General features: G+C 47.4%; 2 protein-coding genes and 1 pseudogene across 5 annotated transcripts in view; 1 reads left to right on the top strand and 2 right to left on the bottom strand.

The window, feature by feature from the left end:
• Positions 1-63933: 63933 nt before the first annotated feature.
• On the bottom strand, positions 63934-226400 carry KCNN3 (potassium calcium-activated channel subfamily N member 3). Of its 2 annotated transcripts, XM_068965234.1 has the most exons (9): positions 225304-226400; positions 180727-180822; positions 125908-126326; positions 91717-91761; positions 87385-87526; positions 79877-79987; positions 70571-70698; positions 69823-69892; positions 63934-64230 (listed from the first exon to the last, which is right to left on the bottom strand). In XM_068965234.1, exons 1-9 carry the CDS (start codon positions 226198-226200, stop codon positions 63934-63936), a joined length of 2205 nt encoding a protein of 734 aa, XP_068821335.1. In that variant the 5' UTR covers positions 226201-226400. The 2 variants fall into 2 exon arrangements, with proteins under 2 accessions (XP_068821335.1, XP_068821336.1); XM_068965235.1 differs by lacking the exon at positions 91717-91761.
• A 26453-nt stretch (positions 226401-252853) lies between these two features.
• Positions 252854-252954, top strand: LOC138074703 (U6 spliceosomal RNA; annotated as a pseudogene).
• A 23209-nt stretch (positions 252955-276163) lies between these two features.
• The window catches only part of PMVK (phosphomevalonate kinase), a 16753-nt gene continuing 4558 nt past the window's right edge, over positions 276164-288358 (bottom strand). Inside the window, exons 3-5 of one of the 3 annotated variants that reach the window (XM_068964721.1) lie at positions 287594-287746; positions 282977-283106; positions 276164-277132 (exon numbers count right to left, since the gene is read on the bottom strand). In XM_068964721.1, coding sequence (XP_068820822.1) covers positions 277080-277132; positions 282977-283106; positions 287594-287746 — 336 coding nt within the window. In that variant the 3' untranslated portion in view covers positions 276164-277079. Of the gene's footprint in view, positions 277133-281689; positions 281827-282125; positions 282231-282976; positions 283107-287593; positions 287747-288358 lie in introns of those variants that run through there. The other 2 variants (XM_068964720.1, XM_068964722.1) reach the window with 2 other exon arrangements.

Raw genomic sequence — 288358 nt, 5'->3', positions numbered from 1 at the left:
TCTGGTTCCTCTTCCTTTTCTGAACCCAGAATGCACATCTGGAAGTTCTTGGTTCACATAATGCTGAAGCCTAGTGTCTAAGATTTTCAGCATGATCTTACTAGCATGGGAGATGAGTGCAATTGTCCAGTGGTGAACACATTCTTTAGTACTACTTTCTTGGGAACTGGGAAGAGGATTGACCTTTCCAGTCCTGTGGCCACTGCTGGGTCTTCCAGATTTGCTAACATATTGAATGCAACATCTTGAGGGCATCATCCTTCAGGGTTTTGAATAGTTTTACTGGAATTCCATCACATCCACTAGCTTTATTGACGGCAGTGCTTCCTAAGGCCCACTTGACTTCCCTTTCCAGAATGTCTGGCTCTGGGTGGCTGACCACACCGTCACCTGGATCTTCTGTATACAGCTCTTCCATGTATTCTTTCCATCTCTTCTTGATCTCTTCAGTCTCTACGAAGTCGCTACCATTTACGTCCTTTATTGCGCCCATCTTTGGGCAAAATGTTCCCTTGATAGCTCCTATTTTCCTGGAGAGACCTCGAGTCTTTCCCCTTCTGTTCTCTTCTAGTTTCATACACTGCTCATTGACGAAGGCCTCGTCTCTCTGTGCTGTTCTTTGGAAATCTGCGTTTTTTTTTAATATATCTTTCCCTTTCTCCCTTTTTTCATTTCTCTTCTTTCTTTAGCTATTTGTAAGGCCTCCTCAGATAACCACTTTGCCTTTGTGCTTTTCTTTTTCTTCGGGATGATTTTGTTTGCTGCCTTCTGTACAATATTATGGACTTCTGTCCATAGTTCTTCAGGCACACTGTTTACAAGTTCTAATTCCTTAAATCTATTCAGATCACCAGCTTCTCACAGCCAAATTCAGGCTTAAACTAAAGAAAGCAGGGAAAACCACTAGGCCAGCCAGGTACAACTTAAATCAAAGCCCCTATAAATGTGTAAGGAAGTAAAGAATAGATTTAGAGCCTTGCCTGATATTAATAAACCAAAATAAATTACAAATGGATTAAAGGATTATTTGTAAAGCATTTTGAATAAAAACACTGAAAAACAAAATCTTTGGGTATGACTTGACCTGTTTCACAGGAATGGAAGACATCACAAAGGAGAAGACTGACATCTGTTTACTGCAGATACATTTTTGTACTTCAAAACAGTGACATGATGTTTGAAGATATTCACAGTAAAAAGTTTTTAAAAAGTAATATTAATTAAAAAATGGAAATGAATAGGGAATCACAGTTACAACACATTATACACAAGACAGAGTTAATACATATATCTGTATATATAAAGCCCACATACCTGAAATAAGACAGCAGGTACATATGTTTAAGATAACTAAGTCAGTACTGGCAGAGCCAGGATTCAACCTCAGGCACTTTGGCTCTGGGGTGGGTGCTCCTGGCCATTACACTATGCCGTTCCCACTAATGCTGCAGTCGACAAAAAGCCAATTCACAAAATAGGAAGTGCAAATGCGTGGGGAGATATTCGATCACATTTATAATACAACTCACATTTTCATTCATAAAATCGGTAATTAAAAAAAAAACAGTGCCAGCTGGGGGGACTCCATGGCTACCTTCACAATCTAATCTTAGGAGTTCACTCTGGCCCCCTCCAAAATGTTCTTAACGATGGCTAGGTCACCATCACCTCCCTTCTTTAACCCTTTTCTGGCTATCTGTTACTCTTGGCATAAAGGCCCAAGTCTATAACAAGGTCAGCGATTCCCACTCTCCGGCCAACCCTATCCTTTCATGTCACAAAAAGCACCGTCCATCCTGTTTGCCCAATAGCCACAGAGCACTCTTGCAACCTTGAAAAAGCCAAGTTGTAAACTCTTTTCTCCTCCAGTCCTGTCCCTATGCCAGAAGGCATATAAACTTTATAGTATCTATAACCCTAGGAAGCTTCCTTCGTAATACTTATCAGTAGCTATAGTTATACAACTGCATGATCTTTGTCTGTCTGTCCTGAGCAGTACTGGTCTTGTACCCTCATGACCAGCACAGTGCTTTGGCTGTCAAAGATATTCAACAAATATCTGCCAAGGGAATATACATTAATGACTGAATGAAAGAAAAAGAAAGGAGAAAAGTAAAAAATAAGGAAAGGAGGAGAAACAGGCATCCTCCTAGATGGTGGTAAGATTAAGATGCCTTCTTTTTTTTTTTTTTTTAACAAGGCAATTGGACAATGTGTGTCAGAAGTCTTAAATATATTAATAACGTCACACAATAATCAACAATCATTATTAATCTTGTAATCATACTGCAACATAATTATTAATAAGTATAACTAATAACGCAATCATAAAAACCTACCTTGAGGAAGATAATTCGAAATCTAGTACAGAAATTTAGGCTGGCTATAGAATTGCATACAGTAGAAAAAAACTGAAAACATCTTTAATGTCCAAAACTAGAGATGTGGTCAAGTAGCCTGTGGTACAGTCATAAATTATACAATACATAAAAGTCATATTTATGAAGAGTTAATGACATGGAAGATGTTTAGTTCATTATAAGGGGAAAGGCATAAAATTTAAATAGACAACAGTTAGGTTTTTGAAAAACAACATGACTAAGTGGCAGACAGTGCTGAGTGCCTACCCTGGAACTCTGCCTTCCTTCCTGACAGATCCCTGGTTCTGTCCACAGTCCTCTGAGAAGGCCAGGCTGCCTCCCCGGGGTCAGAGGAAGGACTGTGATTAGCCTAATCTAACCCGGTTTTGGCAGTTCCACTCCTCTTGCCAGTGATACATGTGATACAACTCTGGCCAGCAAAATACAAAGGAAGTCTGTCAGGGGCTTTCTGTGACAAAAATTCCTTGCTGTGAGTAAATGATGCCCTGAGGATGGCAGAGTAGAGGGCTGGGGTAACGCTGAGTTGCTGTATCAACCTTCCCTGGAACTGCCCTATCTGTGGACTGCCTAACACAGCATCACGTGAAAGACACCAGAATGTTCATGATGATATCTGAGAGGTAGGATTACCAGAGATTCTATTCATTTTAATAGCTTCTTCAGCTTTCAAGTTTTTTATAATCAAGCACCTATCACACCCAAAGCAAGAGGTAAAAAGTTAATAAGAAAAAGATAACTACCTATTGTATGAACCTTGCCTGGAAGAATCTCAGTCTAAATGGAAACAGCCATGTAAATAAATGATTAAGATATGATGAGATAAAATCACAAAATACCGCATCACAGCTATTTGTCTCTTATTGCTCAGTCTATAAATTGTGTCTGACTCTTTGGGACCCCATGAACTGCAGCAGACCAGGCTTCTCTGTTAAATAAAATTTTTAAAAATCCCTCATAATATCTAATGGTGAGGACATGGAGAAACTAGAACTCTCATACACTGTTGGTGGGAAGGAATGTGAAACAGTACAACCCCTTTCAAAACTGTTTAGCAGTTTCTTCTAAGGCTAAATAATGCAAATACCCTATGTCTCAGCCACTATACTTCTGGGTACTTACTCAAGGAAAATGAAAAGAGATGGTTACAAAAAGACTTACACAAGAATGTTTATGGAACCAGGGATAGGGAGAAGGGAAAAGGGAGAGTTGTTTAATGGGTGCAGAGTTTTAGATTTGAAAATGAAAAAGTTCTGGGACTTCCCTGGAGGTCCAGTGGTTAAGACTGCGCTTCCACTGCAGGGAGCCTATTAGAATCAATGCCTGGTCAGGGAACTAAGATCCTGCATGCCGCATGGCCAAAAAATATAATAATTAATATATATTTTTTTAAAAAAATGAAAAAGTTCTGGAGATCGGTTTCACCATGTGAATATACGTATACCATTGAACTGTACATTTGAAAATGGTTAATTTGGTAAATTTTGTGTGTTTTTTCATCACAATAAAAAAAGAAGAAAAAGAATATTCATAGAACTTTATTCTTGATAGCCACAAACTGGAAACAACCCCAGAGTCCACAAACTGATGAATGAATTAAACAACAAATGCACAAGCATAAAGCAGATAGTGACGCATGCAACGTGGCTGAACCTCACTAAAAGGAACACACACAAAGTACATACTGCATAGTTCAATTTACATGACATTTTAGAGAGGCAAAAACTGACCTATGATGATCGACATCAGAACAGTGGTAGCCTCTGGGGATGCTGGTAACTAGAAAGTTGCATGAGGGAACTGTCTGCAGTGATGGAAATCCTTTATCGTCTTGATTTGGAGGTAATTAAATGGGTATCTGTATTTGTCAAAATTTATTGAATGGATTTCAGTGAATACCATATCATATTCATAAAATGTTTATTGTATATGATTATATCTCAAAGAGAGATTTAGGGAAGTTTTGAGACGAGGGAATTGGACGAGGCTAAATTCATCATTTTGACTACATTGAGAAGCTGTTAGCGGAACAAGAGTGCTTCTTTAAACCAGATCAATAGCAACAGATAAACATCTCAGGCAGCAATTTATAAAATGCTTAAGAACATTAAAATGATGACAATTATACATATATTTGAAGTCAGTTTTGTGGAGTAAGCTTTGATATTCTACTAAATTTAAAAAAGGAAAAATATGATACATACATACTATTGTATCTTTAAAACAAAACATAGACTTTTATTTAATTAAAACTGCTTTTATTTAAAACACTGCACAATATTTACATCAAATGTCTTGTGAAAATCTGAAATAAAACCAAATATTAACTTTTTAGTCATATGTCAAAAAGCAAACCTTTAGGACACAGAATGAAGAAAAAATATTTTTAAGCTTACAAGCAAAGGAAGAAATCAAAAATGAAAAACGTTGTCTACAGAAGAATGAAAAACAGGTTTTTGTATATTTAATAATGAAGCCAAAATTAGATGGCAACCAACCAACTGGAAGGGTATTTATAGCACATAAGAGTTTTTTGTTTTTTATAATCAGCACATACTCATTTTTTAGATAACTTGTATAATTTATAAACAAAATCATTTAGAGACAACAAGCAAATAGACAAAATCACAAATTAACAAAATTTTTAAAATGGACATAAAAATGGTTAACAAAAAACCGTTCAAACTAAATCATAACCAAAAGTGTAAATTAAAATGAGACAGTTTGTCAAGTTAGCCAAGATTTTCCTCTTTCAGTTAAAATACCCAGTCCTGGAGAGGGCAGGGCTAGACAGAGGCACAGGGAATGGTCAGGCACTGCAGTGTAAACTCGGATTGCAGTGTAAACTTGTACTTACTTTTAAAAAATAATTATTTTTAATTGGAGGATAACTGTTTTATTTGGAGAAGGAAATGGCAACCCACTCCAGTGTTCTTGCCTGGAGAATCCCAGGGACGGGGGAGCCTGGTGGGCTGCTATTTATGAGGTCGCACAGAGTCAGACACGACTGAAGCAATTTAGCAGCAGCAGCAGCAGCAACTGTTTCATTACTGCGTATGTATCATTCTGCCATACATCAACATGATTCAGCCATGGTCTTACTCACTTTTAAGGAAGCAATCGAGGACAAGAAGGTACTGCAGCTAGGTAGAAGGGAGGCCCAGATATTCGGGGATGAGAGTGGGGTTAAACAACAGCCCTCTCACCTCCAGCCTCTAATTGTGAGAGAACTACTGTTTTGTGTGTGTTAAAGAAGAAACAGGAGGGTATCACTGCTCCACTTTTTCTGTTGGGGGGTAGATGCGGCATGAGCAGGGTTCCCTGAAGATGAGGCACCAGGAAGATGGCTGCGGGTTTGGGCCCTCCCTGGGAGAGGCCCGAAGACCGACACCTGAGCAGCCGCTGTGCCTAAGGCCAGGCTGCACCCTGTGCTGCGAGTCCCCCGCATTTGGCTCTGCCACTCCCCCCAAGGCAGGGTGCTGTCCTGGGGAGCAGCGCCGGGCACAGCAGAAGCACCTGGAAGATGGCTACGGAGAAGGTAAGGTGCAGATCAGCGTGCAGAACATCCTCGTGAAAAGCCAAACAACGACAAGAAGATGGAGTGTGTTTTATTTAAGAGTCCAAGAAAAGGAAGGAGGAGATACACAGCAAGCTATTAGAAGTAGCGCTACCTCTGGAGGGTGAGGTAAGCTGGATGGAAAGGAGTCTCATTTCTTTTATAACTTTCTAGTTTGGATTTTTTTTTAAGCCTCTTTTGAATGTTTGGGTACTTAAAAAAAAAGGTTTAAAGTTCATAACCCTTGATCCCCAAACTCCAGTCAAAGAATGAATTGTTAAGGGACTTAAAACCTTCCCTGGCTCATTGTAAGTGCTCAAGAAAATGTTTTAAAGATAAATACTCTAAGGGGGAAAAAAAAAAGACTCAAACTATGAAAAAAAGCCTTAATATCCTACCTATCATAGTTTAGACTATGAAAAGACTCTTTAAAGTCCCTTGGACTGCAAGGACATCAAACCTGTCAATCCTAAAGGACATCAACCCTGAATATCCATTGGAAGGACTGATGCTGAAGCTGAGGCGCTAATACTTTGGCCACCTGGTGTGAAGACCCAACTGATTGGAAAAGACCATGATGCTGGGAAGGATTGAGAACAGGAGAAGGGGACGATAGAGGATGAGATGGTTGGAAGGCATCACTGACTCAATGGAGATGAGTTTGAGCAAATCCCAGGCGACAATGAAGGACAGGGAAGCCTGGCATGCTGCAGTTCATGTGGTCTCAAAGAGTCGGACGGGTCTTAGCAACTGAACAACATCATAGTTCAGGAGGGTTTCGGGGGGGTGAAATATCTCCCAGGGTGGAATTTCCAGGTGGTTGTTCCTTGCGGCTTGACCCTTCACCTCTGCTGATGCACACGGGGAGAGAGGTTCTGCCTTGCTGGGATGGCACCTGCATACTTGTGTTTACAGATATTTACAGTGACAACTGTATCTATCATGCAGATTAACGTTGATTAATCCTAATCAACACAGTGGCATCATTTTCTCCCTGTGAGTAGATTTTCAGTTATTCATCTAATAAACACTTATTAAGCACATACTATGTGCCAGGCACCATCCTAGACCCTAGAGATACAGTGGTAAACAAAACAAAAATTTCTTTCCTCATTACTTTCATGAAACTGATGTTTTAGTGAGAAGACAGGTAACAAATATACAATGTTAATTGTTCTAAGTGCTAAGAAGAAAAATAATGCAGCTAATTTCTTAGCTAAGTAAGAAATACAGAGCACACAGCCTCTGTCTTCAAGGGGCTCTCAGTCTAGCAAAGAACTGACCCAAAAATAGACAGTTATCAAACAGAAATCAAATCCACAGTGGGGTTGGGCTCAGGGGTTTATGTGATTTCCTAGTTGATGGAGGTCAAAGAAGGCTTCTGGGAAGAGAAGCATGGCCTGAAGCCAAGGAAGTCAATCAGCCAAGACAGTGTGTGTGAGTGTGTGCACGCACACACGCACAACCCAAACAGCAGATGCAAAGGCAAGGAAAAGAGAAAAAGAACATGACCGATGCCATAACAAACTAACAATGTGCAATGGACAAACAAAACCAGGTGGCTTCATTCTAGCTGAAAGACTCTGGAAATGCCTCAGAGAAGTGGGATATGAGCACACACGTCAGCACAAATGCCTATGCACGCACACACACTTGAAGCAATCCTTTGGTGTTTTCACCTGCCTAGCACTTCTGCACTTCCCCATCCCATGACGTTATGGAAGAAGTTTTACTCCTGCCCTTCAAAAGTGGGCCTGTGACACAGACTTGCCTAATCATGGCATCCGTTGCTCCTTGTCTACATGATTAGCTTACAATGCTAGAAGTGAGCTATAAGGCCATAGTCTTGGGGCTGCCAGAAGTCACCTTTTTCAATATGAACAGAGAAAACAGCAGAAAAGAATGAGGACAATAAACAAAAAGAAGCAGAGAAAGGCAGGGTGAAGAAAGTCTTCACAGCATCATTTCAGTCTCATGATCCAGCCATGCCTGAAGTTCACCTTTGGACCTCCTAGTTAAATAATCAATCTTTTTTTGCTTACGTTAGTTTACATTAGGTTTCTGCTATTTGCAATTAGATTAGTATATACCCTTCTGGGTAAGGAACTTCACTCTGTGTGTGGTGGTGGGGGGGGTACAAAGGGAAAGAAGGATAAATTATATTAAAGCATCTCTCCCATTAAGTCTGATAAACGTGATGAAATAGGTGACTTCAGGACATCTGGGACGGTACAGAAGCAGCAATGAGAGCTCCTTGGGTGGAGGAACTGAGAGTTTATTTGTCACAATCTACATGGGTGGGTTATGCAAATCTTCCAAGTTCCTAATAACTCACCATACAGCTGAAAGTCATCCTCAAACTGAGAAACAACACAGAACAGCTGATCAAAAACACCAAGAATATCATCTGTTTAAAACCCATTTACTCTTCCCACATTAATGCACATCCATCACAGATCTTTCTCAAATACTTAATTTTGTGACAAACTTAATATTGTGAACTCTTTAACCCTGATACCAAATGATCATCCAGTGTTCTCCAGGAAACTTAACTCAAGCAGCTGTACTCACTATGGTCCAAATCTAACAGATGTTAGAGCAAAATAAACTGCCGTATCTCAAGAGATCACTACAAAAGCCCAAAAGCTCAGATCCTGTGGTTCACATATTTGAAAACTTAAATCAGTTGGTCACAGATAATACCAGTCGTGGTCTGAATCACAGCTTCAAATCTTTAAATCCACAAATCAGAAGGAAGGTCACATTACACCTGTTACAGTATAAAAATAACTAGCTTAAAGGAAACTGTCTTAAGCAATGTTACTCCTGGCTGAAGTAACAATATCTCAAAATGTTTTCTTCTTTCCAAGTATCTATTGCGTGTCTATGATCCCAGCACCGTGTGCCCATGAGCCTTTCCTTTTTCTCTGTGTGAAAAGGCCAAATCTTGGTTCACATCTGGACAATGCTGGGCAAGATGTAAAATACAAGATAATCTATCACTGGACAATGAGATGTTATTCTTAGAGCAAACACTGGCCTTCTAAATTCTGCTTATGCCTCCCTTCCCCCACTACACTAGGCTCACACTGCCTGGGCTCAAATCATTGAGAAATGTTGTTCAGTTGCTAAATTGTGTCCAACTCTTTTTGACCCCATGGACTGCAGCAGGCCAGTTTTTCACTCTCTCTGGGAGTTTGCTCAAATTCATGTCCACTGAGTTGGTGATGCTGAAAAATAACAAGACCCAAACGCCACATAGCCTGAGGGCCTGGGTTCAAGTTCCAGCTCTGCCATTAACTAGTGTCAGAAACTTGGCTAAGCTCATCTTCTGCATCTGTAAAATGGGAATAATACTTATTATAGCGCTGGGTTGCTGGAGGGATTAAATCAATTAGTGTCTGTAAAGAGCCTGGTTACAGGGTCACACACCTAGCATGTGCTCAATAAAGAGAAGTTACAATTAAGAGATGGAGAAGGAAATGGCAACCCCCTCTGGTAGTCTTGACTGGGAAATCCCATGGACAGAGGAGCCTGTTGGGTTGCAGTCTATGGGACTGCAAAGAGTTGGACACGAATGAAGCAACTAAGCATAATTAAGAGAATAAAGTGAGGCTTAATCTTTTTCCAGTTCTAAAATTTGATGGTCTACTGTAGAGAGATGGTGGGTTTCCAGTCTCCCCACCCTCATCCCAACTCTGCTTTATCCTATCTGGCAGAATAGCAAAAAGTTCCCCTGCTTTTCAAGCAGCTGTACCAAAGGGATATCTTCAGCAAGGGAGCAAGTTCAAGCCTTGGGTGCTAGGATCTTACTAATAATAGCTAGACACTTCAAATTCTGACAACAACCCTGCAAGGTAGATTTAATTATCCTCATTTTGTAGATAAGATCAAGTAGGAGTAGAAAGGTTAAATAATTCAGTCACTGTCATACAGCTGGCAAAGCAGACCTGACTCCCAAAGTTCATGCCCCCTTTCCACTCTATTCCCTGCCTCTCACACAGCAAGCACACCCAACTGTGAAATAATGAAATAATGGAGAAGATATTTCAGGATCTCTGACACGATGGGAACAGGCTTTCTTTAGTAAAGAAAGAAACTGGCATCACCACTCACATTTGCTGGACAATTTGTTGCTCCTGCATTCTCGCTCCCAGTGGCCTGTTCTAGAGATCCGGCCTCCCTCTCAACATCAGCCACTGTGCAGGCCTCTGTGTGCACATCCTCCTCCCTTAGCAGCTTAGGCTCTGCTCCCTCCCTTACCGCAGGCTGGGACACCCCGACACTGCGTTGAGTATCCAGTGACAGGTACTAAGGCCTTCTTGAAAGGCAAGTTTCCCAAACTCTGACATCAACACGTCACACCTAAGGCAGGCTTACCCTCTAGCGGGGCCCAAGAATCAAGCCAGATGAAGGAAGGGGAGGTGACGCAACTAGGCTTCCTGCACCAAGGCCAGAGCGAGGCGGAGCGCAGTGTCCGTGACCCCGCAGTGGGCTCTACACAGCGGACGCCTACGCCTTCCCTGTGGAAGGCAGGCCAAGGGCGGAGGATGTTATCCCAGGGATGAGGCGCGGGCCTATGCAGTCAGAGCTGAAGACGCAGAAAGGAGCGGACCGGAACGAGTCCTAGGCGCCCCGCTCTCCTGTCACTCTCCCTAAGGCGAGGGAGTTGGCGAGAGGGAAACAAGGGCCTTTGGTACCCAGCTGTTCGGCTCCGGCTGGCACGAGCGCCAGAGCATCCGTGCGCAGTCTCTGCCGCCCACACCCGGGAGCACGCACACAAGCACTTGGCCCCCGGCGCTCACCTCCCCGCGAGGCTGCCGAGCCCCGCCGCTGCCCGCGACCCCCGCCTCCCCACCTGGCCCTGCGGCCACCCTCAGCCCACCCGGGCGCCCCTGCGCTCCCCCTTTCAGTAGCACCCGACACTGGAGCGGCGGCGGGAGCCGGGCATTCAGGCCACAGAAGGTGATGGCGGGGAAGGGAAAACCTCTTACCGGGTCCTGTAATTCTCCGGGACACAACTCGACACCAGAGACAGTCACTGCCGCCCGGACCCTCCCCCCGCCCTCCCCCACCACGTAGCCCTCTCTACCTTCAGTCTGAAATCAATGGCCCTGTCGCGGATTGGTGACATCACCGGCGCGCCGGGCGTGGGAGGGAGCACCACGTGATTTCTCTCTCTTTTGTTTGCGTCCTAGTTAAGCTAGGATTTTGTTGCTGCTTTCCCTTGGATTTTTATTGTTCTGTTAATGGTGTTGCTGTAGGCATGGTGCGGAATAGGTACTTGGGTTTGGGATGCTGCATTTTTGCTCATGGCCTTGATTCAACTCCTCAGTCATTCTTAACGTAGTTAGGCCGGAAGGCCTGGATGGTAGGTGGGTACCATCTTAAAAAAAAAAAAAAAGGATCTCAGCTACACTGGCTAAGTTACTAATGCCCCCAAATCAGTAGTCCTTGGATGGAAAGTTCAGATTAAGTATTTTTAATATGTTATAATGAACATCACCTTTAATTCGGCCATTTTGCCACCCCAACTGAGACAAGAAATATTACCAATACTTTAAATCTTCTAAGTGGGCCCCATACTGTACCACTGCTTTCTGCTAAGAAGTAACCTCCATCCTGACTTGTGTTTACACAACTTTTATATTGCTTTCATTTATTTTCACATTTATGTGCATTATTAAACAGTATATTTTAAAATTAGTTTTTTGTGTGTGTATGTGTGATGTTTTTGAACTTTCATCTACTGTTCTGGACATTTATTTTAACAAACATATTCCTAAGTTACTTAGTCCATTCAGACTGCTATAACAAATACCAAAGATTTGTAAACAGAAATTTATTTCTCACAGCTCTAGAGGCTGAAAGTCAGGGTGCCAGGATGTTCCAGGGAAGGCCCTTTTCCTATTGGCAGAGTCCTTGAATAGCAGAAGGAGTTAGGGATCTCTGTGGAGTCTCCTTTATAAGACTTTAAATTCCATTCATGAGGGCTCTACTCTCATGAGTTAAGCCAATGGCCCCACCTCCTAATACCATCTGTTGGGCATTAGGATTTCAACTTATGAATTTGGGGGAGAACACAAATGTTGACCATATCACTAGAATTCATTCTTGTTGTTGAGTGAAGTTGCATTTCATTCATTCTCACGGCTGTAAAACAAGTCATTCAATTTTGTGAGTGTACCCATTATTCATTCTCTGGCAGCCTAATATTTATGCGATTTCCAGTTGTTGGGTTTTTATTTTTGTATATATAAAAACTATATATATATATATATATATATACACAAAAAATATATATTTACATACAAAATATGTGTATGTATATACATATATATGTGTATGTATTCAGATTCTTTTCCACTATAGGTTATTACAAGATTTTGACTATAGTTCCCTGTGCTATACAGTAAGTCCCTGTTGTTTTATCTATTTTATATATAATAATGTGTATATGTTAATCTTAAACTCCTAATTTATTCCTCTACCTTTTCCCTTTGGTAAAAGTTTGTTTTCTATGTCTGTGGGTCTATTTCTATGTCTGTTTTGTAAATAAGTTCATTTGTACCATTTTTTTGGATTTCACATATAAGATTCTCTGTCTGATTTACTTCACTTAGTATGGTGATTTCTAGGTCTATCCTTGTTGCTGCAATTATTTCATTCTTTTTCTGTGGCTCTTCTATCCATTCATATGTTGATGGACAGATGGTTCCTCAAACATTTGTTCCCCTTTTTGTAGGAGGACTACACATTTCTACCTATTGCCATGTGATTTAAAGTGCCCATTTTGGGAGGAGTATGCATATCCACCCAACTGACAATGACTTTGGTCACAATGACTTCATATCTGACCAGAATCTTTAAAAAATATTCTGTGTTTCCACTAGCTCTTTTGCTCATTTCCCTCTTCAGTGAGAATGGCATGTCCTCCACTGGGGATCTGAGAATGCAGAAGACATGTGCTATACAGAGCAAGCAAAAAATAAACACTGAGATTTCAGGTTTTGTTAGTTACCACAGCATATTATAGTGAAAACTGACTGATAAATTATTTATCTATGTTTTCTTACCTGTTTTTCACAGATAAATCATTGCAGAAGTTTATTTTGTTGGTCTTTTCAAAGAACCAACTTTTGGCCTTGTTGCTTCTCTCTACTGTAACTTAGTTTCCTATTTTATTTTTTACTTCCTACTTTTGCTGTTAGAATGATCATATTCCATTCACTTTCTTTGAGTCTATTCTGTTGTTTTCTACTTAAGTTATACACTTAGTTCATTAATTTTCAGCCTCTTCCTCCTTCTGTAGAAAGTATTTAAAGCAATAAATTTCCCTTGAAGCACTATTTTCATATCCTACAAGTTTTAATATATACTGTTTTCATTAAATTATAAAATATATTTAAAATTGTATTATAGTTTTTCTTCCTTGACTCATGAGTTATTTAAAAAGCATATTTTCCAATTTCAAAATCTATGGAGATTTTAAATTCTAAAATATCTGCATTGTGATTAGAACATAGTTTTGTAACACTTTTCTTTGAAATTTGTTATTTGCTTTATAGCTTAACTCATGGCCCAATTTTGTAAATGTTCCATATGTGCTTGAGAAGAATTTGTACTCTCTCACTGTTCGGTGCAAAACTGATGTATGTCCATTACTATAAGCTTGTTAATTTTGTCGTTCAGATATACATCTTTGCTGATACTTTTTTTTGGGGGGGGTGGTCTGCTTGAATCATCAGACACAAAGACATGTTTAAAAAAATCTCCTGCAGTGATGATATATTTGTCCATTTATCCCTGTAGTTTTTATCAAGTTATAATCTATATGTCTTTTTTTACTGGAGTAGAATTGCTTTAAATGTTGTGATAATTTCTGCAGTACGAAAAAGTAAATCAGCTATATGTATACATATATTCCCTTCTTCTTCAGCTTCCCTCCCACCCAACCCCCATCCCACCCCTCTAGGTCATCACGGTATATTCTATATTATCTTGAGCATATTTTATTAGATGCTTATACTTTTAGAACTGTGTTATGGTGTATGCTCAGCTGTGTCCGACTCTTTGCAACCCCATGGACTGTAGCCCTCCAGGCCACTCTGTCCATAGAATTTTCCAGGCAAGAATACTGGAGTGGATTGCCATTTCCTTCTCCAGGGGATCTCCTTGCCCAGGGATCAAACCCTGCATCTCTTGTGTCTTCTGCATTGTCAGACAGGTTCTTTACCAGCTGAGCCACAGGGAAGTGTTATGGTAATTAAATCTTAAATCATTATAGAGTTATCCCTTTCTATCCCTATAATGCTCATTATCTTCAATATATTTTATCTGATATTAACAAGGCCAAACTAGCTTTCTTTTAGTATTTGCTTGGAATATCATTTTCATTCCTTTTACTTTTAATCATTCTAAGTTCTTTTGCTTTAGAAGTACTCAGAAATCCAGATGGACTTTTAAAAAATTTTGATAATCTCTGTCTTGTAACTGTCAATTTTTGTCCACATGTATTTATTTTAATTCTTGATATATTTGAAACTGATTCTGATTTCTATTTGATCCATGTTTTCTATGTTTCTGCTTTTTTTCTTTCTTACTTCCCCTACCCCTTTTCTTTCATTTTGGATTAACTGAGTTATTTTTGAACTTTTTTCCTATTCCATATTTTTCTTTCTAAATATTTGGAATTATGCTTTCTCTTTTTAGTGGTTACCCTTAAAATTTATCATGCATTCTAAAGTTTAAACACAATGTTGACATTCTCTTCTACACAGTACAAGAGCTTTTGAATAGCTTAGCACTTTTCTTACCTCTTCTGAATAATACAGCACTATTGTCTAATTTTTGGTTCTGTTTTTTCTCTTTTTTTAACTCCGTAAACTGGTCATTGTTATTTTATTCTACCCCGACAATATTTGTTTGAGTTTACATACAGAGAAAGAAGGAGAGTTAATATGAGGATGTGTTTATAGACTAGCTGCCACTACATCCAAATAGGATAGCTTGATTTTATGGGACTGTTCTCCAAAAAGTCACATAAAATGTGTTTCAGGAAAGTCTGCCTGGGAAAACATTTTAAAGATGTCTTCAATTGCTTAATAAACTGTCTTGGGGAAAGAAGACCAGAATTGTCCCACTGACTCCTGCTTTCCTTCTGTTAGGAGGGTTGACTCCCCTGCCCCTTCTGCCGTGCAGTGTGCCCCACAGTTTCAGATGTCTCTGCATCCACTGGGTAGCCAGGAGGGAAGAGGTGTGCGGTGTTAGCATAGAGTGTGTACTTGCATGAAAGTGGGTGGAGTCTATGCAGAGCTGGCCCAGATTAAAAGTGAGGCCAAGGAAATCTCAAGTGGAGCATATAATGAAAAATAAAGTGGGAGAAGGTTCTCAAAAGAAGGAATAGCGTTTTAGAGGCACAGAGATGGAAGAAAGCTCTCTTCCTTCAAGGAAATGGAAGAATAGCAATTTCTGAGAATTCCCTGGCAGTCCAGTAGTTAGGACTCCAAGCTCCCACTGCCAGGGGCCCAGGTTCAATCCCTGGACAGGGGACTAAGATAGCTGCAAAACAGTTTCTTTCAAACTGAAGAATTTCCTTTCTGTGACCTCTTAAAGATGAGTTTTTACTTCTGTGAGCCTTTTCTGTAAGCTCAAAGTTCAGGTTGTATATACATGAATTAATTTCTAACATTGGGAGTAATTACAGATAGAGGGTACAGGTTACTGGGAAGAAGAAAACGATGTTTGTGGGCATATATGTTTTTGCAGTGATAGTTTGGTAGCGATAAAAAGCTAAGGCAAAGAAAAGTCTTTGGAATGGTCCGTCTCAGTATCCCTGCCAGGAATGGTACTGAATATGTCAGGACTTCTCAAGAGCCAGATCAGTGTGTTCTGTTAATGTTCTGGTGGGTTCTCAAAGTTTTTATTGGCAGAATTTTACATTTGAGAAATACTTTGGGTGTTATTAAGGACTTCCATTTAAAAAATCTCTGAGTGAGGTAGAATAAATTAAAATCATCCAAGGACATTTCAAAACATTGTATCAGACCAAACCTCCCATGAAGAATAGTTAGAAGAGCTGGATAAAACATTTTATAAAATATCTATTTGAAAGCATATCCATTGAGATAGCAAAGGATTTAAGAGTGAAGAGACTGGAGAAGAGGGAATCCCACAGAAGTGAGACTAACATTTGACCCCACATATGGTATTTACTGTTAGCTTTCCTGGTGGCTCAGTGCTAAAGAGTCCACCTGCCAATGGTTGCTGGCCACCTGCCAATGCAGGAGATGTGGGTTCAATCCCTGGGTCACCAAGATTGCCTGGAGAAGGAAATGGCAATCCACTTCAGTATTCTTGCTTGGGAAATGCCATGGACAGTGGAGCCTGGTGGGCTATTGTCCATGGGGGTCACAAAGAGTTAGACATGACTTAGGGACTAAATAGCAACAACAACTGTATTTTTGAATTCTGAAGTCAAAGCTGTGAGGGTAAGAAGCTGGATAAAGCTTTTGGAAGGGGGACAGTAACTGAAGTTCAGAACTCATTGATGAGAAGGGTCCTGGTAAACATACCAGGTTTAGATTGTGATCCCTGACTCTCAAGGAAATTGAAATCCAGCTTGAAATAATTCAATCTTAGATGTATTAAGTGATTTGCCCCTGTCTTAACCTCTCCTATGAACCATCTTCCCTGGGAGAAGATAATATTGTCCAGTACTTCAAACATTTTCATACAGTACATCTAGCATTAAAAGAAAAATAGGGTGGAAAAAAAGAATAGACTTTCCCAAAATTCAGACACAAGATAAATAATAAAAAGAGGTCAACAGGAAATCCACATATTAGAGTTATCATGCACAGAGTTTAAGATGGCTATAATGAATGAGTTTCAGAAATTAAATTACAAATACAGTATTTTTGGCCTGTGTTTGTACAGTAAAAATGTATTTTTTGTCCTCCCAACTCACATCAATTGTTTTTACAAAACAACATGCAGGGAAATTCTCAAGTTACATTGCAAATACAGGATTGTTGGTAGAATATTAGAATTGTTGGTAAAATATCAGAATCAGATGTTTTGAGATGTAAACCCAGTGTCAACAAAGGAGGTGCATATAGGGATATTGGTTTTTAAAAAAGCAATTCTACTGCATGTAGAACAGCTGTTTGTTAACAATTATATTAATTATTGAGAGTTTTAGCATTTTCTATCCTATTATTACCATCTGTTACTTCAGTTCAGTCGCTCAGTCATGTCCGACTCTCCATGAATTGCAGCACGCCAGGCCTCCCTGTCCATCACCAACTCCTGGAGTTCACTCAAACTCACGCCCATCGAGTCAGTGATGCCATCCAGCCATCTCATCCTCTGTCGTCCCCTTCTCCTTTTGCCCCCAATCCCTCCCAGCATCAGAGTCTTTTCCAATGAGTCAACTCTTCGCGGGTAGCCAAAGGTAGCCAAAGTACTGGAGTTTCAGCTTTAGCATCATTCCTTCCAAAGAACACCCAGGACTGATCTTTAGAATGGACTAGTTGGATTCCTTGCAGTCCATGGGACTCTTAAGAGTCTCCTCCAACACCACAGTTCAAAAGCATCAATTCTTCAGCACTCAGCTTTCTTCACAGTCCAACTCTCACATCCATACATGACCACTGGAAAAACTATAGCCTTGACTAGATGGACTATTGTTGGCAAAGTAATGTCTCTGCTTTTGAATATGCTATCTAGGTTGGTCATAACTTTCCTTCCAAGGAGTAAGCGTCTTTTAATTTCATGGCTGCAGTCACCATCTGCAGTGATTTTGGAGCCCAGAAAAATAAAGTCAGCCACTGTTTCCACTGTTTCCCCATCTATTTCCCATGAAGTGATGGAACCAGATGCCATGATCTTAGTTTTCTGAATGTTGAGCTTTAAGCCAACTTTTTACAGGTGTTCTATTGTGTTTAGTTTTAGGAAACTGATTTAGAGAGTTTGGTTTGAAATTTAATACATTGTAATTTTTTCCTTTTAAAATAATGGGGAAAAAATCAACAAAGTAAAAAGCTGGTTTTTTGAAAGGATAAATACAATTGACAAACCATTAGCCAGACTCATCAAGAAACAAAGGGAGAAAAATCAAATCAATAAAATTAGAAATGAAAATGGAGAGATCACAACAGACAACACAGAAATACAAAGGATCATAAGAGACTACTATCAGAAATATGCCAATAAAATGGACAACGTGGAAGAAATGGACAAATTCTTAGAAAAGTACAACTTTCCAGAACTGAACCAAGAAGAAACAGAAAATCTTAACAGACCCATCACAAGCAAGGAAATTGAAACTATAATCAGAAATCTTCCAGCAAACAAAAGCCCAGGTCCAGACGGCTTCACAGCTGAATTCTACCAAAAATTTCGAGAAGAGCTAACACCTATCCTACTCAAACTCTTCCAGAAAATTGCAGAGGAAGGTAAACTTCCAAACTCATTCTATGAGGCCATCATCACCCTAATACCAAAACCTGACAAAGATGCCACAAAAAAAGAAAACTACAGGCCAATATCACTGATGAACATAGATGCAAAAATCCTTAACAAAATTCTAGCAATCAGAATCCAACAACATATTAAAAAGATCATACACCATGACCAAGTGGGCTTTATCCCAGGGATGCAAGGATTCTTCAATATCCGCAAATCAATCAATGTAATACACCACATTAACAAATTGAAAAATAAAAGCCACATGATTATCTCAATAGATGCAGAGAAAGCCTTTGACAAAATTCAACATCCATTTATGATAAAAACTCTCCAGAAAGCAGGAATAGAAGGAACATACCTCAACATAATAAAAGCTATATATGACAAACCCACAGCAAACATTATCCTCAATGGTGAAAAATTGAAAGCATTTCCCCTAAAGTTAGGAACAAGATAAGGGTGCCCACTTTCACCACCACTATTCAACATAGTTTTAGAAGTTTTGGCCACAGCAATCAGAGCAGAAAAAGAAATAAAAGGAATCCAGATTGGAAAAGAAGAAGTAAAACTCTCACTGTTTGCAGATGACATGATCCTCTACATAGAAAACCCTAAAGACTCCACCAGAAAATTACTAGAGCTAATCAATGAATATAGTAGAGTTGCAGGATATAAAATCAACACACAGAAATCCCTTGCATTCCTATACACTAATAATGAGAAAATAGAAAGAGAAATTAAGGAAACAATTCCCTTCACCATTGCAACGAAAAGAATAAAATACTTAGGAATATATCTACCTAAAGAAACTAAAGACCTATATATAGAAAACTATAAAACACTGGTGAAAAAAATCAAAGAGGACACTAATAGATGGAGAAATATACCATGTTCATAGGTTGGAAGAATTAATATAGTGATAATGAGTATACTACCCAAAGCAATCTATAGATTCAATGCAATCCCTATCAAGCTATCAATGGTATTTTTCACAGAGCTAGAAAAAATAATTTCACAATTTGTATGGAACCACAAAAAACCCTGAATAGCCAAAGCAATCTTGAGAAAGAAGAATGGAACTGGACGAATCAACCTGCCTGACTTCAGGCTCTACTACAAAGCCACAGTCATCAAGACAGTATGGTACTGGCACAAAGACAGAAATATAGATCAATGGAACAAAATAGAAAGCCCAGAGATAAATCCATGCACCTATGGACACCTTATCTTTGACAAAGGAGGCAAGAATATACAATGGCTTAAAGACAATCTCTTTAACAAGTGGTGCTGGGAAAACTGGTCAACCACTTGTAAAAGAATGAAACTAGAACACTTTCTAACACCACACACAAAAATAAACTCAAAATGGATTAAAGATCTAAATGTAAGACCAGAAACTATAAAACTCCTAGAGGAGAACATAGGCAAAACACTCTCCGACATACATCACAGCAGGATCCTCTATGACCCACCTCCCAGAATATTGGAAATAAAAGCAAAAACAAACAAATGGGACCTAATTAAACTTAAAAGCTTCTGCACAACAAAGGAAACTATAAGCAAGGTGAAAAGACAGCCTTCTAAATGGGAGAAAATAATAGCAAATGAAGCAACTGACAAACAACTAATCTTAAAAATATACAAGCAACTCCTGCAGCTCAACTCCAGAAAAATAAACAACCCAATCAAAAAATAGGCCAAAGAACTAAATAGACATTTCTCCAAAGAAGACATACAGATGGCTAACAAACACATGAAAAGATGCTCAACATCACTCATTATTAGAGAAATGCAAATCAAAACCACAATGAGGTACCATTTCATGCCAGTCAGAATGGCTGCGATCCAAAAGTCTACAAGCAATAAATGCTGGAGAGGGTGTGGAGAAAAGGGAACCCTCTTACACTGTTGGTGGGAATGCAAACTAGTACAGACACTTTGGAGAACAGTGTGGAGATTCCTTAAAACACTGGAAATAGAACTGCCTTATGACCCAGCAGTCCCACTGCTGGGCATACACACCGAGGAAACCAGAATTGAAAGAGACACGTGTACCCCAATGTTCATTGCAGCACTGTTTATAATAGCCAGGACATGGAAGCAACCTAGATGTCCATCAGCAGATGAATGGATAAGAAAGCTGTGGTACATATACAAAATGGAATATTACTCAGCCATTAAAAAGAATACATTTGAATCAGTTCTAATGAGGTGGATGAAACTGGAGCTGATTATACAGAGTGAAGTAAGCCAGAAAGAAAAACACCAATACAGTATACTGACACATATATATGGAATTTAGAAAGATGGTAATGATGACCCTGCATGCAAGACAGCAAAAGAGACACAGATGTATAGAACAGTCTTTTGGACTCTGTGGGAGAGGGAAAGGGTGGGATGATTTGGGGGAATGGCATTGAAACGTACAGTATCATATATGAAATGAATCGTCGGTCCAGGTTTGATGCATGATACTGGATGCTTGGGGCTGGTGCACTGGGACGACCCAGAGGGATGGTACAGGGAGGGAGGAGGGAGGGGGGTTCAGGATGGGGAATACGAGTATACCTGTGGTGGATTCATGCTGATGTATGCCAAAACCAATACAATATTGTAAAGTAATTAACCTCCAATGAAAATAAATAAATTTATATTTTAAAAAATAAATAAAATAATGGAGAATGAGCCCTGATTAGATTTTTTGTGCGGAATATCTGGTTTTCACGATTGGATTACTGATATTATCAGGCATTATCAGGAGATATTTGGTGAGCAGGTTTCACTGTATCTTTTTTTTTTCAATTGCTGCAGTTGTAATGCACTCTTCCTAAAGTCCATTTTCTAATCAGTTATTAACTATGTAACTAACTTTTGCATATTTATGTTCAGCTTTTTAAATTCTACTGATTTGTTTATTCTATGTATTTTTCATGTAGATAATATGTCCTGTGAATACCAGACTTGACTCTTCCCTTCTAGTCTGTATACATTTTATTCACTTTTTTCTTTTTGGTCTTACTGTTCCAGGTAGAAACTGTAATATAGGAAGTAGTGGTTTTAAAACATGTCTGCATGTTTAAACCTCTTCTCACAAAAGGGGAATATGGGTTGTTGCAGTGACTTGCTTCTAATGAATAAAATTTGGCAGAATTAATGCTGTGGTGTGACTTCCAATGTTATGCATAAAAGGCAATATTGCTTTGTGCCTCTTTTTCTGTCTCTCTATCTTAAACGAAACCAGTTTCCCTCACGTTTATCGATTTTCAATCAACCTTGGCTTTATTGATCCTGTTTTCAATTTCATTATTTCTCTACTTATTATTTTCTTCCTGATATTTTCCTCTTGATTAGTCTGTTGTTCTTTTTCTAATTTTTTAAGTTGGACATTTAGCTCATTATTTTTATTCTCTCCATGTTTCTAACTAATTTCCCTTCTTTTAGAATGTCACCGATTTTTTATTTCTGGAAGTTCAGTTTGGCACTTTTTCATAGCAAGGTCATTTTTACAGTCTTGTTCCTTACCCATGTGTCTAAGTCTTTTTTTTTTAATCTACCAATATATTTGTTTTTGTTTATATGATCATTTCAATACTACACATCTTTGTGGGTCTGATTTCGCTGTAGGTTTTTCTTCTGATTTTCTCAGATGATGTCTTGTTTTCTCATATATTCTGTAATTTTTATTGTGTTCTTCTGTTTGTTCAAACTGTATTGTGAGCAATATTTGAGGCCTACATTAAGGGTATTTCCCTTAGAAACACTTTTTATTTCTGCTTATTATGTCAGGGACACTCCAAAACTTGGAGCCACTTTGAACTGAATTTTTGGCCTGGAGTTTTCTGATCAAGCAGTAGCATGAATTTGGTTACCAAATCTTTATGAGGGCCAACTTGCTGCTTATGAATTATTTGGGGGAAATTTTACCTTACTCCATTCAAGAGCTATATCCCTCTCCTTTTATGAAGCAAACTTTTCACAGAGAGTATAGCCCTTTGACAGTACTGGCTTTATGCAAGCTTTTAAAACCAAATTTCCAATTTGCAAGGGCACGAAACTTGGCTTTCTGTTTCATAGCATGGTTGATGAGACTACAGCTCTAGGTTATTGGGGGTCACAAGATGCTCCTAGGAAGGGGGCTGGATTCAGTGCTCATTCACCCTCTGGTTTTATGCTTTTGATTTATTTTAGCCTCTGAGGAATTCCCTTACTTTCTTGCCTGCTCATATATATACATATATGGAGATTTAAAAAAATATTTTATTTAGTATTTTTAGGAATTGTTTTTAAAGCAGGAGTGTTTTTTTTGTTTGTTTTGGAGTGCTTTGAATAGTAACTTTTCTTTCATATTGCCAGAATGGGAGCCCCATTAATTCTTCAATGCTTGCTGAAGCTTCCATTCCTACCACTTTGCTAAAACTAATTTTATTGAAGCTATCAACCATTTCGTTGGTGCCATATTTAATGACCCTTTCAATGTCCTTGCACTTACTTGACCTATTCAGCACATTTTTATTACATCCTTTTCTTTGAAACATTCAAAAAGTAGATTCAAATGGTATTAAAATTCTCTTCCTGGCTTCAAAACTGTTGCTTATTCCACTCTCAACACTGCTACTGAACACAAATGTATATTAAATATTTAATTGAAAGCATTATAATCAGTATCATTCCCTGTATAAGTATTTCCAAAACCTTCAGGCTCCTTATGCGACATTTACTACAACATAAAATCAAAGCAATATGATGAGATTAGAATAAATTCGTAACCAACTTTCTATTTTTTATAAGCACATTATCTACTTTGTGAATTATGTACTGTGATGTGATACTTTTCCTTAAAGTTCCTAAAGTTCCTGACCCGCCCCTGAGCTATCAGTTAAATCATTAATAACATGACATAACCAGAAGAGAAGTTTTTGGTGAGGATACTGATGAATAGCCTGGTTAGTCACTGCAGAGATTAAACTTAAAATTCCTTAGTTTGGCATTTAGTTCCAAACTTACTCTTCCACCCTCATTACTCCCAAGAAAAGTTCACTTTTTTCAACAATATGGTCTATGGTCTAGTCCCTTCCCTGAAAACACTTACCCACTTTTCTCCCGTATATCCTCTTTATTTCTGTGCTTCCTTTCCTTATTTCCCTCCACTTTTCTCTCATTCTGCTGAATATCTCACTCTCTTAAGTTGTGCCTTTCCAGTTCCTCCCCGATGAAGCCGTTCAGGCTATTCCAATGGTCACAGGAAGCATCTGACCTGGCTATTCCAATGGTCACAGGAAGCATCTGACCTGGCTCCTCTGGTATTCGTGCCCTTGTATAATCTTCTCTCCTCCAGTATGGGCTGTATGTACCTAGTGCCTTGCTCCTAACAAGCAAACAGAATAGAGCAAAGCAATGAGGTAGCAGGTCCATGGCTTTTGTTTTGCTGATATTCTCTTTTGCTGGTACTATCTCTTCCCCTTCACTTCCTCACTCTGATGTTGTGGGATATTCTCCAGGGAGACTTACACGGCAAGGAACGGAGGGTGGCCTCAGGGCAAAAACTCATGAGGAATTGACCCTGACAACCACTGTGTGAGCGAACTTGCAAGCAGATCCTTCTCAGTTGAGTCTTCAGCTGAGATGGCAGCTGTAAGCTGACACTCTGAATGTGGCTTGTGTAAGTCTGTGAAGCAGAGGACCCAGTAAAGTCGTGCCTGAATTCCTAACTCACAGAAACTGTGACATAGTAAATATATTTTGTTTTTAGCCACTTAGTCTGTGGGACAGTTTGTTACAGAGCAATAGATAACTAATAACACCATTCTATATTTATTGTTACAGTCCATAGGGTCTCAAAGAGCGGGACAGGACTGAAGCCACTGAGCATGCACCCACGCACACACCTGTGAACACAAAGTATTTGTTATCCACAGTTTGTAATTTATTATAAAAGACATACATGTGCATGATGAAAAAATGCAACAGTATAAGTGTCCTAAAATAAAAAGCAAAAGACTGCCATAACCTGTTCCTGACGACCCTCTAGGGTAAATACTACAATCATTTCTTATGTGCTTTAGAAGTGTTTTACCATAAATGGGATCATACTATAGATACTGTCCAACAATTTACCTTTTTTCACTTAACAATCCATCTTTCCATATATCACTTCATGACAAATAGATGGGGAAACAGTGGCTGACTTTATTTTTCTGGGCTCCAAAATCACTGCAGATGGTGATTGCAGCCATGAAATTAAAGATGTTTACTTCTTGGAAGGAAAGTTATGACCAACCTAGACAGCAATCCCATGGACAGAGGAGTCTGGAAGGCTGCAGTCCATGGGGTCGCTGAGGGTTGGACATGACTGAGCGACTTCACTTTCACTTTTCACTTTCATGCATTTGAGAAGGAAATGGCAACCCACTCCAGTGTTCTTCCCTGGAGAATCCCAGGGATGGGGGAGCCTGGTGGGCTGCTGTCTATGGAGTCGCACAGAGTCAGACACGACTGAAGCGACTCAGCAGCAGTAGCAGCAGCAGACAGCATATTGAAAAGCAGAGACATTACTTTGCCAACAAAGGTCCAGCTAGTCAAGGCTATAGTTTTTCCAGTGGTCATGTATGGATGTGAGAGTTGGACTATAAAGAAAGCTGAGCGCCAAAGAATTGATGTGTTTGAACTGTGGTGTTGGATAAGACTCTTGAGAGTCCCTTGGACTGCAAGAAGATCCAACCAGTCCATCCTAAAGGATATCAGTCCTGAATGTTCATTGGAAGGACTGATGCTGAAGCTGAAACTCCCAATACTTTGGCCACTTGATGCGAAGAGCAGACACATTTGAAAAGACCCTGATGCTGGGAAAGATTGAAAGCAGGAGGAAAAGAGGACGACAGAGGATGAGATGGTTGGATGGCATCACTGCCTCAATGGACATGGGTTTGGGTGGACTCCAGGAGTTGGTAATGGACAGGGAGGAGTGGCATGCTGCGGTTCATGGGATCGCAAAGAGTCAGACATGACTGAGCGACTGAACTGAACTGATATGACTTTTAGAAATATAAACAATATTCATTGCTTTTTCCCTGCTTATGAAAATAGTACGTGGTCTTAGATGAAAATCTGACATATAGATAAAAACATAAAAAATTAATTTTCTTCTACTCCTACCACCCAGAGATAAAGTGTGGGACTGAATGTCTCTTGTGGTCTGTCTCAGGCCTCTTCTGGCTCTCTTCTTGTACAGAACTCCTTTCTTGTGAGGAATCCATCTGATACAATCAGTTTGGGCCTACCTTCCCTCTCTAGGTGTGGTTCTATGACCTATATCTGGCCAATTGGAACCCTCCTCCACTCTTCTGCCTTCTAGAGTGGTACATAGTTGGGCGTGCAACTCAGCCAAGCAGGAGAACAATCAGTCTTTCTAAGCTTTTGCAGGGGCCTGTGGGGGAACTAATGATGGCTTCTTTTTCCAGGTTGTTAAACTAGAATTGATGCTTTTGAACTGTGGTGTTGGAGAAGACTCTTGAGAGTCCCTTGGACTGCAAGGAGATCCAACCAGTCCATTCTGAAGGAGATCAGTCCTCGGTGTTCTTTGGAAGGAATGATGCTAAAGCTGAAATTCCAGTACTTTGGCCACCTCATGTGAAGAGTTGACTCATTGGAAAAGACTCTGATGCTGGGAGGGATTAGGGGCAGGAGGAGAAGGGGATGACAGAAAATGAGATGGCTGGATGGCATCACCAACTCGATGGACGTGAGTTTGAGTGAACTCTGGGAGTTGGTGATGGACAGGGAGGCCTGGTGTGCTGCAATTCATGGGGTCGCCAAGAGTCGAACACAACTGAGCAAATGAACTGAAACTAGGATTTTGTGATATGAGGCCTTCCAAAGGCCATCTCACTGTCATTTGTGGAGTGGATATCTGCCTTCATAGCCAAGGAGCGATAAATAAAACTGAAAGATGAAGAGAGTGGAGCCCTAAGGACATCTTTGATCCGTGCATGTCTAAATTGACGGGAATTCAGGTAAACCCTTGGCTATCTCAATTTTTGATATCAGCAAATTCCCTTTCATCTTTTCATCATCCCTGTATCCAACGGAGCCTTACCTAATAGAAGTATTATGCTGACCTTTGTTTGAATTTGATAGAAACCAAGCAAAATTTAAATGAAAACGGAAGAAATGATGACAATAGATCATTTCTTAAAGGCCCTTTAAACAAAACATGTTTTGAAAACATTTAAAGGTTGAAGTATTGTGTTTTGTGCTTTATTGTTTGACTTGAGGTTTCATAATATGTTTAAATATCTAGAATAACTCAGTCAATTGTCTCAAAAACTAAAAGCTATCTCTGATGTCTAACCAGTCAACTAACTAACCAAACATATCCCTTTAATTTTTTAAAAAACAAAACAAATTAAATTTTATATCTATGTATAATATGTACGGGCTTCCCTGGTGGCTCAGCTGGTAAAGAACCCGCCAGCAATGCAGGAGACCTGGGCTTGATCCCTGGGTTGGGAAGATCCCCTAGAGAAAGGAATGGCTACCCACTCCAGTATTCTGGTCTGGAGAATTCCATGGACTGTATAGTCCACGGGGTAGCAAAGAGTCAGACACAACGGAGCGACTTTCACTTTCACTATAATAGGTACACGTGAATAATTTTGAATGCAAATATTTTATGCAGAAATGTCATGAGGTTTTTTGGATTTTTTAAATTGAAATATAGTTGATGTTCAATACTTTATGTCACAGGTGTACAATATACTGAGGACAATTTTTAAAGGTTATATTCCATTTATAGTAGCTATAAAATATTGGTTATATTCCCTGTGCTATATAATATGTCCTTGTAGTTTATTTATTTTATGTATTGAGTTGGCCAAAACGTTTGTTCAAATTTTCCTGTAAGCTGTTATGGAAAAGCCTGAATGAACTTTTTGGCCAACTCAGTAAGCTGGTTTGTATCTCTTAATTCCCTATCTCTATCTTGCCCCCAACCCCCTCTTCACAGGTAACCACTAGTTAAAACAAATATCTTGTAAAATATAGGTCCTAAGCCTACCTTGCCTGGAAAATCCCATGGATGGAGGAGCCTGGTAGGCTGCGGTCCATGGGGTCGCTAAAAGTCGGATACGACTGAGCGACGTCACTTTCCCTTTTGACTTTCCTGCACTGGAGAAGGAAATGGCAACCCACTCCAGTGTTCTTGCCTGGAGAATCCCAGGGACGGGGGAGCCTGCCGTCTGTGGGGTCGCACAGAGTCGGACATGACTGAAGCGACTTAGCAGCAAGCCTACCTTTAGGGTCATTCTTTAAATTATTAGGGGACGTGAGGCTTCCCTGGGCTCAGTGGTAAAAAAATCCGCCTGCCAGTGCAGGAGACACAGGTTTGATCCCTGATCTGGGAAGGTGCAGCAGAGCAGCTAAGTCTGTGTGCCGTCACTACTGAGCCTCTGCTCTGGAGCCCGGGAGCCGCAGCGGAGGAGCCCGTGTGACGTCATTACGGAAGCCCGTGCACCCGAGAGCCTGTGCTTCACAACGAGAGAAGCCACCGCAATGAGAGGGCCCCACGCCACAGCTAGAGAGTAGCCCCCACTCTCTGCAACTAGAGAAAAGCCCAAAGAGCAACAAAGACCCAGCACAGCCAAACAGAAAGTAAAATAAATGAAATTATATAAAAAATTATTAGGGAAGAAATTAATACAGATGAGATTGATCGATACGCACAATATTTTTTGTGTCTAAAGAAATCTCCACTTCTCAAGAAAAATAAAAATACCAAAAACAGGCGAAATAATGATGGTTATTGCCTATTATAGATCTGAAGTGAACTCACTTAATCCAAATGGTTCCGATACGTCATTCAAATGATTCCGTCGTTGGTCTCTTGTACTTAGTGTAGATTAAAGCCGGTTGTTATTGTGTTAAATTTCTCTTAATGTTCCAATGGCTTAAAAAACCCACAGTTCTTCTTAGAGAATCTTCAGAATATTTTGGAAAAAAAGATTTAAGCTAATTTGGATACTGGCACCAAATATCCTCCAGAGTATTTTACTTCAGGAAGAACCATTTAGTCTATATTCTACTGGAAGTAATATGGTTATCATGTGGAAGAACCCATCTTGTCTAATGGCATATTTAATAAAAGCATATATGGGAAGACAATATAACTTCCAGCCCAAGAATGAAGGATGGTCTGCAGTGGAAGTATGACCTGTTCAAGTTCCATCAATTTAGAAACGATCAACCTCAACCTGGGCAGTTGTCCATGGCCTTGGAGAGGCCAGCTCAGGGTCTCTGCTTAGTGAATGCTATTGATCGACAATGCCAGGTGAGGATAAATTTGTGCATGCTCGTATCCCTGTGGCAGGTTAGCTATCCAGAGAATCTCTTTCACCATAAGCTTTCCCATGTAAGTGTAAGCTGTAACTGCTGTGCTCAGTCATACCCAACTCTCTGCGACCCCATGGACGATAGCCTGCCAGGCTCCTCTGTTCTTGGGGATTCTCCAGGCGAGAATACTGGAGTGGGTTAGCATAAATTTGTAGTTATGTCTTTCTTTGGTTTATTTCTTGTTTTCTACCCCAATAAATATTTATGTTGAATTGTCAAGCTGGTCAGGGCCCTGGAATAGCTGAGCATAGATTTCTATCTGACAGGCAAAGGTGAACGGCAGTGTGTGCTGTGTTGTGCTTAGTTGCTTCAGCTGAGTCCGACTCTTTCTGACCCAATGAACTGCAGCCCGCCAGGCTCCTCTGTCCCTGGGATTCTCCTGGCAAGAATACTGGAGTGGGTTGCCATGCCCTCTTCCTCCAGGGGATCTTCCCGACCCAGGGACTGAACCCACATCTCCTGTGATACCTTCACTGCAGGAGGATTCTTTACCACCGAGCCACCAGGGAAGCCCAAAGGTCATTGCAGTGGTGGCCTAAAATCAGGTCTTTGAGTCCTCGCTCTGCTGGGTGCCAGCCTGACAACCCTCCTTGGGCAAGTCCTGAAATCACTAGTGCCTCAGTTTCTGCATCTAAAAATTCAGGAGAGTGATAGTCTTCTTGCGTATTTCCTACGACTGTTGTAAGGATCAAATGATACAATGGATAGAAAAGAGCTTTGGAAATGAAAAAGGGCTATATCAAAATGTTGCTTTATCACCCACATAGTATTCTGAAATATTTCTGAAAAATTTCTTTATTTGTTAGAACTTATACACCCAATCCAACCAGTCCATTCTGAAGGAGATCAGCCCTGGGATTTCTTTGGAGGGAATGATGCTGAAGCTGAAACTCCTATACTTTGGCCACCTCATGCGAAGAGTTGACTCATTGGAAAAGACTCTGATGCTGGGAGGGATTGGGGGCAGGAGGAGAAGGGGACGACCGAGGATGAGATGGCTGGATGGCATCACTGACTCGATGGACGTGAGTTTGAGTGAACTCTGGGAGTTGGTGATGGACAGGGAGGCCTGGCATGCTGCGATTCACGGGGTCGCAGAGTCGGACACGACTGAGCAACTGAACTGAACTGATACACCCAATTACCAAAATACCATTTGTTTGTATACCCAATCACTTCTATGCAAATTCAGTAGATTTATTTCCTTACTTAGTTCCTGGGTAAATAGCAAATAAAAACACAATTAGTGAAATGTGAAAATGTGCAGTTTCAGATAGTCAAGGGTAATGTGTTTCCTTTATGGATTTGGAACTCTGTATAAGCCAAAGGCCTTCCTCTTTGCCTGCCATAAACTCCATTTCAGCCAGTGGCACACTGCTTCCTGGAGAGACTTGCTCAGGGCTCTGCTCTTTGCCAGGTGTTGGCAGATTTTCTCACCCACCTTGGAGCTGTGATCAGGGCTCCCCCTGCGGGTGACTATAGCTCTGACACTTGCTGCAGGGTTGGAACTGTGGCCTTGTCCTCTCTGAGTAAAGGAACCAGGAAGCTGCTCCATTTGCTATTTGGCCACTTGGCTGCCACCCAGGATGGTATAATTCTTCCTTTAAATGCGGGCATCCCAAAGTGGCTGGGCATTTGGCCGAACGATAAAACAGGTCATTTTGTTAACAGTTGCCTTCTGGCTCGTAAGGTCAAGAAGGAGAATTGAGGCTTCAAAATGCCATTTGTAACAGCAAATCAGTACTAGTTATACATAGGAATAAACAAATGTAATCTCTCTATGAAGAAAATTATAAAACATTACTGAATGACAGTTTAAAAAATAGGATGAAACATGTTCCTGGATAGGATGATTCACTATCATGTCAGTTGCAACTCCTCTTCTCCCTCTTCTTGGCCCCCTCCTGCTACTCAAAACACTAAGTCCTGTTGGTTCTGCTTTCTTCTCTTTCATCTGCCCACTTCTCTCCCACTCTCACTAATTCAAATTTATTTCAAGTCCTCCTTATTCTTCTCCTGAATTACTGAAGCAGCCTCATAACTGGTGCTCCTTTCCAATCCATCTTTCTACAACTGCAGTTAAGTTTAACTTTCTAAAGTGCTCATGTAAGCATGCCACTCCAGCTTACCACCCTCCAATGACTTATCATCCTTAGAACAGAGCCCAAACTCCATAGCAAGGCATTCCAGGGCTCGATGTTAGTAGTTCCCCAGGCGGCCCTGGCTCCTTTGGCTGGGTCCACTTCCTCCTGCCTCCCCATCAGCACCCTCTTCCTCTCTTCCCTTTGTCACCTAATGAGCTCCTGCTAATTATTCAGAACTAAGCTTGACTCTAACCTCCTCTGGGAAGCTTTCCTTCGGCTGTCAAGGCTCAACAATCTGTCTTTCCTAACGGCCACAAACCTCAATTTCCTCATCTGCCGAGTGGGGATAATAATTCCTATGTTATATGGGCTTGGTATTGGTCTAGTGGTAGGTAGGGCAACCAGATATCCTGGTTTATGCCTGTTGTTCCTAAGTCATGTCTAGTTAGCGTCCCTGAGAATGGAAGCCATCTACACGTAGCTTAATAGGGTTAGGAACAAACACTTCATTAACAATACTTGAACTTAAGGAAACTCCAGCTTAGGAATCTGTAAATATCATTGTTGCTTATCTCAGGCACATCTAGAAAAACCCACTTATTTGAACGTAGACTACTCAGCTAGTCCTCATCAGAGTAATAGCCCCCTTCTCACTCAGCAGTCGATCACTCAACTGGCTTGTGAAACACCTGTATACTCCTCCACGTTCTCTTGAAACCCTCTCCTCCCTGTACCCCCAATTCTAAACTACGAGATCATAATTTTGGTCAGTTCTAGTCATCCTCTCAGGCCCCTGTATTGAAAGACCTCATTTAGGCCCAACTCTTCAAACCTTCTGAACCCACAACCACCTCCTTAGGAGACACTAGTAACGTAATGGTCTCCCCTGCTGCACTAAGTAAGGAACCTAACTTTGCTGATAAGTGGGTGATTTAGATGAGCTCTTTGAGGAATCAGCAGTTGACACCCTTTTACTCTGGAAAGAATCCCAGTTTGGATGAGAAATTAAATGATTCCTATTTTAAATTGTTACCCTATTAATCTGTAACATCTATTGCTTTCATTTAACCCCTACGGCATCACAAGGTATGCATTACGATTCTACCGCTCTACAGACATGAAAATGAAGGCACAGGGAAATTCAGTAATTTGTCCAAGATCCTGCAACTGCACCCATGGACTCAGACTCCAGAACTGATATTCTTTAAAAAAAAAAAAAAGCAGTCTTCCATATAAAATCACAAACTTATAGAAAAGTTACAAGTATAATACAAAGAACTGCCCCTTCCCTTCAAATCACTGGAGAGTAAGTTGTTAACTTATGCAATGCCCCATTACCTTCTAATATTTTAGTCTGTGTTTAGTATTTGTCCTACAAATAAGGACATTTTCCTTGATAACCACAATACAGTCATCAAAATCAGAAATTTAACAGATACATAACAACCATATAACCCTCAGAGCCCACTCCAGGCTTGCTGATTGTCCCTGTAACAGCAGAGGAATCCAGTTCAGAACATCTTGTATTTGGTTCTTAAGTCTTTCAGTCTTTCAGACTTTCCTTCAGTCTGGAACAGTTCCCCAGGCTTTCCTTAATTTTCATGACCTTGACACTCTTGAAGATTACAAGAATGTTAGCCTTACTCCCAAACACTTCTAAAGTCATTTTAAGAAGCCACCATCATCCTGATACCAAAACTAGACAAAGACACTACCAAAAAATAGGTTAATATCTTTGATGAATATTGGTAAAAAATCCTCAACAAAATATTAGCAAGCTGAATCCAACACATAAAAATGATAATACACCATGATCAAGTTGGATCCATTCCAGGGTCACAAGGATGTTGTTGCTCAGTTGTTCAGTCCTATCCGACTCTTTGTGACCCCATGGACTGCAGCATGCCAGGCTTCCCTGTCCATCGCCAACTTCTGGAGCTTGCTCAAACTCATGTCTATCGAGTCAGTGATGCCACCTAACCATCTCATCCTCTGTTGTCCCCTTCTCCTCCTGCTTTCAATCTTTGCCAGCGTCAGGGTCTTTTCCAATAAGTTGGGTCTTTTCCAGTAATTTGGCTCTTTGCATCAGGTGGCCAAAGTATTGAAGCTTCAGCTTCAGCATCAGTCCCTCCAATGAACATTCAGGACTGATTTCCTTTGGGATTGACTGGTTTGATCTCCTTACAGTCCAAGGGTCTCTCAAGAGTCTTCTCCAACACCACAGTTTGAAAGCATCAGTTCTTCAGTGCTCAGCCTTCTTGATGGTTCAACTCTCACATCTGAACAGGACTACTAGAAAAACCAGAGCTTTGACTAGATGGACCTTTGTCAGCAAAGTGATGTCTCTGCTTTTTAATATACTGTCCTAGGTTAGTCATAGCTTTTCTTCCAAGAAGCAAGTGTCTTTTAATTTCACTTCTGCAGTCACCATCCGCAGTGATTTTGGAGCCCAAGAAAATAAAGTCTGTCACTGTTTCCATTTTTTTCCCCATGTATTTGCCATGAAGTGATGGGACCAGATGCTATGGTCTTAGTTTTTTGAATGTTGAGTTTTGAACCATTCACAAGGATGGTTCAAATGAATTCAGCAGGCTAGCGGGATATGAGATTAATATACAGAAATCTGTTTTCTTTACACTAACAATGAAATATCAGAAAGAAAAGTAAAAAAAAAAACTCACTTAAAACTACATCAAAACCATAATGAGATATCACCTTACACATGTTAGAATGTCTATTATCAAAAAGACAACAAGCAAGAAGTGTTGGTAAGGATGTGGCGAAATGGAAATTCTTGTGCGTTTCTGGTGGGGATGTAAATATGGCAGCCACTTAGAATTACTGTATGATCCTAGCAATTCCACTCCTGGGTATATACTTGAAGAAAGTGAAAACACTAATTTGAAAAGATACATGCACCCCAATGCTCATAGCAGCATTATTTGCAATAGCCAGCTGATGAATGGATAAAGAAGATATCATATACAATGGATATACCACTTTATATATACATATACATATGTAATACTACTTATTCTACATACAATGTATATGGAATATTGTATACATATACAATGGAATACTACTTATTATAAAACAATGAAATTTTGCCATTTGCAACAACATGGATGGACTGGGAGTGTGTTATACTTAGTGAAATAAGTCAGAGAAAGACACATGCTGTATAATATCACTTATATGTGGAACCTGAAAAGTTAAACGACCTAGTGAATGTAACAAAAGGTGGAAATAGACTCACAGATATAGAGAACAAACTAGCAGTTACGGTTGGAGAGGGAAGGGGGGGAGGGGCAACACAGGGAGAGAGGATTAAGAGGTATAAACTACTATGTATAAAATAATTAAGCTATAAGGATACATTGCACAGTAGAGAGAATATAGCCAATATCTTCTAATACTATAAATGGAATATGATCTTTAAAAATTGTGATCATTATGTTGTACACATAAAACATATGATGTTGTAAATAAACTATACCTCAGTACAAACATTGGACCGCCACTGTGGAAAACAGGAAAGAGATGCCTCAAAAAATTAAAAATAAAACTACCATATGATCCAGCAATTCCACTCCTGGGTATTGATCTGAAGAAAATGAAAACACTGTAATTAGAAATTTTTCTGCACCTCTCTTTTTGTTGCAGCATCATTTTTAATAGCCAAGATATGGAGGGAAATTTAATGCCCCCAAACAGATGAATGGATACAGAAGATCTGGTATGTAGAGACAATGGAATATTACTCAGCCACAGAAAGAATGAAATCTTGCCATTTGTGACAACATGGATAGACCTAGAGGGTCTATTATGCCAAGGGAAATAAATCAAACAGAAAAGGACAAATACTGTATCATTTCACTTATATGTGAAATCTGAAAAACAAAGCAAATGAACAAACATAAAACAGAAACAGACACATAGAGAAAAACAGGTGGTTGCCCAAGGGGAGGGGTAGCAATAGGAAGGAAATAGGTGAGGGAAATTATAAGGTGGAAACATCCAGATGCAAAATAAATGCATCGTGGGTATGAAATACACAGTGTGGGGAATATAGTCAATACCTATATCCTTGTATGGTGATATAACTAGATTTTCAGTAAAGATTCATTTTGAAATATATAGAAGTACTGAATCGTGTAACAAAGACTAACATATTATGGGTCAATTACACTTCAAAAACAAAGCAAAGAAACAAATTCATAGAAAAAGAGATCAGATTTGTGGTTACCAGAGGCAGGGGGCCGGGGGGGAAATGGATGGAATTGGATGAAGGTAGTCAAAAGTTACAAACTTCCAGTTATAAGATAAATACATACTAGGGATGTAATGTATACCGTGATAAATAGAATTAACACTGATGTGTCCTATATATGAAAATTGTTGAGATCAAATCCTAAGAGTTCTCATCACAAAGAAAAAAATGTTTAAGTTTGTGCCTTTATGAGACAATGGATGTTTACTATACTTATTGTGATAATCATTTCATGTTGCATGTAAGTCAAGTCATCCTGCTGTACACCTTAAATGGGTACAGCGCTATCAGTTATGTCTCGGTAAAACTGGAGGAAGAACAAAATAAACTATATATTTGCAGGCTTTAAAAAATCTACTTGTCAACAAATTTCAAGGGCTGTAAATAGAATAGTATTATTATTATTATTTTTAAGAGTTTAATAAGACAAGATTCATTTCTTCTCAGAGTTTACATGAAACATGGGTTGCTGGTAAGAAGGATCCTCTTCTTCACAAGCCACACAGGATAAGGCGATGGAGCTACCAGTTAGAACAGTATTATTATCTATAGTCAGTATCTGTACTTCTGATCTCCGGAACTTCTTTATTGTGAATAACTAAAACTTTGTACCCTTTGAACCAGTGTCTCATTTCCCCATACCCCTTAGCCCCGTGCAAACACCATTTTACTCTCTGCTTCTAAGAGATCTGCTATTTTAGATTCTCTACATAAATCAGATCATGAGGTATTTGTCTTTTTGTGCCTGGCCTTTTTCACTTAGCATAATGCCCTTCAGGTTCATCCATGACCCATACTGTCATATGTAATAAGATTTCTTTCTTTTTTTGAAAGAAAGACTGAGTAATATTCCATTGTGTGTGTGAGCAAATATATGAGCAAATGCAATTAACTTAAATTCTATATATACCTAATTCAGTCTTTCAGATAAGTAAAAAATACTATCTACCAAAACAAGAGATTGTCAGAAAGATTTGGAAGGCAGCTTGAAAGCACTCCCAATGGACAAATCCAGAAAAATTAGGGCATCAAGATAAATAATGCAGTGACAAATTACAGCCTATTGAATAAAATAGGAAATATGACCCTGTACTGAAGTACATAAATTAAATGAATAAATAGAAAATTTGATATATTTGTTGTTATTTAGTCACTAAGTCATGTCTGACTCTTTTGTGAGAATGTAAATTGGTGCAGCCACTATGGAGAACAGTATTTGTTGTTGAAATCCTTTCTCTTGCAACCCCTTGGATTGTAGCCCACCAGGCTCCTCTGTCCATGGGATTCTCCAGGCCAGAATACCGGAGTGGGTTGCCATTTCCCTCTCCAGGAGATCTTCCCAACCAGGGGTCGAACCCACATCTGCATTGGCACGTGGATTCGCTGAGCCATCAGGGAAGCCTATATATATATATATATATATATATATATATTCACATTTTCTCTATATATATATATAATTGTGAATAATATATATATTATTCACATTTTCTTTATCTATTCATCTGTCAACAGAAACTGGTGGTTTCCACATCTTGGCTACTGTGAATAATGCTGCAGTGAGCATGGGAGTACGGATATCTCTTTAAGACACTGATTTTGTTTCCTTTGGCTATGTACCCCAAAGTGGGAAGGACTGCTGGATCATATGATAGTTCTATTTTTAATTTTCTGATGAGTCTCCATATCATTTTCTTGTACTGTGTACCAATTTACATTCTATGGGGTGATATTATAAAACTAGGGTGATACTATAAAACTATGTAAATGTCCTATTCTTCATCAAATTTTCTATTTATTCATTTAATTTATGTACTTCAGTACAGGGTCATATTTCCTATTTTATTCAATAGGCTGTAATTTGTCACTGCATTATTTATCTTGATGCCCTAATTTTTCTGGATTTGTCCATTGGGAGTGCTTTCAAGCTGCCTTCCAAATCTTTCTGACAATCTCTTGTTTTGGTAGATAGTATTTTTTACTTATCTGAAAGACTGAATTAGGTATATATAGAATTTAAGTTAATTGCATTTGCTCAAAAGATGGTATCTTGTGCTAAAATGAAATATCCTCCCAGAGTTTTAAATCATGCAGTGTGAACAGATACAAATGAGGGTACCAGTTTATCAATGGGAGCTCTCACTGAGCGTCTGTTATATCAGGAGAAATGAAGCCGTTCCATGTTTTCTCCATTAGGAGACTATAATTAGAAACGGAGCCTTTGAATAGCATTTTTCTAAATCACTCTTAATTTTTAGTTTCTCATTAAAAAACCCGTATATTTGTTGTTCTGTGAAGATTTATTAATAGTTCTGCAAATTCTCTGCTGCCCTTAGGGAACAGATTGTGTATTTAAATAAGTCTTTTCAGGCACTTATGTGTGAGAGTCTCCCTCCTATGGGCTCCGGCTACCTACTTATCTGTCTACAGTCTCGTCTTATTCACTAGTCTATTGGCAATCTCCTCAGGGCAGGGGCTTCAGTGTCTACACCTTTGTACTGTCTGGACCCATGTCCAGGCTTGGTATGTTACAGATGCCCAGCCAATGCTGGCAGGATGGCCAGGTGGTCATACACTGTGTCTTGCTTCTGCCCACAGGATGGCAGCATTTAGTCAAGGCTCCAGGCCCACCAGTGGCCTGGCTGTCTGGGAATTTGAAAGTACCTGGTTTCTTCTTGAAATGAAAACAGTCTTCGGGTCTGCTCCTACGAAGAAACCCTCCACAAAATGATGGCACAATGTTATCTGCCCAGCCTCTCCCCAGTGGGCTTTCTGGAAGATGACCTCTTTGAGGTGAATTACAGGATATTATTGGACTGTGGGCATCCATCCTCGAAGGACTATTTAGGTCTAGGGTTTGTGTTAGTTAAAACTGAGCAGGTAGGCTGAAATCACTAGCTCATTTCATGTACAGTCATTAGATGCAAAGAACTGTTGTTATTTAAAGAGAAAAAAGGAAAAAGGAACTCTTGGGTGCTTGCTGTATGCTTTGTGCTTTAAACCAGGGGCTCTCATTTCTGTATGGGCATCAGAATCACCTGGAGGACTGGTTAAAACACAGATTGCTGGACCTTACTCCCAGAGTTTCTGGTTCAGTAGGTCTGGGATGGGGCTGGAGAATTTGCATTTTAACAAACTCCCAGGTCGTGTTGATACCACTGGTCCAGGAAATCATTGCTTTAAACAATCACACTTGATCCTCAGCAGCTGTTTCACTTGCTCTCTCCATTTTGCAGATGAGAAAACTGAGGTCCAAAAGTTGAAATAACTGATACGTCCTAGTAAGTGGAGAGCTGGGATATGAACCCTGGTCATTCTGACTCCAAACCCTTGCTCTGCTCACTGAACCATCTATAAGAGAAAGGGGATGAATCTGTACTTTGGGGGTTTCTCAGAATCACGTGCTGTGCTGTGCTTCGTCGCTCAGTCACGTTCGACTCTGTGACACCATTGACTGTAGCCTGCCAGGCTTCTCTGTCCATAACGATTCTTCAGGCAAGAATACTGGAGTGGGCTGCCATGCCCTCTTCCAGGGGATCTTCCCAACCCAGGGATTGAACCCAGGTCTCCTGTGTTGCAGGCGGATTCTTCACCAGCTGAGCTAACAGGGAAGCCCTTCTCAGAAGAATAAGGGTCCCAAAAATATGAAACAATATCCATTACCAGTGTAATACTTTTAATTTTTAAGAGTTTAGCAATAACACTTAATCTTTGCAATTCCTCTGGTACAAAAGTAATCAGGAAAACTGCCAAGCTGAAATAAACAGGTACACTTGTGTATGAAGGTACCGGAAGCTTTGCACTATTCATTTAAAATTCAAATATCTTTGGAAACAAAATATTGATGTTAGAGATATTTTAATCACCAAACTCCCAACTTTGAGACTAGAATAGGGTGGGAAAATAAGGCAGAAGTAAGTAATTATCAAATCCATTAGCTTGCCCATGGAGATAGAAGACGCAGTTTGTCTATGGAAATTAATGAGGAAGTCAAAGCTGGTGGGCTTCTTCCAGAATTGAATCAGCAAATTAATGACTCAGCTACAGGTTCCAGCCATCGCTGTGGCCCTGATGTGTCAGCGTATGATGTATTGAGAATCTGTTCTGTATTTATTACTCAGACATAGCTTGCCTCCAACACACTCCCCCCGATTTTATAGAAAAAAATTAAACCTGATCTCTCAGAGGCAAGGGTGGAGTTTATTCTAAATGTTTGTGGAGAAGGAGTGGGACATGGAGGAGGAGGATGGAAAGTGAGCGATGACCTCAACTCAAGCTGAGGTTGCCAGTCTGGCCGAACAAAATGGTCTCTTACGTTGGCCAGGCCCCTTCTTGGCTCCTGCTTCTCCTTGACAGTCAGGTCTCACCTGTCTGGTTCAAACTGAACAGTTCAACCTGGCCTTTAAAATGCTGCACCAAAGGCCTTAGGAATAGACCATGGAGGGGCAGAGGTGGGCAAGCTGGGCGGTGCAGTCCCGCCATGCTGGCCTTCTCCAGTCCTGGCTGAGTCTCCCCTGCTGCCTGCAGTCCGCATTTCTAAGGGGAAACTTGGTTACTAGAATCTGTGTGATAGGAACTTTCAGAGCCTGCTCCAGACCTGAGGGCTCCTCAATGTTTCCTTCTATCGCCTTCCTCCAACAGCATCAGAACCAGGCACCTGGGAAAGAGAGGTGCCTCTGTCTGGGGCACTGAGTGGCTCCCTGAGCAGTGGGGTCACCTGGCAGGGCGCTGGGAACAGCAGAACTGGAGTCAGCCTGTGTGTCTGGAGGAGAGTCACCTATCCTCCCAGCCTGCCCCAGCCACTGCAGCCCGCCGGGAGGGTCACAGGTCCAGGGCAAACCTTCAGCCCCTTCACCCTGACACACTGAACTTCTCAGGGAGTGTGAGCCCCCAGCGGGAAAGTAGGGGCTTCCGAGGAACAGAATGCTATGAACGAAAGACTGTAAACCGAGAAGCTTATCCCAGACAAAGCAAAATACTACTCGATGGTCTGAAGATTGGGAGGGCTTCCCAGGTGGCACAGTGGCAAAGAATCCACCTGCCAATGCAGGAGACCCGGGTTCGATCCCTGGGTCGGGAAGATCCCCTGGAGAAGGAAACTGCAACCCACTCGGCATTCTTGCCTGGGAAATCCCATGGACAGAGAAGCCTGGTGGGCTTACAGGCCTCGGGGTCGTAAAAAGCTGGACATGACTGAAATAACTGAATACACCCTCTGGGGACTGGGAACCACGGCTTTCACAGGCGCTGATGGTGGGGGGTGTGGGCTTGACTCCGGCTCCTTCACTGTTTGCTACCAAGTTCCAGCACAGGTCCCCGGGGCACATCACCTCGCTCCAGCTCTGCTGGTTGGGGCAGGTATCCCAGGCTCTGTTTCCAGATCCAGGTGAAGGCCACTGCTGCTCTCCCGGCGAGAGGCGAGAGGGAGCTCAGGCCACATGCCTTCCACGTGACTTTAACTTCTTTGTTAAATTCGGTTTCTGCTGCTGCTGCCTTGACCAGTTACTCCTCTGGGAACCCCTGGGTGAGTGGAGGACCCACGGCTCACCCATGTGCCTCCTCCATTTGACACGTGTGCTTAAAAAAAACCCAAACAAACGTATACTCTTCAAGCTTTCCCAGAGGTAGACCCCATGGCGAATGCATCACAAATGTTACTGTTAATTAGAGAACATCCACAAATAGGAATTTCAGACTTCTACCCCTTCTCTCAAGGAGGGAAACTTGGGTAAATTCATCAGTAACAAAGCTTTGTTAATTGATTTATGTACTGTTTTCATAGATGATTTGGAAATGACTTACTACATTAAAATACACAGAGAAGAGAGTAAATAAAAGATAAGAAATCAAGAGATGCATGATCCATTACTACTCTTTGCCTCCATTTTCTTACCTGTAAAATAGGGTGACTACTATCCTTGCCACCAGATTCCTTGTGAAGGAGATAATCTTTGTGAAGACATTCCCCCAAGGGTGGTGTGTGGCCCAGTGCCAGGCTGGGGAGCTGCTCAAAGACTCAGACCACTGTTCTTGACGGATTCTCTCCCTCCCTGCTTTCTTTTTTTTTTTTCCCCTCCCTGCTTTGTTTTCTTATTAATTCACATTTCAGCCAATATTAATGGAGGGCCGACGAGATGGCATTTATTGTGCTAGGTGTTGGGGATACAAAGATGCCCAAGACATGGATCCCAGCTACACAGAATTTAACAGCCAGTGTTAAGTGGTCCATCCAAATGGTAAGGCCATTTCAATGTGACTTGCTCGCCACACACGTAAAGTGCCACGTGGTTCATGGGAACTGACCTAGGATCCAAAGGCGGGTTTGGTCCTAGATCCTAGATCTGGCTATGAGCCCTAGGCTTCTTTTTCTCTCTAAGCTGCAGATCCTGCATTGTAAACTATGATTAATCATAACTATCCTTCAGGGCTATTGTGAAGATTATGTGAAGTGTGTGCCAGAAACACATAATAATAGTTAACACCAATTAAACACTGACTCGGTGCCAGGTGGTTGTCCTGTATTAGCTCACTAAAAACGCACAACTCTGTGAAGTAGACACCCTTATTACTGTTGTGCCTATTTTATGGAACATAGAGAAGCTGAGTGACTTGCCCAAGGTCAGGCAGCCAGTTAGTAGCAGAGCCAGGCTTTACATCATTTGGTTCCAGAGCCCAGGACCTCAGCTGTTACACAGCGCAGCTTCTCAGCCACGGCCGTGCGAGAGCATCACCTGTGAGGCTTTCAGATGCTTTGTTCCCACCGGGGAGAATCTGACTTGGAAGGTCTGGGATGAGGTCCAGGAAGATGTATTTTTAGAGAGCTCTCCAGGTGATCTTGATGTGCAGGTTGAAAACCAATAGGAGTTCAGACAAATGAGGGCTGTTATCCTTAGAGTGAGGGAGATGGAGAGGGCTTTAGCGAAGCGAGTCTTGAAGCGTGAGGTAGAATTTTCTTGGCAAAATGGAGGTAAGGGCTCTCCAGCAGGAGGAGAGCACGTGTAAACCCTTAGGGAACACAAGTATGTGACACTCAGGTTTATGAAACCCAGCTGTGTGTGCGTGAGTGTGAGACAGGCGAACAGAAGAAGGAGGGAGGAAGGGAGGATGGGGAAAGGACACGACAGGGAGCGAGGGGAGGAGGCTGGAAGGTGGGTTGGGGTCACAGTGGGCCAAGGATTAGGAAGGGAGGTAGGCTTGATCTCAGAGACAGGGAGAGACTGAAGAATTTCCACGCAGGGCAGAACCTAATTTGCTCTCCACATGGTCTTTATTTAAAAGCTCGCCTTTCTGAGTCCAAGAATTTTGACATATTGAAGGAAAATAAACATAAGCAGGAAAAGGAAGATCACAATTTATAATTAATTTAGCGAGAAGCATCTTAGCGCTTTTGGTGAGAGAAGAGAGTAGATCGTCGAAAATTGAATGCACTGTGAAGCGGCTATTATTTCACTGACTTACCTCATTTGGAAGAAAAAGGAGGAAGAGAGAGTATTTTCACAGCAGAGGACATGGAGGCTCGATAAGGGTTTGAATCGATCACTGCGCCTTACCGGGTGGAAGGTGGCAAAAGGCAGGCAGAAGAGCCCTCAGCTGCGGTGGGAACCGGGCAGGGGAGTCGGGGCGGGGAACGGGCGTGGGGACAAGGGGAATGAGATGCAGCAGGAAGAGGTTCCGGGGGCATCCTCCTCCGCAGGAACTCGAAGCTGCTGCTTCCCACGGCCCCTGGGTTTCCCAAATGATCCATGCCTCCCTCTGCATGCCCTTAAGAAATTCAGACCTCTGTGAAATGAAATTGGAAGGAGATATTTGTCAGTCCTTACGATTTCTTGATGATTGGGAGGATTGACAAGATTGCGCGGTGGAGGCAGTCAAGCCTCTTTTTAATCACAGTGAATAATGTGCTTTAGACTCCCGGGTGTAGTAAGAGTCGTGTGAGCTGCATTCTTGATTTGCCACCCCTGGGACACTCTGTCGGGATTTCCAGCCCTCTTTATTTTATGCTGATGGAGTCGGTTGAATCTAGGCATGGGGGAGGCTAGAAAGCACCATCATTAGATGGAAAGAAGCAATGGTTGTGTAAGTCAGCTCCCTCTGGGTAAAACATCAAGCTTGAAAATAAGCGACTCCATACAAGCAGCAGGAGTCTGGGCTAGCCCTGTGTGGTGGGAGGTGACCTCACATAGGTTACCGCATTTAATTTTCATAGCAGCTCTCTTGCAGGAGTACTATTACTGTGCCCATTTTACAGATGAGGAAACTGAAGCTTGGAGCTCTTCCATCTCACAGAAGGTCACCAGCTATAAGCACCAAAGTCAGCATAAGAAACCCAGGCTAGCTGACTCGAAATCCAGCTGTTGGGTACTTAAGTTGTTCTTGACTAAATAAGACATCTTTTGGCAGGGCTTCTCTTCCTCTTGTTACCTGTAAGGACTGCTTTCTCTTTCCTCAGTGTTCAGGAGTGTCTGTCACATGCTCAAGGTCAAAGTTCTCTGGATAAAAGTTCCGTTGGTAACTGAAGAAGTATGGATGTCATTTATGGGCATCTCTTTTGTTTCCTAAAGTCTGAAACCACATTTGAGGCTTCCAGGGTGTACCTTAAGCTTTGCCCTGCTTTCCTGAATGTTGGGTCATTCCTTCTACTTACCTTAGAGGGTGCGTGCATGCATGCCAAGTTGCTTCAGTTGTGTCCGACTCTTTGCAGTCAATCCTATGGACTAACCCTCTGTCCATGGGCTTCTTCAGTCAAATATACTGGAGTGGGTTGCCATGCCCTCCTCCAGGGGATCTTCCTGACCCAGGGATCAAACCTGCATCTCTTATGTCTCCTGAATTGGCAAACATGTTCTTAACCAGTAGCGCCACCTGGGAAGCCCACCTTAGGTGGTACTACTGCCTATAATGCCAGCCAGCTGTACTAGATCAGAGGAAAAAGCTAAGATATGTTGGGTGCTGCTTTATTAACAACTTTGAAAAACTATGAGGCATAATAGGTATACAAAAGAATGTATGAATACGTTTTGTACAGGTTAAAGAAGAATAATAAAATGAACATCTGTGTCTTATCTACCTGGATTGAAATATGGGGAGTGTTTAGAAGCTTAGAATTCCCTGACACCCCTCTTCAATCCCAGCCCCCATCCTCCCTTCTTCCCCATGACACACCAATGTCTGTATCTTTAAGAAGGATATCATTTAGTTCTGCTTGGTTTTGACTATCATATCACAGGCACATACAATGTGTACTCTTCCTGGGCTGGTTTTCCTCTTCATATTATGTGACCAGGAGTCATTTTCGCTGGTGTACATGGTTGTAGTTCACTGATTTCATTTTCACTGGTGCATAATATTCCATACTTTTTCTGCTCACTCTATTCTTGTTTGAGGTTGATGCCAGTGGCATTTCGTTTGTTTTACAAATAATCCTGGGTCATTGGATATACACGTTCTCAACCGATCTAAGTGATGACAAATTGTTTTCCAAAGTGGTTACACCAATTTATGCTCCCACCGGTGGTGGTGGTTCCTGTTACCCCACACACGTATAACCTTTGGAACTGATTTTCAATTTCACTCTAGTGGGTATGATAGTAACTTGTGATTTTGTTTGCATCTCCTTGATCACTGGAAGCGGACCACATTTTCAATAAGTTTGTGGACATTTGTGGCTCCTTTTTCTGTGAAACTCATGTTTCTTTCTTCTTCCTCCCCCTGCCACCCCTGCCACTTTGGTTTGTGTGACTTTGTCATACAGGTTGTAACTTCCTTCTCACTTTAAAAAAATATGGGATAGAAAGTCTTAATATACTCAGATTTGTCAGTCATTTTCTCTTGGTTTGAGCTTTTGGAATCTTGCTTAAGGAATGATATCTACTGTCTTCTGAAAGTGTCACGTTTTTCTTTATGTTTTTATTTCAACCAGCATTAATTTTTGTGTATGAATTGTTTCATACAACAGTCATTGTTTCAGTGCTGTTCCGTGAATAGTCCATTTTTCCCAACTGATTTACAAGGCCATCTCTATAATAGATCAGATTTCCAAAAATGTATGTTTGTTTGTCAGCTTTCAGTTGTGTCTCATTGTTTAATTTGTCTTTCTCTCTCTACACAAAGGCCACATTACCTTAAGTAAGAGAGCTTTATGACAAACATTCTTGATATATGGCAAGTCCTCCTACCTGCTCTCCTTCAGAGATATCAGGACCTCTTTGTTTCTGTATCAATTTAACATTCAATTTGTCATGTTTCACACACATCCAAAAACCTGTAGATTAATTTGGGGGAGAATAAACATATTTGCAATCCCGAACTTGAATATTTTCCCATTTAAGTTTTTTAATTGTCCTTTCATAATGTTTCATAATTGTCTCTCTGAAACTCTAATATATATTGTTGGTTTACTGCTAGATTTTTAATATTTTTGGATGCTATTATAAATGGTTGCTTTTGTAAAATTTCATTTCCTAGCTTCTTATTGATAAGGTATCAATAAGAATAATTAAATTTTATTGATTGAATTTGTATCCAGCAGCCATGCTGTCTGATTAACTTATCTCTAATGATTTGTTAATTTATCTGTAATGGTTTATCTTCAGATATTTGGGGGGGTAGACAAGCAGACAATCATATCAGCTGCAAATAATGACAAAATTTTTTTCCTTTCTGCTCCTTTCCCTCTTCTCTACAGATATTGCACTGCTAGGAATTCCACCGCAGAGGTGGTAATGACAGGCATCTTGATTTCACCATTAAGTGTGGTGTGTGCTTTAGGAAGAGTTATTTTGTAGATCTCATTTATTGGGTTAAGAAAGTTCCCTTTGTATTAGTTTTCTATTGCTGTGCAACAATTTGTTCAAAACAACGCATATCTATTATCTCAGTTTCCATGGGTCAAGGGTACAGCCACAGCTTAGCTGGGTCATTTGTACAGAGTCTCACAGGGTAAATCATCTTGCTAGCTAGCCTGCCGTCTCATCCGGAGGCTCAACTGGGGAAGGATCGTTTTCCAAAGCTCATTCAGACTGTTGACAGAATTCTTTCCTTTCCGTGACTGAGAGTTCTGGCTTTTTACCGCTGTTGGCTGCCCTCAGGTCTGACAGGCCACTTGCTCCTTGCCACAGAACCTTTTCCAAGGGCAGTTGACAACATGTCTGTTTGCCTTTTCAAAGTCAGCAGGAGAACCTCTCAGTCCACTAGGAAGGGGTGGACATAATCATGGGAGGGACACCTTATCACCTTTGCCATCTTCTATTGGCTACAAGTAAGTCACAAGTGCCACCCACACTCAAGAGGTGAAGGGTATACGAAGGCATGAATCATGGGCTGATTGCTGTTGTTCAGTTGCTAAATGATGTCTGACTCTTTGTGACCCAGTGGACTACAGCACACGAGGCTCCCCTATCCTTCACTATCTCCCGGAGTCTGCTCAAACTCATGCCTAATTTCCTCAGTGTTCTGTCTTTAATTAACCAATGTTGATATTAATTAATTTCTTTTAAAGTTACTATTTATTTAAAAATGCTTATTTATTTATTTACTAGGCTGTGCTCGGGGCCTTGGGATCTTTTAGCAGCAGCATGCAGGATCTTTTTAGTTGTGGCATCCGAATCCTTAGGGCTTCCCTGGTGCCTCAGTGGTAAAGAATCTGCCTGCCATATGTAGGAGATGCAGGTTCAGAAAGATCCCCTGGAGAAGGACCTGGCAACTCACTCTAGTATTTCTGCCCAGGAAATCTCATGGACAGAGAAGCCTGGTAGGCTAGAGTCCACGGGGTCCCAAAAGAGCAGGACACAACTTAGTGACCAAAACAACAATAAGCAACACAAACTCTTAGTTGTGGTGTGTGAATTCTCAGTTGTAGCAGGTGGGATCTAGTTCCCTGACCAGGGATCAAACCTGGGACCCCTCTGCATCGGAAGGGTAGAGTCTTGGTCACTGGGCCACCAGGAAAGTCCCTAATTAATTTCTTTTAAAATCTATTATAATTAAATGATCTTTATCCTTTGATCTATTAATATGGCAAATTTCATTATTTTTCTAATATTAAACAAACATTTTGGGCACAAACAATTTAATTATGATGTATTTTCCCCCATTTATTTCTAGATTTAGTTTGATAATAGTATGTTTAGTTTGATAATAGTATGTTTATGACTTTGCATCTAAAGTCATAAATAAAACTGGCCTATAGTTTTCCATTCCTGTACTGTCCTATGATTCTGATATCAATGCTATGCTAGCCTCATAAAATGAATTGGAGAACAGCCCTTTTTTTTTGTTATGCTTTGGAAAAAGTGTATTAAGATTGGAATTATTTTGCTTCTTGAATATTAGATAGAATTTGCTACCAAAATCATCCAGGCTAGGCATTTTCTTTGTGGGAAAACCTGAACCATTTACTTACTTATTTTTAATGATTTTATGATTATTCTATTTTTTAACTATTTTTTTGAGTCAAGTTTGGTAAGTAGATTTTTTAATAGAAATCTATTTTTCCATTTATTTCCAAATAGCCTCCTATTATCTTTTCAGTGATTATTCCTAGGCATCATTCCTAAGATTTCTCTGTTTTCTCTCTCTCTCCTGCTCTTCCCTTCCTTCTCTGACTCTTTCTGTTCAATCTTGCTAGAGGTTTATCAATTTTAATTGTTTTTTCACAGGATCAACTTTTGAATTCTTAAAAGTCTTATCTAATATATATTTATTTTCTACTTAATTTCTGCTCTTGTCTCTATTTGCTCATTCTGCCTTTAATAAAATGGCATTCAACTAATTTTGAAATATATTTTCATTAAAGTTCTGTTTTACATATTTGAAAATTTCTATTATGATTTATTTTTTGACTCATGAATTATTCATAAGTATGCTTCTTAATTTCCAAAGGACATTCTTTTGGTTAGAATTGGTGGCTCAGAGGGTAAAGTGTCTGCGTACAATGCAGGAGACCTGGGTTCGATCCCTGGGTAGGGAAGATCCCCTGGAGAAGGCAATGGCAACCCACTCCAGTACTCTTGCCTGGAAAAACCCCATGGACTGAGAAGCCTGGTAGGCTTCCATACAGTCCATGGAGTTGCAAAGAGTCAGACACGACTGAGGGACTTCACTTTCTTTCTTTAGTATATATTACATTGTACTCAGGGAATGTTTGTATGGTGTGTGTGTGCGTGTTCAGCCACCTCAGTTGTGTTCAAGCCTTTGCCACCCTACGGATTGCAGTCTGCCAGGTTCCTCTCTCCATGGGACTCACCAGGTAAGAATACTGGAGTGAGTTGCCATGCCCTCCTCCAGGGTATCTTCCCGATCCAGGGATTGAACCCGTATCTCGTGGATTAAAGGCAAATTCTTTACTTCTGAGCTAGTGGGAAAGCCCCCTGTTTGTATGGTACCAGTCCCTTAAAATATGTTTATGGCTCATTAAATGGTTGATTTTCATTAATGTTCCATGTACTAGGAAAAGGTGTAATTTTATGATTATTAAGTCATTCACATTTTCAATATCCTTTCAGATTTTTTTTGCCTGTTTGATCTACCCTTACTCAGAGAGATGTGTTAAATTTTCTCACTATAATTGTGGGCTTGTCTGTGTTTTGCTGTAGTTCCACAAATGTTTGCTTTATGTATTTTGGGGCCAAATGACTAAATATATAAATTCAGAATTGTTATAGTTTCTTGGTGAACTCAATGCTTCTTACATTAAATTATATTTCCCCATGATACGTATATAGTTACGCCACTTTGTTTTGGTTAGAATATACTTGGTGCAGCTTTTAACATTTGTATGTTCAATTTGTCTTTATGTTTTAGATGCATCCTTATAAATAGCATTTATTGATATCTGGGTAATTAAAAACATTGGGTCTGACAATCCTTTTCTATTGCTTAGAGCATTTAGTCTGTTATTTTGTTGTGATTATGGAAAGAGTTGGATATGTTCATTCCATTTTGTTTTGTCCTTTTAAAAATATGTATTTATTTATTTGGCTGAGCCAGGTCTTGGTTGCGGGAACTTCCACCTTTGTTGTGGCATGCAGGACCTTTTAGTTGCAACATGCGAGCTCTTATTTGCAGCTTGTGGGATCCAGTTCCCTGACCAGGGATTGAACCGGGGTCCCTGTACTAGCAGTGCACTCTTAGCCTCTGGACCACCAGGGAAGTGCCTTGTCCTTTCAATTTGTTCCATCTTTTCTGTGTTTTTCCTCCTTTTGAATTGATTTTTTCCCCCTCAGCTTTTCAACCTCTACTAATTTGGAAGCTACAGACTCTTTTTCAACTGTATAACTTATAATTTTAATTGTCTAACTCTGAAATTATCGATATTTACCTTCCTTCCAAGTGATAACCCAGGTCACTTTTACCGCACTCCTCTCCCCAACCTGACTGATGAATCACGGTCTGGTTTAGTCTCTTCTTTTTGTGAATACCTGGCTGATTCATGGAACAGGATCTCATTCTGTATCTTTCCTTCTTCCATCACCCTTATACCCTGGTCAAGGTACACTCTAGAGTCAATTTTGGCATTTTTCAATTTTCTTGTTATCCTATTTAGTTTTTGTGTTTTAAACTTTTTAAGATCATGGCATCTGGTCCCATCACTTCATGGGAAATAGATGGGGAAACAGTGGAAACAGTGTCAGACTTTATTTTTGGGGGCTCCAAAATCACTGCAGATGGTGACTGCAGCCATGAAATTAAAAGACGCTTACTCCTTGGAAGAAAAGTTATGACCAACCTAGATAGCATATTCAAAAGCAGAGACATTACTTTGCCAACTAAGGTCCGACTAGTCAAGGCTATGGTTTTTCCTGTGGTCATGTATGGATGTGAGAGTTGGACTGTGAAGAAGGCTGAATGCCGAAGAATTGATGCTTTTGAACTGTGGTGTTGGAGAAGACTCTTGAGAGTCCCTTGGACTGCAAGGAGATCCAAGCAGTCCATTCTGAAGGAGATCAGCCCTGGGATTTCTTTGGAAGGAATGATGCTAAAGCTGAAACTCCAGTACTTTGGCCACCTCATGCGAAGAGTTGACTCATTGGAAAAGACTCTGATGCTGGGAGGGATTGGGGACAGGAGGAGAAGGGGATGACAGAGGATGAGATGGCTGGATGGCATCACTGACTCAATGGACGTGAGTCTGAGTGAACTCCGGGAGTTGGTGATGGACAGGGAGGCCTGGCGTGCTGCAATTCATGGGGTCGCAAAGAGTCGGACACGACTGAGTGACTGAACTAAACTGAAACTTTTTAAATGTCAGAAGTACTGAATAAGCATTTCCATTTAATTCTCATTCTGGTTATTCCTCTGGGGAATCAGAAGTGCACTGAAGATTGGTTCTTCTCCACAAAGACTCTTTACATTGAATGTGGTTGAAAATCCCTCAAACTTCATCATAAACCTGCAAACTTCATCATAAAGCAAAGTTACCAGCTCAGGTAATTAGAAGTCAGTGGCTCCAAGGCTGTTGGCTCCAAGGCCCCCGTTTCTCTCTTCCTCTCCTCTCTGCCTTCTGTGGTTTTGGCTTCATGTTCCATGTGTTGGCCCCTGACAACCCTACCCTCTTCCCTCATGAAACAAAAGGGGACATCAGTTCCTGACGAAATCTGTACACCACACCTTCCTGGGGAAGACTGTTTCCTTGTTTGTTTTTTCTGATAGCTTCTGCTTAAGCCCTCACTCTGAGACTCATTTGCTCATGTTGGCTTAATTTGGGCCATGTGCCCATCTTTGGGGAGGGTGATGAGTTCCTCTAATTGCCCTAGCCTGCCTTGGTCTTCCATGGGTCTGGAAAAAGAATCACTTCTACCCAAATGCATAGTGGAGGTAGGGAAGGGTGTATTCGCCAAATTAAAATCCATGTACCATGGGCTGGAGAACTGGAGGGAATGGATGCCCTAGAGGTAATGAATTCTGTCCTCTGTAGCTTTCTTTCACCACTTTTCTCAAAGAGAACCGAAGACGTCAGCCCCTCTTGTGGGTGTTCAGGCAGTACTAGATGATTATTTTCTCATCTGAACCAAAACCAAACAGGATTCTAGCTTCCCGAATTTCTGAGTCAAGTAAACATTGCATTGTCATCCCGAGGGAAAAAATTCCCTAGGAAATCTTTAATCTGTTAGGATTCCTAATTTCTGATGTTCTGGCAGAGCTACGTATCTACCTTCTCATTCCAAGAGGTGGGAGGTGAGGAGGGTGTTAGAAGAAAGGGCAATTGAATCACGGTGTACAGGCGCTTACAGAAGACCTGACATTTCCCTTGATGAGTGACTGGGGTGTGGGTGCCCCACTGCTATATGTATTCTTTCTTGAGAAATACTTGATGGCTTTTAAGTGATACCCCAGTGTTGGAAAGTAGGAGGTAGAACAGATTTGGAAAGAAGCTTTACCTAAGCAGAGAGGAAATGGCCTGTAGGTAGCAGTAACATATTGCACTCGTGTTTTCCACCTTTGGTTTTCTAGGGGACAGGATTGCATTTTAAGACATGCTATTAAATGTGACTTGTCCCCGGAAAAAAATAATGTGTAAATTTCAAATTCATGCTACAAAAAAAAGATTAAGCTAATTTTGGCTAATGTTCATGTACTATTTGCAGTAGTGACTGGAATAAAGATTAATAACCTTGACCACTATTAGCATAATCCACTGTAATTCTGGATATAAAATTGCATCATTTTAATAATCTAATTTAATGTCTCCTAACCAGTGGGGGTTCTTGTAGATTTGCAAGTATTAGCTCGAAATTCTCTAAACTAAAGGCAGATAACATTGAAAATGATCAACGTCTCTGGAATATGAAATACATGATGAATTAATTTAGCCAGTCACAATATGCAAATCTTTGTTTTCAATGAGAGACTGATAATATGGGGTGTGTGTGTGTGTGTGTGTGTGTGTGTGTGTGTGTGTGTGAACATGTATGTGTAGGGGGAAGCCGGGCATTTTGTTTTTACTAACATTTGCAAAATTGATAACTGAGGATGAATCTAGGAAGGATGTGGTGAGGCTCTGGGAAGGCCTCAGCTTTCCACACCGGCACAGAAGGCATTCTCAACATGGGGTGGCAGTGTTCCAGTTCAGTTTCTGCCCAATTAGGCAGAAGTTCTCTGTTTGATTTTGAGCCAATCACTTCTCTTGCCCCTCCGTTTCCTGTGTGTCAGGTAAGGGACATGACACACATTTCCCGGATGCCCGTGTCGTTTTTTCTAGTCCCTTGGTTGCTGTATTTCTGTCTTACCTGCAGGGGGCAGTCTTACTCAGAGGGCCCCGTATTTAGCAGGATGGCCCCGTTCTGAGATCTCGGCCCACTTTGGGGTTCCGATGTCCCTTTACCCAGGTTTTCATAGCTATGCATAATGTAATAAAGGATCAAGTTTTCTTTAAGATAGGAGTCATTTTATTTAATGGTTAAATATAGTTAGGAAAGGATCCATGAGTGTCACACGGCAGGTTTACCCTGTTTTTGTGTTAGGTTTAACGAGACATCTGCTGGCAAGGGCAATGTGTTATTTTCAAGTTTAATCTTTTTTGCCTAATGAAAAATGTTGGAATGGCCCTCCCCAAATCCTCGTAGAGACCTAAGGCCAAAGAAAGATATTATGCCCCAGACAGACTGTGTGTCAGGAGAAAGCAGAAGGCTGCAGCAGCCAGGCAGAGAAATACTGAGTGAATACTAGCCTGGCAGCGTTGTTTGCCAATATGTGTAAAGTTGAATGCAAATTAGCGCAGGTTCATGGGTCCAGAACTGGAAAGAAACGAGGGCAGGATGAAAGGAATGGCGCTTCAAGCAAATCCCCATCTTAATGCAAATCTCGCCCTTTCTGCCCCCTCCCCAATGGCTCCTTGCCAACTCGGTAGGGTAGAGATCCCCAGGGGCAGGGAGGGAGGGGGCACTGGCCAGGCTGGACACCTGCGGGGGTCTCACTTCAGCAAGCTCTGGATCAGCCTTCAACTCTGAGAGCCCTTTAGACCCCCTGGGGGCTTCAGGGAAACTCCCCGGGCACCACCCGAGACTCTGCCTTCTGAATCTCAGGTCTCAGGGGCACTGGCTTGAATGTTTTCAAAAGCTTCTGAGGTGCTTCTAGTGTGAAACCAAGACCGAGAACCTCTGCTCAGATAAATGGAATCACCGTACTGTGTAACTGCCTGATCCTTTATTTGAACATAGCTGCAAGCGTACTTTATCACACATCAGTGTGTCTATACATCCTCATTGATAACAGTCGCTTACCTCTGGCACAGTTCTCACTTTCTCCCCAACGTTGTTAAAACTGGGTTAGATACTAAACCCGTTCACATGTTTGCTTCTTGGCAGGGCCAATCTCTTGAGTCAGGCACCGCCATCAACACTAAGCCAATGCTGACCTTGATTAAAGAAAAGAGGCAACTTTTTCCAGGGGGCTCTGTTTCCAATCTAAATTAAGATTTCCTCCTTTAAAAATTCCTATTTTCACAACTGACTTAGGGAAGGAAGAAGATAAAATTAAAGGAAATCAGCCGCTTGCACTTTTGGTTTTGTGTTTGAGTCAATTCTCTTCTTGTTTTTATTTAATGCCATCATATTGTATCAGCATTTACCAGAACATTTTTAAAATGCCCCTTCTCTCTAGCTTCAGTTCAAGAGGAAGTGGCGAAGGCCATGGGCTCAGCTCACCCTCAGTGGCACAACTCTCACACTTTGCACAAAGAAAGAGGTGCCGTCTCCCACCCAGACCTCCAAACCCACCCACCGTTTACATTCCAAGCCTGGGTCTAGGCATGTGGTTGCCATACATCCTTGGTCTTCTTCACAAAGGTGGCCAGCAATAGAATTTGAGCCGTTAATTTCTGTTCTTTCCCAAATGTGCTGAAAAGTCTTAGGTTGTATTTTCAGCTTAACTCCTGACTTTGATAAGTCATTTGCTGCTTGCTTTTCTCTAGCTCAATTTTCCCATCTGAATAATGGGAATAATATTTGTCATCTACCTCACAGGGCGATAACTGAATTATTGAAAGTTATTACTGTTTTTAAGTATGAAGTATTGTTGTTTTGTAATCATTGGGTTGGTAAATGCATTACTTCAATAAGGGATTTTGGAAAGAGCTTTAAGTAATGAATGGCTACAGAAATATAGCTAGATATTTTTTGAAAATATTTTATCAGAGAAAAAACCCTCAAATATTAGATACTGGTTTTGAAAGTACTTAAATTGTGTTTTCTTCTTCTTTTTTATCTGGAGCTACAGAAATGTTCATGGGCAGAACAGTATGGTATGGGGGTTCAATTTGGGGAACTTGGTTTGCCAAGCCTTTAAAAAAAGTTAATTAACTTGACTGCGTGCATCGGGTCTCAGGTGCAGCACATGCAAGTGGAATCTTCCAGGGATAAAACCCACGTGCCCCATACTACAAGGCGGATTCGTTACCAGTGAGCCCCCAGGGAAGTCCTGCCAAGCCTTCTTAATGACAGTTCCACAAATGTGGCTGTAGCAGGGGGACACCTGGAGAGACTGGCTGTCCTTCTGGGCCCCTCTGATATTTCGAAGTGTCTTCTGATTGACACCGTGAATGGGCATTATCTCTCTGGCCTGGCCCTGGCTGTCAAGAGGGCATTGGCACTTGGGCAGGGAAATGGAGAGAAGATTTAGTTGATGTGAAGAAGTAAAGTGTTTCCTTGAGCTCATGAACAGAGCCATGGGAACTGTGGGACTCTGCCTGGGACTCTGGAGAGCTTCTAACCAGAGAGGCGGGCCCCTTAAAAGCTCTCGCACCATAGAAGGAGATGACCTTTGGTAGACAGGCTGATCGATACACAGGATCGTAGTATTGTAGAAAGGCAGGGAGCAGGAGCTCTAGAAAGTTCACTGGGGTCCCTTGGCTGGCCATCTTAGAGTTTCACCCGGTTCAGGGAGAGAAATTCCTACTTGTCCTTCTATGAGTGCTACTAAATGGAAGCAATATTTGTTTGGTTAGTTGCTAAGTCATGTCCAACTTTTTTTTGTGACCCACAGACTGTAGCCCACCAGGCTCCTCTGTCGATGGAACTTCCCAGGCAAGAATGCTGGAGTAGGTTACCGTTTCCTTCTCCAGGAGATCTTCCTGACCCAGGGATCTAGCCCATGTCTTGGTTGGCAGGCAGAATTCTTACCGCTGAGGTACCTGCGAAACCCAAGCGGTGCTTGAGCCCCATCTCCTACGATTTAGCCTTTCAGATGACAAGACCGTGCCTAGCTCATAAAGACCGGAGCCTCCTGATGCTGCTGTGTGAAGAGAACTTGGCACTAGAGTGATCAAAAGGTTTGCTGTTAAAATGGATTATAATGAAATTACAAAATCACTGCAACCACTTTTACTTAGGCAGTCCTGCAGAGGGAGAACAACAAGCCACTGAAACAGAAAAATGGTTCCCGAAAGCAAGTTCAATTTCCTTTTTGGCGACCTGAGAAAGTTGACCACAGTTCCATTCAAAACCTTCAGGCACTTGACTTTTTATATCCTTTACCTTTTTAATAAAAAGTAAAAAACAAACAAAAAAATACATCAATGTCCTGGATAGAACCTCTCTATGTAAAGGTCTCACTGAACAAATAAACATAGGACCAGACAAAAGAAATGGAGCTGCAAATAGCAATATAATATATTATGAAGCATTTATATATGTATGTATATGTTATATATGAATGTGCAGGGTATATGTGTGTGCACCTATGTATGTATAAATTGTAAGTATTTGCCTACATATGTCACACACACACACATATATTTATACTGACCTCTTTAGATTGAAGTCCAAGGCACTTTTTACAATGAACAGGTTAAAGCCATTAATTCAGAACATAACTGTTTCTGGGTACATATCAATTTATGGCGCCAATATCACAATTCACATCTTTCCTTGCTTACCTCAGAGTGTCAGGTTGGTGTAATGAATAAGAGACTTGGTTTAAAGAGAGATTAGGAATGTTTCTAGATGGTTAAACTAACTTCTCTTGCTAGTTTCCTCTAGGGAGGAGAGTTCCCATTGGTGGGATGCTGAGTTTCTCAAGGGAGGAACACAGATGCAGCTATTTCTGCGTTATGCTGAGCAAGGAGCCAGGTGGCCTTCCAGGGGACCTGGCCCGAGGAACTACCTGATATTCTGATGGCCCTGCCAGCATTCACTAAAACAAAAAGCTTAAAAAGGTGCTTTGAGATGGCTCACGGCTAGGAAGCGAGTCCTTTTAAAATAAGACTGGGAAAAGACTGCTTCTTTGTATATACCACTCGAGCTATCTGACCTCAAGAGGAATTTTAAGGTGCATTTGTTTTTATGATCATATGGGACTTTTACTTCATCAAATAATTCTATACATGAGGGTCAAGGAAGAAATAGTTTGATTTTCTGAATAGTAATGTTATTTACCATTGCTGTGTGGTCAGGACAGTGCTTACAATTAATATGTATACCACATGGGGACCTTGTTAAAATGCCTAATATGATTAAGTAGGTCTGGGATGGGGCCCGAGATTCTGCATTTCTAACGAGTTCCCAAGTGATGCTAATGCTGCCGATCTGTGGACCACACTTTGACTTACAACTGTCAGCATATAGCTACATGCCTGAATTACTGTCCAAAGGTCCCATTTTCTCCAAATCAGGAATTGGTATTGGTTTTCTTAATTCTAGATGGAATAATAACTTTGAGTAGAAAAATCAGAACACTCTCTATAAACGTAGAAGTCTTCATCTGAGAACAGCTAGAAGGAAAAGCCAAAAGAGACAGTTCTATTTAGTAGCAGAAAAGTATTATGAGACAAATAAATTACCACCAGTACATTCATCAGTCAATTATAAAATTGAGAATAAACTAATTTCCATTACCGAGTGAGTAACTTGCTAAAAACAGGTGCCCTGGAGTTCTGATGGCTTTAATGGAGCTCAGCCAAACATGTAACTGAGGACCAGTATAGAGACTGAGAGAATTCAGCTCAATAAAAATACAATGTGTGTTCAGGTACACACAGCTATATTTAACATGGATAACTAACAAGGACAAATTGTATAGCACAGGGAACTCCGCTCAATGTCATGCGGGAAACTGGATGGGAGCGAGTTTGGGGGAAAAGGGATACATGTATATGTGTGGCCGAGTCCCTTTGCTATCCACCTGAAACTATGACAATACGGTTAATCGGCTATACTCCAATACAAAATAAAAGACTTAATGAATAAAAATGAAATGTGTCTCCAAGTTAGCTCTCAGCCACATGAGCCGATTGAAGCTGGGCATTTAGATATTTCTCTTTCGAATGGCATGAAAACATTACTGAGCCCCCAGCCTTATCTATATTTAAGCTCAAATAAAATGGAAGTGTGAGAGGATTCCAGCCTTTTTCCCAGGAGAAAACCTACTATTTTGCACTATCAGTACATCTGTATGAATTTTCAGAGATTGTGAAGGGAAGAGATACACTCAGTTGAAGAATCTATTCTGATGCTTCTTGGTGTGCACCTGTGCAATATTTTACCAATGTGATAACAAGCAAGGGTCCTCCTCGGGAGGAGGCCACTGATTCCAGGGAACCTTCATTCTATGACCAAATGCATCCCGTTTTCATCTACAAATAGTCTCATGGCCAAAGGAAGGAAGTGAGAAATTTTACACATGTGTCTCAACTGCTCTATCAGAGAAGGAAGGACATCGATATCATAGTTGCTGAAGTAGAAAATTTGTCACAGTTTTGCTGATAAAGGAAAACATCTTGATGGAAACTCTATCTTTCCTCCCAGCCAAACTAGCAGAAAGGGAAGCCCAGCTCTTTGCATGTCCTGCCTCCTCCCTTCATCCCCTTAGGAGCTGTGCTCCATGTTGTGGTTTAAATGTGTGGAAACCTGGCTCCCTCAAGGAGCTGACTCAGAAAAGCATAACTGCCCACTGGGCTCTCACTGAGCCCCCAGGGAAATGCAATTCCAATCCCAGTTATACTCTGACACAGAGAAACTTACAATGCCTAGGAGTCTGAATCTTTTGTGTCACAGGAGAACAAGACCCTTCCTTATGCCCCATTCTGCCATTGCCAAAGGAAAAACTGATTGGTTGAGTTTGAGACAAATCATTTATGTAATAGGGCCTTTGGATTTAGATAGAAAGAGCCTGCCCTTTAATTAAACTGGCTTTGCACAGCTACTAAAGGAGTGATGGCTTTTAAAATCTCTTCTGAAATGGCTTGAAAGAATTTAGGGTAGAATTAGTCTTCTAAGCCGGGTATAGCGTTCTTTTATCTCTATTAAGTCAGGTCTCAGAGAATTAGAATATGGCAGTTCAGTAGGCTGAGGACCCTTGGTCTGGGTGTCAGGCAGTCACTAACAGTGATGTGTACTCAGAAACAGTCGTTGGGAGAGCAGGTTGACACTGTACCTGCTAAAGACTAGTTTGATACAAAATGTTAATTGAAAGTTACAATATATTTTATAATATAGCAACATATTTCATATTTAAAATAAACTGTTATACTTTCTCCTATCATTAAAAAATAGCAAGCAGTACAGAGGCAAGATGCAAATTCATATTGAAGCTCATCTGATTCTGAATATAAACACATCAGTTTCTGAGTTTGCCATGGATATCCTTCCTCCATTGACATCCTGCTGCTCTCTTCTGTTGTTCTCTTCCGGTCAGTGCAGAATGGAGAGTCTGGGACCAACATTGAGTTGTTGCGCCATTAAAAGGTGTGTCTGATGAAGGTAGATCAGTCCTGGTTGAGGTTCAAACACTGAGACGATATGATACAGCTAGAGAATGTTGTTTATTCCCTGTCCTCCTTCTGTGAACTTTCATGTTGGCTGTTCCGATCAGATTGATATTTGATTTGTCAAAAAAATTTTTTTGGCTATAAATTCAGCATCTCTTTGGGATCTGAACTATAGGTTGGTATTGAATTTTGTGCTTTTCCTCCATCAGCTTGGTTGGTCACAACGTCTGTTTGGTTTGTCTCAACACATGGTCCAAGCCCGAGTACAGCTTCCAGAACATATTTCTCAGGTGTGTAAACAACTGTGGCAGGGCCCTTGGCACCTAGATTTGGAGGTCATACGTTGATGATTTGATAATGGTTTTGTTCAGAGGGAACTCCAGTTCATATTTGGGCATTTCCAGTAATGGTGTAAGGAAAAAGATCACAGTTATTTTTTTTCTCTATCTGTATATATTTCTATACCATTCCACTGAGAACTTTTTAATAAGATTCAGTCTATTTTAGTAAAAATCTACGTATCACTTGTCTGACAGGAGTTTAGCGTTAATTTCTGTTCATGCAGCTTGGCACAAGCTTTCAGGATGAAGAGCAACTCACCTATATTCTACCACCAGAGGCAGACACTTAATATTGCTATCCCTGTAACCTTCCTTTCTTAGTGGTATCAGTGATCCCGTCCCCACAGTGTTTACTTTGGCGGCAGTAGAGAAGGAAGGGATACTGTCCAGGGTGTCATTAAGCCGACCGACTGTAGCGGAAGGATGGGAAGGGAAGAGGCTGTTCCCGCCTACCAGGAAGCCATCAGGTAGCTGTCTAAGGTACTGAAACCGAACGCGTGCAGGGTCGATAGGGGCAGCAAAATGATGACTTACAGAGCCTTCATCTGCTTCTAAGCAGCAGCTAGGGAAGTGGGATGACTGCAGAACTGGGGATATATTTTACGATTTAAAAGCAGTAACTTTAAAAGAGCAGTAGCCTACTGGTAGTGCAGTGACTCCACAGTGTCTCAATCTGGTACTGTGACGGTAGCAACATCATGGGTTCTGGAACGAAACACTGATTCTTAACTTGGGGTGCACTGTTTGATGAGGTACACTCTGAAGGAGGAGAGAGGTCTTGGGACTGTGTGCTAATCTCATGCTTCTCTCCCTGCTAATTTCACATAGGTCAGTATGTAAGAATTACTTTTTGGTAACTACTGAGTACACTCTGAGGCAACACCAAAGTGTGGACTAGACAGAGTTGGTTTGGGCTGGTGTTGTTGACAATAGTGATTCCATTTTAAAACCTACTCAGTACTTCACACTTAAGAATATTAATTGTTATCTTCATTTTAAGTATAGAGAAATTGAGGTCTGAGGTGGTTATACTCATTGGCCAAAGATGTGGATCCAGTGTTAGATTTTTATTTATTCTGATTCTGTATCTCTAGATTTATTCTCTTCCATCATGATTTATTCATAAGAAATTATAAAATATCAAAGGGGAAAGCCCTAAATGTATTGAAATCATTATTTCTTCAATATTGTTTCTTCCCAGCCTTTAATATACAACAACAGCTTGCACTTGCTCAACACTTTAGAATTTACTTGTGAATACATTTTCTATACCCTCTCACTTATAAGATTATTGTTACACCACTGGTACTTGCTGAGGTCAGAAGTTAGTGGTGATTCAAGGCCTTACCCCTCTTGCTCTTTCGCATTCTATTATACCTTTCTAGAGATATGATGTCATGAAGTTACATATTATGAGGATGGCAAGAGCAGCTCATAGATACTTTATGATCATTTATTGAGATGATCACACATATGTGGCCTTTGATCCAATGATGCAGATTTTTATTTGGACTTCAATCTAAGGAGGGGTGAGCCCCTAGTCTGGTATAACTTACCAACTGATGTTCTGACCTGAAACCCCACTGAGATTAGTGGTCTTAAGTAATCATATACATCCCTGCCTTTACAGTACATGAAGCTATAATATGGCTTAAGCAATGAGGGGGTGGCTCTATATTTTTAATTCAAGTGTCTAGATATTTTAGGGAATATCAGAGTATACTTTGATCTGACACAGCGTTAACAGAAAGATTATAGGAGGGGCTTGGCCACTGGGTCTGACTTCCAGGAGGGGGAAGAACTCAATCAGTTCAGTACTGGAGTGGGATTACCGTAATTAATTGTTTTTTTTTTTCATATAGCCAACTCTTGAGTAGATAATTAAATCTCCTCTACCACCAAACTTGAAATTACAGGAGAAGAAGGTGTAACACGAAAACCCACCTGGCCCCCTTTCCCATTTGACTGTGATGCTGAGGCACAGTGGACTTAGCCAAAAGAAGGGCTGTAGGAAAAAACGGGTAATCAATACCTAAGTCATCAAAGGTTGATTGTACTTGCAGGAGAATGGGTAACTTCCTCACCTAAAGCTGAAATAGCGCAGAGAAGCAGCGTCCCATTTACCACTGGAGGGTCAACATGCGAATTCAATCATTTTCTCTTTTTGAAGAGTAAATACTCTTTTCCCAAGGAGAAAAACCATACTTAGCTATTGCACTACCAATAGGTCTAGTCACACTACAAACGCCTGTGTGTTTCTAGGATACCAGTGACTGCTGTTACTGAAAGTATCTCCAGCCACTCTCTTTGCTAGTGTTGCTAGCTTGGTCATTAGGATTTACCCAAGTGAACAGTATTAGTGATGGGTTAAAGAAGAGCCACCCATAGACAACAGTGGGTCAGTGACAGTCTGCACATCCTTTTTGGCAGGAGGAGTAACAGTGGAATCTTGCATGCCATTTGTTTGAAATTCAAATGAAATCCCTACATATGCACATGTGCACGTGTGCACACACACGCACATCATAGGGCTACCTGGGGAATGGGAAGAGTGACTAGGAATTGAGAATTGAGGGCTGGAGTTTAGATGACTGAGATTGGCATGCTCAGGTTGACCTGTCAGTGCTTTTCACACTGTGAAATGAACTAATGCCACAAAGAAAACATATGGTTATTTCATCTGCTTATCTGTCTGTTTATACTTTCAGCTGTCACTGAAAACAGGAGCACCATTCTTGGGACATAAAAAAAAGATACGGATCTTTTAGATAATCAATAGGTAAAATAACAAGTAAAAAAAAGCCAGCAGTAAGTGTGGCATCTATGGTATACAAAACAACCAAGGAAAATGCTCAAAGGAGTTATTGAGATAAAAATGAGGCCATCAAGGGAAGAGCAATAGCAATAAAAAAAGATAAAAGAAGAAATTTAACAAGAGACCAGATCTTCTTGAAAGAGTGGCCTTCCTAGGGTTGTCTACCTTTTGCTGTCTGATTATTCCCTTGTCCTTAGAAGACCAGGCCCAGAGCTGTAGAAGTCTCCACAGCTAGACTCTGCTTTCAGAAAGGGGATGATGTCCTGTGATACCCCACAGGACAATCATCCGCACCACAGATGACATCCTTCATTTTACCCTAAACAGATGAAACATTCCCTACAGTATCATTTAAGTCCCCACAAGCAGAGACCTTGGAATGAGAAATGTGATGAGCAGTTGGATGGTTTTCACATCACAAGCATTATGTATGGTTAGATGGTGGTATGAGAAAAATATCTTGCATCCGGATGCCCTGTCCTCACAATTCCTGTCATACACTGGATCTGGATGTTTCTGAAGCCTCTTGAAGTTGGAGAAGTATTACAATAATTTTTGCACCGAGATAAACGTGGCACAATAGGAAGAGGCTACTGACAAATCTGTGTCACCTTATCTTACCCACAATGTTCCCAAAGGGTTCCCTTTATCTCCAAAACCTTGCACTCTGACGTGGTTTTAGATCACACAGAAGGGACCACCTGGGTCACTCCTCACTTCTCCTCCCAGCTCTCATGTGAGGCCCTTGACACATGTGTGCTCTTAACATCTGGGGCTGGAAAACTGTTACTGGATAAATATCACTGAACAAATCCCCAGACAATACTTCTATTCACGAAGGTGTCCTGGGGTTGCACCTATTCACACATGTGTGTGCATGCGTGCACAGATCCTCTTCCCCTGCCCTCATATCCATACACCTGATCATGCACTCCTGTGGAACACAGCTTGTTTGGATACAAGATAAAAAAACTCTGCAGAAGCTGTTATTTTTAGAAGGCTGCTTATCTCTCCAGAATGCCAATTTTGGCTTGTCATTCATCTCAGAGCAAGCATGGTGTACCCTGTTTTGTATTTGAAGGGATCTGCGTCTTCAGTGAGGCTCAGAATGTGGCAACACTGGCAAACCCACTGAACTGACAGCACCCACATCCAGATTCAGACCAACTCAATGTGCATTTAGAGAGTGCCTTCTGTGTGCAGAGTAAGGTACCAGGTCCCTCTTTACTTGGGTCAAGTGCAAACAAGAAAAGACCTGGGTTGAATGTGGGATGTGTGTGTGTGCATGCACACGCTTGCAAATACATGGGTTTATATGAGTATTAATATTGAATGGAGAGTCTGGCTTTTTATTCATCAATTTTTCTTTCAGTCTAAATTGTATGACTGTGTAAGGGATGGGAGGAAAGAACATCTATTTTGGCAAGCTGTGGACAGCTCTCTTACTTTTGTCCTCTGGGGGCTTCCTTAGACAAAAGGAAAGGAAAGCAATGGGCTGGAGGGCCCCAGGGGTGAGGAACCCATCTCCCAAGCCTGCTACCACATCCTCCCCCCAGCGGGACCCACCTCCAGGCTGGCTTCACTGCTGGCTACTTCGGTGCATCTGACCCCCCACCCCTCCCCACGTGAGGACCTGAGATTGGACGTGGATTTCTGCTCTCCACCAACTCTGCAGCAAGGGCCCTGCCAGAGGCGTCGCTTCCTGTCATCTCCTCTTCCTGCTCCCAAGTAGAGGCACCTAAACAGAGATTAGATTTCTGGTTTCAAGGCATATCAAACCAAGCACGCTGAATGAACATGAGTTAGTTAATTAGCTCGGTGTCTCTTCTTTACGATCCCTGGTCTGAAATGTTCCTTGATGGCAAAGTGACCAGGAGAGAGTTGATTTGCATCTTAAGACCTATGGGTAATGCTTCTGGAGTGGGGAGTTTTATTTAGCAACTGCTTGAACTTGTGTATGGGGTCGGGAAGGAGGTGGAGCTGACCCCGATCGGGCTGTCGGAGAGTGGGGTGTGGGTGGTGCCCACCGCCACGCTGACGCCCCGGGCCTCCATGAGGGCAGACAGGAGCTGCTGCTGCTGCTGGCGCAAGGTGTCGGCGATGAGCAGGGGCAGGGAATTGAAGCTGGCGGTGAGGTGTTCCAGCTTAGACTCCAGGCTGCCGATCTGTTTCTCCAGGTCTTCGCTCCGATCGTTGAGTTCTGTGATCAAGTCATACATGACATTCTGCATCTGTTTGGGGAGATGGAGAGGTGAGAGATGGGAAGACAACAGGTCATCACCGGGGAATCTGTGATGAGAAGAATGAGATACTCTGCCAGATGACGGTGGAAAGACCACTCTCCAGGGACCAGCTTCCACATCGGCTGCGTCTGCTCTGGCCAAGGACGGAGAAGCCGTTTACTTTCTTAAAGACATGGAGGCTCCTGGCACAGTGTTTTTTATGTTGTTCTTGTTTTATTACAAAAACAATGCATATTACCTATAAAAACACATATTAGAAAATAGGTAGGATGGAAAAGAAGCAGCACTTCTGAAATAGAACAAGTCCTAACGTGTCCTGTTTCTTACTGCATCCAACCTCTCAGCTCACACAGCAATGACACCTACTGATTAGAAAGAGACGGCTCTGAGGCACGGAGTGGACAATGCGACAGGCTCATCCTTGGTAGGCCAGGGTTCAAGTGCATGTATGCTGCTCACTAACAGTGTGCCTTCCCTCAGGTCTCTTAAATGCTCTGAACCTTGGTCCTTACAAAATAGAAGTTAATAATAACTACACATAGTAATGAAATCATTGCTCCGCCCGCCCCCCGCTCACTTCTGACACCGCAGCCAAAATGTACGATTACCTGATGAAACTCACTCTGGCCTGGGTTGCAGCGAAAGGGAGCCGCCTTGCAGAGATTATAGTGCCTCTCCTGCCTGGTCAAGAACGGAGGGCGCCTCAACTTGGGACAGCCCTGAAGGGTCAGTCCACCTTGGGAACTGCCATGGGCTGGTCGAGGACTTTGTCTATCGTATCATGGTTCAGGCTCTCTTTCTACCACGTTCTACCTGACTCTCCCTCTAACAGGTATGGTCCTGACACTGCCCCCCCAGTAAACATCCTGCTCTCGTGCCATCTCCCAGTGTCCCAGGGACCCACCCATCACCAGTACTCACCCCATACACGTCCCATGGCCAACAGTCTGACCTCCTCTAAACCTCCCCACAGAAGGAAAGGGTGGGACAAACTGAGAGAGTGGCACTGACATACATATACTTCCGTGTTTAAAGCAGATACTAATGGGAAGCTCTGTGTAGCATACAGAGCTCACAGCGGTGCTGTGTGATGACCTAGAGAGGGTGGGGATGGAGGCAGGGGGGAGAGCTAAAGGGAGGGGATATATGTATGCATATGACTGATTCACGTTGCTGTACAGCAGAAATTAACAGAACATTGTAAAGCAAGTAGACTCCAATTAAAAAAAAATCCCCTCCCCTCCCCCATGCCCTTGTTAATAAGGCACCTTGTCCGCACTCCACTCCTGACCCGCTAACCCTGCTCAGTGCTTTCCTTTCTTCGATGCTATCGTCTAATACACTAACTATCTGCTGTTTCTTTTGCATGTTGTTGCTGTCTGCCCTCTCCCACTAAAGGGAAATCCCCTCCAAGGCAGGGACCTTTGCCTGTTGTGTTCACTGACGTGTCCCAAGGACTTAAAATAGTATCTGGCACATACGAGATGCTCAGCTAACATTTTTTGATGAACAAGTATTCACAGATGTGCCTAGCAAGGGGGTCTGTTGCACATGGTCAGCACCAAAAGCTGTTGGTAGGACTAGTGAATGAATGAAGTGCTGTCTCAGGGGAAAACCTCTGCCCTTCCATTCTTCAGCCAACGTAAAAGTTTAACTGATGGGAGAAGACCTCTTATACCACAAGTTATTTCCATATAACTAGAAGATTTCCCAGTGTTTCCTGCTGAGACCTGAGTGGCTGAAGAAAAGGAGAGAAGAGTCCCGTGGGGGCCCAGCCCAGGGCCCACCTCTGGAGAGCAGGTGCTCAGGAAGTTTTTGTGAATGAACCCTGAACGAGGTCGTGAGAGAGGGAGAGCAAACATGGAGTACCCCCAGGGAACTGCAAATACGATACAACTTGAGAGGAATAAAGTCGTCTTCTAAACCAGGTCAGCAGAGTGCTGAACAACTGCAACTCACGCCTAGTGCGCCATCTTCCGCTCTAGCTCTGTTCTCTGCCAGCGCTCCTTATCTCCAGGAGAGGCCGTTCACTCAAGCTGTTCCCACCTGAAACCTGGGCACCAGCCTCTCCTGGCCCCCTCTCACCAGTACAAAGTCCTGCCCACTATACATCTAATGATCATTATATCAATGATCATTATATATCATTATATCATCTAACGATCATTCGATTGAAATGAAACCACTTTTGTTCCATTCACTACCCCCACGGTTCTGACTCTACGCCTATCAGGCAACTTTTTGGTTATAATTTGGCTTCCTGGGTTGGTCTGTAGGGACTTTATCAACATGACAGTCACATTTCTCCTTGCAAATTAACAAATGGCATTAGACTTGGGAGCAAGATTCTTGGAAGGCTTCAGGAACACATTGTTGGGTGTTTTTGTGGCTGCAAGGGCAGAGCCGGGTTTGCGGTTGCTTTGTACCCTCCAAGCCTCACCTGCAGCTACTGTGGCTCTGGTCATTTGCCAGTGACACTTTGATCCTATTTCACCTGAAATTTCAAGTTGCTCCAGGAAGATTCATAAACCATGGGTGCAGGCAGGGGCCAAGAGGGTAGGAAGTGAGGCGAATGAAAAAAAGAGTTAGAGGTGGCAAAATGTGAGAAGCCAGAGAGGGGATAGGAGAAGGGGCGTTGAGAATGTAGTGATACCTTCCCAGGGTTTCCCTGGTGGCACACGGTAAAGAACCCACCTGCCAATGCAGGAGGTGCAGGAGACGCTGGCTCAATCCCTGGGTCGGGAAGATCCCCTGGAGGAGGAAATGGCAACCCCTTCCAGTATTCCTGCCTGGGAGACCCCTTGAACAGAAGAGGCTGGCAGGCTAGAGTCCATGGAGTTGCAGAGTTGGACATGACTGAGCAGCTAAGCATGCATGCACGGCACCTTCCCACCAGGAAACTGGCTGCAGCCCCAGAAGGAATGAGGCAGCTGTGACTTCTCCAGGGCAGGACTCTACTGTGGCCCTCTCAGAGGAGACGCTATTTAGGGCCCGCAGTGCTTCCTTTATTAATTAACATTCACAGAATTTCCTCAAGGTGCGTGTTCCTCCCGGAATGTACAAAACTGCAAATGGATTTGCCTGCAGGGGCACCCTGACGAGCTCTGGACTGAGTCTGGGCCCTGGGGTCCCAGCCCCAGCATGGCAACTCGCCAACAGACCGAACTTGGGATGGTCTCTTTGTTCCTTGGGATCGTCTCTTTGTTCCTTGGGATCTTGGTTTCCTCATCTAGATTTCTAATCAGAACTACCAGGTGCAGAACCATTATAGTTTTCGGAGCATTTTCACAGATATCACCTTATCTGATCAGTTGAGCCTCAGATGTGGGGAAGGAGTTTTACATTTCAATGGAAGACACTGAAGCTGGGTATAAAGAGCCCCAGCACACACACCCCTCCCCGGCCCCCCAGCTCTGCCACCCTACAAGAGAGCTCTTCCATAGAGCAAGTGATATTTGGAGGCCACATGCTCTTTTCTTAATCTCGAGAGGACCACAGGACAGGAGTGGGAAGTGGTGAGCCGGGTGGACGAAGCACAGAGAGAAAAGGAGAGAACACCGTGTTATTATTGTCTCCCCTGTTTTGTTGCTTGGCGACAAGATGCCAGGCGGGAATGCGGACCAGTGTGAAAGATGCTAGGCTGCTGCCAAGACCTTGGCTGAGCCTCCTGGGAGGAAAGATGGAGCGTGGCAGAGTTCACACCACCCCTGCAGCCCAGCAGACACCTTCCCTTAACCCTTTCCCCCACACCCTTTCTTTCCAGTTATTGATGGTTTAGCTTCCCCACCCAGTTTCTGTGAGCCTCTTTCCAGTTCATGGAGTTTGCTTTACCCAGCCTGCTCTGCAGGGCCTCCATCTCTGTGATAGGCAGTGACTGACAATGAAGAAATGCAGGCTTGAAAGCCCAGGGTGTCCACTATTTCCAGAACTCCAGCCACAGAGGCAGAAATACGGCTACTTGTTAAAGAAATATCTTGGGGCTTGGTGACCATTCCTGCATTCCCCAGCAATGTTTGCCTTACCTGACCCTCCTCCTGGCCTCAGGTGATTGGTCCGAGGGTGAACATGTGACCCAAACTGGCCAGTAATCTCCTCTCTTCTGAGAATTTAGAATTAAGACCAATAGGAGGCCAGTCAATTTGTCTTTGTCTGTGGCTAGAACTAGAACATGGACTCTCTGGATAGGGGCCTCCCATGGAGACAAGGGACATAGAAAGTTGTCAGGAGATGGGGGAGAGGAAGAGAGAGAGAACTGATGCAAGCACTTGAACACGAGAGAGAAGAGAGGCTGGGCACCTATTTCCTGGGGTGAAGTCCACTTCTAGTTAGCTCCTTCCTGAAGTCTAACCACATGCCTGCCCTGAGGTTCTGCCTGGAATGAGACTTCCTTGTATTCTTAAACACCTACATTTTTAAACCTAATTCCAAAGGGTTCTGACACTAGAAGCCAAGAGTATTGAGCAACGCACGCTAGACCCTGGTGAGGGGTTCCCTTCTGCATTCGGGCATTCCATTCACATTCTTGCCTCCTCCAGGCTCACAGGAAACAGTCTACCTCAGCACCCCCTGCAAAGACAAACAGGCCTGTGGGCTTCTCCCAACCCATGCCAGCCACGCATTCCCTGATTAAAGTCCTCCCAAGCTTGGGAGATCCTTTCTCTGGCCTGATGCCTTCACTGAGCAAGGCACTGCACGTGGCCCAGGAACCGGCAATTTCTCTGATTACACCCTCTTTTCAAAGGGGGTTTAATTTGCCTGAGGGAGTTTCTCTTGCTTACTCAGGGAACGTGTTCCGCGATGGTAATTGACATCTGCTGGAATGTTCTGCCAGCCTGGCCCTGGGCTATACACTTGACATACAATTTCTATCAAGAGGCAGTGAGGAGGAGGAGCTGAGGAGGGGAGGTCCTTTCTTCAGTGGCGCCTACACTCAGCTCTGCCAGCGGTGCAGCCTCCGATCCTTTCACTCCAGAGATTCGCCAAAGGAGCATTGGCGGCAGTTCAGGGCCAGAAATGCAGGATGACTGTGGGGCTCTGAAAGCAGGGCTCTCTTCTTTGGCATCTTTGTGAGGTAGAAAGAAATGCACCTCCCCCTGCTCCTGACTAGGGGCCAGAAAAGCTTGAGTTGTAAGGACTGAAGGATGCAGGAAAATGAGCTTACAATTATAACCACAAATCAGAAGGCTCCTTCTAGGTGTGACCTAGACAAGCAGCATCGCCATCATCACCATTTGGTCTTGTCAGCGTGCTTCCCCCTCTGCAAACTCAGCGTACAACTAATCAAGCGACACACTAAATGGACTTAGCAGGTCAGCCCATCAGTTCCCAGCAAAGCCCGACCTGAGCGATAGAACTGAAGGAACACATGCCAGGTTTTCAAAGTCAATAACACACACTAGTAGCTTGCAAATGTCAAGAACTTGAACCTAGATTATTTTTTAAGGAAGGAGGAAGTGGCCTTAACTTTCCTGGTCCTGCTCTGTGCAGTTTAGCCATGGCACTTCTTCACAGCCACACCTGAGGAGATGAAAGGCCAGCATCTGAGAACCCTTTGTGAGGTCTTTGGATTCCGCCACTCACCTTGGAAAGGTCCACCAGGGTGTTGGCTTGGTCGCTCAGCTTCCTCTGCTCCATCTTGACGCTCCTCAGTCTGTGGGAAAGAGTCGAAAGAGCCACACTCTTCAAGCGCATGCTGGGTTCACCCCACAGCTGATTCCACATCCATGTCAATTCATCTGGTTTTGGAACCCAGCCCAGGACCTTAAACATGGGTGACAACTGACCAGAATCAAGGGCTTGGCAGGTCCCCAAGAAAGCAAACTCATCTCCATGGATGCTTGCCTCTAGTCACTGTAGCTTGCCCACCACTCTCAGATCATGTCCCAGCTTCCAAGCCTTTATCAAGGCTGTGCCTTCCACCTTGAAGGTCTTATGCTCAGCCTTTCAGGGTTTCCCGAAACTTCCAGGTCAGACTAAATGTTTTCGTCCTCTACTTTTAAAACTCCACTATAATTTTTAAAATACTTAGCTTATAGAAAGCACTGATCACAGTTTGCTCTGCTTCCAGTTGTAATGTGATGTATGTGTGCGTATGTAGACTGTGAGAGCTCCCTGAGGCTCTTATCTAGTTTTTACCTTCCACGGCAACCTGTCCAGTGTCTGGCAGGGGCAGGTGCAATAAATGAATAAACAGACTGATCTGGATCCAGTTCACCACCCCCTGTGCTTGCTGAGTGGAACAGAATAGCTCTCTCCCGCTCCTCTAAGCGTGTGAGCGGACGCCGGCGGGGCTCGGGGCCCACCGCTCCTCGTTCGGTGGCGCACTCACTGGTGGATAGCCTGCAGGAACTTCCTCTGGTGCTTCCTGACTTTGGCGTGGTCAATCTTCTTTAGCAGCTTTGTGTGTTTGTAGATTAGCCACGTTTCCCGAAGGACATTGGCTGCAGCATTCTTGATCTAAGGAAAAGCAAATGAACAGGTGACTATCAGGTGAGTTTTCCTAGCTTCACATGACATGTGATGGGGGGGGCGGTCTGCCGATAGAGTCGATTTGGCAAGGAAATGAGTCTGCAATGATCTTTTTCCTTAATCAAATCGTGACCTCTTAGAAAGGATGATGAAAATTCATCTCTCATTAATCCTGTATTGGACACAGTAGACTGGAGGCTGAAGTTGAGGAGTGCCTCTTTCTCTTAATTATTCTGGGACTGCCTCGCCACTGCTGTTGCTATATTTAGATAGGCTGCCTTGCCGAGGCCTGGAGGCCTGGGGTACACTTTGAATAGATAAATATGTACCACTGCTGCCCTTGGATGCAGAGTTCCATGCTCTACATGGGATTTTTATTTAGTGCACATGGCACATTTCTTGGATTCAGAGAGTAAACAGCTTTCCTATCAGCTAGAGATTGTAGTTATTTAAAAATTGTTTAAAATTTAACTAAAAAAAATTTTTTTTAATGTAAAGGTTACTTTCCACTCACAGTTATCACACAGCATCAGCTACACCCCCGTGCTGTCCTATTGGTCCCTAAGCCCGTCTTACGCTCAGGCGTTTGTATCTCCCACCCCCCAGCTGCTATGTCACCCCTCCCGCCTCCCCCGGGGAACCACTAATCTGTTCTCTTTATCTGTGAGTCTGCTTTTTTGTTGCTGTTATATTCACTAGTTTGTTGCCTTTTTTAGATTCCACGTGTAAGTGACATCATACGGTGTTTGTCTTTGACTTATTTCACTTCAGCTGCGGATTTTACAAGGCCTCCTTGAGGAAATCTTTCCCACCAAATGGAGCTCTAGGTATCAACAAGTCCATTGTTTCCTTTCCCAAATGGCCCAAAACAGTTACACCGCAACTTTACATATAATTGGCATAAAACTGACATCATTTCCAAGAAGGGTCTGCAAATCAGTGAAGATATTTTGGTGTGAAACCAGAGCTGCTTCCTTCCGCAGGCTGGCTCCTTCTCTGCGCTGCAATCACACATTTCCACATATGACGCTGTCATCTGTTGACATGGAAACCACTGATATCATCCAGCTCACGATGGAACTGAGACATATCAATGGCATCCAGATGGCAGGGGACAAAGTTTTAATCCAAACACAGACATCTTCAGCAATTAGTAACAAGAGCAAGAGGAAACATTTTTTATTAAGCACAAGCTAAACAGATTTTTGATGAACTGTTCCCATTTCTATCAGCCATGCACATTGGCACAGGCCCACAGGCCCAGGGCCTGGAAGTAAGTAGGCCAGCCTAGTAGAAATCAGGTTACTAGCCAGAAAAGATTTTAATAAAATTGGAGAGTACAGGCCTGCTTCTTCAGACTGACATCAACAGATGGGACGTTGTTAAAATACTGAGACGTGTGGGAAGGCTTAGGAAACATTGTTTTGTAGGCTGATAACTTTTGTGTGTGTGTTTAAAAAATTTATTACGAAGGCTGGATTATATTTTTCATTGGCGCTGAAGTGATGTTATAAAAGAACAGCTAGGTCTTCTCAGAAATGTCTAAGTGACATAAATACTGCTTTTCTGCTCAGTAAAAATCTACCATGAAAATGGTTTTAAATGACTTAATTGCCCACCTCTGGCACTTTCTTGCCTGAGAGGAAGCAGGTGGTGGTGAGTGGAAGCTGGAAACGGTGAGTGTCCAGGTGAGGAGGGGGAAGAAGAGGTGGGGGTCATGACGGGGGTTCTGTTCAGGGGCTACAGTGGATGTCTGCCTCCTGGCAAAAGAGGCAGCATAGAAGGGAGGGCCTCTCTGTGGAGGGCCTCCTCTCGCCACCCGTCCGTAGGGAGAGGGCAACTTGACAGGTGGTTTCTTCAGTTTTCTGAGGCGTGTAGCCTCCTTGGACAGCCTCCCAGAAGAATAGGAGGGAAAAGCCTGCCCCAGCATTTAGGGTGACTGGCAGCGCCCCAGTTATTCAAGTCTCATCCCTGGAACATTGATAAAGGCATGGAACATCAGCGTGGATGAGCCCCTGACCACAGTCTCTGTGTTGGTGGGGAACCGGTACTGGAAACTGGAAAAGCTGCAGGTAAATCCTTGTTCTGCCAGTTTAGGAGTAAGTGCTTAATTATCCACAAGATGGGAAAAGTGAATCCTTACCTTAAGGGTTGTTTTCAGGCCCCTAGGAGGCAATTACCATCGTGCTGATGGTGCTAAGGGTGAACATTTACCGGGCGCCAGATTACATATGTGCAAATGCATTTAATCTTCACAACAGCCCCATCAGGCAGGCACTCATGTTATCCCCATTTTGCAGATGGAGAAGTGGAGACACAGACCAAGACCCTAAAGTTATAAATGGCAAACTGAGTCAATTTGAATTTAAGTGTCATAGCAACTATAAAGCACCATGAAGATGTTAGTTATCATCATCTGGCCCACGTCCCCACTGAGAATATGAGGAAATGGCAGTTCCAGAGATAGGATGTGAGGATCAGAATCCCACAGCTAGCTAATGGCAGAGTCAAAACAAGAGCCAGGTCCAAAAAGAGCAGAAGGTTTTCATGTGGTCTGAAGAAAGACCTGACGAGATGTCATCGCTACGCAAACAAAATTATTTCCTGTTTTCCAGGATCAAGGAACCGGAAAGGACATTAGATGTGTTTTTAATCATCACGGCCCTCACTTAGCAATATGCCAGAGCAGGGAGTCCAGGTCCTGCCCTTAACTTCAGCCCAAATATAAGGTACTAAAACCACAGCACAGCCTGGGTCGCTGAGCGAAGCAGTCACAGCGCCTTTATGGGTTTGAACAGGAGGCCCCCGCGTATTCGGGAAAGTGATGTTAAATGCGAGCCTTGGTGCTGACTCTGAATTAATTGTCAGCAAACAGCCTGGCACAAAGCTAAGTAGATCAATATCTGCAAGAGAAAAAGAAATAGGCTTTTAACTGCACTGTGCTTTCCCGAGTCGACAGTAAATGCTATTGTGACCAGGTTCTCCCTCCAATTCACCTGGCTGATTGCTTTGGGCATCACTGGGGTGGGAAATGGTAGAGGTCATGTGCACCTCCTGGGATTCACTGAGCTTCACAGGGTTCTCAAGCACTGTTTCATGATGGGGGTTTGGGTGCCTACTGAGCGCTCCTGATGGGCAGGGCATCAGGGCCCAAAGATACTCTTGGGGGTGAGAGTGGGTGGGTCAGGGAACTGGGAAGATCTGGGTAAGCTTGGCCATGATCTGATGGACTCAGGAATAGTTAGAAGAGGGCTGTTTGTGCACGAAGACTGGCTATTCCATCCCCTAAATCTGTAGCACATGAGCTAATTGTTTCTGTGGGCCCATTCATTCTCTCCCCAAAACTGTGTGCCAAAGAAAAGGCTCAGAGACTTATATACTTCAGGGAGGGCTCAAAGATTCATGGGCCTGGGCAAGAAAGTCGTCCAACTACGATCTTGCATACAGCACCGACAGCTAACATCCACTGAGTGCTTACTATGTGCCTGGCTCTGTGCTCAACACTTTATGTTTATGTTGCTCCACTGGCCCTCGGAAAAACCTCACAAGGGGATGATCACCTCCACTTCGGACCAGTTGGGAAAGCTCTCTGTGACTCAGTTTTCTCATTCATTCCTTCCCAGATCATTTACTGCAGCCCAAAGATGGGGCTGACACTGTTCTAGGAAGTAAGAATCCTAGGCACAAACCAATAACCTTTCTGCCCTCAGGGAACTTCTAATCCTGTGGGGCAGCATGCCCTGTAGCTGCAGCATAGAAGGGTGCTACAGAGTAAGTTCTGACCTGTGAAACGGGATTGCAGGGTTGAGTCAATGAGAATGCACTTCAAACACTTAGCTCAGAGCCTGGTTGCCCGGCACCTTGGTACCTGGTGCCTTACTGATGCTCTTCCCCCGCAACAAATGTCAGCTTCTTCCTCCACCTCCAGCGAAAGAAAACACAGAACACATATGTCTGTTCTTTGAGCTCTTGGCTGTATTATACATGTCCATGACTTGCTCTGGCCACCTCTCTGCAGGGTAATCTGTTCCTCTGTTTTATGTGGGAGAGGGGCTGGTTGTTGCAGGAGGAACATGGGAGGCAGGAGGAGAAGCACTCTTCTTGCCGGCCTCCCCATGCTTCCAGCAGCCACAGGGAGTGCTGGGAGAGTGATTCCAGGAGCCCTGTTGGTGGGGCCCCCAGAGAAGAACTCTTAGCATACCCATAAGGCTGCCAGCACTCCACCCCAGGGAGAGGGTGTTTGTACCTGGAGGATAGAGAAGCGGGAAAGGAGGAAAGGAGGAGGGCAGATCAGACCTGGCAAGAAGGTGTGACTTGGACAACTTCAAGAAGTTCTAGAGGTTGAACGTAGATGAATAAATCTGAACGGATGGTAATATCCCAGTCTGAGAGCCCTCAGGTCCAGCCTGTCTTCAGATGCTCCACTGAAGTTGTCCGGGATGCTCGGACGTCCCCTCTTCTCCGTCTGCCTCCCGGACTCTCCACCCCACCCCCACACCGCCTGCTGGGTCCTGCGGCTGCCATCTCTTTCCTTCCCCTGCTTACACTCACCCTGCCTCCTCCCCATCTTACTCCACCTTCCCTTCTCAGGCTCCTCTGCCTGCCTCGCCCAGAAGCCCTCACTGAACACTAAGAAATGGGGGCTCCTGTGGCCGGCAGGACACTGGGGCTGCGAGCAGGCAGGGCTGTGCTTCCATGTCCGGAGCTGGAGTCTGGTCTCTCCCCAGAGCAACACGGTCCTGAATCTGTGGATTCAGCAGGCTAGTTCCATAATGCTATTAATGTGATGCTCAGCTTGTTTGGAGGTACACTGGCTTTTTCTTCCAGCAGACCTGGGACCCTTACCTCTATTCTGAATTCCAAGGAACCAACTGTTCTGGGAAACCCACTGGGTTATGGCTGGAGAGCTGCCTACCAGCCTGAGACAAACAGCAGCCCTGGCTGGGACCCAGCTCACTGCATATGGCTGGGGGCCCCCTCGCCTATCTCTGGGCCCGAGAAGCTCATCCCTAAGGACCTTCCAGCTCAAAAATTCAATGTTCCTATGACTATTGTTAAAAAAACTGTACCCAATCTGTCTGAGACAGAACTTTAGTGGGTGATATAATTTATAATTCCCTTCTGGGGACAATTAGCATTCCTGATAACTGCTCAATTGATTATCTGACTAATTCTTAAAAGATTAAGACCTGTTCTGGGAATCCACTCGTGGGTCCTACCGGCTGTCAGCCAGGAATCTAGCGTCCTTTAGCCAGACTTTCTGTACCCAGTATAACAATGACTACTATTGTTTCTTCCGATAGAAGACCCCTTCTCTGAGTAAACCTTTGAATTAGCCTGCTGGAAAAAAAAAAAAAAAAACATTTTTTACCCAGCAGGATTGTGATAAAACTCTGACATGTGCTTGTAATTAAAGAAAAGTTTCCTTTAGCACTGATCAGTAGGTTCTGGGGGGCTGAGAAAGGTTTTTGAGCAGGTTGGTGGCATGTTCAGAGCTAAGTCTCATCGTCTAAGAAGAGTCACAAGGATAAAGTACAGGATGACTTAGGCAAGGGAGGTCCAGGTGAGATGAGAAGGTAGCAAGCAACTGAAATGGCACAAGACTGAGATGGTGGCTGAAAGTATGGTGCCCAGAGGACCTGGAGAGGCTGGTTTGGCCAGGTGGAATCAGACTCTGAAGCTGTTTGGACCCCTGTGGGTACCAGAGCAGAGAGGAGTCAGCGATGCTGCTAAATTTTCAGACCTGGAGACTGGAAGAATGATGATGTCATTAATAGGAAAGTCAGGAGAAGACACTAGTGTTAGGAAGGTACAGGTTTGGTTTTTGTCTTACCCACTGATTGCAAGGGGAAATGTACTTGGATGTAGTATTTGAGGCAGGAACCCTTCGCGGAAAGAATGAAGAGATAACAGTCCTCAGCCGGTGGCACCACACCATGGAGGTGTCTGCAGATTTGATGCGGAGAGTGGGCGTGGCAAACAGAACACCTCCTGGTACCTCTTAAGCCAAGTGTGTACGTCGGCAGCTACCTTGCTCTTTAGAAGGGAGAGGTGCTCTTTGAGGACAGGCAGTAAGTATGTGGGCAAGGACTGTCTCCTATTCATCTCGGTGTCCCCAGAACACGGGATGTGGTATCCAGCTGCAGTGGATGTGTTTCGTCGCATAAAACAGAGACACAGGGATGCGTAGCGTTGCGTGGGAGAAAAGATGAGGATCTAGTATCTTTTTTATAGTTTCTCTGTGTGTAATTTACATATACATTATCTAGTAGCCCAGAGGTTAGCAGTAAATTGTAATTCGAGATTAACAATGGCGGTAACACTGCAAAGTCCATGTGGGAAGACCTGACTGCGTTAAATACAGAAATGGTGTTGCTGCCAGGGTTGACAAGTTATACAAGTGAGAGACAAAAGTCATGCGACTCAGAAAACCAGAGTTTGGACCCTGTGCTATCAGACCACCACCCTACCTCCGCCTGCCTCCCTGGCAAATAACTGAATAAAAATAGTGTGGCTCTAATAGTAGAAAGGCTGGGCTGAAGCCTTTATTACAAATAAAGACTAGAACAATTTGAATATTTTCACGATTAATAGGTTAGAATTCCTCTTTTTTAGTATTTTGCTTAGATGTTTGAAGAATTAAGGCTGCATGTACTTGTAAGAGATGGCTTTTATCTATTAAATCTGCTAATTGTCCACTCCTGGGAGGTTTGCAGTTATGCCCCAGTGAGCTCCTCCCATGATCGGATCTTTCTCTGTGAATTCACTGAGATCTTATGAGTAGACTAAGCTTAGCATCTGTTTCACCCATGAGCCACCCCGTCTGGACACAGTGGGCCATTTGGAGAAGACGGAGGATGGATGAGGGAGGTATCACGGGGGAAGGAAGGTCAGCTTCTCTGAAATCAGGTGAAGGGGAGCTGAAGCCAGAGCAGGCCAAGCTCACAGCCCGTGTCCTTTCAATTAAGGTTACATAAAAGAACCTTTCCAGTCTTGCCAGCTTTGAGAATCCTCTCTGTGTGAGAACCATCCCTTTCGTGTTGATTGTTTCTCTGGGAAAGAGATATTAGACATTAAAGGAACATTTCAACAGATTTAAGTGTTCTCAGGCAAGTGAGATGTTATTCGATTAAAAAGGTGCCTTGTACTCATAGACGGGCAATAAATATTTGTTGATTTGGTTTTCAGTCCTACTTTTCAAAAAGTAAGTAGATTTGAGGAGGATTTTAGAGACTATGTTTGAAAGAAAGACTGAAATTAGCCACCACAACCTCATCTTTTACAATCATAGCACAGAAAAATTGTTTATTTTCTTGTCATAGGAGGGAGCTGGCTTTCTTCAACTTTATTTTCCTCTAGTGTCTGATTCAAACCGTGAAAAATGGAGAGGACAAAGGGATAACACGAAATACAAAGTATATCCTTGGGTTCAAATGCAAATAGAATAAACAGAGAGGCTGTCAATGCCTGTGCGCTAAGAAACAGCTTCTGAGAAGGTTTTGGGGGCCAAATACCCTTGTCCTTGACTCCTGCACTACATTGTTCCAGGAGAATAGAGGGAAGTATATTTGCGGCTCAGATGGTAAAGAATCTGCCATGCAGAAGACCTGGGTTCAATCCCTGGGTCGGGAAGATCTCCTGGAGAAGGGAATAGCTACCCACTCCAGTATGCTTGCCTGGAGAGTCCCCATAGACAGAGGAGCCTGGCAGGCCATAGTCCCTGGGGTAGCAAAGAGTCAGACACAACTGGGCGATACTTTTTCTCCCCAGTAACTTTGATAATTTGCTCAACTCCTAGCATGACTTCTAATTGCATAGTAGGGGCTGAAGGAAAGCAGCTGGGCTGCAGGGCCCTGGATGGAACCCGGCTGGCCTACCATTGGGTACAGCCCTCACCGCTGCCGTCTGGATGCTACAAATCGTGTTTCCTTTTGTACCACGGACAGCTCAGTGCCATGATGTGCATACGTAACCACCTGTATGTCAACCACAGAAGAATATCTGCCTGTACGTTTTCTTTGTAACATCTTTTAAAAGGCTTGTTAAAGAATCCAATACATGTAATCAAAGACCAAACAATCAAACACCATGAAGAATTCTGTTGAGAAGCTGGAGAGGCCTCGGCAGCTTCCCCCTCCCCCACTGCCTCCCTCCTGAGCGCGCTCACCCTCTGTCACTCTCCCTCTCTTTTTTTTCCCCTCCCTTCCTGCCTTTGTCTCTATTTCGAACACATTTTTACTGTGCCACAACATTCATCACTGAATATTTTCTCCGGCTTTCAAAAACCCCAATCAAAATCTGGCTGCTCATGGGTCTCCCAGCTCCACTTAAATCCTAAATGAGAAAGACTCGCTAGGGTGGCCGAGACCCCAGTTTTTGCTTCTCTCTCACTTTGGAAAGAGGAGAGGTTTTTTGCAGGAAACCATATTCCTGACCTTCGTTCAGCCTGCAGCTCTAAAGAATTTTCCATAAAAGCTGTCATTAAATAAACAGCTCCTGCCTTGCTCATTTGGCCTGCTCTTATCCTGGAAGGCTTGTTTCTGTCTCTTCTAAAGGGACCATTTCTTTTCTGACAAGTCAGGGGGATGTCAGATTTTTAGCAGCTAAATGATCTCCCCCATTCCTGCTTAATCAGTTTTTAACCCTCCTTACCCACTTTCCTAAGGGCAAATGGGAGAAATATTATTTGGAAAACCCAAAAGGGGAAAATTGGATGTTGATATTTTGATGAACATTATTTAGGAGTGATTGTCTGTAATGATTTTTTTTAGGGGTTGAATTTAGATACATTTCCAATATCATTTTAAAGACTTTCTACTGCCCTTGCTAATGAGAATCATGAAAATATTTAAGCAGAAACCAAAACATCTCATGCTGGGTGATTTACTTGGTACCATTAGGCAAGAGAGTAGGTTACATCATTGTGGGCTATAGATTTAATTATCAGGGAAATTATTTGGTTGCCTGAACCATGCACGGTGATTTAAGAAGACAGGAGCCTGCAGCACTGAGGCATGTGGCCATTCTGCACCAGCTGTTTGCATGTGTCCGGGGCTCCCTCAGCCCTCCACTGAGGGATGCAGCCCTACCCTGTTGTGGCTACATTCTGACTAGCTCCCAGGTGGGCCTTAGGTCCCCCTTTAAGACATGGGCAGTGGCGTTTTACCCTTTTGGTGAGCTGAGTGTCCATCATGAAGTTGTGAACGTGCTTCTCTGCTTTTGTGAGTTCCAGCTTCCGGGCCACCACGGCCACCACCAGGGCAGTGCAGCCGGCACCCTGTGGCGGGGGGGGGTGGGGGGGGGTGGGGGTGGGTGGGGGCGGGCGGGCAAGAGGACCGGGGAGAGAGCACATCATTAATGAAGCAGGGCTCATGCATAAGACTCCACGTGCCCTGGGCCCACTGAGGGGTTCTGGGAGTGGGGTGGAGACCTGAGCTCTGGCTAGTCAAGGCCAAGTCACAAAACCCAGCAGAACCCTGATCCCCACACCCACGAAGGTGTTGACCTCTGGGACATGAGCCTTCCTAGAGCTGGCCACTTCCTCATAGAGCAGGGTACTCGATGGGGCTGAGGCTTGGGGTCATATAAAATACTGGACAAGTGCTCAGTCACCTGCCAAGCTAAGCAGGGAAGACAGAAAATCCAGCACACGTGCGCCCTCTGCCTCACCCATACCCCAGCCCCACTGCCAGTCTAGAGCACGGGGGGCTGCGGAGGGCAGGAGGAAAGCCAGTCAGCCATGCAGTCTGGACGGATCATCTGCTGGTGGTGGACAGTTTTCCTGAAAATGATCTAATGAAGAGGCAAAGCATCTCCCCTCCCCCCGAGACTGCTTTCCAGGGCAACCCCGGTTGGATAGAGTCTATGCGCTCAATGACTGCGCTTGCTCCTCGGTTGGGTCTTTTCACAGGAGTTCTAGCCTATGACTCAGCACAAGATATCAGTTCCTTCTTGCTTCACCAGGAGGCTCCAGAATTCACCATCTTGCAGAGATTTTAAAGATGACAACAATATATCTGCCTCAACCCAGGATTTTAAAGGAATGCACAGGAGGCGCTCAGTATTTTCCAGGGCAGTGTTCCTACTCTGCTCTGGAAGGTCTACTCCAGGGGAGCCCAGGGAGGGCGAATAAAAGAGGCAGGTTCCTGAAGACTCAGTTTCTCTCCTCTGGGCACATGCTTGACTGTCTGAGAAATGAGCAGACAGGGACTCCTCCCAACATTCTCCAGAAGGACTTTGAAGTCCTCTTTGCTGTGCATCTTGAGTTGGGGGACAGGCTAGGGGGTGCCGGGGATGGCAAGAGAGAACTGCCTGCTTCTCCTGCAGGCAGTGGTGATAGCCCTGCCCTCGCCTGGTTCTTGGAAGAGAGCACATGCCTCTTGGGGACCATTGCCTCTCTCCTGCATGTGGGGCCCTGCACTGCCCTGACCTCTACTCATGGAAAGATGATGAGTTCAGGAAAGTCAGCAGTCTAATGCTCTGGATGCCAAACAGTAATTATAGGTGCCACCGAGCTCAGTTTAGCAATTGAGATCCCAGGATTCAAGGAATCCATCAAGAACTTTGGGACTCATGCAGTCTAACAATGTGTAGGACGTCACAAAGACTTTTTTCAAAGGTACTATCTTCTGTGTCAGAGTTGAGCAGCATGCGTATGACAGATCAGCCCCCTACTCTCTCCCTCATAATCGCTTTCTTTCCTTTGCCACAGATTGGCAAAGGCTAGCTGGTGTGAGGTTTGGGCAAAGCTGAAGTTGGCAATGTTTTTCCCTAGCTTTTTTAGAAGGGTTCTCATGAAAACAATCTCCTGTTTCTTGGTACATTTGGTCAGCGACCCATTTCTAGCACAATCACCTGAAAAGAACGGAGTCTGTGTGAACCTTCCTCTTTCTGACCTCATTTTCCTTTCTTGTTCAGGGACAGCCCTGTTTTCTTGGCATCTGTGACTTGCAGGAGACTCTGTGCCCAGTTTTCAAAGGATAGGTATGGGCAGTTGGACAGCCTGGTCTGTAGGTGTCATCAATTGAGCCAGGCCTCTAAAAGCAAAAAATAGCTTAAAAAGCTCTTCTAGCAGGAAGATGTGTGATCCATTTCCCCTCAACCAGACCCACTCTTTTGTATGGAGTTCCAAAAGTACTTTGGGCTAAACGCCCAAAAAGCGGGATATATCATAGCATTAAAAACAGAACATCAGATGTAGAGGGTTCTTCCCTGACTCCAGGCTCCCTAATCTCCCTGGGTCCAGAGAAACTCTACTTAAATCATCCCTGAGAGCTGGGGGCAGAATTAGCCTGAAGGAGTCTCCTTGCTTGTCATGTCACCTGGGGAATTTCATTAAAGCAATCAACCATCCACAATCCCAAAGTTTCAGGTGCTAGATGGATTGCTCCAAGGTTCCTGCCACTGCTTACAACCGAGCCTGCTGAATGCAGAGGGGTTCTAAAGAGAAGCTAGAGTGATCTAATTATTAAGGAACCACCTATCTTATATGATTAAGACACATTTCTGCATGGAGGCAGGAGGTTGGACTAGATGACATTTCTCAGTTTCCTTCAACTTAAAGAGGTCCAGACTTCCTTGTGGATATTTCCCAGAAGGATGCTTTGTTCTTAACCTGTAATTCCACCTCGAATAGATAGCAGTGGATACTTTCAGCTTCGCTTTTCTTTTAGAAAAAATCCATCATCTGGATGGGTTAGGGAAGTAGCCATTAATGAAACCTAATCTGGTCATTCCCATTAAGAGGCAACCTTGCAAAGATGGGGTCAGACACCAGCAACCTTCAGAAAATGGTGTGCAAGGTGATGAAATCCAGACTGGTCCTCTCCTGTGTGTGTGAGAGAGAAAGAAAGAGAGGGAGGGAGGAAGGGAGAGAGAGAAGGAAGAAGGAAGGAAGGAAGGGAAGAGGGAAGATGGAGAGAGAGAGAGAGTTGGAGCAGAGACTGAGATAGGCGACAAGTTGTGCTGCCTCCTCAACAGCATGGGACAGAGAGCAGAAGAGGAAAAGAAGTGAAAATAGGAAAGAAAATAGAAAGGAATAGGGAAGAGGGATGGGCTCAAGGGAACTGGGTGGAAGGCAGGAAGAACAAGGAGCCTGACTTGGGTCAGAAGTTAATGTCAACTTTGGCTCTTTAGAGGAAAGGAAGGAAATAAAGACAGCAGGATCCCCTCTCACCTCCTGCTGTCTTTACTTTTAAGCGGTATAACGATTACTTCAGGCTTCCCTGATCGCTCACTCCAGTATTCTCGGGCTTCCCTTGTGGCTCAGCTGGTAAAGAATCCACCTGCAATGCGGGAGACCTGGGTTTGATCCCTGGGTTGGGAAGATCCCCTGGAGAAGGGAAAGGCTACCCACTCCAGTATTCTGGCCTGGAGAATCCCATGGACTATATAGTCCACGGGGTTGCAAAGAGTCGGATACGACTGAGCAGCGACTTTCACTTTCCCTTCACTTCACTTTCAGTGATTACTTCTGCTTTTTTGGGGACAATGGGCCTTTTTACTTGGGTGAGTTTATCAGCCAGATAGGGCCATGTTAACAGTTTAAGAAGGCTCATGCGATGTGGCAGGGATGTGGGTTGATTTCAAGAGACAAAGTGCCAAGGCCGTGGCTGATTTGGGCATGTGAGCACTCCTGCTGTCCCAGCTGTCCTCATGTGGAAGCTCAGAAATCGCTGGTGGGCAGAGGGGGAATTCGAGGAGAGGACAGAGTGGGACGGAAGAGGGCAAGCAGCTGCTGGTGTGACTTCCACTGGATCAGACTGTGGAGCAAATCCATGACTCAGAATTTTGCCTTCAGAGGTGCCAAGTCCTGAATCCCAGTCGACACTAACTGGATTCCCTGGATCTTCTCTATCCAACACTATTTCCATGGGAGAGTGGTGGGAGGGGATAGGGTCCTCTAATGAGGTCGTACTTTCCAAGGTACATAGTGAGCAGGAGTGCAGGAGTGAACAGAGAAAGGAGTGGCTGGCCTGGGGTCAACACGCCTAACTCATCCATGGATTTGGACCCAAATCAGAGGCCCAGTCTCCTTCACACTGGTCCTCCTACTTCTTGTTTCCAAGAAACAGTTTCCAGCTGGAAAACCTTAGACTCTCGAAAAATAAGTATCCCAAGGGGAAGAGTATGAGGTGTTCTTAACTAAAGAAGCATAAAATAAAATAAAACATAAATGAAAGTGACAAATGGAGGAGGGAAGCCTGGAGGATTTACAGTTGGATTCTGTTTCTGCAACAGATTCCATGTAACAACTAAAATAACATCAATTGGTTTGAAACCAAGGTGTTTCAGGGAGAAGCTCATCTTCTAAAACTGACATTAAGCAGATGTCTTGCTGAGCCCTCTTCTTTACCTCCTCCCCAAATGACTCAATTTGTGCCACCTTTTACTTCATCATCCCTTTCCTTTTGCAGTTCAAAGAAGCCTCTTGCATGAAATCTTGGGGGAAAAGCTCAGTGTCCCCAGCACATATCCTGGAATCTTTTGTCTATTTGTCCCTAACTCCTGGAGGGTCCACAGAGTGGGTCCAGCTCTGTTGTTCAGTCGCTCAGTCGTGTCCAATGCTCTGCAACCCCGTGAACTGCAGCATGCCAGGTTTCCGGGTCCTTCACCATCACTCAGAGATTGCTCAAACTCGCATCCATTGAGTCGGTGATGCCATCTAATCATCTCGTCCTCTGTCGTCCCCTTCTCCTCTTGCCTTCAATCTTTCCCTGCATCAGGGTCTTTCCTAATGAGTCCAGCTTTAGAAAATGTATATTGAAATGGGATTTCTACCAATCAGTCTTGGGGTCCCAAAAGTCTTCCAGATGACTGCAGAGCCAGAAAGCCTTCCGAGGCCCATTCTGGATACTAAATATTGTCAGCTTTCTCTCTGCCTTATAACTGTCATCATAAAATTCTTTATGGAAAGATGCTGGACTTTGATATATCTGCTTTAGTGGGTGAAATCTCTCAAACACACCAGGCCTGTGCCAACAATGTCAAGTTGTTCAGACAATTATATACCCTGCTTAATGGTTGATAATTACACCGTTACTGGGATTGCCAAGAGAAAACAATGATTAAGACTATTTACAGCCTGCACACACAAATTCTTCCTTTCCCTTCCCACTAGGCCTTGCCTTGGCCTGCGTCGTATCCATGGTAACCAAACAGGAAGCCCTACCTTTCGTAAAGGCACTTGCAATAATAATCAGGAGAGGTACAAAGTGTTGGGAGACTGGGGGATGGGAGGAACGGATTCTCAGCCATGTGAAACCCTGGAAAGAAGTGACTCAGCTAGAGAAGTCCCATTTGTAAGAAAAAAAAATGCCACCAGGGTTCCTCGCTGTGGCTGACCCCAGAGGGAGGCAGCTGATTTTAATTTGGGTAAAAACACAAGTGGAGGGAAGCTCCCTGTCCCTGTGTATAGATAGGTATCTATGCAGCAGGGTTGATGCAGAGAGAGAGATGAAAGGCAGGTGCTATATTTTTAATACAGGGGGTGGGTATCAGTTCCTCCTCACTCGTTTATTCTCTCCACTTTGATCACACCTTTCTCCTTAAGGAACAAACACTTTCTTCCAAGCAGCTGCTGAAGCCCCTGGAGCAAAAGCAGGTGTGAAGACCACACCCAAGGAGAAGGCAGGGAAGGGCCAGGGTCCCGCTGGCCCACCGCCCGGCTACGCCGGAGCAGAAGCCCAGAGATGCAGAAGAGAGGAAGCCAGGGAAATGATGGCTCCCAGGCTCTGGCTTCTTGGCCGGGGCATAGCGCCATGCTGAGAGGGAGAATGGCTAGTATTTAAAAATAACAGAGGCTCCCAGCAGGGCCGTTCACCTATCAGCAGCTGGGCTCCGTGAAGGCCAGACTGAGAGCTGGTTCTGAGGCACATAGCTGGCGCCCCAGGAGCAGCTCAGAGACAGGAAAGCTTTGGTCTTCGGGCGGCATTTCATTCTTTTCTGGAAGGAAGACTCATTCCCTGGTTTCCTGGTGACAGCTGGAGCTGTGCCAGGCAGACGCCTACCAACCAACAGGAGGTATTTGTTCTGAGCCCTTACACTCACCCATGGTTTATCCCAAGCCCGGCGCTAAGCCGCCTGTCATTAACTCCTGCCCGGGACCCACTAATAACAGCCTGCCCTGGGTTTCGGTCAAAAAAGGAGAGGACGGCATCCAGTCGTGACATGGCGGCGCTGGAGCCCTCCTGCCCCGCGGCCCAGGCCTCTGACCCCACGGCCTCCGCTGCTCTGAGCAACTGGCTGCTGTCAGTCTCAGGAGGCCTCCATGCTAGTGAGGCGCTAAACCCCTGCCCACTGCAGGATGGAGTCATTTCCTTTCCAGAAGGAGGGTCTTTTGTTTCCTCCTGGAGAAATGGGGGTGATGGCTGAAATCTGAGGGAGCCCTGGAAGGCTTTTGATGACAGGGGTGCAGAGAGGACTCCTCGGGGTGGGCTGCCGTGACCCAGCAATGAGACCTAGGAATAAGCTTCGGGCCTCCGGTCCCGCCCCCCCACCGCCATCTCCACCAACACCTCCCCAGCCCGCTGCAACACACAGCCTTAGATTCCTGCATCTTCTCTGACCCTCAGTTTCCTCTTCTGAAAAGAGGACCCTGCATGTTTACTCTGTGCTCTGGGAAGGAGGTCAAAGGGCCCGGTTTTCTGTCCTGGTCAGAAAGCAAGGAGAGAGGCAAGAAGCCCTCATCCCAACCGACCGGTGAAGGAGCAGTGGGGGTAGGGACGCTGAGGACGTGCCAGCCCTGAAGGCGGGTGCAGCTCCCTGTTGTTGACAGAGCGGTTAACATAAGCACTGCGGTCTACCCTCATCAGCAGCCAGGGAGGAGGGCGGAGCAGGCCTCCCGTCTGCACTTCCTACTGGAGAATGCTGAGGTCCAGCAGGCTAAGTGCCCTGCCTGGGTCCACACTGAGGTCCAGCTATGGGCATTCAGACTCTGGTCTGAAACTCCCTACCCACTGCCCTCCCATACTCCATACTGTGAGGCCATGTGATGGGCACGAGTGTGTGGCAGGCTGGGGATGGCAGGGTAATGGGGCAGGAAAAATACAGCTTAGAAGGAGGCAGCACAGCTGCTGGGCACCTGGGGAGGGATGGGGATGCTATCACAGGCTAGCCGGCTGCCAGCACGGGGAGGGAACTGGCACTCGGAGCTCAGCACCTCAACACTTGGACGCAGAAGCCAAGAGTTGGCCCAGGGCCATGTCATCAAACTGGGACCAAACCAGTGGCCAACCCAGGCTAGGCCCTAGGTCTCTCATGGTCAGCTCAGAGCACTTGCCCCCGTGAGTTCTAGCTACACTTTATCAGATGTGGCGCTTAGGTCTGTGGGGCCCAGGGCACTGGAAAGAGGACAATTAACTGCAGGCCCTGATGGGAGTGGAGGGTAAGACCCATGGCCAGCTTCACCCAGCCCATTCCTAGGGGTCTGTGAGGAGAGCGTTAACTGTTTGGGAGCCAGGACCTCTTCCTATCTCAGAAAAGGAAATGAAAACGCAAGAAGCTGTACAGATGTCACATCTGCCTTTCTACGTGCGCAGGCACACATGCTGGCCTGTTAACCAGCAGCTGGCCCTGCGCCCAGACAAGGCAGGCCCCCTGCACCTGCCGTAAAGGGATCGCTCCTAGCGGCATTCTACGGGTGAGGAAGGGTAATGGGTGGCGGCAGATACTCACCATGATGCCCGTGAGAAGACAGACACCCTTCCCACAGTACGTGTGGGGCACCATGTCCCCATAACCAATGGAAAGGAATGTGATAGAGATGAGCCACATGGCACCCAGAAAGTTACTAGTTACGTCCTGCTGGTCATGGTACCTGCCGAGGAAGGGGTGGGAAGACAGGAGTTAGTCAGCGCAACTGCCATTCCTGGGTTCTGAGCATACCTGGACAAAGAAGGACATTTTGCTGAGGCAGAGAGAGCAGTGATAGCGGCACACAGATCTCTCCAGGAGACGGACGCTGTTGAGGCTCTGCCCACCCAGGTCCTGCCTGCAGCTCTCTGTCCATCCCCCCCAACCCCCCACCATGAGCTTGGTCCCGGCGGTAAAATGTTTTGTCATGATTTGCACCATATTGCAGACGTCCTTTTTGGTAAAATAGCTTTGGATGAAATCATGCAGTAATAAAATTTAGATTTTCCCTTCCAAGCTGACAGTCTAAATGTATGTGGATGTGATTAATCTGAAATCACAAGCTCCTGAACAGGGAAAATGTCAAAAAAAATCACCAAACGCATTTAGCAATTTCCCGTTAAGAAGGTTGATGGAGCACAAAGACTGGCACCTCCCTGGTGTCTGGAGGGAGGCTGCGGCAGCTGGGGTTATTCGGACCTGTTTCCAGGGAAGTTTCCAGAGTCTTCGTGGAGGCATGGCCTCCTCTTCTGAGCTGAATGGAGGCTCGTGGCTGTCCTGCCCTGGGAGGAACTAGCTGGAAACATATCCCCACCATTCCCTCTGCCCAATACCCGTTCCACCCTATCCCTCACCTCCCTCCCTTCATCTCCAAACACCAAGGGTCGCTGTGTGCCAGGCTTTGTGTCAAGTACTGAAACAGAGAGATGAACAGGATACAAGCTCTGCCCTTAGGCTTCTCCGCCCAGGGGAAGGGCCCATTTTAAGCATGTAGACATTTGAGGAAGAGTAAGGATGAGGCACCTGGAGGGCAAGAGGGAAAGGACAATGATCTTGACCCCGATGTAGGAGGGTAGGTCAGAGGCTGGAGTTTTCCTGGCAGACCAGGGGAAGGGTGTTCTGGGCAGAGGGAACAGTGCCTTTGTGAAAAGCTAGGGCCCAACATGAGTGCAGCAGGTGGGCCTGGCTGCACCTGGGGTGGCAGGGCAGATGAACGAAGGTGGGTGTTTTTCTCAAAATGTTCTCTAACAGGATAAGCCTGAATGACACGGACATCACTCCTGGATAAACTCTTAGCATCAGCCTCTTGGAGTCCACTGGACGGGAAAAGTGAGATACGGCCAGGGCGACCAAACCACCCTGGTTGGATAGAGCGGAAAGCCATTTAGGAGCCTTAATCCATAGAACGGAGTTACCAACAAGGCTTACATGACATGCTTGGGACAGGGCTGAGTACAGGAGACCCTCAGAAAGTATTCGCTGCTACTGTCAGCGCTCTCCACGTCCCCCACAGGGCCTGGAGCCCAGTGGGCAACTGGCAAATGTTGTTCTTCTTTCCCTTACCCCCACCCCAAGTCAGGCGTGCTGGAAAGGCCGCAGATACGGATGCATCTGGAGAGCAGCCTAAAAGCCGGGAGAAGCCTGACGGTGAGAAAGGAGGTGGAGGGCATGTGAGTGGTGAAAGCCAAGGGCACAGGAATATGGATTTCACTTATTGACTCAAGGGGCTTCCCAGCTGGCTCTAGTGGTAAAGAACCCGCCTCCCAATACAGGAGACGTAGGAGATGCAGGTTCGATCCCTGGGTCGGGAAGATCCTCTGGAGGAAGGCATGGCAACCCACTTCAGTATCCTTGCCTAGAAAATTCTGTGGACAGAGGAACCTGGCAGGCTACAGTACCTGAGGTTGCAAAGAGTTGGGTGAAGCTACTTAGTACATTTATTGACTTGCACTATATTAGTGGGAGCCACACAGTACAACCTACCTTGTGGCTAGTTCTTTGTATACAAACACTCTAATTCTCACAACATCTTGTAATGTATTTTTACAGGTAAGCAACTGGAAGCACACAGACCTTGAGTGACTTGCCCCAAAACACACAGGACATAACCAAAGTAAAGCCCATGCTCTTTTCACTCTTCCCGCAGCACCAGAGAGGTGGAAACGACTGCTGTGTGAGTGGGGGAATGATAAGGAAGTTTTAGCAACATGAGGACACCTGGGCTCCAGTAGCAGATGATGAGGTGGCCGTGGAGACAAAGGGTCTGATTTGGGAAGGCCTTGAATTCCAGGGTAGGAGGCTTGGATTTGGTCTTAAAGGCCTTGGAAATGATTCCAGGTCCTTGAGCAGCCGAATGACAAAATGACATGGCCGACTGGGGTGAGTGGTCTGTGGGTGGTGAACAGGATGTTTAAAAAGATGCAGCCCTGGGGTGGTGTAGCCAGGTGGGGAGCAAATGGCAAAGCCAGGATGGAGGTGCAAGCGGCAGCCTTCATCGCACAGCTGAGCCTGGCCCGAGCAGACCCCGGTGAGCACATCATTAGGGGGCTATGCAGCCCCAGCTTGGGGCCTCTACCAGCAGTCAGAGGAGGGTGATTTTAGTCTTCCATAGCTGTGCACATGACAGCATTCCCGGAACTCCAGGGGGACACTTGAAGAGCAGACAGCCCCTCCCCAAGCTCAGCTGAGAAGACGCTCTCCCTCGCCTCCCCTCCCTGCTCTGCTGGCTCCCCAGTGACACTCTGTTGCTGCCCTAAGGGCACCCTGGCTGCCTACTCCGCCCAGTGGGCCTCATCTCCCCAGGGCTGGGCCTGTGCCTGCTCACCTGGCTGTACTGGAGTAGCATAGGCTGATGGTCCCCAAATCTGATCCCCAAGATGGAGTGTGGCCTGTCCCAGTGCTCCAGCCCCATCCCAGGTCTGACGTGGCCTTGGACGGGCAGCCACTCTTCCCCTCCCGTTCCCCAGAGCCCTGGGGCTCTGCCAGGCCCTCGGGCTGGTGTAGTCCCCTCCTCTCACAGCCTGCTGCTCTTTGGCTGGGAAGAACGGTGGCAGCCTCGGCTCTCAGGGCCCATGCTGAGGTGTTGGTGGGGACTCCTTCCTTCCAGGGATGCACGCTGGAGATTGTGAAGTGGCAAGACTCAGTGACAGATCGAACGTAGGGGCACAGAAGGGTGAAGACGGCACAAGCCAGCAACATGTAAACACATGGTGCAGAGTCAGGGTCTTCAGTTCATCAGACATTTCCTGGAAGGGGTCAGGTTTGAGGACAGTGACATCAAGGCAGTGCCTAGACAGGAGGTGAGCCTGTGGTCTTGAGCTTAGCTCGCCTGGCTTCAAGCCCCAGCTCTGCCTTAAGTAGCTCAATGGCTGTGGGCAAATGACTTAACCTCTCTGTGACCTAGTTCCTTTATCTACTGATGGGAGGATTAAGGAAAATAATCCACCAGCAATATTAGCACAGTGCCCAGCCCAGAGTAAGTGCACACTAAATGTCAGCAATTACTGTTATTGCCAAGAGTGGTAAGTGTTATCAGTCTGAGAAAAAAAATGCACAGAAAAATACAGTGGCAGACATTTACAAGTCCAGTGGATGGAGGGTCCCAGTAAGGGAGAGAAGATGAAGGGAAGGATGAAGATGAAGGGAAGGATGAAGATGTCTTGGTATTTGGGCTGGAGAACTATCTGATGCAGGGATGAAAGAAATCTGTCAGTTCCAGGACAAAGAATGGATATGGGGCACTTGCCACCTGAGAATGGTTCTAGCAGCTACATGCAAGGCTGACTAAAGAAGGCAGGCCCCAGACAGGGAGTTTGCAGGTGCCCAGGGGGAGGCAATGGAGAAACGTGAATGCCAAACCACGGGGTTTAGACTTAATTTGCAGCCTGTCCTTTGTGGATTTAATTGGCTGATTGACTTATTGGCTGTGCATGGAGGTTTCCAAAGCCCTCCTTTCCTTGCTTAAACTAATGTTCCCAAACTGCTCGGCTGCCCTCAGGACCTTGGGCCATCCTATTCATATGTGGGTGGACTCGAAGGTAAAGAGATTAGACCTCAGAGTGGAATTAAATAACAGCAACCAATCATCTGTCTCTTTAAAGCTGAGGTTTGATCTCCTGCTTTATTTTTCTCTAAATTCTCTTTATGATCTTGTGGGTTTCTTTTTCATTCACCATTTAAAATCCTCTGGTGTTAACTATGCATGCTGAGAAGAGGAAAAGGGGATCTTGAAGATGTATTCATTCATTCTTTGTCCAACTTTGAAGATCTCCCTCCTGACAGGGGCTATAGAAGATAAGAGATGAACCGGACATGCATCCTACTTTCCTGTGGCTTGGAGCATTGTCATGGAGATAAAACACACAGGCAACTCACCAAGCAGGAAGTGATGAGTGAGAGAGCCGGGCGGCTGATTCCGGACTGTGGGAGTGGAGAGGAGGGAGAAACTGTTTCCAAATCTATTCACAATTTTAGAGTCGTTTACACTTGTCACAAATTCACATACTAATCTCATGATATTTTTTGCGATAGACAATTTCTTTGATAAAAGAAGTCCCAAGTTTTTCTTTAAGAGCTAAAGAGGAAAAGCTGTGGGCATGTTTTTAGGGTTAGGATAGTTATTAATATATCATTAGAGTGTGGCATGTTTTTTTTTGCTTTTAATATTCTGAAATAAATGATAGATATGGAAGATTGTGTGACTGGGTAAAAATGGTAGATGCTATTTTTGCTTCCTCCTCATATCCCTCTGGGCTTCCCTCAGCTGGTAAAGAATCCGCCTGCAATGCAGAAGACCTCAGTTCGATTCCTGGGTTGGGAAGGTCCCTTGGAGGAGGGATAGGCTACTCACTCCAGTATTCTTGGGCTTCGCCAGTGGCTCAGATGGTAAAGAATCTGCCTGCAATGCGGGAGATCTGGTTTTGATCCCTGGGTGGGGAAGAGCCCCTGGAGAAGGGCATGGGAACCCACTCCAGTATTCTTGCCTGGAGAATCCCATGGACAGAGGAGCCTGGTGGGCTATGATCCGTGGGGTTGCAAAGAGTCAGACACGACTGAGTGACTAAGCACAGCACAGCTTATCCCTGTACAACTCTGTTTTAGTTCCCTGCTTTTAGAAATAAGTGGGCAGCCAGGAATCCCCAGACATCCGAGGAAAGTCTCAAATATTAAACACACAGACCAAATCAGTCAATTAAACAAACAAAGAAAAAGGACTCTGGATCACAGACAATTAACAGAGAAGAACTCTTGAAACAAATCCGGTAATTAATATGTTAAGAGAGATAAATGAGATATTGAACCCATGAGACAAGGATAGCATATACCAAGAAAGTCCTCCCACAGGGCTGGAAGATAAATAGAGGGAGTCTCCCAAAAGGCAGAAAAAGAGAAAGAGAGGAAAACAGGAGAAAATTAGTGAATCAGTCTACCAATTCAAACACCAAGTTCCAGAAACAGAACTGGCAAAAAAAAAAAGGAGGAGGTGAAAGAAGGAAAAGAGGGCAAGAAGTAATCATTAAAGATATCATTAAAAGATTTCCCAGAGCTGAAGGACACACGTTTCTAGATCAAGGGCCCACTGTTCCCAGCATAGTGGATGGAAATAGACTCACAGCAAGACACATTATGTGAAATTTCAGAACACCAGGGGGAAGAGGAAAGATGCTACGGAGCTTCCAGAGAAAGAAAGGTCAAACAGATGTCAGAGTGACTTTGGACTTCTTCACAGAAACACTGGAAGCTAGAAGGCCATGGAATAAAGGTTTCAAAATTCTGAAGGAAAATGATCTCCAAACCAGCCAAGGCTTTCAAAGATTTGCGTCCTCAGTCCCCTTTCTTCTGAAGCTACAGGAGGGCAAGCATCACCCAAACAAAAGAGTGAACCCAGCAGGAAGCCCTGAGATGGAGAAAACTGGGGATCCGCAGAGGAGACAGGCCCAGGGTGACGGTGCCTGGAGGTCCTTGGGTGACGGTGATGCACTAGGCATGAAGAACAACCTGTCCAGACAGGAACAGGTCAGACGACTCTGGGAGGTATTGCTCCAAGAAGATGAAATTGATAGAAAACCTGCAGGGCCCGAACATACTGAGAAGAAATGTAAACAACTGCCAGAGTCTCAAGTGAAATTAGTGATAAATACACAGCAACCTAAGCGAATGAACAAACACGATAATTAACCAGGAAAAACGAAAAGTTCTACAGGAAAGGAAAAGTTGTGCTTTACTACAAGGCTGAGCTCTGAATAGAGTCAAATTAGCGTTGGCTGGGTAATGTAAATACTGATTACTGATCTAACCAACACAGTGATATTATGATGAAAGGAGGTGGGGGTGGGACACAGGAAGAGCTGGAGGGAAGGAACGGGAGCTAAATCCTTATCTTCCACTGTGGGAAGGGGACAGATGAGGCTGAAACCGGAGCACCGAGAAACAGCAGTATGAGCATGTCACGAAGAAACACGGAGGTAAATTTTACAATTAATTAGCAAAAGGAGGTAAATGTAGCTACTCCTGGAGACGCATAAACGGGAAAAACTGGTGGAGGATAGCAAATACCACAGAACAACGGAGTCTAAGTGTATGCAGCTGTAACTTCCATAATATCAAAATGAAACTAAACCTAAGGGAAAAAAACCCCATCGATATCCATAACATAAAATTGTTATGAAGCCTGAAAATAGAATAAGCATCCTTGAACTCACTGTCCTCTTGCTCCTACTTGCGTGTTCTTACCACCTTCAGCCTCGCAGATCTCCCCAGAGATCTCCAACATCCTGAATTTCATGGTTACCATGTTCTTGTTTTTTTTCACCGTGGTTTTCCTTTAAATTTTTTTTAAATTTAATGGAAGTATAGTAGGTTTACAATGTGGTGTTCATTTCAGGTGTACAGCAAAGTGATTCAGTCATATATATATATATATTCATAATATGTATGTTCTTTTTCAGTTACTTTCCCCTTATAGGTTATTATAAAATATTTAGTACTGTTCCCTGCACTATACAATAGATCCTCGTGTGTTGTCTACTTTATATATAGAAGTGTGTATATGTTAATCCCAAACTCCTCACAGTGCTTCTACTTAGGTATGTATGCCTACCTAACCAATATGTAATTTACTTTCACTTATCTCTGAATTTCATAAAATGAAATCATACTGTAAGAGTGGGCTAGGCAACCTCTAAAATGACCCCCAGTATTTCTTCTCCTGGGGTATTCACATACTTTTGTAATCCCCTCCTTTTAAGTGTGGGCTGGACCTAGTAACTTGTTTCCAAGGAATAGAACATGGCAGAATATGGGTGTCACGTCTAAGGTTTGGTTATGAGAAGACTGTGGTTCTGTCTCGGAGATCTCTACCTTGATCTCTTTTGAATACTGCCCCCTGGGAGAAGCCACACGTGTGGTAGGGGACCTCAGCCTGCCCACAACCACACGAGTGAGCCTGGAAACAGAAACCCCTTAAGTCAAGCCTTGAGGTGAGACGACAGGCGTTAACCATAATCTCGTGAGAGACCTTGAGCCAGAGGTACCCAGTTAAGATGTCCCTGAATTCCTGACACATAGCAACTATGAGACTGCAAATGTTTGCTGTGTTAAGCTGGCAAGTTACAGGACAATTTGTTACACAGCAGTAGATAACAAATGGGGCTTCCAGGCGGCACTAATGATAAAGAACGCACCTGCCAATGCAGGAGACGTAAGAGATGCAAGTTCAATCCCTGGGTCGGGAAAATCCCCTGGAGGAGGGCATGGCAACCCACTCCAGTATTCTTGCCTAAAGAATCCCATGGACAGAGGAGCCTGGCAGGCAACCATCCATAGAGTTGCAAAGAGTCAGACATGCCTGAAGCAATTTCATGCACGCAGTTAACTAATACAATGAACTTTTCTCTGAATTGCTTTTTCCTAGTCAACATGTATGCTGATATTTGTGACTATAATGTATTCTCACTACTGTTCTGCATTTCATCATATTACTACACCATCACTTATTCACTCACCTATCGATGGCCACGTGAGTGGTTTCCAGGGTTTTCCTCTAATGGGCAATACCGCTACAAACATTCTTAATCACAGCTCCTGGTTGTTTAAGAGTTTCTCTGGGACACTTACTTAAGAGTGGATTTACTGGTTTGTACATATTTAATGTCATTTGAAAATGTCATGTTATTTTCCAAAACACAGTAAAAATTAGGTTTCTATCAGTACTGATACATGTTCCTGTAACTCCATGTTTTTATCAACACATCATCATCTGACTTTAATTTTTGCCAAACTAATGGGTAAATTGGTATTGCATCATGCTTTTATTTTACATTTTCCTGATGAAATCTGAATGTCAATTTATATGTTTTTTGGTCACTCATATTTCCTCTTCTGTAAAGTACTATTCATGACTTTTTTTCATTTTTCTATTGGTTTATTTTTGTCTTTTTTTCTAATTCATTATAAGAGTTCCTTATATATTTTAGATAAAAACTTTGTCAGTTTATATGTTGCAAATATGTTCTCCAAGTTTGTGCCAGGTCTTTTTACTTTCTTTGTAGTATTTTTTTCTTTATAGTATTTTTGATGAACAGAAGTTTTACATTTTACTGTAGCTGAATTTATCATCATTTTAATTTATAATTAGTGACTTGCATAATTTGTTAAAGAAATCCTTTCCTATCTGCAGTTTTAAGACTTTCTTTTAAATGTTTCTAAATGTTGCCTTTCATATTTGTCTTCAGTTCAGCTAGAATTGATTTTATGTATGGTGTGAGATAGGGATACAACTTCATTTTTTTTTATACGCTGCTGCTGCTGCTGCTAAGTTGCTTCAGTGATGTCCGACTATCCCAAATCCACTTAATGAGCGGTTCATCCTTCCTCCACTAAGAATGCTACCTGTCATATAGATTATATGTGAAAGTGAAGCTATTTCTGGGTCCTCTACTCTGTTCCATTGGCCTTTTTGTCCAACCTGGAGTTACCTCTTTGTAACCTTTTCTAGGTACCTTCTCAGAGCCTAACACATAAAAGGTGCTTAGTAAGTATTTGTGGAATGAATATGGCCTGCTTCTTGCTTTTCCTGTCCCCTTGTGAGAGTTAAGTTGCTTTAGTAATTCAGTGACGCACGTTAAAGTGACTTCAGCTGTTCTCTCTGGCAGAAAAACTTTTGTGAAAGTGGCTGCCAAATTCCCTGGGCTTGGAGTTGGTTCTCACTATTCACAAGAATTCAGCTTCTTGACAGTAGCTGTGACCTCGCTCTTTTCACATGCATCTTAGTGATTTGATGGCTCTAGTCATTTATCCTGGATCTGGTTTGTCTGTTGGAAATTTTCAGGAATCAAATCAAACCTTGAAGACAAGATTCTTTGTCTTCATCTTCTAGTATTCTCCAGCTTTGTACAGTTAGACCCTAGCCCCAAGCCCCTGCACTTATTCAGTTCTCCAGTGGAAAAACCCACATGTACCTGACTCAACCCTTTGGTGGCCTTGGAGCCTGTTGGCACTTCCCTCCTCAGAACAGTCCTCTTGGCATCTTCAGTGACTTGTCCTGCTCTCCTCCTGCTCTGACCATCCTTGGCTTCTTCAGTGTTGCTGTGGTCCAAGCTCGCCTCATACCTTTCCTGCTTCTGTATTGCCTGCCATGTCTTCACTGATCCCTTCTAAGTGACCTTTAAAGCGGCAGCTCAAAACCCATCCAAGTCAATGTGGGCCTCTGTCTGCAACCCCACACCTCTCGGCTTCTGCACTCTCCATTTGCTGCCCACACGCCGCCTCGGGTAGAAGGCCACTGGTGTGGACCATTGCTAGGTGTCACGGTGAACTACCTATGTTTGAGTCTGGGTTTTATTCTGTAGTATCTGCATGACCTTGTCCTCAGTTTTCTTATCTATAAAAGGGGATAAAAGACACTTGCTCCCTGGAAGAACAGCTATGACAAACCTAGACAGTGTATTAAAAAGCAGAGACATCACTTTGCCAACAAAGGTCCATATAGTCAAAGCTAAGGTGTTTCCAGCAGTCATGTATGGATGTGAGAGTTGGACCATAAAGAAGGCTGAAAGTGAAAGTGAAAAGTCGCTCAGTCGTATCTGACTCTTTGCGACCCCATGGTCTCTACAGTCCATGAAATTCTCCAGGCCAGAATACTGGAGTGGGTAGCCTTTCCCTTCTCCAGGGGATCCTCCCAACTCAGGGATCAAACCCAGGTCTCCTGCATTGCAGGTGGATTCTTTACCAGCTGACCCACAAGGGAAGCCCAAGAATACTGGAGTGGGTAGCCTATCCCTTCTCCAGTGGATTTTCCCAACCCAGGGAGCAAACTGGGGTCTCCTGCATTGCAGGTGGAATCTTTAACAACTGAGCTATCTGGGAGGCTGAGCACAGAATTGATGCTTTCAGACTGTGACATTGGAGAGGACTCTTGAGAGTCCCTTGGACAGGAAGGAGATCAAACCAGTCCATCCTAAGGGAAATCAACCCTGAATATTCTTTGGAGGGACTGATGCTGAAGCTGAAGCTCCAATACTTTGGCCACCTGATGCAAAGAGCTGATTCATTGGAAAAGACCCTGATGCTGGGAAAGACTGAGGGCAAGAGAAGAGGGTGACAGAAGATGAGATGGTTGGATGGCATCACTGACTGAATGGAAATGAGTTTGAGCAAACTCAGGGAGATAATGATGGACAGAAAGCCTGGCATGCTGTATGTAATTCATGAGGTGGCAAAGAGTCAGACACGACTTAGCAACTGAACAACAATAACAATACTTGTACCAGCTGGCACAGAATTACCTTTAGGGTTAAATGAGCTGATATTGCTAAACTATTAGAATAGTGCCTGGCACATAGCTGCAGTAAAAATGTTGGCTATTGTTGTGCCCTCTTGTGTGATACATCTGGCCTTTTCATAGCTGAAAGAATGCAGCATCTGGAGCTGAAGGACTACCTTTCATGCCCTAACGGCTTTGTGACCTTGAACAAATTACTATCTCAGAATCTGTTTCTTCTTTAGGGAATCAGGGTGTAATAATGTCTGCCCTGACTATCTCACAAGACTGTGGCGAGGAGTGACTGTAGAAGGTCTTTGTCCACTGGAACATATGATACACATAAAGGGATGTGACTGCTTCTTGGGGAGCCTCCCACCTGGAGCATCTCCCACCTGGAGTTTTGTCCTAGTGACAAGGGCAGCCACAAGGGGACACGGAGGAGAAGAGGCAGCAGACGCTGCCCCGTAGGAAAAGTCATTCATTCCTCCCAGGTTCTCCTTTCACTCATCCTTGTCCCACTGCTGGGGGTTGACCACAGCCCTTCTGCATGGTGATGTGTAGTGTCAATCCCTTATCACTATCCAACCCTATCTGCCTCATCTCCAATGTATGTCCAGAATATGGGCAGCCCCCGCCAGCTTTGCTGCCACCGTCTGGCCCAGGCCCACCTCCTCGCCTGGACCGCTGCAGCAGTCACCTGATTCCCCTGCTGCTGCCTGTATCACCCCCACTCACCACCCACCAACAGCAACTAGATTGGTGCTTGCAAAACAGTATGACAGACCACGTCACCTGTATCCCTCAGACCAACAGCCAAAGCCTGCATGTGTCTCAAGGACCCTCCCCCACAGCGCTGGGACCTCTCCGACCCCATACCCTAGGAGCTGCCCCCTCAGCCACGCTGTTCCTGCCGTGTGCTGCCTGTACAGCTCCTTCCGTGGCCCAGCTTTACTCCATCTCAGAGTTTGGATCCCTGCCATTCCTTGTACCTGGAAGGCTCTCACCTCAATTAATTGCAGGCTTTTGCTCAAAGTCAATTTCTCAGGAAGGTGCTCCCTGTCTAATCTATTTAACTACTGCGGCCCCAGCCCCACCACACCCCACCTTCCTCTCCTGCATCACTTTTCTCCACGTGAGTGTTAGCCCCTGACATAATACACATTTGGCTTATTTTTTGTGTGAATTGACTGTTGATACCTGTTTGAATACTAGCTTCAGGGATATCCCTTATGGTCCAGTGGCTAAGATGCTGTGTTCCCAATGCAGAAGGCCAGGGTTCGATCCCTGGTAAGGGAACTAGATTCCACATGCTGCAACTAAGACCTGGCACATCCAGATAAATATATATATATATATTATTTTTTTTTGTTTGTTTAAGAAAAAAAAGAATACAAGCTTCATGAAGAAAAAGACTTTCTCTACTTTGTCTACTACAAAGTAGACACTTATTTGCTGAATGAATGAATTAGTGATCCTATTTTGTTTTAATTACAAGCCAGCCGGACAAGTTCAGTGGGGTAGGAGCTGTTAACTCCAATTTTATAATAAAACAATGAGAAGATCAGGAGACTAGGCAACCTCCCTAACTTCTCACCGCAAGTGAGTAAATAAGCTGGGCCAGAAACCTATCTGTTTCCTGATTCGAGAAACGGTGGCTGCAGTGCGCAGGGCATGGGGAGGGGTGTGGCGGCAGTGTCTGTGGATGCCAGCCTGTCCTAGCTCGCCGGAGCCCCTGCTTAGTCCCCACCAGCAGGACAGATTGCCAGGGGACTGGCGAGTACGTACCGGCTTGGATCAGGGGGCTTGAGAAGTTCTACCTAACAGAAGACATTTTCATGGAGTCCTGGGTTTTACTCCCATCCCTACCTCCGCCTTTATGTTGGTGGCCAGTATAATCAAGCCCTGATTACCAAGTGCCCTCAGCATGCAAGGGCATTTGATTCCAGCCTTGGGGAGAAAACTGCCATTTTTAAGCATCTTATGAGCCTTTGTTTAGGAGGATTTGAGAAATGCTTGAGGTACATGAAAGAATGTCATGAAATTCAAAGTCAGCTGCACAGTAAATGGCTTATTATGGTGACTTTAGGGTTATTCCATTATTCTAGCTACAGGTGAATTCACATCAAGACCAAACCCTCCAAAAAAGTTTTTTCTTTTCTTAAAAACAATTTCCCTTCTAAACATCTTATAATATGAAATAAATGGCCCTGGAGGCCCAGGGCTAAGCATCAGCCTCCTGGACCATGTGTCTGATGACACAAGTATCCGTGAAGTCATTCGCTCATCTGTCTCATTTCTATAGTCAATGCCCTTTTTTTTTTTTTAAAGAGTTGGCTTTGAATTTAGGAAAGTAAGGATGTTTCCCTCCACCAGGTAATTCAAGGCGACAGCCCTGAATCTTTCCAAGGCAAATCTAAATCCAGTCTTTTATTTCCAGCCCCAAGAACTCACAGCATGGGTGCAAAGCCTCTGGTTATTTTTAAAGGGGAAGAAAATCATCACCACCAGAACAGACAACTCCAACAAACAAGTTGCAGCGTGTCGCCAAACAGAAGTGGCTTGTGGTTTTTCTGTGAACATAGCGGGCATGGCTTTCTCTCTCAGAGGTGGTGGCCTGCACGTCTCTCTGGTATCTTTCTTCAGAGACTTTCGCCAAACTGGGAGACTTGGGACATCTGGCTGGTGTCATACATCTGGCTGCAGCCTCTCAATGGGGAAGTCTGAACAAGAACATCAGCTCAGCTTTTCCTGGGGTGTGTTTGTCTTCCCTGGGGTCTCTCCCTCCCCGAGTTTGGCTGAGAAGTTTTGTTCAACTTCCCCACTTTGCAAATGGTTGCAGCATTTGAGGGAGGCCAGCTGCCATTCCTTCCACAGTCCATTTTCTCCACAAAGGGGAGTACTGTCAACCTCTTTGAATGGTTATTAAATTAAAAACCAGATGGTTCATCTGGCAAAGCCTTCTGAGTCAGTTTCTCTATTTGCAATGTTTTCTTTCTTCTTATTAAAAAATATTTCCATGTTTCCTGATTTGGAAATGTTTAATAAAATGCATGAAAATGGAGAAAAACAATATGTTTGGAAGAAGCACTGTTCCCATGGGAAGCGCGTCCTCCACGCTCTTTGGAGGTGGCGTGGCGGAGATGGGATGAGAGTTCAGACCCCAGCCCTGCCATCTGTTCTCTGTGTGACCTGGGTAAGGAGCTCATCTCCCCACGTCTTGGGCTTTCCTTCCATAAAACAAAATGTAAAACATCTCCCATGGGATCATGCTGATGGTTAGGTGACATAACAAACATAAGACCCCGAGCAGCATCTGGCAGGCACTGGGGCTCACCAAGAGAGTTCATTCGGTCAACAGCTGTCGGTGAGCCCTTACTATGTGCCTTGGCACCGACTTCAGGGAACTTACAGTCCAGGGAAGGAGGCTGGCACCCAGCAACACAAAAGCTAGAAAAGGCTGACTTGGAACTGAGACACATGCTGACAGGCAGCATGGGGTGCGCTAAGCAGGGACACCCTCTGAGGCTGCAGAGCCCCCCAGGATGAGCAGGGGTGAGGCTGGAGTGCAGGGCGGGAGGGGGGTGCTCCAGGTGAGCAGCCGGGAGGACATGGAGGGAGAGGCAGGGCGGGTAAAGGGCACTCGCTCCAAGCACCAGCGCTGGGCCTTGGCGAGCAGAGCAGCATGAACAGGCCGGCTCCATCGGCCTCACCATCACCGGCTGCCTGCGTCCTTGTCTCCCTTCTTCCCCTTCTCTGTCTTCCTCTCCATTGCCTACTTGTCTGTCTTCTCTCTCACCCGCTTTCTCCCCTTCCTCCTCTGAAACACCGCCCTCACATCCCTCTGTCTCTCCCCCCTGGCTCAATCTCTTCCTCACCCTCTCCTGTGAGGAGAGCCTCCCCACAAAGGGAGGGGGCCTTCTGCCTCCAACGAGCTGACAGTCCCTGTGGGGCCACCAGTCTTTCTTCACCTCAGCTTGGTTTTGCTTATCCAGCAAACTTATATCCTGTACCTACTGGGTGGTCAGATACCAATATCAGGAGATGAAACAGCTCGGAGTCCCTGCTCTGGGAAGCCCCCGCAGAGTCAGACTCCTGGGATGAAGTAGGGAGGACTGCGCCAGAATAAGACCGCATGTCGTTGTCCTCCCAGGGCCCGGAGACCACCGCCCTCTGCCCTTCCAGCGGAGGTTTCAGCTGCCACCCCCAGGCCTCTGTGTGTGTGTCTGCGTGTGTGTGCTCAGTTGCTTAGTCGTGTCCAGCTCTGTGCAGCCCCATGGACTATAGCCCACCAGGCTTCTCTGTCCATGGAATTTCCCAGGTAAGAATACTCAAGTGGGTTGCCATTCCCCATGCCAGGGCATCTTCCAACCCAGGCATCAAATCCCCACCTCCTGTGTCTCCTGCACCGGCAGGTGGATTCTTTACCACTAGCACCACCTAGGAAGCTCTCCCAGGCCTCTGAAAGCAACACAAACCTCCCCTCTGACCGTCCAACCCATGGACCCACCTGCCAACACGGGACATATCCAGGGGACAGCAGGTAAATTAATTCAGCTTATCTGAACCCTGCTCATCACCTGCCCCTCCCTGTGCCCAGATCCTTCCAGATCCATCCTCTTCCTCCTGCATTTCCTGTCTGTGGGCAATAACACCACCCGGCTACGCCAGGATGCTGGAGTGTTCGCAGAGTTCTTCCACTATCACCCCACATCCAGTGAGTTGGAGTGTCAATTTGGGCTCCTTTAGCTCTTTCTCCTGTTTGGCCACAACATGCAGTATACAGGATCTTAGTTCCCCAGCCAGGGATGGAGCCCGTGCTCCCTGCTCTTGGGAGCACATGGTCTTAACCACTGGACCACCAGGGAGGTACCTCCTCTAGTTCTTTCACATCCGTTCCTCACTCCCATCCCCGCCACCACCTCCGCCACTGCTATAGAGGTGCATCCTGTCCCATGTCCAACATGGCAGCAACCTCCCAACTAGCCTCCTTGACTCACAGTCATCTGCGCTCCCCTCACACACCGGAGCCAGGGAAGTCTTTCCAAGACAAAGGACTCTCCTCCACTCAAAACCCACCAGTGGCTGCCCACTAGTCTACAACGGGGGGTGGTGGGCTATTCTTCAGCCTCAGTGTGGACAATACCTCAGGCACTCCCAGTGTGGAGAAACACTTTGACACACCAATAACCTCTCCAGGACTAACAGTAGTTGAAGGGTTGACATTTGAGAAGGATTTACAAGGTAGTTTCAATGTTATCACTATGATAACATCACTCTCGCTGTCTTATACTCTGATTTGCTTTCTCCAACAGAAAGGAAGGGCAGGGACTCCAGCTAGGCTGGCAGAAATGATTTATAACCCATGGCACACCCACAGCAGAAGTCACGTATCTCAAAACCATCGTTCCTGCATTATTGGAATAACAGAAAAAAGTAAATAAATAAGGTTGGTTACTGTTGTCTATGATAGAGGATTAAATCCAAACTCCTTAGACTGGCCTGGCCCCTGCCCACCACTCTAACCCTGAGTACAGCTGCAGCCTCACTGACCCCCTGGCAAGCAACTACTTACTTCCTCTCCTGCCCTGTGCTCCCCCACCTCTAAGCTCTGCTTGTGCTGGTCCCTCTGGCTGGAGTACCCTCAGGCCCAGCAAATTACCTCCTCCAGAAAGCCTTCCTGGATTGAGCCCCCGCTGCAGAGCACCCTTAGCCTCATGGCCCTCTCTGTCCCTCCCACTGCAGGATCTAATCTTGTGCTTGCTCCTGGGGCTTGCTCTTTTCCACGGTCCTGAGCCAGCCCCAGTGGTCAGGCACTAGGAGGAAGCTCTGAGAATCGGCGGAAGGAGGCAGTGAGTAAACAACGGTCCAGGGGAGGTGCTGCTTAAACCTGATCTCATCTCACTCACCTCTGTGAGCCTCTGGTTTCTCACAGCTGCCGTCTTTGGTTTTCATTCAATTCTACCCTCCTGGGCCATGGTCTTCCACCTGGGAGTTTTCTCTCTCCTAGTTGAACCTTTTCCCAACATCAATCAGAGTGTCATTTGGAAGCAAAGAGGCTTCATGGATCTTAGTGTTTTATATATGGAGACAAGAATAACAGTGGTTGGGATACTTGCAAGATATTTCATCAAAGACCTTAGTGATGATCTATTTCTCATCTCCTTTTATTTCTGGGGCTAACTCTATGAAGTGGGTAGGACTGGATATATAATCGTATTTTAAAAAGTAACAGTCATCATCATTTGTCAAATGACAGCCGTGTACCATGTGGGCCAAACCTTTCTGTGTATCATCTCACTTAATCCTCACAATAACAAGGTTTGCAATGGTCATTTCCTGTGTTCCTGAGTTGGAAACTGAGGCTCAACCAGATGACAGAACTTGCACAAAATAACATGTATGTGTGAGCTTGGGTCTGGCGGATTCCTCAGCCCCATCTTTGACATTATTACGCCTTTAGGTGGCGCTAAGTGGTAAAGAACCCACCTGAGAGAAGCAGGTTTGATCCCTGGGTTGGGCAGATCCCCTGCAGGAGGGCATGGCAACCCACTCCATATTCTTGCCTGGAAAATTCCATTGACAGAGGAGTCTGGTGGGCTACACTCCATAGGGTCTCACGGAGTCGGACACTGCTGTTAGCATGGAAGAGTCTAGGATGCTTAGGATACGGAAGCAACTTAGCACACACGTGCCTCTGAAGTGAAGGCCCAGTAAGGTTGACAGGAGAGATTGCTGGGGATGCGTCCTGTCTTGGGTATCTGATCCTGGATCTATATTACAATGAGCCAACTTCACGAGGGAGTGAACCGGAGCCAGGGCTGCCCTGTTACAGCAGCGTAGGTTGTGCGCTGTGCAACTGCGGGGAGCGCCATTCACACAGCAGTCAATGTGAATGGCGCCCCCTGGAGTGCAGTGCCGCGTAGGCAGTGGTCCCAGCTAGAGCCTCAAAGGGAAGAAGGGTGTCTTTCTCCTCTCCGTTCTGCCTTCCAAGAGAATTCAAGGCAGGCAGCTCCCCAGGCGAGGCAATGTTGAGGAGGGCCCAGAGCTGCAGTCTCACCTGGGCAGCGTTAGAGTGGGAGGGAGGTGGGGGCTGCTCTGTGACCAAGAACAAAGAGAAGCCGGATGGAAGAAATACCCTGGGAAGGCGTTTTCTTGTTACTGTTTCCCAGAGCAGTGGGGATTCCAGGGCAGGACGTGGGAGCTCCGGTTGGGCAGCTTCCCCTGCCACGGAGAAGCGGGGATGCCAAGCAGGTGAGTGGGAAGAATTCTAACTCGGCAGAGGCAACCAAACCTATCTGGGGAGCCTGGCTGTGGGGCTTGGGGGCCTGCCTGTGGAGGGAGCTGCCTCTAACCCCTTTCCAAAAGCTTGGGCGTCCAGATGGCACACATCCTTGGACTTCCGGGGGCGGGCTTTGGCCATGTGAAGAGTGACAAAGTCTCCGGCAGGCTCTCAGGGGCTGGTCCAGGCCTGCCAGTGCCACAGCCAAAGCACCCAGACCTTGGCTCATATGATTAACCGGAAGAGCCTAGAACACATTAGAAAGAAGTCAAGTTCTGAAGCTGAGGACTTAGGTGGAAAAGGGAATGAAGACGGTCAGCACCTGCACACCCCAGCCCATGCCCCTAGGGGGGCTTTCTTGCTAGAGGAACTTCTAAATCTTCAGAGCTGGCACACCCCCAAGGTCTACAAGAGCAGCACCTGGAAGGAAAGCCTCCTGTGCTGGGGCCTCCTTGCTCATCTCTGTGGCCCCAGGAACAGAATGAAGCGATCCAGCTGGAGAAGAAGAGTCCAGAGCATCCCAAATTCTTTTTTTCTGCCTCCTGAACTGAGAGATTCTTGCTGGAGAAAGAGAAGGAGCAAGGCAGAAGAGAGATGACCCACCTGGAGTTTCTTCTCACTTGCAGGACCTGGAGAGGGAGGTATAAAATCCCATGTGCCATCAGCAGCCCCCTTGGGAGCTCCATCTGCTCCTCTGAGACAGCAGGGGGCCCCAGCCCCATGCAGCTGCAACCCCCAACACAGGTTGGAGAGCTGGCCAGGTAGAGGAGTGGGCAGCTGCAGCTCGCCTCTCTGATGCCTTATGGGGCCATTTTGGAAAGACACAGATTTCCTAAATGGGCCTGATGGTGACAAGTGTCCTCAGGAACACGACGTGGCTGTGCTGGCAGAATAGGACTCTCCTAGGGAGCACTAACCAGAGGCCCAGGGCTCCCAACCTCTGGGCCTTTCTAAGGAAGGGAGAAAACAACCATGGTCATACCACCAAACTCCTGGGCAGGAGGTGCTTTGCCTGTTGGGTAGGCTTTGTCTCTGGGAGTCACTGAGACTTGGGGCTGCCTCTAGCCCCACAAACCTCATTCTTTCCAGGTAAGGAAATGGAGGCTGGAGGGGAGTGTGCTGGGCCCAAGTACACTAGGCTTCTCCTCACTGTGCTGCCTCTTCCTCCTCCACAAAGGACTCATCATTCAGCCTGTCATTCACCCGACAGTCAGCCCCAGGAGAGAGCCACTCAACAGGGAGTTTGGATGCTCTCCAACTTGTGTGATACAGCCAAGTCGCTCCCTTCTCTGGACCTCGATTTCTTTATGTAAAACATGAGGATTTTTCCAGTTCTAAGGTAGGTGTTTCTCTGATGACACTCTACCCCCACTCAACCTCCACCCAGTCTCTGGGAAGCGTGTGGCTGGGCTGACTGCAGATATAGAAGCCAGTTATCTTCACAGACAGGAGGCCTTTTACATCCCATGGGGAACAAGATGAACTAAGAGCTTGGCTCAAGTGGAAACCATCCAGCAACCTCCACCCAGATCCAGCTGGCCACCCCTCGGGCAGCCATAGCAGGTGGCCACCAAATCAAACAGAACCTCTGATGGCTCCTCCCCAGGACTTCTGACCACTCAACACCTGTGATTCCTGAAACAGAACAGGAGAGGGTGAGCTGGCGCCCCCGCTGTTACAGAAGAGTCAGAACGGTTACACTCCAAGTCACCTGAGCCTGCCTGACTGTCGTTCTCCCTTCTCCTCCTCCCCAACCACCCTGGAGAGGCCCCCGGAGCCTGATCCATCCCAGCGGCCCAGCCCTGGCTCTATTTTACAGGATGCAGCCATCACAGAAGATGCTTGTTACATGTTGCCAGGCAACAAAATGCTGCCTGAAATCTACAACCCACCTCTGACACTTCATAGGGCTGGAAACCAGCAGATGAGAGGAGCCTGCCAGAACAAAGGGGAAGCGTCAGGAGGGAACACGTTGGAGCTGAGCAACCGCAGAAGCAAAATGAAAGAGCCCAGACAGTTGTATAAAGTGCCAAACAGCAAACAGATGGGGAGGAAAAACTGACTCACTGAAATGAGGGAGACAGACAGAGAAGGCTCCATGGAGGAGAGCCCTCCGCGAGTCAGGTCCTCAAAAGGCCTCCTTTATTTTCTTTTTGGTAAAATCTGTCATGATTAGAGCTGAGGTTGTTGATAAGGAGGACGATGGTAATGATAATGATGATGATTCCTTAGGCAAACACTTCTCTATTAGCTTCTACTTTGATGAGTGATATTATGAAACACCCTCAAGCAATGGCACGATTTTTCGCAGACTTTCCAGGAAATACGATTATTTCCTAAAACGAAGATCTCCACAGGCATCATCATCACCCCCTCACCCAAATACAAGGTCATGCGCTTGTTAGCTTAAGTGACCTTGGGGTCTGAAATCTCAAGCACTGAGTGGATCAGGGAGAGCCAAGCCCAGGGGATGCCCAGGCTGAATGGCTCCCCGGCTGCCAAGGGAACGTCAGAGGAGATTCTGGGCCATCAGCACGGGAGTGTCCCAGGCAGAGGACCCTCCCTCTCCAGGCAGGATCCCTGGGCCAGCAGTGAGATGCTGCCTCACATACCTCTCAAAGCCTCCATTCCTTTGCTTCTAAGATGGAGAAATTACTGCTGCCCCACCTACCTCACAGAGTGCAGGGCACAAGGAGAAAGTGCATAGAATGAAAAGCCATGAACAAGAGGACAGTGTCCCTGACTTATTCAAAAATAATGCCTACCAAAAAAATAATAATAATACCTAACCAGGACTTCCCTGGCAGTCCAGTAGTGAAGACACAGCACGGGTGTGGGTTCAAGCACTAGTTAGGGAACTAAGGTCTCATATTCTGTATGGCACGGCCAAAAAACAAACAACAGTAAAGCCTAACCTCCTACAAGTGCTGGGCATTCTAGAAAACACTCTCTTAAACACTTACAATCTGCTGGGTGAGAGGCAATTAATAAGCACCCTCACACAATGGTGGTGGGTTACCCCCACAGCTCTTGGCTTCAGTGTTTCTATCAGTCCAATGGAGATAACACCATAAAAGATTCTTGGGATGGTTAAATGGGATGACGAATGCAAGAATCCAGTACTCAACAAATGATGGCTCTCCTTCTCCTTCCTCAGGCTTGAGGTCATCCTTAACTAGACTTCTGAGACCCTGGCTCAGTCTCATGAGCCCTCTGGCTTTGCCTAATTTGGTCGCAGCAATGGTCTGGCAAACTCAGGAGGATATAGTCTAATTTCTGCAATAATGAAAAGCCTCAAGACACATTTACTCCCTAAATAAAATACACAGTTTAAATTATAAACAAGAACAAAACAAATTAAGAATGCTGGTAACTAAGTGGGAGCAATTTCATATGTTAAACTTGACAAAATAATTACAAAGCTACTACCCAGTTAACTGTATTCACATTTACTTAACTCTGTAAGTTTGACAATACAGCTGTTTACTTTATTAATTTTGACATGTACTTTCTCAGAAAACGTCTAGCCAGTCTCCAACCCCGCCTGCGGCACCCCCTAAAATCTGACATCACGGAATTCAGAGATGATGGGCCATTTCCACCTGTACCTGCTAATAGGAAGTGGCTTCCCACTAAAAGTTGCTGTTTGTTTTTCTACAGCACCGATCACAATTTCGATCTAGGTAGCAGATAGCATGCCCTTAAACACATAATAAGTTGACCTCAGAGTCCCAGCTGAAAGCAAAAGTTAATTCGCTTTGCACAGTTGGCTTTTTCTCCTTTTGCCCCAACACAATCACAGAAGACAACCCCCAAATTCAACAAATAACCCAAGAACGTGACAGCAGGTAGTCAGGATCCCAGGCCGCTTCTGCCCTATGAGTCGGGGACAGGACAAATCACCAAGCCTCATTGAGTCACCATGTTCTAATCCACTAAACAGGGTCTCTGGACTCTATTCTGCCTGCTTACTTCTCTGGGTCATTGGGAGAAACAGAAGAGCGTGAGTCCTGGATTTTATGTGTTCCCCAGCTTTTTGTGCCTTCTCTTGTTTGAATTTCATACTTAAATATAGGAAGTAGGTGAGACAGGCTTATATCTCCAACCTACAGATCAGAAGAATGAGGCTCAGCAAAGGAAAAGATCCAGTGTTCCCCAAGAACCATCTACACTCATAGGCACTTGTCTTATTTAATAGAGGGTAAATGACTGTGAAGAAGGCTGAGCACCAAAGAATTGATGCTTTTGAACTGTGGTGTTGGAGAAGACTCTTGAGCTAAAGCTGAAACTCCAGTACTTTGGCCACCTCATGCGAAGAGTTGACTCATTGGAAAAGACTCTGATGCTGGGAGGGATTGGGGGCAGGAGGAGAAGGGGATGACAGAGGATGAGATGGCTGGATGGCATCACTGATTCGATGGATGTGAGTCTGAGTGAACTCCGGGAGTTGGTGATGGACAGGGAGGCCTGGCGTGCTGCGATTCATGGGGTTGCAAAGAGTTGGACACGACTGAGTGACTGAACTGAACTGAACTGAGCTGAAATGACTCGCCTGGCTTCCCGGGTGGCGCTAGTGGTAAAGAATCTGCCTGCCAGTGCAGGAGACCTAAGAGACCCGGGTTAGATCCCTAGGTTGGGAAGATTCCCTAGAGAAGGAAATGGCAGCCCACTTCAGTACTCTTACCTAGAGAATCCCATGGACAGAGGAGCCTGGAGGGTTAGGTCCATAGGGTTGCGAAGAGTCAGAAGTGGCTTAGCACCCACGCATGACAATCATTGCTAATGTTACTGAAACTGAACCCAATGGGTTCTAGTGTAGGTTAACTATAGAAGGCCTTGAACACTAAAACAAGGAATGTGACATAACCTTCTAAGGGAGCAACTGCAGGACTTTTAGGGGTAACAGAATGTATCTAGTGATAATATAATTTGAGGTCAGAGAAGCTACTTCTACAATCCAGTGTAAGATGACAGGGATCTGTGTCTGGGAGGCAGCAGGAAGAGCTGAGTCTGAGAGACATTACAGTGTAAGAACCATAGGGCTTAAGGTCTGAATAAGGGCTGAATGGGGGTGGGCACAGGCACAAAGATAATGAACAGTTTAGAGCCTATGGGATAGTTATGCCCCAACAGTCCTTCTCCCCTTCTTCACTGGTAAAAGAGCCCAGGAATGAGTAATGGCTGCCAACAATAAAGACTACATTTTCCCAGCCACGTGAATGAGCAATGAATGTGAATGGAAATGACATGTGTTACTTTTAAGAAATGTCTTTAGAGAAAAAAAAAGAGCACACATTATTTTGTCCCTTCCTCCCTCCTGCTGGCTAGAACGTAGATGGGATAGCCAGAGCTCTGGCAGCCTTCTTGAACTACGAGGAAGAAGCCACATACCAAGGCCGGCAAGACAAGCCGGAAGAAGCCTGGGTTCCTAATGCCACGAAGCGCCACACCTGCTTCTTACTGTCCCTCTCCCAGTCTTCTTTCGCATAAGAGAGAAACTTCTATTTTGTTCAAGCTGCTATTTGTTTGGGTTCCCTGTGATTTGCAGCCGAAAACTAATGCTAACTGGAAAAGTTCTTAAGAAAAAGAAGATAGAGAAGCAGAGGGAAATGAGGGGCAGCGCGGTGAGTTTGGAAGGACTGATGCTGGAGCTGAAGCTCCAATGCTTTGGCCACCTGATGTGAAGACAAGACCCTGATGCGGGAAAGATTGAAGGCAGGAGGAGAAGCGGGTGACAGAGGATGAGATGGTTGGATGGCATCACTGATTCAATGGACATGAGTTTGAGCAAACTCTGGGCAATGGTGAAGGACAGGGAAGCCTGTGTGCTGCAGTAGGGGGTCGCAAGGAGTCGGACGCAACTTAGTGACTAAACAGCAACAACGATGACTTTGAACAGAGGCCTAATACGTGGGACACTCAGTCTTGGCCGGGTACACAGGAGGCAGTCAAGGACTCTACTCCGCCGCCGCCACCCTTCTAAGCCACCATTCTCTTTTGCCTGGTCTGTGCAATGGCCTTCTAACTCACCCTCCCGGTAGTTTTCGTGCCCATTTCCAATTTATTCTCCACAAGGTGCAGAGTGATAGTCTTAGAATGAACGAGGTTGTATTACTTTCTGACTTAAAACTTTCAGAGGCCGCCCACTGCACTTGCCTTTGACCCGTTAACACGGCCCCTGGAGTCCCCTCTGCAGCTCAGGCCTTGCAGCCACATGCCCATCCATATCACCCTCCTTCCAGCCTCTCCACAACCATGCTCTTTGCCAGCTCAGGACCTTTGTACGTGCTTTTCCCTCTTCTTGGAAAGCTCACCCCCTTGGTCTGTAAATGACTCGTTCCTTCCCATCCTTCAGATCTTAGCTGAAACGTAACCTCTGTGGAGAGACCTTCCAAGCAGGTCCCACCTGAGTAGGATTCCTCTCCAACCCCATTACTTAAAAATCCTCGCAACCTTGTTTATCTTAACACCTTCAACAGTATGTACCATAGATTTGAAAGTACATACATGTGTCTTGAGTTATTATTGTTCTACACAGTCTTCCCTGGTAGACTATAAATCCCATGTGGGCTTATACGGGTGTTTTACTATCTAAGCAATGGCAACCCACTCCAGTTCTCCTGCCTGGAAAATCCCATGGACGGAGGAGCCTGGTAGGCTGCACTCCATGGGGTTGCGGAGGGTCGGACACGACTGAAGCGACTTAGCAGCAGCAACACAATGCCTGGTGAACTGTAGGGCTCAATAACCATTAATGTTATTGTTACTCAGCAAGTGATTCAGAATTGAACGTTACAGCTCAGGGGACCGACCTGGCTCAGTGCTTAGACTTAGGAGGTGAGGATGCATTCTTGAGAAAGTGGATGCATTCTCTGGGGTGGAGAATGTCATTTAGGAAGCAGATCTGATGGAGGAAAGAAGGGAGTGGGGAAGACCAGTATGAAATGGTCCAGAGAGCAGAGGGTGGAGGGAGTGAGCTCAACATTTGGGCATTCTCTGTTTAAAGATCTGCATGGGTCTGATAAACCACTGCTTTTATCAGCAGGAAAACAAAGGCAGAGAAATGGGCTCCCAGGCCAGATCCCTAGCACCTTGCTAGGGATGTCCATGGAGACCAATAACAACTCGAGCCCAAGCATATACTTACAAATCTATGGCACGTACTGTTGAAGGTGATAAAGAAACAAAGATGCAATGATTTTTTTTTTTTTTAAGTAATGGGGTTGGAGAGGAAACCTACTCAGGTGGGACCTGCCAGGAAGGTCTCTCCAGAGAAGTTGTACTTCAGCTGAGATCTGAAGGATGGGAATAAATGAGTCATGTCCTGGAAACAGAACATGAGCCTCTTGACACTAAGAGTCCTACCTGGTTCTCCACTTGGCTTAACACCCCCAGCCTGAACTCAGCTGTGGCTCAGTCAGGTGGCGGGCCGAGTGGGGTTGGGGTGCTGGTCACAAGGCACAGATTAGGCAGGGCCTGTGCAGTTGAATTCAGGGAATATTAACAAAACAGGCTGTGGGGCTACAGGAGAGGAATGTCCAAAGTGCTAGACCTAAACAGAGATGTGCTCTGAATCTCACTCCCTAATTCCAGGTCATTTTGGTTGTTCTGGGAGATGCTTGCCCTTCCTATGGGCCACTCTCAAGCTGCATTAAAAAATATTGGTGAGAAAATGGAAGGTTGCCTAATCCTTGGGGCACTGTGTTCAGTCTGGGACCTCCAACTGGTGGAGACATTGACGAACAAGGAGGAGGGTGAGCAAGAGAGTGGAGTCTGATCAGGACAGAGTCCTGTGTCGAAGGATCAGAGACCTTTAGATCAAAGAAGATGAAACCTGAATTCTCAAATATTTAAGGGGCTTCCCCAGTGGCTCAGCGGTAAAGAATCTGCCTGCAATGCAAGAGAGAAGGGAGACTCAGGTTCGATCCCTGGGTGGGGAAGATCCCCTGGAGGAGGACATAGGCAACCCACTTTAGTATTCTTGCCTAGAGAATGTTAGGGACTGAGGATCCTGGAGGGCTACAGTCCATGGGGTCGCACAGAGTCAGACATGAATGAAGCAACTAGACGCACACATGCACAGTGGAAGAGAGAAGACAAGCCTGCCTCACTGGGTACTCGGCATGTGCTAAATACTTTGCTTTGTGCTAAGGGCTTTTTGTGAATTATCCCATTTCCTGGATGTCCTGAGGCTAGCTTGCCCAAGGTCAGGGTGCTTAAGAGGTGGAGCAAGACCCCAAGCCTGTATCTGCCTAGAAGGCAATGGTTTAACCACCAGCATTTGTTGCTTGAATTTTTGTGTGGCTGAAGAAGACAGTGTTAGGACCCAGGTCAGAAACTACAAGGAATTTAATTTGAACAAAGATTAGGAAGATAGTTCTAAGTCAGAGTTGTCTGCAGATTGGATTGAATCTTTATTTTTTAACTTTTATTTTATATTGGAATATAGCCAATTGACACTGTTGTGATAGTTTCAGGTGGACAGTAAAGTGACAGCCATACATGTATCCATTCTCCTCCAAACTCCCCTCTCATCCAGGCTGCTACATAACATTGAGCAGAGTTCCCTGCAAGACAGTAGGACCTTGTTGGTTATCTACTGTAAACAGAGCAGTGTGTACATGTCCATCCCAAACTCCCTAACTATCTCTTCCCCCTCATCCTTCCCCCTGCCCTGGCAACCATGAGTTTGTTGAATGAATGGTCTTTTACAGTGATGAGTTCCCTGTCCCAGAGCATGGTCAGTAGAGGCAGCATAACTCTAGAGAGATTAAGTACATGTACAATGTCCAAGGTTGATGGTGGAACCAGAAGCCAAACTATCTTTTAACCCTGAGTTCAGGCTGTAACCAGCCTCTGAGCACTGTCACCACAGTGTCACTGCATGTACTGGCTCAGCTCAGACATGTTTACCATTTTCAAAAGGAGTCTTACTCACTAGATTCTGTGCCCCCTCTATCGTGGGGGTGTTGAGCCCATCTGGCCCTTCTCAGCATGTCCGTGCCTGCCTCGGACCTTTATTGGCAGGCAGATCCCATGAACTTCTTGGGAAAACCAAAGAACCAGGTGTGGTAGGGTTGGTAGGTTCCCAGGGCCACTATTCCCAAGCCACCAGGGGTTGGAGGTTGCCAGGGAAACCCTTGGGCAGCGCACAGAGCCGGGAAGTAGGCATCCAGGTGGGGTGGGAGGTAGAGTGGGGCTGGGGATGCTCAATGAGGTGCCACTTGGAGTGTAGCATAGAAAGAAAGGAAAAGAAAAAGAAAGTGAAGTCGCTCAGTCGTGTCCGACTCTTTGCAACCCCATGGACACCAGGCTCCTCCGCCCAATGGGATTTTCTAGGCAAGAGTACTGGAGTGGGTTGCCATTTCCTTCTCCAGGAAATCTTCCCAACTCAGGGATCAAACCCAGGTCTCCTGCATTGTAGACAGACGCTTTACTGCCTGAGCCACGAGTGAAGTCCTATCTCACCCATATTCCCTTCCAGCTCAGCCTCTGGGAGGCTGGAGTCAAGTCTCAGGGGATGGAGGAGACTCTATTAAGTGGAAGGAGACTATCTTATGAAAAAAAATCTCCCAGCAGCTATGCAATGAGAGCAGGAGTGCAGGGTTTCACACTAGCCTGGGCAGCGGCAGCCGTGCCCACAGTGGAGGGGGGAGGAAAGCGCAGGGTGGCAAGGAGTGTGCATGACGTGTGCCAGGCCACTAAACACATGGAGAAGAGCTGTGGGATGAGGGTCCCAGTCCTTGTTGGTGGGGGCGCCTGCACTGAGATGCAGGGCACCATGGCATCGCCAGGGGCAAACAAAACCACCCCAAAGTTGAAAAATGGAAAAGTTGACAGAATGTAGATTTCCTGTCTTGACAAATGTCAGCCCACAAATAGATGTGGCTGACGCAGCTTACAGGAAGCCCTCCCTTTTCCTCACCTTGGCTCCCTCCAAGGATTCCCACCCCTGTGAGATTTTTGGCACTGTCCCCTCCTAGTGGTGCAGGCTTTTTCATGTGGTCCTGGGGAAGAGAAGCCTGGGTCCCCTTAGGCATCTATGATAAAAAAACAGGCAACTTCCCTCTTATACATCAAGGATGGTACTAACTGTGTACCATTCTGGGTGGTATCAGAAAGATGGTCATTCCAGGTCTTTTCTGTAGGGCTTAATTCTCAGATCCTGGTTGAGAAAGGTTGAATGATTCTTTCCAGCTGGAGAAAGAGCCCTGCCCTTATATGGATCTACCCTAAGGCAAAAATCCTGGAGGCAAAAAGGCACTGGCCACCTCTCAGCACCAGGCTTCCCCAGTGGCTCAGCAGTAAAGAATCCGCCTGCAATGTAGGAGGTGAAGAAGACACTGGTTCGATGCCTGGGTGGGGAAGATCCCTTGGAGGAGGGCATGGCAACCCACTCCAGTATTCTTGCCTGGAGAAGCCCATGGACAGAGGAGTCTGGTGGGCTACAGCCCATAGGATCGCAAAGATTCGGACACAACTGAAGCAACTGAGCACAGCACCTCCCAGCGAGAGAGAGTTTAGGGAAACCTAGTGTTTAGTGTAACAGAAGCAGGAGGAATCTGGAGATTGACTTGACTGTTAAAATAGAATGGTTTCTCTGTACAACAGAGTTCACTTTGCACCCACAATGTCCCAAACTTAGTGCTTCAGAATGCTACTTTTGGGGGGCATTTTCCTCATTTCTTGATTCCCCTTTCTAAGAGGTGTCATTCATTACTTATAATTTGTGAATGTTATTTAATGTAAATAAAAAGTACAAATAAACCAGTCACAAATTAACAATTGCCATGCCGAAGTATCAAAGGGCACAAAAATACTGCCAAGAAAAAGAGGAAAGAAGTTTTGAATCAGAAACAACAGAGAAAGAGCAAGCGGTCTGTGAGCGAGTAAGGATCAGTGCAAAACACGCACGTGATTCGGACTCTGCAAGAAGCAGGAGAGAGAGGCAGCGCTGGGACAGAGGACCAGTCCTCAAGTTTATTCTTCTGTCTCTGGGCGCGCGCGCCACAGCAGGGTTGAACCTGAACTCTGACAGTGCCCAGAGCTGCCGTCTGGCTCCTCCCCGAAGCCCGCCCCTCCCCTGAGACCCCGCCCACCGCCCCTGCCCCGCCCGCCCCGCGCCCTCTGCACCAGCCTGCTCCAAACGCCTTGACCTTGCAGGAAGCACCCGCGGGCTGGCAGTTTCTCTTGACTGGATAGGGCGCTCCCGCGTCATCGCTGGACCCCTAGAGCCTGACCCACCCAGTGCCGGTGCTGAAGAGCTAATGCCAGCCGGGCCTCGGATCACACCTAACCTGCAGAACTCCACCTGCTTGGACACTGGTTCTAGGTCCTCCCGTAATCATCCCGCGGCCACAGAGGGGCTCTCTAAGTGTCACCCCTGCCTGGGGGAGGGAGGACCCCAGCCTAGGCTTACGTCGCCTGGTTACCTTGTCCACTGAGGACAGTGCCTGCTAGATCTGAAGGGGAACCGTTTAGGAAGGAACTTATATTGTGCTTCTCTGAGAAAATTACGTGTAAAAACTGAGTGAGCCATTCAACTTTACTTTCAAGCCCTGTTGATAGAAAATATGAGTTTCTGTGGCAGATGAGACGAGGGGCTTTGTGGAGGGAGAAAAAACAAAATGATCCCTCTTTACATTAAAATACACACACACATATTGTCATGCATTCTCACTGCAAGTAAAATGCAACCCAAAAAATCACATGTAACATCCCACAGAAAACAATATATGTATTTCCCAAGCATTTTCTATGCATGTTAGATACCTATTTTTAATTGGTAACATCCTATATAATACTTTTGTGTGATCCTTTCAAAAAATACTACATCATGACTTTTTCCACTTTATTATAGTCTTCAAAGGATGGGTTAAAAAAAAAATTGTTGCTTGATTACCCATATGGATGTGCTGTGATTTATTTACCTGCTTAAATCCTGGACACTTACTTGGTTTCTGATTCTCCACTATTGTAGAATGCATATGAAGGACCTTGACATAAACTGATTATTTCATTAGAATAGCCTCCTAGAAGGAGAATTCCTGGGTTAAAGTTATGAACTTGTAAAGGCTCCCTTGACATACTGCTAAATTGTTTTGCAGAAAGGCAGTGCTAATTTCCCTTCTTGCCATCAGTATGAGAGAAACAACCCACCCACTCCACCACCACCAATAACAACTTTCTTCAGCATTGAATTATATTTATTTAAAATTTTGTCAGTCCCAGAGGAGAAAAAGCAATTCTCCTTGTAGTTTCAATTTGCAGTTCTTTGATTTGAGAGGCTGTGTTTTTTCATTTTATTGGCTATTTGTATTTCTTTCTTTGTGGCTGTGTTTTTATTTTTAGCTTTTTTTTTTTAACTGAGAAGATGAGTTTTTCTGATTGGTAACTAGGATTGCTTTGTACAACAGAGATATTTACCTCTTGTCATGTTTGCTGCCAATATTTTTCCTAGCGTAACATTTGCCTTTTAAATAAGTTTTTTTTTTTTTTGAAGAACAGAAATCCAAAATTGTATGTATAATGTAATCAGATACTCCAGTGTTTTCCTTCACATTTCTTTTCTTCTAAAATTTTATGCTTAACAATTCTCTCCCATCTCAGGATTGATTAAATACTCACTTTGTTTTCTGGAGTTTGTTCATGGTTTCTTTTTATATCTGACTTTTTGATCCACCTGGAATTTATTTTGGTGAGAGGTGGGATTCTAATTTGATTTTTCATCCAAGTATCCAATCTTTCTATTAACATGTATGGAATAATCTATTGCTTCCTAATTGGTTTTTCCACTCAAATATTGAGTTCTCACAAAGTGGGATTTATTTTGAAGGTTTCCCTTAGGTTTCATTGATCTGTCATTACTGATTTTTCAGCAATGCCAAAGAGACTTAATTACCTTAGTTTTATAATACATTTTATTAATGATATCTGGTGGAGAAAGTCTTCCTCAAAGGTCTTTGCTTTCAAAAAAAAGTTAAGCTATTCTCTTTTATTTATTAAATTATCCTCAGAATCAGTAGGTATTCTGCTTTAAAATTTCTAGTTTTGTGTTCTTTTTTTTCTTGATTAGACTCTCTAAACATTGATACCTTTGAGAGTTACAATTCTGTTTTTAAATTCATTAATTTCTGTCTTTGTTATAAAACTAATTTGTTCTCCTGAGCCTTTTTGTTCTCCTAGTGAATTCAATTTATTTCCATGCTTCTTTTTCTCAGTGTAAAACTTTAAGGATATTTTTCATCTGAGCACAACTTCGGGCACATCCTGAGTTTTGGTTTATAGAGTTGTAATTTTTAAAATAGTCTTCAATGGTAGTTTTGAATAATTCTCTTTTGAACAAGTTGTAATTGAGGAGCTCGCTTTCAAAATCCCGCTGCCCCAAAGTTTCCTTTTAGTGGAAGTTTTGTGGCCTTGAAGTTAGACAATATGCCTGAAATTTTTTTTCTGATGTTTTGAAATGTGTGGCCAAGAAGTTGATCAATTTTTGTAAATGTTCAATGGATGCTTTAAAAATGTATTATTTATCAGCTACAAAGTTCAAAATTTATCAGTCAATTAAAACATTAAAAACTCAGATTCTCTATCTCCTTATTTATTTTTGCATAAAAAGTTCACAGTATTACTGTGTATAACACATTTATCCAGATTAAATGATTCCTTTGGACCATTTAATGATTTTGGCTTTGAATTCAACTTGGTTTAAAATGAAGATTTCTACTCAATTGCCCTTTGGTTTGTACTCACCTAATACATCTTTGCTATTCACTTATTTTTCTGGACCTTTCTATTTAAGGTATCTCTTTTGTAAACAGCATAACATTTAGTTTTGCTTTTAAATCCTATCTAAGTAAGCGACACTGTCTTCTAATTGGGGAGGTAAATTCAGTTCTGTTGATCGTGACACATTTTAAGTTTGGTTTCCTCTCACCTTTTTTCATGCTTTCTGTTTTTCAATTTTTCCTTCCTGGTTCCTTTATTTTTCTGTCTCTGATGATGTTTGTGTTTCTCATCCAGGAATGTGGAAAATGCACCTTCTCCGGGTAGGAAAAAGCGAGACTCTCAGACAGGAGGCTGGGCGAGGGGGCGGTGGTCTCAGGTCTGCAGACCCCTGGTTCCATGACCCAAGGCACATTGCAAAACCGTAACTTCCCTGTGCCTCAGTTTCCTCCCATGCAGGATGAAGATAACAATAGTCCCATGCCTCATGGAGCTGTGGTCTGGATGAAGCGAAACAATACCTGGCTGACGCTATTGTTATCATCATTAGACTTATAAAATTCTTCCTGTGGTCACCTTTAGCTTTAAAAAATGATTTAACCTATATTTCTCTAATTATTAAAATTGAGAGATAAGGCTTTTAAAATTCTCTTCTACTTAAGATGATGAATTTAGCATGTATTATTAATCCTTTCTAGACTTCTCTCATCTTTTTAGTCTGTGGGTTAGCGACCCTCTCACTACTATTGAATTATTTTATTGCATCCATTTACTCTTTCCAGAATCTACTCTTTCTTTGACATTAGAATTTGGTTGCACGGTCATGTTTAAATGTAGTCGGGACCGCATGTTTACCTGGCTGCAGTACTGTCCTGTCTTTTTTTCAGACTGTTCCATTGTTACGATCCTAACTACGATTCACCCCTGGGTCAACTAATACCCAAGCTCCCTGCAAAATGTAAGTTGTAACCTCTAAGCCCACAAAACTCCAAGAATGACCCTTGTGTTCCTTCATGTAAATGACACTAATGCCCCAATGTCTCCTAGAATTTAGGGTTCCTAAGGAAAAGTCCACTCTGTATTGCCTATGTGCGTCTCAGATTGCTTAACCTTGTTGTTGTTCAGTTGCTAAGTTGCGTCTGACTCTTTGGAACCTCATCGACTGCAGCACACCAGGCTTCCCTGTCCTTCACTATCTCCTGGACTTTCCTCAACTTCATGTCCATTGAGTCGGTGGTGCTACCTAACCATCTCATCCTCTGTCATCCCCTTCTCCTGCCTTCAATCTTTCCCAGCATCAGGGTCTTTTCCAATGAATCAGTTTCTTTGCATCAGGTGGCCAAAGTATTGGAACTTCAGCTTCAGCATCAGTCCTTCCAATGAATATCCAGGGTTAATTTCCTTATGTTTAACCCTATGATTCAGTAAATTTCCCCCCTATTCTAGCTGGAAAACAGAAACCTTTTTGATCTGACTAATCTTAACCTCCTCACCACCCCTCTGGCCAGCCAATTCTGGAAAAGTTTTCTTCATGTATGTCCTTGATTATGCTTTTATCTAATTTATTATGGGTTCTTCCTCCAAAATAACTCTAGTGCTAGGATTTAGCCTTGACTCTGCAGCTTCTAATTCTGTCCTGTTCACCCTCTTCTCTCATCTCTTTGTTCTTGTCTTCTACATTCAGAGAGAACCTTTAACTTTGTCCTTCACATTCTGCATTTAAAAAAAAAAAATCAGCGCCCTGATGTAGATTTTTTTTTGCTAAAACAGTTGTCCTTCTCTGTGGACTCTAGGCTTATGTGAACGAGATACATTTTCATTTCCTGTCTGCCCACTCTTCTCTGTGATGATCACCTTCTGGCACCCTATAAGGGATTCCCAACAATCTTCAAATGTTGCTTTTTGTTCCTCATAAGCAGTCTTTTGCATCTTGAGAATTATTTTCCTCTTTCTTAATGCTGCAGATTTGCTTCAAAGGCCTCCTATAGGACTCCCCTTCCCTTCTCCCTCCCTTCCTTCCCCTCCTTACTCCTCCCCGCTCTGCTGCCCATTGCCAGGAATCCAACTTTGAATGAGGAGGGATCTATCCAGACGTGGCACCAGCAGCAGGATGGCCCCAGGCTGCTCCTCTACCCTAAAGGAGGCTGATTTCCCCCTTGCTCCAGCTAGAGGGCAGGGTTTTGGGTCTAGCAGGCTTCATCTAATGTGACAGATAATTTCCTATCCTTACTAACTAGTCGTCTCACTCTCCAAACCAGTGGTTTGCAACCTCTAAAATCATGGACCCCTGATAGTGCAATTTCTGAGCATCACCCTCCCCTTGCTCTATGGATATTTCTTATAAATTGTTCTGTAGCTTGGAGGTCTCTTCTTATCTTCCTTGTGATGGGAGGGGTGGCTCTGTTTTAATGAGACAAAGAGTGGCCATTCATGGTTTTTCTCCTGTTCTAGCAGCCAGGTCTCCAGAATTAAATTTCTCACAAAAATGCCAATGTGCAGACATAGATAGAAATTCACACCATCATCACCAAGGACCTGTGGATAGGCTGGAAGTCCTGAGATACTGACACAGCCTGGGGCCTCAGGAGAGAGGAGACCAAAGGGATTCCATCCAAGAGGCTAGGGATCACAAGCCTCGGCTCACGCTATTAGTGTCGTGGGAGACCCTGTTGCTTCTCCTAGGAAGATAAGCGCCCATATATGAGCTGGTAGGCTTCTTTTGGGGTGTGCCCCTCTGAAAAGGAAGCCCCCTGCCCCACCTGGTGGCCTTTAGGCCTGGGGCCTCCGACGGTCTCTCCACCAGCTAGGCTGCTCGGCGTGTGACAGTGCTTAATGAGGAGGTTCCTTGGATGGGCTCTGGGAGGCCTGTGGGAGGCAGGCACACGGCCAGGAGAATCCCAGAGAATGCCGAGTGCCACAACTGTCAGGCCTCGGAACCCATGATGTAATGCCTCAGCGGGGTCCAGGGAAAACAAGCCTGCTGTTGACGCTGCCCTCCCAGCAACCAGGCACTGCCCTCCTGATAGCAGGCTGTTCTGGGTAATTACCAATTCTCTCTCCCTCCTTGGAAGGAGGAAATGTGAAAAACCTTTATTGTCACATAAAAGCCAACCCCAGTTATGAGAAATGTCTTTTCAAATGAGGCTTGCTGAGGAGGGATTTCCATAGCAACTTCAGAAGTGTGTGTACACAGCTAGAGATGCATCCGGGCTGATGAAACCCACCTGGAATGTGAACAAGCCCCGCTGGGGGTATCAGCAGAAGGGAGTCTTTTCGAGAACTTGTCACGCTGCTATGTGACCTTGGGCAAGTCCTTTACCCTCTCTGCTGTCTCAGGTGACAGAATTGTCATCCCATCAGGCTGAGAGCAATCAAGACCATCTTGCCCACACTGTCCTCCCACCCTGGCCAAGGCTCTGGGCCTCCACAGCAGCCCCTGCCTCCAGTTTCTGGACAGTCTCTGGCTGACTAATTCCTGTCTCTGCCAGTCTTGCTTATTATTTGACATTGAGGAAAGACAATGCTCATTTGGGCTTGGTTCTAAAAGAAATTGCTTGGTCTTTGTAAAAGCAGTGCTTTGCCTGATTAGGAAAATCACAGTTCCATAGGTCAGATGCCTGGGAAAGTCACTGAGATGCTGAGATGTGAGTGCGGAAGGTTTGCTGGGCCTGCGCTCAGGATCAAGGCGGGTGGGGCCTGAGGTCTGGAGGACGGGGGAGGGGGAGAGGGTCTAGTATCACGTGATCCCACAGGAGTCCGGAAACCAGGAAGGCCCTGCAGAGCTATCCTGCGGGGGATGGAGGGGCTGGGCCTTTAAGCTCCTACACTGACAAGTTGCTGGATGCTTGCTGCCCTGGGCAGGAGGCCTGACCCTGGCTGAGGCAGCTCCCTTCATCCAGAGCAATTCTGCCATGGCCAACAACCCCAGCTGAGGGAATGAGAGCCTGGGTGGAGAGGGGACCCCTGGGTGGCCCACCACAGCATCCACTACCTACACTCTTATAAGTTGGAAATTAACACGAAGGTGGCCCTGAAAACGGGATGACAAAATGGTTAAGAGCACAGACATCGGAGGCAGGCCAAACAGCCAGACTGGGATCTAAGTGTCAGTCTCAGTGGCTTTAAGGCGCTCGGGTCGGGAACATCGCCAGGAGAGTTTAGGCCACAGTTTCCTTGTAAGTGCAGCATTTGGCCTGGGCTGGTGAGACAAATATAAAGTTCAGAGTCAGAAGCAAGTTCGAATTCTGGCTCCGTGTGTCCTGGCTCCTCGGGCCAGTCACTTGACATCAGTTTCCTCCACTCTAAAATGAGGACAGCCACAGTGCACTCTCCCAGGCCCACTGTGAGGGCAAATGGAGTTGCTGGAGAATTAGTTCACACAGAACTGGCACAGGGAAGGTGCCCAAGAAACAGGGGTGATGACAACATGTGTTTTAATATACCTCATGTGAGATCTAAGCAGATGCCTCCTGGTCAAAGGGCCTTTTCACAAGAGAAGGGGAAACTTTAGGAGAACCTTTGATTTGCTCATTGCTTCTCTGTGCCTATGCCTTGGGCTTCAGCTGGGCATGTCAGTCATCTCTGCAGACAGAGGCCCACGGGCTGATGAGGGCCAGGTCAACCCAGTCCCAGCGTGGAGGCCATGGAGGGTCATTCAGCACAACAGAGCACTTTGCAAGCTACACATTTTGAAGCAGGCTTATCTTCCAATAAAAAATCATCACCTATACTTCTGACAGGTTCAATAAACAATGAAACTCACTTGCTGGTACTTTGTTCCATGTTTGCTCATCTGAGACAATAAGGTGATGATACACACCAAACAGGATAGATTTGAGAACATGGAAGATTTCAAACACCTTAAAGGGCTATGTAAATTCAATTAGTATTGTTGCTAGAAGACTCAGCTTTGATCAATTACAAAGGAAAACAAGAAGAGCACAGGTCTACCTATAGTAGGCTTGTTCTAATTATTAAAAAGCAGCCACAGGATTCCCAAGAGTTATCAGAGATCTCTGTTATTATTATTTATTGTTACTATCACTATTACGATATACATTTCACATGTGTTATCTGGCTCCAACAACAAATCCTAAAAAGTTGGTGTTATTAATTCCAGCTTGCAGATGAGAAAACTGAGGCCCAGAAAGGTAAAGTGACTGGCACCATATTGCTCAATTAAGAGGACTTTGGGCTTGGAACCCAAACATATGCTTTCTCCACTGTAGAAAGAGTGTCTGCTTACCAGGGAAGGTTCATGAAGCCTGGCGAGGTATGGTCCTACTTAGAACAGATGTTATAATGTCAGCTGTTGAGTAATGATGCGGTTCTGAATACATGGGTATTGTGTGTCCTTTGGGCTTTCTATGTAAGAAATGTGTCCCAGCTTGGTATTGGCTCTAAGAAACTGACCCTGCCGTATGAAGGGGCCCCTGTCCGGCTGCAGCAGAATGGGCTCTTTGTTTGACTGTGTCTGCTGACCAAACTTTTGAAAGAACTGTCTGCATACAGAACATTTTCAAAATAGGTGGGAAATGTGGTTCAGTGCATACCTGAGATGGTTTTAGACCAACTCTCCTCCAGCATTTTCTTGCTTGTTTTCTCTGCGCATGGAATATTTGATAATGCCATTTTAAGTGATGATGAATGAAGGGTGACTGCAGGATCTGAGTAAATTACACAGGATGCATGACCAGGCCTCCCAGCGTACTGAAATTACCTCTCTCAAGTGAATATAGATCTTCCCTTCTATCTCAAGTGATCCTTATTTTAAAATGAGGACACCGAGGCTCAGAGATGTGAAGTGACTTGCTCAAGATCTCATGGCTACATGGCGGAAGAATCCAGGTTTTTAACCTTCATGTTCAGACTCCACATACAAAATCAGAGAAAAATGAATGTCCAGAACCAGCCTGAAAGGGAGAGGAGTCAGAAAGGGCAGCTTGGCGATGGCTATGGAAGGGGGTAGCCATGGATGAACCTTGAGCCTCAACGATGGCAGTTCTGAGGCGCTGGCATGATGCCCTAGGGCCCCCAGTCTGTATTAGGCCATCCCCCCTCCTCTCCTACCAGTCACTTCTGAGTCATGGCCCCGCCACCAGCCTCCTAAAACAACGGTTCCCAAAGTACAGTTCATCAGTTCAGTACTTCTCAAATGTCAAGGTGCATACAAGCACCTTGACAATCACAAGCGAATTTGTTAAAGCGAAAATTCTATTCAGTAGTTCTGGGGTGAGGCCTGAGATTCTTCATTTTAACAAGTTCCCAGTGATGCTGATGGGTCTGTGGACCAAATTTTTTTGAGTAGTGAGGCATCAATAGTAATGCGCAAGGAAAAGCACTCATGGGTGAAGACGCTTGAGAAAATCTGGAGTTAACAAAATTTAACTAGTTTCATTACTGCAGGACTTCTCAGAGCCTTTAAAATGCTAGCGAGCATCCTTTACCTCCAAGAGGGAGCGGTAACACAGAAATTATAAAGTGTCATACGTGAGAAAGGGGTAACGATATAACCAGGACGCTTTGAGATATATTGGTTTACAAAGAACAGGAAATGAGGCAGATTATATATGCATTTTTCCCCAGCTTACCTTGGTCCCAATGTTTCAACGCTGCAGCTCATATTCAGCCCCAACTTGGTCCTCCCCTTTCCCATTTTCTCCTGAGGTATTTGGGTACATGCCTGCTTCTTCCATCAGACCACATACATCTGGGCCTCCCTGCCCCTCCCCCGCCCTCATCCCAGCATGAGCAGTGTGCTGGGAGGCCCCAGGTGAGTGCAGAACTGGACCCACAGGAATACCTTTCACAGACACGGACGGTCCAGGCAGCAATGATCCACAGTGAGATGCTGAACACCAGCAGCACAGTGCCCGGGCAGATGGTCATGAGGGTCTTCATGACGAAGCGCGTGTTGAAGTTGATCTTGTTGAGGGCCCCGATGCTGCGGGACGAGGCATCGGTGAAGAGCTTGCTATGCAGTAGCATGACGCGGGCGATCAGGTACAGGCGCAGGAACATGGGGATGGACAGGATGATGTCCACGTCGGCCTCTGCCCGCGAGGGCGTGTAGGAGAAGGCCAGGCGTGCCGTCCAGAAGAACTTGTACTCGCCAGGAATGGGGTGGATGGCACACACCAGCATCTCCAGGCTGATGTAGAGGATGCGCTCATAGGTCATGGCTATCCGCCAGTCGTCTGCACCATTGTCAATCACGAAGAGCTGTGGGAGCAGAAAGCCTGTGAGCGCAGCCGGGAGGGAAGCCCACAGTGGGGGTGAAGGAGGACGGGGCAGCCGATCCTCCCCGGGGAACCTCTTTGGAGCCCTCGCTTGGGGGAAGACAGCCCTGGGGGGGCAGTCAGGAGACCTGGCTAAGACATGTCAATCTCTGGGCCTCTGTTTCTGTAAATTGCTCCCCAAGGTTCCTTCCAGCTCCAAGGGGCCCCTAAACTGGCTGTGCCATGACTAAGAAGATGCACAGCTCACTGTATTGAACACAGGTCCCTGGGCCCCTGCCAGGCCCTGAGCTGAGCCCTGAGGGGGATGTGGAGATGAAAAGGCTCAGTGAGTGAACTCACGGGGGCTAGCACAGACTCCTCTCCCCACAGGGAGCACAGTGTCTGCTGGCGGCACATTGCTCTCAGTCGCTGCCGGGGTGTTAGCGGTGAGGGCCCTGGAGCCAGACTGCCTGGATCTGGATCCTGATCCCTACAGTAACTTACTCTGTGACCTCGAGCCAGTTACTAAGCCTCTCTGTGCCTCAGTTTCCTCCTCTGGGGACAGTGAGAGTAATACCTGCTGCATAGAAGCAGTCATGAAGCTGCAATGGGCCAGTATATATGAAGCGTGGGGAATCCTGCCTAGTACCAGCTCCGTAAGTATTGTTATTGCTATTTTTAGCATTATTAATCCATGGGGTCTTTTTCTGGAAATGAGTGTTGGCTCGGGTTTGTCTAAGCTCCCTTCCAGCCCGCACCTTCTTTCCACAAAGCTGAGATTCTTGCTGTCGTACCAGGAAAGATGAGCAGAGCAGCTGAAACAAGCCTTCGCTGAGTGCCTGCTGTGTGCCCAGCCTGGGCTCAGTGCTGGGTTCACACACCAGGAAAGCCCTGCTTGTTCTCAAGGAGGTCTCACTGTAGAGTTCCCCATGCAAGGGGGCCTCATGTCCTTCCCCTCCGTGGCCCCAGACTCTGCTGCAAAACAAGAGGCTCTGAGATCCAGTTTGGACATTCGAAGGTCCTGATTCTTAGAGGGTGAGGCCTGAGACCAGGGGCCTGTGTTGGACATGGGGGCCTCCTGGACAGGCGTGCACCTCAGTTCTGAGAAGTGATGGAAGTGTTTACCCCATGCCATGCCCTCTCTGTGCTGGGCCCTTGCCTCTCCAGCTTGCTCTGTCCTGGTTTGCCCATCACACAGCCCCACACGTTGCCGGCTCCAGGGCCACGCAGAGCAATTCTTTGCATGGCTGCTTCGGCTGGCCCATAAGGTGGGGGGCAGGGCCAGGGTCCCCCAGCCTAACACGAGCCGGGCCCCACATGCACTGGTACAACCTGCCCAGAGGAGCAGCCCACGAGTGCCAGGAAGGATTGGTGGCCAGAAAGAAATTCAGCTGCCTCAGAAAGAAATGAATGTTGGGGCCAGGGTTGGGAGGCAGAAGTTTGATTCAACCTGGAAAAGTTTGACTTAACCTTCAGCATGGCGGGAGTAACAGAGAGGTTGGGTCAGCGTGCTGGTCAAAGGCTGAGCTGAGACTTCCTCACCAACCCCCCCATCTCTTTGCTCCACTTCACAGGTTGTTTAGGGATGTAGAGGCCCTTTCCTCTGTCTCTCCTGCTGTTTCCTCTACAGTTGGGGCCAAAGGAAACTTCTGCTGTCTTTTGTTGTTGTTTGTAATTTTTTTTTAATTGCTGTATTTTGAAGTTAGTCACCGAGCACTTTTCTCTTCTCCTTCCTTCACTGCCATCCCCACAGGCCACCATCCTAACAACCGAGGATGCAGGAAAGAAAACCGTGGCAGCCGTGCCTGGACCTCTGAGGGTCAAGGGATCTGCGACACAAATTCAGGGTGAATCAGTGTAGTCATGTGACTTGGATAAGGGGTCTCCTGGCTGCCCTGCTTTTAGGGTCTGCCTGTGCCATTTTGCCTGCCACAAGGAGCAAGTACTAGGCTACTCAGCCGGCTGTGAAGAGGCAGGTGCGGCTGCAGGAGTGCTCACGGAGGGGAGGCAGCCTGTGCAAGCCATGCTCTCACCTTGCTAGACCACAGTTCACCCTGCCTCCTGCCCTGGGATCTCATACAGCTATGACGTGGAATAGGGGAGATAACGGGTATAAAAGGGCCTCATAAACTACAAAAGGTCATTCATTCATTCATTCATTCATTCAACAAACATATGCTGGAGGCCCTCTATCTGCCGGGGGCTGGGCATTCAAGGTGCAGTGAAACAGCTCTGAGCATGGCTCCTAGGATGAGGCTTGTGGAGGTGAATTATTAACAGAAGGCACTATGGGAGCAAGGGGCTGAGGGGCCAACCTCAGCCCAGGCAGCTGTAATTGGAAAGGCATGATCTCTAAACGGGAGAGAGGACCAGCCTAGCACCAGCGGAGACTCCCTCTCCTTCCCCAGTGCAGCTGAGCCGGGGTTTTTCCAGACACAGGTTTCCACCATCAATTAGGGGGACCTAGAGGCTGCTCAAAGGGTTCCCTCTGCTCCTAACTGCCACCGACAGGCCGAGCCATGGCAACGTGACTGCCTGGCCAAACTCTTCAAATACAAAATGAAAACCATCCGCCCTATAAGAAAGTACTGCATCAGGTTACTATAGTAACTGGGTTCACTCTGGGCAGAGCCGCAGGTTCCCTGCATTCCCTGATGAGGAATGAGAGTGTACACCATCCATGTTCAAGTGGCGGCAGGTCGGCAGTTCTGCCCAGCTTGATGAGAAGCGGCTGGCACCAGGGTGGTGTCCCCACCTGCCTCCCACATGACCTGCTTCTGCTACAGTTTCCTGGCACAAGACTGGGGAGGCGGACAACATGCAGTAGTGGGGTACTGTTATCTGCTTGAGTAGTGGAGTTGGAGGCTGGTGAGCTGGACTGAACTCTCACACATCCAGACACTAGCTGTGTGATCGTAGGCAAGCCCCATCACCTCTCTATGCCTATTTCCACATCTCTGTCATAATACTATTAACCTTGACCCTGTCCATCTCTTGGGATTAGCATTAGGATCCAGTAATACAGATAATACAAGAGAACATTCTTTACGAACTACAGTCGGCCATCGATATCCACAGATGAAGAACTGTGGACGCAGAGGGCTGAGGGTTCTATACCATTTTATATAAGGGACTTGGATTTTGGTGTCTACAGAGTTTACTGAGATTACTCCTCAGCTTTTGGTGTTCACAGAGTTTACTGGAGCCAATCCCCTGCGGATACCAAGGGATACCTGTACTCTCAAAATGTGAGGGATTATTAATCCCTGTGAGGCACTGAGAGACAGTATGTATGGGGGCCCATGGGGATATAGTCCAGGCTGAAGATCAAGAGTTTCTGCTAGACAGGGCTCCAGTGCAGGGGTCTGTCAATCAGCAGGGTGGGCAGTACGGCCCAGAAGATTCCTTTGCTGTCCCATAGGAGGACACCCTTGTTCCTGCTCCCATCTGACCCCTGGAACCACAACTCTCTAAGTGTAGCCTCCCTCCTTTCAGACTCAAGCAGATAACAGTACCCCATCCTGCCACATCCTCACTCAGCATCCTATTCATTCCTTATAAGTCACAAGTCTTAGCTGTGTATTCATTTTTACTTGGAACCCTGAGTATTCATTGGAAGGACTGAAGCTGAAGCTCCAACACTTGGGCCACCTGATGCCAAGAGCCAACTCATTGGAAAAGACCCTGATGCTGGGAAAGATTGAGGGCAAAAGGAGAAGGGGGCGGCAGAGGATGAGATGGTTGGATAGCACCACCAACTCAATGGATAGGAATCTGAGCAAACTATAAGAGAGAGTGAAGGACAGGGGAGCCTAGAATGCTGTAGTGCACGGGGTCGCAAAAAGTTGGATACGACTTAGCTATTGGAGAAGGAAATGGCACTCCAGTACTCTTGCCTGGAAAATCCCTTGAACAGAGGAGTGTGGTAGGCTACATACAGTCCGTGGGGTTACAAAGAGTCGGACACGACTGAGCAACTTCACTTTCATTTTCTTAGCTATTGAACAACAACAACTTGGTTTTTATCTATCTCTTTCCCACCCCTCCACCCACCACCCAGAGCAGTGTTTCTTGATCTGTCTGCAACAATCACTTGGAAAGCTTATTTTAAAGATCCACATTCTGGCCCACCCTAGACCAAGTAAATCTGAAACTCTAGGCATGAGGCTCTGGCATTGGGAATTTTCTTAAGTTTCCTTGGGTGATCCCAAAATGTAACCCGAATTGTGACCCAAAAAGGGATGAGGGGTCATATCTGCCTTGTTTGCTGTGGAATCTCTGGTGCCGGCCCAGCTCTTGGCACATATAGGTGCTGGGTAAGTTCTTGTGTAGTGAATTAATAACTGCTGTTGACTGTGTGACCCTGGATGACTAGACTCCCCCATCTTGGGGCTGATTTCCTCCTCTGAGGAACAGGCGGATAGGTTGGATGAGCCCTGAAGCGCCTTCCACCCTGAAGAGCCCTTATTCTGTGGCCTGTTGGGTTTTCTTAATGTATTATTTATTCTTGGCTGTGCTGGGTTTTCGCATGGGCTTTTCTCTGGCTGCAGCACGTGAGGGCTGCTCTTTGCTGTGCCGTGCAGGCTTATTGTGCTGGCTTCTCTTGTTCAGAGCATAGGCTCTGGGCACACTGGCTTCAGCTAGCTGGCACATGGGCCTTGCTGCTCTGCAGCATGCGGAAATCTTCCCAGGCGAGGGATCGAACCCGTGTCCCCTGCATTGGCTGGCAGGCAGACTCTTCACCACTGGACCACCAGGGAAGTCCTTCTGTGCTCTATTCTCAGCCCTTGTTCTATGCAGACCTCATGTGTGGTCTCAAGGCATGTGAGCTCCCTGGGGACACGACTCACGCCTGGCTCATCTCACCTTTCTCCCAGGGCCAGGATGGCCCTGGTACAGTCAATGGAATTTTACTGAATAAAGAGGTGTGTGGGTGAATGACTATGTCACGTGAAGAAAAGGGCAGGTGGACAGTGGCCCAATGGAAACTCGTGTAGAAAACTCATTGCTAAGCCTGTGACTAACCGAGTACCTGACGAGTTATCTTATGCCATGAGAAGGACACCCTCCTATTCCCAGGGGCTGGTCCAATCTGGAATAAAGGGTCACAGGTGATCTCCAAGCCTTAGAAAGTACTGGAGCAGTGCTGGACCAGAGAGGGAGGGTGACTCTGGCATAGGACTGTCCTCCCCTCTCGTTAGGTCTCAGCCACCCAGACCTAGTTCTAGAGCAGTCTGACTGGTCGCCCTGATAAATTCTGGAACAGTTCTGAAGTGACATGGACAGGATCTGGCATGGGGGGCAGGGGAGAGTCTGCTCTGAGCTGTCATAGAGCAGAAGACTCAGCTCTGTGACAAACACTCTTTCTTCCTGACCTTGCCCAGGTTTCTCCTGAGTGGGGAAGGAATGCCACATTCTCCAAACTGCTGAGTCTTACTGCCTCCTTAGCCTCCAGCAGTGATTCCACTCCTCTGGGGTTTGGCCAGCCTGAAAATGGAATGCTTTGGTGCCAGGAACTGGGGTCATCTGCAAGAGCCGCTCTTACCCCAGACACTATCCTGAACGGAGCTGGCTCCAGACTTGATCCTCTGCCATTAACTGGTTCTAAGAGCCTGTGGGATTTTTCAGCCAGTTGGTGTAATTCCAAGAGCTTTGGGAGGGAGATTTTATGTGACAGAGCAATTCCAAACTTGCCTTCAAGGAGCTTGTAATTAGAAAGAAAGGAGAACCAATTCAACTCACCTCAATTCAATAAAATAATTAGGAAGTACCAACTAGTACTTGAAATTTGCTGAGAGAACAGGTCTCGAGTGTTCTTTAAAAAAAAAAAAAAAGGTAACAATGTGAGGTAGTAGATGTGATAATTAACTTGATTGTGGTAATCATTTCACAATGTATACTTGCATCAAATCATCTCATTGTACACTTTAAATATATACAATTTTATTTGTCAATTATACCTCAGTTCTTTTAAGATTCTTTTTAGAATCAACTAGGTGAGAAAACTGTGGTGATGTAAATATGAATCAGACACATGTCCCATGAATCAGCTCATGATCTCAATTAACTCCAGCATACAAGAGACACAATCAGGGACCGTTGTGGAAAGCTTCTTGGGCAAGGCAGGGATTTAGTAGTGCTTGGAAGGCCTGTATCAGACAAACCGGGTGTTGTGCTACCACAATGCCACTGATTCCTCCCATTCCTTTTGTCTGCTTCTTCATGTGTGACTTTGCTTCTTTTTCCAGCAAGAAGTACAGTCCATTTCTCAAGCCCTTGAATCTGAAGCTGGCCATTTGCCTTCCTTTCGCCAGTGGGGTATCAGAGAATATGACGTAGATTGTGACCTTTGAAGAAGGTCAGTGCAGCAGGGCTTGCTGTAATACTGGGCCCCACATTCCCTGTCACTCCAACCTATGCCAACACAGCTGCTAGACATAAGAGGAGGCTTTCCTTAACAAGCTGCATGACAGAAGCTCACCCCAGGTGAGACCGGCAGGAGAACTACCATGCTGAGCCCTGCCCGGACTGCTGACCCACACAATCGTGAGCTAAATAATTATTAAGTCATTAATATGGGGTGTGCTTTGTCATGCAATAAAACTAATACATAAACAAATCTAACTCATGCCTTCACTTAACACACATGTTAGAAGTTGGGTGATTTGCCTGCCATGTCCAACATTTCCCTTTCAGCTTCTCAGGCCACAGCCCATAGAAGGAACTTCCACTCTCACCCTCCCAGCCAGCATGGTTAATCAGACAAGGCTGGCCAGTCTGTCCCAATAACTGGGCAACTGGATGAAGAGGAGATCATGATCAAGGGCCATGCCAGCTTCCCTGACCCCTACACCACCTAGGGGACACATCATTTCATATATCAAAGAAAGCTCAAAGCATTTAAAAAATTAGTTTGCAAGCATTCGAGTTATTTTGCATGCAACGTGTTTCTCACATGTGTGGAAGTCAACTGGTAGACTGAACCACAGAACAAAGGCAAAACAGAATTTATCGGGTGTGGAAGAGAAAAAGTGTAGGGACTCTTGGGAGTGGTGAATCTTCTTGGCAAATTTGGGGGGGTAAATTGATCAGCTGGCAGCTACCAAAGAGGTCCATCCTTGAGTGCTCAATTAGAGGTGTTAAAGAAAACAGTTCAGTAATTGACAGGTTCTCCAGAACCTTTGAATTTAGTTGTGGCATGAGAGTGCTTAACAGGCTCTCTCTCTCTCTCTGCACCTTCCATCTGCACCCCCACCTCAGTCGGACCACGTCTGCACACTTCCCTCACTGGAGTTTCTCACAGAGCAATCATGCAATTCACTAGCTCTCTGTGGGAGTCAACCCTGAAGGGCCATCTGGTCACCCAGGAGAGGTCAGTTCACGTACAAGCTCTGGAGCCCACCATGTGTTACTGCAGGGCTGGGAACAGGCTGTCTTGACAGGGAGACAAGGAGACTGTCTTGAAGCCCCCACTATCAACCTAACAGAGGAAACTGCACCCGGGAACCTGCCTTTTATTTTTTTAGTGTAAATACGTCTGGAATAGATTCATTGAATTTGCTCCTTTCCCCATTCTATTTTGAAAGACTTGAAGCCTTTTGAGTTATTTAAGCAATATCTTTTCTCAAAATGTTCTCAGCTGTTAGGGGAGATCCTGCTTAGACATTTTCTGACCGATCCAAAAAAACTTTCATTCTTGTACAACTATCAATTTTTTTTAATTAAAGGAGAGAAGATGGAAAAGGCCCTTTGTGTTCTCTACTGTTTTCTCTGTGGGAGAAAAACTCCAGGGAAAATTTCCATGATTTAAAAATATATATATATGCAGGAAAAAAGCAAGAGGAAAAAAATTAAAGATTTTCTTAAAATCCAGTAATAATATATATGTATTTTTTCCAAACTCCCTGGAGCATATATTCTGCATGTACACCATTACTATGGAGGTTTCCATGGAAACGACATCAAAAGTCCTGTAATACCTAATTAGGTTTCCCCAAGGACAAGAACTGATTGCCAGTGATGAAATGAATGCCTGGGTTTGCAGTAATGGTTAACATAAATTTCCAGGCAGCAAATGCTCTGTGGAAGTGGCTGAAGAAAAGGAGGAAGGGAAAGTAGAAAAGAAGTCAGCAAGTGAGGGGACTGTGACAAAAGTCCATCATTCTACCACCAAGACTCTCAGAGGGTCAGGGTCCATGCTCATCAGCTCTGTGTCTTTCTAAGAAGAAACCTTCTCCCTCAGAAACTGCTGTGACTTACTGGCTTACGTGTGATGTCCTTTGGTGACTCTTTGGCCTGGCCAGGGTTCTCCTGCGTGTCCCTGGCAGAGTTCACTGTTGGCCTCCTTCAGTGGGCTTGAGACCCCACAGGGACTTTTGAGCCTGAAGTTTCTTTGGGACTGCCAGTAGTGACCATAAGCCCTTCCTTTCTTTTTCTTTTTTTTTTTGTAATTATACTTGTCTTTTGTAAGTCTTTATGTATTTATCCAGCTGTATTGGGTCCTAGCTGAGGCACACAGAATCTTGTTGTATCACGTGGGATCTTTTGCTGTGGTGCATGGAAGAATCCACCTGTAATGCGGGAGATCCTGGTTCGATTCCTGGGTTGGGAGAAGGGAACAGCTACCCACTCCAGTATTCTGGCCTGGAGAATCCCATGGACAGAGGAGCCTGGTGGGCTACAGTCCATGGGGTTGCAAAGAGTCAGACATGACTGAATGACTTTTACTTTTCATTTCACAGACTCTCTAATTGTGGCGCAGAGGCTTAGTTTCTCTACCACATGTGGAATCTTAGGCTTCCCAGGTGGGTCTAGAGGTAAAGAATCAGCCTGCAATGCAGGAGACACAGGAGACATGGGTTAGAATCCTGGGTCAGGAAGATCCCCTGGAGGAGGGCATGGTAACCCACTCCAGTATTCTTGCCTGGAGAATCCTATGGACAGAGGAGCCTGACAGAGCCTCACAAAGAGTTGGACATGACTGAAGTGACTCAGCATGCATGCATGTGAGATCTAAGTTCCCCAAGCAGGAACTGAACTCACATCCCCTGCATGCAAGGTAGATTCTTAACCACTGAGCCACCAGAGAAGTCCCCTATAAGCCCTTTCTTATCCCCATTTCTTAGACAGTGAAAGCCAAATTATAGCATTTGAGAAAGCCAGTATTTTTCACTCACCTAACAAGAATTGTTAACAAGAATGGTGCCTGACCACAGCACCACGGGGGACAGAGTGTTCTGCCACTGACCATCTGTGCGTGGGCAAGGCCCTTTCCCTCTCTGGTCCTCAAATTCTTCATCTGTAACATGAAGGGTTGGATCCAATTTGTGGTTTTCCCTCTTCTCCTAGCTGTAGAGCTGCTTTTTTCTAATAAGATTTTTCATAAAAGCCCAATATGGGAAACAGATAAACTCACAACTCTTCTGGTTGAAAGGGCAGGAAAGAGCATTCAGAGGCCAACTCATTCACCTCTTCCTCCACCTAGCTCTGTGTGGTGGCCCACGCCCCTCCATAGAACCCTTCAGTTGGAAAGCCTTTGGCTGGACCAGTTGGCCTCCAGTTACAATGAGGAATAATGTGTGATACTGGATGTCAAGGTGCTTTGGGTCTACGGCAAGAGATGATAGGTGCACAGGCATGGAGTTTCCCCAGATCCACTGAGTTGTTCCAGTCTTCTTCCATTCAGTCAGCTTGGGCCGCCATAATAAAGTACCACAGACCGGATGGCTTAAGCAACAGAATTGTCCATTTCTCACAGTTCTGGGGGCCGGAAGTCTGAGATCCAAGTAGTCAGCATAGCTGGGTTCTGGTGAGGGCTCTCTTCCTGGCTTGTAGACAGCCTCCTTCTCATTGTGTTCTCACATGGCAGAGAGAGCATGTGCAAGAGAGAGATCTCTCTTCTTATAAGGTCACAGTCCTAAAAGATCAGGCTACTGTTATACTTCCTGAAGAACCTTTCTCCAAATATAGTTACACTGGGGGTTACGGCTTCAACCTATGGATTTTCGGGGGACACAATTCAGTTCACTATAGTGTCTCATGTGTCCAAATCACCCAAAAGCCCAACTATAGGCCAAGTAAAGTGATTTTGCACACACTACCTCACTGCAACTTCACAATCTTCCTGTAAAGAAGTAATATAATGTCCATTTTACAGATGGAGAGACTAACCCAGCAAGGTTAAATCAACTGCCCAGGGCCCTGCATTCCATGTGCCTTTCACCTGCCCATCCACCAAGCAGGACCCTCTGTGCTGGGGACTAGTGGTTTGGGCTTTAGTTTCTTTTATTCTGAAGAAAACTCAGGCCCACTGTTTGAAATATTCATTTTTCACAAGAACCTTCACTGACCACGGAATCAATACACAGCGAAAACAGGCTAGGTCTGCACCACCTTGGGAAACCCATACTGTGATTAGCAGTCCACATTGATCTCTGTGGAAGTAAGGCAATTGTGTTCATTTCCTTGGAGCCAGTCTGAGCCAGCAGGGAGAGCAGAGCGCACTCAGAAGCAGCTGCCGCTGACCGCTCCCCACTGAAGCAGGAACAGTCACGAGACTTCCAAACACAACACTATGCAAAGTTCGATGCCATGGTGTTTGTGCCAACAGCAGCATCAGGCCCTCCCCCTTCCCCCCTACCCCCAGAGACATCTGACCTTGATCATGGGTCCTGTAGGAATGAAGAGACCGACCAGGAGGTGACTCAGTGGCTACAGGGGTCACTATGTGCAGGATGGAACTAAAAAATTCAGCAGAAGCCAGGAGTGTGGCATCAAAGGAGCTGGTGAGAGAAATGAAAGTTCCCAAGAATCCCCAGAGACCTGTGGAGAAACGCTGGTCCCCTCCTTGTTTGGGGGTGGGAGCTCATGTCCAATTCAATTAGAAGCAGTAAGGAGAAGATGACCCTAGATAATGCTTGGGTCAGATTGGCCATGGCCTACCCCATCCATCCTCCACCCTACTACCAGAGCAAATGGTCTAAAATGCAAACCAAAGTGTGTTATTTCTCTTCTTGGAGCCTTTCAATGGCTCCCCAGGGTATTCAGAATCAAGTTCAACCTCCCAGGTGTACTTGGCAAAAGGGCCCTTCCTCACATGGTTCCAGCTATTGCCCCCGCCCCCACCCAAGCCCAGCATCTCATTCCAGCCAAACTAAGTTACTCATGATCTTCAAACTTCTGTTCCTGGAAGTTCTGTTCAAGCTGTTTCCTCTTCTCAACCTCTTCACCAGGGAGCTCCTTCTCGTTCTTTTTAAAATATAACTTTAAAAAATATTTATTTATTTGGCTGCACCGGGTCTTAGTTGCCACATGTGGGATCTCCAGTCTTCATTGTAACGTGCAGGAGCTTTTTTTTTTTTTTTAGTTGCAGCATGTGGAATCTTCAGTTGTGGAATGCAAACTGTTACTCATAGCATGTGGGGTCTAGTTCCCTGACCAGGGATAGAACCCAGGCCCCTGGTATTAGGAGCACAGAGTCTTCACTGGATCACCAGAGAAACCCTTCCTTCTCATTCTTGAAAGCCCAGATCAAGCATCTCTCTTTTCCGCACATCTTAGCTGGCCTCTTCCCAACCCCAGGCAGGGTTAGGTGCCTCCCTTGGGAATCTCCCAGTCCGTGTGCCCTATGCCATCACAGAACCAGTTCTCAAATAGCATCTGGGAAGGATGGTCAGAAGATCTGGTGTGCTAGCCCCAATTTCAGGGGAGGTGGAGAGAGGCAGGGTGGCCATCTCCATCGACAACGATAATACCAGACATCAGATATTGCAGCCTCATTGTGTACCAGGCCCTACGCTGTATGTCTTTATTAGGGCTCTGGGATAGGTATTACTGGTCCGATTACACAGAAAGGGAAATTGAGGCTAAAAGAGATTAAGTAATTTGTTGAAGGCCAGTTAATAGGGGCTTCCTGGGTGGTTCAGTGGGTAAACCATCTGCCTGCAATGTAGGAGACACAGGAGATGTGGGTTCAGTCTCTGGGTGGGGAAGATCCCCTGGAGGAGGGCATGGCAACCCACTCAGTATTCTTGCCTGGAAATTCCCTGGCAAGAAGACAGAGGAGCCCAGCAGGCTACAGTCCATAGGGTCTGCAAAGAGTTGGACACAACCTGAGACTAAGCATGCATGCATAGTTAATAAAGAGCATACATAGGCTCTAGAGCCAGGAAGACAGGTTCCAAAGGCTATAATCTTAACCACTATATCCTGGTTCTGGGCTATGTGAGGGGGGCTGACCCCAGGTGCTTGCCTACTCAGACCAGGCTGGAGGGTATTTCTGGGTCTCTACCTGCCTTAGCAGGTTGGGGAGTTAGAAGGTTTCTGAATATCTGCTAAGTCTGGAGTGAGAAGAATCGTTTTCTCAACAGGAAGTTTCTGATAAGTTTCCATTTCGTTTTGACACATGAATCGATCCTGCTGAATGTTTTCGGGGTAACAGCATGATCACTGGGGCTGCCAGACCCAGCTCCATTGTAACAGGAACTTGTTTACCAATGGGGAGAAAACTCTCTAACCCTGGCTCAGAGGTTATTTTTGTAACTGAAAATGAAGAGGTTTCTGAATCTTTCAACCACCTGGGGTGCAGAAGAACCAGGTCAGGACCAGGTGTTAGTGGTGGGTGGGGAGTGCTTGTTTTCCCCAACAGACAAAAATACCCTTCAGCTCATCTTCAAAATCAACTGAAATGTCCACACTCACAGGAGCTTTCCCAATCTCCCCGCAGAGAGGCAGGCTGCTGCAAACAGCAACTGCAGCCCCTTGGAGCCTCTGACTTGCTGGCTTGGTCCAAAGTACTTTTGTTTACATTAACCCTCTTTGTCTTCACAACAGCCCCATGAGAAAAGTCTGAGATTTCCCTGCTAGTCCAGTGGTTAAGAATCTGCCTGTCAATGCAGGGGACATGGCTTTGATCCCTGGTCCTAGACGATTTCACTTGCTGTGGGGCAACTAAGGCTGCGAGCTGCAACTACTGAAACCAGCATGCCTAGAGCCTGTGCTTTGCAATAAGAGAAGCCACCGCAGTAAGTCCATGCACCACAACTAGAGGGTAGCCCCCGCTCACTGCAAGCAGAGAAAGCCGGAGTGCAGCAACAAAGACCCGGTGCCACTGTAAATAAATAAGAAAGTCCTACTATCTTCCCTAGTTTACAGAGGAGCCAGCTTCCCCGAGACCACAATATCAAGTTAGTGGTAGTGGCAGGACTTGAACTGAGTCCACACTGTCTTCTGTTAATCCTCTAGCCCTCCCAGCGAGGAGCATAGATGCTCGGTCTGTCTGCCTGTCTCAGCACTTATGCCGACACATGGCTCTTTGTGGACGGACTGTCTTTTTGGGCACTGTCCCACTCCCGGGCCACGCACAGAGCTCAGGAAACGCAGGCTGTCCCAATGAATGTGTGACTGGGGGCAAATATTCTGAAAGGGTGAAAAGTTAAGGTTTCAAAACTCTTATCAGTGTGATGGTAAAGAAAACCATTTTCATTGTCCACCATTTCTATAATTCTCCCAAGGTAAAATAGTCTTTTGCAACATATGTGCAAGATAGAGAAACTAGAGAATATTTATAAGAAAACTGCTGATAAGAACTGCTATGAGACCTACTAATAATTAAAAACCAAACCTGGAAATGGCCTGAATACACAACAGAGAAACAGCTGAATGAATTATGATACTGACAATGTGGAACATTATGTAGCTGTGTTTTTTTTTTTTTTAATGAAGTGGATCTATTTATATGGACTTAGAAAACGTTTGTGATATTAAGTCAAAAGAGAAATCGCAGCATAATGGGTGAATGTGATTCCTCTTAAAAAAAAAAAAAAGCAAACACCAACATATGAAAACAGAAATCCCCCTATATTCTATTATTTTATACATATTGATATATTTTTGTATATGGAGACACACACGAAAACACGGTAAAAGCCCTCTAATTAATTGCCTAATTGTTAACACCAGCACCTCTGAGGAAGTAAGGGGGTGGGAGTCAGGGAATCTGTTGACCTTTTTTACCCTTTAATTTATAACATTCTTCTATGTTAAAACAAGCTTTGGTAATTTTGAAAACCCAATAAAGTGTTTTCTTAAAAAGAACTGGCCTGGGTTCTAAAAGAAGTCACTAGTTGAGCCTAGCAGAGAGGTTTTAAGCATGGCCATTCTTGGAGGGACAACAATCCCTGAACCTTGGCTACTTTGTAATTTTCCACATAGAGCTTTGAGGCCCCTAGGAGCATCCCACCCTACTAGGACACTGTGAACAAGACCTACTGAACAGTGTTAATACCCGGGCTCCTCTCACAAGGCCAGTTTCATTACCTGTTCCATAGCTCTTCTGACTAAACCACCCTGTGAAGAATATTTCTCATGTACAAAAATTAGCAAAGGCACTTATCTCAGGGCCCACCTCTTAGGCACATTGCATTGCAGCAGCCTGCCCTGAGTACCCACTGTGGGCAGAGGCCTGGGCTTCCTGTGAGAAGAAGTGGCCCTCCGCCCACAATTCATAGCATAAATTGAGCTCCACTGTTTACTCCATTCATGGGGGGTAGGGGCCATGGATGACTGCTGGTGGCGAAGTCACTGGGGACGTGCCCACAGGGTGCCAGGTGCAGAGTTGGGCCCCTTGGGTTACAGCGGAGATTAGAATGCCAGTGTCTGCCCATCTGGAAGCTCAGAAGTCACCAGACATTACCAAGGACAAGGCTATGGAGGGGCTCAGCTTGGTGACGGGAGCAGAGGAAGAGCCCCACCTGCAGCTCAGGCCCTACGACACTGTCGTGTCAGTGCCCACACCTGTCGCCCTGTACCCGGACTCCCACCGGCTCCTGCTCTGGGCCACCCCAGAGAGAGGGCATAGCCCATGCATCCTCTGGTCACACCACATCCCACGGAGACAGGAACCCACAGGTGCCAAGTGCCCCATCTACCCTCACCTTGTAAACCAGCCTGCAGACGTCCAGGCATCTGAATTCGCTATCTGAGCTGGCTTCTAGGGCCCGCACTGCCTCTTTCCCCATCTGTCCTCTGGCAGGCAGGCCACGGCTGCTGAGAGATGCGGCCCTAGGCCTGAGAGGTAGGCAAGGGGCAGTTGAGGGGCGGGGTGGGATGGTGCCTGGACCTGAGTGCTAAGGAGTCCACATGAGTCCTCAGGGTGCTGATGAGTCCGGGGAGTGAAGGGAGAGGACATGTTAGGGATGGGGTGCTTGGGTGCCCCCACTCAAGGCTAGCCCCAGGCCCTGAAAGCGACAGGAGTGGGTCTGTCTGTAATACTTTCTGACATCTGGTGTATGTCTGTACAGCAACAGCAGCACCTATATTTTCTAGATTGTTCTGAGGTCAGGCAAATAGGACCTGATACTCCATCTCAGGTCGTCTGTCCTCTGCTCTCTCACCTTCTATGGCAGCCCCAGGCTTCTAGACTTGCTCTCAAGTGAGTTCTGTAAGACCCTAGTTCTGTAGGAAGTGCCATGAAAAGGGGTCCAGTGGCCCATGTTTGGGAAATGCCTCATGGAGATTCACTGGGTTCATCTGAATATTAAATGTTCAAGAATTTCCAAAGAAAGGAAAGCCAGTCAGCCTTGAAACGTTGTTTCTCCAACTTATTTGACCAGCTATTAGAGGAACAACTATTAATGCTTCAAGGAAGACTGGAGAGCACAGTGGGTGCGGCCGTCACTGTAGCAGAGAACTCACGTTCACCCTGCAGGCATCCATGCTGTCCGTGAACCAAAACGGCTGACGGTCTTTCCTAAAGGCACCACCCACCCCCTGGTTTTCTTCAATGGGCTCTGCAGAGCACACCAAACCCGCCAAACCAGTGTCAGTTGGCACTGTCAGATGACCTCCTGTCAGCCAGGAGCATCTACAGGCTTTGTAGGTATTTTATTTAACAAATGCATGTACATTACTTAACCAGGTTCCAAGCACTGTTCTCAATGCTTTACAGTATTGACGTCCTTTAGCCTCATAACAACTCTATGCGGTGAGCCCTATTATTATCCCCATTCAAAGATGAGGAAGTTGAGGCCTGATGAGATTAAGTTGCGGCGGGAAATAGACGGGCTCCAGGCTAGACATTTACAACTGGCCTCCTGTTCACACTTCCGGGGGCGAGAAAAAGATGAGCTCCAGGCTGGACATTTACTACCAGCCCCCTGTCTACATTTCCTGAGGCAAGAGACAGATGGGCCCCGGGCTACATATTTATGACCAGACTGCCGTCTACATTTAGAGATCTGCACTTCGATATAAGAAACAACAACAGGAATAGGGTGGATAACCGGACACTGGACACTTTTATGGCAGGAACAGAGAGGGGCTAAACCCTGTTAAGAGATCAAGAGGTCACATATTTCCCATCCTTAGGGCAAGGGAGACACTATACATGCGCAAATAGATTTCACAGGGTCAAAAAGACAGGGCACGCCAGACCACAGTAAGTCTTGCCAGTGGCCCTCCCAGATGCCATTGGAATGAAATCCATCTTGGTGGAGGGGTGTGTGCACACCTAAGGGAGGATCCTGAGCCAGAGTAGCCATGGGGTCAAAAGGAGACAATTGGCCAAGGAGAAGATGAAGACCTGGAAGACCACCCCTTACAAAGGATTTAAACTGCCCAAAGGGGTGGCTCTCAGGACTCTCTCTCTGAGTCCCCTCGTGGTCTCTCTGTGTATGCTCTGCTTTCCTAACACAGGCTTTTCTTTCCCCTGTACATTCTTCTTGTCTTATTCTTCCTGCCAAGGTAGACAAGGACCAGGGATTTCGATTCTAGTCAACAGCCCCCACGGTCTAGAAGACGGAATTCCTTGTTTCTACCCAGGTGACTAGAGTTCAATTTCCCCGCCAGGGAACTAAGGTTTTGCAAGCTACCATCCGAAATCAAAGAGATCAGCCTAAGGTCACATAGCTGGGAAATGGTGGAGCCTGGAGGGACTCACACAGTCTGGCTCCAGAGTCCATACATACTAGTTTTTATTGTCACTGTAACAAATTACCATAAAATTAGTGACTTTAAAACAACACAAATTTATCCTCTTCCAGTTCTGGAAGCCAGAAGTCTGAAATCAGTCTCAGTGGATGAAAGTCAAGGTCATTGAGCAAGGCTGGCTCCTTTTGGGGGCCCTAGGGGAGAGTCCATTTCTTTGCATCTCATAGACTCTTCCCTCCAGGTCTCCAACCTTTGGCTTCAGTTGCCACTTCCTCTTCTGTGGTCAAATTTCCCTCTGCCTCTCTTTTATAAGGACACTTGTGATTTTATATATACTTAGTATCCCAAAAGAAAATCTGGGGTTATCGCCTCATCTTAAGATCCCAAATTTGATCACATCTGCAAAGTCCCTTTTGCCATATAAGGTAATAGTCACCAATTCCAGGGATTATGGCCTGGATATTTTAGGGAACCATTATTCAACCTATCAAGGAGATCAAACCAGTTAGTCCTAAAAGAGATCAAACCAGTCAATCCTAAAGGAAATCAAGCCTGAATATTCATTGAAAGTGTCGGGAGAGGTTGTCATTTCCTCGGTTCTGTCTCATCAGAAAAAAATTTGAAGCGACAGACCAGTGTTACAGCCCTTGGACTGACCAGTGTTACAGCTCCATGTCACAGCTCAGTTTTATTTAAAAAGTAAAGGAAAATACTTCCTCAAGGCTGAGGGCATGCTGACCCAAAACGCTCAAAGAGAAGAGAGGCCACCCCCAGCCCAACTTTGGCTCCTCTTTTTGTAAGTTTTTCCTCCTCCCCCCGGGCCTGCCTATGTAAACTGGGCTCGCCAGGAGTGCTGTTTGTTTTGCCCGAGGTCCTCACTACAGTTCCTCGACCTTCCTTTCTTCTATTTCCGTGGGCTTTTCCCTTCCTTGTCTTTTAGCCACCTCCATTCTGGACTCCTTTTTCCTATTCTAACTACTTAACAGAAGGACTGCTGCCCAAGTTGAAGCTCCAATACTTTGGCCACCTGATGCAAAGAGCCAACTCATTGGAAAAGACCCCGATGCTGGGAAAGACTGAAGGCAAAAGGAGAAGGGGGCAGCAGAGGAAGAGATGGTTACATAGCATCACTGACTCAATGGACATGAGTTTGAGCAAACACCGGGAGATGGTGGGGGACAGGGGAGCCTGGCGTGCTGCAGTCCATGCGGTCACAAAGAGTCTGACACGACGTAGAGACTCAACAACAATTCAGCCTATCACTCCATGCTTGTAACCCCTGCACTATGTTCATCTAACTATCTAACAATTCCTGGGAGGATGTTGTCATTATTCCTATTTTACAGATTGTAAGAGTAAGGCTCCAAGAAGTCAAATGAGCTGCCAAGGTTCACTCAGGTAGGAAATGGCACAGTACATGCTAGATGTGGACAACTTGCTCCTGCACTCCTGTACCTACTTCTAGAGAGTTCAGGGGATTAAAAAAATTTTTTTAATATGTATTTTTATTGAAGTATATTTGGTTTATAATATTGTATTAGTTTCAAGTGTATAGCAAAGTAATTCAGATGTATAGCAAAATGATTCAGGTGTAAAGTAATTCAGACGTATAGCAAAGTAATTCAGGTGTAGAGGAAAGTGATTTTAGGTGAGTGACAAAGTGATTTGGTATATTGTGAGCTCAGGGGTTTTTGAAGCAGGGGATGCTCCTGTTCCCTTCTGGATTGAACCCTTTTGACATCTTAACCCCACTGTAAACCTGATGACAGCTATGGAACTGCCTTTCCCAGAATAAGATGCATTCACACATCACATTTTGCAGATATGCTCTGGGAGTTTATGAGCTCCAGGTTAAGAATGCTTGCTCTTCAAAGCAAGGTCTCAAAGAAGTATTTGCACACCCATGTTCATAGCAGCATTGTTCATCATAACCAAGAGTATCTGTTGATGGATAAATAGATAAGCAACATATTATACAGTGGAATGTTATTCAGCCTTGAAAAGGAAGGAAATTTTGATATATGCTACAACATGGATGCATTTTGAGGACATTATGCTAAGTGAAATAAGCCAGTTGTAAAAAGATAAATACTGTACAATTCCAGAGGAGTGAAATTCATACAGATTAAAAGTAGGATGGTGGTTGCCAGGGGCTAGTGGTGGAGAGGGGGGGGTCCTGTTCAGTGGGTACAGAGTTTCCGTTCCGCAAGATGAAGAGCACTCAGGAGGTTGGTGGCACAGCAATGTGAATGTACTTAACACTACCTAACTGTTCTCCTAGAAGTAGCTGGGATGGCAGATTTTAAGCCATGTGTATTTTTTTTTTAATTTGTTTAGCTGCTAAGTCGAGTCCAACTTTTGGCGATCCCATGAACTATAGCCCACCAGGCTCCTCTGTCCTTGGGATTTCCCAGGCAAGACTACTGGAGTGGGTTGTCATTTCCTTCTCTAAGGGATCTTCCCCACCCAGGGAGTCAACCCGAGTCTTCTGCATTGGCAGGCAGATTCCTTACCCCTGAGCCACCTGGGAAGCCCATGTGTACTTTACTAATTTTTTTTTTTTTAAATGATCCTTGCTCTAAGCTGAGAGTCGTTGCAGGGTAGGGATCATATCTGTGCACAGAATGGTCTCAACGCAAGACTGCCTGTGGGTTGAGTGGATGATGCTACTGCCCTCCCCAGCTGTGAGCTGGTATTTCCAGAAGCCCCACAATGATGGTTAAACAACTACCCCACGCTTGGTTAAAAACAAAAGCAGTAAAAGCCCTGAGAATTGGGAATGAATGGAGGCAGATAGGATGAGCATAAACCTGGATTCGTTGTGTGAAGACTGAGAGTTTCTCATCCATTTGAAAGGAATCTCAAAAGGGATCCAGGGGCTCTGATGTCAATGTTACAAATAAGTTGAGCCTCTCTCTAACTCGAGAGTGACTCCATGCTGCTCCCTTGGCTTAAAGTATCCAGGCTTTTTGACTGTTATATCCCTCTGCTGCCAAATGAATGGGGTTGTAAGATATCGAGGATTTTTTTTAAAAAACTTCTCTACTGTTTGCATAAATTCAGAGGTAAGAATGAAACTCCAAGAACTGACCTGCACCTGTTTTGGGCATCCTGCCAGCCCCTCAGAAATCACCTCACCTGCCAACCTGCTGATGATACCTGGTTCGTAAAAGCATCCCTCCACTGAGCTAGAGGGACAACACAGAAAACAACGTGATTGCGAGAAAATCCAAGCCAGAATAGCAGGTGGCACCTGTGTCATGATCAATGGAGGGTGAAACCACTGAGGCTTCAGAACTGAGAGTGGGTGGAGGCAGATGAGCTGGAGAATAAATCTTGTCACCGTTGTGGTAAAAATGGGTGGTGCTCATTGTGGGAATCTTGAAAGGAAACAAAAGGCCCTGATGTTGCTAATGGGTGTCCCTTTGCAGAGGCCAGGTGACTCATGCAGCACCCCAGCGTGCTCTGCTCCCTCTGTGTCCCTCTCTCTGCCAAGCTCCTACAACCACGGAAAATCCTCCTCCTTGAGTTGGGATTGTATTAAACAGCCTTTCAACCAGCGACAGAAGGCGATGGGCTCCTAGTGGAGCCCGATCTATAAATACAGGGTAACAATAGGGGCCAGAATGTTCCACAGGAAACCGGTAGGGCTTGCCCTCGCCACGCAGAGCATGGAAGATTTTCACAGGGATTTCTGCAGCCCTTCCCAGTTATAATTTCAGAACAGTACTGTAATAACAAACTGATGAGTTTCTTCAGGTAATATCCATGAGACAGAGTCCTCTCTAAAAGGAAAAGGAATTTGCTTGTTATAGCCATCCTTTATTCCAGTTTAACTGGTCCCTAAGAGGCTTTAACTCTAGGAAGAGGAAATTTGGTTAGGGAGACTGTCAAAACTTGCAGAAGAAGAGAGACAGACATTATGTCAGAGAAAACCTCCCCCTCCCTCCCCAGGAAAGTGCTTTCAAAATGGAATCCAACCTATCCATCCAGGAGAGAAAGTCCTGCATGGATTCTACAGCTCTTTCCAGTCTGTTGAGATGGAACTATCTTCCCCTGTCTGAGACCCAGGTAGACATGTGATGTTTTTCTATCCTCAAAGGTATTGGCAAGACTAAAGAGTTTTCTCTGCGTGTGCTCCCTCCTTTAGCCAGGTCTCAGGAGGCTGCTGGGGTGTCCCTCCCCATCTCCTGATTTCCAGCCAGATCAAGGATGGTTCCTGGGCCATGATCCTTGGTTCAGCACTAAGAACAGCAAGCCGCTAACCTAAAACCATCACATTCAGAAACATTCTCACCACAAACACTTAGAAGCCAGCCTTCCCATTCCAAATGGATATGGACAGTTCAATCCAGAAAGAAAGGGATATTTAAAAGCTGTAATAAATCATGTGCCAAGTGAGGTGTCAGACATGCAAACCAGTGAGCGAAAAGTTGGCAAGTTGCAAAGGGAGGGGTGTGTTGAATTTGCAACCGCCTGGTTCCTCCTGCCCATGGCCAAGGCCCAGGGCCAGAAACACTGGCCCTGTTTCTCGGGCACATGTCCTCGGAGAGAGACTAACATGAAAAAAGCTTGCACCTGGATTTCCCTCCCTGAACATTAAAGCAAAGGGGAGCATGGTTGGGAGGTTAAGGGGGCAGATCCCAATCCAGCCTATAAAAGCCACCAAGCTTGGGAACTGACACACCCTATTTGCAAGTTAAAAACCACACAAGAGAACTGCCATTAATGATGGTTATTACTGTAAGCCTCAAATTCTCAATAGATCATTAATAATACTTTTAATAAAAAGGAAAACAACAAATCAATATTAACTTATTCTGGATGCTAGGGACTATTATTCAACTGTTTTGTTAAAAGGCAGAAATAGGACACAAAATGCCTGCAGTGACCTATGAGAATGGCCAGAGCAGTAGCTTAGCTGACTTGGTCAAGAGATGCCAAAGGCCAGAAGTTAAAAACCCAGCCTACACCAGAGCCCCAGGACCAGCATTGAGGTGGGGGGAGAGTGATGCATCGATGCACCAATTCCAGGGTTTGTGAGTACCGCACAGGGCATCCCTCACGCCCTCACCATGCTCAACCCTTCCACCCCTGGATCCCTTCATCCCTCACTGACGGGACCTATCCGTTCCTCAGACCACTGCATGGCACTGTCCCAGACGCTGAAAACACAGAACCAGTGGTTCCGCCCACCAGTTTCCTACTGTGTGAAATGAAGACAAGTCATCTCTCAGGGCCTGCAGGGCCTCGAGGGATTGGGTCCCTCCTCCACAGCCTCCGTCTGCATTTCACTCCGCTGCAACCACCTTGCTGTCTCCACTTCAAGCCTCCATTTGCATTTCAGGCCCCTTGCTGTCTTCCACTTCAAGTCATCTTTCAGGAGTTCATGCTCATCTTCTCCTACCTGGCACAGGACCGTTGGGCAATGCTGTTCCCTTCGCATGGAATGCTCTTTTCTTCTCTCTGCCACGTTAGAACCTATTCATCCTCCCATCGACTGAGTCAGTCCCAGGCACTCAACACTTACTATAGCTGCAATTTTACTTCCTTGTGCAATCGTCTTACTAAAGTCTGATCTGTTATAAGCCTGTAAGCTACCCAAGGGCAGAGGTCATACTTGTTTCCATCTCCATTGTTTACCCCAGAGCCTGCTCTTGATACTAGGTATTTAATAAATACTTGAAGGATGAAAAACTGAAGTATACCTTAAGAGAGCTCACACCAGGTGGAAGAGACTCTCTTTGGTCCTCCATGTAAGTGGTTCCAAAGGCCTTTCCTGAAAGACCAGTTTTTCGGGGGAGGAACTGGGTCCTCTTGACGAGGTCAGAGACTCTCTAAGAGGAGAAAAGACTTGGACTGTGGAGAAGAAACAGTTGTTAGGCCCAGTAAGGACAGGCACATGGTCCACGGCTGAGTCACAGAGTCACAGGAGCACCTTTCACAGGAAGCTGGCCCTCAAGCATCAGGAAGCAGCGGGTGGGAGGAAGCACTGCTGCAGGGAGGCACAGCAGGCTCTTCTCTCAGGCCAGCTTCCGAAGACTGGAGGTGCCTGCCTGGAGTGCTCAGTGAGAACTCTGGGCAGACATTTGAGCTCATCTGGAAAGGACCCTGGGATCCATTAGTCATGTCTGCTCTGGGTGTAGATGGGATCCCAGTGGCATGCCTGTCGTGTATTGGCCAGCCCTGCTCTGAGGAGGCAGGCGGCCTTGCTCACTGACTTGCTAGACGGCTGTTCCCTGCACAGTCTGTGAGGCCAAGTACTCTGTGGAATGAGGGAGGCCATTTCTTCCCAGTTAGTGGTTGTGGCTGGATTTCCCACAGCTGGATATTTCCATAAGCCTATATCTAAGTTACTGAGGCAGGTATCGTCTTTGGTCATTCACATTTTTTCAGAGTGTTCTCTACAACACTGCTAAAGGAGTCTTGTGAGCAAATGGCATCCTAGAGAAGAGGGGACCCACAATGCCCAAGTCCCAGTCTTTGTGGTCTCAGGCTACTTGTGCAGCTATTGGTTAAACAAAAACGGAAGTTCTAGCACTAGGCTGTGGTCCGAGAAGCCGTGTCCTCCTTTGACTGGCTTCTGAGGAAAGAACCCAGCCACCCTTGGCAGGCTGGCCACCCGAAAGAGAGCATTTGTTAAACACAGGAGGACAAAATAGAGCAGACAGCAGAGGCACCTCAGCTGGGACAGAGGCAGGTCCCTGCCTGCTGACCGCAGCCTGAAGAGAAGGCTTCTTTGATGGCGACCTCTTCAGTTCACATCAGACAGGTCAGTGGAAGCTGTAGATAATTCACTCATTTGCCAGACATTTCATGAGACATGTCTTCTGTCAGACACTGTACAGGGCCTAGAGAACTCAGAGCAGCTGGGCCCAGATACTCTTCAGAACTCACTAAGAGAGACCATCATGTAACCAGAGGACTGGGTGGGGACTTCCCTGGTGGTCCAGTGGTTAAGAATGCGCCTTGCAATGCAGGGGACTCCAGTTCGACCCCTGATCCAGGAGCTAAGAGCCCACATGCTGTGGGGCGACTAGGTCTATGCACGGCAACTACTGAGCCCTCGTCCTGCATCTAGAGAGAAGACTGCAGTGAAAAATCCTGCATGTGGCAACAAAGATCACACATGCTGTCACTAAGGCCTGACACAGCCAAAGGTAAATAAATGATTTTAGAAAAAGAGGACTGGTTGGCACAAGAGGCACAATATGAGAGGTCTGTGTGCCTGGAGTTGAGAAGGGGTCACTGAAAGGAGGACAGCAGCTCCTATCAGGGAGGCCCCCCCGACCAGTCTGGGGCAGCTCAGGCTAGAGAGATGAGTAGGTATTCCCCTATTAGCCAAGGTGGAGAAGGGCCCTCAGGAGGAGGGGTGGCATGTGCAAAGGCCCAGAGGTGTGGAAGAGGGGGGTACAGAACAACCCAGGGGGACTGGCACAGCATCTGAGGAAGAAATGGCAAGGACGTGGCTGCAGAGAGGACAGGGCCACTCCCAGAGCGCCCTGTATGCCAGGCAGGGAGTCTAGACTGCACTCAGAGGACAATGAGGAGTTTTTGAAGGCGTTCAGAAAAGGGCAAGGTCAGACATGGCTACAGGATTCCTCAGCAGCAATGTGGGTCGGGTGGGGTGAGGGAGGGCGGGCAAGGAGACAGGGGTACTAGTTGGAGGCGGCCCTAACACTCCACCTGAGACCAGTGTGGGGAGCTGAGTGGAGACAATGAACACTGCAACCAAAAGGCATTTCATCTGGATAACCAACAAGGACCCTGTACAACACGTGGAACACTTGCTCAAAGTTATGTGGCAGCCTGGATGGGAGGGGAGTTTGGGGGAGAATGGATACATGTGTATGTATTGATGGGTCCCTTTGCTGTTCACCTGAGACTGACTCAACATTGTTAATCAGTTATACCTCAATACAAAATTAAAAGTTCTTTCTTTTTTTAAAAGCAGCATTTTATCTCAGACAGTAAACAGCAAAGACAGAGAAAGAGATCATAAACTCATGCGAGCCCGGCCTTATCCTGGTCTCCACTCCATGTCTGATTCCTTTGCCCTTTCCTAGTCTGCACAGCTCTTAGTTATTAGTCTGTCTTCCTTGAATTACAGTCCACAGAGTTGGCAAATCACACATTTCTGTATTTCCCATCAGCCCAGCGCAGTGCCTGACATACAGCTGACACCCGACCATGGATGGATGGTTGGATGAATAGTTAAATAGATGACAGACAGATATGCTTTCATGCATACATAGATGTCTCAATGTAATTTTTAATTGAATGAAAGATTTAGGTGCATGGATTGTTCTGAGCCAGTTGCAAATTTGCAGTTTGGGAGACAGGTCATGATTCAAGCACCAATTATGTCCATAAAGCGCAGGCTCAGAACTGTCTGAAGCTGGGCACACTAGGGGAGGACCTAGCCCCCCCACCGTTCCCAGCCCAGCATAACGGCCCCAGTGGTTGAAGTGCACAGCAATCACAGGTGTGCAGGGCGCTCCTGGGTACTTGTCAATCATGGGGCAGGAAAAGAGGCTTTGCCCAGGGGACAGGATATGGCTTTTGACGGTGTGGTTTGCTTTTGTGATGAATGAAAGAGTTTTTCCAGCGAGGCTGGTGGAATTGAAACAATCAGTAACGGGGAAATGAAAAAGGCATTTGAGAGCTGGGACACAAGTGTATCAGCCTGGTTTGCCTGTGGAAACTAGGAATGCTCTGCCTGACTTCATAAAGAGCCTGGGACAAATTGTGACCTAAAAAAGCTGGCCCAGGGACAGTGTCATATCACTCTCAGTGAGGCCAGTCCTGGGAAAGGAGGGGGAAAGGCCACCTGGATAGTCCACCTCATCCTTCACCTGGAACAGGAGGCAGAGAGAGCCTTGCCTTGGCAGGGTGAGGGGTTTAATTCTCATATTGATGATCTTCATATTTCTAAGAACTTGTAGGGCAGGGTTATCCTAATTCCTGGAGACTAGCACAGATGGTGGGAAGAACTTGGACTCTGGAGTCTGGCAGAGTAGGATTCAAATTCTGGCTCCTCCACTGACCAGGTGTATCATCCTGGGTAAGTTAATTAATCCTGCTAAGCCTCACTTTCCTAGGGAGATAATATTGTAGTGCAAACAGAAAAGAGATGATAAGAACAGAAATAAATCACAGCACCAAATCATCTCAAGTCTTTCTTGAAACCCCAACAAGTAATGTCGCTTTGCATCATTCTCCATCATTGCCTGTTTTGTGTGTTGCACTCACCTACATTCACACTCACCCAGCTGAGGCCTCATCTGTGATTGCCTGACCCTGTTCCTGCCCACTAGACTGGAAGTTCTATGAGGGTGGGGACTGCACCTATCTCACTCATTATTATCATTCATGATACCCCCATGCCTGGAAAAAATGTAGACATTCTTTAAATTTGGGGCAAATGAGATTAATTGGGGAACATGGTGTCTGGCCCATGATAGATGTTCGAGGAATAGTGGTCAGTGTGACCCAGACACCTGGAAAGCTCAGAGGCATGGAGCCACGAGCCCACCTCTGACCCAGAACAAATTTCTGTAACTTGCTGTGAGGAACGGGTGAGTCTCTTTGCCTCTAGGCCCTCAGATTCTTCATCCATCTGATAAGGAAGATGATGGTCTAAAGATGTTCACTAAGGCCCTCTCCAGCATTCCTGGCCCCCTAACTGTCTCTGATTCTCCACATGGGCCCTGAACTGAAAAGGACCAAGGTAAAAGCCAGCTCCATCACTGGACCCTCAGCTCTACAAATGCCACACAAATGACCCTGAGAGGCACAGGTGCAATTCCTAGGTAGCAATGAGCACTGGCAACAGCCAACAGCCACCCTAACCCCGCTCCTCTGCTGCGAAGCATCAGGCCCAGAGGACTCACCAAGACTCATCTCTTAGTCTCAGGCCTGGTTTGAAAACATAGGAAGGAAGGCAGCCCGGCACGGAAATGCACCAGACCCTAAGCCAGGGGCTTTAGCATCGCTAGCTTCTCTGGCCCTCACCACAGGATGAACTGATACCATTATCCCCACTCACAGACCGGGAGAGCATGCTAGGAACACCCCCTGGGAAGCAGGAAGTAACAAATAAAGTTAAGCTTTCTGATTCCAAGTATCCCACACTGAAGAACCTGGTGGAGTTTAAACCTTGGTCCTCTCTTCTGTGACTGTTACTCAGGATATACCCCAAGTATAACTTTTGGCAAGAGGATACCACTAATTCAAGAGCAGCCTCTAGAGGAAACATTGTTTACACTAATGGAATAATAAGAGCTCTGAAAAGTGCTAGCACTTCCAGAGCATTTCCTAAGGGTGAAGTAGACGCAGCGCTAAGCACATCACGAGCACTCTCCGGGTTTATCCTCATGGAAACTCAGTGAGCAGGAACTGATTCTGTACCCACTTTGCAGATGAGGAGCCTGGGGCTTACAGGGGCAATGCACTTGTCTGAGGTCACAAAGCTAAGAAGAGATGGAGATAAAATTCCCATCCTGGTCTCTCTAGGCATCCAGCCTCACCACCTCGCCATACCCAGGACAGACTGGTGAGGTTACTGGGATAAATTAACATTTAATTATATGACACTGACATTTATTGTATTGATATACTATTAATCACATACACATGACAGGAAAGCCTGGCAAGGGGTTGCAAAGAGTTGGATGTGACTTGGCAACTGAGTAACGCCAAATCACATACACATATCCAGAGCATACTGTATACAACGACTCATTCCGATACAGTACTTAGAATATGATCAAACTGAGATAAAGTGAGTGCTCTCCAGTCTCAGCCAGCACTGACACCAAACAGATCAGGTCAATCTCTGGGATTAGGTCAAAGGTTCAAGATCATGGTCACCCAAGGAGTGAATGCACATTAGTGTCAGGCATTTACTGTGTGCTGGTTGGGGGGCTTCTGAGGACGACCCCTGTGAACCATCCAGGACAGTGCAGCCAGAGTCTCTAGAGACTGTTAACAGGTTGACCTGTTTTTGGAACCCACCTACTCCCTGCTCATAATGTGACGCTGTCCTGGGTCATGTGCCCATCCCTGCATAGGGTCATGTTGAAATTCAGCTATCAATGCTGTAAAGAGTGGCAGGTGGAAGGGCTTGGATCCTACTGAGGGCAACGAGAGCCTCCACTGCCTCACTCTGAAACACACAAGTGCCCCGGGATGGGGAGGCTTGTGGAGGACAATGAGTGGGTCCTGACCTGGAGTTTCTAGTCGGCCTGGTGCCCTCACCCCTCAACGGATCAGGCAGAAAGCAGGACCTGAGAAGGGTCATGAAATTACTTCTGCAGCAGGGCATAAAGTGGGTTTGAGTGCTGGGGTATCCAGGGCTCAGCACCCCAGATCAGGAGATGGTAGTCCTGCCTTTTACAGTCTGGACAGTCCTGGGCACATTCCTTGACATGTTGGCCCTTCAGCTGCCTCATCTGTAACCAGAGGCTAAATGCCAGTCTAGGCATGTGAACTGTATGTGGGAAACAGCTTTGCAGAGTAAAGTAAGGGACTTTGACTTCACTCTATGGGTCAAAGTCATCATTGTCATCCTGCTATTTTGGACAGCTTCATTGGTTGTGTTCGTACAGAGTGGACCATATAAACAGCTCACTCTGAAATGAAAGGCGGGCCTTTTCCCCTTCCCTGTCCCCTGCCCAGAGCAGATCACACCACTGCCTGGAATCATGAGTGACCACCTCCCCTGCCAGAGAAAAAGCTGTCAGCTCTCTTATTTGTCCATCCATTCAATCACAGGTGGGTATTACTGGAATTCCCTCTAGCGCAGGACCCTTTGTGGTGTTGGTACAGCACAGCTCAACCCCCTCTGTCCTTACAGAGCTGCTGCTCTAATACAAGACACAGACAAGGAAGTCAGAGTTGGCTCAGTGGACCCAAACTGTGACCCAGGAGATGAGCACTCAGGGCTAGGGGTTATTCTGCACGGGGCAGAGCTCCAGAGCTGGCCTTGTTATAACTAACTGGGACACATGACCCATAGGGAAAGCAGACATCACCCAGCCCTGGGCAGACCAAGCCTGGAACCTCCTTCCTGGACACCAACCGCAATACCAGTCAGCCTGAGAAGGGCTCTTCCCAAAGGCCCCGTAAGCAATTATTCCTCCCCTAGACTCCAAGAGACACCTGTGAGGAGGAAACAGAGTAAGATTCTACTGGAACTTCCCTGGTGGTCTAGTGGTTAAGAATCCACCTCACAATGCTGGAACACAGGTTCGATCCCTGGTTGGGGAACTAAGATCCCACATGCCTCAGGGCAACTAAGCCCATGCCACAACTACCTGGCCTAAGAACCAGATGCAACCAAATTAATTAATTTTTTTTAAAAAAGACTCAGGCTTCTCTGGTGGCTCAGTGGTAAAGAATCCACCTGCCAGGAGACCTGGGTTCGATCCCTGATCAGGGAAGATCCCACATGCCTCGGAACGTGCACCACAACAACTGAGTCTGTGCTCTAGAGCCTGGGAACTGCAACCACTGAGCCCACACACCACAACTACTGAGGCCCCTGCGCCCCAGAGCCTGTGTCCCACGACAAGAGAAGCCGCCGCAATGAGAAGCCCACAAACCACAACCAGAGAAAAGCCCTCGCAGCAGCAAAGACCCAGTACAGCCAAAAATACATCAATAATAAAAATTATTTTCCAAAAACTACTCTCCACAGAGCTGTCCTGGGCCCAACCTGGCCAGTGGATTCCAGCCTCCAGCATCCTTTCTTTGAGATTCAAGGGGATACTAGGAGAAGGGGCGGGGAAGACCCTCACCCCTCACAGAGGAGGCCCTTCAACTTTACCTGGAAAGCCCTGCTTCTTTGCTCGCTATCCCTGACCAAAGGGAACCATTTATCTTGGCAAAATGGGAGAAGGCCCTTTACATTCTGAAACGAAGTGTCAGCATGCAATGACAGTTAAGGTCCCAAGATACCCCCAGAGTCACTTTTTATTCTTTTCTATCCACAATCATTAGGGGAAAATCTCTCTGCTGCTTCTGTAAAACCCATTCACTGGAGGGAAATAGATCAATGAGAAAAGCCCAGCATCGTGTGGCTGCGCTGACAGCTCTGAAGCGGGTACACTCATTCTTCCCGGGAGCCCACGCCAAAAGGACAAAGGATGCTCGCTCCCACCCTCCGAAAGAAGAACTGGCCCAAAAAGTTCCTTAACTAGATAGCTATTTCTTATCTTTTATACAGCAAGAACAAAATCTCTTTCTGAGAGTGACATATCTTACACTTCAAACAAACGTAGCTCTTGCCACTTATTTTTAAGTGCACTTGCCTGCTAAAGTGAGAGCAAAAAATCCAAGGGGAGGACAAGGAAAGATGGTGGAGGTACAGCTGCTTCCAGAGTTGGCGTCTCCAGCCAACAGCTGCCGGACCTGGAAAAGGTCCCTGAGAAGAAACTAAAGAGCTGACACCCCAAGGGGATGTGCAATCCAAGTGGGAAGAACTTGACCTCTAGTGCCCCATTTGCCTCCATCAGCGCCCGGGTGCTCTGGGAATGCTCATGATGGCTGGGTGCAAGGGGAAAGCACATGGGCACCAAAACGGGAAGGAGCTACAGCCCCAAGCAAGGGAATAAGGACAGAGCTCGGGACTTCCCTGGTGGCCCAGTGGTTGAGAATCTACCTGCCAATGCAGGGGACACAGGTTCGATCCCTGGTCTGGGAAGATCCCACATGCTGCAGAGCAACCAAGCCTGTGCGCTGCAACTGCTGAGGCCTGTGAACCTAGAGCCCACGCTTGGGAACAAGGAGAGCCGCCGCAGTGAGAGGCCGGTGCACTGCAATTAGCGCGTAACCCCCACTCACCGCAACTAGAGAAAGCCTGTGCATAGCAACAAAGACCCAGCGCAGCCAAAAATAATAAATAAATAACATTTTTCAAACAATAAGAACATAGCTCAGCATTCACTCACTTGTTCATTAATCCTCTGATTATTAGCACCGACTGTCACCAGAGGCTCACCCTGCAGGAAGGATGAAGTTAAAATAGCAACAAAACTAACAGCAGTCAACCACACTGGACTTGTACCCTGCACCAGACACTCTGCCAAGGACTTTCTGCGCATTATTTCATCTGATGGTCACAGCAGCCCCTTAAGGAAGATAATAATACGGTTCTGCCTGGAGACAAGGAAATTGAGGCAGAGAGCTAAACCTCCAGCCCAGGATTACGTAGCTAATAAGAGGCAGAGCTGGGTCTATATCACACCCACTTGTGTCTCGGCAGGAGAGGCACTGACCCTCGATGCGTATCCTGATCTGGTCAGTGTGAACAGGCAGCGTTCACCCGAACCTGCACAGTGAAGCACAGGACACGGCTCCATCCCCGGGAGTTCACTCTCCAGCCAGGAAGGAGCAGAGTCTGCACAGACGCCGGGACGGGGGCAGCTGAGATTTGAGCTGTGTTCAATAACCACAGGCGGCCAGCCTGGGGCAGGACCCAGGCAGCAGGGAGCCCAGCCACACTGGGGCCTTGAGACCCAGGTTTAGGGGTTCAGATTCATCTAGAAGTCACCAAAGGGTAAGAATGTGTGAAGAGAGGAGAATCTGTTCAGAGTTCGGTTTTAGGAAGACTACCAGTGCATACTACCATTCATAACCCCAGAAGATGGGGCAAAACAAAAGATTTAGAATAGTACAGAAAAAAAGTAGGATCCATCTATTACAACACTCCAGCCACTGCTAGGTTATCAGACTCAACCCCAGGAAACCTGTCGTGGCCTGCACAGCCCCAGCTGCTGCCTCAGGCTCACATGGGCACCATGACCATCCCAGTGGCTCCACCAGTGTCCTCTGGGGTCACTTGGAGGCTTTTTTCGCGGCCTTATTCTCTCACCTCTTCAAGTAGTCGCTCTAACCGGATGGGAGGGAGAGACTGCCTGTCTTTGTGAGGGTCTTTATCATGCTGCCCAAGATGAGTCACGACTCTGCCCTCTATCCCGTCTCACCACGGGCATGAAATGCCTCTTGCTGGGGTGGAGCCCTCCCGTCTCACGGCCTCTGCCTGGCTATACCACACTGGGCTTTGGGCCCTGATCAGGCCCTGGGAAGTGGCTCCAAAATTCCCCTGGGTCTCCCCACCAATGAGCCCAAGGGCTCCTCTTCTCTACATAGATTCCTAGAGACTCCAGTGGCCAAGGAACAAGGGACACATCTGACCCCCTGTAAGGCACACGGATGGATTAGGAGACCTCCCCAGACTACTGCAAACGTTTTGCCATAAGTCACACCAGGGCTGCAGCTGAAAGGTTAAAGGTTGGCAGTGTGGAGCAGGCTGCCCCAACAGAGGTGGGGTCGAAATTTTCTGATAGTAACATCCGAGTTGTGGGTCTGAATTGACGCCTGTCATTTTGGTAAGGATCTAATATCATGATTGGCTTGGGCAAAGCCCCCATAAGCATACTCATGAATATCTGTCTGCCCAAGACAGGTGACTTTTTTTCAAAACCAGAAAACCCACAAGCCTATCAAGCATTCACCCCACTGTCCTCAACAGGCAGACAGGCCTCTGAGTGCCTATTTTACAGCTCGAACCCAAGGAGTGTTGCGTCCTGTTTCTAAGTATGTTTGTTCACCCAGGTGGGGATGGGAACATGCTGGGGACAACTCAGACCCTTGTCCGTGCACAGCTGTTCCCACAGCTGGCAGATACGCTGCAGCTGCCTGCCAGCAACAAGGGCCAGCACCCAGCAAGGGGGCCCTGAGCCAGGAGAGGGTGTGGGTGGAGCCACCAGCCACTTGGCTCCGAAGAGATGGGAGGGCTCCTCTCTAAAGAGCCTGGCTTTACCCTCTCCTTCCCCACTAACCCAGCTTCCCGTCTGGTCACGTGCCGTCGCTCTCCTTGAGGGTGTTAATGTCCAAGTCTAGGGTTTTCCAAGCAACTCTGAACTCCACATCAATTTCCGCTATTGCCCTCCCCACCCTTACCCCCACACCCCCTCCCCACTCCCTCATCTTCGTTTGCATGACAAGCCTCCTTGGACTACCACCTGCAACCTGGGATGCTAACCCTTCCTTCAGGGGCAGGTTCTCCCGTCAAGGAATCCTCAACAGGAACTGGGACATATTAATGCATTCACTAGCAAGCACTAGCGTGATTTATTTGAATTGACTACTCACACAATAGTTCACAGAAGGTTGTTACAGACCACAACTTTGCAAGTGTAGCTGGTAGGGACAAAGGCCCATGGAGATGTTTCAGTGCTTAGAATTCACAACACACCTTCCCATCTGCGGCCCCCATTGAATCGGCATATCAGGGACGTCCCTGTCTTTAGCATCCCTTAGCAATTCGGTTCAAACTTTTCACAGTGTATCACGAGTTGCCCACCTGTTTGACTCCTTCTCCTCACTCCCTCCCAAGACCAGGAATTATTTGAGGGTCAGGAACACTTCTTTCCTGTCCTGGCACAGACTAGGTCATCAGTGTTTGCTGACTGTAGCTGAATCCCACAGAGCCAGGTTAAGAACAGTAGTGACAGCAGGGTCAGGGGCAGTAATACTAGCAGATACCTGTACAGTCTTCCATGTGCCAGACACCCTTCTTGTTAACCGCTTTTATATAGATAAAACCATTAATTTGCACTCCAACCCCAGGTATAGATAAGTACTACTGTTACCCTTATTTTTTTAAATAGAGGAAATTGAGGCAAAGAGAGAGAATAACTCACTCCAAGTTCACAGCAGGGACTGGCAGGGCTGGGATTTGAACCCAGGCAGTCTGGTTTAAAAGTGAAAGTGAAGTCTCTCAGTCATGTCTGACTCTTTGCAACCCCATGGACTGTAGCCTACCAGGCTCCTCTGTCCATGGGATTTCCAGGCAAGAGTACTGGAATGGGCTGCTATTTCCTTCTCCTGGGGATCTTCCCAACCCAGGGATCGAACCCAGGTCTCCCATGTTGCAGACAGGCACTTTACCATCTGCGCCATCAAGGAAGATTGGTTTCAGAGTCTGATCTCTAATCCCCACCTCTCAAACTGAACAGACGCAGACTCCCTAAGAAAGAGTTTATTGTATTTTCTTGGAGGGACCCTTTAGAGAAGTATAACGTGTGCAATGGGGAAATTAATAAAATTCAATTCTGCAGACAGCCATACAGAAGGAGACGCAGAGCCATACAAGAGACACAGAAGGAAAGCATGTCTTGTTCCCAAGCGGAAGTTCCTCTGTGCACAGAGGATGTGGCTTTATACATAGCCAGGGTGCAAGGGAGGCTGCCAGGAAGAAACAAGGGAGACACGGCTATTCTGGGCAAGGGCCCCAGAGCAAAATGCTGGCGGTGGGAGGGCTGTGCCCTGGGCGTGGTCGCAAGAGACTGACATAATTATGGAGGGCATGGTGAAGCAGCCCAAAGCAATGGCTCCCACACCCTGCTGTGTTTTAGAATCACCTGGGGAGCTTGGAAAAACCCCTACACTCAGTGCCTCCCCAGAGCATTAAATCCCAATCTCTGGGGGTGGGACTGAGGCACCAGTATTATTTTAAAGTTCCCTGGGTGATTCCAACACTCAGCCAAGTTTGAGGACTGCTGGTTCAGTTTATGCAGTGTTATTCACAGAGCAGTCTGTTCTTCCATCCTGAGTTAAACTGCTTCAGACTGGGGATGTTCCTTCCATCTGCCTGTCCCTCACTGTGGCTGACTATTTGGGGCCATTCTGGGGACGTGTGTTTTCTCTGTTTTCCTTGGGAGCCCTTTAAAATGAAAATAGGTTTTAGATCATGCAGCTCCAACTCAAATTCCAACCTTGCCACTTACTGGCTGCACGACTTTGGGAATGTTATGAAACAGCCAAGCCTCAGTTTCCTCATTTACAAATAGGGGGTTGTGGTAGGCAGAATAATGGCTCCCGCGAACGTCCACGTCCTCATCGCCAGAACCTGTGAGTACGGTACCTGGCAAAGCAGAATTAAGGAAGCAGAGGGATTAGGATGGCTAATCACTTGACTTTAAAATATGGAGATTATCCTGGATTATCCGGGTGGATACAGTGTCATCACAAGGGTCCTTCAAAGTGGAAGAGGGAGACCAGAAGAGTCAGTGTTAGAGTGATACCATGTGAGAAAACCTTGGGCAATTGTTGCTGGATTTGAAGATGGAAGTGCAGACAGCTTCTAAAGACAGGAAATGATTTCTCCCCAGAGCCTCTGGAAAATGCAGACTTGCTGACACCTTGATTTTAGCTTAATAAGACTCATTTTAGACTCCAGCACTATAAGATGATAAATTGGTGCTGTTGTAAGCCACTAAGTTTGTGGTAATTTGTTACAGCAGCAATCAGAAACTAATACAGGATGAATGGGAGTAAATTGGGAAGAATATGAAGATTAAATAAGATAAATGCTGAAAAACTTGTAGCCCGACTCTTAGCACTTTGTAATGTTTAGTTGCTATGATCACTTTTATGGGCATCCCAGGTGGCCCAGTGGTAAAGAATCTGTTTGCCAATGCAGGAGACACAGGAGACAAGAGTTTGATTCCTGGGTGGGGAAGATCCCCTGGAGTAGGAAATGGCAAGCCACTCCAATATTCTTGCCTGGAAACTTCCACGGACAGAGGAGCCTTGCGGGCTACAGTCCATGGGGCTGCAAAGAGTCCGAGCAACTGAGCGTGCTTGCATGAATGCCATCCTATCAGGGAGCCGCTGCCTCCTGCGTTCCATGCACCTGTCACAGGGCTGCCCACTCTCTACCCATCATCCCTGGATCCACCCCCAGCTCCTGAGATGGCCAAGTGGCTTCAGTCCCTGGTGTCAGTAGGAGGCTCAGTGACCTTGGGCCCACGCTGGTAGAAACCAGCCCGTCTTTCTTGGACAGAGCAAGAGGCTCCCTGGAGCCCTGTAGTGCCCATTAACATAGCACGGACCAGTGTTTCTGCTTCCTGACTCTGTCCGTGAGAATCAACAGGAAATGGGGCGAGGGAGGGGAGAGGTTGGCGAATAGAGGCCCCCAGGGAGTCTTCCTGACCACCAGCTAAGAAAGCATCGTGGGAATGGTCAGCAAGGGCCTCAGAGACTTACTCTAAGGGACTAAAGGTGTCCAGCACCTCAACAGTTGCCAACAGCAGGCAAGAGCTGGACCACCAGGCCAACAGCAGAGGGTTGGGTTTGACAGGCAGGGTCTAAAATTAAATCTCTGTCAAGCCCCTTGTTTGCACCAGGCTCTCATGGGCTCTTTCCCCAATTCTTGTAGCTGATGCTCATGACCCTCCTTGTGGCCATTATGATCTCATCCTACAGAGGAGAAAACATACTCGGGGAAGTTCAGTGCGTCGTCTGAGGTCACCCATTAGCATCAGAGCTAGTATCAGAACATCATGAGATTCAAACTTTTGATTCCAACTTTAGAAGTCTCCATTCTGTACCATATCTCATTTTCTTTTCATAAAGGTTCAATTAATATTTTAGTCACTATTGATTTAATCCGGGGAGCGTGAGAACACAACTAGTACAGACTGTTAATCGGTATTTGTACCTTGAAGTGGGCCAGCCATGAAAATGTAGACGCTTCAGAAACCACAAACTAGAAGGCGCTTCAAGGAAATTTCGCCCCAGATGAATCAATCTTGTGTCAGCACGGGATGGCCACAATTGCAATTCTACATAATGATCACAAACCTGGATTTCACGTGGCCCCCTGAAATGGACCAGGCCAGTGAAAAGAGGCCCGTTCCCTCCCCACCATGGGCGCCCAAGGACTCCCACCAAATTAGAATGCTGCACCAGCCCTGGGAACTAAATTTATCCTGAAACGACATCCAGATCAGAATGTTCTCAGCTAGAAGAGATCCTGTCCCTCACTGTCCTCCTCTCTTTTTCCAGAGCCAGGCAGTATCGGCTGTCAATTCAGCCCTGTCCATTCAGCCTGAAAGCCACACCCATCCATGAAGCCAGCCCACAGTGACAGGCATCCCACGTTTAGATACAAAGGGCAGGAAAAGTTGAAACGAGCAAGAGAGGAGAGCCAGAGAAGACGGAAGAGAAGGTGGAGAGAGGCAGGCTTAGATGATGCTGATAAGAGGTTTGAAAAGAAACTGAGAAGAGCGGAAAAAATGGCACAGACGCAGGGTGACTGTGACAGGCTCTTCCAGGATAAGCCAACAGGGGCAGGAGTAGGTGCCTGTCTGAAGTCAGTGGCTCCTTCACAAGCCTCAGGCAGCATGTCTCCTCCATTTCCCTGGCGTTTGCACCTTTCAAACTCACTACAAACTGAGAACCTCCCACATCAGCCTCAGGTGATGTCACTGCTCCTGCAGGTGACAAGTTGGGCCTTGGGGACGGGAGCCCGCCCTGCCAATACTCCAGGAGGGTGGCACACCCCCTCCCCAATCCCGCAGACAGAGGAAGGCTGCGAACTCCCTGCCTGAGGGAGGCTGCTGGGGAGCTGTGTATATTTAGGTAGAGGCTGGATTAGGGAACAATAAGAGCAAAACTGTAAAATCCTGAGGTTCTTGTAAATCTCATCAGTGCAGTTAAGCATCTAAAAAGATCTGACAGAACAAGACAAACCGGGCTCCCCAAGAGGCCCTGGCTCCTCGTGGGGTCGTGTTCCGTCAATGAGATCACAGAACCCCACGTTCTGGAGGGGTATTTTTCCATTCCTCTCCGTCTCAAACCAGAGCTTACCAGGTAGCTGTCATCTTTATGTCTAAAGATCCCCCAAGGAAGGAGCTCTTCATCGTTTCCTCAAGCTCAGTGGTGTGCTTTAAAGTCAGAGCAGGTGCTTAAGCTTGCAGAAGAGGTGGGGGGCGGCTTTCCACCAAAATCTCCACTAGTCCCCCCTCTACCAGTCCTCCCACCCCCAGCCCCACCTCTGGTCTTAATGCTGACTACTGACGGTTTCTCAGTCTTACATAAAATGCTTGCTGATGCAACTTGGGGGTCAATTGTCTGGCTTCCTTCCCCACCCCCCCGACCAGGTCTGTGAGCCCTTTCTGATAAACGCTCAAGGACTGCTACCACCGTAGACAAGGATGCCTCATCTCTTCTGATCCTGCTTGCCAGGTTCTGGGTCCAGCCTTTTTTTTCTTAATAATCTTATTTATTTTTTCTTCATTGCTGTGTAGGCTTTTCTCTAGTTGTGGCAAGCAGTGGCCACTCTGGTTGAAACGCAAAGGCTTCTTATCGCGGTGACTACTCTTTTTGCGGAGCACTGGTTCTGGGGTGCTCGGGCTTCAGTAGCTGTGGCATGTGGACTGAGTAGTTGCCACCCCCAGGCTCCAGAACCCAGGCTCAGAGGCATGTAGGGTCTTCCCGGCCCAGTGACCAAACCCGCATCTCCTGCATTGGCAGGTGGACCCTTCACCCCTGACCCTCCAGGGAAGCCCCTCAGCCTTTCCATTTGTTCTTGCTTCCAACCACTGCCTTTATGGCCAGCTGCATCCCTCCCATTTCCCAGAAGCCCTGAGCTTCCCTCCACCCCCTCCCCATCTTCTCCAGCAGGTCTCTTTCCCTCAAGCACCTCGCCCCGCCCGCATCTGCAGAATCTGCACCCAGCCTTCAAGGCCCAACTCAAAGGCCCTAGAGACAGCGGCCTCATTTCCACCCCCGGGCAAGGCCCTGGTGTACCCACACCCGGACTCGCAGCTCAGCTCCCAGCACTTGGCACCCCAGGCGGTGAGTATCTGAGTGCTTATCTCCCCATTAGATCACAAGCCTGCTTAGGGCAGGGGCTTTGCCATCCACGTGGTGCCAGGCTCATAACAGACCTTCAATAGCTCTGTGTCAGATGAATTAATCACCTTTTGTCCAGTCCTCAGGGGAGGCAGAGAGCGGTTGCTATTTCTAACAGCAGCAGGAAGACAAATATGGCCCTGCCCTCCCCCTACTCCCCCTCATTCCATACACACACACCCTAAAGCGGTCATTTCTCTTTGCTCTCAAATCAACAAAGATTCTAGTACATTCTGGCAAGAGGCACAAGAGAGAGCTGAGAGGCGCCTTGGAGAGCACGTAGCTCCCCACCCTGGTTACATAAATGGGGGACCTGAGGGTTGCGAGAGGCAGGGTGTGTGGGCACACACAGAGGACCAGCGTCAGGGGCTCTCCCACCTCCCCCACGGAGCAGCCCAGGGGTGTTGAGCTCAGAGGCTGCGGCCACTCTGCAGCTGGCGCGTGGCTCCACCGTGGCTGCTCACTGATCTCTGGTTGTGCCCGTGGCCAGTGCAGCCACTGGTCAGCAGTCACGGCCAAGTCCAGCTGCTGCAGCCGAGAGTGGCTTCAGGAATGCTGGAGTCCGGGCAACACTCTCCTATGTCGCAGGCTGCTGGGACAGCATTGTGATGACCCAATCCTGCCAGGTGGCCAAACACCTACCTCGCCCTTTCATTCACAGACGGTGAGGAGCACAGAGACGGGGTCCACTGGGCAGCTCACGACTCCTATCCCACACCGGAGCTCCGCTCAATAAACACTGACACTGTGCACGCAAGGCTGGGTTTACGGGGGAAAGTGGGTAGGAGGGCGCATAAACCATAGCCTAGGGGGAGGCCACAAAATGTTTAGAATGAGAAAGATTTGCAAAGCCTTGAATTTCTTCTTCTCTATACCTCCTGCCTTTAATTCAACAAAAGGAAGTTTACTTCCCCAGATTTCGTTTCTGGTGCCACATTTGTATCAGTGGCTTGCATGAAGCTATCACAGTCAAGCTTATCAAATGTGAGAAGACATGAAGCCAGGAGGGCCCCAAACACAGGCTGCTGAGTGAGATGCTAAAAGACCCAGATAGACTAGAGTTAAGGGCTGAAACCAAATGAACATGGGGAAAAAACACAGATGCAAACGACAGGCGCAGCTCTTGTCCCCAAAAGCCAAGTGGACAAGCAAGGGTGGGAGCTTGGGGACAACGGGGTGGAGGCCTGTGGCTTGGCTCGGCAGCTCTGTGCAGAGGACAGAGGGTTTTAGCAAATATTCCATTCAATGTGGGCCAATGGGTTACCGTCCCAGTCAGGAGCACTAGTTGTCTTAGGCTGTAGTAATGGAATGGTGGCGGTCCTATGTCCTGAGCAACTCACACCCCCAGGCAGGTGCAGAGCAAGGGCACTGCACAGAGCAGTGGGCAGGATGGAGACAGGGCTCTGAAGAGTGCCAGGGAAGCAGGGAATGTTTCATATGGGCAGCAGAAGACAATGGGAAGTCCTGTGTCCAATCCCGGGGGGCTTCAGTGTGAAACTGTTGACCCCTTACCACAGGGACAGTTGGAAGAAGGAGGAAGGAGGGATGGGGAAACTAAGAAGGCTCCTGACGCCTGATGCACCCAGGACACTGGCAGCCAAAGGCTCCGTGTCCAACGGGAAGGCCAGACGCAGCCCAGATAGGTGCTGACTAGTCCTGAGGGCCAGAAAGTGAAAGTGAAAGTCCCTCAGTCGTGTCCGACTCTTTGCGGACCCCATGGACTATACAGTCCGTGGAATTCTCCAGGCTGAAACACTGGAATAGGTAGCCTTTCCCTTCTCCAGGAGAGCTTCCCAACCCAGAGATAGATCCCAGGTCTCCCACTTTGAAGGCGGATTCTTTACCAGCTGAGCCAGCAAGGAAGCCCTGAGGGCCAAGCGGCTAGCAGAGAAGCAGGAGCCAGTCTCTTAGACGGTGGGGGTTGGGGGAGGACAAAAAAGAACAAGACCCAACAGAGCACCCAGCCAGGCAGCCAGAGCTTCAAAGAAGGCTCTAGCCAAGCAGGGATCGGGAGGGAAGGCAGGGAAACCAAAGCATCATCCAGCCTGGATGGAAAGCCACTTAGAATTAGCAGCCCCTAGCTCCCTGAGGGTGCTGGACCTCATCCTTGGGGTAGGCCTGGGACCCAAGGGGAGGACAAGAGGGGAATTAGCATGAGGAAGGGATTGCTTTCTTTCTTTTTTTTAACTCTTTATTTGGTATCGGGGTATAGTTTTAGATGAACAGTGAAGGGACTTGCCATACATATACATGCATCTGTGCACGCGTGCAAAGTTGCTTCAGTTGTGTTGGGCTCTTTGCGACACTATGGACTGTAGCCCGCCAGGCTCCTCTGTCCATGGGATTCTCCAGGCAAGAATACTGGGGTGGGTTGCCAAGCCCTCCTCCAGGGGATCTTCCCAACCCAGGGATCAAACCCAGGTCTTATGTCTCCTGCATTGGCAGGCAGGTTATTTACCACTAGTGCCACCTGGGAAGCCTCATAGATGTATCCATTCTCCCCCAAATTTCCCTCTCAAGGGAAAGGGTTTCTAACGGGCAGAGGGGCCACCACAGGGCAGAGCAGAGGCTGGGGCTCCCTCCTGGAACTGGAACTGGGGCTAAGGGCCTGGGGTGCTGCTGCAGGGTTGGACCAATAACGTCTGGCTTGTTCTGCCCTGGGCTTTGTCTTGTTTGCTCTTGCCCCTTTTTGGAGAGGAGTCCCCATGGCTGAGCCCAAATTTCAAGCTGCCTTTTCATCCTGCAGGAACTAGGGGCAGGAGAGCCAGACCGAGGATGGAGCTCTCACCTAATGAGAGCTTAAAGGGCCTGGAGATGGTCCACTTGAGTCCAGCTCTGCCTCTCACCAGCCGCATGACTTTGGCCACGTCACTTACCTTCTTAGACCTCAGTTGCCCTATGTATAAGGCAGGGATAATAACAGAATTCACCTCACAGGACTGACCTGAGGATCCACTGAGATCATGACACAATTTCTGGCCCGTAAGAGATCAACAAATAGAGCCTGGCATTCTTGTCATTTGTGGGCTTACAAACCTTTTTTCAAATCTAAACTTGGAATCAGAACCTGGGCCTGTGATATAAGGGTGTCAAGATGGGGTGAAGGTAATTTCAGGGACTGACACAGTGAAGGGGTATGCTGGTAGGAGATGAGTGTGTGAGAGATGAGTGTGTGAAAGGTGAGTGTGAGTCCCCCAGACTCAGAGGGGGAGCCCATACACCCATGAGCCATCAGGTGCCTGAAGGTTACATAAAGGTGACCAAGTCAGGACTTCCGAAGTAGGCCAGCGGTTAAGACTTTGCCTTCCAATGCAATGGGTACAGGTTCAAAGCCTCCTCTGAGAGCTAGGATCCCACATGCCTCATGGCCGACAAACCAAAGCTTAAAACAGAAAAAATTTGTAACAAACTCAATAAAGACTTTAAAAATGGTCTACGTAAAAAAAAAAAAAAAACCTGCCCAAAAAAACTGCATCTGAAGATGGCTACACAACAATATAGATGAACTTACTCCCACTGACTGAACTGTACACTTAGAAATGGCTAAAACGGTAAATTTTATATATCCATTTACAACGATTAAAAAAAAATTTAATGACAGAGTTACAGCTGGGGCCCAGAGTCCCTCCCACACACCCACCAGGTTTGTACCAGTGATGTGGTCAGAGGAAATAGAATTCTGCTGGATTGAATTGTATTGAATTCTTTAATTCCAAGATAAACTCGGCACATTTCATCTCTTTTCCAGTTATTAGGTTTGGGAGAATTTGAGCAGTGGTGATTTTGCCATCTATTCTCTTAGAAACAAAAAGATGTCGTTTTACCAGGTTCCTGCTGAACAGAGACTAGAATTATCAGCATTTTCTTGGCCGTATAAGGCAATGAAGTCTCCAAACAGTAAAAATTCTACCATGCCTCCCAATTTCCCAAACCCTCAGAGAGTCAGTTCTCTTTAGCTCAGATTTAGAATCACTGCACTCCTACTACGTACAGCCCCCTTATCAGCACAGCAGGGACAGCCACTGAGACGGTTACAAGGAAGCACAGCCCTCATGGAGCTCATAACTGAGCAAGATGTGTCCTAATCGGGAGGAAGCCCTGGGACCCTGTGGTGCTTTCCAAACACACATCCCCAGGCAGTGGGGTTCCCTAGCCTGCAGGGTCCAGAATGTGGCACAGGGGATCTGACGCCCATCCCTGATGTAGATCAGGGATGAAGAGACCATCATTTGAAAACAGTAGCGACAGCAGTACAAAAGCAGCACGGGGACTTCCCTGGTGGTCCAGCGGCTGAGACCCCACACTCCCAACACAGTGGGCCCAGGGTTCCATCCCTGGTGAGGGACCTGGATCCCACGTGCCGCAACTAAAGGATTCTGCACGCTGCAACTAAGACCCAGCACAGTCAAATACACACACAAATATTTTTAAAAGAACAATACAAAATAGAATGAATTAACTCTGAAAAAGTTATGGACAGTACATATCTGCACTCACAGGGAGACAGAATATTCTATTAAGTTGGACAGTTGCTCCCCAGTGACTTTGAAGAAGTGGGAGTTTGTATTCATGGAAAGGAGGCTGGAATTGAGTGCTGAGGAAGGGAATTCGGTCACTGACTTTAATTATCCTAAAAGCTTTAAGATGTCTGACCAGATTCTATTTGTAAGAGACTTAAGAGGAGTCACCTTTAAACTTAAGTGTGTTGGAGCCAAAGAACTGTCCTTTTGATTGTTTGCTATCTCAAGTTCAAGGCTATATTAAGGGGATAGCCAGCTCCCTTTGCGGACAGGGAAGGGAGGCAGTTAGGAGAAGGGACAGGTTGCTTGGACAGTCTCACACGAGGGCCTCCTGAATGCAAACTTTATCCGTTCTTGCTATCAAATATCATTCAGGGACTTCCCTGGCGGGCCAGTGGCTAAGACTCTGAGCTCCCAATGTAGGGGACCCAGATTCAACCCCTAGTGGGGGAAACTAGATCCTGCATGCCACAGTTAAGAGCTTGCATGCGGCAGTGAAGACCGAAGACTTCCCAATCTGCAACTAAGACCTGGTGCAGCCAAATGAATAAATAAAGATAAATATTTAAAAAAAAAAAACAACATTCATAGCCACTCTGTCTACATTTTTCTCTCCTTATCATGAGCATCCTTCCAACATGGAATACTGGATAGAATCAGAGGCCCCAGAGATCATCTGATCTAATCTGCCTACTTTACAGGTGACAAAACTCAGGTAGAGAGAGAAGTAGCCTACCCAAGCTCACACTGTCATCAGTACCCCAGACAGACCAGGCCCCTCGCACCGTGCAAAGGGGGAAGAGGCTTGTTGGGAGGAAGTGCCTTGGATGGGGCAGGCACTTGGACTAATTCTCTCCCCCCATCACTCATTAGCTGTCTGTTTTGGGACAATGATCTCTTGTATCCCTGAATTATAACGGAAGCTTCTTGAGAAGTATGCCTCGGCCCTCCTCGTTTCCCAAGGCTAGGTGAGTGGTTTCCAAGGTAACGCACAACTGGGTGGATTCAGCCTCCCAGGCACCACCTCATCTTGAACCAGCAGGGGAAGGGGAGTGGGAGGTGAGGTGACACCACCTCCCATTTACAAACAGTGACTCCTCCCGAAACCAGTTTCCCCTCTGTCCCCCTGCCAGGGTCAAGGGAAGAGGACACCTCTGACATCCTGGAGCCCTGGAGCTGAGGAACTTCTGGAGGACTTGGCAAGAGGTGACTGCCTGGAAGTCAATGGAGCTGCAGGCAGCTGACTCCGGAAGTCTGGGACTGGCCCTCCAGGCTGGGGCAAGTCTGAACATGCCCAGGGCAATGGTTTTCACACCTGTTAACAGATGTAGCACACGCCCTGTCAAGAAGCATGACACAGGATGACATTTCCAACTGCCAAAACAGAAAGTCAACACAGGCAGCTGAGAAACAGCCTTGCTGCTCCCAGGCACGCTGCCCGTGGGCACTGAGGGGGCCTGAGATGGCAGCAGGAGGCCACCACCCCCAAGGAAGGTCTACAGGGCAGGAAAGCCCTCTCTGGGGCAGAAAAGGTTAAAGCTAAGTGTTCAGATATTTAGCAAATAAAACCAAAATGTCACAGAGAGATTGCCAAGGTTGGAGTGGTAACCATGGCAATCCATGGCCAGCTGCAGACCTGAGTGTGAAGAGGCTCTGGGACCAAGGCCTGTGATAAGAGGGGACAAGAAGGGACAAGAGGGTGTGCAGAGGGTCACAGTGGGCCTGGCCAGCCCAACTCACAGCGGGCACCCTGCCGAGAGCCTGGACCCCTTATCATGCACAAGCCAGGGACTTCAGGCCAGTCTCTCAGCCTTAAAGAGATTCAGTTTGGTCTTCTGTGGACCAAGGAAAGAGTCAATCTACCTGTCTGCCCCCTGGGCTTGCTGTTCATTCATTTGGTTCCACTTATCGAATCCCTGCCGTGTGCTGGCTGCTCTCAGCTGTGGCACAGAGCAGAGAATCCGAGTCAGTCCCCACCACCACGGACCTGCGGCCAGAGCAGACGCAGGTGAGAAACAGTGTCCACGTCAGAACCCAGCCAACTTCTAGAAGGGGCACCTTGCCCAGGGAGTGGGGGCAGCCAGAAAGCTTCCTGGAGGAGGTAAAAACCTAAAAGTCAAAGGGGTGAAGTCAGGCAGGCAAGCGGTCTGACAATATACATGACAACGCTCCAAAAAAACACGCAGCACTGGACGAGAGGTGACACCGCGTCACCGAGGGGCTCTACCGCGTCATCCTCTCAGCTCTCTGTCTTTGAAGGGGAGTCTGACAAGGACTCATGGTATCCGGGCTGAGCAGCACTGGCCCCTCTTTCCTCCTTCCCTTTCAGCCGTCCAGGTGCAGGCAGGTCGGTGGGAGGCCCAGCACATGGGCCTCCCATGCACATGTGTCCCAGCACATATGTCCTCTGGACACATTCCCCATTTCCAGTCTCCCTCATGTGCGGCCATCTGTCCAGGGAGTGTTTGTTGGCATAGGGCAAGAAATGGACGTGAGCTTGGCAGAGGAGGCCACTATCCAGAACATTCCAGTCAAGGCCTAAGGTTCTGAAGGAGCTCATGTCCTCAGACCAAGCAGGCTGAGGGGCTATCCGGGGGGCTTCAGGATCTCAGGGGTCCCCGATCTATCTGTTCAGCTCTAAAGGAGGACCTTGGCCACTGGCCCATCCATGAGCCCCAGTGAAGGCCATTCAAACCCACCAGTCAACCGGCTAGAGACACCATTAGGGAATGTCTATCAGGAGCTCACAGGGAGAGAGATCCCAGCCCCACCAGGGTGAGGCAGCTCCCTTCTCCCCTGGAAGACAGACAAACGTTCCTTTCTCTCCTCTTTAATGCCCCTGAAACGCTCCAGGCCAATTTCATCCCAAACACACACAGAACTCTGCTCCTGGTGAATACACTGCTTGGTTAAAATTTCGTCTCCCTGTGAGAAGTTCCCTTCCCTCCGTGGCCAGCTGATGTTTCACCCTCACACCTCAAAGCTTATCAGCCTGGGTCCCAGTGGATCAAGGCCTAGGACAAGCAGCTTCCAAAGGCAGGGACCGGGTCTCAATTAGTTCTGGATCCTCCGTGCCTGACATACAGTAGTCCCCACCTAACAGATAAGATGTGACCTGAGCCCAGTTTCTTCTATAAGGAGAAGGGAGAGTAAGGGAACAGAGCAAGACTCAGCCTGGACCTTCATTCCATTCCCTGAAGTGGAGACACTGCTACCTAACTCACTTAGCAGTGGACCCCTAAAGCACACCAGAATTCCCAGGGACTCAGTGGTAAAGAATCTGCCTGACAATACAGGAGTCACAGGAGATTCAGGTTCGACCCCTGGGTTGGAAAGATCCCCTGGAGAAGGAAATAGCAATCAGCTCCAGTATTCTTGCCTGGAAAATCCCATGGACAGAGGAGCCTGGTGGGCTACGGTTCATGGTGTCACAGAGTCGGACATGACTGAGTGAGTGATCGCACACAGGCCCAAAGCGTATGAACCAGGGGCACCTCCTGTGTTCCAAATGCCCACGTCCCCGGACAGCAGGTTTCACGTGCCCGGGAGGGTACTCCAACCTACGGGACCATCGTGCCAGGGTATGTGAGCCGTTCTGTAACATGAGCTGTCTCTTGAATATAATTTTATATGTCCTACAATCTGAAGTAATCTCCCTGTAAGCTGAGAATTCTGTGGCTACTTCATAAAAATATCCACGTTTACACAGAACTTAAAAGTCTCCCCTTTTGTTGATCTCCTGTGGTTCAGATTCATGAGGCTGAAGTGTCTTGTCTCTGTTGTTCTGTTTCTGTCAGATCTGAAGTGGACGAGAAGGCTCTGGAGGCCAACAGCAGACTGTGATCTGATTGATGCTTTTTACGTTGAATATGGCCAGTAATCACAGACTGAAATTAATGACCTCTAAAGTTCCCATCCGCCCTGGATGACGGGAAATCTGCCACTGCCTATGCCCCATGCTAGGTTCACAGCAGTCTCCCCATTTTAATTTGACAAACGTTATCTGAGCCCCGCTTTGCGCCAGGCACTGTCCTGCAGCTTCCCGGCCCATGGCTTCATCGAGGACACCAAGGCTCGGCGCCACACCTCCAGATGCAGCTGTACCTTCACTTCCCACCCGCTCATCCCCCCAGGCCCTCAGCCAGGGCACTTCCTCCCTGGGGCACCCAGACCAGAAGCTGGCTGCTGGGTATTTCCTCTCCCTCTCCACTGGCTCCTTCCTGCGAGCGGACAGACAGTGCCGTCTCTCCAGGTCACACACGCAGACCAGCAGCTCTCCCTCCTGACTGTGTCCTCCCCGGCGGTCACTCTGCCTTCCTTTGATTCACTGCCAAACTTCCCAGAAGACTGCCCAGCATTCAGTGTCTCCACTTCCTCACTTCCTGCTTGGTCCTCCCTACCCCTTCCACTGCCCTGTAACTGCCACTCCTGTGACAGGGCTGATAAAGGGCACAATGACCTTCCCACACCCAAACGCAAAGGACCAGCGTAGTCCCCGACTCCTTGACCCCTTCTGACAAAACTGACGCTCCCTTTCCTGTCCCGGCTTCCTGCTCCCTCCCCTGGGGTCTCCTCTGACCTCCCTGCCTGTTTTCTTCTCCTTTGTGGGTTTATCTGCCTCCTCCCACTCCTCACGGGATGATGTCCTTCTGGGGGTCTGTCCCCTGCCTCCCCTCATCCCACTGCCCCCTTCCCACCAGGCCTATCCTCTTTATCACTATCCTGGAGGCAGCTGGATGCCCACCCTCCCCCCAACCTCAACTTGGACATGTCCAAAACTAACCTGGTCATCATTTCCCACCTCAACCTCCTTCTGTGGTTTCAACCATAATGAATGGCACTGCCAGCCACTGAGTTAACCAAGCAACTGCTGGACTCATTTCCCACAGACAGTACCTCCAACCTAACAGGTGACCAAGCCTGATCTATTCCACTTGCTCAACATCTCTTATGCACAGTCTCTCCTGTCCCAGCTCTGGTCTTGCCCTGATTCAGGGTGTCACCATCCCTCATTTCGACCGTGGAAACATGCTTCCAATTAGGCTCTCTGCCTCTGAAACCGGCCCCTTGCAACATTTGCCATCCTGCAGCAAAAATGCAAATCTGATCATCTGTCTCTCTAACTTAAACCCCTTCCATGGTTCTTCTTGCTGCCCACAGGACACTTCTAAAGCCCTTCAGCAAGACAGATGAGTTCCCGCTGGTCCTGCCATGCTCCAGAGTGGACCCACCCCCCTGCCCAGGACATTGTCCTCAAGGCATTCTGAATGTACTCTGCCGTTTCCCGTCTCAGAGGCTCTGTATATTTTGAGGCCTCTGCCTGGGATATCCTTTCCTTGCTGTCAGCCTACAAACACATCCTTATTGAAGCTAAGATGTTTTGCACATATTGTCTAATTTGATCTGTACAACAACCCTGTGGTGGGTATTGTTAGTATTTTCCAGAACCCACGTTGAACTACTAAAAAATCTGTGTTCTCAGCCTCCTGCTATCCTGCCTTTCAGGATGTCACTAAAGACATTAATTAGGGCCACAGTGACAATCCCTTGCGGAAGCAAAAGTGATTTCAAGGTTTCCAGCACAGAGAACTGGGTGTCTGTCAGGGTCTGCACAGAGTAGGCCCTTGTCAGGTACACACAGAATGAATGAACAAGCCAGATGGATAAGAAGGGGAGGGGAGGGAGGATCCAGGGGAGCGATGAAGCATTCAGTGTTTCACTAGTCAGAATGGCCATCATCGAAAAGTCTACAAATAATAAATGCTGGAGACAGTGTGGAGAAAAGGGAAGCCTCCCACACTGTTGGTGGGAATGTAAATTGGTGCAGCCACTCTGGAAAACAGAAAGGAGGTTCCTTCGAAAACTAAAAATAGAGTTGCCATATGATCCAGCAATTCTACTCCTGGGCATCTATCCAGAAAAGATGAAAACTAATTCAAAAGATATGTGCACCCCAATGTTCATAGTGGCACAATTTAAAATAGCCAAGACATGGAAGCAACCTAAGTGTCCGTTAACAAATGAATGGATACAGAAGATATTGTATTGTGTATATACACGATGGAATACTAATCAGCCATAAAAAGAATGAAATAATGCCATCGCAGCAACATAGAAGGACCTAAAGGTTATCATACTAAGGAAGTCAGAAAGAGAGAGACAAGTAAACACGATATCACTTACACGCAGAATCCAAAATACGACACAAATGTACTTATGGGAGGCTAGTGGCAAAGAATCCACCTGCCAATGCAGGAGACACAAGAGATGCAGCTTCCAGCCCTGAGTCAGGAAGATCCCATGGAGCAGGAAATGGCAACCCACTCCAGTGTTCTTGCGTGGAAAACCTCCTCCTGGACAGAGGAGCCTAGCAGGTTATAGTCAGTGGGGTCGCAAACAGTTGAACATGACTGAGCACAGTAAAAAAAGAACTTATTTACAAAACAGAAACAAACTCACAGACATAGAAAACAAGCTTATGCTTATCAAAGGGGGAATAAATTAGGAGTTTGGAATTAACAGATACACCCCACCACATATAAAACAGATAATAAAGACCTATTGTATAGCTATATAGGGAAATATATTCAATATCCTGTAATAAATCACAAAGGAAAAGAATCTTAAAAAGAATATATATATATATATATATATATCACTGCGGAAATTAACACAATATTGTAAATCAACTATACTTCAAATGAAAGAAAAAAGAGAGAGAGAGAAAGGGAGGGAGAGAGGAGTTCAGTGCTTTACGACAAGTCGAGTCAGGGACATGTCAATGGCCCCTAAAGTGTGATTGTGCAATGTGGGGAGAGGAGGCTGGCAGCCAGTCTGGGAGGTGCTGTTGATCACCAAACTACAGGAATAAATGGACTCCCCACAGGAGAGTTCAGTTTTCAGTTTTGATACACAACACAAAACCCAAAGTATTTTGCTTTTCATTTCTTTTCGGGACACATTAGCCTGAGGAACAGATGCCTGGGTCTTTAAGCCTCTGTACTCCAAGACATCATCCTCAGATGACAGGCGCTGCCTCGTGGGAAGCTTAGGGACCTTTTTTCCGGTCCTAGAACAGAGCCAGGCTGAGTGGACGTTCCAGAGAGGCCCGTTTCCTCTCAGTTGGAGGCACAGACTTTCTAAAACTCACAATGCCCAGTCAGTGACAGGCCGGCCCACAGAGGGGGAGCCTCCTGCACTGGTAAGGGGTACATGCCATCGCCTCTAAGAACCTTCTAAGCCTCAGTGCAGGACTTGAAGCCAGAGTTTGGTTGAGAGGTTCCCAATAATGTTTCAGAATTCTTTATCAAAAACACAAGTTGTCCTATTCCAGAAAGCACTCCTGGCCTCCTGTGTGTGCTGGGAGGGGGCCAGGGGCCTGGGTGTGAGCAACTGGGGCAGGGCTGGGGGGAGGTGGAAACACGGCCATCCGGTTCCTGCTGCAATTGAGCCAAGTGGCCAGCAGCTGGTGTGGATAAGGAAGTGGCAAGCATTGACACAAGCCCCTGACCTCACCCTACCCTGTCCCTGCCCTGCTTCCCAACAGATGAGCAGTGGCTGGCCTCTCCTTACAGAAGAGGTTATCCAAGCAGCCCCTCTGGATAAGTAATCATGCCTGAGATTACCTTCCTTCCACTCACACTCTCAGGAGGCAGGTCCCCTAGCTGGCTGGCACCAGACCTCAATCAGAGAATTACAGAATTGGAGTGTGGCAGGCTTAGGATCCCCAATGAACAGGTGTGGAAACTGAGGCCCAAGACCACAGGGCTAAGTAATGGTCAAAATGACTTTGGAAATCAGACATCTCGAATCCAGCACCCTTTCATTCAAAACATCCCCTGTAGAAAACCGGCTCCCTGTCACACGCTGTGGGTCCCTGGAAATACAAAGATTCACAACATCATTGTCCCTGAGGCTGGGGAAAAGAACCAGAACAGAAAACTACAGTATGGTCAGGTGAGTACGTATGAAGGCCCTGCTCTCTGGGCCCAAACCATTCCAGATTCCCTCTGGCAAAAGGAGGTCCCATTAGAACTTTCCAGAAGAAAGAAACTCACTGGACAGGTAAGAGGCACAGAAGGAGCCACGTTCTGGCGACAACCCACGTGTTGGTGGGCCAGGTAGGATGATGGACTGTGTGGAGGGAGCTGAGCGTGCAGTCAGGGTAGAGAGAAGTCCAACCACTTGCCAGTACCGGGCGGTCCTGACAGTGACCGTCTGGTGGGCACAGCTTGTAAGATGAGGCCCAGCTGGAAGCAGTGGGACAGAGGTCACAGGAAAGGGACTCACCCTCTTACAAGTTCAGCAAGATGGATGGTATGACTTCCACACTTCACATGGGGAAACCAAGGCCCAGAGAAGTTGTTATAAGTTGTTCTTGGCCCAAGGGCATTCAGACTGAAGTGTCCGAGCCAGGATTCAGTGTCTGAGCCAGGATTCAATGCCTTCACTGACTTCACTTCATTGCTCTGAACTGTGAGTGTCAGGCCAAGACAAGTAACTGACATAGCATCCTCTGGTGCCCATAATGAGGGCAAAGCAGAGACTAGCTGTGAGGTGAGCAAGGACAAAGTGTGCCCAGCTAGGTGCCAGCCCCACCACTTTTTAAGAACTGAGGTCACAACTGCAGTTGGGCGGGGTCAGGTCTGAGAGCTAAGGCTGCCAGCCCTGGGGATGGCAGGGCAGGACCCCAAGAGAATCAGAGAAGGGACACCTGGCTCTTCCAATTTCAAGGCCTGGAGTGGAAATAGCAGCAGTCAAGCCGAGTAGATTCACCATGCAGGCGTGAGGCTTGGACCAGCTCCTTTCCCTCTTCCCCGAGCCTGGATCACAGCTGAGCTTCACTGCTCTGCCTTTTTCTCTGGCCTGTGTGACCCCTCTGCACAGGTCAAGGTGGTATCAGTTCAGTTCAGTTCAGCCACTCAGTCGTGTCCGACTCTTTGCGACCCATGAATCGCACCATGCCAGGCCTCCCTGTCCATCACCAACTCCTGGAGTCTACCCATACCCATGTCCATCGAGTCAGTGATGCCATCCAGCCATCTCATCCTCTGTCATCCCCTTCTCCTTCTGCCCCCAATACCTCCCAGCATCAGAGTCTTTTCCAATGAGTCAACTCTTAGCATGAGGTGGCCAAAGTACCAGAGTTGCAGCTTCAACATCAGTCCTTTCAATGAACACCCAGGGCTGATCTCCTTCAGAATGGACTGGTTGGATCTTCTTGCAGTCCAAGGGACTCTCAAGAGTCTTATCCAACACCACAGGTCAAAAGCATCAATTCTTCGGCGCTCAGCTTTGTTCACAGTCCAACTCTCACATCCATACATGACCACTGGAAAAACCATAGCCTTGACTAGATGGACCTTTGTTGGCAAAGTAATGTCTCTGCTTTTGAATATGCTATTTAGGTTGGTCATAACTTTCCTTCCAAGGAGTAAGCGTCTTTTAATTTCATGGCTGCAATCACCATCTGCAGTGATTTTGGAGCCCCCAAAAATAAAGTCTGACACTGTTTCCACTGTTTCCCCATCTATTTCCCATGAAGTGATGGGACCAGATACCATGATCTTCGTTTTCTGAATGTTGAGCTTTAAGCCAACTTTTTCACTCTCCTCCTTCACTTTTATCAAGGTGATATAGCGTAGTACAGATGCCTCCAGATGAGGGTGCAGGGGCTCAGAGGAACTAAGGAAACACCTGGATCCCACAGCTGGTTTGGGGTGGGGTGAGCCTGGCTGGGAGCCCCGACTGTGACTCCCGGTCCCGTCTCCCATTCCTGCCCATTTCTCCTGCCTGTTCTCCTGGCTCCTTCCTGGGGTTAAAGCCCACCCACGTTGTCCAGGCCGGACCCCACAAAGGAACCTGCTTGGTGGTGTCTGGGACTCTCAGCCTTCACAGCACAAGCTCTGTCCCTGCACCTGTGACCCCTCCGGAGACTAAAGAGTCCCCACCTTCTCAGCGAGTGTCCTCTGGTCATCAACAGAGTGGAGCCAAGGTGGCCTGCAGCCAAGGCTCCCTCCCCGAGGCTGGCTGCAGTGGCTTCTGACACGCAACGGGAGAGCAGACCACCCTCCCAGGAGGAGAAGATGCTCACCCATCTCTGCCTGTGTAGCACTCAGCTCAGAAATGCTGGGTGACAAGAGGTATGGTATTTGAAGTGTTTTAAAGTTCACAGAGCCCTCTCATACACTACCCATTCATCCTCACAACAACCCGTAAACAGTGCAATAAAAAGCCCCATGTTCCAGACAAAGAAAAGTTCACACGTTCCAGCCCAGCGAGGCCACAGGGCTGGCCAGACACCTGCTGTGAGAAGAGGTCATGGCCGAGTCTCGGCCCCAGCTTTCCCAACACTGAGTTCTGGTCTTTGTCAATTTCTCGCCTGCTGCCCAGATGTAGATCTATCTTGCTCCTCCAGCCAAAGAACAGGGTTACAGTCAGATGTGTATGCAACTGAGGAAAAACATCTGGATACCATAGAACCACCCAGGGCTGCAGCACAGCAGGTCAGCCCGAAGGGCCAGGTGACGCGGGAGACCCGCCGTCAGCAGGAGATGCCTCCGACCTGCTCACTCCTGCCTGCCCTTCCCAACCCAGGTCAAACCATCCTCCTTATAGCAGCCAAACTGGAGTACACCCCAGAGGCCAGGCCAATATTTCTCTGGGTGCCAAGTGACTCCTAGGCAGCAAGAAACAGAGGCCTCCTCGACCACAGCAGATTCTATTCTATCTAGAAAATGACTCCTTCCTGGCACAGTCCAGGAAGCGGTAAACACACCATCAGACTCCTAGTGTTATCTGGTGCAGTGTGTGTGTGTGTGTGTGTGTGTGTGTGTGTGTGTGTGTGTGTGCGTGTGCATGTGCGTGCACACACAGGCACATGCATGCAAGGGCATAGGAGGAAGGTATGCTTCACTTGGGAGATTCAGTGGCTCACACTCAGAAAGGCTCCGGCAATAGAGAAAGAGCAAAGTCAGCCCTACAGTAGAAAAGCACAAAACGAAGGCTCTGAGCAGGACTGTCCCCAAAACAGGAAGCCATGTTTGCCTCTGGGATAAACACAATGGTTCTAAAGCCGCACAGCAGCATCACAGTTACCTCTCCCATGAGGGCCCAAATCAAAAGAGAAGAGCCACAATCTCGGATACTGTCTGGTGAGATCCCCAGCTAGTTCCTGGGGGGGTGAGGGGCGGGCTCAGCCTGGAGCAGAGGAATGGCCCTGCATGAAGGGATGTGGGCAAGGGCACCTACCTGGACTTCACGTGTGTGATAGGCGATGATCAAACCCAAAAGGATGATGGTAGACAGACTGATAAGGCATTTCAGGGCCAATGAAAACATGGAATCCTGCAGGAGAAACCGAAAGAGAGGATTAGAAAAAAATCCAGGACAGAACATTTCACTCTGAGGCTACGTAAAGGGGTGAGGGGCAGCGACAGCAAAGGAAAGACTGTCACCAGCGCCCCCCAGGAGCAGGATACAGCACAAAGGTAGCCAGATCCCCGAAAGCACCTTGGGCTGGGCCCTGGGCTGGCTCAGTCTCCGCAGCTGCCCTCTGAGCCTCTGTTTTCTAGGGTTAAGTCGTATTTGCCTTCCTGGGATGAGCCCTGCTTGGGCGTGATGTATTATGTTCGTTATACATGGCTAGATCCAGTTTGCTGATGTGCTGTTTAGAATTTTTGCCTCCATACTCATAAGTCATATGAACATAATTCTTTTCTGTGCTGCTATTGTCTGGTTTGAGCATCAATACTGTGCCAGCTTCGGCCTTTCTTTCCTCTTAACAAGCCTGAACCAAAGGATTCCAAGGTCCCCTCCATCCTGACAATGCAGAGTTCTTTCAGGAATGAATGAGAATGTCCTGGTGGTGGCTCTCCCATTTTAGGCCAAGGGCACAGAAGGAAGCGAGGGCAGTGGAGGAATTCCTGGAGAGGGAAAGGGGCTGAGCACAGGAGCACAGCAAAGTTCCTGGGCAGGAGAAGGGCCCTGAGGGTCCCTTCAGCTGAGGCTGGGGGAGGCAGGGTGGGTCATTTGGCCTCTGCTGCAGTCCTCCAGCCCCAGGGCAGCTTAGGGGACCCACATGGTTAGCAGCAAGAGCTCCAGACCAGCCCACTGGATCCAACCTGATACAGCCACTTACTAGCCATGTGATCTCAGGCTGCTCACTCTATCTCTGCACTCAGTGGCTTCTGGCATCAGATGGGGATAATAGCAGTACCTACCTCTCAGGGCTGCTGTAAAAGATAAAGGCACTCTATAAGATTGAAGGCAAAAGGAGAAGGGGATGACAGAGGAAGAGATGGTTGGATGGCATCACCGACTCAATGGACATGAGCTCGAGCAAACTCCAGGAGACAGTGAAGGACAGGGAAGCCTGGCATGCTGCAAATCCATGGGGTCGCAGAGTCAGACACGACTGAGCAACTAAATAACAATAAGGAAGGTGCCTAGCCTGGTACCCGGCCCTGTGAGAGATGGCTACTGTCATTTCCCTCACCTTCTCTGCAGGGCTGGTACCTCCTGGGCATTTGGAAGCCAGAAAGCAGAGGCGGCTCCCAGACCCAGAGGAAGGCGGGAACACAGCCCTGAACAAAGGCAGCAGAGAGCCGGCAGTACTTCCAAGCACGGTGCTATAGCCCCATGCATCCTGAGAGACGCCTGCCACATGAGAAACAGTCCCTGTGCTCCAGAATCATAAAATGCCTGGTGTCTACAAAGCAACTTACTGTTTATAAGGTAGTTTCACACCTTGTTCTCATCCATTCTCAAGACAGCCCTAGATCTTTCACCCAGCTTTATAGATACTACAGGTAAAGGCTCAGAGGGGTGAGTGGCTCAGGCCAGGGTTCAAAGCCAAGGCCTCTGACTCACCGCCCACAAGTGCTCAGCCCACTCTTCGGGGAAAACAGAATAAAAATGTGAAAAGTGTCCATTTACACAGACCCAAATGACAAGATAATAATGGAAAGTGTCTCAAAGGTGCGTGAGTGCACGCTAAGTCACCTCAGTCATGTCCGATTCTTTGCAACTCTATGGACTGTATAGCCCACCAGGCTCCTCAGTCCATGGGATTCTCCAGGCAAGAATACTGGAGTGAGTCTCCATTTCCTCCTCCAGGTCTCAAAGGTGGGATATAATTAATCACCACGTGCAACCTCCTGTAGAGAGGGGGGAGACATCACTATCCAAGAAAGCAAGCTTTCAGAGACAGAGGGAGGGGTACCTGAGATCTCCAGCATTAGAGGGGGAGGGGTCCAATATGGGGCAGCCACTGGAATCAGTGGAGGGCTTGGATTTGAGCCCAGGATTCCCAGATGCCCAAGTTTGTGTTCTCAATCACCCTTTGCAGGCTGAGATGGAAAGAGAACAGCTCTCCCTGGTGTCTGCCAGTCTACCATTCGCCTATTTGATACAGTTCTGGGGCCACTTGGCGCTGGGAACCCAAGGGAGAACCCATGCAAGAGCTCATTCTCTCTTCCTTTCATGACGATTTCAACCTCTTCTCATTTCTTGAGCACCTGCTAGGTGTCCAACAGTGTGCTAGACACTACAGGATATTAACAGAGATCCTCTGCCTACCAGAAGCTTCCAAACTGGCTTATACACAGACCCCCCAACTTTCTATACTATGTAGGACCATCCAGCTGCAGGGAAAGATGTCCATTTTGCTCTTCCCAGATGATGGTCTAATTATAAGCCACTTTTCATTTAGCCTCTTGTATGTTCTACACTTAATGAAGAGCAGCCTGCAATCATTTACTCAGCACACACGCATAGAGATGTCTCGAGGAGTACTATGCTGCTCCAATTAAGGGCCCAGGACAAAACAGAACACAATTTCAGCCCTTTGGAAGGTTCCAATCTTTGAAAGCACTATCGGGTGCCTGAAACACATCCAAACCACAAGACCTACTGGGGCTGAAGAGCAGGTGGTGAATTCAGGGACACTCAGACTTTGAGGATAAGGCCACTTCCCCTTCAGAAATCAACTGGGAACAGATCATAATGTTTTCAAGCCAGAAATGACCATCACTTTCTTCTCAAAGGGGTCTGAAGACATCTGGGGAGCATCACGCCTCCCCAGGGAAGGATTTGGGATCAGCTGCGTATTTCAAACTCTAATTAATTTCTTTTGGCAGAAATTAACTGAAATCAGAATCCAAGTCTATTTCCATCATTTTTAGAGGAAGAAATAAAGGGAAAGGGGCCAGATGCTGTCTCCTCTCCTTTGAGCCTCTTCTTTTTGTTCTAAAACTCAAAGCCTTTACGTAAAAGGCAACTCCACCCTCTTCTTGGTTTTGGCCAGTGAAACCTCGTTGGCCAGCTCCAGCCCCAAGGGGAGATGAATGTGTACAGGATCAGCGAGAATGCTCGCTGCTTCACAGATTTCTTCGCAGTCTCTAGTACATGTCAATAAAAAATAAACCATCAACCATTTTTAATAGCCAAAAATATGTCAAAGAAGTCAGCTGGACTAGAATGTTTTCTATTTGTTAAAATGCTGAATTATCTTTTCTTTGCTGTCTGATCTCCAACTAAGCTTGAAGCTGACATGGTTCTTTGAATGATGGCAGCCATCAGGGCTGGCTAGCTGACGCATGAAGAGATAAAAAAGGGGCCAAAAACTAAAGCAAAGTCCATGGATAGGGAACTAGAAGGACCCCTTCCAGTAGCTCAGGCCTGGCAGCTTGTGCTGGGCATGTGGAAGATTCCTCTCACAGAGGCAAAATAACTCTGGAAGTAAACCCAAGCACCTGTGGGGCTTGAGGGCCTGCAGGACTGGGTTGAGTTGATCACAGCACTCCCTCCCAGCCCGATGAGTCCCTTTGGCCCTTGGATGGCAGTGCCTGGGAGGATGAACAAGTGTGTGTACGTACATACACAAGCCCTGTGATCACCCAAACCGATCAACCCTTCTCCCCTGCAACTCAGAACTTTTAAACAATAGAGTAACAATCCTTAATACGCAAGAATGCTTACGAATCATATCTCAACAGATGAGAGTTGTTTTTTCAAAGCCATTTATTCCTAAATGCTCCCAAATATTAGAGTGGGTAAGCAAACTGGAGACTAGCCAGTGATGGAACACGATGTTGTCCCTCAAAGCCACTTCTGTAGAGAATATTTGAAGACATCAGGAAAGGCTCATGATTCACTATCAAGTGATCAATCCAGACCCCAAAACTATATATATATATACTCCCAATTATTTTTAATGTAAAAATGACTGAAAATATATAGTATGATCCTATTAAGTGTCAGGGTACTCAACTGTATTACCTCTGATGCTCTGAGTACAACAGGTGCTTAATGAGTGCTTCCTGAAGCTTCTTAATAATAGTACTTTTATTTTGAGCTAATGTTTATTAAGTGTCAGCTACATACCAGGTCCCAGACTATGCCTTCTACACAAATCACTTTGCATCCTCACCCTACAGATGAGGTCATAATGTCTCCATTTTACTGATTAAAAAGAACACTGATGGACTTCCCTGATGGTGCAATGGATATGAAACTGCCTGCCAATGCAGGGGACATAGATTGGATCCCTGGTGCAGGAAGATTCTACATGCCATGCAGCAACTAAGCCCATACGCCACAACCACTGACACCCACATGCCTAGAGCCCGGGCTCTGCAACTGTGGAGGCCACGGCAATGAGAAGCCCCAGGACTGCAACAAAGAGTAGCCTCTGCTCTCTACCGCTAGAGAAATCCCACACGCAGCGACAAAGACCTACTACAACCAAAAATATAAATAATTTTTTTAAACTGAGGGTCATAGAGACAATGTGACTTCTCCAAGGTCATACAACTAGCCCAGATTTTAGCTATACATCAGATTTTTCTATTTACCATGCTCCCACCACCACCCCCGCCATGCCCTCAAAATGAACTAGACTTCCATGTGAGATGCTGAGTTTGTGTCATCTTAGTAGAGGCTGGCTACAGCCATCGGGGTGCTGTAGAGGGGATTCCTAGCAGGGAAGAAGGGTGAACCACATTCCTACAAGATGCCCACATCTGCGTGGTCCCTGTTCTGCTCCAAGACAAGAACCAGCCCTTCACAGATCTACGACTTCTCGTTGATGACAACAATCTGTTGCAAAGCACTGCTGTAGGGGCCTGCCATGCACGGTGAGCACTGTCAACCCCCTTTTACAGAGGAGGAAACCGAGACTTTGAGAAGTCACCTAATTTGTCCAAGGATGTGGCCAAAAAATGGAGGCAGGACTTTTTCCAGACAACCTGCTTTCAGGCCCCGTGCTCTGCCCATGCATCAACACCCCACCTGCCCTGCTGGTCAGACCTTTCCAGCCTCCGGTTTCTGCAGTGAGCCTTCTCAGAACCGCTCCAGCCCTTCTTCCCCCGAGGCTGTGTGGAGTGTAATGGAGTGTGTTCCTGGCTTCTGAGCCAGCCATATAAACTGCTCTCCCCGCCTGCCTTGGAACTTCCGAAGACAAGCCAGAATTGTAATGATTACGGTAGATCTTCCCAGAGACTTTGAAGTCCTAAATGTGTTCTATTGCTGGAACATTTGAAAATAACAGAAAACCGTACTTGCAAGCAGAGTCCTAGAGGGGCACTGAAAACAAGTGAAACGTATCAGGTAAAAAATGGGGAGGTGCCTTCCCCCAAGAATGAGTGTGCATGTGAGCATACGAGCCCCATTCATGATCTCTGTCACTGGCTGGAATCCCCAAAGGGGAAGAGGTGATACCGTCTAAAGTCTGTATCTCCTGAATTAAGATCTACATTTTATGCATTTGATTTGGGAAATAACTGATTTAGAATTCTTTTCTGCTTAATAAGGTCAACTTTTCCTTCGATTTCATGGAGAGGCTCCAAAACTGACTGACATTTCAGCATCAGCTTAATAGTGTGGCTCTATAATGATTGTCCTAATTGGACACTCTTGCTAATTAATGCTATGCAAATTAAAATCCAGCCCCTCGTCCACTGGCTGGGAAGACTGTATTCTTGGTTGACGTTCTCTGCTGAGACTCGGCTTCTTTCCTCAACCTGGTGCTTTCTTACCATAATCAAGCCCCTGACTTCCTCCTTCCTCTGCTCTTATCCTGCCTCTTTCTTATGATCTCTTATTCTCATTCACCCTCCACACCTTCCACTCTAATGCTCATCTCTTAGCTCAGTAAGCTGCCTGATTTAAATACATCCCTGGCTCTTCCTGGCATCTGCAGAGTGACTGCCCAGCCTGGATCCCACCAGAATCTGATTTTGGTCACTCATGGCCCAGAGTGGAATCACTCAGACACTCTGCATCCTTGGATGTCTAACTTTAGAATAAGGAAAACAGGCAAAGCTGCATGATGGGATGGGAAGGTGGACCCTGGGGGCCTCAGAGGGCACTTGGGTCTCTGACAGGCCTGAGAAGAGAGAATTGCCAAGAACCCAGGGTGCCTCATAACCAAGAAGTCTTGGGCTGGGCCCTGGGCTTGCCATCAGAGGACCCAGGAGGTCTCAGCCACCTCCGTGATAAATGCCTGGCTTTGGACAGGCTGCATCACTCTTCTAGACCACAATACCCCCCAGTAAAATGAGACTCTTGGACCAAATAGTCCCTGAAGCCTGCTGGCTGATGGCACTAGCCATACACTGGCCGTGAAACGCACATAGGTCACAAGGACACTCCCAGCATTTTTTCCTTTCTTTCCCTTTTCTCAAGCATTTCTATACATGATAAAATTGTGACTGTGAAACAGTCAGCAACGAAACTCACTCGTGCCAACTTCTCCTCAAATAGAACAAGATGGCTAACAAAGAAAATTACCATTGTCTTTTTCTAAATAACATGGGATTTGAAACCAAAAAGCCAGAATTCAAGTCATATCTCTGCTGCTCACTAGCTATGTGCCATTGGACCAGTCACTTAACTTCTCTGGGCCTCTGTTTCCTTCTCTGCAAGCCAGATCTAACAGGATCAACTTTCATTAGTATTGGAGAATACAGTAAAATAATGCATATGAAAAATATGAAAAAACTCATTTTTTATTCACAGAAAGAAAAGCTCACATTCTCTTGTAGCCAAGCACCATTTCTCTCACTGCACAGATGTCAATGCAGGGAAAGTCAGCTGCGTCTCAGTTGTGGGTCAGGGAGGGGCTGCAGAAGGCCCCTCCAATATCATCAACATTTGAGTTTTGCAACTGTATACAAAGATGCCCCCCAGACATTTCAGAAAGACAGCTTTGGTGGTCTGCAGTGGGGCAAACATTCATTCACTCATCCATTCACATTATAAATATTTATTGAGCACTTAACTATGCCCAGGCCCTGTGCTGGGTACTCGCAAAACCCCATTCACCCCCGGGCTGCTGAGCCTGAATCCGACCTGGCAGATGAAGGGCAGGTGCGTAGGGCCTGGAAGAAATGGGCAGAAGGCCCATGCTGAGAGAGAAGACGTACAAGTGGCTCCTTACATCCTGAATGTGAGGTGAGGATTACAGACTAACCAGATACCAAAGGAGGCTTCAGAGAGTGCCTTCTCCCCAAGGATGCTTTTTTCTGAGCATGCAGGCTCTCTGTGCAGACGAGGCGAGCAAGGGACCGTCCCCTGCTGGATGCCCACCAGGGCTAAGCATCAGCCTGGGTAGCGGAGACACTTTCCCACCTTCCTGAGCCCTCTGTGGAGGTGAGTGTGTGTCTTTACCAGGCCCCAGGGGCTGTCGCTCACCACCAAGATGGAAGCCCCGTAAGGGCAGTATTTTTCAATTTCATTTGTCCACTTCTACATCCTGGTGCCTCGGGCATTGTCCTGCACACAGTAGGTCAATAAGTATTAGTCAAAACTTAAATACTGGAATGAAGGAGGGAAAATTTTGAGATGTGTCAAGCTCCATCCTGAGCTTCCAAATACATGACAGCTAATAAACAATCAAAAGAACAGCCATAGGATTTCCCTGGTGGTCTGGTGGTCAGGTTCTATTCTTGATCAGAGCACTAAGATCCCACATGCCCGACAGAACAGCCGAAACACAAATAAATTAAAAAAAAAACAAAACATAATGGCCCCAAGCTGGAACATTTCAAATGTCTATCAATCAGAGAACATTTCAAACTTCTATCAATCAGAGAACATTTCAGATGTCTATCAATCAGAGATGCATAAACAAACTGGTATCTCCATACAATTGAACATCATTCTGTAAGTAACCATTTACATACACAAAAATAAAGTAACAGCCAGCATCTGCTGTGTGCTTAGCATGGCCAGGCACTGGTGTGATGGCTTTAGATCTCAGGACAATCCCAGGGAGGCTCCGTCACTTGCCCACCATCCCCAAGTGAGGATGAAGTAGAGATCAGATTCTAACCCAGGCAGAAGCCAGACCTCAAGGTCTGGGTTCTCTCCACCCAGGGAGTCTTATGACATATAGGATGCCCACCCATCATCAGAACATCACGCTTTCCAGCCCAGCCTTCCCAGGCAGGACTAATCCCCCACCTCATGGCTCTCTGAGGGGGCCCCAGTCATGCCACCATTAAACCTAGGTCACTTACTACCATGAGAGGATATGAGCAGGCTGAGGTCAGGTCTGCGGGTCTGCATCGTCACTGTAAGCGCAGCCCAGACCAGGCCTGCAGTGGGGAGGTCAGGTGAAAACACTTGTGCAAAGGAGGACCCCAGAGGTCTCAAAATAAAACTGCTAAGGTCAGGTTGGCCTGGGGCATTTCTCTGCAGCCCTCAGAGTTGTCACTCCCAGAAGGAAATGAAACCTGATGGCTGAGGGACACCGTGCAGCTGATACAAGGGCATCGGGTCTGAGCAGACGGTGGCCTGGTAATGGTTACTGAAACCAGCACGATGACCGGGACACCAATTAAGAGGAAACCATCCTCTCCAAGCCTCGGCTCTCCTGCCGTGCAATGCCCCGAGAAAGGATAAAAAGGTCATCTGGAAGACCACGCTACCAAAATATCAAGTCAGATGGGTCATCCCTAGGGCCACAGACATAATTCCAATTAAGGAGATGGTTTCCTTTACAAGGTCTGAGCAGAGGGGAACTGGCATATCATGAATTCGCTACTGCATGCCTGCTTATAATTTATTTTCCTGCCCCACTTACAATATTGGCAAAGATTCCATGCAATTCAATCAAAATTTTTATTACATACTTGCCATGTGCCAGGCACTGTGCTAAGTGTGGGACATTGAAATACACATAATGAGGTCTCTCTTAAGGCAGTTTGGGGCTGGTTGCTCCTGAAGTAGTCAAGAACTGGCCCGTTAGGACTTCCAACAGGAAGTAAGCACTTTACAAAAGTTTGTTGGGTGAATGAATGTCGAAAGGTTAGACTTTTGAGCTCAATACCAAGGCAGAATGAAACCGGGAGTGAGGGGGTGGGGTTCAGGGAGAAAGCAGGGGGGAAGGATACCCACCAGGCACCAACAGCACGGAGGGACCTTGATCTCCACCCCAGAACAGTTCAATCAAATCTCTGCAGGTGAGGCCTGGACACTGACATTTCAAAAAACATTTCAGTGATTCAAATGTGCAGGCCAGAAATGAGAACTGCTCCTCTAGGGGCACAAGAAAGAAGGCCAGAAGGCTGGGGCTGCCATCACTGTCTTGAGGAAATACTGTTGAACAATCATATGCATAAGTGGTGGCATTCCTTAGAGTTAAAAGGAAATGTAAAAGCCACCTAGTTAAATGGCTCATGACTCTCCTAAACAGCTCATGAATCTCTGTAAGATTCCTGGCAAATAGTCATTCAGTCTCCACTTGATTGCCTCCAGGGATGGGGAACTCACTTCCTATCAAGGCAGCCTATTCTATGTTGGAAAGGCTCTGACTTTTTCACAGACCTGGCTTCAGCTTTCTCAGGTGCTCAGCCCCCAATAAAGCTAAACAAACAAATGTCTCTGTAAAGCCTCACTCTGATCTTGGTATCATCTGTGCCTATGCAAAAGTCCTCAATAAGCGAGCCCCTCCCCAAGACAAATACCAATAAAAATATAAGTACCAGACCTGGAGGTACCCCTGGAAATCAACTTGTCCCCACCTTCATTCCACATGAGGACACTGAGGTCCAGTGAGGCCAGCTCAGCCCCTATCAAATACCAGCCTGTGCTGAAGCAAAGCTTAGAAGCTGGTTTGGGGGCTCCCAGGCTTAGGCTCACAAGGTTGCTATCCCTGCCACCCTCCCCTGTTTCTGAAGATATAAAAGCTCTAAACTTATCTGTCTTCCAAAATCCTAGATTCCTACCCTGGAAGTCACCTCCAAACCTCTCACCTAGCCGCTTTATTTCCTTCTCCAACAAACAATCTGCTCCTGATTACCTTTCATCCTCCTCTGCTTGTGGAATGTGAGTGCTCTTGGCCAGTCAGCAATTACATCACTCTTATGGTGTCAAAAAGCCCCGTACAACCTTCTCCAGCTTTGATGAATGCACATCCGTCACTACACATCTCTCTGAAGGCCCCAGTCCCCGCCTTCATCTCGGGAGAAGTACACACTGAAGGTCTCTTGTCCTAGTCCTAACGTGCATCCTGGCAGCCTGGGAGTGCCCCATTACAGAGAACCACTTAAACTTACTTCACTCCCACGGCTGTGGGAGAGCCCTACCAGAAGGCTGCTTGGTTTGCCATCACTGTGAGAGGGCTTCTCCTTGCAAATATCCAGTGCCACCCTCACCAAGACCATCATCCCCATAATTCCTCCAGGTGGCAGGAGACCCCTTTTCTTAATGTTCTAAAATGTTGGAGACAAATAACTGCTTTCTGGATGGCTTGCTTTGAAGTCCCTTTTTTTTTTCCCCCCTCTTATTAAAACCTATGTGGCCCCCAAACCAAGAAAACAACAGGAATCACTTTGCTCTGCAGAAGCTTGTGAGTGCCCACTGTGTTCCCAGAGAGAACCAAACCAGACCAGGCCAGGTCTGACCCAGGCCTGGGCTTCTCTCTCCCCATCCAACCCCAGGACATGCACCAGACTCCTGGAGCCTCTGCAAGACCTGTGGTCAACCAGTTTACCCAATGAGCTGGGTAAACGCCTCTTCAGATAAGCAGTCTTTAAAATAAGAGTTCCTACCACCTGACAGCCACAGATTACCCCAACCCTTCATCTCTCAGCCTCATCACCCCCTACAATTCTCTTCTTTCTTTTCATCCTTCAGCCCCTGCCTCTGTCTGCACCAGAGGCTGCTGCAGCAGCAGAAGCAACACCATGATCCCACCGACACTTTCCAACCTCATCAGAGGCTTCCACAGCACAATTCTCTGCCCACTCCCAGCCTGGTACCCAGATGCAAGCCCACTTCCATCCCCACATGCAGCACAGTCAACCCCTGAGCCTGGCAATGTTTGGGCCAAGTGAAATTTTTAAGATGCCCAGAAATCACATATGGTGAGAAAAACAACCGCCTGGCAGGCTGCACAGACATCTCTGAAGGCTGGAGCTTCCCAGATAAGGAGCAGCCCTGCCCCGTGTTTCCCCTGCCACGTTTCCAGGCTTCCCGGAGCAGCAGCCCAAGGACAGCATCACCCTCCTTCCACTTCCACGCCCAGGCTCTTGCCAATAAACGTGAGACAGCAAGTCCTCCACTCAATGCACAGACTCAGCGGGAAGGGGCCCCCTCAGCTGTCTAGTCTAACTGCCCCACTTTATAGGCAAGGAAATGGGGGCCCAGCGAAGGGCTCTTTCCCCAGTCAAGGCCTCACACCAGGTAACAGAAAAGGCTTATCTTGCCCTAAGTCTTCTGAGGGCTGGGCTGGTATTTTTGCCACTTCCCCATCCTAACTGCCCATCAGCCACACATCCCTGCAAGGGGTGGGACCCCTCTCTGATTCCTCTCCCACTCCTCTGCACATACTCAGTTCATGTTTGGGGAAGGGACATTTATTTCTCCTATGGCTCATTCAAGGGCAAATCAGGAGAAATAATAATCACCTAGTCCAGGTTCTCTATCTTCTTGCTTAAAACTCAAAAAGCTTAAACATAAATAAAGGGAAATGGTCTGGAAAAATAACCAGTTGGCATGGAACAATCAGCATTTCAGAGCTGCATAAGAAGTGGAAATACTGTTTTCTCAGAAATTCAGCACAGCCATGAGTTGTTAACTCCTAGGCGCTTGGCACAAGCTTTTCAATTGTTTGGGTATGACGGACGATGTTGATAGAAGTGGTGGAGACCAAACACGGGCTATTAATAGGCCGGATGTGGCATTTTTATCACTCTTTCTCTTACTAGTTCTCTGGCACCAAACTGTTGCCAACCTGCCTACCTTTGGCTCTGAGCTGCCATCAATTCCAGCAACAGGGCACCCTAGGAGCCGTAACTCCTACTCATGTCCGAGCAAGCTTATCCTTGAGCCTAAATGGCCAAGGCAGCCAGCCAACATGGGCTGCTTGTGTGTTCAGAACTTTCAGGGAATCACAAGGCCTGAAGCTTCTTTGGATGCAGCCCCCGCCCCACACAGTGGATACAGGAGATAATCAGAGCTTAGGGGAGGCAGGAAGCTCTCAATTCCCCCCTGTATTTCTCTTATCCACCTACTCCCTGCAAGAGTTTGAAGCAGCCCTGACTTCAAGGCTGGAGCACATCCACTCTACCTGGTCCAAGTCAGAACTGATTCAAGGTAGAAGGATCCCCATGGTGCCCTAAAGCAGGGGTGCCCCAGCTCCAGGATCTACTGCCTGATGTAGAGCTGATGTAATAGAAGTGAAGCGCACAGCAAATGTAATGTGCTTGAATCATCCTGAAACCATCCCCTACCCTGGTCCATGGAAAAAACTGTCTTCCATCAAACTGGTCCCTGGTGCTGAAAAGGTTGGGGACTGCTGCTGTAAAGGGTACTGCTTCTGGGAATTCTCTCCAGATTCTAATTCTGCAAGGATTTACTGAGTACCGATGGCATGTCAGTCTCCGAGGCCACACGTTTTCATACAGGGTCTCACGTAACCCTTTATGACAAGGAATTATTGTCCCCATTGAGAAAGGAGGAAACTGGGGCCCACAGCGATCACACTAATAGCTGAGATCATGTGATTAGTGAGGGGCGGAATCTTCTGATTCTGAGCTCAGGACTGGAGAAGACCCAAGCAAAGTCCCTGTTGGCCTCTGTGCCCTGCACACCCCATGGGTGTGGTCACTCTACTCTTCTGAAGCCCAAGCTGCAGGGTCTCTCCATCTGAGCACCATGTGTTTCCCCAGCCCCAGAGCTTCCTGATCCTGGCCAGCTGTCCTCTACCTGCATGCACTCAGCCACCGGGCAGGCCAGGCCAAAGATCCCAACTGGACTGGTATAGCTCCAGCACTATCTTTGTGCTCACTCACAGTCATGTCCAACTCTCTGCGACCCCATGAACTATAGTCCACCAGGCACCTCTGTCCGTGGGATTTTCCAGGCAAGAATACTCAAATGCGTTCATTCTCACTATCTCCGATATCCATTAAATGTGTAAAAAATCCTTTCTTCCTTTCACAGTTATTGTGAAGACTAAATCGTGACTGTGGAAATGCTCTGCCACCTAAGAGTTCCCAGAAGCTTGAAACTGTCTGCACACACAGTGGCCATATATATGCAGGTTTTCTCTGGGGAGGCCAGTTTAGGCCTATTGTCCGGCATAGTTATCGATATGAATAGCAATTATTAATGTCTTGCTCTCAAAAACATCCCTTGTGAATCACATGATTACATACATAGCACTTGCTGCCATAGGGTCTCAGAGACTTGGGGGCCCCTCCCTGCCGTCCTGCTTCCATGTCTCCCAGCTCCCCCATCCACCTAGTCCAGTGGCAGCGGCTGGGCTCAGTGCTGCTGTTAGCAGACCCTTGGCCAGAGTCCCTGCTCCCAGGCTCATAGACAGGCATCATTTTTCTAGATCGAAGCAATTTCTCGTAGATAGTTTTCAGCAGGGCAGTGTCAGCGACACAGTGCATGGATTCATTGCAATTATCTGTCACTCCTTTAGGTCTATTCTATCAATTATGGACAATCTCAGTCATCTGCCTTAACCCTCCGTGGCTTGAATTACTAGCACAGAAGAGGCTACGACCAGGGAGAAGGCTGAATATCCCAATATATTTGCTACTGAATCATTGCATCGTGGGTGTCAGTTTAGGGCTTCCCCATTTACGAAGCACGTTCTTGCAGTTTCCTATTGGATCTCCGGGAGATAGGGAGAATCACTCCCATCTCACAGATGGGAAAACAGAGGCTCAGAGTATTTAAGCAATTACTCAAGGTCACCCAGCTAGGAGGCCCAATTCTCCTACTAATAACCTTGTGTTGCCTAAACATTGTTTTGTTTAGCAATCAATGAGCATGACCTGCACTGGAGCCCTCCAGAATGTGACCCTTGGGCTTCAGCAGTCTGACCTGGCCTCATGCTGAGGCGTTCGGGACAGCCTCTGCAGGCAGCCGGAGGCAGGCCCGCCAAGGAGCCTGTCCAACGAATCACAGGCTGCAGGCCCACTCTGCAGACTCACACTGTACTTGAAGCAATTCAAGTGACCTTTCCATCAGAAAGAAAAAGAAATGCCAAGAAGAAAATGTTCACACCAGAAAAATATCCAAACATGGAGACCCAGAACCTTCCTTCTTCCACTAGTCAGCGGGGGGAGTCGCTGGAAGATGCCTCTTGCTAGCAGGGGGATGGCAGGACGCCCACAGGCCTCAGACACCTAAAGGTGTCTCAGTGTTGAGATGGGAGAAGCCAGACAAACACTGCCTTCTACTTACAGGGTGTTTATTTGGGCTCCTGCCCGTATCTACTCCACCCTGCATTGGTTACAGCATGCTAGTTCAGTGATCTCTAAGACCCCCCCCCCCCAAGTGCAAAGCCCCATTTTACAGATAGGGGAACTGAGGCCCCAAGCTGGAAATGCCTGCCTGTGAACCAGCTTGCCAGCGCCAAGCTGAGAGGGGGTGGGGTGGGGCTGGGGCGGCTTCCCCCTTGCTGGGTTCTTGCTGCCCACGGCCATGAGCTGCCTCAAGAAACTGGAAGGCCATCTGCAGCGTCTCTCGTGGGAAAGTTTGCTGCTTCCTTTCTTCCATCTCTCTCTTTCTTCTGCCCTCATCTCACTCACATTTCTTTCCTCTCGCACTACTTCTATTTCCCAGTTTTCCAGAAACAGGGTTTAAGACTGTTGGCTAGAGTTCTAGGTCTGCATGGAACTCGCTGTGCTGGAGCCCCCAGGCTGCCACTGAATGGTCACTCCAGACTCTGGGCTGCTTCATGGGGTCTGGGTCCTATTTGTCTCTCTGTCCTCATTACTTCACACAGGGCCTGGCACATAGTAATGGATGCTCAATAAATGCTCAAATAAATGAATGAATGAGTGAATAGAATGAATGAAAGACCATGTCAAATTCCCTAGGAGAATCAAGCAAAATGATTCCATTGCAGCTCTGATCATTCAAGTAGTAAATAGCACTTAGAAATGGGGGGGGCGGGGGGGATGGAATCTGACTCACTTTTAATTTCCTCATTCCACTAACTAAACAGATATTTATTTGTTTAGAGCCCATGGTTTAAGCCTTTAAATGTAACAGCTGTGATCAGAGACCTAGGAAAACGGAAGCCCCAACCAAGCTCTTCTCCCAGCTCCTCACCCTGGAGAAGTTCTAGGACCAGGAGCAATAACCCTGCAAATGATGCTTGTGAGGAAAACCTGTCTTTCCAGCCACAGCAGTTTTCAATTCTCCTGCAGAAGGGCTCAGGGGTCCCTAGGCAGGAAGACCGAATGCTGGTGCTCCCAGACAACCACTGAGGTTGATGACTTGCTAAGCTTTTAAAACCTTGGTCAGAGCAAAGGAAAAGATTACACAGGCCAAAGGCACTGACATCTCTCCACGCAGATGTCCTGGCTTCTGGGCAGGGACTCTGAATCAGCTGCCTTTTGTCACTTGGGGCCAGGTGGAATGGCGGAGGGAGGTGGGGGGCGGGGGGAGGTTAGGAGGGAGGGGGGGGATGGTTAGGCCTAGGGGAATGAATTGCTTCATTGAGGAAACCCAGCTGGGCCAAGGACTGTGAGCCATGGGGAGTCAGGTGGGCTGGGGCGGGGGCAGGGAGAGAAGCTGCTCCTGCAGGGGTGGAAAAGGCCAGGCGGCCAGTGAGCTCTGGGGGTCAGGAGGGCATGTTCTTCCTGGAGAACTCACCCCTCTCCCTCCAGCTGCCACCAGCTGCTGAGCACGGTGGGACAGCCAGGAGACACGGGTCAGGCGGCCAGAGCTGGACGGACAAGCACAGAACAAAAGGTGCGAGCGCCGAAACGAGACGAAGTCTTGGGCACAGAGAATGTCAGAGTTCAGACAGGTCTTGGCGTCTTCTCTCGATGCGAAGAGCTGACTCGCTGGAAAAGACCCTGATGTTGGGAAAGACGGAGAGCAGGAGGAGAAGGTGGCGACAGAAGATGGGATGGTTGGACGGCATCACCAACTCAATGGACATGCGTTCGCACAAGCTCCAGGAGATAGTGAAGGACAGGGAAGCCTGGCGTGCTGCAGTCCATAGGGTCACAGAGTTGGACACGACTGAGTGACTGAACAACAACAATATCTTACAGACCAGAACACTGAGGCCAGACCTGGCTGAGGTCAATCAGCTGCTAGGTCCAGAGTGAGAATGTAGCTCACTAGACTCCCTACTCCAGGGTTCCTTTTGCTACACCATGTAGATTCCACAGCAGTTAATGTAAAATACAAATTGCGCTGAATGGGAGAAAATATTTCAAATGATATGACCGATAAAGAGTTAAAATACAACATATAGAAACAGTTCATACAACTTAACATCAAAAAAAAAACCCAATTCTATCAAAAAACAGGCAGAACTGAATAGACGTTTCTCCAAAGAGGAAATGCAGTTGGCCAACAGATACATGAAAAGATGCCTGACGTCCCTAATCATCAGGGAAATGCAAATCAAAACCACAATGAGATTTTCACCTCATACTTGTCAGAATGGCAGAAGGTCTGCAAATAATAAATGTTGGTAAGGATATGGAGAAGAGGGAACCTCTGTCCACTGTTGACAGGAAAGTAAACTGGTGCAGCCACCGCGAAGCACAGTATATGGAAGTTTTCTTAAAAAACTAAAAATAGAACTACTATATGACCCAGCAACTCCACTCCCAAGCGTAGGTCTGAAAAAAACACTAATTCAGGAAGATACGTGCAACCCAGTGTTCACAGCAGCATTATTTACAATAGCCAAGGTATGGTAGCAACCTAAGTGCCCGTCATCAGATGAATGGATAAAGAACATGTGGTACAAAAATACACTGGAATACTACTCAGCCATAAAAAAGAGTGAAACTTCACCATTTGCAGCAATAGGGATGGACTTGGAGGATATCATGCTCAGTGAAATAAGTCAGACAGAAAAAAACAAGTACTGTATAATATCACTTACATGTGGAATCTAAAAAAGTTACAACCAGTGAATATAGCGTAAAAGAAGCAGATTCACAAATACAGAGAACAAACTAGTGGTTACCAGTGGAGAGAGGGAAAAAGGAAGGGCAGTATGGGGAAAGAGGATTAAGAGTTACAAGTATGAAATAAGCTACAAAGATACATTGTACAAAGTGGAGAACATAGCCAATATTTTATAATAACTATAACTGAGGCATAACCTTTAAAAATTGTGAATTACTCTATTGCATACCTGTAACTTACATAACTTTATACATCAACTATACTTCAATAATAAATTTTTTTAAAAAGCATGAAATTTTTAAAAAACATACAAATTGGGACACACCTCTGCCTAAATCCCTTCTGTGGCTCTCCACAGCCTCTAGGATAGAGATGAATCCCTTAAGCAAGGCACCTGCGTTATCTGATCATTGCCTACCTCTCCAGTCCCATCATACCATAGACACCAGCCACACAGAATCTCGAGTTACACTCCAAAATGTTCTGCACCCTCACATCTCTGGGCCTTTATACATGCTTCCTGGACCGGGAGCAACCTTCCTCTCTCGGCCTATCTCATTCCTAGTCAACCCAGACCCAAGGGCGCTCTCACTACTCCCACTGCCCCCCTCCCCCCTCCCGAGCCGCCTTCTCTTCTGTGCTCTCTGCTGGACACCAGGCCTCTCTGGGAGACGATCTAAGTGCACTAAGTATCTGTTTACCAGGCTGTGAGCTCTGTGAGAGTGGGAACCAAGTCTTTTTCACCCTCCAGTTTCTCCCCGACCCCCAGCACCTAGCACAGTGCCCAGTATGTGAGAAAAGCTCCATTAATGTTTGCAGAATTAACTATCAAATTAAGGAGTGAGTGAACCCCTGGGCAGCATTGATAGCACCTTGTTTATGTTCCTTGTGAAGCTACTTAACCTCCAGAAGGGCCAGCAGCACTCAGAATACTCATTAACCCCCAGCTTTCTCTCTGATCTTCCTTTCTCCCCATGTGGGAGGGTGGTGGGGTCTCACCACAACCAAGTCATGTGAGATTGTATCTCTGTGGGGAACACAGCCCCTGAGATCCAGGGGCCCCAAGTGATGCTTCCAGCTGATGCGAACAAAGGTCACTGAAGAGGGATGGCAAAGCCAACTGCCTGGTTGCTGAGTTCACTTATCCGTGAACTGAGCACGTCAACATGTGGCCACTGCCATCAAGGACTATGCAATTAGCAGCCCCCTGGCAGCAGGACCCAGCTGTGTGGCATCACCCTATCCTGGCTGCAAATCTCTGGGTACCCGCCCTGCAGGCGGAATGGATCCCAGAGCCCAGAGGAGCAGTGAGTCCCCAGAAGACCCCTCAGGGGCTCTAAGCGATGTGGATTGATAAACCATTTGCCTCCCAAATTCTATTTTCCCTACCCAGAGCATGAACGGCATACTACACCTTGTTAACACCTCCTGAGCACCACCAACTGGTAGGGAAGGAAGGTGCCCAATGTGGAGAGATGACAGCGGAGACCTGACCTGGGGCCAGGAGCACGGAAATCCAGAGTGGACAGTCCACACTCAGCTGACCCAGGGCTGAGCCGGACGCAGAGACTGCTCCACAGGGAGGGTGGCCAGGCTTGAACAGCAGCCCGGTTCTCACCTCCCACGTGCCTGGGGCACACCCAGCCAGGAGAACATCCGAGCCTTTCCAAGCAGCCCTTGGTCTCCCCAAAGAGCATCTCTGGGGGCTCTGGTCACCAGTGGAAGCATTTTGAAAGGTGGAGCACAAAGGCAAACACAGATGGGACGAGGTGCCAGGAGCCACATACCAGAGCTGCCTTACTGCTAGAGCTGCAAATGTCTCCAAGGACATCCAGGTGGGCAGGGAGAGAGGCGGGCAGGCAGAGGCCACCACAAGCCAGAAGGAAGGGTGCCCGGGGAGCCAGGGATTTCTAAGACTCCACCTGAGAACCTGGCAGGCAAGGCACTGGAAATTGTACTTCTCCTTTTGGTCTATTTGTCTCTTGTAATTTATCTAGTACTTTCCGAAAGGTCACAGGGTGGCAATTTCAATATTGCAAAATTTGTAGAGATGCTCTCAAAGAAATGTACAAATTTCACAGGTTTACCCTGGCTTAAAGAGAATCTCTTTTATTAAAAGCGTCTATTCTGAGCGCACTTTGGACAGATTTGGCGACCGATTGGTTAGCGATCCAAAAGGCCTTGTGCTATTAAAAGACTCACTGTGTTTTTTGTGGGTGGTAAAAAGAAATAGAAATCAAAGCCGTGTGCCAAGGTATGGTTTGTGGATGGAGGAGAGAGTGGTGTGTGTGTGATCACAAAACGCTTCATCACCTTGCAGCTCCGAAGCAGGAAGCCGGGTAAGAAACGCTGATTAAAAGCAGAAGGATGCATGTCCTGCGAAGGCTCGCCACCTCCTGAAATTTCACAGGACCCCTTCTCACTTCCCTCTCTCAGCTTCCCATTAGCTAAACTCAATCTTTGTCATTTAGAGGAAAATAAACAGGGAGCCATCGCCTGAGGGGAGAAAAGAGTTCCTATATTGGAACAAAACGGCTTCTACAAGCAAACACCTTTTTCCTCAGCCCCAGTCAGAATTCTCTATTTCTCTCCAAATAGCAGAGCCATTTCCTTCCTGTCAGCCCCGGTGATGCACAACTTCCTGTCAGAATAGCTGAGGAATCCAGGGAAATGTGTCTTCCTTCACAGCCTCCACCTCAGGGCTGCTGAGCCTCCAAATGTGCCCAGGAGCAGAGTCAGGGGATCAAGGAAGAGGCCCGTCCCCAACTCTGTCCCCACCGACACCCTCCCCTGAGTCCACTCCCACCCCACAGCAGACCACCACATGCAGACTTAAGTGCCCCACGTGCTAGCTTCCTGGGCCTCTGTCTCCCAGAGGCCTGTGTGGAGACCAGCCTCTCCAGCCCCTAAGTCACCAGGGAGATTCATGGAGGCCGAGTCAGGTACTGTGAACTCCCAGCTGCTTCTGGACCCCCTCTCAGGCATTCTAGCCTGATCACGAGCTCCCTGGAGACTGTCGGGGAGACCAGGGTCTGCCTCAGGGCTGCAGAGACAGTGACGCGGGCCGGGGTGGGGGGAGGTGTAGGAAGGGAGGGGCTTTTCTAGTGAAGAAGGGCCCCTGCTGGCCATGCAGGGCCAGCGCTCAGGGCAAACTCAGTATGGAGGAGAAATGAAAACCCTGCTTCTCCCTTAGATCCCACAGTAAATGGAGTAAGAGGCAGGAAACGAAATTAAAAAATAATCACCTCCATTTATCAAGTCTTTCCCACGTGTTTTCATCACCTCCTTTAAGTCCTCCTCTCTACGAGGAGTGGTTTCCAACTGTGCAGCCCAGTATCAACTGGGGAGTTTTTGAAACTACTGATAGCAGGTGACACCCCAAACCAACAAAATCAGAAGGTCAAAAGCTGGAAATCAGGCATGGTGGGCTACAGTCCAGGGGGTCACTAAGAGTCAGACACAACCGAGTGGCAAAGTGTATAGTATTATTTAAAGATCCCCAAGGGTTTCCCTGCTGGCTCAGTGGCAAAAATCCACCTGAGATGCCAGAGACACGGGTTTGATCCCTGGGTCAGGAAGACCCTCTGGAGAAGGAAACAGTATCCTTGCCTGGGAAATCCCATGGACAGAGGAGCCTGGCGGGCTACAACCCATGGGGTCACAAGAGTTGGATACGACGTAGTCACTAAACAACAACAAAGATTCCCAGGTGATTCCAAAATGCAGCAAAGTTTAGGAACCATGAAGGTACTATTACCCCCATTTTCTTTTTTTTAATTTTAAATTAATGTTTTCATTGAAGAATAATTGCTTAACAGAATGTTGTTGGTTCAGAAACCCCCAATTTCTTAACAAGGGAAATTGACACTCAAAAATATTAAGTCCCTTTCTGAACCAAACAAATGGTTCAGAAACCCCCATTTTCTTAATGAGGTAAACTGACACTCAGAACAATATCATATAGCTTATAGGTGACAGAGTCAGGATTCCAGCTCACACCCCTGTGATCCAACACAGAGCCCCCCCCTCAGTCCAGACTTCCTGCAGCAAGTCTTTCAGATCTACCTACCATGCCCTGCTCTCCTGCTCAAGAGTATCCCCCACCCCCCGGCAGGAGCACAGACACCAGGGGCAGGCGGGGCTGGAGAGCGGGCTGAGTGTGTGTGAGGGACCTCTCAGGGAGTAATGTGATTAGTACGTTCTGCTTCTTCTTCAGCTGACAATTCCACTTAGCTTCTCTCCAGAACAAAGCCCTGGCCTAAGAGCAGCCCAAGAGGATGGCCAGGTGAGAGGGGAAAATGGCAAGGGTGAACATGTGTGGGTGCCTCATACAGGATGCCGGGCGCTGAGCAGGGCACGCACAGCCAGGAAAGGGTGGGAGCCCCGGGGAGCCAGTAGGTGAGGGCAGACCTGGGAAGTCCTCAGACCCGAAAACATGGGGTTGATCTGCTTCTTCATCAGCTCAGTAAGAACTGCAAGTACTTGTTTCATCTCCGTGGTTCTAGTACTTAACACAAGCCCTGGCCTACAGAGCCAGATGCCTAATAAGTATGCTGCACTGAGCTGAACGCCAGCCTGTTTGGGAGCCTTCACAGGCTGCTCAGCCTTTCCGAAAGCTAGATACACCTGCCCCTTCCCCAACCAGGGCTGGTCCCTGCAGCCGCCACGCAGAACATCCCCCTGACCCAGAACAGGAAGCGTCTGTGCTTTCTGGAAAAGCCAACAGCCCGGCCCCTCCCACCTTCCCACCTCTGCAGCTGGTGCCTACACCCCTTCAGTCTGGGCAGCCCCAGCTGCCCAGGCTTCCCAGGCAGCACCCACAGGAGCCAGGCCTCAAGTTCCCCCAGCCCCAACCTCAGCCCTCATAAAGCTGAAGTCAAAGACCAGCAAGGGCTCGGGGCGGGCGGAGGGAAAAGCAGAAGACGGAGCCCATTTGACAGCCGGGGGCCAAGCCCTTCCAAGCAATGGTCAGAAACCAAGGAGGCCAGCTGAGCTCTCCTCTCCAGACGCCTCCTCACCCTCGCTTCCCAGAGAGCCGGGAAAAGGCACTTGGCAGCAGTCACAATTCCAGACGGCGCTTAACCAAGTCCATGACCTCTGAGAGACAGAACAGTTTGGAGAAATAATGACCCGGGGGACTTCCCGGGGAAAGCTGTCTGTACACGGAGGGGCTGCTGTGAGATTTAATGAAGCCAGTTCCACATGAGAGGGGAGCACAGGGCGGCGTGCCCCTGCCTGGTGACACCCCTGTGAAGGGGAGGGACGGCCGTGCAGCCAGGCGGGAGAGCGACAGACGCAGGGCCAGCAGGGGAAGGCTGAGGAACAGTCACCCTCTGGGGAAGGAGGAGAGAAAGGTGTCCCCCGCTACACACAGATCTGGGCTGGTGCCTTCACCCCCACCCTCTCCCCTCCGCAGCCCTCCTCCAGCCCCTCCATTATGCAAATCAAGTGACTACACGGATTTGCATAATTCATGCGTTATTAGTACGAGCTCTTGTCAGGCTTTCAGACTTTATAAAGCAATTTTGCTATCTTTAATGGAGTGTGAGTCAAGGGGAGAGAGATTTTCCTGTCCTTTTCTTACTAAACATGAACAGAGTCTCTAAATCTTAAGCTGGGGAGAGGGTCAGTGAGAGAAATGAGTGACCCCCAATTGGACAGATGACCAAACACTTTGTTGGCGCTTTGACCAAGAGGGGATAAAAGGCGTGCGTGCCGGGTACTGTCAGATCACCTGTCCCGTCAGCCACAGCTCTTGCACAGACCATGACGTGGTCTGGTCCAGTGACTGCAGACACCACTGTTACTGGGTCATTTGGGAGTCCTGGGGGACTCAGTGACAACAAAGCCCCGACTCTGCCCTGGTGTCGCTGCCTCGCAGTTCATGCAGCACCTTCACTCCTGTCTTACTCAGTCCCCACGATGCGCGTGTCAGGTTGCAAGTGCCACATTTCACTCCCGTTTCAGAGACGAAGGACCCAGAGAGGTAAAAGCTACTCACCTAAAATCAAACATGGGCTGCCTTTCCACCATACCAGGGAGGGCAAACACCTTACCATTTGCCACCTTGCCATCCTTCCTTGCCCGGTATAGACATCACGAATCAATCACAGGACTCTTCCCACCAAGCTCAGGCTGCACCTCAGGATCCTCCTCAACACAGCCCTTCTGGCATCTGGGACCAACTGTTCAGAGCAACACCCAGATTACACCTGTTTGCTGTGCCTACACCACCTCCTGCCAGCTCCTCAACACCCAGACAACACTGTGATGGTGCCATGAGTTTCTGGGAAATGCCTGTGGGCTAGGCTTAGCTTGGTTGCTCAGCCCTACAAGCCCCAGAGAGCCACACGTCAGCCCACTCACAGGTTCCAAACAGGCTCCAGTTGGAACCAGATGCACCTGCTTTGGGAAGCAGATCCAAAACAGGGACCCTCATGCCCCCAAGTCCCAAAGTCTCTGTTCCCCTCACTGAAGGGGCCCCCCAACTCAGGACCACAGAGGCCCATCTGGAGGAACACACATCTGCTTCAGATGCAGCAGCGGCCGGAGGTATCTGGGTCCAAATCAGACTAGGGCCTTGCCGATCCCTCAGAAGGGGTTCAGGGAGAAAGGGGGCCAAGCCCTGCCAGACCTCAATCACATACACCCTGCGCCTCAGCCAGCCCCAGGGACAAGCTTTCTCCCCTTGAACATCCACTGAGCCTCCACAGTCTGGAGAGATGGGCCCCTCCCTCAACCCTGCAAGGAAACCTGTTCAATCATGGTCATTAAACCCTAAAAGCTCTCATTTTGACTCTCATGCACATCCCTGTTCTGCCAGGTGGAGAACTGTGAATCCCAGCATGTCTTCTGCCTTCTCCAAACCCCTCCAGCTCCCCCAGCCCCCAGGGCAGCTCCGACTCCGCCCCTCCCCAGTTTAGGACCAGTCCCTCCTAGGAGGACAGGCAGCAGCTCGCCAGTCCCACAGAGCGGGGTGGCACAGCACCCACACCAGCTAGCATCAGCTGCTCTGGCTGGGGGGCTTTCCTTCTGGAACCCACGGGGCTCAGCGCTGGCCTCCTGCTGGGCCCGAGGGAGATGGAACACACCCTCTCTTGCCCACAACCAAAGGGCCTGGACAATGCTTCCCCAGCCTGAGCTCACAGCGGGCACCTCCACTGCCCACAGCACCCCACCTACTTCTCTCACTTCCTGGCGAGGTCTCCTGGGCCCCAAATCCACGCTGCCACTCCCATCATAAATGCCTTACTCCCCAGATCACTTCTGCTTCCTTGGCCAGGGCTCCGTGAGCTCCTCTCCTGCCACTGACAGCTCTGAGGCTCTTTTCTGGAGGACCACTGGGCAGGGCGTACCAAGGGGAAGCGAGGAACAGCCTCTGGCCCTAGAAGGGGAGGAGCTGATCACTGACCTATTAAGAGAACACGCGTGGTGGTAATAAAATGACTTCTAGTTGGTTTTATTTATTCTTACTTATTTTTTTACATTCTCCACACAGCATACCCCCTCATTGTGGGCACAGGAGCAGATGGCTCTCCCGCAGTCCCTCCCAGGCCATGGTCCGCCACTGCCCTAAGGTGGCTGCAGCCAGTGTCTACAGACCTGGCTCACATTTAAGAAGAGGAATACATGACCTGCAGCCAGGGCAGCAAGAACAGTCACCTTCAGAAGGCCCCCTGCTCTCTGCACTGCCGCAACTGGGGAAATGAAGGCATTTGGGGAGCACGCTTTGGGGGCAACTTTGCCCTAACTGCCTACCGTGCCTCCTGAAGGAGGAATGCATGCTCCTGGGTAATCTACATGCTTCCTTGGTGCCATTTATCCCTATAGATCCATCGCCACGTGGTGAGGTGGGCATGAGGGTGGCCCCCAAGCCCAACCTCCTGTCCCTACCACCCACACATGGCGGTAATGAGGAAGACATTCCAGAAGCAAGTGGCAAAGCTAGGAGTTGAGCTGGGATCAAGCCTACCCCCTCGCCATCCACCCTACTCCCTGGCCTCTCCTCAGGGCCACCCCTCAACATCCCTTTCTGCCTTCTGCCCAGGCTTGCCTTCATTCATTCACCAAATGTTTGCTGAGAGCCCCAGTGAGCCAGGCACAGCGGGAGGTTTCCCCAGACCTCAGTTCACGGATCCTCCCACAATCACCCCCATATCATGGATGAGGATGCTGACCCCCCCACCCTGAGAGCCCACACTCCTGCCCAGGTCACCCTGACAGGGAAGGGGCAGACCCGGGGCAGGTATCAGGGTCCTGGAACTCAGGGCTCCTCCTCTCTGGAGCCTGCGCTGGGCCAAGACCCATCGGGACCCTGGGCAGAGGTGGAGCCAGTTTCTGGGAGGGAGGCACTGAGGACCACGGCCAGGCTGACCCAGCTCCTGAGCCTCATACTGGGACCACCTACAATGACACTGGGGTTCTGAAAAGCTGATTCCAAGCCAACTAGGAAGGGTGGTTCCTGTGAACCCCACAGCTGGAAGACCCCTAGCATCACCCAATTCCTGCAGGATACCCTCCTGGGATGCCCCCGGATCAACCCCTCAGAGGCGATACCCTCAAGACAGAACTCACCATGTCAACCACTTCCCAGGACTCCATCTCCATCACAGGCCACAGGGCCCTGCTCTCCCCGCCCCGTCACAGTCTGTCACTGTGTCTTATAAATTGAAATCGTGGCCATGTACTGAGCTAAGAACTTTACACCTGTGGCCTTATTAATCCTCTCTCACAACACCCCAGGGGCTGAGCACCATGACCCCCATTTCACACTTGTACAGGCTGAGGTTCAGGGAGACCGGGCAGCTTGCCCACGAGTGCAGCCTGTCAGCACCCGCGCTGTGATGTGAGCCCAAGCGGAGCTGGCCGCGGCCCGCTGCCGTGATTCCTCCCCTGTCTTTGAAAACGAGCAGGAAGAGGGTGTGCTCCATCTCCCTTGGGCTTGGCAGGAGGCCAGGGCTGAGCCCCGTGGGTTCCAGAAGGAAAGCACCCCCAGCCAGGGTGGCTCATGTGGGCACTGTGCCACCCCGCCCCCTGGGACTGGCGCTCTGCTTCAAGGCTCACGGCTTCCCATCCTCCAAGAAGGCGCTGGTTTTGAGCAGGACGGTAAGGGGAATAGGGCCTAGTGCTCGCCGTGACCCTCACACACAACATCCAGGGTGGAGAAATGTGAAGCTGCCCTGGTGGCTCAGATGGTAAGAATCTGCCTGCAAGGAGGGCAACCTGGGTTCAACCCCTGGGTTGGGAAGATCCCCTGGAGAAGAAATGGCAACCCACTCCAGTATTCTTGTCTGGAGAATCCCATGGACAGAGGAGCCTGGTGGGCTACAGTCCATATGATTGCAAAGAGTCGGACACGACTGAAGCGACTGACCCTAAGTATACTAAGTGAACACACTCGGCCTCCATAAACCTTGCCTCCTCCCCCATCTTTGCCTTCAGCCTGGTTCAAGCCCTCACCTCCTCTTCTGTAGAACTACTGCAATAACCTCCTAACCAGCCTCCCGGTTTCAAGCTTCCTCCTTTTAGAAACAACCCATTTCCTCTGCTGGGGCTCGATCATGCCCCCTCTCTGCTCAGACACCTTCCATGGCTTCCCGTGCCTTCAGAGAGAAGTGCAGCCTCTTCGGCCTGGTGGTCGGCCTGGTGTGTGAGCCCCATGGGCAGCTTCCACGCCCCTCTCCAGGGCTCTCTTCCCAGCACTTCCAGGAAAACCGACCTCCTTTGTCCCTCCCTGAGAACACTGGGCATGCTCCCACTTTGGGCCTCTGCCCACACTGTGCCATCAGCTGGGAACACTCTTTCCCTTTTGCCTCATGAAGCCCTCCCTACCTACGAAGCATGCACCCCCACTTCCTCTAAGACACCCTCAGATGTGAGAGGCTCCTGGCGTGCCCCAACATAAAGCCCCACCTTATCAGAGCCCTTGTCACAGTCTGCTGCTCCTGAGAGTCGTGGCGGCCTGGCCCCCACCCACTCGCCCGCCCCAAGCACACTGTGCCCATCTCTTTGTCCCCCAACATTTCTGGGGCCTATGCTTGGCACAGAAAGGGCCTCGGGGAAAGTCTGCCAGAATACCCTCAGAGATTCCACTCATCAATGTGGACCCTCCCCGTCAGCGGGGCCTGTCTTCCCCTGCGGTCAGTCTTGAGCTCAGAACAAACAGTCATACAAGAGGGCTACCGGGGGATTCTGGCCCACTCACCCCAAAGGGATTCTAGCCATGCCCAGGCTGGCACACTCAGCTGACTCTCCCCTGCCAAGGAATCTGCCACTCAAGCGGCTCTGTCTCCCACTCACACGGCACAGAAACGATAACCCTGCATTTCCCTGCAAATTCCATCTTCCCAATTCCTCCACCTGTTCGGGAACACACAAAATAAGAAGCAAGATGGAGCAGGCCTTGCAGGAATAGCCACATGGTCCTGTGGGGGCAGAGAGGCACTCCTGGACCCCCCTCTCCTCAAGGCCCACTCACGGACAGGCGAATGTGGAAAGGTTCCAATCCCGGTGCCCTCGTTTGCCAGCACAGCCCAGCTGATGGAGCACCTTCCTCATACAGGCTCCCACGGGGTCCACCCCACAGCCCCCCTGCTGTGGAGGCACACCCCCCCCCCTCCCTCTGTCCCAATTACACGTGAGGCCTGCAAGGGCAAAGGACACGGAGACCAAACACAAGGACACACGCCACTGAGTCGGGCCTTGAACGCAGGTCTTCCGAGTCCTGCTCCAGAGCCCTTCATGACACGGGGCTGCCCCTGAGAAAAGGGTGTGGGGAGGGAGGGGCTGGAGTGGCACGCTCCAGCTGATGAAGCAGTCTCATCCATTCGCTCATGCCTCCTCACAAGAAGCCTGTGAGAATGAGTCATCTGGAGCAGGCTTCCCCCGCCCCGTTGCCCCTGACACTGGGGCCGGGTAATTCTTTGTTGCGGGGACTGCCCTGTGCATTGTAGGATGCTTACCAGCGTCCCTGGCCTCTACCCATGAGACATCTGTAACAGCCTTCCCCTCGTCATGATGACCAAAAACGTCTGCAGATGTGGCCAAATACTCCTTGGAGGAGCAAAGTCACCCCACTCAGCAGCTTCGAGCCAAAGGCACACAGTGAGATCCCAACCTCATGGACGGAGGAGACACCCCACTCCTCGTCCTCACTCTCTCCCATTCAGACAGGCGCTTCCTTCTCTTTCACTCACTCTCAGTGGGGCATCCTCACTCCAACACCACTACCCTCTGCACCACCTCCCTCCACTCCAAGCGCAGAGCTGGCCCCTCCACAGGCAATTCTTACATCCCTGGAAGGAAGAGGAGAATCAGCATTTACTAAGTGTCGATATTTACCAAGTGCCACATCTCAGCACTAAAGTCATTCATTAACATCACTTCACAAAACTGCCCGGGCAGGCGTCATCATCCCCATTCAACAGATGCGCTAATGGACTCAAAGGCCAAATCACTGAAGTTTCGCCGAATAATGGTCAGTCTCTGGATTTGGACCCAAGTCAAAAGACCCATGCCCCGCAGGCCTAGGCTGCCAGAACGGAGTGGCCTCTGTCCACAAGTCCCAGGACCCTCACTCTCCAGGCCCAGGTGCCAGGGCTGGACACCAGGATTGGGAGAAGCCCTTGCAAGTCACTCTCGCCCCCTTTCCCAACTCTCCTCCCAGCTGGAAAAGGAACAGGTGTGACCGCACCTGGCACGGTCCCTAAGCGCTCTTGGTACTCAGTGGCACGGCTGGTGAATGTGAGGCCGGAGGTCCCCAGAGGCCAGGCCCCTCCTCCTCCCCGGCTGAGAGACCTGGAGTGTCACCCCTCTCCACCCCTAGTTAATCCTTTCCCCCACATTCCTGCAGAGTTAAAGTGCTGGGAAATTAGGAATGTGTGGCTTCAGAGGCTTGTATTGCTTTAGTAACTTCCCATAAAATTGGCCTTCCCAGCATGGTGGGAGAGCTCTTGACCGTGTATGACTCTTATTCATCACACTGTTCTGGGGTCAGCCAGGAGCAGGGAGATGTGACCTTGAAATATGACTCTGACTCAGAAGACCCTAGCAACTTCCAGTGACCTTCAGGAAGTAGGCATCGATGGTGCTGGAGGCATGGAGAATTTATTTGAATGTCTTTAAAATGCAGCTGTGCCACGAACTGCCCCTGGGAATGGGAGGGGAGCCCTCCGTCTTGGTGCAGGGGTTCAGGCGGAAGACTCCCACACCCCAGGCCTCTGACCTCCCACAGCCTCAGGGCCCACGCTACCCACAGTGTATCGAGACTGACACATCTCAAATCTAGCAAGTCCAATCCCCAACTCCCACCTTCTCCCCCAAACTGCTTCTCTCACAGTCTTCTCCATTCTGATTAATGGAGATTCCATCCTTCTATATTGCTCTTCAGTCGCCAAAAGCCAGGTCCGACTCTTTGCGACCCCACGGACTGCAGCATGAGAGTCTGCTCTGTCCTCCGCTATCTCCTGGAGTTGGCTCAAATTCGTGTCCGTTGAGTCTTGGGCCAAAATCTTGGCCTCATCCTTGACCTTCCCTTTCTCCACCCCCTCCCCCTCTATCATACCTCTGCATCCAGTTCATCAGGAATGCCTTCCTTCCAAAAATGCCAAGGAGTTAACCACTTCCCACCATCTCGCTGCCACCGGCTGGTTCTGAGGCACCACCACCCCTCATCTGGACTGCGACTGCAGCTTCGTAACTGGGTACCTTTGCCCCCGCCCCCTCACCTGTTCCATCACTGCAGCCAGAGCCACCCTATTGAATGTAAGTCAGAGTCTGATACTTTTCCACTCAAAGCCCTCCATCTGCTCCTGTTTAACCCAGGGTGGAAGTCAAACTCCTCACCACGGCCTGCAAAGCCCTGCAGTCAGACCCGCCTCCTCTCTGACCTCACTTCCTTCGTGCTTCCTCCACGTCCCCATCACTCCCCAGCTCAGCCTCACTGCACGAGCCCTGTGCCGCCTAACACGGCAGCAACTGGGCACGTGTCCACTGCAGCCCTGCAACGTGGTGAGTGCAGAAGAATTTAATGTAGTTCATTCTCAATAACATACTTTAAAAATGACACTCCATTCATCTATTGGAAAACTTTTAAATATATTTGCTGCAGTCTCAGTATGTGAGCCTACTTTTCTAACTGTAGATTTTATGAACTCTGAATACAGATCAGGTATTTCCAGTGAAAAGTTCGTGTCCAGTTGACATGTGCTGTAAGATACACAACACTCCAGATTTCAGAGACTTAGCAGGAAGAATAGAATCTAAACTTTCTCAATCATCTTTTGCATTGATGACACATAGAAATGGTAATACTTCTTACTGCTGCTGCTGCTGATAAGTCGCTTCAGTTGTGTCCGACTCTGTGCGACCCCATAGACGGCTCCCCCGTCCCTGGGATTCTCCAGGCAAGAACACTGGAGTGGGTTGCCATTGCCTTCTCCAATGCATGAAAGTGAAAAGAGAAAGTGAAGCCGCTCAGTCGTGTCTGACTCTTAGCGACCCGATGGACTGCAGCTTACCAGGCTCCTCCGTCCATAGGATTTTCCAGGCAAGAGTACTGGAGTGGGGATACTTCTTATTACATTGGGATAAACAGAAAATAGCATTAGCATTAATTTCACATTTCTCTTTTTCCATTCTCTAATATAGCGACTGGACAATCTGAAATTCCAGATGTGGCTTGTACTATATCAGTACTGGTCAGCGCCGCTCAGACCATGTCAGGCAGACTGCTGACCCAGTGCCTTCAAACTGCTCTCTCCTATTCCCCCGGGGCTCCCTCCCTCACCTCCTAAAGATCTCCCATCAATTGTCACCTTCTCAGTGAGGCCGTCCAATGTATTTAAGATTACAAGTCGTTCAGAACTCCCAGCCCTCCCATCTCAGCTTTCTTTTTCTTCACATCATTTATTGCCGTCTAACATAAAGTATAATTAACATATAGTGTATTGTCAGTATTACCTACTAAAATGTAAGTTCCAGAGGCCAGGGTTTTTATCTCCTTGGCTTCTTTCTACTATAGCTGTGGTACCTAGAACAACACTGGCACAATTATTAAAGTGTTTAATAACTATTTACTGAATGAATAAAGTTATTTATTTTTCTCCCTGGGCTCCCTACTCGGCTGCTACTGCTAAGTCACTTCAGTCGTTTCCGACCCTCAGTGACCCCATGGACTGCAGCCTTCCAGGCTCCTCCGTCCATGGGATTTTCCAGGCAAGAGTACTGGAGTGGGGTGCCATTGCCTTCTCCGCGCTACTCAGCTAGAAATTTCTAAAGGGCACTGCAAGGCACGCAGCAGGTGCTTGACATGTGACTAGGGAAACAGAGGCAGCTCAGCTGAGTCACACACTGAAGACAAAAGCCAGAAGCAAAGATCCTTGAACCGGACCCAGTGTCTCCTGCCCACTGCCGTGCAGGCCACTCTCCCCACACCTCCAAGAAAGCCGCCCATCAGCCCCACACTCCAGAGGAAGGTACATTGCCTTTCCTTCCTATCGATTTTTATTCTCCCAGTGAGAAGACAAATCTGTTTCCCCTCCGCCAGCAGGCCTTGAGCCACGGCTACTTACATTATAGTAATTAAATCCCTGCTGCTAGGAGGGTTCAGGAGCCGAACAGGCCTCATGCCAAGGGCTGGCCTGCAGGGAGGAGGCAGCAGGCAGGAAGGCTAGCCAGAAGGGTCTGTCTCTCAGCTGTCTCCCGATAGTGAGAAAATCCACTTAGCCAAAATGCCTTCGCAGGTTCTCACTCCTGGGTAGACAGATAAAACCTCCCCAGCACACCTCCCCCACCCCTAAAACACACCCGTGAGCAGCCAAACACCACTCCACTCAGGGCATCACAGCTTTCTTCCCCTTCACTCCTTCATTCCATCTGGTCCTCATGATCCTCCTCCCTTAAAGTGGCCAAATGAAAAATTATCATCCACCTCACTTCTCCCATTTTCCAGATGAGAAAACAGAGGCCCAGAAACCAAGTTTTAAGTTTCTCCCTCCTAGTCCAGGACCTTTCTCTTCACCCACAGGCTTCACTGGTGCTCAGCAAGGGCCAAAATCCATGTCACATGCTTTACATACAGTGGGGCCTCACTGAATCCTCACAACTGCCCCCAGAAATAGGGTTAAGCGAACCTCCAAGGAGGGAGAATCAAAGCATTGGATCAACTTGCCCAAAGCCACACAGGCAGTAGGAAGTTCAAACGCAGATCCGTCACGTGAAAGCCTGCTCTCCTGACACCAGGCTATGCTGCCACAGAGAGGAGGCCGGGGGTGACTGGGAGCCAGATACAAGCGAAGATGAGAGAAGTGAGGTGAGACGGACCTGCGGGAAGAGAGGGCAGGGGAGCAGGCAGAAGGCATGGGGGGCTCAGTCTCAGCTTTATGGGTCAAATGTGTGTGGTCTTGTCTCCTACGGAACTCCCACCATACCTGTCATGACTTGTTCACCGCCTGCCTCCCCCACCAGCCTGGAGCTCCATGTCTTAAGTGCTGAACTCCCAAAGCCAGCCTGGCACCTGTCAACCCTCATGAACCAAGTTACTCACCCAAGACCAAGGGCCTGGGAAGCTGGGGCGGGGGTGGTCCTGGGATACACCGGGAGCGGGACCAATGGTGGGGGAGACGAGGTGGGGGGCAGGGGTCACTAGACTGTTCCTGAAATGGAATGGGCCCAGGGAGACGCCTGCTGGCCAGGCCAGCCACAGACGGTCCAGCCAGGAAGGGTCACAAGGTCGGGGACTCTATCTAGTCCTCTGGGTTTTGGAGACTAAGTCTGTGTTTGGAGTTTTCAGGTTGTACAATGAGAAAATTAATGATAAAAACCAGCTGGCATTGCCCCAGCCCTTTACCATGAGTTCGGCACTGGGTCTCATCTCACCGGCTCCTCATGGCCCACATCGTCATCCCTATTCACAGATCTGAAGACTGAGGTTCACAGAGGTCAACTTTGTCAGCTAGGCTGCGCAGCCGGGAAGCTGCAGAGCTGGGGCAAGAACACCAAGCACGACTGTTGGCTACGCAGCTGACCCCTCCAGAGCCCGCAGGGGCCGTCCTCCGCCCCAGAGCCCAGTCTTCCCTGTCGATGTGCCCAGGCCTCTTGAAGGTTCAATAGACCGCTGTGTCCAAGCTGACATCCTCCCCTTCTCTCTCCTCCCCTCCACCCCTTCCTGCAGAGCTCAAATCATCCACTGAGGCTCCGAGGAGGCTGGAAAGACAGTGACAGCAGACAAGGGTGGAGAGAACAAGAACAGCTTTTTGGCTTGAAAGAGCCCCAGGCCAGGAGGTGATCTGCAAAAACATGTCTGCCACACAAGGCATGGGTTTTGCCACTTTTGGGTTCGAGCCCCAAGACCACCACTTCCTGGCTGTAAGATCCTGAGCAAGTCACCAACCTCTCTGAGCCCTGGGTCAGTCATCTGTAAAACAAGGATTGCTGTGAGGATTAGATGAGTAGGCCCTGATATATGTTCAATGTCCTCTCCTCCTCCATCTGCTCCTTTTTACACTCCTGACTAAGAGTGTTGCTTTGGAGTCATTTTTATGAAAGGGGAAAGAAGTTTCCATTTTGTAAGAGCAGAGCATTCTGCTGAGCTGCTGAGAACAGATGCATTATAGATGGTCCCCTCCACCCTCGAGGAAACCCTCATGACTCAAGCTCCATCCTGGACTTGCTCTCCACTCACATCAATTTCATTTCACTCTTGAGGGATCTCTCCATCACTGGCACACAGTCTGGCTTCTTGTACCAAAATGTCCTCCCACCCAGCTCAGCATCATTAGCCCCTCAGGAGCAGGAGAGAGCATCTTGATGGAGCTGAATGCTCAGTCCAACCTAGAGCAGGAAGGGTAGGGAGTCACGGGCCCAACTCTAAAGGGTTTCTACAATCCCATGGCCCCTGAACTCTCAAAAAGAAACAGCATGGCAAAGCTTGCCGTGGAGCAGTGTGGACAAAAGAGCCCCCAGTAGCCAGGTCTGTGCCAAGGTGAATCCTCCACCTCCACCCTCAGCAAAAGGAATTATAATCCCTCTTTCCAGATAAAGAGACCACTGCTCAAGTTCACACAGTTCAATAGCACATGACCAGGATTTGAATCCAGGTCTGTGTTGAAAGTCTGAACCCTTCTAGAAAGAGAATGCAGAGAGCAACACATTTCATTGAGGAGTCACTCCTATAGCTGACTTACATCCTTAAGGGCATAGACCTTTGCACTCCTGGAAACTAGAACAGGGCCTGCCATATAGTGGGTGTTCAGTGGGACTAAACCCCAGAATTCCTGGATTCCACTCACAATGCTGAGTGGCCTTGGACAAGTTACATAACTTCTCTGGGCCTTGGGGTCCTGTAAAGAGGAGGATGGTCTCTTCTCTTTCCTCACAGAGGTGGGAGGCCTGTACAGGGGCCATGTCACGCAGGCTGGCACACCTGGTGGGTCCATGGAGCTTGGCCCTTCAGGGAGCTATGGTACCACACCAGCTCAGATACGCCAGCAGCTGTCCCCAGAGGAGGCCTCTCCGGGTCAGCCTGTCAATGTCATCCAGCTCTGAGCCCCTCCACAGGCAGTAACTCAACCCACAGCAACGTGCCCAGCTGAAGCCCTCATCCTGGAGGAAGGCGACATCACCTCTGTCCGTGGCTCTGGGCATCCCCACTCGTGGGAGCTATTTGGGGACCAGCTGAGCAAGCCAACATCCTCCCCAATGGAAGCCAGAAGAGAGAGAAAATGGCTAAGCCCCAGTTTGTTAAAATCAGAAATCTTCTTAAAAGGGAGAAAAGGCTGTGCAAAAATCCCTGCTGGTGGAACCTTGCGAGGATGCAGGCAGGTGCCAACTCAGGCAGAGGCGCTAGGAAGAACTGCCATTTGTTGGCAGCTCGGGATGTGCCAGCCACCGGGCTGGCCATTTACCCAACCATTATCACGTTTAGTTCTCACTGGGCTGGCGAACGCCACTCTCTCCATTTACAGATGGGGAAACTGAGGCTCAGAGACTTTGAGTCACTGGCCTTATGGCCAACCAGCCGCAAGGAACTGGGCCAGCATTAGCCCCCAGTGCAGCCTCTCCCAGGCTGCCCACGATCAGACAGATCACCTGCCTCATCCCCTTCCCTGTCTGCCAGGGGGCCCTGGCCAAGACCCCCAGCTTCCTGGGCTTTTCCATTTATCAGCTCAAGCTAAACACCAATGATTCCTGAAGATGCTGGCTGGCTGGTCTGGTGCTCATGAACCCTGAGGGGCAGGTACCAGCCCATTCAGCTACTAGGGGAACGTCCCGTAAGACAGTTTCCTGTTCACTTGACACTGAGCACAATGCCTGTCCTTTAAGAAAAATGCCCAACACGCTGCCTCAAAAATAACAGATGCCAATTTGCATATTATTTCACACATCATTTGCATGTTGTTCATTTAGTGTTAACACGGCTCTGCTCAGAATACAACTCTGGTTACCTTGCGACCAGGCCTATTGAAAAAAAAAATGGCTTCCATGCAGGGCGAGCCCCGATCCCCTGGTACATCCCTCCCCGACCCAGCTGCTCTTTCTGCTCCTTGACGCCTGGGTGGGAGAGTTACCACCTGCCAAAGTAGAAAGGGGGCTTCCCAGGTGGCACTAGTGGTAAAGAACACACCTCCCAATGCAGGAGAGGTAAGAGACGCAGGTTCGATCCCTGGTTCAGGAAGATCCTCTGGAGGAAGGCATGGCAACCCACTCCAGTATTCTTGCCTAGAGAATCCCAAGGACAGAGGACCCTAGTGGGCTACAGTCCATAGAGTCGTAAAGAGTCAGACATGACTGAAGTGGTTTAGTACGCATGCAGAGCAGAAAGGGTTTTTTTTTTCACGGAGATTGAGACACAAGCCCCTACAACCTTTTGAATTCAAGAAGGTACCCCATTGCAAGTGTTGAAGGAAAAAAGCTGTGTTCCCTTGAAGACACGTCAGGAAAGCTTTTCTTTTCTTGCCGAGCTCTATCCCAAGGCGGCTTCCTGGCCGGCCCTCTCCCTGTCACCCCATGCTATCAGCCTCATTCTGCCTGGTCATGGTGTGTCCCCTTGACCTTCCTCCAGGCCTCTCAGCCTCTGGCCTGGCTCCCTGGGCTTATTTTTGATCTCTCTCCACCTGTCCGGTTTGCAGGTCCACACCCAACAAGTTGTGCCCAGGCCACAGACTGCTGACGCTGAGTGTAGAATAACTGTGTCCCATGAGGTTAGAAGGCTCCAGAAGCCCAAGCCGGGCCACCACTGCAGCCCCACCTTCCAGGGGACAGCCTGCTTCTGTCTTCTACAGACTTACCCACAGGGACCCAGTCAGAAACAGGACCCAAGGTGAAGCCATTTGATTTCAGGAGAAGGCAGCATTTCCACATGTGTTCGCCCCTTCCAGAGCCCTTTTCTACAGCCACCTGTGTGGAGGGTGACATGTGCACCCACGCCCCTACCCCCCCCCACCACGGCTCTCAGGGTGGTGGGGGCTCTGAGCTAACAGGAGCATCTTTTAAACACCGCTCTCACAAAAGCAGTCCCTGATGGACGTCGGGGCTTAGTGTATGCCCAGCTCTGACCTGTGTTCCATGTATGCTATAGGCAGGCCTGGTTCTCTCTGAACGTCTGAGAAACCGGCCCCAGGTTCAGGAAACTCCCTGAGGACCCACCACTAGAGGGTTGCCGAGTCTAGATGTGAGCCCAGAGCCCATGACTGCAACTGCCATGCCAGGCCACCTCTGCCAATCGGCGTCACCTCTAAGAAGAGCTGCGGGTCTTCAGCACTCAAGCCCCTGGCAATTGCAGTTATCAACAAGATGCTAAATCCCAGATTTTTCTTTCCTCCCTACCTGCCCTGTGGACAGCACATGGGGGTCACTCCACACTGCCCCTGCTCTGGTCCCTCCCACCCTGTACCCTCTACCCTGGCTGCCAACGTTCTCACTCTCAGAAAGGCCTGCGGTCCGTGACCCTGCCATCTTGGTCTAACTCTTCAGGGGCCGTCCCACCTCCTACAGGGAGCCCCTCAACATCTTGAATGACTGCCTCCTTCCTCAGCACTCCCAACACCACTGGCAGAAACCACAGCCCAGCCTGGGTGGATCGTGCCTGGGTGCAGGCCCAGCACCCCTTGAGAACAGGAGCTGGAAGACTATGGCTTGGCATCTTGGTGATAATGCCGGGACAAATGTATGTTCAGTGGAATCGGAAAGTTTTAGAGCAGGAAAGGAGCTCAGCATCTGAGTTCAGCCCTCATTTTTAAGCTGGAAAATCAGAGACCCAGAGAGGTGACGGGACTTGACAAAGGCCACACAGCATGTCAGAAGCAAGAGGTGGAGGGACCTATGCAGGGCTCCTTTAAAGCAGAGACAGGCCTTCCTTGAACACTAACTGCTGCTGATGAGAGCTAAATAAGAAGTAGGAAACTGGGACTCATGGAGGCAGAAGAAAGTTCTAGAAGCAGGGATGGGGAAGCCCTTGAAGTTTCCCTCACTCAAATCCCCAGAAGAGGTCTGTGGTGGGGTTTGGAACAGAGAGATGAGTAGGGTCCTGGGGACCTGAGCTTTCATTCTTGACCCCTCTCTCCTCACACGGGCACCAGGCGTTAGCCGCTTGACCCCCTACAGCTCAGTCTTCTCATCTGGGAGCTACTGCACACTGTGCCGACTCCCAGGGCTGAGGTGGGGGTCCTGAGGAACAAACATGGAAATATCTGTGAGACGCAAGATGCTGAGCCCGCACGGGTCACCCCAGCAAGGAGCCCTAGAGTCAGAGCTGGAGAAGAGGAAAGGAGGGCGACGGGGAGCACAGAGGAGGGCCCGGAGGCCAGGGGGCCTCGCACGGCAGCGTCCTGCTGACTCTCCGGGGGTGCAGGGTGAGCTCTGCAGGCCACAGGAGCCCACGGGGTCCAGGCCTCTGCAGGGTACACTCCTGTTCTTCCTGTAATCCCCACACCTTCTGCCCTCTCGGCTTTGCCGGCATCGCCCCAGAACAGTATCACCAGGCCTCCGAGTGAGGAGGCAGCGGAGGACAGACCGTGGACCTGTCCACGTGTCACCCCGGGCTGAGGCTGCCGCCAGGGCCCCGCCCCCTTGCCGTCTTGCCCACACTGTGTCCTCTGGGTACCTGCACTGGTACCCACCCTCCATCAAGCCCCGTCTCGCCCCTTGGTGAAGCCTCCCATTCCCACATTTTGCATCACAGCTCTCAGGCCCATAAACCTTGGTTTGTCTCTTAAGAATGATAACCAATTTCTCCAGCAGCAGGCAGGCAAGCGGAAAGGCTTAAACTTGGGACCCTAATGGCCCTGGGTTCTTAATCCAGTGCTGCTACTCACCAGCAGTGTCAGCTTGGCCCCATGACATCATCTATGCAGGGGGCTGTGACCACCCCCTACCTCCAGGACTCTCCATGGAAGGTTACCCAGTACAGATGCTCCCTGCCTCCCCACTCCTGTCACCCAGCATTCACGGCCCCTGCAGGGCCAGGCCCAGAGACAAAGGGTGGTCCCTGCCCCCAGCTCCCTCTTCCATCCTTGCTCTCTCGGATCCCAGCTGAGCTCCTGGGGGTGGAATGACAGGGGAGGGGGAGGGGGCACCCCAAAACCCAACAGCCTCCTCCGGACTTTCCTCACCAGGAAAAGACGGCACTAGAATTTTCCTCCCCACAGCTCCTAAGAACAGTGCAATCTTAGAATTCCCCACCCTCATTATTTAAAGAAGACTAGGAGGCTTTCTTCTCTCTCTCTCTCCCTTCGGGGTTTTGAAAGAAAGAGAAGAAAAACAGCTACGAATGAATGAATGTGCTGGTCCGCCTGCCACTGAGCTGAGGAAGGCAGCATTTAATCAGTACACAGCCGCCCCTCACCACCCCTTCTCTCTCTCTCCTTCTCGCTCCCTCTCTCTCCCTCTCACATACTCATTTTCTCCCCCAAATGTGCTTTCCAAAAAACTGCAACAAAGCCAAAGCTCTCAGTTCTGATTTTACATCTCTATCAGGGCCTCAGCTTCAACAGAGGTTACTCCAATTTCTTTCCATCTTGTTTTTCTTTACCTTCTATGATTTAGAGCAGATCTTTGTGGACCCTGGCCCCACAAATCCCCCTTCCTGCAAGCTCAGTAAGGGAAATACAAGGCCACGCACCAGGCTTATAATGAGCCCATGCAGCCGATAAATGCCCCAGTGATGATGCCAGGGCCGGAGCAGCAGGGAGCGCTGCCTGTGGGGAAAGGAAGTCCGGATGTGTTATGAAGTCTTTCCCCCGGGACAGTTATAAATAGTGTCATGACACGCAAAGGAGAAGCATATATAAAAGTTAGCTGTCCCTTCTGTGGGTTACAAACGTTTGACTCATTTGCAGACTGTCCACCAAGGTTATAAATAGAGTCACCACCACCCTGGGTGGGAGAACAGGCTGGCTTTCACACTCCAGAGTCTCTCTTGACCTCCTTGGGCCAAGACCCTGGGTGTGACCTGTGATCGTAAAACATATGCCTCGGGCCTGGGTGGCTGGCTGCCCAGGCGCCTGCCTCCAGCCAATCACTTATAAAGAGTCTCCTCGGACTTCCCTGGTGGTCCAGTGACTAAGAATCTGTGCTGCCAATGGAGAGGACACAGGTTCAATCCCTGGTCAGGGAACTAGATCCCACATGCTGCAACTAAGACCCGCGCAGCCAAATAAATAATTAAAAATTTAAAAAAAAATCTCCTGCCTTCTGCTCCCTGTCCCATAGGGAGGCTCCAGGGAGAGGAATCTGACCTTTTCCTACCTTCCCAACACGCTAGAAACCAGAGACATAAGTACCCTGCGGCATCTGCTCCCAAACACCGGGACATTGCCCCACAGTCACCCTCCTATCCCAGAGCGGCTCCTGGGTCTGGCAGGAAGTGTAGACCATTCACCCAGAACCTAGCATCAGCTGCTGGTCTGCAAACAAGCCCTCCATGACAGGGAGGGCAGGAGAACAGAAGCGCTGGGACCAGTGAACCCACTCAATTATTCCAGCTGGAGGCTGGGGGCAGACCTCTGTGAGGTCACCAAAGAGCTACCAGTGGGCCCTAAAGGACCCCACTCTCTTGGAAGGGTGAACAGCCAGGGGACCAAGCTCCTCGGGATGTGCAGAGAAGCCTGCCTGTTTCAGGTTGGCCTCCCACAAGGCGGCCTGAAGAAAGGAAGCCACGTATGGAGTAGATTGGGCAGCCCGGGGAAGCCCGGCGTCCCCACGCCTCCACCCATGGCCTGGGTGATCGCAGCAACAAGGCCCCCAGGGGAGAGCAAGAGCAGAGAGGCAGGAAGCTGGGGAGGGCAGAAGCAGGGCACGAGGGGGCAGGGGATGGGCTCTGCCTGTGAGGTGAAACTCGGATTGGGAGGCCGGGGGTGGGGAAGTGGTTTGAGGTTGTGCAAAACAGCCACTCTGCTGCCCCAGCATTTCCCAGCCTCCCCCGAGCTGACCCTACCACCCAACACCGGAGGTCCCTGAGACACAAGGCCACTGATGACTCCCCCGCTGGATGGAAGCACCAGCAGGATGGCAAGGTGGGGAGGGGGCAGCCACTGAGCCCCCAGCTCTCCCTGAAAGAGCACAGCAGTCAGTGTATGATGCCGGAGCAGGTGTGGCTCAGACCGGCTCTGGAGAAAAATAAAGCATGCCAAGAAGGACCCCCACATTCTCATTGCTTAACCCTGACCAGCACTAATGCAGTATCCTAAGACTAAGACTCCTTCCTCAACAGGACATCTAGACCTGGCCCTGCCGTGGGCTAAGTCCTCAAGGGTGAATCCATGCGTAAAGAAAACCCCTCACCCTCATTTGGTTCGGGAATAACCATCAGGTGCCACAGCCCGGGTGTGATCATAAACAGCTCTCCTGTTACCTCAGCCCATCCTCCTTTCCCATCATCACCTGTGGCTTGTGAGAAGGAGGCCGAGGACCATTCCATCCTGATTTCTTTTACTTCCTTGGGCTGTCACCCTTTAGCATGAACTGACCATGCTCAGGGGTCACGCCATTTCTTCTTAAGAGAGCCAGGCCTCTGTGGTGAATTCCTCCCCCGGTAACAGATAGCAGCCAGAGACAGGCAAACAGGAAAGCCGCAGCCCCAAGAAAAAGAGCAGAAAACTACAGACAGCGGCAGCTCAAACACAAGGTTAGTAAACGTCATCACCTAGGGAAAAGAAAGTGTGTCCCTCTCCCCAGGGCCTTTGAGTGGGAACTGTAACCATCAGGACAGAATAATCCAATATGTCCATCCTCCTGCTTCCACACCAGTCACCAAACCAACCAGACAGAGTTCTCCAGCAAAAGAGGCTGTCAGCCATCCATCCCTAGGGTCACTGACTGTCTCTGAGTTCCCCCAGCTGGTGATTCTTCATTCTGACCTAAGCCCTCTCATCACAACAGAATCTGTTTTCTCTGCAAGGCTGGGAACAAAGGTTCACCTCCCCTGCAACAGACCCATGTTATAGGTGGTTTCCAGGCTTCCCAGGTTGCACTAGTGGTAAAGAACCTGTCTGCCAATGCAGGAGACATAAGACACAAGGGTTTGATCCCTCAGTCAAGAAGATCCCCTGGAAGAGAACCAGTATTCTTCAACCCACTCCAGTATTCTTGCCTGGAGAATCCCATGGACAGAGGACGTAGGTGGGCTACAGTTCATAGCGTCACAAGAGTCAGACACGACTGAAGTAACTTAACATGCATGCGTGTGAATCAGAAGACCCAGCCCATTCTCCAAAGTTCTCCCCTCCAAGACAACTTCTCATTCCACTGACAAGTCTTGGTTCCAAGCCTATCAAGGCCCCAACTAATTCTGAAGCCAGAGCTAGATAGCAGGAAAAATACATCTTTTTTCCTCCTATCATCAATAACAATAGCAATAGGTCCTACCTGGAGCACCCCACTCTCCCCACTTGACAGCTGGGGAGACAGGCTCAAAGAAGCTACATGGATTGTCCAGGATCACACACTAGAGATGGCAGAGCTGGGACTCAGACTCTGCTCTGCTCCTTTAAAACAACCCTATTTGCCTCCAGGAGAGGAGAGACAATAGCTGCCCTAACCCCCTCCTAGGCCCACAGGGCCTGACACAGACACCCAGAAAATACTTGTTCCGTAGTGACTTAGTGCCTGGTGGATAGAGGATGGGAGGCCTGGTGAGCAGGTGAAAGTGAGCCCTGCTCAGCACACCAAGACCAATCCCAAGGTGCACAGGAAGTGGCCACCTCATTAGCTGAGGCAAGCAAGACTTTCTGGGTTGCTGCTGCCCTCCATGCACCCATCAGCCAGAGGGTCATCAACTTAAAATTAGGCAAAGCCCAGCCCCTTGGATCACCTCAACTTTCCTTTGCCCCAGAGTCTGCTTTCTCGGGCTCTGGGAAAGCCCCTTTCTCTGAATACTCCAGCAGGGAGCCACCTGCTCCAGCAGCAACCCTCCCACCCCATCAAGACAAATGTGCACAGACAGACCCCACCCTGGGAGCTGTCTCAAGGAACAGCCATTCCCCTAAGAGCTCAAGAGCTCACTAAAAGAGAGTCTTGCCCCTTCTCCCCATCCCCCCAGCACTTGGGCCTGCATCAGTTCCCCCCAGCAAGGGCTCCTGGTCCCCAGGGGGAACCTGGAGGGGGCCGGGGTTGTGCCCAGAGTGGCCGTCAGGCCTGCCGAGGCCAGTGGCCCCCTCTCCTGGAGCACCCATCAGGAGAAGGCAGCAAGCTGAAAGACCTGCAGACTCAGAGGCTCATTACAGGGAATGACTAAGTGAGCTGCGATTCCAGGGGAAACCCCGCTCGCTCCAGCTCACTGAGGGGCTCAAATGCTACACCTCCAGAGATGAAGGCGACTTCCAGGAGTTGGCCAGAGCTGGGGCAATGCCCTCTGAGCAGCCAGGATCTTCCACCTGGAAGTCTTCATTCTGGCTCTTCATGCCGGCTGACAGGTCTGCCCCACCCCTTTCTAGAGCAGGCAGATCTGCCCATCCCCTGCTCAGAGAGCGAGAGGCTGGGAATGGGGGAAATCCGATCAGCACCTCCCAGGTTTTTGTGGCTGGATTTCAACAAGGAATGTGACAGTCTCGCAGCAGCTGTGCCCAGCCTGAAACAAGCTCTATTTGAAACCCCCAACAGCTGAGCCCCTCCCAGCTACCCGCTGGCCAGCCTAGCCACCCCCTGCCCAAAATGACAAATAAGTAGAGAAATCCAAGCAACAAGCAAGCAAGCATGCATGCGCACACACACACACCCCAACAAGTAAACTGCGGGTGAAGGGTAGAGTGGGGAAAAAAAACCCACTTGCCCAGTGACTCCCCAGGTCTCCAAGCCTTCAAGCTCGCAGCAGGAGGGCTCCCAGCAAGCAGAGCTTTGACAGAAATCCACCTTCCTCAAGCCCCACTCCCTTGGAGGACGCGACTTCAAGCCCGCTAGGGGAGGGAAGCCCCCTCCTCCTCCTGGGGACTGGACAGAGGCTGTAGCAGCGGGGCCAGCTCCCCCGCTAAAGCCCGTGCCGCCGCCGCCGCTGTTCTCCATTGGGGCGCGCACTCACACACTCGCGCACACACTCATCCTTATTTATCCCTGAGAAGAAGGAGTTGGGGTGGGAGGGGAGAACTGGGACTGAGCCGGGGGCGCGGGCTCTCGGGGACGCCCGGGAAACCCTGTCATTCCATCCCAAGGAAAGGCACTCCCCCCCACCGCCGCCGCTGATGCCAAGGCGGCGCCCATCTGCTCTGCCCGGGTAACACCTGTAGCCATTTTTATCAGGGGGTGTTTACGAGGCAGTAGCAGGTTTATTCTGAGTCCTCTTTCCTGAGGGAAAGGACCGCTGATTTCCTCCGCCTGTATTTTTACCCCATGCCCCCCCTCCCCACACACATACAGGAGACGCCAAATCACCGGCGCTTCTCTATTTTGCCCTAAGTCTCTCAGGGAGGAGGAGGGAAATGGAAACTTGGGAAGAGAGGGAGAAGACAGAGAAGGGACTGGCATGGAATCCCCAGCCCCCACCCAGACGTTTATTTCTTTTTTATCCTCGGGAAAATGGAGTGGAGCAGGGAGGGGAGGAGAGGAGGGAAGTCACAGGAACTGGCAAGCACATCAAGGCAGAGTGTAATTAATTGGTGCGTTAAGCTGCTGGGTTATGCTTTAGTACGAGTGAGCCAGGAGGAAAGATGATTTCTCAGAAGGGATTCTTTAATCCTCCCTAACACAGAGTCCGCAAATTAGACACAGTGTGTGGGGATGTCCCCCCTCCAAGGGAAGCAAGGAATGAATTCTCCCGGGATTAAGCAGGAAAACCATGGGAAGTTAAGTGTTCGATATAATTGAGCAAACGCCTCTCCCCACCACCATCTCTCTCTCTCCCCCAATCTCTCTCTCTCTCCCCCACTCTCTCTCTCTTTTGCTACCTACATATTCCTTTTGTTCAAAGGTATAAAGAGAAACTGCAGCCCCTACCTTTGAGTACAAACCCCAAGAGAGCTCGGTCTCTATCACCATAACAACAATTCCAAACATCCCAAAAATCAGAGCATAGTCACTCAGTCGCTTCCTCTTTTCAAACAGGGCCCTCCTGTGTCCCAGCTTATAGCCAATGTTTTGGTTTTTCCGCTTGTTGGCTTTGGGGAAGGTGGCGCTGCTGGCGGTGGTACCGGCATGCTGGTGGTTTTGGGTGGCATTGGGGTGATGGAGCAAGGTCTGGTGGGCATGGTTGTCCTCCCGGGAGGAGATGATGATCTCCGGGGGGTTGCTGGGGCTGAAGAGCTGGAGGGGTTGACCCTCAGGCTCAGCCTCAATGAGGTTCCTCCGGGAGGCGCTGAGGCGGCTAAGGGGCTTCATGACCCCCCCGCTGTACTTGCAGGAACTCATGGCGATCTCCGTGAAGGGGTTGCTGTCCCGCCGGTGCACCAGGGGGCTGGCCTGCCGGTGCCTGCCGCCTCCACCAGGCCCACTTGTGGCTGTGGAACTTGGAGAGTGGCCAAGCAAGTGGTCATTGAGATTGAGCTGGCTGCCTTGCCTGGAGGAAGGGTGGAGGATGGCGGTGGAGTTGGATGAAGGGGGGCCCCTGAAAGCAGTGGGAGAGGAGTGTAGCAGGCCGGGATGGACGGGCTGGCTCTGGAGTTGGGTGAGCTGAGATAGGGGATGCGGTGGCTGCTGCTGCTGCTGCTGCTGAAGCTGCGGAGGCTGAGGCTGCAACGGGGGTCCTGGGGGCTGCTGGGGGGCTGCTGGTGGTGCTGGCGGTGGTGGCGGCGGCTGCTGCTGCTGCTGCTCATCCCCGGAGGATGGACAGGGGCACTTGGGGTCTTCATCCAGGTCCCCCACCCCAGAGTCATGGAAGTGCCCAGAAGTGTCCATCTTGGGGCCGGGCTGGATTGCCTGCAGCACAACCCCCCACCCCAAAGCCACCCTCGTTCCAAAGATGTCCTCAAAGAAAGCCAGGCATCCAAGCTCCCCCACCAGAGTGTCTTGGCTCCAGTCCTCTCTCTTTGGCTTGCTCCGGTTCTCTGGGGCTGCCTGGAGTCCAGACGCTGCCACTCAAGAATGCATGGTACTGGGCAGGGAGGGAGGGCAGGAGGGGAGCTTGGAGAAAGAAGAAGGGGGAAAAAGAACTCTGTCTCAGGAGGTGGTCCTCTAGGAGCGTGTGAGGCCAGGCTCAGCTTCACTCCTCGCTGGCTCAATAGCTGTGCTCTCCTCCTCCTGCCACTGTTATAGGGTAAGCCAAGCCCACTTATTAGCAGCCAGTCTCATTGGCTTGGCTTAACTCTCCAACCACCTCCTAACTCCGCCCCCCGCAAAGGCTCCTCCCCAGAGGAGGGGCCTGCCGCGCTGCGCTCCCAGCCCCGGCGGCGGCGCAGCGCGGGCTGGGAACTGTAGTTTCCGCTTCCCACCCGGGAGCTGAGCAGCTGCCCTCTTTTCCTCTGACAGGTATGGCAGAAACCCGTCAGCCCACGGCGATACGGGATGTATGCGCACGCGGGGTGGTGGCGAAGAGGAGCAGAGGTCCTCGTACGGGGGGGAACTGTGCACCCCGATGCGGTGGCAAGAAACAGGAAGTTATTAATGGTCAGGGTCTACGAGAGCTTATTTCACGCCTATTATCCAGCTACAGCCTGCAAATACCCAAGGAGGCGGGCATCGTGTTTCCATTTCACAAACTGATGCTCAGAGATATTGAGTAACAACTTCAAGGTCACAGAAGCAAAGGTCACATCCTCCTGACCCCAGGTAGATACTGAACTGCCTGCAATATGTGTGCAGGAGCATCTGTTATTTCTAAGCCTCACAACAACCCTATGAAAATGATGTCATTATTCTTCTACAGATGAAAATCGTTGTTTAAAAAAACCACTCAAGCACAGATAAGTAACTTGCCAGATGTTACCCCATTTGTAATTAAGGGTAGTAGAATCTGAACCCAGGTCCGTCTGAACCCACAGCCCCTATACCATCTCCCAAGATGCCTTTCTACTATGACGCTCAGTGCAAAGTGGTGGCTCCATAAATGTGGCTCAAATGACGAGTGGGAAAGAGCCAGATAGAAGTTGTGGGGGGAGAACTGGCCTCCGCAAAGCAGGATGTGTGGAAGGGACTATGGCTGCAGCCGGACTTGGAGTCACGGTAGGGTCTGGCGGGAAGACTGAAGACCCCTGTGGTTGCTCCCCACCTGATCTGTTCCATGGAGCTCTGAGAGTCAGAGCTGGGAACAGCTGCTGGCTTCCCAGGTTTAGAACCATCATCAAGTATTTATTAAGCTCCCACTGAGTGCAAAGGGAGTTCCAAAGAAATGGGACCCTGCTGAATTCATTTCCATTTCTAACTGCAACTGACTTAGAGATCAGTGAAGAGGGGCCTGGGATTCCCCAGGCACACCTGGGGTTTTAGGAAGGCGATGTCTTCCTACCTGGCTCTTGGTCCCACCATCACCCCTTGGCCTCTGTCTAGCTGCTTTCCTGGTAGAAAGGGGAAGAGTAGGAGAGCCATGCACACATACACACACACAGATACACGTATGCAGGTGCACATATATACACAGGTGTGCACTCAGTGGTCCATAAGCATGCACACACACAGTGAGGTTTTAAAGCAGTTCTGAATGGTGAGCAGCAAGTAGCCAGGTCAGGAAGGGGCGGAGCTCCCATCAAAAGAGCCCAGAGTACCCTTCCTATGCCAGTTCTCACCTCTCCAATCCCCTATCAACCCTAATAATTGACAGTTAAGCATTACGTGTAAGCCACAACCCCTGAAACCTCCATAATTAAAACTATAGACAATACTTTGATAAGTGTTATTATAATTGATGACATGGTAACACCGCCCCACCCCCCGCCACTGCAAGTCACAACACGGGCTCAGACACAAGCCTAGGGTCTTATGTGTTTTCCCACAACCATGCCAGCCCACCAGTACCTCTCCCACACCTCCATCCCTCCAGCATGCCCTGCCTGCCCGCTCCTTTCCTCCTTGGTTTGTCTTCTTGGTTTCCCTCCTTCCATCCACAAACAGAGCCACCTGTTTTGTTCAAGGCTCCAGATCATATACTTAGGCTTAATGATTTCATAACAAATTGCCATTACTGTGTCGTGAGTAGCAGAAATGTGCTGTTACTATTGCTTCTCAGTGCTAGACACAGCATCTGGGCTGTGAAAAACCAATTTTTAGGGACAGACTCCAGGTCTAGGCATTTCTGTGCCCACTCCACCACCATGATCTGTCTTCTATCTCAGTCTCAGTTGACCTTTCTGGATCCCCTCCTGCTTCCAGGTCCCCTGGCTGTGCCAGGTGGATCCAATGGGGACTGTTTGAGTATGTCCTTCTAGCATGGATGGGGGTGAGAAACACCTGGCAGATGGGAGAACTAACTATTCAGAGCCTAATGTCAACTGGAGATTCATCTGGAAATGGGCTGGAACTTGAAGGCTAATGCCACTGATGCAGCTCACACACATCAATACAGCCACCCTGTTGGAATGGGAAGAGAACAATATCATGGTTAGAACTCAGGCTCTGGAGTCAGGCTGCCCAGGCTGCCCCTCTCTGTCAGGCAGTGGCTGTGTGATCACAGGCAGGACAACCACCTTCTGATCCTCAGCTTCCCAGTCTATAAAATGGGAGTGATAGGGTCCCTATATCATGCAAGTCAGTAGGAGCAGGCTACCTCTTCAGAACATACATGCAGCCCAGAAGCTGTGCTGGAGCTGGGTGGTACTGGCTTATAAAACCCAACAGTGTATTTCTCTTCCCAACTCCATGACCAGTGATGTTGCATTGATAGCTTGAAATCCTTGCTGTTGGACATATTTACACCATAGTAATTGGCAAGTCTTGCAAATCAAGGCTGACTTTTCCTGCATATCCAAACCCACACCTTGAAGGACAGGCTCATCCTTCACACGAATTAGACCTCTTAAGACTGCAAGGGGCTTCCCCGATGGCTTAGCAGGTAAAGAATCCACCTGCCGTGCAGGAGACACTGGTTCCATTCCTGGGTCAGGAAGATCCCCTGGAGAAGGAAATGGCAACCCACTCTGGTATTCTTGCCTAAAAAATCCCATGGACAGAGGAACCTGGTGGGCTACAATCCAATGGGTCACAAAGAGCTGGGCACAGCTGAGTGACGAAGACTGTAAAGCGGAAGGCCAAGGGAATGTACTGGAGTTTCTTAGCCCAGAAAGGACAGAGAAAGGAAACAAGGGCATGCTCACCAAGCCCAGTAAGGCAGAGGTGCACTTTGGCCATACCAGCTCCACCTCGGGTGGACTGGCATTTTCCCCCTGCCCTCCTCTCCACATTCATCCCTCACCACTTCCCTCTTTCTTTAAGTCCCAACACCATGTATGGTTCCTGCAGTATATAGTCAGTCACTCAGTCGTGTACAACTCTCTGCAACCCTATGGACTGTAGTCTGCTAGGCCCCTCTGTCCACGGGATTTTGTAGGCAAGAAAATTGGAGTGGAATGCCATTTCCTACTCCAGGGGAGTTCCTCCAATAAGCCATGCTATTTCTACCTCCATGCCTTTGCCCACGCTGTGCCTTCTGCCCAGCATGCCTTTCCAGGACATCTTCATCTAACACATTGCTTCTTGCCCGTCAAGACATGGCTCACGGGACATCTTTCTGGGAAGCCTCTCCCAAGCTCCCCATATTCGGAGCAGGGGCCCTTCTCCTGTGTGTTCAGGGCCTGTGCCCACCTCTATCCCTGTCTTTATCAAGCACTGGAGCAGCAGCAGAGCTATTATCTCTTTGTATGTCCCTTTGTCCCTAGACTGTGCATCCCTGAGGGCAGGACTGGCATCTTCACTGCCACACCTGCAGCTCCTGCCCAGAGCCTGGCACATAATAGATGTTTAATAAAGATTCACTGAACTGAACTGAACTCGCAAGCTTGGAGAGGTTATTTGGAGGCAAATAAGAGGAAGTCATATTGTTTTCCACAATAAACAATAATCACAATTTCCCCATCAGTAAAATGAGTGTGATCAAAGAGAGTTCAAAGATCACTCAGCCTTAAAATCCCATTATCTGTGGTCTCTGGAATTTGTTACTCCGCAAAATGTAGAACTGACTGAATACTCTTTTTAAAAAAGTAATGATATATGATTTATACAGCTGTCTTTCCCACTAAGTGTTGAGTTCTCGAGCACAGGGAAGGGGTCTAATTTTTTTCTGTATCCCCAACACTTAGCAGGGTATCTGGCCATGGATGTACTCATTATAGGTTTATTGGATGGATGGATGGATGGATGGATGGATTGATGGGTGGGTGGATGGATGGATGGATGGATGGATGGATGGGTGGATGGATAGATGGATAGGTGAATGGGTGAATGGATAGATTGGTAAACTGGCTGGATGGCTGGCTGAACAGACAAATAGGTGGATGGATGGAGTTCAGATGACCTACAACAACAGACAACAGTGGGGTTTTTGAGAAAGTTTGTGGTGGTTAAGGGCTATCCTTAACCTTCCAGGAATGAAAGTATAAAGATCAACCACACTTCCTCAGACCCTGGATGATTGGGTTGGAGACAGCTTTGAGCTGAACTGCTGTCTAGCCCATCCAGGTTCAGTCATTACTGTGTTCTTACCTGGGAGTTTTGTTGCTGAATCAATTAATGCTTTAAAAATAAAAGCAGCCCCTGCGTTTTCATAGCACTTTATAGTTTTCCAACTGCTTTCACATAAAGTACTCCATTTTCACTTCCTGGCAGCCCTGGAAAGCAGGCCAGGAAGGTTCTATCACTCCAGCCTTTACACTCTCACCCCCATAAACTAAAATGTAGAAAGACTGAAGTGACTCGCTCAAGTTCGTAAGTTAGTCATGGATTTGAACCTGGATACTTCTGACCCCAGACTCATGCTTTTTCACCTTCCCCATTCGTGCTGCCTGGAAGGCCGCTCCAGCCCACTCCGTGTCCCATCCCACTGGAATGTGAAGAAAGCACAGTGCTGCCTCCACCCAAAGCCTTCCCAGACAGCCCCTCCTCAGCTTCTCCCCCCTAGTTTGACACCATCTCCCTCTTCTGAATTCCCTTAGCACTTTATTTGTATCTCTCTGGGGATACTTTTCACCCCTTGCCTTGTATTGGAGTCCTCTGTATACATGTCTTTCCTCCCGTTTTTAATTTACACCCACAAGCAGCTCGGCGACAGGAGCCTGTAGTGTGAATTGTAAAACACACACACAACCCCGCACCGCACCTCGCACCCAGACTGTGTGTTGAATCGGGAGGTGAGTGAGTGAAGTGATGCCTGAGTAAGAGTCCAGGGCACTGTGACCCTGGACACAGTGCTTACCCCGTACCTGCACGCCTGGCCACCGTGAGCTCCGATCTGAAGGTGTAGATCCCTCATCCGTGCTTTCCTCTGAGTCCCTGAACATCCAGACCCAGGATGAGGGCTCTCCTAACTCGAGCCCACTCAGCCTCCCCCAAGCCATGGTAGAAAGAGTGAGGCAAGACTACACCACACCCCTACCTGCTTCCAGGGCGCCCACCAGCCACTCTTAGCCACCTACGGCAGCATATACCATCTCCTCCAGGATCCTGCTTTGCTGAAGAAAAACTGAAACTTATGTGCTTTGCATGGATCTCGCTACAAAAGAGATGTACAGCTTAACATCTCATGCCCTGGTGCGTTCACTGAAAGCCTGCTCTGTGCATATGTGGTCCCCACAAGCCAGTGGGGTTGAATTAGTAGCCCCGTTCTACAGATGGGGAAACTGAGTTAAGATCCAGGGAAGGCAACCGGCTTGCTCTTGTTCTCAAAGAAGGCAAGAGGTCATGCCTTGAGCCCAACTGGGCCGTCCACTTGCAGGTCACCTCTCCACTCAGCCACTGCCCCTGGGCTTCGTCCCCTTCCAGAGGACAATTCCTCCCGCCCTCCACTTCTAGCCAGGTTCTCCATGAAACCCCCTCTGACAAAAGGACCTGGGGAAGTTTCATAAAAGCAGCCTCACAGAGAAGGGTGAAGGAAGGGTGACGATTCTGCTCCAAAAACCGTGTGGCCGGCGGGGCTGGTTCTGGATGTCAAGAGAAGACAGAGTGAGCAGGCAGGCAGCGGAGCCGGAGGAGCCTCAGGCTGGGACTCCAATCTGTCTGCTTTAGAGCCACCTTCTTCCTGCCGGTGACCACATGGCACCACTCTGAGCCCATAAAGCTGGACCCAGGCAGGCCTTCCTCCACAGTCATCTTGTGAAAATCGAGACACATTTTTAAATGCTTCTCCTGACCCTTTCTTCATGGCTTTGGTGTGAGAACTTGCTGTGCTGCCCAGATGAGTCAGTCTGGACGGTTCAGTTTTTTAGAGGAGTTAAAGGCTTTTGGGGCTTCCCAGGTGGTGCTAGCGGTAAAGGACTCGTCTGCCAATGCAGGAGACGTAAGAGACACGGGTTGATCCCTGGATCGGGAAGATCCCCTGGAGGAGGGCACGGCAACCCCCTCCAGTCTACTTGCCTGGAAAATCCCATGGACAGAGGAACCTGGCAGGCTACAGTCCATGGGGTTGCAAAGAGTCAGACACAACTGAAGCAACTTAGCATGCACAGAGGTCAAATAAAAGGTGTTGATATGATCTCTGGAAAGAATACATGAGATAATGGGTTCCAGGGCACCAGCATCTTGTCACCATGCGGCCTGGCCAGGCTCACAGGGAGCTAGGATAAGGGCACACACTTTGCAAACTGTAAAGTGATACATAGGTTGACTGGGAAAGTACAAGGACCTTGGTGGACCTTTGTGGCTGGGGTGGAGCCCATGGAGACCCATTTGGCCAGGGTTCAGCACCTGGGCCTCATCCCTACAGTCAGGGCAGGTCCAAAGGCCAGTCTACTCAGGGCTAAGTCAGTGGAGAGGCAGGTGTGTTCACTCCCAGCCGCATACTGCAGTGTAGGTGATGGCATCCTCCCTCTCTGTCCCCGACTAGACATTCAGCTTCCTGCGGGTGGAATTTCTGTCTATTTTATCCACTGCTGAATCCCCCGCACCTAGCACAGCACACGCTCTCAATTAAGATTTACTGATTAAGTCCATTTCCTGGTCTCAGTCCCAAAAGGCTCAGAGGAGAAAAAAAAAAAAAATTACCTCTAACAGTTTCCCAAACCCAGAACTGGCACCTGAGCTGCCAAAGAGAAGGCCAAGAACCAGGGCAGCCCAGGGCCCCAGGCACTCTGTAGCCTTGGGTGAATGGCCCTCCTACAGTTCAGGTGGAGAGTGGAGAACAGGTCCCCAGAGGCTGGCTGGTGACTTGGGCCCCAGGCTTCTGAGCCAACCGATGACATCAGCCCTTCCCCAGACTCCAGTTGACCAGTGGTGGCTCAAGCAGGAAGGTCCTGGTGGCTCCCAGCCCAGCTCTGGCTTTGAGATTGGGGCCACAGCCTATGCTCACCCGTCACCCACCTGGGGCACAGAAACCAGTGGCGGGTTTGTGAGGAGTGTGGCGACCTCTGCTGGTGGTATATACACATAGCACTGCACTCCAGGCCCCTTGGGAAGCCAGGAGGGAGATCCCCAAACAGAACCACGCCCTTAACCTTCTGCCTCCTTCCTTGGAGACCCAGGAACTACATTCGGCGCCAGGATTCACCTCTGTGAACGTTTTGAAGAAGTAGCTCCCATTTGGTAGGTTCCTTGAGCTGTTTCATCATCGGAAAATAATATATTACCACTATTATCTTCCCAAGGAAGCCAGCATAAAATCACTGATTCAGAGGGCTGGAAGGAACCACAGAGATCGAACCTGCGTCTCTTGCGTTGTTAGGCAGGTTCTTTACCACTAGCGCCACCTGGGAAGCCTGCTTTCTGACTGACTCCACCCCATACCCAAGCTCCACTCCAAGTCGCTGCTGCCAGATGGGGAAAAGTCCCCTCTGCCCGCACCACCTGCGCAGGGCAAAGTCAACAGCTAAGGCCTTCTGCACCCAGCACTTTGATATGAATAATGCAAAAGGGCAGGCATCTTGCTGCCTCCCTGCCTTCCCTTGCCTTCCTCCTCTCCTGGTAAAGGTGAAAACGGGAGGGTTGCTATGGACACTGCGCTCAGGCTCTCCCTCCTCAATAATAATCCCGTAGCCGCCCTCCCTGCTGGAGTCTGTTTCTAATTGCCAAGCCTCAGAGGCAGGAGGAAGCCTCACAGGAGGTACCAGGCAGCTGGAAGAACCCAGGGATTAGACAGGCTAAGGGGGAAGGACAGAGTGACAAGATGGAAATCACTTGAAATTGCAAGCAACAAGCTCAGCCTTTGTAGGTACATTGACAAAACCAATGTCGATTTAGCCAGAATTAGAAAAGCATTAGTATCTTAACAGGATCCCCATCAAATCAGACACTTAATCACTGTGGCCAGCGTCTCTCAAGCAGGATTCTGAAAGGAAGAGGGGGAGAGGCGAGGCCCCACAGCTGTGTGCATGAGCAGTGTCTGCAGGAAAGACCTTGACAGCCTTCTTGCTCTTACATAAGAACAAACATGAGTACGGGAGCTTCTCTGAGCTCAATTCCCGGACCCCCTGCTGCCCTGTGGGCAGAGACATCCCAGCTCCTCCCTGCCACATAACCCCTTCATTTATCCTCCCCAAGAGATCAAAGCATCACACTACTGGTTTCCCCACCATGGGAACAGAGCTTGCACTGCCACCCAGCCATTAGGACCCCACCAGGTGACGGAGAACTGTCACCTCGAATCCTGTCTGCCATGAGAACCAGAACATATCACCTCTGTGAACATGCCCTCTGAGAGATCAGGATACAACCGCTGCTATTACTGTCCCCATCCTGAGGCTAGAGCTCTTTTCCAGCACTGGGCTCTCCACCATGAAATCAGAACATTGTCACCACTACCTGTGTCCATCCCACGACTGCCCATCTACACATCAGACCAGGTCACCAAGACCATGAGCGAGATTCCATACAGCTATGGACTCAGGTCCAACTGAACAGGAGAGGTCAAAGTGGAACATCCTTTCTCTGTTTTCAACCAAAAGCCACATGCTTTTGGTTGGAAGGGCAGCCAGTTTCTTCCTCCAGCGCCCCCAGTGGCCACAAGGAACCTTTAAAGAATGGGACAGGGAACAACTGACTGGTTCCAGATCGGGAAAGGAGTACGACAAGGCTGTATATTGTCACCTTGCTTATTTAACTTACATGCAGAGTACATCATGCAAAATGCTGGGGTGAATGAGTCACAAGCTGGAATCAAGATTGTTGTTCAGTCAGTAAGTTGTGTCTGACTCTTTGTGACCTCATGGACTGCAGCACACCAGGCTTCCCTATCCTTCACTATTTCCCGGAGTTTGCTCAAACTCATGTCCACCGAGTCAGTGATGCTATCCAACCATCTCATCCTCTGTCGTCCCCTTTTCCTCCTGCCTTCAAGCTTTTCCAGTATTAGGGTCTTTCCCAATGTGTCATTTCTTCTCATTGAGTGGCCAAAGTATTGGAGCTTCAGCTTCAGCCTCAGTCCTTTAGATGAATATCAGTACTGATTTCCTTTAGGCTTGACTGGTTTGGTGTTGCTCTCCAAGCGATTCCCAAGAATCTTCTCCAGCACCACAGTTTGAAAGTATCAATTCTTCAGTGCTTAGCCTTCTTTATGGTCCAAATCTCACATCACTGGAGAAAAAAAACATAGTTTTTACTATAAGGACCTTTTTCAGCAAAGCGATGTCTCTGCTTTTTTTTAATACATTGTCTAGGTTTGTCATAGTTTTCCTTCCAAAGAGCAAGTGTCTTTTAATTTCATGGCTGCAGTCACCATCCACAGTGATTTTGGAGCCCAAGAAAATAAAATCTGTTACTGCTTTCACTTTTTCCCCTTCTATTTGCTATGAAGTGATGCAACTGGATGCCATGATCTTAGTTTCTGAATGTTGAGTTTTAAGCCAGCTTTTTCACTCTCCTCTTTCACCCTCATCAAGAGGTTCTTTAGTTCCTCTTGGCTTTCTGCCATTAGAGTGGTATCAAGATTGCCAGGAGAAATATCAGCAACCTCAGATATGCAAATAATACCACTCTAATGGCAGAAAGAGGAGAGTGAAAAAGCTGTGCCCTGAACACCACTAAAAAAAAAAAAACAAAAAAAACCCTTCCCATATCCTGGAAGAAGCATGTGAATAAACCAGGGAAGCCCCATCTCTACCCCCAAAGATCCTTGAGATAGATACAGATGACACAGATAGAGATTTACACACATACATACATATACACATAAATATGTCTATACATGTATTTTTTTAAAGCTTGAAAAAGATTGATTAAGGGAAGGATCAGAAGCTTTTCCAAATCCCCAGATTTACACTATTTCTCTCATTTTCAATTTTAGCCATTAAATACAATGAAGCAGAACAGAAAAGCTGTTTCTCCCCCAGACCTGTAATGGAAATTCCAAGATTTGCCTTGAAAACAAGACCGCGAGGTCACCCCAGAAAATGGGCAGGACAACCAGCTGGGCTCACATACCAGCAGTGACGCTCTCCAAGGCTGACTTCATGACAAGCGGAACTCCATCCGACACCTCAGGAGAACCACAAATAACCCCCATCCTGGGGCGAGGGTCACTCAAAGATAACCCTTCTCACAGACGCTGGAGCTGGAATGCCGAGGGTCTACAGTGCTGGACAGGCGGAGGCCCAACCACCGCTGTCTGGACACTTGGTACGGTGACAGATTCACTGCTGATGGGAGCCACAACCCAGCCTGGGGCTCCGCTTTCTGCTCCAGAGCCTCCGGTAGGTTTTCCTAATGAAAGGAAAGACACCAAAGAAGTGGCGAGACCTCACACAGGACACCCCCATGAGATCAGGAGGGCTGCCAGCCTAGTCCTTTCAGTCCTGGCCTCTGCCCTCCACCTTGGAAATCTTCTCTTCCTGATAAGGAGCTCGGTTGACTCTCAGGAGGGTCAAGAGAAGAGAGAACATTTTCCTTCTGGATTTCCAGGCTGCCCATCATTGGATGGGGAGTAAGGGCATGTGGGCTGCACAAGGATACTCCTTCCATTGCCACACTACCAGGCCTGAACCATAGTTCAGAAACCAATTCTAACAACAGTTTGGAGGCACCTACCAAGCCTGGTAGCTCAGACAGTAAAGATTCTGCCTGCAATGCGGGAGACCTGGATGAGGAAGATCCCCTAGAGAAGAAATAGCTACCCACTCCAGTATTCTTGCCTGGAGAATTCCATGAGCCTGGTGGGCTACAATCCATGGGGTCACAAAGAGTAAGTACGTGACTGAGCAACTAACAAACACTTTCACTTTCACCAAGCCCCAGGCATTGTGCAACGAACTTCTCTCTGACCTGGTGATCCTCCGCTAGGCAGTCCCTGTCATCCCCATCATACAGAGTAACAAGAGGGTGCCCCAGTGGTTAAGAATCTGCCTGGCAATGCAGGGGACACCGTTTTGATCCCTCCAGGAACTAAGATCCCACGTGCCTTGGGGCAATAAAGCCCACGCACCACAACTACCGGCCCGCAGGCTCTAGGGCCTGTGCGCTGCAACAAGAGAAGCCTCCGCGGTGAGAAGTCCAAGCACAGCGGCTAGAGAGGAGCCCCTGCTCGCCGCAACCAGAGATAGTCCACACGCAGCCAGGGAGACCCGGTGCAGCCAAACAGAGAACAAACAAAACTGTAAAACAAAGAGAAACAAGAGACCTAGGGGACCTGCCCAAGATCAAATAACCGAGTTGCAGATTCTAAAGGCCCAGCACGCTCATCTTGGCTGTTTTCCCGTCTGGAGTTTGAAAGGCACGCACAGAAAGGAAATGAGACGGGGCTGTGCATCTCAGAAAGCTGCTGCTGCCGCTGCTCGGTCCCTCGGCTGTGTTCGCCTCTGCGACCCTAGGCACTGTAGCCCACCAGGGTCCTCTGTCCACAGGATTCTCTAGGCAAGTGTACTGGAGTAGGCTGCCAGTTCCTCCTCCAGGGGATCTTCCTGACCCAGGAATCAGACCCGTTGTCTCCTGTGTCTCCTGCTCTGCAGGTGGATTCTTTACCACTGAGCCGCTGGGGAAGCCCTCTCAGAAAGAGTATGTGCCAAAGATAAGCCATTATTCTAACTGGGGAGTTCTTCCCACAATTTAGGAAACCTTGCCTCCTCTGGTTGCTCTGAAACTATGTTCCCAGCACTGATTTTATGACAAATACTGTCTCTGGCAATCAATCCCTGTGGCCCATGGTGGGAGCCCCGGGGAGGCCTGGTGAGCACTAATCGTCTTTCTTAGCATAATAGCTTTTTCCTCCTGCATACCTAGTGATTAAGCCTCCTGGTGGCTCCAGGAACTGGCAGATGTGAGCCGCAGAGGGTGAGAAAGGCCAGTGGCTTCCTACTTACTTCTTGTCACTTCCATTAGAGAGCTTCTAAACCACCCAGAAGGGCCATAGAAGGGAAAGAAGAGAAAGAGGGATGAGAGCCTGCCCTGAAGGCCCCCTAGATCTTATCATAGCTGCTTCCAGTGCTCTGGTCTTGATTTTGCCCAATGGGGCACTTCTGTATCTCCCAATAAAGGCCAAGAAGGCTAGCCCTGCTGCCCCAACCAAGAAATTTCAGTTTGCCCAGTTCTCTTAGACCCACAGATCTCGTCCAATCAATATTTTAGAGTGGAGAAAAAGAACAAGATTGCAAGAGAGCCTGAGAGACCTGAACCCCAGGTCTAGGACTGGAGAAGATTTATTTTTGTGTTATTGGTACCAAAGCAGGAATTTTCCAGAATGGGTTACCAGAGACAAGCAAGCAGCCAGTATCTCCTGCTTCAGGCTAGACAAGTTTTCACTGGAAAGATCTGGTCTTCCCATGAAGTAAAAGATGCAAAGTGCTTAGCACAGAGACAGCATGTGATAGGTACTCAAATGTTCATCTTTCTTGCCTCACTTTTCATCCTTTTCATATGAAGGTGTTTCACTGACGGAAAGGAGGCTTTGGTAAATAAGAGGGTTCTGTCACCTGGCTAAAGAATCCAAAAGCTTTAGGGGACTTCCTTGGTGGTCCAGTGGTTAGGAATCCACCTTCCAATGCAGGAGATGTGGGTTCGATCCCTAGTCAGGGAACAAAGATCTCACATGTAGTGGAAGATGGGAAATAAATGACTTTGCAATTGCACTTAATACTTCATATCCCATGTGCGTGCTTTATCGCTCAGTTGTGTCCAACTCTTTGCAACTGTAGGCTCCTCTCTCTAGGGAATTCTCCAGACAAGAATACTGAAGTATTCCCTTCTCCAGGGGATCTTCCTGACCCAGGGATGGAACCCGGGGTCTCCTGCTTTGCAGGCGGATTCTTTACCATCTGAGCCACCAGGGAAGACCTCAGGGCAATTAATCCTGTGCTCCACAACTAGAGAGCCCTCACACTGCAGTGAAAGATCCCACGTGCCACAGCTAAGACCCGACACAGCCAAAATTTTTCTTCAAAAATCCAAAAGCTCCAAATTCAATGCGTCTAATTCATTTTAGTTCACGCCATTGCTCGGTAGGGGGAAAGTCACCCTTGGCTCTAAGAAATGATGACATAAGGGGAGGATCTCTGAGCATACATGTAGTTTTGCCCTGTCTGGGCTGAATAGGGCCCATCAGAGGTGAAGAACCTGCATCTGTGGGGCTCATTTCCACCTGGAGGAGCTTGGAGAAACTGAAGTCAAACTAGCCCAAGTGTGGACAGAGCCCAACTCCAAGGCGAGCTTAGTCACGCAGCTTCTGAGTTGTTCTTGGCTGGGGCGGAGGGCGGGGGAGGTGTCAGGCCCCTCGCTTCTCCCATCGCCCTGGCCTTGACTGTACTGAAGCAGCTTCGCCGAGTGATGCACCAAGAGAGGAGAGATGGGCATCCTTGTGGCAGCTTGTCAGCTGAACCGAAAAAGTGATGGTGGGGGAGGTGGTGGAAGTCAGTGACTCAAAGCAGGTTCGGGGATTATCTGCTGTTTTCAATTATCCACGTCCCTCATCACCATGGAGAATTGAGAATTGGGTGTATTTGCCTCCCCCTCAGCACTCTTGCTGGCATTAGAGATGTGATTTGTACTTAGAGCAACTGTGGGAAAAGACTCAGAACGGTCTCTGTATAAACTCCCCCTAGCACTGAAATGCCATTAAATATCTCTCTGTGCCTGGCCCCTCCTGGTCCCTTTAAAAATAACTGGAAGAGAAACTATCTAGTGGGAAGAGAACCGACAATTATCGAGCATCCATGTGGTACTCAATACTCACTCTGAGCCAAGGAAACTACAACTTGGAGAGGTTAAGTGACTTGCCCGTGACTTGTCACAGGCAGGAGCAACAAAAGCTGGTGCTCTAGCGCACAGCCAACTGGCCTCAAGGCTCACCCCAAGGCTCATTTCCCCACCCCATCCCTCTCTCAGCGAACTCACGCTTCCCTCTTAAGACACAGTGGGCCTGTCTTGGACCTCCCTGTCTGTATTTGCTAAGATACTTTCAGTTGCCAGTAAAGAAACCCTAACTCAAGAGAGTTTACAAACAAAGACATTTAGGGAGTTCCCTGGTTGTCCGAGGGGTTAGGACTCGGTGCTTTCACTGCTATGGCCCAGATTTAGTCCCTGCTTGGGGAACTAAGGTCCTACAAGCCACATGGCAAAAAAAAAAAAAGGACATTTATTATCCCATACACTAACTCCAAAGGTAGGACAGTTTCAAGGGCCATTAATTCGCTGGTACGTGTCACCATGAACATATTCTCTCTGACTTTCTGCTCTATCTTCTGCATGTTGGCCACTCCCTCATGGTCGCAAGATGGCTGAAGCACCGCCATTACACTTCAGAGTGCAGAGACGAGTAAAGGAAGCACTCTCGCCTTGGATCTCTCTCTCTCTCTTTTTAAAATTTATTTATTTCCTTGGCTGCTTCAGGTCTTAGTTGCAGCATGCAGTATCTTTGACTTTTGTCGCAGCAGGCGAATTCTTAGTTGCAGCATGTAGGATCTAGTTTCCTGACCAGGGATCGAACCTGAGCCCCCTGCATTAGGAGCCCGGAGTTTTAGCAGGGACCACTAGGAAAGTGGAATACCAGGAAACTCCCTTGGATCTCTTTTTAATAATGAGAAAAACTGTCCCAGCAGTCCCTAGGTTTTCCTTCACTTCTCACTGGTTAAAAATGGGTTGCATGCTCAGACCTAAGCCAATCACTGACAAATCGCATGGGAGCGGGATTACCATGCTGCCTAGATTGGGGCCTGTTGTCCTGTAAGGAAGGTGCTGGCCAGAGGGTGTGGACAAAGTGGGGATTCATGAAAGATGCGAGGCAAGTACTGCACCTGCAAGCTAGCCAAACATACTATAAGGATGCTCATGCTGAGAGTGGACCTGAAGACATGCACCAACTCAGCATCCCTATAACTCAGATGAAAAGGGGCGAGGTGCCAGCTTGCACCAAAACAAGAACCACTGGCCTTATTGTGAGCTTGCTTATCTAGAAGACACACACAACCGCCTTCATTAGAGAGATTTGGAAAAGAAATCTTATCAGAGATGTGTTCTGTCCCATAACAGGGAAGTGAAGCCTTTTGTGAAACTTAACAGGCCACACAGGTGAGGCAAGCAGCTACGCAGCACCAAGGTCTTTAATTTCCTGTAGGAAGCCTGATGATTATCTGTCTGGAAATGTCTCAGCTCAAGTAGGGATATATGAGAGCCAGAATGAAAGGGCTCTTTATGTGGTCAAGCTCTAAATTCAGACTCCTTAAAAAGAGATGCTTGTCTAAGAAGGGCAAACAAGCTCAGAGTAGCCCTCCAACTCTGCCCTCTCCAAAGCCCCTCAAAGGCAGGCCAGGACCCCTTTCGATGGAGAAAACCCCTTTCAGGTCAGAAAACCCTGACCTGAAGACAGGCAAGAGATAAGGGAAAAGAGAAAGAGGAAATATGCAAAGTGAGAGAGACAAAAGCACTCGGAGAAATAGGAGGCAGAGAGTGAGATCAAGAAGCTAAAGAGAGACGGGAAAGAGGAAGGGAGGAAAGCAGATGTGACAAGGAGAGAGAAAGGAAAAGGAGATAGGAAACTAGGAAGAGAAGGGAAGACAAGCCACAGAACTAGGCAGACAGGAGATGTCCAATGATCACTTTTTCAAGGATTCTTGTTTACTGGTTGGAATTTCCAGCCCTAGGTCATCTTCTTATAGCTGGCTTTGCTTTCTGCACAAGGACAGAAATCTGGGGGTCACACAATGTTTTTCCAGCCAGCAGGATCCAGATGTTTCCAGTTCCTGAACGAGGCTGTACTAAAGGGTCGAGGGGTCATTATTCAAAGAGGCCTTGAACACTCCTGACTCCTAGTTAAAGGTGGAAGAAGAAACAGCTAGGACTCAAAAGAGTTATTCTCACTTTGTGAGCTCTGACATCTGACCTCACTTCTTATCCTGGTTTCCGTGGATGGGATGAGGAGAAGCGTCTATAAACAATCTGTGTATTCCATCTTCCCACATACTCTCTCCAGGAATAACTGTCAACTTAGCAAAAGTTCTGTTTCCCTCTAGTTGCTGCCTAAAGAACTCTTATTCACCCCTCAAGACCCTATTCAGATGAGCCTCCTTCCATGACCCTTTACACCCCCCGTAGGGTCAGCTGCATCCCCTGCTCCATGCCCCCTAACACTCTGAAAAGGAATTCTCTCAAGGCACTTCTCACGTGGCATTGTAATTATGCATTTATGTTCCCCAACAACTGGGCAATGCCACAAATCATAGCAGAAATGCCATAAATATTTGTTGAGTTAATGAATGAATAAATAGATAAGTCTGCTTCCCTGACTAGATGGTGAGTTTCTCAGCTTGTGTGGAATCAAATTGAATCCCAGAACATTGGAGCTAAAAAGAGCGCTTAGCACCCACTGACTCCAGCTCTCAAATATCAGTTTTATCACAAACACGAACAACAGAATCTAGGGATCACCAAGCTCTTCTTACATCCGTGGGGGTAGATCATTGATCTATGCCAGTGTGTAGACGCAGGAAGGTTCCAGTGTTTTCACTTCTTTACTTTTCTGAATTTTTATAGGAAAGGCTTTCTCATCGTGAAAGGTTTGGAAAGAATAGAAGACAATAAAAAAGCCAAAAAGTCATGTATATACTCTCTTATCTGAATCAGGCGTTGTTGATATTTGGCATAGTCCAGTCTTCTGCGATGGATTGTTTTCCTTATAAAATTGAGATCGTGGTGTATGTACATAGGTTTTAGAGTAGTTGTAATTAGTATGTATCTGACCTTCTATCTGACTTTCTGTTCTGTTTATTTCATAAAAGGAAATCTCACCAACACGTTAAATTCCATCGTACTACAAATAAGTATAATCCTACCTACTTGGTGTTTTTGTCAGTCTTCCTCTCCCATCTTATGTCTATAGTCTGCTCAGTCAGTCACTATTTTGGGGTACCTGTCAGTTTCTCGCCATTATCAGCATCACGCTCTGAACCTCCAGCAAGTACGTATGTGTGGTTAGAGGTAAAGCTTCTAATAACAGCATCATCTATGGATTCCGGAAGTGCTGCATCTCAGCCAGCTTAGATGGAAGCGAGGATAACGTGCTCTGGAAGCCACTAACTGGCCCTGAAGGTGGCTGTGGTGATGGTGGCACCCACTGGTGTGTGGTTGCAGGTGAAGTGTATGAGCTTAGGGGGCTGGGGCCAGGTTGCCATGATACGCCTGGAGCCCAGATCCTGGCACACAGTGGGTAAATGAATGAATGTATGAATGGTGCATAGATGGGGGTGGGGGTGGATGACTGTGCTTAGATGCCTTGGCAGCATCTCAGCCTCCTGTGTGTTATACTCCCTGACTGCAAAACAGAGCCCCAAGCCTCTGGGGAAATCTGGGAATGGGACGTGTTAGCAGCAGGGAAGTGTTCCAAGTCTGTGGTCCGCAGTGCTGCCCTGCGGCAGCCGGACCCTGCCCCCAGCTGAGCAGTAGAGGGAACGAGTGGTGATGAGACGCTGAGTACAAAGCTCCCTGGCTCCCGGTGTCCCTCACGTGCTCTCACACCCACACACCCACCCGCTCCTACCCACGTGAGCCTCTCTGCTCTCATCTGGGGTAACCCCCAGAGCAGTCTGTTTGGGCAGATAACCTGCTGGGTGAGAAAGAACATAACAGGGCTTTCCCTGTCATCCAGGGAGCAGCACTTGTCTGCTGGCCGTTCAACCGACAAAGCAGGTCAGCAGGCCTGAGAGCGGCTGTCCTGCTGTTCACTCTACATACAGTCCTCGGGCCCCTGCTGAGCCTAATACCGAGAATTCAAGGTGAATAATAGATGAATCCATCCTTAAGGAACTCACCCTTTTGTCCCAAACTGGCTCCTGTTTTGCAACCTCAAAACCATCCCCTTGTCCCGTATTCTTCATCTCAGGCAGAGAAAGCCCCATCACCACCACCTACACTCCCCCTCCAGATGCTGGGAGCCGTCCTCAGTTCCTGCTTCTGATCCTGCTGACCCAGGCTCATAAATGCCTTACAACATCGTCCTCTTTTCCTCTTCACCTCCCTAGTCCAAGCCATGACCCCAACACCCCCTGACTGGTCCGACTGTCACCCCTGCTCCACCTTCACACCCACCCTGCACAGGGCAGCAGAGAAATCTGCTGAAAATGCGAATCTGGCCACATTGCTCCACTGCTTGCATGCTCGCTGACTGACTTCAGTCGTGTCTGACTCTTTGAGACCCCATGGACTGTAGCCCGCCAGGCTCCTCTGTCCCTGGAATTCTCCAGGCAAGGATACTGGAGTAGGTTGCCACGCCCTCCTCGAGGGGATCTTCTCGACCCAGGGATCGAACCCACATCTCTTGCGGCTCCTGCATTGCAGGTGCATTCTTTACTGCTAAACCACCGGGGAAGCCCTGCTCCTCTGCTTAAAAGCCCATAATGGCTTCCCAGGGCCCTTGGGATGAAAGCCAAGGCCCTCTTTAGTGCAGCCCCATGGCCCAAGGGGGCCGACCTCACTCTCCTCCCTTGCATCACCCTTCATCTCGCCCCACCTGCTCCCACACACCCACCACACTGGCTTCCTCCAGCTCCACAAAGAGCCAGGTGACCTCACCACTCAGGGTGCCCATGATGTTCCTCTGCCTAGAATACCACCAACACTCCTTCCCACCATCTTCCTTCCCTGACCACCAACCCCTCCCCATCCCTAGAGTTCCCATGCAGCCATCGCTTCCTCAAGAAAGCCATCCCTGATCCCTAGGCTAAGGCTGGTTCTCTGTTGTTCATTCCATTAATACCCTGTCCTAGCTTCCCTGGCTGGAGAAGGCAATGGCAACCCACTCCAGTACTCTTGCCTGGCAAATCCCATGGACAGAGGAGCCTGGTAGGCTGCTGTCCATGGGGTCATGAAGAGTCGGACACAACTGAGCAACTTCACTTTCACTTTTCACTTTCATGCATTGGAGAAGGAAATGGCAGCCCACTCCAGTGTTCTTGCCTGGAGAATCCCAGGGATGGGGGCAGCCTGGTGGGCTGCCGTCTGGGGGGGTCACACAGGGTCAGACACGACTAAGGTGACTTAGCAGCAGCAGCAGCAGCTTCCCTGGCACTAGCTCAACTCTAACCAGAGACTATGTACTTAGTGCTGGAGCCTTCCACCCCAACTCCCACTAAAACAGAAACTCTGAAGAGTGGGTGCCGGGTAACCTAGGGCCTGGAGCACAGAAATTCTACAAAAATTAAGTAAGAGACTTTCCTGCTGGTCCAGGGAGTTAAGAATCTGCCTTCCAGTGCAGGGGACATGAGTTCATTTCCTGGTCAGGGAACTAAGATCCCATGTCCCATGGAACAACTAAGCCCCAGGCACCACAACTAATGAGCCTGTGTGCCACTAGAGAGAAGCGCACGCACCACAAAGAAAACTCTCACGTGCCACGGTGAAGACCCGATGCGGTCAAGTTAACTAATTAATTTTTTAAATTATTAAGTGACAATTATAGCATAGAGCTAGGAGCTGTGACAGTAGACACAGATGAGGCCCCTGGATCAACCCCTGAAAAATGGGTGAGGCTGGGGTCATTTCCCAGGAATGGTAAAGCTTAAGTCCTGAAGGTGAGCCAACCAGGGGCTGGAGTGAAGAGATTCTCACTTTAGGCAGAGATAAGCTTTGGAGGATGGTTTTGTAGAAACTGAAAATAATCCCAGATGGCTTGGGTTCACCTGAGTGCAAGAACACTTTGAGAGATGGCTAAAGAATTAAGCAGCAGATAGATTGAAGGATTTTTACAACCAAGAGAGGTAGTTTGACAAGGGAATGGAGAGCATCAAAGGATTTAAACAGGAGAGTGACTTTATTTAAAAAAAAAAAAAAGTACACTTTGGCTCCAGTATGGAGAAAGGATGGCATGGTATCAAGGTTGGAGGCAAGAAGATCAATTTGGAGGCTGCTGCAGTAATCCAGGAAGCTGATAAGGGCCTGTGCTGAGGCAGTAAGAAGAGAAAGGAGGGAAAGAGGAAAATTAGAGAGGTGTTTGAAGATAGGATTGACAAGGTGACAATTTTGGTAATCTATTTTGGTGACAAAATAGATTAAGATGGATAAGAGGGTCATTCCCAAATTCCTGTCTTGAGCAGCTCAGTGAAGGTAAACTCTCTAAGATAAGGAATGCAGGATGAAGAAGAGATCAGGGCAAGGTGATGATACACCACTTATTTGTTATTTGTTGAAATTCGGGTGTCTATGAGCCAAACATTTTCATACTGTTCATACTGTTCATGGGGTTCTCAAGGCAAGAATACTGAAGTGGTTTGCCATTCCCTTCTCCAGTGGACCACATTCTGTCAGACCTCTCCACCATGGCCCACCTGTCTTGGGTGACCCCCACACGGCATGGCTTAGTTTCACTGAGTTAGACAAGGCTGTGGTCCGTGATCAGATCGGCTAGTTTTCTGTGATCATGGTTTAGGGTGTCTGCCCTCTGATGTCCTCTCACAACACCTACCATCTTATCTGGGTTTCTCTTACCTTGGACATGGGGTATCTCTTCACAGCTGCTCCAGCAAAGCACAGATGCTTCATGAACAGTATGAAAAGGCAAAATGATAGGATACTGAAAGAGGAACTCCCCAGGTCGGTAGGTACCCAATATGCTACTGGAGATCAGTGGAGAAATAAATCCAGGAAGAATGAAGGGATGGAGCCAAAGCAAAAACAATACCCACCTGTGGATGTGACTGGTGATAGAAGCAAGGTCCGATGCTGTTAAGAGCAATATTGCATAGGAACATGGAATGTTAGGTCCATGAATCAAGGCAAATTGGAAGTGGTCAAACAGGAGATGGCAAGAGTGAACGTCGACATTCTAGGAATCAGTGAACTAAAATGGACTGGAATGGGTGAATTTAACTCAGATGACCATTATATCTACTACTATGGGCAGGAATTCCTCAGAAGAAATGGAGAAGCCATCATGGTCAACAAAAGAGTCCGAAATGCAGTACTTGGATGCAGTCTCAAAAACGACAGAATGATCTCTGTTCGTTTCCAAGGCAAACCATTCAATATCATGGTAATCCAAGCCTGTGCCCCAACCAGTAACGCTGAAGAAGCTGAAGTTGAATGGTTCTATGAAGACCTACAAGACCTTTTAGAACTAACACCCAAAAAAGATGTCCTTTTCATAATAGAAGACTGGAATGCAAAAGTAGGAAGTCAAGAATCACCTGGAGTAACAGGCAAATTTGGCCTTGGAATGCGGAATGAAGCAGGGCAAAGGCTAATAGAGTTTTGCCAAGAAAATGCACTGGTCATAGCAAACACCCTCTTCCAACAACACAAAAGAAGACATGGACATCACCAGACGACCAACACCAAAATCAGATTGATTATATTCTTTGCAGCCAAAGATGGAGAAGCTCTATACAGTCAGCAAAAACAAGACCGGGAGCTGACTGTGGATCAGATCATGAACTCCTTATTGCCAAATTCAGACTTAAATTGAAGAAAGTAGGCAAAATCACTAGACCATTCAGGTATGACCTAAATCAAATCCCTTATGACTATACAGTGGAACTGAGAAATAGATTTAAGGGGCTAGATATGAAAGATAGAGTGCCTGATGAATTATGGATGGAGGTTCATGACATTGTACAGGAGACAGGGATCAAGACCATCTCCATGGAAAAGAAATGTAAAAAAGCGAAATGGCTATATGAGGAGGCCTTACAAATAGCTGTGAAAAGAAGAGAAGCGAAAAGCAAAAAGCAAAGGAGAAAAGGAAAGATATACCCATTTGAATGCAGGGTTTCAAAGAATAGCAAGGAGAGAGAAGAAAGCCTTCCTCAGCGATCAATGCAAAGAAATAGAGGAAAACAACAGAATAGGAAAGACTAGAGATCTCTTCAAGAAAATTAGAGATACCAAGGGAACATTTCATGCAAAGATGGGCTCAAGAAAGGACAGAAATGGTATGGACCTGACAGAAGCAGAAGATATTAAGAAGAGGTGGCAAGAATACACAGAAGAACTGTACAAAAAAGATCTTCACGACCAAGATAATCACAATGGTGTGATCACTCACCTAGAGCCAGACATCTTGGAATGTGAAGTCAAGTGGGCCTTAGGAAGCATCACTATGAACAAAGCTAGTGGAGGTGATGGAATTCCAGTTGAGCTATTTCAAATCCTGGAAGATGATGCTGTGAAAGTGCTGCACTCAACATGCCACCAAATTTGGAAAACTCAGCAGGGGCCACAGGACTGGAAAAGGTCAGTTTTCATTCCAATCCCAAAGAAAGGCAATGCCAAAGAATGCTCAAACTACTGCACAATTGCACTCATCTCACACACTAGTAAAGTAATGCTCAAAATTCTCCAAGCCAGGCTTCAGCAATATGTGAACCATGAACTTCCAGATGTTCAAGCTGGTTTTCGAAAAGGCAGAGGAACCAGAGATCAAATTGCCAACATCCGCTGGATCATGGAAAAAGCAAGAGAGTTCCAGAAAAACATCTATTTCTGCTTTATTGACTATGCCAAAACCTGTGACTGTGTGGATCACAATAAACTATGGAAAATTCTGAAAGAGATGGGAATACCAGAACACCTGACCTGCCTCTTGAGAAACCTATATGCAGGTCAGGAAGCAACAGTTAGAACTGGACATGGAACAACAGACTGGTTCTGAATAGGAAAAGGAGTTTGTCAAGGCTGTATATTGTCACCCCGCTTATTTAACTTCTATGCAGAGTACATCATGAGAAACGCTGGGCTGGAGGAAGCACAAGCTGGAATCAAGATTGCTGGGAGAAATATCAATCACCTCAGATATGCAGATCACACCACCCTTATGGCAGAAAGCTAAGAAGAACTCAAAAGCCTATTGATCAAAGTGAAAGAGGAGAGTGAAAAAGTTGGCTTAAAGCTCAACATTCAGAAAACGAAGATCAGGGCATCTGGTCCCATCACTTCATGGGAAATAGATGGGGAAATAGTGGAAACAGTGTCAGACTTTATTTTCTTGGGCTCCAAAATATTTTTTTGGGACTGCAGATGGTGATTGCAGCCACAAAATTAAAAGACGCTTACTCCTTGGAAGAAAAGTTATGACCAACCTAGATAGCATATTCAAAAGCAGAGACATTACTTTGCCAACAAAGGTCCATCTAGTCAAGGCTATGGTTTTTCCAGTGGTCATGTATAGATGTGAAAGTTGGACTGTGAAGAAAGCTGAGCGCCGAAGAATTGATGCTTTTGAACTGTGGTGTTGGAGAAGACTCTTGAGAGTCCCTTGGACTGCAAGGAGATCCAACCAGTCCATTCTAAAGGAGATCAACCCTGGTTGTTCATTGGAAGGACTGATGTTGAAGCTGAAACTCCAATACTTTGGCCACCTCATGCAAAGAGTTGACTCATTGGAAAAGACTCTGATGCTGGGAGGGATTAGGGGCAGGAGGAGAAGGGGATGACAGAGGATGAGATGGCTGGATGGCATCACCGACTCAATGGATGTGAGTCTGAGTGAACTCCGGGAGTTGGTGATGGACAGGGAGGCCTGGTGTGCTGCGATTCATGGGGTCGCAAAGAGTCAGACACAACTGAGCAACTGAACTGAACTGACTGATAATCCAAACCAAATGCACATGGTAAATGGGCCCGGAGCTCAAGAGAGAGGCCAGCAGGTATGCAGCTCAGAAACAATCTGTCAAGCACTTGGAATGAAAGGTTGATGCTCAGAAGACTTCCCTGGAGGTACAGTGGATAGGAAACCGCCTGCCAAGGTGGGAGACACGGGTTCGATCCGTGGTCTGGGACAATTCCTCATGCCACAGAGCAACGAAAAGCCAGTGCAGCACAGCTACTGAGCCTGTGTGCTGCAACTACTGGAACCCACGCACCTAGGGCCTGTGCTCCCCAACCAGAGAAGCCACCGCACTGAGAAGCCTGAGCACCGCAACAAAGAATAGCCCCCGCCCACTGCAACTGAAGAATGCCAAGAAAGAAAGCCCGGGGACAGCAAGGAAGACCCAGCATAGCCAAAAACAAATAAATAAATTGTTAAAAAAAAAAAAAAAGAAAAGAAAGGTCGATGCTCAGAGACGTCAATATCAGAGAGGACTAAACAGAAAATCTTAAAAGCAACCAGAGACATTATATCCAGAAGAAAAATGATAGTTTAACAGCAGACTTCCTGTCATAAATAATTCAAGCCAGAGAACTATTAAGCAACATCTTTAAAGTATGAAAAGAAAAGCACTGTCAGACTTCCCTGGTGGGGATGCAAGTCCAGTCCCTGGTGGGGAAACTAAGATCCCACAATGCCGAGGAGCAACTGAGCCCACGAGCTGCAACTACTGAGGCTGAGCGCCACAGCTAGTGAATCCGCGTACAAAAGATCCCACACGACGCAGTGCAGCTCCTGCGTGCCACAACTAAGACTCAACACAGCCAACGGAAACAAAAATAAATAGATAAATATTGTTTAAAAGAAGAAAAGCACCGTAGACTATGAACTTTATTCCCAGTGAAAATATCTTCAAAATGAAGATAAAACAGACATTTTCAGACATATAAAACCTAAAAAGTTTCATCAAAAGGAGATCCGAACTATAGTTATATATGTTAAAGGAAGTCCATCAGACAGAAGGAAAATGATAACATATATAACATATATATATTATATATATGTAGATATATTGTTATATATATATCTACACAAAGGAATGAAGAACATCAAAACTGGTAACTATGTGAATAAGCAAAAAAATTAGAGAAAATGGATTTAAAGACTTCCCTGGTGGCTCAGATGATAAAGCATCTGCCTGCAGTGCAGGAGACCAGGGTTCAATCCCTGCGTTGGGAAGATCTGGAGAAGGAAATGGCAACCCACTCCAGTATTCTTGCTTGGAAAATCCCATGGACAGAGGAGCCTGGTAGGCTACAGTCCATGGGGTCGCAAAGAGTCAGACACGACTGAGCAACTTCACTTTCTTTCACTTTCTTTCAATCCAAAAACAGACCAAAAAAAGGGGGAAAGAGACAAAAATAAAGAGGACAAACAAAAATTCAGTTAGGATGTAAATGCCTTAAATAGTATAATCAACCAAGTTGACCTAATTGACATTTACAGAACCCTCCATGCAACAATAGTAGAACACGTATTATTTTTGAGTGCACATAGGACATTTACCAAGACAAACTATATCCAGAGCCATAAAGCAAGTCTCAAAGAATTTAAGTCACATAAAAATATCCTCTGGCCATAATGAAACTAACTTAGAAATCAATAACAGAAGTCAGACAGAGAAGGGGAAATACATGATATCCCTTATGTGTGGAATCTAAAAAGAAATTATACAAATGAACTTACATACAAAACAAACAAAAAAACCTCACAGACTTAGAAAATGAACTTATAGTTGCAAGAGATGGGGGCTGGTAGGGATAGTAAGAGAGTTTGGGATGGTCATATACACACTGCTGTATTTCAAATGGATAACCAACAAGGACTTATTGAATAGCACATGGAACTCTGCTCAATGTCATGTGGCAGCCTGGATGGGAGCAGGGTTTGGCGGATATTGGATACATGTATATGTTTGGCTGAGTCCCTTGGCTGTTCACCTGAAACTATCACAACATTGTTAATCGGCTGTACCCCAGTCCAAAATACAAAACGCAAAAAAAATTACAGAAAGATCTCGGCAATATCCGCAACCATTTGGAAACCAAATAACACACCTCCAAATAATCCATGGGTCAAAAAAGAAATCAAAAGGGACAATAGAAAGTATTTTGGATGAAAAGAAAACACACAGATTATAATTTGCCATGAAACAATACATAAAAATTATAGCACCAAATACCTGTATTAGAAAAGAATAAAGAATAGTTCAGCGGTTAAGATTTTGTACTTCCGCTGCAGGGTGTGTGGATTCAATCCCTGGTCAGAGAACTAAGTTCCCACAGGATACAGCCAAAAAAAATCTTTTTAAAGAATAAGGATCTCAAACAAATGACTTTAGCTTTAATGTTAAGAAGTTGGGGTGCTCACTTCAGCAGCACATATACTAAAATTGGAACCATACAGGGCTTCCCAGGTGGCGCTAGTGGAAGAGAATCTGCCTGCCAACGCAGGAACAATACAGGGAAGATTAGCATGGCCCCTGGGTAAGGATGACAGGCAAATTGGTGAACGCATTCCATATTTAAAAGAAAAAGTGAAGGAAAGAAGAGAAAATTTAAAACCTAAGCAAATGAAAGAAAGGAGTATCAGTGGAAATCAATGAAATAGAAAACCTAAAAAATTAAGAAAAAAATCTATCAAACCAAAAGCTGCGTCTTTGAGAACACTAATGAAACTGATGAATCTCTGACTCCAGGATAACAGCTGGTCACAAGAAATACCAAGCTGTGATTAGAAGCCTGAAGTTTTCAGTCCTACTCCTCATCCTCCAGAGAGGGGAGAGAGGCTGGAAATGGAGTTAATTAAAATTGACCATGCCTACACGAGGAAGCCTCCATAAAATCCCAATAGCATGGGGTTCGGGGAGCTTGCAGGTTGGTGAACACATCCTCATCGTGGTAGAACAACGGTCCCCAGCTCCAAAGGGACAGAGACTCCTGTGCTCGGGGCCCTCCCAGACCTTGCCCCGTGTATCTCTGTATATCCTTAAAGAAACTGGTAACATATTTTTTTAAAAATTGATGAATCTCTAGCCAAATCAATCAGGGAAAAGAGGAAAGACAAAAAGTCATCAACATCAGGACTGAGAAAGTAACAAACCTCCATATTCTTAGGTATTAAGAAGATAATGAGGAAATATTGAAAACAACTCTATGCCAATAAATTTGACAACTTAAATGGACAAATTGCTTGAAAGACGCAAACTACCAAAGTTCATACAGAAAGAAATAGATAATGTGAATAATCCTATTTATTTTTATATTTATTAAGGAAATTTCCTTGTTTAAAATCTTCCCACAAAGAAACCCCAGCCCTGCATGTCTTGATTGATGAATTCTACCAAGTATTCAAGGAAGAAATAATACCAATTTTACACAAACTCTTCCAGATAACTGAAGACGAGGAAGTACCCCTAACTCATTCTATGAAGCTAGAATTACTCTGATACCAAAACAAGACAAAGGCATCATAAGAAAAGAAAACAAGGCCAAAATTCCTCACAAACATGGATACAAAAATTCTACACCAAAATTTAGCAAATTGAATTTTGCTATATATAAAAAGAATATATATATATACACATATATATATAAAGGATAAAATACCATGATCAAGTGAGATATAGCCAACAAAGGCAAAATTGGTCTAACATTTGAAAATCAATCAATATAATTCCCTACGTTATTAATAACAAATGTAAAAAGAAAAAGAGGTATTTTTAGATGTGGCAAAAGTATTTGATGAAATCCAACATACATTCCTGATTAAAAACCTTCAGCGAATCAGTAATAGAACAAACCTCCCCAGTCTGATAAAAGGCATCTACAAAAATAACTATGGTTAACAGCATACATAATGGTTAAAGTCTAAGGGCTTTCTGCCCAAGACTGGGAATGAGTGACATCCAAACTCATCACCTATTCTGATGATGGTACTAAAGTTTCCAGCCAGCGCAACAAGATAAGAAATAAAAGACATCCATATTAGAAAGAAGTGAAACCGCCTAGGCTTCCCTGGTGGCTCAGCGATAAAGAATCCACCTGCAGTGCAGGAGACATAGGAGACATGGGTTCTACCCCTGGGTCAGGAAGACCCCCTGGAGAAGGAAATGGCAACACGTTCCACCATTCTTTCCTGGGAAAAAATCCCACGGACAAAAGAGCCTGGCAGGCTACGGTCCAGAGGGTCTCAAAACAGTCAGACATGACTTAGTGACTAAACAAAACAAAGCAAAAAAAGAAAAACCACTGTCTCTATTCAGAGATGACATAATCATCGATGGAGAAAATTTGATGAAGTTCTCTAAAAGAGCTACTGGAAATGATAAGTGAATTCAACGAAGTTGCAGGATACAAGATCAATACACAAAATTCAATTGTATTTCTACTTATTAGCAATAAATAAGTAATGACAACAAAATAAATGACAATTACAGTAGTTTTAAAACCACGACGTAGGGGTAGATCTGATCAAAGACATGCAACATCTGTGCACTAAAAATTACAAAACCTGGCTGAGAAGAACTAAATAAGTGGAGAGATATATACAGTCATGGATCAGGGATGTTAAAATGCCAGTTCTTCCAAAGTGTCTATGGGATTCAATGCAATCCCAATCAGAACCCCAGCCAGCTTTTTAATAGATATTTACGAGCTTGTTCTAAAGTTTATGAATGTGAAAACGCAAAGGACCTTGAGGAGCTGAAAAACCTTGAAAAACAAAGTTGGAGGATTTATACTACCTGGTTTGAAGACTAATTGTCTAGCTAAAATAATTAAGACAGTGTGGAGTTTTTAAAAAGCAGACAAATAGATCAACAGAAAGGAACAGAGTGCAGAAATAGGCCTAGACATGTGTGTACACAGGGCTTCCCCAGCGGTATTAGTGGTCAAAGAACCTGCCTGCCAATGCAGGAGACTTAAGAGACTCCGGTTCAATCCCTGGCTGGGGAAGATCCCTATGGACAGAGGAGCCCAGTGGGCTACAATCCACACGGTCTCACAGAGTCGGACTCGACTGAAGTGACTTAGCACACACTCATATGTATACTACTGATTTTCAACAAGTGTGGAAAGGCAATTCAGTAGAGAAAAGATAGTCTTTTCAATAAATAATGCCAGAACAACTGGATATTTATATGCAAAAAAAAAAATCTAACAATCTATACCTCACACTACACACAGAAATCAAATTAAAATGGATCATAGGCTTAAATGTAAAACCTAAATTTATAAAACTTTTAGAAGAGAACATAGGAGAAAATCTTTGTGACCTTGGGTCAGACTGGGGTTTTGATTGGGATTGTATTGAAGCTATAGATCAACAGATACAATAGTAAAAGAAAAAATGATAAACTGAACTTCAACACAATTAAGGGGAATTGGAGAGCCTAACAAAATGCACCCGATTTTAGTACAGGCTGCCAAGTGCCGTGGGAGGATAGTGGGCATTAGTTGGTTACATTCCCGGCAATAAGTGCCCTCATCTCTGTCCTAAAAACGCTCCCTCTGGGAACCACCCCACTCCTACTTTGTAGGAGCCACGTGCTTGGATGAGATTGCTTTCACTCCGGTTCCAAGGTGATCTGCCTGGCATAATTTCATTGCTTGTACCACACACTGACTGATTCGGGAAGAGAAGCTCTAATATGAACTGGTGCATGGATTCTCTTATCCACTTTATGTCAGTCTAACCACAGTGGGGTTTAAGGCTTTTGCTCTATGGCTGGGGAAGAACACATTCTCTCTTTCTGCCCTTAAGTCAAGAAGGATGAATGCAGTCTTTATCGCTGCTGGCACCCATCTTGACTCCTTGAGAGAAGTTAATCTGAAAACAAAGCCAACAAGTCTGAAGAGGCCAGAATCTAGAGGATGAATGAGGAAAAGAGCCGCTGTCCTGATCAAACCATGCCTGAAGCTGTTACTTCTGAAATTCTTAGGCATCTGAGATAATAAATTCTCTTCATTATTTAAGTCCATTTGAATGGAATTTCCTCTTACTTGCATCTAAAAGCATCCTTATTGATATAGGAGCATAGAAGACACTCATTAATTTTGTCTGATAATACTGGAGAAGTCTTCCCAGAGGGGACATTATTCGACCTTTGATTTATAGGCTAAGTAGGCTTTCGCCAGCTAATAAGAGAAGTAAGAATGATCAGCTGACTCTGTTACCTTGAGGACAGCCTGACTTCCCTCCAACCCTGGAGCTGAGATCCTTTCCCTAAGTCCTCTATCCCCCTTGAATCTTCACCTTCTCACCTCCGTTTACCAGGCAGCAGCTTATTGCCAGTGGGGATATATTAAAGCTGACTCCTTCTGCCCAGGAAATGGAAAGAACCCAGGAGAATTAACTGGAAAAAACCTATTAAGCAACAAAGAACATACCCAGCTATCAAGTCATCTTCAGAATTCTAAATCATGCAAGTGGCCTTCTTGAATGGCTTTCCCTGCCTGTAAGAGCTCTCCACCTCGAGAGGACCTTGGAGACCAACGGGGTCTGGAATTTTCCTAGCCTGGGCACGCCTCATCCCTCTCCCCTGTGTGCCCTTCAGTCATGAGACTTTAACAACAAGATCCACTTAGCCATGAAACCCTCACATAATTACAAAGACTCCTTTCTCCTTTTGAGAAGCGAGCCTTTTCCCCTTGGGCTGAGATAAAAATCCAGCCTTTGATGTGGCCTCAGAGCTTCATGTTGATTAGAGTTCCTTCTTGGGCAGTGCTTTCCAGCACGTTATCTCATCCAAGCTGAGAACCAGCCAGGGATTCTGGGGCCCACATAGCAGATGAGGACCTGGGGTCTCCCAGAGATTAAATGGCTTGCTCAAGGTCACGCAGCTAGCACCTGGTGGGGGCCCATTCCTGGATCCCTGCACTGCCTCTCTTCTTACATGAATTCTCAGAAAAGCATCTCCACTGTGCCTACAGTCTGCTATGCGAACAGCAGCCAACCTCACCAGGGCAAGAACAGTGTTCTATCCTCCCATAAATCTAGGAATCCCCCGGTAGATCACGCCTTCCCTCATAGCTTAGTCAGTAAAGAACGTGTCTGCAGTGCAGGAGACCCAGGTTCAATTCCTGGGTCAGGAAGATCCCCTGGAGAAAGAAATGGCAACCCACTCCAGTATTCTTGCTTGGAGAATCCCATGGACAGAGGAGCCTGGTGGGCTACAGTCCATGGGGTCGCGAGAGTCGGACACAACAGCGACTAAACCAGCAGCCGGTACATCTTGACAGGGCGCGGCTGCCAAAGTGAGACCCTGGGCAGTCACTGGTTGCATCTGGGCCTCAAATCCCTCCACGTAAAGCGGACCTAGCTGCCTCACCAGCAGTGGGGACAGTCGCACAGGGCCACTGTGCTCCTCTGATGGACTGGCATTTACCCTCCACTGGCCTGAGAGCTGGCCGCGGTCAACAGTGCTGGAGCGGGCGTGGGTGCTGAGGGTTCCAGCCAACCACGTGCTCAGCAGGACGATGGAAGAAAGGAGTCAGGGGAGGGGTGGCTTCCTACCTGCCCCGTGGGAACCGGGGCAGAGCGTCCCCAAGGGCCGAAACCTGCACACCACTCTCAGAGTTTCCATCCTTCTCACACGAAGCCTCGCTTCCTTTCCCACACTGGTATCACCGCCCCAAGCCACCGCCTCCGTTGCCCAGCTTCACCCGGAACAATGGAACCTGGAGGCCTTCTAAAATTAGCCTCCAGCCCTGCCAGGCCTCCTGCCGCTGCCCAGGGTCACTGACTTCCTGAGCTGGGGACACGGGCCTGCTTGGTTCTCTTCCACTGCTCTCCCTCCCTCCTCGCCTGCCTCCTCCTGCCAGCTCTCAGGTGCAGAATTCACCTGGGCTCCCACCTCGTGCTCTCAACTAAGGCAGTGAGCGAGCGAACCGAGGAGTGGGACTGCTGGGCCTGGAAGAACAGAAGGCTTCCCTCCGACTCGACAGCTGGGCACAGCTGTAAGTCAGGCTCAGATGGGGGGCTTGCCTGGTGGTCCAGTGGCTAAGACTCCACACTCCCAAGACAGGGGGCCCAGGTTCGATCCCCGATCAGGGAACTAGACTCCACATCCACATGTGGCAACTAAGAGTTCGCTTGCTGCGACTGGAAGATTCCCCATGCTGCAACAAAAGACCCAGAGCAGCCAAATAATTTTTTTTTTTCATTTCCAGTGAGCCCCCGCATGCTCAGTGAGCCCCGTCTGCCTCCTCAGAATGACATTTCCCCAGACTCCAAAGTGATATACACTCTCCTCCTCTCACTCTTCACACCTCCCACATTCTCCTCCCACCCCTGCCACTTCATACCACCACCACGCCAATGCCCTTGCTTTCTACTTCCTGGGGAAAAACCTGGTGCAATCTGACAGGAACCCCCTCCTCTCCTTACCACAAACCACTGGCCTACTCACATCAAGACCGCCTGTCCGCTTCCCTTCTGTGAGGAGGGATAACATCCTAGGTCCATCCAGGGGCCTTGATTCCACGCGCCCCCGCTCCTCAAGAACATGGCTCCTGCCCAGGCCCTCAGACCTGCATCACGAGCTTCTCTTCTCCCAATGCCACCCATCAGCACGTAAACATGCTTCAGCATCTCATGTCCGTACACATCTTCCCACAGTCTCATGTCCCCTTCCAGGGGCTTGCCCCAAGCTTTCCTCCCCCTCCACGGCAAAACTGTTGGGCAGTAGCAGCAGCCCACACTCCACCCACTCATCCATCGTTCTTTCTCAACGTCCCCCACTAGGAAGCCAAGCTCCTTCCTACTTTCCGGCCTTTGCACATGCTGCTCCCCAATCTTTGCTCTTGTCCTTCAGAGCTCAGTTTATGTGCTTTTTTCCTCAGAAGTTCTTTTCTTAACCATTCAACCTCAACCAACCTCCTAGCAACCATCACATCTCCCTGTATTAATTCTCAGGATAACACTTAACTGTCTAGTAAGTAAACTGACTGTTGGGCTTCCCAGGTGGTGCTAGTGGTAAAGAATCCACCTGCTGATGCAAGAGGCATAAGAGACACGCGTTCGATCCCTGAGTCGGGAAGATCCCTTGAAGAAGGGAATGTCTACCCACTCCAGTATTCTTGCCTGGAGAATCCCATGGACAGAGGAGCCTGGTGGGCTACAGTCCATAAGGTTGAAGTGACCTCACACGCAGACTAACTGCTCGATCATTTTCTGCTTCTTCCTTTGTGATCCATCCCCCACTACAAGAATTAAACTCCACAACAGCAGAGGCCTTATCATTCTCATTCAGCACTGCACTTAGACAGTGCCTGGCACCTGATTAATAGGCAATGACTACGTGTTGATTGGCTGAATAAAGGTGTCCCGGACAAGCCTATTTCAATTTTTTAGAGGGATTTTTTAAGTTGTCAAGGTCATTATTAAAACTAGGTAATGGAAGATTGACGTGCAAATGGAGAGAAGCTGGGAGTAGAAGGGGCTTTAGGAAGCTGATGCCACAGGGGAGGCAAGAGGACATGCTGCCAAGACTGATCAAAGGCAACGGTCAAAGATATCCAGGGCTGGCAGGGGCAGGGAAACCAGCATTCTTGTGAACTGATAATGACACCATAAACTATGCAATGCTTCAAAAGACAAAAGATCATGGCATCCAGTCCCATCACTTCATGGCAAATAGATGGGGAAAGAATGGAAACAGTGACAGACTTTATTTTCTTGGATTTCAAAATCACTGTGGATGGTGACTGGAGCCATGAAATTAAAAGACACTAGCTCTTTGAAAAGAAAGCTATGACAAACCTAGACAGTGTATTAAAAAGCAGAGACATTACTTTGCCTACAAAGGTCCATATAGTGAAAGCTATGGTTTTCCCAGTAGTCATGTATGGATATTAGAGTTGGACAATAAAAAAAGGCTGAGCACCAAAGAATTGATGCCTTTCAATTGTGGTGCTGGAAAAGACTTTTGAGAGTCCCTTGGACAGCAAGGAGGTCAAACCTGTCAATCCTAAAGGAAATCAACCCTGAATATTCATTGGAAGGACTGATGCTGAAGCTGAAGCCCCAGTACTTTGGCCACCTGATGTGAAAAGCCGATTCATTAGAAAAGACCCTGATTTGGGAAAGATTGAGGGCAGGAGGAGAAGGGAGCAACACAATGAGATGGTTGGATGGCATCACCAACTCAATGGACATGAGTTTGAGCAAACTCTAGGAGATCATGAAGGACAGGGAACCCTGGCATGCCGCAGTCCATGGGGTCGCAAAGAGTCAGACACGACTGAGTGACTGAACAACAAATGCTTCTGGAGGCAACTTTGGTAGTATCTATTTAAAATATTAAATGTCTGTGTTCTCTGACCCAATATTTTCACTTCTGGGTGTTTATCCTGCAGACAAACTCTCACAAATGCATAAAGAGAAATGTATACAAAAACACTGCAGCACTGTTTATCATGGCAGAAACTTGGCCATAACTCAAATGTCCATAAATAGGGGACTGGTTACATAAACTATTGTACAGCTGCACAATAGACTTAAAAGAATGAGGCAGACTTATATGTATTTTCTAGAAATACATATAGTCCAATGGAGAGAAAAGCAAGTTGCGGAACAAGCCATATACACAATACTATCCTATTTTTGTTTTTAAAAAGAAATAAAATATGTTAAAATGTGTATAAAAATGTTGGAAGAGAATATACTAAACTGTTTGTGACAGTTATTTTGAGGGGATTCTGTATGCAGGGAGGTGCAATGTTTTAGATTTCATATTTCTGCAATGTGTTGGGTTTGTATATCCATACATTATTTCTGTGACCAGAAATTTTCTAATTTATTTGCTTCTTATTTCTGGCTGTGCTGGGTCTTCACTGCTGCTCAGGATACTCTAGTTGTGGTGCACAGGCGCCTCATTGCTGTGGCTTCTCTCGTTGCTGAGCACAGGCTCCAGAAATGCAGGCTTCAGTGGTTGCTGCACTCGGGCTCAGCAGTTTCAGTATACGGCTCTAGGGCGCCTGGGCTCAGAGGTTGCAGTTCACAGACTCTACAGCACAGGCTCAGTAGTTGTGGTGCACGGGCTTAGTTGCTCTGCAGCCTGCGGGATCTTCCCAGACCAGGGATCAAACCCGTGTCTCCTGCACTGGCATACGTCTATGCGTGCTAAGCCACTTCAGTCGTGTCCAACTCCGTGCGACCCTATGGACTGCAAGCCACCAGGCTCCTCTGTCCATGGGGATTCTCCCAGCAATGCCGTGCCCTCCTCCAGGGGATCTTCCTGACCCAGGGATTGAACCCGCGTCTCTTACATCTGCCTGCATTGGCAGCCAGATTCTTTACCACTGGGCCACCAGGGAAACCAGGGACCAGAAAATACTGAAGGCAAACAAGAGGTAATAAATGGCAGGCAGTTGAGCTAGGACAGCTGCAGAGGGAGTACAGAGAAGAGGGCAGGCAGGAGAGCTATTGATGAGACAAGAAGCTGTGCTGCAGATTCTAAGCCTAGGTGATGAGGAGAGCAAGGGCCCTAAACCAGGAGGGTAACACCTCACCACACGAGGACTGCAAAATGAGGTCGACCACATCTCCTGTAAATGACCCAAACTGCAACTGACTGGCTGCTGCCATTCTGGTCCTACATGCCTTTCTAGCCGCCCAGCACCGATGTGACAAAAGCCTTTGCTTCCCTTCCCCACTGCGCTGCAGAAACTAGGCTGCCAGCACCATTCTTAGACCTAGGCCAAGGAGCCCTGTCCTGGGACCTCCTGCACGCGTGCACACACACACGCATATACCCAAACACACACGCATACACAGAAATATTGTTAAAGAACACGAGTGACTCAGCAATTCCATTCCCTCTTAAGTGCATCTCCAAGAGAACAGAAACATACATCCACACAAAAGCTTGTACATGGATGTTCACTGCGGCATGGTTCACAATAGCCACAAGAAGTGGAAACAGTCCAAATGTCCATCAACAGGAAACTGGGTAAACAAAATGTGGTCTCTCCAAACACTGGAATCTCATTCAGTCACAGAAAGGAATGACGTGCTGATACATGCTTCAGCTTGGACAAGCCTTGAAAACATTATGCTAAGTAAAAAAAGTCAGCCACAAAAAGGCACATCTTATGATTCTGTTTATATATAATGTACAAAATAGGCAAACTCATACAGAAGGAAGTAGACTAGTAGTTGCCAGGGACTTGGGAGAGGGGAGAAGGAGAGGCGACAGCTCATGGGTGCAGTATGTCTTTAGTAGTTGATAAAAAAAAAAAAAAGACACTGAAATTGGTGCTAATGGTTGCACAACTGTGTGAACATACTAAAAACCACTGACCTATTCATCGAAATGGGTGAGTGGTATGGTATGTAGATACTGTTAGAACACAGCTGTTAATAATAAACATACACACAGACACACACAGACACCTCCCTTTCTCAGAAGCGTAGCTCAGGGCACACACAAGTGCAGCGCGCAACCCTAAACATCCTCTGTTGTGACCCATGTTCTTCCATGTCTCTGGCCCCATGGCTTCCTGTCAAAGACACCTAAGCCAAGGGTCAGGACAAGGTGTGGCCATGGCGCAGCCAGGGCTAGAGATGGACCTGCTTTAGAAGGCAAGGCAGAGTCCTGAGGAAGTCTTCAGCAAATGAAAAGAAAAAGCAATCCATTTGCTGGATCCTTCCTTTTAGATCATGTAACAATATATCCTTTCCCAGGAAGGGGGTGTTGATGTTCTTGCTTCTCTTCCTGTTTCAATCATAAAGTATTCAGGAATGAGCGGAGTATTCACAACTCTTGCATGTGATTTTTGAGAAATATTTTCAATATCAAATCATTCGTATTACTCCTCGATTTGTAAATGTGGAGGTCTAGATGGAAATGCATACAGCTTGGTACTGATTCTTTACCTTGGCCACCAGAAGAATCCTGAATACTAGAGCTGGAAATAGTTTTATACTTATAAAAGCATGTAATAAGATTCAACTGATGGCCTAGTGGTTAGGATTTCAAGCTTTCACTGTGTGGCCTGGGTTCAATCCCAGGTCAGGGCACTAAGATCCCACAAGTCAAGGTGTAGCCAAAGAAAAAAAAAGATTTAACCAAACTTTCATAAAATAAAAATTTAAGTCATCAGCTTTATTCAAAATATTTGCTTTACATTTTTATATTTTTCTATTTGAATTAGTAGTGTGCATTTTAATAGATGATTTTTGGAAGAAAGGGCCTTTCTTTGAAAATAAATGGTAATCAATTTTCACTTGATAGTGTTTTACATTTGCTTCAATTCACATTGAATTAATGAAACAATTCAAGGTCTGCACTTTTTGGAAAGTGTTCTTTGTGCTTTTATTCTTTAGTTCATTGCTATCAACAGCACACAAACTAGGGAAAATCTTGACCAAATCGATACAATTAGTGATTTTATTAAAATAAAGACAAGAAAAATCAGTTCCATGGAAATTATATAATAATTTATGAATGGTATTTGTCTTTATTACTTATCCAGTCATCTCTGGCCCATTAACAAAACACCCGGACAGGCACAAAATTAAATTCAATCAGTTTTGATTATGTTGCCAACTTTGAGCTACATATTTCCTAGTTTTGTTGTTATAAAGTTATATTTGCCAAAGTAGAAGGTTACAAGGTATTTTATTGTTTATAAAGAAAACAGTTTGTGTTCCTTATAACTTTTAAATATTTGGCCATGTAATATTATGCAGGCCTCTCACCCCAGCCCCACAAACCCGATGGGCAGGCCCACTGGCTGTGCCTTCAGACTCTGAGGGTGATGGAAGACAAGCATACAGAGGATAAACAACCCCAGCTACCAGAGAAGGGGCCACTCCCAGGGCCCACAGGCCCTCCATAACACACTCCCAGCCCACCTGCAGAGGGGAAAAAGATGACTCCCCCATAGCCAGCCAGATATCTGCCTTCCTTAGCCAGGAGCATCTGCTTCCTGGGGTGATGGGCCCTTGGGAGAAACCCCAGGCTACCAAGAGAGGGTGCTCCTGCTCTATGACCCCAGAGACAGCAGAACACACTGTTTCCCCATTCATTACCTCATCGGACAGACGCAGAGTCCCCGGCCTCATGCTGCCTTCAGCCTAGTGAGGGACACCACGGTCACACGCCTAGAGGACCTGCAGCCCGTCCAATCCAGGTGGGATGCACCAGGGCCAGACTGCTCTGGCTTCAGTCTCCCCTCCCGGAGAGGTGTGGGGACCATGCATCCTGCCAGCCGGTCTTCACTCGGCTCTGGATGCCCCACGGACTACTGGCCCAACAAGAACACTCAACACAAGAACAAGCAGCAGTCTGCTGCTCAGGGTCCCCCATATTCACAAAGATTCAAGAAACACTTCTCCCTGCAACTGCCCGCCACCCACCCCAACCACCACCCCTGAAAGTAAGAAAGTCTCAGAGGCAGAGCTCTGACTCAACTATATGCAAAAGTTGCTATTACCAAACAGAATGACTGGACAGCTGGGAACGCACTCAAGGACCCCATGACTTCACTTCTCCCTGAGAACAATGGGTAAATGCTTACGTTACACGCATATAATGAAGGGACTGCTTTGGGCAATTTTTCTGAAACAAAGGAACTGCCTGCTCCAAAAAGAATTGAAGTCATCACTTCTAAAGACCAAAACTTCTTGTGACCTTTTCCAGAGAGCTTTTCATCAAGGTTTCAAAAGTCTGAGAGATCCGTCTCAGCCTGAGCACCCTGCTCGAGTTTGAGCAACGGAACACAGAAGGGAAGGAGCAGACTTGGAGGGGTGTGACAAGGCTGGTTTGAGTATAACTAGTGGCATGTGTAGCGAGGCAGGAAACTTTGGGAGTCACCCACATCAAGATGAGCTCACCAAGGGAAGAGGGGAAGAGAGAGAACAGAAGGCGAGGGCCTGAAGGACACCTGTATTTCTAGGACAAGAGGAGAGGGGGAGTCAGAAATAGAAGAGGCAGGAGCAGAGCGGCAGGAGAACCAAGAAAAGTGAATTCGAGAGAGAGGGAGTGGGTGGGCGTCTCCGCAGATGCAGGCGGGCCAGGAGTGAGAACTGAAGACATGTGTCCACGGTGGGTGACCTGTGAGAAGCCGTTTCAGAAGAGATGGGAGCGGAGGTCCAATTGCAGGGTGTGAAGGACTAAAAGGAAGAGAAAACTGAGATGGTGACTGAGGGGTCAGCAGACGGAACGGAAGCTGTTTTAGGACAGGCGAAGGTGGAGAAAACTGGGAAATCCAACAGAAAGGAGTTAACTGAGGCAGCCAAGGCCTCGATGGAGGGATGGAGGGGAGTGTTTCACTAGTGGGGAGTGAAACACTGCAGAGAACCAGGGGCAGGCCCTCCACCCCCGAGGCAGGAGGGACAGAAGGAGAAGGATGGAGTTGAGGGGGGAGGGGACACAGGTTGGGGCTCAGCCACTGTGACTGCTGCCACCTCCCCAGCCTGGGAAACCAAGGTCAGCATGGCTGAGCCACCACTGTGGGTCTGGCATCTGAGCTAAAGGACCCGTACGCCCAAGAGCCCAGGCACTTCCATGGCCATAATAAATACCTCCTGACCAACCATGGTTCACGCTCTCATTCACTTATTTGACAATACTGGGATTCCCTGGTAGCTCAGACTGTGAAGAATCTGCCTGCAATGCAGGAGACCCAGGTTCGATCCCTGGGTCGGGAAGATTCCCTGGAGAAGGGAATGGCTACCCACACCAGTATTCTTGCCTGGAGAACTCCATGGACAGAGGAGCCTGGCGGGCTACAGTCTATAGCGTCACACAAAGTCAGACACAAGCAACACTCACTTTCTTCACCATCCCCTACTCTGTGATGGGTACTTCACTGAATGCTGGAAGTTACAAAAATCAGAGGGACCCGGGCTTGCCCTCACAACGCTCAGAGAGCAGCAGGGAGCAAGATGAAGCAGACCTTCACACAGTGTGGTAAGGCTAGACAGAAGGGGATGTGGAATTCCAGAGCAGGGACATCTCACCTTAGGGAGGAAGCACGTCAGGGAGAAAGCAACACATAGGCTAAGAACCAAGGCCGGAGGAGGAAGGAGCCAAGAGAACAGCAAGGGCAGTGGTGTTCCAGGCAGAGGGTACAGAGCGCTCAAAGACACAGAAGTGAGCAAGACCCGGTGATGCCAAGAACCGGGATCCGAAAGGTCAGGGTGGCTGAGAGCAGAGCATGGAGCAGTCATTCAAGGGATGGGGCTGAAGCCACAGGAACAGGGCTTGCCTGAGATATTTAGCAAAAGAAAAAAAACAGAATCAAATAAAATAATTACCTGATTACAAGTACAGCCTCCACAGGTCACTATATCCTGGGACCAAGACAACTGTGTACATTGTGTGCTGAATAAAATCCATAACCCTTGCCAGCGGGTGGCGGGGAGGGAGGGAATTGCTGCAGTGATTAAATCAGTGACTATCAGAAATGTGAAAGAAAGGGAGGGAGGGAGGGATGGAGAGAGGAAGGGAAGAAGGAAGGACAGAGCCTGTACCAGCTTGGCTTAAAGGAAGCTGAAAATAACTGACTTTTTTTTTTTTTAGCTGATCAGGTTTAGTCCCATCGATGTCATGAAAGCAAGGCCTCTGAAGAAGGATTGACAGAGGGAAATGTGGTCTGAACAAGCCCTGAACTGCACCTGACTTCTGCTTGTACCATCTTGAGTGTGGTCCTCCCAAATGTGTGGGTTATCAATTGAAAAACCTCTATAGTTTCCGAGCCAGAGGGAGAAGGGGTCGGCATCCTGGGGTGTGCTGAGAAGCTGCTCAGGGCCCCAGAGACACCAAAGAGCACAGCTGAGCCTTCTCCAGGGCTGATTTGAGTTTGAGCACTCCCTCCAGGTTCAAGGTGGGCTCAGACCATCCACTAGTGAGCCCACCCTGAGGGCCCAGTCCCAGTGCAGGTGGGAGAAGCTTCTGGGAAGGTCTAAGAACCCTGGAGAACCTGCCAGGGGGCCCTTGCAAGTCAGGGTCTGCACTTGTGGAGGAAACAAAGGAAGGGAGAGAGGGAAGGGAGAGAGGGAACAAGGACCAGAGGCAGGTGTGGTGAGCCCCAGGCAAGCCAGCCTGATATTTTTCTCTTTCTCTCTTTTCTTTTTTTTTGGTCTGGGCCACATCCTTGTGGCCACATGCAGGCTCTTCGTTGCAGCGGGCAGGATCTAGTTCCCCAACCAGGGACTGAACCTGGGCCCCTGCATTGGGAGTGTGGAGTCTCCCCCACCCGGGGAAGTCCTGTGTTTTCCTTTATTTCTTAGTAGGAATTGCCTTTCCAGAAAAGGAAAGTTTAGCTTACACATACCAAAGGGAAAGGTAGAGGGGAGAAAAAAAAAAAACAACCTAAAAATGGAATAGAAGCTCCATTCCAGGCCCAACTCACTGGCTGCTGGCTGTGTGGTTTGGCGGGAGGGGGGAAAGGAAGAAGTCTCAGGAACTGGGCTCCCAGGGGGTAACCCAAGCACAGTGCCACCTGCACAGCCTCCGCAGTGAGTAGCAAAGCTGGGGATCAAAGCTCAGAAAGTGACCCAACCAGCTCAAGGTTCCACAGCTGGATAATGACAGGTGGGGTTCAAACCTGATGACAGGCCGGGCCTGCTAAGCAAAGTCACTCACCTTTCTATGTCCCTGTTTTTTCTGTTTTAAAATGGAAACAGTAAGAAAGCGACCTCAAGAATGGAATGAAATAATATGCGAAAACACACATGGTAAACTGTAAAGCCTGATGCCCCTGTTACTGTCCTCCCCATGCCCCCTCCCCCTGCTGGGGCACGATCTGAGCCACTCCCCTCCCTGCTCCCCGCTCCCCACCTCACAGAGGGCAGGTGTTGAGAATGACTCTGCCAAACCGAGCCAAGGTCTGGACTCCCTGCCCTTCCTGGCTTGCTTGGCCAATACTCAACAGGATTCATCACAGTTCCTGGAACACTGCAGATCTGCTAGAACAAGGATGTCCAGCCCTGGCCAGCTGTCCTGGAGCCTCCAAACCATCTTGTAGGACCAGCCAGCCACGGCAGCTGGAGACCTGATGTGCCAAGAGTACTGCTGGCTCAGGACTGGGTGTGCCTGGAAATTCACCAGAGCCGTCACGACGCAGGGACATTGCTGGGAAGGTCTCCACCTGGGAGACACTGTCTACGCCCAGGTGGAAAGCAGCCGTGGTGCCGGGCAGGGCCCTCTGCCTTCAGAACCCCAGCCCCAGCCTCGGAGGAAGGCAGGTCCGGGTCTACACCCATCTCTCCCCTCCTTGTCCCTCGCACGCCACGCGCGTTCCCTCCTGGGAAGCGGCCTCTGTGGCCTCCTCGTCCTGGTACAGCTTGATTCATCTAAACAGAACACGCCAGGTGGTGTAGACAGGTGGCCCAGCCTCCTCAGGGAAGTCTGGAAAAACCCAGGAAGCAGGCCGAGCTCCCAAGAGCTCAAGCTGGGCTTTCTCTGCCAGCCTCTGATAAAGGGCACAAGGCTCACGCACCCTCAGGGACACAAAGGGCAGGGGACAAGCCCTGGGTGGGGAGTCAGGAGCCCTGGGGCCTGGGGCTGGCATTGCCAGGATTACTGTATCACCTTGAGCAAAGCACTTCCTCTTGCTAGTCCTCAGTCTCCTCATCTGTAAGCGAAGGGTCTGAAACTAGATCATTGAGGCCCATTATAACACTTGCTTTCTATCCATCACATATCGTGGTCACCCTCAGAAAGCCTCATACGGTCCCCAACACAGACGCTTCACAGGCCCTGAAACTGGACGTCATTTGAGTCAGAAATTGTTACTCACTCAGTCATGTCTGACTCTTTGCAACCCCATGGACTGCAGCCCGGGCGCCTCTGTCCACAGAATTCTCCAGGCAAGAATACTGGAGTGGTTTGCCATGCCCTCCTCCAGGGGATCTTCCCAACTCAGGGATCGAAGGCAGGTCTCCTGCATTGCAGGTAGATTCTTTACCATCTGAGCCACCGGGAAGCCAAACAAGAACAGGCGGCAGGTCCACCTCTCACCTCCTGGGGGAGCCCTCACCGCCCTCAGCTGAGGCTCCCGAGGAACACAACTTCCGGCAGCACTCTCCCTGAACCCACCTAGAAGAAACTCTAAACTGTAAAGGGGAGCTCATTGCTTCATTCGCCTGTCAGACAATGAGGCTCCGTGCAGATCCTGAATTAGGTCACTAAAGTGACAGCTGTTCATCCAAAATATAATAAATTTGCCTCCTTGTCACTTGTTCATCAGGTCACAAGGGAACATAACAAAGGCCAGCTTTCATCACAGTCTGGTTACTGACAGGTATATCCTGAGCCAAGAACAGATCCCTGGGTCCTTCCCGCAGCTCACCGCAACACCAGCAAACAGAACACTGGGCAAAGCACACATCTCTCCAGCCCCTCGTGGTGCTGGCAGCAAGCTCCAGACAGAAAGCCCAAACCCAGGAATAGACAGGAAAGCTTTGCCACCTTGGAGAAGTCTCTTGTCTCTGTGGATAAGAGTAATAATTGGATTGATGCAAGAGATGAAATACACAATACAGAGACATGTGCTGCATAAACAGCAAAAAGGTCACCCAAACAAACTGGGTAATGGTGAAAAAACAAAAGTGGTGTAGAATTTTCATGATGTACCATGTACTGGAGTGAGCTTGCAAGAGCTCATTTTTAAATATTCAGGAATTTTGCTAGCCAGTTAATATTGTGTTTAGTAGCTTGAAATCACTGGAGAAGGAAATGGCAACCCACTCCAGTATTCTTGCCTGGAGAATCCCAGGGACTGCTGCTCCCATAATCCTGCTGCCGTCTATGGGGTAGCACTGAGTCGGACACAACTGACGCGACTTAGCAGCAGCAGCAGCAGCTTGAAATCAGCTATAGCAGGAGTATTTACATCTCAGAAATGTAAAAGCCCATCAAAGAGGGCTTTTTTTTCCCCTCAGAGAGCCACGTGTTCAATATTTACCAGCACACCACTGTTTACCAGCACTGAAGTCAGCGTGCTCTTGCTTCAAACACATGCACCATAACTTTATACATCCAAATGACTGTTGACCAATTCAAGACAGTAAGCTTGGGAGGTTATATTTTTTCCTAACACTTATAAAACATTTCCAGGACTTCCTTGGCTGTCTAGTGGTTAAGACTCTGCGCTTCCAATGTAGAAGGGCACAAGTTCAATTCCCTGGTCAGGGAAGATCCTGTATGACACATGGTGTGGCAAAAAAAAAAAAAAATCCATTTCCACAAACATGTATTGAGATCTACTACATGTCAGGCACCAAAAATTCAAAAACAAAAGAAAACAAAATCAAACAAAACCTCTCCTGAGTTGCTCACAGGGTGGTAGAGGAGTGAGGCAGCACACATCACAGGACAGTCCAGGAGCGGAGCGGCATGAATGCTAGTTGCAAGCCACAGGGAAGGGCACTGTAGGCGGAGGGAACGGCATTTGCAGAGGCACAGAGGGATGGGGGATAAGACAATTTGTTAAAGATTCTCTCTAGAATACACTCTGAGGAAGTTTTAAAGTTGATCTACTATAGGCAGGGTAACAGAGAAGGCAATGGCACCCCACTCCAGTCCTCTTGCCTGGAAAATCCCATGGATGGAGAAGCCTGGTAGGCTGCAGTCCATGGGGTCATGAAGAGTCGGACACGACTGAGCGACTTCACTTTCACTTTTCACTTTCATGCACTGGAGAAGGAAATGGCAACCCACTCCAGTGTTGTTGCCTGGAGAATCCCAGGGATGGGGGAGTTTGGTGGGCTGCCGTCTATGGGGTCGCACAGAGTCGGACATGACTGAAGCGACTTAGCAGCAGCAGCAGCAGCAGCAGCAGGCAGGGCAAAAGCTAATAGTTTTGTCAAGAGAATGCACTGGTCATAGTAAACACTGTTTTCCAACAACACAAGAGAAGACTTTACACATGAACATCACCAGATGGTCAACACCGAAATCAGATTGATTATACTCTTTGCAGCCAAAGATGGAGAAGCTCTATACAGTCAGCAAAAACAAGACCAGGAGCTGACTGTGGCTCAGATAATGAACTCCTTATTGCCAAATTCAGACTGAAATTGAAGAAAGTAGAGAAAACCACTAGACGATTCAGGTATGACCTAAATCGAATCCCTTACAATTATACAGTAGAAGTGAGAAATAGATTAAAGGGATTAGATCTGATAGACAGAATGCCTGAAGAACTATGGATGGAGGTTTGTGACATTGTACAGGAGACAGGGATCAAGACCATCCCCATGAAAAAGGAATGCAAAAAAGCAAAATGGCTGTCTGGGGAGGCCTTACTAATAGCTGTGAAAAGAAGAGAAGTGAAAAGCAAAGAAGAAAAGGAAAGATATACCCATTTGAATGCAGAGTTCCAAAGAATAGCGAGGAGAGAGAAGAAAGCCTTCCTCAGTGATCAATGCAAAAAAATAGACAAAAACAATACAACGGAAAAGACTAAAGATCTCTTCAAGAAAATTAGAGATACCATGGGAACATTTCATGCAAAGATGGGCTCGATAAAGGACAGAAATGGTACGGACCTGACAGAAGCAGAAGATATTAAGAAGAGGTGGCAAGAATATACAGAAGAACTGTACAAAAAAGATCTTCACGACCAAGATAATCACAATGGCGTGATCACTCACCTAGAGCCAGACATCCTGGAATGTGAAGTCAAGTGGGCCTTAGAAAGCATCACTACGAACAAAGCTAGTGGAGGTGATGGAATTCCAGTTGAGCTATTTCAAATCCTGGAAGATGATGCTGTGAAAGTGCTGCACTCAACATGCCACCAAATTTGGAAAACTCAGCAGTGGCCACAGGACTGGAAAAGGTCAGTTTTCATTCCAATCCCAAAGAAAGGCAATGCCAAAGAATGCTCAAACTACTGCACAATTGCACTCATCTCACACGCTAGTAAAGTAATGCTCAAAATTCTCCAAGCCAGGCTTCAGCAATATGTGAACCATGAACTTCCAGATGTTCAAGCTGGTTTTCGAAAAGGCAGAGGAACCAGAGGTCAAATTGCCAACATCCGCTGGATCATGGAAAAAGCAAGAGAGTTCCAGAAAAACATCTATTTCTGCTTTATTGACTATGCCAAAGCCTGTGACTGTGTGGAGCACAATAAACTGTAGAAAATTCTGAAAGAGATGGGAATACCAGACCACCTGACCTGCCTCTTGAGAAATCTATATGCAGGTCAGGAAGCAACAGTTAGAACTGGACATGGAACAACAGACTGGTTCCAAATAGGAAAAGGAGTACGTCAAGGCTGTATATTGTCACCCTGCTTATTTAACTTCTATGCAGAGTACATCTTGAGAAACGCTGGGCTGGAGGAAGTACAAGCTGGAATCAAGATTGCTGGGAGAAATAGCAATAACCTCAGATATGCAGATGACACCACCCTTATGACAGAAAGCTAAGAAGAACTCAAAAGCCTCTTGATGAAAGGGAAAGAGAAGAGTGAAAAAGTTGACTTAAAACTCACATTCAGAAAACTAAGATCATGGCATCTGGTACCATCACTTCATGGCAAATAGATGGGGAAACAGTGGGAACAGTGACAGACTTTATTTTGGGGGGCTTCAAGATCACTGCAGATGGTGATTGCAGCCATGAAATTAAAAGATGCTTACTACTTGGAAGAAAAGTTATGATCAACCCAGACAGCATGTTAAAAAGCAGAGATATTTTATTTATTTATTAAAAAGCAGAGCCAACAAAGGTCTCTCTAGTCAAAGCTATGGTTTTTCTAATAGTCATGTATCGTGTGAGAGTTGAACTATGCAGAAAGCTGAGCGCTGAAGAATTGATGCTTTTGAACTGTGGTGTTGGAGAAGACTCTTGAGAGTCCCTTGGACTGCAAGGAAATCCAACCAGTCCATTCTGAAGGAAATCAGTCCTGAATATTCACTGGAAGGACTGATGCTGAAGCTGAAACTCCAACACTTTGGCCGTCTGATGTGAAGAACTGACTCGTTTGAAAAGATCCTGATGCTGGGAAAGATTGAAGGCGGGAGGAGAAGGGGATAACAGAGGATGAGATGGTTGGATGGCATCACTGACTCAATGGACGTGAGTTTGAGTAAACTCCGGGAGTTGGTGATGGACAGGGAGGCCTGGCATGCTGCAGTCCATTGGGTCATAAAGAGTCAGATATGACTGACTGAACTGAACTATAGGCATTATTTATTCTAGCCAAAAAGTATATCTCTCACCTCACTCCTCTCAGCAGAATTTAGCACCAAATTTCCTTTGGCTGTTTCCAAAACCGAAATCCACTTTGAAGGGATGAGAATTTGCCATTGTGGAGTCCAGCCACTCAAAGTAAAAACACTGACAGAGACAACCTCTCTGTTGAGGGGGATCCTTCAGGCTGGCTCTTGGATATATGAGACAGTTTAAATTTCCATCTCATTTCTCCATAATGCTTTACAGGGAACAATGTGCACCAACTTTTTTCTCTTGAAACATGTCCACGTTCTGCCTTGGAGAATGCCAGAATTTGAATTTCAAAAGTGAAGGCCAAGGGAAAAAAAAAAAGCATCCAGACAGCAAAAGGAGGTTACCTTCAAAGGAACAAAACTCAAGGTGACCTCAGACTCCTCAACATTAAACACCAGCCAACAGGGGAAGCAGGTCATGAATCCTAAGCCAGCCAAGGCAGTGTCCACGTGTAGAGGCAACAGAATGCCATTCGCTCATTCACAGGGGTTCAGAAAATTCTACTACCCTCATGCCCTTTTTGAAAAAATATTTGAAGGCAAGTAACCATCTGGAGAGGAACTAAAATACAAAATTCAAAAATGGGGAAGTTGAGGTAACATGGAAAAACTAGGAAGTGTGCAGTAAACCAGTTAAGTCTAAAAAATAAATTATTGTCGGGGAATTTCCCTGGCAGTCCAGTGGTTAGGACTCCACTTTCACTGCCAGGGCCCAGGTTCAATCCCTGGTCAGGGAACTAAGATCCCACAAGCTGCATGGCATGGCCAATAAATGATAAATATTAGGATCAACATATGTACACTATTGATATCATGTACAACATAGATAACTAATGAGAAAACCAAATGGGAAAGAAATCCAAAAAAGAGAGGATACATGGATATATATGTAGCTGATTCACTTTGCTGTACAGCAGAAACTAACACAACATTGTAAAGCAAATATACTCCAATAAAAATTAATTTTAAAAATAGTAATTGTTGCAAACATGTTTTAGCACTAGATGTTAGCCATTTATATGAAATTCCAGGACAGGCAAAATTAATATATGGTGAAAGAAATTAAAACAACAGTTGTTTCTGGGGGGACAGGGGTTGACTTCCTAGGAAGGATTAAAAAGAAGCCTAGAGTGAAGAAAACATCTCTATTTTACGAACAACTTTTATTAAACAGGTATGCACATTTGTCAAAACTTGAATTGTACACTTAAAGTCAGTACATTTCACTGTATGTAATGATGTCTCAATAAAAATGAATACCTTGACTCTTACAATCTATGAATATGGTGTTATCTCTGCTTTTTAGGTCATCTTTAATTTCTCTCAGCAATGCTTTACAGATTTGTACAGATCTGTAGATTTGCACAGATGCTGTACAGATTGTGCGTATCTTTTATCAGATTTACCTCTATTCCATGTTTTTTATGCTATAGTTAATTTGCATCATTTAAACTTTCTAAGATTTTTTATTTTTTATTTAGTTTTCGGCTGCACTGGGTCTTCGCTGCTTAGTGGGCTTTTTCTAGTTGCAGAGATCAGGCGTTCCTCTTCATTGTGGTGTGAGGACCTCACACTGCAGTAGCTTCGCTTGTTGCAGAGCACAGACAGGCTCTAGAGCTCAGGCTCAGTAACTGTGGCACATACATTTAGCTGCCCCGAGGCATGTAGAATCTTCCTGAGCCAGGGATTGAAACTCTGTCTCCTGAATTGGCAGACAGATTGTTAACCACTGGACCAGTGAAGCCCTATTTTAATTTTTGCTTCTTGTTTATAAATAGCAATACAATTTATTTTTATCCATTGATCTTATATCTTGAAATCTTGAACTCACTTATCAATTCTAGTAGTTTTTTTGGAGACGCCATCAAATTTTCTATATAAATGATCATGTCACACTCCCCCCACCAATCCAGATGCCTTTTATTTCTTTTTCTTGTTACAGACTAGACTCTTCAATATGATGTTGAACAGATAATAAGAGTAGACAACCCTGCCTCATTTCCCAGTCTTAGAGTGAAAGCATTTGGTCTTTCACTGTGAAGTTTGCTGTTAGCTATAGGGCTTTTGTAGATGTTCTTTTTCAGGTAGAGGATGCTCCATTTTATTCCCAGTTTGCTGAGAGATTTTTATCAAAATTGAACATAGGATTTGTATCAAATTAATCTTATAGAAATGCAAATAAAATGATCATGAGATTCCACTATCTACCTATTAGAATAGGTAAAATTTAAAAGACTGACCATACCGAGTATTGGTGAGGATCTGAAGCAACTGGAATTCTCATTCAGAACTGGGGAGCATGTTGTACCACCACTTTGGAAAACAATGCGATGGCTTCTTAAAAAGTTAAGAATGTATCTATCCAAGAGAAATGAAAATACATATCCACACACAAAAATGTTACCTGAATGTTCATAGCTTCTTTATTTGTTATATCCAAACACTGGAAAGAACCCAGATGTTCAACAGGTGAATGAACAGACAACGGTGGTATATTCATACCACACAACAGCAATAAAAACAAGCAAACTATCCGCAGGAACCTGCAGTGATCTAGATGGATCTCAAAACTTACGCTGAGTGAAGGAAACCGGACCAAAAAAGGCTGTATAGTGTACAGCTCATTTAGACACAGTAATTGAAAACGACAACTAATCTACAGAGACAGAAAGCAAATCAGTAGTTGCCTGGGAACAAGGGTTGGGAGAGGGAGGGTAGACACGGTGAAGTTTTTGAGGATGATGGGTACCTCCACTTTTTTTTTTTTTAATATTTATATATTTGGCTGCACCGGTCGTTAGTTGCACACAGGATCCCAGATCTCCGTTACAGCATCTGGGATCTCTAGCTGCAGCATGAGAACTCTCAGCTGTGGTATATGGGATCTAGTTCCCTGACCAGGGCTCAAACCCAAGCCCCCTGCATTGGGAGCTCAGAGTCTTAGCTCCTGGACCACCAGAGAAGTCCTGGATATGACCATCCTAACTGTGACCATGGGCATATACAAATATCAAACCTTGCCAAATTGTGTACTTCAAATATGTGCAGTTATTATATGCCAATTATACCTCCATTTAGCAGTTTAAAAGCAGAGTAATAAAATTTTGAGAGAATGTTAGTGATACAAATCATTATTATTAAGAACATACATATAATATTAAAAATAACTTAAGAGCAATACTCTGAGATCATAACCATATACAAAATTAACAAAGATTATGAGGGTGGGGAGAATGTCTTGAAACAAAAGGAGTTAAAACACTCATCGTAAGATAGGGCATCAAAACTCAGGGTTATTATTGATTTTGGCATTCAGAGAAATTTCAGGGTTTTTTTAAAAGTGCAGAGAATCTTCAAGTCCAGCAGAAGTGACTCTAGTTAGCCACTGGGTCCTCCCACGTTAAGAGGCATCAGTGCCAACCTGTCGAAGGATGGGGAGCAGACTCGCAGGCTTCCCAAGTCACATCCTGTGACTCTTCCAAACACTCCGAGCCAGGAACCAGGTCAGCACCCCTACAAGGGACATATGAGAACCACCAACCACCCTACGTTCCCTTCTCTGCTTCATCCCTGACTCCTGGGAATTTAAACTTAATTAACAACAATCAGTGATCATAGGGCAATTCCACTGCTGGGCAGACATCTGAAGGAAAGAAAACAACTATTTCAGAGATATCCGCACCCCCATGTTTATTGTAGCATTATTCACACTAGCCAAGACATGGAAACACCCTAACTGTCCATCAGTGAGTGAATGGATTAAGAAAATGTGCTAGGTTTACACAGAATGGAATATTTTCAACCAAAAAGAAAAAAAAGAGGGAAACCCACCTTTGGCAGCAACATGGATGAACTTTGAGGGCATTACGCTAAGTGAGTCAGACAAAGAAAGATAAATACTGCATGATCTCACTTACATGTAGGATCTAAAAAAACTGAACTCAGAAACAAGAGTAAAATGCTGGCTGTCAGGGGCTGGGAGTTGGAGAAATGCAGAGATGTTGGTTAGAGGTTAAAAGTTCTGGAGATCTAAGGTACCACACAGTCACTGTACTTAGCAATACTGTATTATATACTTGGAAGTTGCTACATGTCCTCACCATCACCCAAAACAAATGACTGTTATGTGAGGTGACAGAGGTGGTGGTGTTCAGTCGTGTCCGACTCTTTGTGATCCCATGGACAACAGCATGCCAGGCTTCCCTGTCCTTCACTATCTCCCCGAGTGTGCTCAAACTCATGTCCACTGAGCCAGTGATGACATCCAACCATCTCATCCCCCGCCCCCATTTTCTTCCTGCCTGCAATCATTCCCAGAAGCAAGATCTTTTCCGGTGAGTCGGCTCCTCACCAATTTTGTGGTAATTATTTCATAATAGATAATATGTATCAAAACATCATGTGTAGGTCTTAAATTTATAAATATTATACGTCAATTACAGCTCACTAAAGCTAGGAAGAAAGAAAAACAAATCAGTCATCTCTCAGTCTGGTACAACGCTGAGGGGGAAGTGACCTCACAAGTGAAGTGAAAGTTGCTCAGTCATGTCTGACTCTGCAGCTGTATATAGTCCATGGAATTCTCCAGGCCAGAATACTAAAGTGGGTAGCCCTTCCCTTTTCCAGAGGATGTTCCCAACCCAGGGATCAATCCCAGGTCTCCTGTATTACAGGCAGATTCTTTACCAGCTGAGCCACAAGGGAAGGCCAAGAATACTGAAGTGGGTAGTCTGTCCCTTCTACAGCAGATCTTCCCTACCCAGGAATCAAACCAGGGTCTTCTGCATTGCAGGCAGATTCTTTACTAAGTGAGCTATCAGGGAAGACCTCAAAAAGAGGGGCCCGAAGAGCCAGAGTCTCTGCCTTGGAAAGGACCCCAGCAGCCTCAATACCAGCAGGAAGCAGAGGTTCCAGGCCCAGAGCGGGCGGTAGGAGGGCTGGATCAGAGCCTCTGCTGGGAGGTGAGGAAACATCCGATGCATGAAATGACCACCCACAGGATTCCACCGTGTGACTCCTACAGCCCCGGCTCGCCCTGCCTCCAATCACATCCATTTTCTGAAGCCCACTGTTGACCCACAGCTCTAGGAGACAGGACTACAACTACGAGATGGACATGGCCCTACCATCAGGTAGTTCCCCTTCCAGTGAGAATCCCAGAGGGAAGACACGTGATGGGGCAGGGCAGGTGCCCATGGGTGAGTTCCAGACCCTTAGCGCTGTCGTTAGAGGTGCCACTCCACCAACAGCCGGGCAGTGGTCCTCAAGGCACAGTAGGTGAGAGGTGATCTCAGCCTTCTCCCCAGGGCTATCCAGGCTCTCTAGCCTCAGAGCTGGTGGGTGAGCCGGGGGGCCCAGAGACAGGCGGAGAGCTGTGTCTCACAGAGCTTCAGAGCCCTCGACAGGGCCACTTGCTGGCCAGGCCCAGGCCTTGAAGCAGCTGTGCCCTCTCCTCCATCCCCTCTCTGCCGTCTAATGGTGGTGCCGGCCTCCATGGGTCACCATCCACAGAGGCCTCCCTCAGCATCTGGAGTGCATAGACACTGCCGTTAAGGTCACAGCTTCAACCAGCTTCAGTGTCTCCGTTCACATTTCAAAAATTGATATAGCTGAGATCAGCTGTCTACCCACTGAGAGGTGGCCAGAGGTCAGGGTGAAGTTGCAAAGACACTGCCCATCATGACTTCAGGTCTATCTTTATGGGTGGAGCTGTTCTCAAAGAATGGCAACTGCTGTGAGCTGGGAACTAACCTGATGGGCATTTGCCACAACATGTATCCCTACTGATCCCACCCAAATGATTCGCTCCAGTTTAAATGAAAAGCCCAAGGGCTGGCTGGGTGCTGGGCGCCTGGCTCCCTCAGTGATGACAGCTGGGCAGGCTCTGGGGACCCGCCCCTGAGTGCGCCACCAGCTGAGCTCTGCCTCTTCAGCAGGGCCTGGGCACTCATAGAACACAGACTGGGTGCTGGACCAGTGCTCCCGGGCAGAGAAACCGGCCGGCCCAGGGACTCCTCCTCTTAGCCTGGGCCTCGGAGGGCAAAAGTTGAGCCTTAGGACTTTGCCCTTCTTTGTCAGAACAGAGAATAACATTTGTTTTGGTGGAAGCTTCCAGCAACATTGTGACCGGACCATGACCTGACCTTAAGAACAAAGGATCTGACGCCAAGAAGCTTGCAACAACTAACCACGCCACCCTTTCCTATAAAAGAGCTTTGCTGAAAGCTTTCTGGGAGTTGGGGGTCTTTTAAGGTAGAAGCTACCCATCTCCTTGCGTGGCCCTGCAGTGAACCTCTCTCTGCTCTAAACTCTGACATTTTGGTCTTGTCTGGCCTCATTGTGTGTCAGGCACACAGCCTGGCATTCAGGAATGGACACAGGCAAGGCAGATTAACATAACCTGGGGACCAGCCGGGGGTTGGGGACACAGACGAGTCCACGGCTTTCAGGCCTGCGGGAGAGCCAGGGGACTAGTCTCAGGAAGAGGTAATCTAGGGAGGAGATGTGGGCAGGGATGTGTAGAGTTCACTAAGGGTCACAGTGAAACCAAAGGAATTTCCTTGGTTGTCCCCTTCTCAGTGTGAACCATCAGATTTTATAGAAGGAGAAAAAAGTCAGTGCCAGAGAGGTGGTGGGCCCAGGCTACGCAGTAGGATGGCCAGGATGGCCATGCGGCTTTGCACCAAACCCCAAAGGTACGTTGGCCAAGGGGAGTCAGGAGTCAGGCGGCCTGTGTTCTGGCCAGAGTGCCAACATTTACTAATCCTCTACCCTGGACAGGTTGTTTACTTCTCTTGAGTCCTTGGCACCTGCTAAATGCAGATGAAAATGTCCTCCTTGAATATTTCACAGAGTAGCTGTGAAGAATCTGGAAGAAATTTAGATATTGTATAAGGCTCTACTGGAGAAGGCAATGGCAACCCACTCCAGTGTTCTTGCCTGGAGAACCCCAGGGACGGGGGAGCCTGGTGGGCTGCCATCTATGGGGTCGCACAGAGTTGGACACGACTGAAGCGACTTAGCAGCAGCAGCAGCAGCAGAAGGCTCTACGGGCTTCCCAGGTGGCACCAGTGGTAAAGAACCTGCCTGCCAATGGAGGAGGCATAAGAGATGCGGGTTTGATTCCTGGGTGGGAAGATCCCCTAGAGGAGGGCATGGCAACCCACTCCAGTATTCTTGCCTAGAGAATCCCATGGACAGAGGAGCCTGGCAGGTCACAGTCCAAGGGGTCGCAAAGAGTTGGACATAACAAGTGACTTGGCACACACACATAAGGCTCTATAAATAAGTGGGGTCAAGTCCAAGGACTCCTACGGGAAAGCTGAGGTTACGTGACTTGCCCACGGCCTCTCAGTGGTTACCAAGGGCCATCCAGCTCTGGTGCCTCTGGCTTTCTATGACACCGCAGCCCTTCTGGGTGCCTGCTGGTGGCACTTTCTGTGGAGCACGGAGCCTCTCTTGGGGCCATCCCAGCAGACGAGACCCTCAGACTCCAATCCTGCCTCAGACATGCACAGGCCTGCTACCCGAGTGGCCCAGATCAAGGTCAGCCTCTGCAGGATATGCTGCAGCCCAGAGGGGAGACAGAGCAGGAACCCAGAGCCACCAGGTCAACCCAGACACTATGGAGCCCCACGCAAGCTAAGCTGTCATCTGGGAAAAGAGAGATGTCCAGTTCTGAGCAGGTGCTCCAGAGAGGTTTATGATATCCACAGTGGGGAGCCCCAGGCTCCTGCTCAGAACAAGGGGTTGAGAACACCCAGTCAGGGAATCACGGCCACCCCAGGCTTACAGGCCTGGCACCTGTGGAGATGGTGACACTCTGCTTCAAACACAGCCAACTCCCTCCCCTCTGCCCGTTAAGTCTCCTCGTAAAGAGGCAGGGCAGTCCTTTTCATGACGAAATGAGGTCCCTGGCGGTTTCTTGTCTGACACCTATCAGCCCCCAGAAAGCTTGACCCAGGCCCTCTGTCTGCTCCCCAACCTTGGCCAGCGTCAGCAACCGCATGTCCAACACAGTCAGCCCACCCTCAGCCCAGCGGCCCCCGGCCTGCTCCTAGAAGCTGCCGGCTAAAGTCTGGAGCGGACAAATTCTATTAAGTGCTCCAACTGCTCCTCCAGGCGCTGCTCATCCCCGTGGTTCTCAATGACCCAATCGAAGGTCCCGAAGTTGTCCAGGCCACACTCTGACTCAGCGTCGTCCACCCCTGCGGAGAGGTATGGCAAGGTCAGGCCCGTCCCTCCCAACAAACACAGGGCATCGAGGCCTGCGGGCCCCACGAGAAGCCACCCTCTCTTGAATACTCCTCAGCCCCTCAGAGCTAACCACCACGCACCCCAGAGGGCGCTCCCGCACCCCTGAAACACTGGGACATCAGATCCACCGGTCCACAGCCACCTGAGCCCCGCAGAGGGGCCCAATGATGTCTTCACTTGTCACTGCCATCTCAAATCACAGACAATCCAAATGGTAATTTTGTTTTCATTTTATGTAAAGCTGGTCGTGTCAGTTTCGATCCCGACATCTCGGACTCAGGCCCCTTGGGAGGCAGCATGCGCCATTCTCAGTGAGGCTGGTAACAAGGGCATCCACCTGGTGGGTCCGCTGTGACTATAAAGTGAGATAATGTGTTCAAAGCGCTTAGCCCAAGCCAGAGTGAGTGCCCAGGAGATGAGCGGGCTTAGACACTCAGTCATGACTCTGTGCGACCCCATGGACTGTAGCCCATCAGGCTTCTCTGTCCATGGGATTCTCCAGGCAAGAATGCTAGAGTGGGTTGCCATTAGGAAGCTATTCACCTCATTTAGGAAGAGTCAGACCCACTGATCCAAGTCACAGTGACCCGGGGCAGGGAAGACACCTGAGCTATGCCCCTGAACTGCCAGAGAGCAGGTCCTGGGCTGGCACTACTAGGGCCATCTAGGAAAGCTTCCTCTCCCCATCCCCCACTGTGTTAATCAAACAGGAATGAAGTTTGTCAGGCCTGCCCTCTGACCCACTGTCAGTGGCCCCTCCAGGCTGGAACACAAAGGTGAAGGACCAGGGGCAGCAGAGCGTCCCAGACAGACTGCCAGAAGCCCACTGGCCTAGAAAAGACAACCCAGGTAAGGGAACCAGGCCAAGGTCACAGGAAAACCTTTACCCCAAGGACACCATCCTCTACTCAACTCCACTTATTAATCTGGAGGCACTCCCGAGCCCCAGACCTCAGACTCCTTTTTATAACCCCCTGCTCACACCCCCAGCCTGCCAGGGAGACAGCGGAAGACCGAGAACGTGGGAGGGGGTAGCCCGGTCTACGGTGGGCCAGCCGGCCCGCATGCTGAGCCCTGGGGCAGAGGTTGTGAGCAGCTCACCTGGTGTGAACACCCAGCCCCGCTGCTGCCGGCTCTCCTCCGTGGCCACCACACGGACCGTCTGTGTCACCGCCCCATAGGCCTCCTGAAACCACTGGATGTCAGACACCCTCCGTGTATCACTCACCAGCTACAGGAAAAGAACATAAACCAGTGACCAACAGGACATGGTGCAGGAAGCAGCAGGGCCGGACGCTGGAGCTACAGGGGAGAGAGGGAGACCTGGCCCCATGCCCAGTAAGCAGGAGCCCAGACTACAGAGCCCAGACAAGTGTAGCCCCACTCCCTAGGATCACCCAACCAGCTGGAAGGGACATCCGCTCCTCCCTTCAGGCATCCCTCCCTGATCAATGCAGCCTGAGGCCTGCTCTTCCCACGCTGTGTGAGCTGAAGAGGCCTCAGGCTCTGAAATCAGATCAGCCAGTCATTTTACAGATGAACAAACCCAGGCCAGAAACAAAGACACCTTCATCAGTCCCTGCCCCTAACACCTTTTAAAATGGAAATGTGATCTTGGCAGTCCCCTGCCCTAAATCCCTCCAAGACTTCCCACCATTTTAATAAAATCCAAAGCTCTCACCCCAGCTTACAAGGCCCTTTAAGACCTGACACCTATTTCCTGTCACCTTCCCTTCATTCATTCTGCTGCGTCCAGCTGACAAACTTGCCCTTTCTTAAACATCCCAACCAGGTCTCCTTCTCAGGGCCTTTGCACTTCCTTCTCCTTCTGCCTGGCTCCCTCACTTCAGAGAGGTTTCTGCTCAAATGTCACCTCCTGGGACAGGCTGACCCTACCACCCTGGCTCCCTCCTTGTCCCTCTCAATTCTGATATGCTGTTTACTCTCTGACCACTAAGTATTCATGAAACCATCATTATCTCTTTGTGTTGACTGTCTGATCTCTGCTCTGTAGAGTAGCTCCATGAGGGGAAGGACTGTGTCTCACTCACTACTCCGTCCCTGGCCCATAGCACTGCCTGACACACAGGGAGCGTTCAGGAGCACACGGTCTGAAGGAGTCTTTTGGGCCTAGAAAAGAAAACAACAGTTTCAAAGGCCCTTGCTGAATCATCTAACTTCGGAGAAAACAAAACAGAACTTTAGGTCCCGCCCTGATGCTCCAGGCCAGTTGCATCTATCTGGGACTTATCACCCCCTGTCCAGAAACCTTCCACCCTCTACACCTGCCCAGAAGACTTATCACCCCCTGTCCAGAAACCTTCCACCCCCTACACCTGCACAGAAGACTTACCACCCCCTGCCCAACTACAAATGCCATCTCAACTAAAGAATACCCAAAACATCCCGCCTGATTAATGTTTCCCTTATCGCTTCCACAAGCCTCCCTATAAATACGAAGCCTCCCTGATCCCTCTCCGCACTCAGCCTGGTCATTAGGCCGACTGTCGCCCCTCCTTGCCTGAATAAAGGTAACCTACTTCTGTTGAGGTCATCTTTCCTCTTTCTGCCTCAGCCCAAACTGTACCTTACATGGTCAATGAATGAATGAATCAGTGAATGAATGAATGAATCAGATGTTCTTGTCCAAGCTGCAGGGCATGTTCACTCAGCCAGTTATTAAACAAATACTATGAAGGGAAGAATACTCACGCCAGTATTCTTGCCTGAAGAAACCCATAGACAGAGGAGCCTAGCAGGCTACAGTACTTGGGGTTGCAAAGAGTCAGACACGACTGAGCGACTAACACACACCTGTCAAACACCTACTGTGTGCCTGGCACTGTGTTAGGCTCTTGGAGTAGAGTTGTAAGCAGACTGGGTACTTGCCCTCAGGGAGCTCACAGTCCAGTGGGAGAGACACTAAACCAGCAGCTTCACTAATTACTGTGCAATCACAGCGCTTATCAACTTGCATCTGGACCTTAACACTGGGAAACCAAACTCTTGGTTTTCTTCCCAAACTCGTTCTGCCACATCATCCCTGTCTCAGAAAATGACAACTCCAGCTGTCCAACTGCTCAGAACAAAATCCTTGGACTTGTCTCCTGTCCTTCCACCCTGAAGTGAAGTCGCTCAGTCGTGTCCGACTCTTTGCGACCCCATGGACTGTAGCCTACCAGGCTCCTCTGCCCATGGGATTTTCCAGGCAATAGTCCTGGAGTGGATTGCCATTTCCTTCTCCAGGGGATCTTCCCGACCCAGGGATCGAACCCGGGTCTCCCGCATTGTAGACAGACGCTTTACCGTCTGACCCACAAGGGAAGTCAGCCATCATATCAGGAAATCCTACTGGTTCTATGTTCAAAACCTGTGCAGAATTTAGCCCTCTCGCCACTCCTCCACCACTCCAAGTCAAGCCATGGCCACTCTGCTGTCCTGTGGAAAGATCCTCGGCCTGGCCTCTCTGCTTCCACTCGTGCCCTCCTCCCAACAGCCAGGAAGAGCCTCTTAAATCTTCAGTCAGTTCAGTTCAGTTCAGTTCAGTCGCTCAGTCGTGTCCGACTCTTTGCGACCCCATGAACTGCAGCACGGCAGGCCACCCTGTCCATCACCAACTCCCGGAGTTCACTCAAACTCAAGTCCATTGAGTCAGTGATGCCATCCAGCCATCTCATCCTCTGTCGTCCCCTTCTCCACCTGCCCCCAATCCCTCCAGCATCAGGGTCTTTTCCAATTAATCAACTCTTCGCATGAGGTGGCCAAAGTACTGGAGTTTCAGCTTTAGCATCATTCCTTCCAAAGAACACCCAGGACTGATCTCCTTTAGAATGGACTGGTTGGATCTCCTTGTAGTCCAAGGGACTCTCAAGAGTCTTCTCCAACACCACAGTTCAAAAGCATCAATTCTTCGGCACTCAGCTTTCTTCACAGTCCAACTCTCACATCCATACATGACCACTGGAAAAACCATAGCCTTGACTAGACGGACCTTTGTTGGCAAAGTAATGTCTCTGCTTTTCAATATGCTGTCTACATTGGCTGTAACTTTCCTTCCAAGGAGTAAAGTGAAGTGAAGTTGCTCAGTCATGTCCGACTCTTTGCGACCCCATGGACTGTAGACTACTAGGCTTCTCTGTCCATGGAATTTTCCAGGCAAGAATACTGGAGTAGGTTGCCATTTCCAAGGAATAAGCATCTTTTAATTTCATGGCTGCAATCACCATCTGCACTGATTTTGGAGCCCCCCAAAATAAAGTCTGACACTCTTTCCACTATTTCCCCATCTATTTCCCATGAAGTGATGGGACCAGATGCCATGATATTCGTTTTCTGAATGTTGAGCTTTAAGCCAACTTTTTCACTCTCCTCTTTCACTTTCATCAAGAGGCTTTTGAGTTCCTCTTCACTTTCTGCCATAAGGGTGGTGTCATCTGCATATCTGAGGTTATTGATATTTCTCCCAGAAATCTTGATTCCACCTTGTGCTTCTTCCAGCCCAGCGTTTCTCATGATGTACTCTGCACAGAAGTTAAATAAGCGGGGTGACAATATACGGCCTTGACGTACTCCTTTTCCTATTTGGAACCAGTCTGTTGTTCCAAGTCCTGTTCTAACTGTTGCTTCCTGACCTGCATATAGGTTTCTCAAGAGGCAGGTCTTAAATCTTAGGTCATCCTTAAAATAAAATTTTTTAAAACTTAAGATCAGATTATGCCTCTCCTCTGCTCAAAACACTCCAGTGAGTCCCCATCTCACTCAGAGCAAACTCCAGGCTCTTCCAGAGAACCTGCATGACTTGACCTCACCCCCTGCCACTCAACTCTCACCTGCAAAAATCCATCTAGGTTACCCCTTACTTCCTGCAGGTCCTGCTCAAATGTCATCACGTTAATGAGGCCTTCCCTGATACCCTTAACAAAGCAGCAACCAGGGCCTCCTCATAGCTGTGGCCTGCTTTCTTTTCCCCTTAGTAGCTATCTCCACATACTCTACATTTATTTAGGGCCTAACTCCCTCTACCCCCAGCGACAATGTTTATATCCTGAGAGTAGGGACTTCAGACTTTCGCATGATGTAGCCCCACATCACCTGGAACCAGTCCTGGTACAAGAAGGTACCACTGGCTGCCAGAAAGAATGAAGAAGGAAAAGGGTAAGGAGCTACAGGAGCACCTGAGAGGGAGCATCAGTTAGGACCTGGGTATCTGGGAAGGCTTCCCGATGGAGGCGCCATGGACGCAGAGCTGGACAGAACCAGGTGAAGAGGGAAAGGAAGAGCGCTCCAGGCAGGTAGAAGGACATGGGCGGAGGCCCTGATTCCAGAAGGAGGTTGATTTACTTGAGGAACAGAGAGAAAGCCAATGTTGCTGCACTGAAGGAACAAGGAAGCTAGAAGGGCAGCAGGAGCCGATCAGTCAAGGCCCAGAAGTTCATGTTAAGGATTTCAATTCGTCCATCAGAACTGCAGGACAAAGGGTTCCAAACTTGACTTGGTTTGTGTTTTTAAAAGGTCACTCTGGCTGCTCTGTGATGAATGGATCACAAGGGACAAGAGCTGAAGCAGGGACCAGTGTGGGGGCTACTCCAACTGTCTGGGTGAGAGACAGCGGGGCCTTAGGCCAGGGAAGTGGCCATGCAGAGAGAAATGGACATATCTGGGGAGGGATGGAGGGCTGGGGAAACAGATTTTCTCAGTACCACCATAGAGCCCACTCACCCAGACAGGCTGGCAGACACCCTCCACAATCTTCCTGCAGAAGAAGCCTGGGTCAGCCTGGCGCTTCTCCTCGCCCCAGCGGATCATGTCCCTCCGATAGGCCTCCTTGTAGGTGCTGGCATCCAGGAGTCTATGGAAGTCCAAGCTGTGCTCCTGCCCAAAGCACATTCTGTTTATGCCACCAGCCTCTCAACCTCGCTGGTCTCCCCTAAAACAGAAAGAGGGTGCCCCGCCATCTCCACCTTGACCCGCCCTCCCTGAGGGCTGCTGCAAGGAGTCATGAGGTTGTTGCCAGGACAGAGGCCTGCAAGGGAAAGGGGCCTAGAAACTGAGAAACCCCGAGCACTGGCAGATAGATGGAAGAAAAGTCTTGAGGGCATCCAGAAATTGTTTTGGCTTGCCTTTAAATGTGTGATGTGGTTTTCTGTTCTGCAACAGTTTTGCCTTCCCAATTATTTCTGGCTTAAACTAGTCCTGAAATTAGTCTGCCTCCCTTGGACACACAGTCTCAGCCTTCACCCAGAAGTGGGCAGTCTCAAAACACTGCACTCCGGATCCTTCCACTACCCCTTCTGGCATTGCCTGTCCCCCTCCCAAAGCCCAGGAGACGGGGCTTCCCTGTCTCTCTCCCCTGCCCCCATCTCCTTCCTCACTCCCAATTCCGGGCACCTTTGCTGAGTCAGCCTCATTATGTTTGGCTCTGGGCGCTCCTGGAACCCTGAGGCAGGAGGGGCAGCGCTGACGCCCTAGGAAGCTGCTTCCAGG

The sequence above is a fragment of the Capricornis sumatraensis genome, chromosome 2, assembly GCF_032405125.1.
Source record: "Capricornis sumatraensis isolate serow.1 chromosome 2, serow.2, whole genome shotgun sequence".
Taxonomy (NCBI): Eukaryota; Metazoa; Chordata; class Mammalia; order Artiodactyla; family Bovidae; genus Capricornis; species Capricornis sumatraensis.
Note: the sequence above shows the minus strand (reverse complement) of the source record. Positions and strands in the feature narration are given on the sequence as shown.

Excerpts from the sequence above, each read along its gene's own strand:
- KCNN3 (XM_068965234.1), bottom strand. The coding sequence starts at position 226,200 with ATGGACACTTCTGGGCACTTCCATGACTCTGGGGTGGGGGACCTGGAT. Across the intron at positions 79,988-87,384 it reads GTCTTCTCACGGGCATCATG|GGTGCCGGCTGCACTGCCCT; the intron begins GTGAGTATCTGC and ends CCCCCGCCACAG. Across the intron at positions 69,893-70,570 it reads TTCCTGCAGGCTATCCACCA|ACTGAGGAGCGTCAAGATGG; the intron begins GTGAGTGCGCCA and ends TCTTTCCCACAG.